Source organism: Grus americana, chromosome 5, assembly GCF_028858705.1.
Source record: "Grus americana isolate bGruAme1 chromosome 5, bGruAme1.mat, whole genome shotgun sequence".
Classification (NCBI taxonomy): Eukaryota; Metazoa; Chordata; class Aves; order Gruiformes; family Gruidae; genus Grus; species Grus americana.
Window position 1 is genome coordinate 4,153,804 of NC_072856.1, and position 235,059 is coordinate 4,388,862.

Genomic DNA, 235,059 nt, shown 5'->3' on the forward strand with positions numbered 1-235,059 from the left:
ACAGCTACAAGAAACAAGAGTTTCAGAAGTAATCACAGCTCCTCTTCTTCTATCACTCAGTACAAGTAGGAAGGAAATTGCTTTTAACATATGGATTTAAACAAGCTTAGCTGCATTAATTAGTTCTCCTATGATATTCACTTTAGTTCTCCTTGTTATTGCTTTTTAGAAGAGGATTTGCTGTAACTAGCTCTGTGGTTTTAAGTGAATGAACCCATATGAACACTTGGTCCTGTACTTTTTCTGTTTGTTAATAGCTGAGCCATTCAGTATGGGACTGCAGCACCCTCAGAATTCCTCAGAAAACTATGAGTCATCCCATCATCGCTCACAGGAGAGCTGTACAGCTGGGTATTACTGCCACCTAGTTTTCAATTTTTATTATTATTGCCTAGGCTTTTGAATTCTCTATGGTAAAAACGTATATACATAAAACTAGAAAATTTTTATTCTAGTCATATACAATATATATCCTGTGATGTATTTAAACGGGATAAAATTGTGCAAGGGAAAACTCTTACTGAACAAATCTACATGCATCTAGATGTGATTCCTTGAAATACATATTAATGATACGTAATTATCAATCCCAAATATTAAACACACTGTGAAAATCCAACTCAAGTTTGCTGTGCAGGGTGAAAACCACAGCCAAGAGTGCAGCATCATAGAAGTCTGTAATAATGTAGATCTACAGTTGATCTTTGCCAGCTGACACGGAATCAAACAACTTTTATTTCAAATGGACCTTTTTCATTGTAATTGACAAATCAAGCTTTCCCACTTAACGTAGGACCTTTATCAAAATCTCACAGAAAGGCCTTGCAATATAAGACCCCTCAGTGAGATACCATGCATTTTTCATTTTGAGATGTACAAAGAAAACCGTTATATTGGGATAGTCTTTCTAGACCACGATACATACTATTTTATTGCTTAGCAATAAAATCTAGAGAAAGGTGGAGAAGGATTAAAGCAATTTTTGAAACCTCATATAAATTCCATTTCGAGGAACCATTTTTTGCTGGTTCTGTGGTTTCTAACTCCAAGTAGAAGCATCAGTGGAAACCTGTGGAGGTTGGAGGTTAAATTCAGAACCCAGCTGTGCAACCTTTCACAAGATGTGAAATAATAAATATATTGCCACAGGCAGGTTCCAGTTTTGAAAAAAATAATTAAAAAATGCCCATAACTGAAATTTCTTATAATTGTTGAGGCTTCATTATACCAAGTTGGAGTAACACGTTTTGTAGTTTATCCAATGCAATTCTACTAAACTAGATGAGGAAAGTCTGTTCTTCACTGCAACTGAATTTTGTCTATTCTTTTAACAAATAGCATGGCAAAAATTAGGCCATTTCATTGTGCTTGTGTGTAGTAATCTCGCCCAAAAGCTGCTCAATAAATCTCATAAAGGAGCCTGAATTCTCCTTCATGGAAGTGAAAGATTTGTGTGCTGATTTTTCATGGCAGCAAGAGCAAGTACTGATGTTGTTCGTCTTTATTTTTACCAAAAGAGCTGTAATGACTGAAAGTAAAACAAGATGTTTGTGAATTTCAGGCATGATGAAATCTGAGAAATTTTGCATGCTGGATGGGTCAACAAGGCACAATTCTGAAGTAGGCTTTTTAAGACAAAACTGAGACATCTATATTAACGCAGGTTGAGAGGCCACAGATGTCTCCAAACACTCTCCCCCCTCCCTTTTTTTTTAAATTGTTATTGAAAGACGAAATTCTATTTGAGCTCAGATCCTAGGCCCCTGGGCTTGAAAACCATATTGTGCACCCCCCACAGTGCTCAGGTTAAGTTCATTCAAACTATTTTATGCAGCTACAGTATGGATCACACTCAGTTTTTCTTCTTTCCCTAACAGGTTTGTTTCTGGTCATAAATTCTCAATCAGTGGGCAAGCCACATTGTACAATTTAGTAAATAGTGTAGTTAAAACATGTTTAAAGTCAAAAGAAAAAGGATCTGACAATGGAGCATTGTCCCCTTTCGCAGAACTGAAGTGTACCTTCTTTGATTCAGTAACCTTGCTGCACTTTGGTATGAAATTACCCCTTTTTCCATCAAACTTGCATTTAAAGTGCCTCATTAGCATGTCTCACCGGATCAGTAATGATTCTGCTAACCCAACACTCGTTTCAGTCAAGCCACCATGGTTTTTCTATCTGTTTAACATCTAAAACTCCTTGACAAAGTTCCTTTTAAAATTTACTCCTTTTGTTTCTCCTTGGGTTTTCTGCAAAGATCTTTAAACTTCGATGTACTCCGAGATGACTCCTGAACAAAAATCATGTCTAGCCCAGCTAGTAAATCTAGCCTCCATTCAATGGGATTAAATAAGTGCTTCACGGCTATTGTAGAAGCCTCTAAAAAGGATCTTGCATCTTTAAGAGTTTCCTACAATAAATTAAACACATCTCACCCATTGTAAAAGAAAAAAAAAAAAAAGAAAGAAGAGAGACTTGATCCAGCACTGTAGACCCACAGTGATGCCATACTTCTAGTACCAAAACACCACGGATAACAGCCTAAATTAACAGCAACATGCAATGGAAGCAGAATATTATTTTTCTTTAGGAATTCAGTCTCAGACTTCATGTCAGTAAAACACGGCCAGCAAAATAAAATAAATATATAATGGTTTAAAAATCTGTAATTGTATGGGTTATTAGCAGGAGCACAGCAGGATTTTAGCTTGAATTTGCAGTACCTCAGCCAGGAAATTCCCATTTCTTTTCTAAGATGTAAGATCCCAGGCCGAATGTTTGGACTCATTGTATCATCTGAGCCCTGCTTAAGTACAGGCACACGAGTAAGCCTACTGATGTTGAGACTGGTGCCCTACTTAAAGTTAAGCTCACATTTAAACTCAGAGCCAACACTCTCATCCAAACCTCTAGATCTTTCTGCTCACTTCTGAGCTGAAATAGAGAAACCTTAAGTTCTTTTAACCATAAGGGTGACTGAAAAAAAAAAAGTGCAAAATAAATCTGTGCAGGGAATTATCTTAAAAAGAGTACCCGAATTTGACAGAATCACAGAATGGTTTGGGTTGGAAGGTACCTTCAAGATCATCTAGTTCCAACCCCCATGCCATGGGCAGGGACACCCTCCACTAGCCCAGGTTGCCCAAAGCCCCATCCAACCTGGCCTTGAACGCTGCCAGGGAGCCAGGGGCAGCCACAGCTTCTCTGGGCAACCTGTGCCAGGGCCTCAGCACCCTCACAGGGAAGAATCTCTTCCTAACATCTAATCTACATCCACCTTCTTTCAGCTTAAGGTCATTACCCCTTTTCCTATCGCTACCTGCCCTTGTAAACAGTCCCTCTCCAGCTTTTTTGGAGGACCCTTTAGGTACTGGAAGGCTGCTGTAAGGTCTCCCAGGCTGAACAACCCCAACTGTCTCAGCCTGTCTTCACAGGAGAGGTCCTCCAGCTCTCTGGACATCAGAAGGTCCTGTAGGCTGATAAGAGGCTACAGACCACTGCATCATCGGTGTGACTCTGACCTAAATTAACACTGTTCCACTCAATGGCCACTGAATGATCTATCTGAAAATCATCCTCACTTGATGAGCGTTGAATGGCCTACCTGAAGTGAACCAGCATTTCAAAGATGTGTTCAGAACACAGGAAAAAACCTGCTAGCATAATTAGGCAAACTTTGCTGTAGGCAAAGAACTGTTCAATAAATTCAGAAATATCTTTTAATTCTTACATGAAGACAAAGACCTTCATTGTCCCCATTCCACTGATTTGCACTGCCATTATCCATATTGCTAAAGTTCTACATGTTGTGTTTAACCTCCTGCATATTTGTAAGGATAGAAGGAAAAAGTGAAACTATTTGCTTTTTTATTTGCTCCCTTTAAAAATTCGGTCATTTGGTCTGCATTATCAAAATGGACACTTGCAGTAAGAATCTTGTTTTTCCAAGTTTATGTCACACATATCAAGTTGTAACAACAGACACACACACCAAAAAAAAAAAAAAAAAAAAAAAAAGAGATTTTCATGAATACTTCCTAATTGGCAGCTGCATGTCAAGACAAAGGCAGTCTAGGTAACAACTTCATTATTTCTAAAGTTAGTAGCAAACCCATTATTCAAGTACTAATTTTCTTTAAACAGCCAGTAGAATCCTCAAAATATTTGAAAATTTCAAACACGGTATCAACTAACAGAAAGCAGCACAATATTTTATTGAAAGTACTCAGGTTTTTGATTGATAATAATTATTTATTGCTATTATTATGATGATGGACAGATTAATACTAATACTGCTGGTGCTATTGTTGTTTTATTAGATGTAATACAGGGTAGGAAATACCAAAACAGCCATGTCTCTATGATAGCACAGCCCCAGCAAGCCAAACTGGCTGTTACTGCCACAGGAGATGAGTGGAAGGCTTCATCCCAACAGCATCCGTCACTGTCCCTGTCTTTCCCTTACCCTGCTAACAACAAGTGAGATACGTCTGACTTCGCAGTTTTACCTGTGCTGTTGGGAAGCCATGAGACAACCGTATACATAAAACCAGCAAGCATAGCTTTCTTCTAGGGATGGTTGGTATATATAAGTAACATTATCCTTCAAAAACAACACAAAGTTACACCACTCCTTGTAGGCATCTCAGTCTGCATTGTCAGGCACACAGAAAAGGATCTAGGGGTCTGGAGTTTGCTACTACTCGGTTTCTAGGACCAAAAAGAGCAGCTGTAAGACTACACTTTTTTATGCAGTCAGTCACTCCCTAGGTCAGATCTTCTACCTATAGAGGGAAGAAATGCAACCCAACAAGTTCAATGCATCGCTTATTCTAAGGCAGATTAAAAAGCTACCTTGCACTCAAGGATAAACAAGCCAATGCCTTGTAGAAGTAGGACAGGGCTTTCAGATTAAAGTTAACCAGTAGAAATAGCTCATGAACAATCTGACAGACATTCTGAAGGGATGTCATCAGCCCTGCAATAGAATTATACAAACAGTGAAATAATCCCTGGATTCATAAGACCTTCAAATTTCCAAATCCAAAACCAACAGACGGCTAGCTGTGAGATCCCCAGAAGAGAGAAAAATGGGTGGAAATTTCATAAATTCATCTTACAAGAAATTATTCTCTAGCCAGGCCGCATCCATCCATTACCTCTCATAGTTAGGCTGGAAGCTCTTTAGAACATCTTTTTGCTCTATATTTTTACAGCAGTTGGCACAGAGCAATCCCATCCATGCCCACGATCTGAAGTCCTGCAATGCCACACCAAAAATTGTAACAAGAGAGCAGGGCGTTCCTGTGTGTAATTAAAAAAAGCATTTTATTGCTGGCTATCTGTCAGTTCTCCATGTTTCACAGAGTAGGGAAAAGAGAATAAAATGAGTCTGACTAAGTTTGAACTATGTATACATTAGCCAAAAAGCTCAGACCTACAGGCTAGCTACTATCTATAGACAATGAAGGGAAGAAGCGTTTCTAAAGAATGATTTGCATTATCCACAAATAAATGTCTAAAGTATTTATAAACCGTTGTATTTAAGTTATTACTGACCCTCTGACAGTGATTCTGTCACTTCCACACCATTCACAGTGACACAATACTAGACAACTAGTCCAGACCAAAAGCTTTAAAGTGTGAATCTTTAAATTGTGAAATAGTACTACATGCTACAGAGCCTCTTTTGAACACAGTGGGCTGCTCTTCATCCTGCTGCTCTTTCTCTCAGTTGCTGTACATATCCATTTTCGACACAGACCTCGCATACCCTTCTGCAGTTAACCTTGCTCACAAGGTTAGCTGTCAGAAGTTGCATCCGCTTTACCTCACTCTGCAGGAAATAAAAATTGTATTTTCTTTAGTATGGCAGGACACTGCAGTTTACCATCCTGACCTGAAGACAGACACTGTTCCTTCTGGCAGCCTCCTACAGCAATTACTAACAGAACAAAGTAATAGGAAATGGTTTGCTTGCCTTTTTTTATTATTTTTATTCCACTGGGTATGTCAAGGACAAGCTTTCCTGCTCTTGCCTTTTTATAGCTGATAACTTATGTGGCCACAAATTCTACAAAAGAGAAGGAAATGCAAAGCTGTTTGCCAAAAGAAAGCAAGTGTGAATCAAAACCAACAACAAGAGAAAGACAAAATAATAAAATGGAAAGGAACTTGATGCCTTATAACAACAGAAAGCTGAAGACACTGGAACATTCACTGTCCATCTTCTGCTGGCATTAAGGGTCAAATGCTGTGCACTGTAGAAAATCAGCTGGTCCAGAGACCAATTACCACAAGTTACAGCTGGAACAAGGGAGAAAAGTACTAAAACATGGGCAGTTGCTTTGGTTCCAAAACCAGAAATGTTGAATCAAATCTCGGTTTTGTTTCTTCTGAATTTCTAAGTCTGATTTCTTCCAATCTCAGACAGAAAAGATTTTAAAGCACTTGTTACAAAATTACAGCAGCCATTTAGAGATGTTGATAATTCAAAAAAGAAAGAGAGAGAGAAAGAGAGTGTGTCTATCATGAGGGACCTCGAGAAAACCAGACCAATTGCAAAGTGAAAGAAACCAGTCAGTCTTCAATTGTAACTTTTCTTTCTCTTTTCTGTGTACAGGATGAGATAATAATGAGCTATAGTACTTTATTCCTCCCTCTCTCAGCCTTAGTACAGGGAATCACATTTTCACCAGGGGTCTTTAACACAAGTCTCACTTTCTGAAAGTCCCAGAGTGTAAAAAGTTCATTGGTCATACACCTAACAGACACATACAAAAACAATTTGATAAATTAGGGCTACGTTTTCTTTCAACTTTGTCTTTTCTATTGCTCTAAAAAAGCCAATGCCTTTTTCTCTCTTCAATCACTAACCACTTCCACAACATTCACAAGAGTTTTTGAGAAATAATAATTATTGCTGCAAGAAAACCTTTCCATTGCAGCTAAAATGTGTGTGCATCTGAACTGATCAAAGGAATTAATTGCTACAGAGCACTTCATCTCCGTGTTTTCCGTACTATTTTTTGATTCCACTTGCTAAATTCCTCTTTAAAAATGATGCAAAGTCCTTTGGGCAGGGAAAAAGTCTCTATATAATTTCCACAGAGTGCTTGTGATCCTGTAGATGCTGTAGGAAAAAAACCCAAAACAAAACAAAAAAACAATTGTATTTCCCTTATTTCAAGCCCACTTTGGAAATTATACACCAGAAAGAACAGGAAATCCTGTTCCTGAAGTGCAGATGTCACAGTGGTAGAATACAGCTCCTATAAACACGGGACAATGAACAACATTTTAGGACAAAAGTAAAGATCAGAACAATCAGGTAAAATATACAGGAGGATTAATTGCTACAGAGATTTGATTAATAAAGCTGAAATTCACAAGTGACACACCAGCTCCTGAGGAAAGAGAGATCAGCAATACAGGTACTGAATGGAAAGTATTTGTCTGACCCTTAAGCAGAAAAATAAAGAACTTTTTAATAGGAAGCACAAATGTAAAACATACCAAAAAAAGTTCTCTTGCACTTTGATCTTGTCAGTTAATTATGAAGTCAATTAATAAACCAGGAAGTGGAATCTCTCTGTAGTGAAATATTAATTTTGTTCCACCTTATGCTTGATGACACCCTAATTCCACACCAGATATACGCACTCAATAAAAAAAAGCTGTTATGTGTAGGTGAGAATTCTGTAGAAAGAGACCATTAGACCTATAGCCAAGCATGAAGTTATACAAGTGCTATTTCACAGCCCAATGAAAAAAATTATGTTGTAGCCTAAACTGTCTTCCCTGAAGAAGCAGGTTGATCAGGCAACATCATCTTCCCGTTTGGGGTCATGGATTTTAAGCAGCCTGTACCAGATTGCTAGTGACCAAATGTTGTTCCCAACTGACAGTCCTACACTGATCTACTTGGAAAAAAAGTTGAAAGCCTCTGTTTTCTTCCTAATGGACAGGTGTTCCCCTGACACAAAAAACCCAACTCATCGTTACATTTGGTTGCTAACTGGAATCCTTATGGGTAGTCTCAAAAGAAGACAATGGGTGGAAATGACCATGGAAAGTTAATGACTCTTTTAGCCCCACAGATGGTCACTCTAACTCATAACTCCGGGAAATTGTCTAAAACTCTGTTATTCAATTAGAATCCTAAACCTAGAAAAATCTCAGTATGGCAATGAACAGTAAATTAGACATGAGTTTGCCACGCGATAAAGCGTAGAAAGAAGGACAAAGACTTTTTGATCCTTACCGAGGCAGGAAAAAGGCATTTTATCACGCCACGGAGCAGGGATTTAAGAGTCTCCCACCACAGGGCTGTCATGCACTAACATTTGAATTTTATATTCACCTTTTATACATTTCACCACCACCAAAATCTTTTCATACTGGAAATTGTTCAGAGAAGTGGAAAAAAATAATAAGCAAGCTGGTTTGACAGGAGAGGTCTCAATAATTAAATTTACATACTTTGATTCAGTAAATTCCTAATTATTGACATATTTCTATTATTTCCATACCTTTTAAAGCAATGAGTGCTGCAACCACATTTCCTATTATTCAAAGAGTATAATTACTGAGGATAAATAATTTAATATACTGAACACAGATGAATAGCATTCATGTATCAAATACCCAAATGGCAGTGCTGATGTCTCCCTCAGGAACAGGGCACAGCAACTTTTAAGACAAACTTTTCAAAACCACGTTCATGATTAAACAGCCCAATCTCAGTTTCAAGAGAGACCAAAGAGCCCAGAATCATGTTTACAAAGAAGTTGCAGTACTGGGTACTTAGCTGTCATTGATTTCAGTGTGTTAAAAACTATCAGTTCAATGTTTATAGGTATTTGGATATCTGAAGTTCTCAAGAGAGTCCCAAGCCCTATCAGATTCAATGGGATCTAAGCACCTAACTCATTTAGAGACTTCTGAAAATGCTGGTAAATGCCCAACAAGCATTTCTGAAATATTTCATAATATTGGTACAGACTTGTACAGACAGGGAATAGACCAGAAGACCTATCATTTTGAGACCATTTCTAACAGTTTTCATTCTGCAAGACCAAGATATATATGAAGAGGCAATTAATTTTTACTGCTATCAAGTTAACCTCTTAAAAATAGAAAACTGAGACTTGATGAACTTGAAAGAAAAAAGAACTAGTTAATCAGACACAGTAGAATTAGTCCTATATGAAGGGGGAGAACTGAAGAAAATAAAAAATATAGTTTAGTTCATCCATTTTTCAGAAGAAAGGGATTAAGCCCCTTTTCTTGGTGAATTTGAAGGATATCCCTGTTCATTAGACTTCAGCCATCTTCCTCTGAGGTGTGTTTCCATCTTTGTTGCTAAAGTCTGCTTCCTGAGAGAGACAGATTTAAATTTAAACTCAATACGCTGGACACCCTTTTTATTTTCCATGGTGTCATTGTTTTTGTTCTGCACTTTAAGCTGCCTGACCTGAAATTAGCAATTTATCATACTGCCCAGTTAAGAAAAAAGAATGACTGTACAATGGAAAATGTTGCTGAGGGTCTCCTTCTGTTGCCAAGCTGTATCTAAAATCATTTCTTGATCAAGGTCCAGCCCATTTTATTTTTATCTCTTTCATAACAAAAACGAAACAACTTGGCAGAAGTCTGCAAACTATTGGTGGAAAGACAGAATAGCTACTGGGTACCAGCGTATCTGGCAAGATATACAAGTGTTCCCAGACATAACTATCATGAACATGTAAATAAAAACATAAAACTTACATTTAGCACTGCCACAGCCTGAGTGCTTTTTAAATCCATATCTGAAGTTGCATCCACTTGTGCCCGGCTCAACTGTGGACAAATGAGAAGTAAAGAACAAAATTGTTCTTCACCGGCAGAATACAGAATTGCAAGTCCCTCAATTTGCAGGTCACAGTAAGCATCACAACCAGAAGGTGAAGGAGGAAGTTCTGAGTCACAGGAGCAGAGTAAATATTAAAACTCACTATATTCTCTAAAGTAGTAATATCCCAAAGGCAAAATTAAGACATTTCCCTCACTATACATGAGGCCCCGACTTTTCCAGAGACTGAATAAGCACAAAACACGTCAAACAGTGATCTATGCCCAGGACTGACCTGTTAGACATGACTTACATCATTATAGGTTGAAGGTTTCCAGACATTAGTCCAAAAATGCACCAGAATTTTTTCCTTCCCAAATCCAGGTTTGCTGCCCAGAGCATTGGTTGACTTTCTACAATACTGTGAGTTACTCCCCGTAACTATCAGAACTGTGATCTCGATCCCCATCCTTCTGCGTTCATTTGTTCATTGTGAACACCAATCAGTAAAACCAGAATAGCTTCCCAATAGAGCAGGGGGAAAAAAACACCACAACAACAGAAAAATAAACAAACAAAAAAGCCCTGACAACCGAGAGACAGAATGTGACGATATTATCCAACTAAGATCTCTGAAGTTAAAGTGTTCTTAAGAGCGAACTTGTTTCTGACAGGTTCAAGAGGCCACAGGACAATTTATTTTATGCAGTAATTTTTCTTTTGGAGCCTAAGAAAGAAAAAGTTCTTTTACTATAACAACAGCTCAAGGTGTATAGCGTATGTTTTCTTATCATCACTTTGCACATTCTATATCTATCCATATCTCCACTCCCCAAGGTTTCCTCTCAAGGAGAATTACTCTGCTTTGACTTCCCCCGCATTCTCAGATTTTATACGTTAGTTTCATTGTCGGTATTCAAATGGAAACTCTTACATTGAAAGAGAAGCAGGTATTTGACTCAATCAGTAGCAACTGTATATTTAAGTGCCTTGACATGCAAGAGTCAAAATATTTACCTAAGCATTTGTATCTGGACAAAAAAGACATCCGCAGATACATTCACACAATATACACGCTTTCTATATGTACAACTGAAATCCACACATCAGATTGCACAATCTTTGTCAATATGACTTCATTATGGTGTTTTACCATCTTTTCTATATTAAGCAAATTAATATATACTATTCTGGGCTTATTTGAACACTTCACTTGCTAGGACCACATGCCTTGAAGAACCACAGTTTCCAAAGTAGCAGCTGAAAGAGATTAAAGTCTTTCCACCCTCTACAAACTTCTATCCACTACTTTCCCAGCAAAGAGTGGTATGCCAGTACAAAATAGTGACATGCATTTCAGGATCAATGATGGTTTTAAGGTCTGGTATGGCATGCTGTCTTCAAATTAGAAAAGAAAACTTCATAGAATCATAGAATGGTTTGGGTTGGAAGAGATCCTCAAAGATCATCTAGTTCCAAACCCCCTGCCATGGGCAGGGACACCCTCCACTAGCCCAGGTTGCCCAAAGCCCCATCCAACCTGGCCTTGAACACTGCCAGGGAGCCAGGGGCAGCCACAGCTTCTCTGGGCAACCTGTGCCAGGGCCTCAGCACCCTCACAGGGAAGAATTTCTTCCTAATATCTCATCTAAATCTACTTCCAGTGGATTAGCCTCATACATATAGCACAAGCTCTTGATTCCACCTGGCTAGTTGATGTTACTGACTCAAAATGCCTTAGAGTCAACTTCTGCTGCAGTTGGTCTTCACAGTCTGTTGAATCAGGCTAACAAAGGACCAGCTAGTTTGACAGGTAGAGTGACAGGAAAATACATAGAGATCTAAAAGAGTTCTCAAATAGTTGTTCCTAAAATATGCCCTGTAACATAAATTAAAACCAAAAGACGATAAGCTGAGGAATTGTATTGAGATTTTTGGAGTATCATGAATAACGTATCACATACGCAAATTCTTAACTTCAAATTGGTAAACTTTTTATATCGCACAAAGCTTTCCAGGCCTTTGCACATGCATGCGCACACAAACACAAATACAAAGGCAGAGGTATATAGAAAAAAATTTATGACTTCCCTTCAAAAACATATTTTCAGGAAAGATTTCAGGTAGAAAGAACCAGAGTCCAAGCAAGGAACAGCAAAGAAACAGATAGGGAAGAACAGCGTAATGTGGGGAAAACAGGAGCAGTTCAGACAATTCTTTTGGAAGCGTGCACAGCGGAGCAGGAGGAAGAATGCAGGCGATGCCTAGCTGACAGGATTGCAGCACAACCATCTGGAGGAGCACTGAGTCAATAGTCCGTAAGTAGCATCATCTACCAAGTTTGCACCAGTGGGACACTGCATGAGCAAGAGCTACCTTTGTAAGCATTATTTGTAGGGTATTTCCATCACAGTCCAGAGGAAAAACTGACAGGCATGTGTTTGGACTATCTTGAAGTCGAAACAAGGAGGTTCAATATAATGTCAAACATGTGGGGAGGAGTTCAAAAATCACATTTGATCCTTGTTTGGCGTATTTGGTGAAATACATGCGTTTTGCTAAGAGATAACGTGGCATATTGAACAAATACTATGACAAACAGACTGCACATGTGCCTACTTTTCTATCATTCGCAAATCAAAGTTGTATTTAATGCCATCAGTTGGGAATATTTCATGGGAATCAATATCTGACCTCTGTGTCAGTATGTCTAAAATACAGCACGAAAACTAAATGAAACTTAAATGAACCCTTTCAATGAAATCTAAACAGTTACCTGCATTAAACAGACAATGCCCAAATATAGAAAATTGAATGCAGGTCACATATAGTCCAGATGATAGGTAGGTACACTTGGTTTTTCATCCAACACAAATAGAAGAAGAAGAGAAGGTCCTTCAGAGAAGGAAGTATTTCATTTCTGTTGACTCAATCTATTAATTAAACATAAATATTTTAAGTCCCAGTCAATTCATCTATTTTTGGCCTAGAAATGAGTAATTATCTTGTTTGCAACTAATCTCAGTAGGAAATTTATGAGGGGCAAGGGCCACTTCGGAAACACATGGTCTAATGTGAGTACCCGAGACTGTACTAGAGGTATTTTTCTGCTTGCAAAGAGCAATTTACAATTATTACCCTTTTCCAACTGAAAAGGAATGGAAAGAATTCAGGCCTCTCAAATTATATCTGACTTTGTTTCTAATCCTAAACCGCCTTCAGATTATTTCAAATCTTTCCCCCTTTCTCTGTCACAACCTAATAATTATTTCACACACACAGACTCACAAATCTTATGTGCACTGTGTCAACTTCAAAACTGGGAGAAACTGAGAGGCAAATTTTCCTCTCGGTACTCATCAAGGCCCTGGTATTTTCCTGATTCAGGGAAATGCTTTATTTTAAGCCTGAGATCACATATATGGTTAGGTGCTGGTTGTACCATGTGGAGACAAAGTTTCAAGACCAATTTAATCTACAGTAACAAAATTAGTGCAGGTAGCTGAACCTCGTTAAGTGAGAAGATCAGTCTTTCCACGACACAAGTTCATACTGGTAACTTTACAGTGCATATTAACCAAATAGCTTCCAGAGACATTAATTTCATGGAGCTTTCCAAGGATTCTGGGGGTGGAAAAATATGTTCGATTTTGGAGTATATTCTGTCTGTGCCACAGTGGCCTTCAGTAACCAATACTTTTTATACATCTACATCTAGATCAAAGCGTTCATCTCCAACAAGTGTGACATCAACAGAGGTGTTCCAAGTTACTCCAAAAGAGGTGTCTGAACATTTTCCATAGGTATTTGAACAGACTAAATTATGATCTCATACAGAAATAGCATTAAGAAAAAATTAAGCCACAACCATACAGCAAAGCAGAACATTCAGCTCAGAAAAATTCCTCCCATGAAGCAAGGCAACTCCTCCGGCTTTCAGCATTACCTACAAGATCAGCTTCAGTAAGTTGCAAAGTACATATACAATAGCCAGAATTTTGTAAGCCTTTTCTGGAAAGTACAGTATCACACCTGGAAGATTCATGTATCAGACAGTCCCTGTTTGCACTGTCTGTGATCTTGATAGCTTTGATTCATGTATCACAGGATTTGTACGAAATCCAGCTGTTGGAAGCATAATGAAATGTATACATTAAATATATTCTATGTGTTAAAACTGTTCTCCAAAAAGGTTATGGCAGCCCAGAAAAATGGACTGGTAGGAATTTGCCAACTGTATATTTTACTAAACTTCAGGGCTTTGTATAAATGTGTGATGTGTCATAAGGCTCACCAACGTCAACACATCTGCAGTCAGGATAATATTCCCCTGTGCACTCTGTCCTTGTTAGATACAGTTATAATAGCCTGGTAATAAGCATACCCCAGATTTACCCAACGTATTAAGTCTTTATCCGGAATGCTTGGCAGGGATCAGAGCATGATACATATTAACTATTATTATTATGAATTATCCCAGGGTGCTAGGCAGATAAAAAAATTTGAGATAGAATCCTGATTCTCTTAAAGACCAGGATTGTTTCCACCAGTTTTGACAGAGCTGAGATTTCACTCCTGATCCCAATCTTAAAAAAAAAAAAATAATTAATTAAAATAAACAATAGACAGCACAATGCTGGGAGGTTGAGAAGAGATGATAGCAAATCCAGAGACAGAACTACATGGTTATGCAAACTTATTATGAAACATCACTATGCTTTTTGAAAGCAAATAATGACCAAAAATAGGAGTGGAACAAAGTGTCAATTACTATTATCCCGTTTCATAAAAGGGAACACAAAGATTCACAGAGGTTTGCATCAATGTCTTGGTTTTATGAAAAACAGACTACTTTGCAGCTGAAGAAGGAATTTAAGAAGGAAATTTAGAAGCTGAATTCCTGAGAAGGAATTTAAGGAGGGTTAGGTAAGAATTCACTCTGGACAGTGAATTTTGAAAATATAAACTTAACTAACTTTTGCCCAAGGTCAGTTAGTAAGGCCATTTACCAAATAGTAGATTTCAAAATACCAGGTACTCTCTAGATGTTATGAAGATCATCTACCTACCTGCCCTGTAGGGGCATCCTTGTGTAGGATGGAGGAAACAGACTTTTGCATATCGCTGACAAAATTTTTTTTTTTTTTTTTTTCCAAAGCAGAACAGGAGAGGGAAGAAAGCAAAGAGCCTTGGTGAGTATCACCAAACTCCAACACAAAATTGTTCGTCAAGGTCTGAGTTTCCCTATTGTGGTCGCGCCAAGATTTATTAAAGCACAGCATGTGTTCACTTATTTCTATCCAAAATGAACTGAAAAGGCACTTTGCATCTGCCCTCAGGAAAAAAAAAAGTTTGCTTATTTGGCAAACTTTGTTTAAAAATCTGTTTCTTCCAAGGTTTGTCTCTTTAGTTCTTTTTGTTTGTTTGATTGGGGTTTTGGGGGCTTTTTTGGTTTTGTACGTGGGTGTGTAGCTTTCTTCCCCTCCTGTACCTCTCTTCCTCCATCTGTTGACCTCACTTTAGCACATAGTTTCCCACTCACTTTGCCAAAAATGTATAAAACTTGGGGCGTCTGCTCCTACTTCTTTGTGACTTGTAACTGTATCATTAAACTAACATTTGCTCTGTTATAAAGAAGTCCCTGTAACTTTAATTAGGCTCTTCTGTTCCATTTGCTCTTGCGCAGTTGCAAGTGTGAAGTAATGCTTCCACATGGAAATGATAGGGAATGGTCCTTATTATAAACAAGCTGTGTGAAAAGCCAGAAACCTCAACACTGAGTTTCTCACACTACCTAGTAATATATTTTCTGCATACAAGATGTTTTCCTATGCAAAATAATATTTCCCTTGCATTTCCACTAAAGCCCGCTTCTCTGCCTCTACCACCCCTGAATTCTGCTATTCTGTGGACAAGCATACTCCGAATCCTCTCAGAGGCGCAGGAAAAAAGGCCATTCCTTGAAAATTCACGTTTCCAGCCATGGATGTGGACCACACAGCAGCTCACTAGTCCCCTCACTTTTACAGTTAAGTCTGGGGTCTCTAACACTACCCTATTGCATATCAAGAGTTGGATTAATACCCTGAAAAATAAAGATTGCATCAGCCAGATTCTCCTGCATCAGAAGCACAAATACAGGTAGGCAATGATAATATTTACATATGAAGCAACACTACATGATTAGTTTGGGAACAAATTTCCATAAGTCCAAAAAAGAAAGTGACATTGAAATAAGAAAATGTCACTAGTATCAGAATTAGAAATAATTTTTCCATCTTAAAGTGATTCTTTACTAAATATTGCATGTAGAGGTAAACCCAGAGGATGTAATATTTTCTACCACTGCAGGCAACTCCCTGTTATTCCAGCAGTTGCACGCTAGAGATCATGTAGTATTTTAGGGAACATTCTTTGAAATCAGCTCTAGTTATTTTTGTTGATTTATATCTATCTCAGTTAACACATCTCCTTTGAGAAGGCATGTTTACGTGCTAAGCAGTTTGACATAACTATATGACCTTGGTTCACCTTTTGAATGGGATGAGGACAGTGGTGTTTCCTCTTCCACGCTGTGATCCCTTCTCATTGCAACATCATTTCTCATTCACATTTTTTGTTTATGTGCATTCAACAGGTGTTATTAACGTCCTGCAATAAAGCTACAATCATTACAAGGTTTTCCCTTCCATTGCCATATACTTAAAGAATATTGTAACCCACAGGACTTGCTTAAGGTCACAGTTGATTAAAAGGAAAAAAAAAAAAAAGCCAAATCTCCCAAATCCTAATACTTTGTTTTCATCATAGTATTATCTTTCATTTCTGGCAAATGGATTTTCCCAGTGGTCCCCTCAATTTCTTAAATGTGATATGAATTCAGAGGTATGATCTCTGAAAAGCTTATGCCCTGAAAGCACAGCGTAACCAAAAGCTCCGTTTACAAATAATGCTGGGCAGGCAATGACTGACCACCCAGCAATCCTGAGAAAGTGTGTTTCATTAGAACATTAGCTTGAACAGAGGAAAGAGAACATACCTGTGGCAAAACCAGGAAAACTGTAAAATCCTGCCTCTAAATCCATTGTTTCTTGAATACAAAATATCTCATTTCGTTGTTTCTTAGAGTAAAACATACTTCAGTAGTGAAGTATCTAGAGCCCACTCTGAAGTGGCCATCGTTCTGAAGTACTGCCCCATCAACACAGCGATCCACGATGTGCCAAAAGCACACGAAAACCAACCACAAAACATTCCCCCCGAGACTAGCACTCAAGATACCTATGCTAGATCTCAAAGAAAGGTACGTTCTGCAAGATTTGCTCCTCCACTGTGTTCAGAAGCATTTAATCATCACACAAAGCGTAAAGTCAGATGATGTGGTTTCCTGGTCCTGGGGAAGGTGGGGCTCCTGCGAGCAGGTGGCCATGGAGGTCATCCCCATCCACAATCCTTCCTGGCTCCAGGCACCCTAAGAGCAGCCCTGCCAGCATCCAGCTTTACAAGCAGGGAGTAAAGCAGTAAGCACAGAAGATAAGTGAGAGACTGTCATGCCAGAAGATTTCTTCTGCACCCTGAAAAGGTTCTCGGAGCCATCTTTTGCCACTGTAAAATTCACATAATATAGAACAACTATGATGCCTCAAAATTACTGAGCAAACAGTAATGAAATTAATTCACTTTGCTCTTTATTCAGTCATGAGTCTGGGTGACAAGGTATCTTCCAGGTATCTCTTGTGTCCTCCCTAAAAACAGAGATTACTTCGGAAAAATTGATAGATGTTGCTTTTTCACTGACATATGGAAACTGATTTTTTTTTTAAATAAATAAAAATTTATCTATTTAAACAAATATGAAAAGTATATAATATCAAACCACGCGAACTTCCCTCAAGTCCTCACACACAAAAAAGAGGAAAACACAATAGGGTAATTTCTAAACAAAGGGTTGTACGTTTTCCCATTTAAAACTGTTTATAAAAACTAAAATCCAGTCAAACTATATTGAGAGTGAGAAACAAGGGCTTTCATCCATGCCTCTTCCTTCAAGCATGCCTTTTACCATCTAAGAAAATCCCAAACAATAACAACAAACTAAAAAGCCTAAACTTTTGGCTAAGTTTCCAGCTGCTAATTTTGTCTGTCATGAGCTGCTATTGTCAATCCGAGGGAGGGAATTGTTCCCAACTTTGAAAAAAAAAAAAAAAGTAGAAGATGCAAAATACACTCAAAGTAACATCTGTGTTTTCTGATTTTATTAAAGCATTTTGTCTTTGTTATACAGAAATAACAAAACACTGAGCCCTTCCCATCAGTATTCATGACGTCTGCCTTTTCATACAAAACCCTCTGAAAGAAAATTCCCCCTGGAAAAAAAAAATACTTTCCTTATAAAAAAACAGATTGTGAGACAGATGATTGCATTGTTTAATCAAATTTCCATCTGAAAACTCTTTTTTTAGTTTTAGATTTAGCTCACCCAGTAAGGCACAGGCACTAGGAAGCACGTGGAAGTAAAAAGTAGCAGCTCCTCCATTTTATTATCTCCCTTGAGCTTTGCAATTGGCAAATGAAAAAGAAAGTGAGGAACAAAAGTAGTGGACATAAATTAAGCCCTGCTTTTTAAAGTTCAAACTGAATTTTCTTTATTTTTCTACAGCTGTCAGATAAGCAGGGTAAAACCACTAATGCATGTTTAATATATAAAAACTCATAATGTTCAGTAGTACGACCTCCATTGGAGACATTAGTTCAGGCCAGTGAACTCGGAGCAAGCCAAGTGTGGAAATGTGGAATTGGGCCAGTGACCCCCACCAGTGCCTGTCATATCTGCTGAAAGCAAACTTGTCAAATATAGAAGGGGCAGAAGGAGGACAAGAGTATCCTTAAACCGGGGAGCAGCAACAAAGCAAAGATGCCCATCATCTCTCTATTCACAGTTGCCTGTTGTTCAGCAATGGCTCTGGCCGTCTCAGGAACAAAAAGTCTGGTTATAGCCTCAACCTTTCAACCTTGGCCAGTCTGGGGGGCCTTTCACTTCACAGGCTCCCCAAAGCTGATGAGCGATCATAAAGCCATGATATGCTCCTTGCTGTTATCATCTCTTCAAATGCGCTCAGTACCAAACAGAAGAGGAAGAGAGTATTCCCAGGACTGCTGGCCTGCCGTAAAAGAACCACTGTTCTTCCCCTTCAGCTACAAAAACAATGTTTAAAAATAGTTGATCGGTTGTATTAATAGTAGTTCCTTCGGATTTTTTTTTTTAAATATAAATCATTTAAAATATCTGCCTTACATCCGAACACAGGTTGTATGCTTTTGCTTGAGCTTTGGCTGTGGCCTCTTTTCTTTCTGTTTCCCCAGTTTCACTTACTCATTTTTACTCCTCAGCAAAACAAGATGTCACTGCAGGGAAAAGCCCACCATGAGCATGTGATTTCAGACAGGGGACCAGTTAAACCCCCATCATCGTCAGGAGAAGACAGAGAACCTGCACTGACATTTGTAAAAAGACCGAGAAATTTGTAGGAGCTCTCACATCAGCAGGTGTGGATGACCTTATTAATGATTTACATTGCTGTTACTGAGAAGAAAAAGTAACACTTCCCAGTGCCCGAAGGTGTTCGGTATGTAGTGGTAAGGGTACAATTCCATGCTCAGAGCTGACACCGTGCTCTGCATGCAGTGGATGCTTAAAGTTTCCATGACAAATCCTGAACTACCAAAGTCTCGGACCCCTCTGGATGCCCTGCGTCTCTCAGACATCCTTTCCCCTGTAGAAAGCAGCAATATCTGCCTGGCTGGCAGTACCCTGCCTCTGCTGGGTGTTGAGGACTCCAGCTTTCGACAAGCTCAAAGCTCCTGCGCTTTTTCCTGGCATCGCGTGCTGCTATCCTTGAATGACACCATACTGTAGCACCTTGTCTCTTCGTTAGAAAAGCCTTGGAAAGCACAATATGACTCTAGCTCAGCCACATACTTCTCCCCTTCCCCTTACTGTCACAGCATCACATCCTTAGATTCCTGCAAGGTTATTCTGCAGTGTTTATTTCTCATTTTCAATGTATTGCTTTCATGACTATTCTGTATTTCTAATTCTCCTGTTGAAAAACATGTTGCAAGCAATATGTTGCAAGCTAGTTACCTGATTCTCTCTTCAGCGAGGTATCAGTGGCTGCTCTTCTGTGAAAGCAGATCTCTGGGGGCTGTTTCCACCTATGACTCCTGATAGTTACCTGTCCTACCTCTCTAGTCACACATCAGCAATTTTGCCAGATGTGAATGAGCCTTATTCACTGGGGAAATACCATAGTTCTGCCTCTCTAACACAAGAAAGTCTGCTGGTGCTTACCATTTCCAGCTCAAAAATATCAAATTATATTTGGGGGGGGGGGGGGGTGGTAGGGGTGGGGTGTCTATGCAAAAGAAAGAAAGTTTGATTGCAAAAAAGAAGACTTAGTTTTATCCTCTTCAATATTAATTCCTGAAGATCAGATGAGAAGCCTGATATTTCTTGCTATACAAAGCACTCTTTGAATATGTCCCCAGTACCTTACACTGTACTGTGCAGACTGCTTACAGGTTTGGTTTTGGACACATTTTATCATCTTAAAGATAAAGTTATACTGTGATGATTTTCCGACTCCTAGTGTCACGTTCCTAAAAGATAACTTCTTAGGACAGTCATGTCCAGGCTAGGGATTTTTAAGAGAAGGATTAAAGATTTTAATTTTATTTCTCATTTTGTTTATTCTATTGTATAAGAACTTGAGATAAGTAAACTTTAGTATTCTGAATGAACTGTATTCTACCATAACACATATCTACAGTGTTTGCAAACACAAATTTGAACAAAATGCATGCTGTCATGTGTATAACTTCTGGCTTAAGTCCCAGAGAGGTAGGTAAGGTGAAAAAAATGAGGCTAATGTACCTAAGAATAGATATCAATGCAGACTTTTAAGTAAATTATTTCTATGTGAGTGCATCCTCTTGAGTTAACTTTGCACACTCAAGAGTAACCCCAGTTCTGCATCCATGAGGAACTCTCCTGCTGGGATATCCAAGGGCAGAGTCTCAATTACGTAGTAAACTGAGCTACTCAACACATGGGCATTGGAAAAGTATGGGGTTTTTTCTTTCAAATCCCTAGGAAGAATTCTGGAAAGATACTAAAGAATTAATTCTATTTATATGACAACTAGAATTTAAAGTTAACAATTGCTGTTAACAGTTAATGAGATGTGTTAACTCTAGCTCCTGCTGTGTCAAACACCACAGTTAAAATCTAGCATCACATCAGAGTATCACACCGAGAATCGTGTCATTTAAGTGGTGTTACCTTTGCAATAAACTCTACAGCCAAACAAAAAAAATACCTATGACTATAAACCAATCATTACCAGAGCAAGATTTCGTACTACAAAAAAATGTAGAAAAGTAATTTCATAAGTGCACAAGTGAAATATTCCTTATATACTACTTTATTTCCCCACAGCAACCAAGTTTACTGAATGACAAAAAGGAAATCACAGGTAAGCCCATCTAACGAACATAACCTGTATTTTTAGAAAAATTCTGGGAATGTAATTAACGAAAAAAATCATCTTATAAATGGATTCCCTTAAAGTAAACTGTGTTGACCATGGTTGTCCTTCTGCCTCATTGGTGCTTCCTACTTTAAAAAAAGAAGGGGCAATTATTGAGTACTGTCAAACTACTCACAACTTCACAAGCCCTGGAAATAATTTCAGTGCACTCAGACTGGTGAGATGGACCTCAGTCTGCCACCATTATCTCCAAGATACATGGCCCTGTTGTGGAACAAACCCCACAAGATGACCTTTTTCCAAACGTGTGCTTTCAGGTAGGTATGATAATATTAATATGGAGCTTAGTTCATAATTTATCATTGTTATGATGTATATTATTTGTTATGCTTATTATGAAGCTTACAGATAGTGCTGAGAACATTTGGACGATCCTGAGATGGAAGACAATTGGTTAGAGAAGGGGACTACGACTGGCAGTTGGAGCTGGAGGACAGACTGAGACACATTTGGCTCTCAATTCAAACGCAGTACCTGCAACTAAGGGCGTGCATTAAGTTTTTTTGGGTGCTAACGTGCCAGACAGATATAAACTGAGAGTATAAGCAGACATGGTGAGACTGAGCTATCATATGGGCTTAGGACTCAGGCTAAGGAGACTCTACCAAAACATATCTAGGGTGATAAGCAGGAGTTGAGAACTGACAGAACTGGAACAGATTAGAGAACTTGGGCCAAAAGAGAAGCTTCAAGATGGACAAGTGTCAAATTGGCACAGGACAACTGTAATGCAGTTCCCACCAAAGCCAAGCTTGGAGGTTCACTGCTATTGATAAATACCTGCAAACCTGTTCCGTGCATGTGTGCACACACTACAACTTGCTGTTATGGCCAGAATCTCTTCAGCTTGACTAGTCTATGCACTGCATTTAAAACTTCAAGCCATGCTGGTGAACCTACATTTGTCTCAGAATGCAACAGGTGGGAGTTTTAATTATAGATATAGTTTGCTTTTTTAAAATGTAGAAAGTTACAAACTAACTTATGGAAACCTCAAAATAGAGAGGTGTTAAAAAAAAAGGTGGCGAGATCAAGTCCTCAGAATTCAGAAGGCCTGAAAAGTCAGAATTCAGGGTGGCCACACAACCTTAATTGAACTCTCTATGAATGTATCTGTATGAACAAAAAAAATCATCGATCCCATTGGCGAGCCTCTAGCCCTCTCATTTATTACTCACCTTCCAGCTGATCAGGCTGCAAGCCCGAGGTTTCAGTGCTCAGTTCAAGCTCCTTTGTGCATGGGTCTGTCTTGTCAACTGAATGAAGCAGAAGGCCTGCAGAAAAGCCGTGCGTGATCATGCCATTAAATACTGCATCATATTACATCTACACAAATGGAGCCAATTCGTGTTCAACAAACAACCAAGCTCAAGCCTGGCATTTTTTAAAGCCTGAAAGCTTGGGTTTGGCACGTTACAGTTAACACCATTTTGTGTGTACAGCAGCATAAATGCATACTCCACGGCCTTGTCAAGCTGTAAGAGGCATCCCTTTAGAGGGAGAGGATTCTTTGACCACAGCTCCGGTCACACAGCTGGGGTAGTGCGGAGTACTTGGCTCAATTTCACAAGCCGTATGTGTGTGTGCCCTCATTTTCCTTTGTGTTTTTGGCTCTGCCACCCAAAGGGTCAGAGTGCGTTACTGAACCTAATGAAAACCTCCCCACATCTGGACAGTAATCTCTTCCCTTTTACTGCTTGTGGTACAGATAAGAAAACAGAGGTTTACTCCATTTAAAGGTCACAATGTGAGTAGCACACCCAGAGATGGGACTCCCTTTTCCAGGGAGAATTATAGATAGCACAATTTAGAAGGTTTTGTGATAGTCTTTTAGCAGATCACGTTCCCCCACACCCTCCTCTACTCCCCCTTAGATTTGTTTTCAGTTTGCTTTTCTGCTTGTTATTTTGGGGGAATGAGGTGGGAAGTGCTTGTTTGTTTGTGGAGCGTTTGGCTAGGTTAGTTGCATACTTGAGTCATTTCACATTACACTGATATTAAACATTCCTGTAAACCCTAATGCCTTTTCCTATTATGTTCCTAGCTCATTGACTCCAGGTTTTACTCTAGAAACTATTTCCTTTCTGTGCTACCTGTTTATCCTAACTGCAGACCTCATCATCTTTCAAGAAGATCCAGTAGGTGAGCATTTGAAATATAGGACAAAATATGGTAAATTCTTGAGGTTTCAACGAAATAGATGAAATTCGAAAGGCTTCTCACAGTGGTGTTTTATGAGGGCTCATATCTCACAAGGGTTGCAACACTTCATTTAGGTTTGTCCCTAGCAAGAGTTACTTAGCTCTTTTTTCCTGCAAAGTTATCTTTCTCGGTTATTTTAAAGGTTTGGTTCTATATCTGATACAATATATATTTTTTATAAGACACATTTATAGGTCCATTTCGGTGTCAAATTTTTAAGACCTTGTCTTGCAAAGTGGTTTATCTTTTATTTTATATTCTATATGGACAATCAAAAGGTCAAACTTGTCTAATAAGAACAATAACATTTATCTGCATGCAAATGGTTTTTTATGGTCAGAGTTCCTCCACATATTATGACCAAGTCTTTATTATGACCGCTTTATGGTGTTTGTTAATAAAAAAAGCATATCCCTTAGGTGGAATTCTATAAATTGCCCATTTTGGATATATAACCACAGTTTGGAGGAGATCTGCTTACCCCAGGCCCGTTAAGTGGCTCTGAAAATACTTCAGATCTCTTGTGCGTCAGCAGTTCAAATGCTAAAGATGTAATTTTTCTTTCTGAGCGCCATCTCCTCGTTTAGTTAGTCTCTGCTTCTCCCCTGTACCACAAACACATATCTCATTAGACTACATAACATCCATGTTTAATTATCTTTAGCAGACTAAAATTTGCCAGTTTCCATATGGCTGATCTGTTCAGTCTGCCAGATTTTTCATTATTTATTCAGAAAAAAAAAAATGGCAATTTACAAAAACAAATTCTTTGTTTCCCCACAGAAAGACCAGTTTCTATTATCTGAGCCAAAAAACTAGAACTAAACAATATGTACAACAGAAGCAGATGTAGCTATTATCGTGTGGCCTGGTGCTTTGAGAAAAGGGACAGCATGAGTAAAATTAATGCATTAATACATTTACTTCAACGCATTTAACCTTTTCTACTTAACATCACTCATGTTATTCTTTCGAGTGTAAAAAAATTTAAACTTCTTCACCCCAGTTTGCTGGTCTGCAATCCCACCACCAGAACCCAGCATTGTTATGTGTATAAAAAGGAAAACATTGAGAGCGCGCATTTCTAAATATAGTCCGCGGGAGCTTTTGGCTCGTAAGCAACAATCTCTGTTGTTGTCAAATTCAGCATTAAACCAATGGATCTATTTTGTATCAATACGCTTTAATTGGTTTTCTGGATGACATCTCCACAGAATAATGCCAGGATCAGTAGTGAGTACTGGGGCTGCATTAGCAGAGTAAACATTAAGTTATTATGTCCCTTTCAGAGAGCACAAAAGTTACTCTAGCTTGAAGCCATATGGCCTAGAAGCGTGTTGACATATCTCAGCAATAAAGGGTTACGTTACAGAAGGGACCATGTCACGGAGATCAGAAAAGCTGGATTGGCTACTTGACCAGTGTCACATCACTGAACCCGACGTAAAGAGCTCCAACAAAATGACATGAACTCATCTGCGACCACTGTCTAGGAGCGGAGACCTTTAACAATGGCAGCACCTGCCAGATCGCCGTTCTCCTCCCCAATAAAGTCACCAACAGCCCCCTCACTGTTCTGTCATGTGCCTGGCACAAGGCCCCTATTGTTACCAGCCACTCTCACTCCAATAATTTCTCCTCTAAATGACACTGCACCACCACAGGTCATTTCAAGGGGACTGAAAAGAAAGATTTTGCATCTGTTTTGAGTTGTAGGCACCAAGGGGGAGGGGGGCTCAAAACCCCTTGATAGCTGGCAAATGGTAATAGCAAAATGTCTCTATTGTTTGCGTCTGAACAAACAACCATACTACATAAGAGTTTTTATTGTCCTCGAGGCAATCTGCCACGAATGTTCCCCTTTGCCCATACTCTACAAAGGGAGAGAAAAAAAAATAATCACCACAATAGTCACAGTTAGGAAACCTTAGCGAGAGTTTAATGACCAGCTACCAACTAATGGATGGTGAGTAACATATGGCAGAGCTTGGCCTCTTCACATATTGATTAAAAATAATTTAAAATTTAAAGCCAAGTTTGTTTGACAAGTTTCCAGCTCCTCAGCAGCCACTTAACAATCTGAATAAATCTGAAGGGGAAAAGCTTAAATTCTAACCCAAGGCAAAGCAGAACAAATTCATTGTCACATTACATAATTGAATCTATTACATTCACCCAAGATTAACAGCCAACACTTAACAATTTTCTCCCTCTACCTAAAATGTTTGCTGATGTAAACAGCAAAGCAACTCTTTGTAATATTTGCTAACCTTTTTAGAGTGCCTTTATTAGACTCTCTTTATTAAACACGAACATTAATGGCCATAATCAAGACCTGTTAGTCACATTTTAACCAAGTAATATTATTTAACGCAACAGAATGATTCTATTCTCACATCCTCGAAGCACCACTCGAGTTAAATGGTCATATTTTTATATACATCTTTGTGTCCTTTTCTGGAGTGATGAATGTCAGAAGCTGGAGCACTTGAGATAATTGTTCCTACTGAATGGATTTAAATAAAGTCTAAATGGATTACTTTTTATTTGCTTTCAAAACCAGCTACACACACTAGAAAAGAGATCAGATAACCACGTAGAAATTACAGTACCTGTCTCTACCAAGAATCAGATGTGCAGCTAAGATTCCAAGCAAATGAAAGGAACAAAAAAATGCTGGCACTGATTTTTAAATTGTGATTATTTGGAAAAGGAAAAGGGAAATGCTTCATGCAGCTCAGCTATACACACAGTAAGGATCTCGATAAAGAGTTTGGATATTTGGCAAGTGACATAAACTGGTGGCTAAAGCACTAAGTTGGTATCGGGAGGTCTGTAATCTGCTGCCGATTCGGGCGCTGAACGGCTCAATAACCTGAGCCACGTCACTTCATCTCAGGCTTCTCTCTTACGCTCTTTGCAGTGGCTGCTGCAATGCGTTCTGGTCTCTGCCAAGCTCTACCCATTAATTCAACACAAGAGAGTGACCAAAAAGAGGGTTCAGAGACTTCTGCTGGTCTTCAGCCCCGCTATGAACATGTCCCTTACATGGCCAAGGCAAATGGCAGGTTTGAAAAGCTAAAACAATTGTCTTTTGGAGAATGTTACACCCCAAGTACTCCAGAGAATGCTGTGGCCCACCTAAAGCAGTGAGCCAGAGTATCTGCAGGATTTCCACGGGTTACCATGGATCAGCTGAACTGGCATGGTATGTAGGGAGCACAGATACTGACAGCAGCACAGATCACCTGGTTCCTGCAAACCGTCATCAGGAGACACACCAATACCCAGAAGCAGAACTGGGGACTGCTTTTTCAGGTGCAAAGAAATGGCAGGCAATGGAGGGGAGGTGTTGGAAAGCACAGGACTGGTGACATGATGGCATATATAAAAGGATAATGACAGAAGTGATGGGGAAAGAAACCTTGTGTCCCTTTTTTGAGTAGTAGTAGCAGCAGCATGAAAGTAGGCAGCACAAGGCTGAAGATGCAGTTTGGCTCTTAACCAAGAGGTCAGTTGATTACATGTTTTAGAAAAGTGACTTTAAAATATTTTAACGGGTTTCACTTGATTACATCTGCTTATTTATCTTAATTGAATTACTAAGCCATTAAGAACTCAATTTTTTTTGAACTCAATTTATTTCTAGAGCTTTTCTATTATGCCAGCACATTAGTACATGACAGAACTTTGAACGGGATTAAGGTACATACTGAAGGAGACAGAAATAGAGCTCCTAAACTGCCACAGGAGTTAAAAGCTTACTTGCTTAAATTCTTTTAAAAGAAGAAAAACAACAGAAAAACACTGGATACCAAAACACCATCTTCAAGCACCTATGCATGTGTCAAAACCTGTCTAGCAATCATGCATTATTAACTGCAGAGCGCTTCTCAGAGATAACAAAGAATTATTGTTGCATTTTACTGATTGGAAAATGGAATGCAGCAAGAGATTTTTCCAAAGTCACACAGGAAAATCTGTGTCAACACCCGTATTAGAAGTGAGATCATCTGGCTTCCAGCTCCATAAAGTCATCCTTCCTCTCCAAAAAAAATTACTTTTCTTTTCTAATAATAAAAGCCACTACAGGAAGGGGTGGTCTTCTGTTTTTGTCTTTTAACTTCAGAAATATAAGGAATGACCAGCTCTGGTCCTCCCTGCATTTGGACTTCCTACATGCTTCCTGAACACAGCCAATGCACACTAAATGCAGGAAAGAAGTCAGCAGCTTCATCCTCCTCTCATTCCTTCCCCTTCATGCTCCCAAACAGCAAGCAACATAAATTAGGATTTGACTCAAAAATAATCCTTGGCACACCCACTTCTTTTAGGTATCTTTGTGGGATCGGAGCACATCCCAGTCTTTAGTGTATTTTTCAAATCTGCAAGGCAAGAAGTACTGCTCTCCCTCAAGAGATAGGGAACAAAAGTATAGACTAGTAAAAATCAAACATGAAGGTAGGGTTTTGAAAGCAGTTTCCTAAATCAAGGCTAGTGCTTTGCCTGTTGGATCTGCCTTCATCTCGAAAGGCTGAAGGAGATAACTGCAACTTGATGAGGACGCCAGGATCATCTTGTATTAACTCATATCAGCCAAGCATAAAACACCAAATGTATACAAATTTGGGGCATTATGGATTAATTTTGGTATGTATTTTATATTTGATATAGAATATGTTATGTTTGGTTGATTTTCATATTTATGAAAAGTGTGCCACATTGGCATGAACACACAAACCACTTCTGTGGGACTGCATCTGCTGTGTGAGCTTTCTAGCAGACCACGGGTATGGACTAAATGTCCACGGAAATTATTTTCTTCACACGGTCGTACCAAACATCTTACAAATCTGGGATTTTAAAAACAGAATAAAACTGAAGAGCTCGTAGAATGTACATAAATGCCTTCCACATAAAATATGCTCAGAACATCAAGTGTACCATCATTTCCTCCTGGGCAATTGTATATTGCCCATAAACATCATGAGAGTTTATGTGCACGCAAATGATCTCTGAACTATTTGTCATTAAAGTTAATTAAAATCTCCTGCCTGAAGAGAAGAATAATACGATCTGGGTGTGCATTTGGAAGCCATTATGGACAGTCCTTGTGCTCTATGGTAGGGCACACTGCAGCTGAAATAGCCACGTGTTAGCGCAAGTGCGGAGGAGCGGAGAAACACGCGACAACGAAGGGCAAGGGAAGGCAGAGGAGAAGAGCTGCAGCCTTTGCACTTCCCAAGGACCTTGGGTCTTTCTACCCAACATTGGGACACTAAAAATTTTCATCATGGCAAATATTCTCCAAGAGGAAAGAAAAGATGGATTAAGAAATCCTCAGTGAACAGGTCCAATACTGCAGCTTACTGAGCACTGCAAAGATCTTCTGCCTAGGAAGCAAAGTAAAATGCTCGGCACTTCCCAGGGAAAGTCAGGGAAGCACAGGCATTTGCATAACATTTGTAAAAACTGCTTCTGCCGCAGATATTTTAGGGCCATGGAGGACTTCCTCCTCCTCCCTCCCTTGCCCCCCTTCTCCCAGCAGGTCAAGTAAAAGTCTGCTGCCTGAGCCCTGCTATCTTTCTTAGCAATCTGATTAACATATGGACACACTCTGGCTTACTAAAAACAGGAAACCAATTTGAAAGGCAAGACAAATATTATTTGCTTTCTTTCCATCTGCTGTGATATGTGAACACGCCTGCTTTCAGCAGTGATACAGGGTTATTGATTTAGGATATTTATAGTGTATATGCCATTATCAGGCCAGCTATCAAAGCGCTGTAGGAAAGGCTGTTTGACCCTACAGGCTATTTAAATATGTAGTCACTTAAAAAAAAAAAAAAAGGTCAGATTTTCTTATTCAAGTTGACAGCAACACTATTTCATGTCATGCCTAAAGATACTATTTCCTGCTTTGCCATCTACTTCTGTTTGATTGCAAGTCAAATTAAATGTAATTGTTAAAGGTCTCTCCTGCCTGCATGGTGACCTCAATGCATTTCCAGGCTTCTGCTTTGACCCTCTGGGTCTGCAAAAAGCTGGTTTTCACAGCACTATTACCTTTTTAACCATAATCAGGCTGAGTCACTTTGCTAGAGGGAGCACAGAAAGCCAGAGGACCCTCTGCCATAAGCACAGACGAGTTTTAAGAAGTCTAAACCACAACAATAAATAATCAAACCCAATAATTCTGAAGTGGCCAGAGATAACTATCTAAAAAGAGACAGCATGGTGTGCTCCCAGCGGTAGCAAGGGCCAAAATGTGAAATATTGGATTGGATCGCTGCTGAGAGTATATAAGCAGTATCTTTCATAATAATATTGCATTCAATCCATAAACACATCTCCACATTGCTCAAGCCTTACAAAAAAAGTTGTCAGAAGAGCTTGTTTTGCAATGTGAACCAAATTAATGAGAGCCTGTGCTCATACAGAGCTCCATACAGCAATGGGAGGCTCTGATGAGGGACATGGTCTGCACGCACATATCACAGTGCCTCCCATAGCTGTAAGCTAAATGTGCACTAACTTACAGAAGGCTTATACCCATCTGGTCAAGAAGCAAAGATATAATATTAAATATGTGTCCCATAAAGACAGATCAGCTTTAGGACACCCCATACTTACAGGGAAATTCTCAAGACTGACAAATATTTTCCAAAACTTTTGCAAGTATGAATTCATGTCCAGGAAAATTAAATTTTCCTAATTTGCTGATCCTTCACACCTCTCACATGGTTAATGATTCATACCACATATGTTCTGAGATACAGGCAGATTTCCCCTTTTTCTATTTCCCCTTTTTTAACTCTTTCCATGAATTGTCAAGTGTTGCCACACAAGCCAGGCTCTGGTCCCTGCTCTGCCGTTTTCCTGGGCACCCAGCCCGTCACCTCATGGAAGACCCTCTAGCCCAGCAAGTATTCTTAGGAGAACAAGCACCTTTTAGGAATGGATTAGTATGACTGATGGTCCTAGAAGTACTGGGTTGTTTATTCGACCATCTGTTGACCCTTCCAGCCCTTTTTCTCTGTCCTTTTAAGTAGGAAAAACCTGGAGAAAATTATAAGGTATTGAAATATAAACTATAAATGAATATATGTTATTTATTAAAGCATTAAATAATGATCATTTGTGAATCTGTAATTATGGATAGAAATTAGATATTGAACAAGTATCTCATGTGTGTCATGCAGGTAAAGCACTGAGCTGAGACACAACAGACCCGTATGTGGTTCTTGCTTCTACCAAGGACTTCCTACAGTCATTTAACTTGCCTATCAGGGTTGTCTCTTAGATGTAGGTGACTTTCTTAAAGAGTTCTTGGGCAAAAGAATAAAGCCTGCCCTTTTCCTGTAACTAGTACAGCATTTCTGCTCTTGGCAGTCAGAGGCCTATGTTAAACACTTCCATGCAATATTAAGGGACATTCCCTCCTCACTTCTTCCTTCTCTCATCTCACTCTCTTCATGATTTAGACTCATGCTCTGCAAAATGAGAGAGTGTGATGCAAAAAAGGAACAAAGTTAAAGAAACCGCTCTGTGAAAACTAGGCTGGTAGCTTTCCTCAAAGGGAAAAAGGCTGTGGGACAAATATGCGTATATCTAGCTGGCAAAAATGATCGGCAAGAAAACATTGCATTTGCCCACTGATGGTTGAAGTACAGGTCACTCTTAGGTCTTGGACCTAGGCACTCCCTGTGCATTGTCATCAGGTCCCAGGTGACAGACTGGCGCTGGAACAATGATTGAACTCAGCTTGATGAAAGCCTGGATCCTTCAAAGGATCCAGAAAGATCAAACTAAGGCAAAGCCCCTCTAAATCCCCAAATCTGGAAGAGAGGCAGGGCCTGTCAGACCGTCCCTGCCATGAAGGGTTTGTGGACCTGAGACCTTCACACAAGAATGAGCGGGAGTAGCTAAGAGAAGGGTGTCTCCAGGCTTTGAGAAGGGAACACGGTCGAAGAGGACGGGGCAAGGCAGAGCAATGGTAGCTCTGCAGCAATGGAGAGAAGCACGGATTTTCAAAAGCATGTGGCTTGAGGTAACTTGAGCAGAAACTGAAGTCTGGGAAGCAATTCTGTGCCTAGTCTGAAGAAGCTACAAGGCGATGGCAAAGATTTGGTTTAGTTTCAGTTGATGCATGACACCACTTCAGTAAACTCCCATCTGCGGCAGATAACTAGCTAGCAAACATCTGGCTACAGTTTTACGAAGTCCAAGAAAGAACTGAACTAGCGGCAGGGTATGAAATCAGTTGGGGTTATACCACGTTGTAGCGTTACTCAGATGCAACAGGGACCGTTGTAAGTCACTGACTGAGCAGCACCCTGGCAGAAGAATTGCAACTCTGTGCACAGTGTGTTTCTAAACAGCCAAGGGCTGTGCTTGGAGTTAGTCACTGCACAGACCCTGCACTGGCCTCCCGTCTGGAAATGAATGTTGACTGCTTCCAATTTTCACTGTCCGTTTCTTCCCTCTTTCACCTTCCAACGCATCTTGCTATCCCCTCATGCACAAGAGGGTATGAAGGATTGCAGTCTTTTCTAATAATAAGCATAATTTGCGACAAAAGTCACAGAATTAATTTTCAGGGTCGGGTAACCTTCATGTCTCAAAGGGTCTAACACATTATCACAGGAACTGCTTCTCCTGACCGGAAGAAGCATATAATAGGAAATCTTGACATCTGGAAGAGCACATCTGGCAAACATAACATTCTCAAACTAGCTAAGAGTCCTTGTTAGCCTTTTACACCAAATTATTACCAACTTCCTTGGGTCATGTTCTTTCTTTACAATGTGTGCCCATATCACTCACGTTTATCCCGTTGAGCAGCATCAATTATATAGTTATCACCTGCTTATCTGTAGCACAGTGAAACTTTTAAGATATTCCTGGTGCTGGTGAAAAGTCAAGAAATTTACAGTGAGTTGCTTCCCAGTTGTTCAGAATTATATGTCTGTTGAAAATATCCAGTCCAAGCTAATAAAAAGAGCATAGGAAGGAACATAAAATCTTCCAATTCAGGAAGATTAAACCAATCTCTGCCTACAGGGGATAGGAAGCAGCCCTTATGTATATTCAGATCTACTTGGCATAAGGTTTCTCATGTTTCTCAGGAGCATTCTAGGGTTGCTGCTGTCAAGCATAACACAACACGCCCATAAAGGAATCCCTAAGATACTTTTAAGCATGACAAGACCATCTTTCACACATGGTAGACTAAATTCACAGGAAAAATGGATGTCTCTAAGCAGTTAAAGAGTCTGTCAAAACATTGTGGTATTCAAAAAAACCCAAAAAACCCAACCCAACCCCAAAAAAGCTTCTGCAGCCTTTTTACCAAAGTAAATTGATTTGATCTTCAAAGGCACCTCATTTGCTAAGTCGCTGTGACTTTTTTTCTGTTCAAGTCCTTTCTTGTGACCTTTTCCATTTATCAAGCCAAGCTTCTCCCCTCCTGGCCCTACAGTTCTCTACCAATGTAGCTCAGAGACTACCACTACCTAAGGGCTTGGATCTCTCATTGATCCTGCTCTTCACTGCCTCCATGCCCACCTTTCATTCACTGCTGCTCTATCTTGCCAGCACTTTGCAAATGGAACTGTACCTCTGTAATTGCTGATAAATATCTAGCACGATGTTTGTTGGCAAATAACCGATATATAAAATAACACATAGAAATTATGTCTCCACCATCTTGCATACAGCAACAAAACATACTGTTATTGCTCCAAGCATATATCAAAATGGGCCAAATAATAATGGTTTTGCCACATTTTTTGGACTCTTACTTAATCAAGCTTTCTGTTAATCCAAGAACAAAGTAGAACCTGAGATTGGATGTCCCCATGCCTGCTCCAACTAAAATTACTCTTTCTAGATGGACTTAGTTGAAAGGAAAGGAGTTGTACTTACAATATTCTGTGCATCTGTGTAAAGCTCAAATAAAATTGCAATAACTATGTGATGCTGACTGTCGATTCACAGAGCCCTGAACTCACTAAATGTTTGGTTTTCACTCTGCAACCCCAGGTAATTCTCCTCACACATTACCTTCAAGTATCCGTGCCCTGACATTTCAAGAAATACCAAAGATACTTTCCCTAACTCGATGTGTGTTCCCTGTACAGACAGAGGGCATTTCACAGGAGTCGCTGGAACAGAAACATAAACAAACCCCGGTGCCCTGGTCAGGCCTCCAAACAGGAATGCCAAACACCTCCCCCTGCTCTCTGTCACTGATACCTCCATCCCCATGGGTCACTGCTGGTGGCCACAGCTTTTAATCACATGCTGGGCCTCCAATGATTTATCACCCCTTAATAGTTTTCGTGTTGAAGATTCCCAGTTGGCAGCTCAGCTCCCCTTCCCCCCCCACCATGTAGGATTACCCAAGAGCATCAAAACCAAAGCAGGAAAATATACTGTCCATGTGGAAGCAGAACTAATGCTGTTTAAGCAAGCTATCTGTTACTGACAGGCATTTTTAGCAAATAATTAGTGACACCATAAAAGCTTTTAGGAATTATGCAAAGGTTATAGAGTTAAGACTTAAAATCTATTACAGTGTTTCCAACAGACTGCGTGGCTATCTGTTGTTCTGTGCATAATGCAAATACAGACAGTCTTGCTTTCGATAAATTCTTGCTATGAGATTCAGTTTAGTTTTCAGCCCCAAGTTGCTTCAGTGGAACTTCCTCCCAACCTATAGTGAAGAGAAACACAGTGCGCAGGAAAAACCCCAGCACTTACAGAGTGCCAGCATGTGTCATGACATTTCTGATCTCAGTACGTAACCAAGATTTGTCTCATAGGAAACACCAAGGCAGCATTTTTTATCCACAAGTCTCGAAAGTTTCCTGCACTTACCTCCATATTTCAAAGCTGAGCTGACTTTCCAATTCATAGTGTGGGACTCTGACTGAACCAGGGTTAAAGCCGAGCTTCCTTAGTCCCCAGGAAAAAGGCTCTGCGACAGACCTAGACACCTCTCAGGAACAAACTTCCTCCACTTGATCAGACCCATTGGGAAGAAATGGTTACAATTCCACTTTGAACAAAGAATAAGGAACTTCAGTCCATACCATTTCCTCGCACCTATACCTTGGATTCTAGCAGGAAGGGATTCTTCCCATTTTCCCGAAGAAATCCAACTTGTCAGTCAAGTATCTTGGAAGGAAAATCTCTGGCATGTGCGGGAGGTCTCCCATGACCCAGGTTGAGGACGCAGCTTCAACGTGTCACTGCTCCCTTCCCACCCAGCTCTCACGCTTGTGGAAAGTGGGGTGACAGCAGGGAAGATGGGGATGGAGATGTGTTCGGGTCTCACCCCGGCACAGAGCTGTGATGGATCTGGGGGACACATGCTGATGTTAAGAGCTGAGAAATACGTGCAGGTGCCATGTTTTAGGTATAGCTTTAGCATCTGCCAACATTTTAGAGGTTCTTTACTCATACGATGCAAGCAGCAGTTGTTATGCAGATAAGGTGTATTCTTGATACTTTTAAACATAATCTCTGTGGGCTGTTTCAATGACACTGAGCACTCATAGCTATTAACAAAATCCTACCATTCTTGGTGATTATCATCTCTAAAAATAAGACTCTTTGTTATATGTAAAGTTATTATCTGTAAAACAGTAACTCAGCACGTAGCTAAAGATGTCTAAATACAAACATGCTTTAATTCATAAAACACAACCTGCAACACTACTTACAAACAAGGGTGCCCATACACAACATCTAACTTACCCCTGAAAAAAGGCAATCCACCTCTAACACAGGATTACGATGCAGGCTGCCTTCTCACATCCAGCAATGCAGATCACAGCATTTCTCATCACTGATGGAGAAAAAGACAGGGAAGGATGACAACTAAATACAAGTGTTCAACTTAATTGCTCGCACACGGTATATAAATAGCATTTTTGCATTATGTCATATAACTCCCATTGCCCTGTATGGTAACAGGTCCTTAACAAATAGGTGTATGTGAGAATGAGGGCAGGCCAGAACCCTTATAAAGCAAACTGCTTCTTTCTTACACTTTTACCACTTGCCATAGGCTGTGATAGAAGTGCTAAAATCTAAAGCTAATACACAGGAGGTTTGTTTATTGCATTGTATGGACCAAAGAAGAATTTCCTGCATATGACACTGAAGGCAGAGTGTACTAAAATTCCTCTGAAGTCTGCAGAGAGCATTGAACAGACCCTCCTCTGTATTAGCCTTTTTCTCGCATATCTGTGTTTCAAATTTTAACACAGCTGTGAAAGAAAAAAAAAAGCAACCTCACCAATTGGGCATTCAAATGTCAGAGACAAAAGAAAGTTTGGTAAGGAGATGAGTTTGCTGTGGGCAATGACTGTGTCAGACAGCCAATGACATCACTCCCTGTGCTGTCTCCATCACGATTTTCCAGAACAGGATTACAGTGATGACAGATTCCATTCCAAAACTCCCAGCCAGCTCTTTACATAGATGTTAGCAGAACAAAAGCATTACATGAGATTTCCTCTCTCCGTCAAGCAGCATTTGATGTTCTCTAATCCTCACCTTGGGAAAAGCATTTTAGAACCATATGGACTTGCTGAAATCACACAGGATGTCCTGTCTCATAGCTAAAATTCACGAGTTGAGGAATCTCTACGGGGCAGAGAAGGCAGAGAAAGTAGATCATGTATTTTATTTCCAAGAAGAGGGCAGGGATAGCCCCCAAAGCTATGCACATCACCATTGGGTGCAATTGCTACATGTTCCATAGAAAACTATCCTGGCAACTTAATGGGGCATAATGGGGAGTGGAAAACCACAAAAAGCATCAACACTATCTGCTGTATTAGGGAATTCTTCAGTAGCCAGAAATAAGTGACAAAAAAAAAAAAAATTCTTCTACTTTTATCTTTAAAAATTCAGTCCTCCACTTGTACAGAATTTTGACCACAGCTGGTTGACTATGGAAATGTAAGAAGTCACAGCACTTGACATTCAGATGGAAGATTTCATTTAAAATCAATAAACAGTGTTTTCATACATTTTAACCAAAATTGACACAGTAGTTAAGAATTTGTGTTAAATTAACCTACTGCCATTTTCTAATTCAATTATCTATTGAATTTTCGCATTGGCTATAAGCTATTCAAGTAATACTTTTACTTTGTAAGGAAACTCAATCTTGTTTGTATCTATTGCCAAACATATCCTCTTAAATAATGTCATCAGCATCAACTGTCTGCAGTCTACTGTGTCACCCTTGACCTGAGAAGAAATTTTTTCTTCTCCTTCATGGAATGATATCCAACAAGGAGCAGTTTAAGTTGCATTTTCAAAATTTGATGCATGCGGTTGTGCACGTAACATTTATCCCATTTTTATGCTCTGTATATCAGAGGAATGATCAGAAGATAAAAGCAAATAAAAATAATAGCAGACATTCTTTTAGAGTTACTATTTCTTATAATTAGCCTTAAAGTGCTATAGCTCTATCTTTTTCTCAGCCTTCCATATTCATACGGCTCTCCGTTGGTATTTAGTTAATGGAAAATCAAAGGAAGTTTAACAGGTGTTATTGTAAAGAACCCTTTACACTTGAGACAACTACTTCACGGTCATTATTTAAGTATGTCTTGCGGTTTGGAGCCACACTTGAAAGTTTAGGTTTCTTACATTACCCAGTGCTCCATTCCCTGCACCAGCCTCTTTTATTAACACCAGCGAGTACAAGCCGTGTGTTTCAGATACGAACTCACATGAAAGCATCTCCTAATTCAGAGCTAGCAATTGATTCAGGCCCATCTCTGCTTGTCGTATAATTCTTCTTTTGTCCCCTGTTGTATTCCGGGTGTATTTTAGTATTTCTGCAGAGTGATGAAATGAATTTAAAGAGCACAGCTACTGGCATGCTGCCCACCCCAAGTGACTCAGGCACCTTCTGCTTTGTTACAGTGACCTCCCAAGTCCCCAGAATTTATCTGTGTAGACAACACAATCATAATTCATCAAAGTGCAAGGAATGAGCAATGTATCAGAAAACGGTTTGTTTTCTGCTTTTGCTTTTACTTTTAACTGCAAGCAAAGGGTTGCAGTAAAAACGTATTACATTGCCTGGCATTAACAGGCATGTCACTGCAAGCAAAAACAGTTTCACATCCCGGGTAGTTTGAGAAGCAGACAAATACCGTGACTGTCTTTTTCTTCTTGATGTCCTTGTATAATTGATCTTGAGCTAGGAACTTTGCATTCCAGCAGAAGCCTGGATTAAAAACCTAGACCAACAACAGTCAGCCATCAATCTTGAGGCCATCTATCCTATCTGCAACCATTTGTATCAGCCATTAGCTATTTAGTAACTAAGTCTCAGGGAGAGAGATCACCTTTCAAAGAGAATAAATGCTCAGTGCGTATCCCCATTCATTCCTCCTATTCTTTTGCTAATTCCCATCTATTACTCCCTCAGCACTTGCAATGAAATCTCATGCTTGTTGCTTCAGTCATATTTGTACACCACATTACTAAGCATCAGAAAAGAAGAACTAATAGCTTTCTTTTCCCAGATACCATTTCCTACAAAAATTTAAGTGTGAATTTTCCAAAAATATTGCAGATCAGAATGCAATGATTAATAACACCTCCAGTATACATCCCCATAACTACTTGCTTCTCATTTATATTGATTTCTCCTTACACCGTTCCTGAAGTGGCACCAGGGGCTGCAGCATTAAATATACCCTCACTATAAGCGCTCTTCCTCACTGCGAAAGCAATGTAAGATGAGAGGTTAGTTAATATAAAGGCCTTGTATCCAAAAAGGTGTCTCTGCATAAAATCCTCTTTTCTTCTTCAGAAATTTTGAAGGTTTTTTTTTTTTTTGCATCTGAAAATACTATCATTTTAAATACACATATTTTACTAAGAAAACATTCCAAATTTGCATTGAAATCCTCTTTCTGCTATACTCTAGTTCTCAAAACACTCTATTCTGTGACCCCTTTATCATCACAGACTACGTCTCCCAACAAGACCGTGTCTCTACACACACACAACCCATAAAATAAAAAATGGCAAAATGCTCTTGGGCACCTAGCACTTCCATCAAAGACTGTCATGCCAGTTACATCTCCATCTGAATAATAACAGTCTCTTAAGTTAGGAAACTCATGGGATTTGTTTATATGGATATGACCATACAATAGGTTTGCACCTGGCATAAATAGCTGCAACTGCTTCAGGGCCATTGCAGGCACGCTGATTTACAGCAGAGGATACAACAGGTTGAGGGCTCCTCCACAGCGCAGACAAAATTACGTTTTGCTGCCAAAGTGTTGGTATAGATATATGCTATATTAATCAAGAATTTTGCCCTCGTCTTTCTGCCAGCAAAGCTCAGTTTCTCAGAGCAAATGGCAGGGAGAGCACACCCTGCAGCCCTGGGACCGCTCTTGCTCCTTGATCGCAGCAGATCTTGCCTGCTCAGAAATGTATCATCTGCTGTAGGCTTATGTCTTCAGCCCAGCCAGGGGGTGATGGGACATGCAAGAGAAACACTCCAGGGAGCTCAAAAAGCTGTCACCAGGACAGGCAGACTTGGAGAAGTCTGTACTCCGCAGTGCCTGGTGAGAGCAGGCTCCTGAGCTTCCCGAACCTGGCTTTTCACCTCTGCAGAGCCCCTCGCCGAGGAGGACAGGGGAAGCGCTGAAGCAGGGCACAACTGAGAAAGGGCTCAGCCCTGGCAGGAGGCTGCACTCCTCTTAATACCCTTTTCTTTCAGGCAGTCACGCTGCACTCATGCGCAGACCAAGGACCAGGAGAAGGGATGCCCATCGCTGGGTCCTTTCACCGTCCCCGTTCCCGCTGCCTCTCCCCAGGCTACTCCCTGCTCCGCCCAGTGCCCAAAAGAAGCCCTGTCAACAGAGCTTCTGCCTGCAGTTGTGTTAAGATTGCAAAAACTCAGCCTAGATTTCTGTTCCTCTGTTTGTACTTATGGAAGAGAGATACTATTGCACATTCCTGTGATGAGATAGACTCCAAGTCAGCTGTTCACGAGCACATTATCCAATGCATATGTTTAGAACGTCAACATACAGCATACCTGGCCTCCTGTACTTCCTAAATAATTATATTACTCAAGCTAATCTTAATTGTTTAGGTAAAATTTTCCAATTGTTAGCACTCTTCTGAGTTTTTCCCATTGGAATTCTTGTTTCTAAAGAGCAACAATAGACTAAAGGAACTTTTATTTGGGACTGGTCATTAGCATTGTCACATTGTTTTTTCTTCTTTCCAGATAACAATTACAGCCTCTAGAAAATTATTTCTTTTTTCAAGTACATTACACTGAAGATCTTTATGACCACAATTTCCAGGGAATACGCAACAGTTATTTTAATTAGCTTACGATTTTTCACTTAGTGCACCTTGCTCAACGATTCCTCTGAAAGCACCCCAAAGGCACCGGCAGCGCAGGGAATAACACCTTGCCGTTCAGAATGCATCTTCTTTACTCGCAAGAGAAGTGATACCAAACTGCACACCTTCTGGCAGGCACAACGCCCCTGTCTTCATCCTGCATCTCAGTAAACCAAGGCACAGATCAATAATAAATCAAAATACCTGAAGTTAATCACATACTCTAACTACATTTCTAAGGCAGCAGGTTCACACCACTTTCCGTTAAAGCTAACAAATTACGTCAAGACATGCTTTTGAACTTTTTATAGATTGAAATTAATTTGATCAAGCCCACAAGGGATCCAGTTTTCAAAGTCAAGGAAGACAATCTGGTGTCCAATCATGTCAAGAGAGTGAAACCTTACAGACCCTTCTTTAAATTCCTAGTCTACACAGTTCGTATTCTTAGCCAGAAACAACAACACTGGAGTAAAAAGGTATACATTATTTGAAATTTTTCTAATATAATAAAGCAAATTAATTTATTTTTTTAATATAACAAGCACACTTTTTCTGGCTAGCTTTACTTTAAAAGCATTTCATATGCACAATTAAGATATTAAGCACGGGCCCACTATGTTGTCGAGAATTTAAGTGTGCCAGTACTGACAAATCATTGGCGCTTAACAGTTCTGCCTTTAAAATCATCATAATTTGACTTCAGAGCACTGCAAAAAGCTAAAAAAAGATTTTAAGAGTTGGAAAATTACTTTTCTTTCCAGTCTGTTCAGAGTACTGTACGTTCATTGTAGTTTTGAAAGCAATGTGACTTGTGAAACTGGCAACTTTCCCATCCATAGCGTCTTAGAGATGTTTATAGCACATGATATTTTAATTGCCTGATGACAAAATTATTTAGAAATAGATCAGTTTCACAATGCATTTGCTTCATATTTTAGACAAAAAGTATGAGGTTTGAATAACACTAAGTTCTGGATATAAGCCCAAAAAAATCAACACAAACGTTAGGGAAAGGTGTCCATAATCCATCACCCTTAATGCATCCGTGAACTTATATGCATATATTTAGGTGTTGCTAGGGATTCAAAGTGGCCCATAACTATCCAGGCGCTAGAGATAGGCATCACAGGTGAAATCCACGGTCCCTCGTTAGGGCCTGAAGTTTATTCTAGGCCATGTCTTCTTAAGGGTGGTCTTCTCAAGGGAGCAGTGGCTGTCAAGGATCAGCATTTCTTTTCTCTGGTGAACAAAACCCTAGTAACTTCTAAACAACTAGTCTTGTTTAAAATATGGAGCTACTGAACAAAGACGACAGAATTAGTCAAGAAATTTGAGTCATTTTACAGTCAGATTACAATAATATTGTCTGATTCGCATAAACCAGGCCACAGAGTTTCATCCAACAGACAAACTGACTTTTTTGTGCTTATATGGAGAAATGCTTATCAAATAGTCTCTCCCTTAGCCCGCAGGACATTGATGAGATCTGAATGGGGTTTCTGCTGCCTTCTGAGCAATGTTTGCCATCTTTGTTTTGATGTATAAAACCCTAAAATGGCTTTGGATATGCCTGCTTGCGGGACTGACTTTGACTATGTTGCATTCATAAACCTGGAGTCCTCTGCTTTATGGAAACACTAAAGGACATGACTGTGCAAACTCCTGCAGTTTTGGAATTCACACCTCACTTTCTGTAAGCACATACATATAGATAAGCCAATCTGTTAACCCACCAACAGATTTGCTGTTAATATCCCACCTTTCTAGCAGGTAGTCAGAAAAGTTGACTAGCTTGGTGAGTATATTCAACAGGAAGTGGAAAAAGAGGAAAATATTTTAATCATTACATTTTGTTGCAGCTTTTTAATTAGGAAGCTCCTTCCATTTCCTAAGTTTGTGTTTGTTTTGTTTTTTAATTATCTTATGAGTGCACGTAGGCAACCTTACAAGACAAATTGAAGTTAAAAATAAGGGAAAAATTTCTCTTCAATACAGTCCACAATTTTAGACTCTTGCAACTGCTTATACAGTATCTTGTACATGCAAAGGCTAATTTAATGAGCTAATGGATTTTTTTGGTTTGTTTTACAAAGCACACGTAATATACACTGTAGTTAATAGATGCACAACTCAAGACATCTGATCAAAGTCCTATTAACTGTGCTTGGCGACTTGCCAATTTAGGTCCTGCTGAAATATCTGAAAGGAAATTCTCTTATGAATATGAACTTGAATTATAGCAGCTGAAGATCTAATCCATAGAAGAGTCTCTCAAAATGATCTGTATATAGGAAAAACATGGGCCCCACTCCTAAAGTGGAATTTTACTGGAACGCTGTTGCAGAAAAGGAGTTACACCGGTGTTCCTTACCATGTTAGAGATTATGTTTTGTAAATGGTGACTGACCCTTAACTGTACCAACACTAGTAGGTGTCACTATAATTTATCCCCTAATGGGATTTCCTCTTTGTGACTTCCCTGGGTCTGTGGCCTTGTTTATCACTTCGGTAGCGCCTGTAACAAAACATGCACGTGTATTCCACAATGTACGTCACACCCTTAGAGGGAGCGAGGGTAGTCAGACACCCTGAAATATGGAATGTGCATTAGCAAGCGTGGTCCATAAAATTTCAAAGCCTGAGATCTCTTCACAGCCTGGCAGATTTTCCCATATAGCTTTCCACATTCCTAGTGTAACCCAATACAGGCACTGCAGGCTGCATGATAAACAGAGACTCCTTCAGGAAGTCTTGGGAAAGTGGAGCCTCAGAATATTACACTTTGCTCTAACTATTCCACAGGTGACTGTTAAGACTGTATAGCCCATTCTTTCAACTCAGAAGACAGAAAAAGTGATAATGGGACAAAACAAGTAACTAAAAATGTCTGTTAATGAACTATCACTACCGTCAAACACTATCTTTTATGGAAAATAAAAATACTTCAGTACTTTCCAATCCTGGAAAAAACAGAAGCAGTGTTTCAGCAGACACATGATTTAATATTGCTTTTGAATTAGGTGCACCGGTAAATTTTATTGTAAAATGCGGTTAGTAATACCTGCAAACCATGAGAAGTGTGAAAGCACATTTCTACTACTTGACTCACTTTATTTCTTCTATTTACCAGCTGTGTGCTTGCCAGCTATAACTTATACATATATTCATTGCGGCCCCAGCCACAAGCGATGTGAACGCAACACACACAAGCGCTCAGAAAACGAGAGTCTCGCCGCAGCCAGCATACGCTCACTGAGCCAGGCTCTCGGCAGCATTCAAACCGCACAAAGAGAGCCCAGAGCGGAGCAAAGGCAGGTATATGCTACCAGGGCTCCCCAGACCACAAGACTGGCTATCCTCCAGGTCAGACCCTAGTGCAAAGCGGAGCATCTTCAGAGCTGTTCTGCTTTACATCAGCTGTCAGTGACTTCGAGCTACTGCAGTTTTCAGGCATTGTTGGGATGTTTTGACCATACTCCTTTGCTTACAGCTTTGCACCCTATGTAGCGTAGGAACTGTTACGGCAACAGAGGGACAGCAAGGGATTACCTTGCTCACAGACTGTCTTTCATCGTATAGATCCAGTAGACCAGTGCAAACTAACCACAGCATAGCCAAGAACCGAGGCCAGGATGACTAATAACAACCTTCTGAGCAGCCACAGCACGTAGTAGGAGCGTAAAGTACAGAGAATTTTCAAACAAAATAATACATAATATACCACATCCGCTATATTGTGCCTAGAGCTGGGAAAGCAAGCTTCAGCTGGTAATAAAACATTAGCTGTTGTGATCAAAAGAGGGAGTATGTAGTTCCCCATCTTACAAAACCTGTCATGACTGTTATTCAAAATTATCTGTTAAAAAAGTATGTGCAACCATATTTCTGAATTTTTGGCAAATTTTGGGCAAAACGCTGAACTGGATCATACTTTCATCAGCTGCTATTCTTGTTTATGACTGGACAGCAAAATCAGGTAGTATTGCCTCTGTTCCTCATCACACATCTATGTGACATAAACAGGAAAGATTTCAAGATGGCTGAGCAGTATTTCCAGGCTGGATCTTTAGGCAGCCACAACCTGCAGATTATTTTTAAGATTTCTGCAGCTTTTGGTGGTAAAAATATGTTTGCAGGAAATACACTGAAACACTGTCTCATTAATAAATTTGTCATGTTCTTTAGCATTCATTTAATTTTAACTTGCATGCAAGTGGAGAAAACGGTTTGCTAATTATTAGATAGCAAGTACAATTTTTCACATACCCATACTGTTGAGTTCAAGATGCTAAATGGCTAACTTAAAATTCTGATAGTTAACACAAACCATAGGTATGTCAATGTTTGATTTAATCTAGTAAATTATATCCCCGTGCTAAACAAAAAAAAAAAAAATTAATAGAAAGAAGGAATCTCTCATCCTTCCTAGATATGCTTCCTGTTCTAGATCAGAAATCATTCCACTGCCATGAGCAACGCAACACTGTTGTGAGAGGTTATTCACCTCGTATAAATAACTGTCTAAAGTACAGCTTGTGGTATATTATGATTGCCACTGATGGAAGTAAATACTGGGAAGTAACTGACCATTCAGAAGATCATCTTTTTTAGTGATTTTGCTCACACAAGGAATGCAATGAGTTATTAGTTGTCTAAGAACTAAGACAGGATTTCTAGCTCTCCTCTACATGACATCCGTATAATCTGAAGACAAGGAAACATATATATTGAAGGGAGGTTCCTCCCTTTCTGCACACAACCCTAGACCACAGCATTAATCCCAGCTTGTGAGGTGTCTCCCGGAGATACGCTTCCCAGGTAGTGGGCCAAGGGAGAACTTGGAAGGAACCAGTGCCCCAGTTCTGCTGAAGAAAGATTAATATTTAAAAGGAAAAAAAATAAATCATTCTTTTATTTCACAGACACCTTTCCAATTTTGATCTAGAGACAGTGATAGAATTTAGCATAGTTGAATGTTCATGAGACCCACATGGGAAGGCGTCAGTCTCTCATTTTAGCAACATGGAGCAGAGGTCTGGACTTGGTATGCCAAATTCTAGGTGGCTGCTTGAAGGAGGGCATTAACCACTCCAGAGCCCTGAGGCACAGCTGGGATCTCTTATTTTGAGCTTAAATTCCAGGTCAGAACCAAAGAAATCTTTCCAAACAAGATTTTATAAAATCTTTTCTACCTTTTGAATTTGACAGATTAGTACTTTCATTTTTGAAAGCCTCCAGCATCCAGAGACACAATAACTCTCACATTTTCATGCCTCCTTTCAAAATGCAACGCAGCTCTCTCAGTCACTTACCTCTTGGTTTGATTTGCAGAGCTGCTTATCCCGTGCCATGCGGCCACGGAATAACAAGGCTCAAAGGAAAGGAAGGCATTTCTTTATTCTTTCCCTCTCCTCTCTTGATAACTGCTCAGATGAGTTCTGTTATAGGCCACTGGACAAAATAATATAAAATTCATACAATTCATTAGCAAAGAGCAGAGAAACACTGACTCTATTGTAGCACTCTTTGGAGGCTATAAACTTCAGTATCCCAGCAGTTCATACAACAGGATCTAATGTTTTCAGAGTGTGAGGTACTACAACCAAAATAGTATCAAACGCTTATTTTTTCTTTTTGCACATGCATATACCTATGCATGGCTCAACATAGAGGATCACCAGTCTAAATCACATAGGCATTACTGGCACATAAATTATCATCAGTGTATTTAGGAGAGATCTCACAGCTCTGATCTTTGAAAATTTTTTCAAGTAACAGCAAGAAATAGTATCACAGGCTGTCCAACCTACGTAAATGGTAAATATGCGTTTGCACCTATAATTATATCAAAAGGTTATACATTTTGGAATTATTATGTACTGCTGAACTTATTTTCTTGTTGTGATAATATTACAGTAACAATTACATGACACAAACTCAATTCATGACTGATACTCATGCACTATTTTGCACCAAAAGTAAATGTAGCTGGTTTTATGGTGAACTACACTTCGAATAACTCTACGTTTTTGGAATCCAGCCTGAAACCTCAAAATTTTTCCAAATGAAACTATGTTAACAAAAATCTCAAACTCATCAGCACAGAAGTTACACATATTCTTAGCTAGAGAGAAACGTAATGAGTAGAATTTGGGGGAGATTAATTCTCCCAAGCACACCAGAAATGTGGTAAGCAACTTTATCTTTGTGTTCAGTAAATATTTTCCTGTCTTACTGAAGAATGATAATCATTCTTACATGATTGAAAAGAATTTGAAATAGCATTTTTTGAAGTAATCCACTACTTGAACTTTCCAATTAATTCACAAGAGCCACAAAAGCGCCTCGCATAACATCATAATTTTAAAATCATCTGTGGTCACAGAAGCTAACCAAACTAACATATGCACACACCATCTCCAACAGCGGTTGAAGATCAAGCTGCAGAACAGGTGATGCCACCATGTGGAGCCTTGACTGCTAAACGAGGTCAACTGACAGGCATTATTCTGAAGTAGGAGGACAAAATGGAAAGAAGAGCCCAGGTTGGAGAGGAAGCTTTAGGAAGCTGAACAGCAGCAGCATGGGCAAGCTCCTTTTGTGCTTGAAAACATAAAGAATTTGACATCTGACCTCTCCTGGAAGAAACCCAAGCAACATCTCCAAAGTAGGCAGTGAAGCATGGAACGGCGCTATAGACACAACAAGGAGTAGATAAACTAATACACACTGGAAACTCAGATAAACAGGTGCTTCCTGGACATCTTTGAGAAACCCCAAAAGATCTGTGCTATGAGAAACAGTACTTATATATCCCACAAAAGGTTCTGAATTATCACTGAGACTGCTCCTAGACACCACATTTCACAGCTCTGTCTTGCATCTTTTTATAGTTTCTTGACCAACTTCTCTGTAAGGCTTATCTACAAGCCTGATTCTTATATCAAGCAACATTAATGTTCCCCTTCTCCTGTTTATCCAGGTGGGTAGCATTTTCTACTGTGCCCACTTGTGGCCAAACAGCCCATTTATATGTTAAAGAGCAGTTAATGAACACTTTTCCCCATTATTATGGCTGATAGAGTCCCCAGTCCAGAAGCAGAGGTGGAAGCATTGATTACAGGCATAGCCACTGCAAGGAATAAACCTCAGTAACATCAAGGTTAATCCAGAATGACGGTTCACTCAAGCTAAGTCCAGTGAAACGGGCAGGTTTGTTTACCAACAGACAGCTCCACAAGTAGCTACTTTCCATTCAATAGATTTATGCAGTAGGGAGTGCTTTGCTTGTGTTGAAACGGTTACAACCACATTGCCATAGGCTTCCTTTAAAGTAATTTATGTCCCATTTTAACCTTCATCCCTTGAGTGCAAGCTGAACATCTTTAGCTCCTCTGAAAACCAGCCTGGGTACCTGAATTCTGACACAAACAGTATTTGAACATCTGGATGCCTGCTTAAGTGAATGTATTAGGTCAATAAAATAATCTGAGTCCAAGGTGTATCTAAGGTCCTTGCCTGCCTTTGGACCAGAAGCCCAGCAAAAAGCAAACAATCAAACTCGATTCTCTAGGGCTCTGACGAAGCGGATTTCAAAATGGAAGGCTTTGAAAATGACTGGATTTCCTGCACCAATATTTTCAGTAGCGGCTTCTTCTGTCAATTTTATATGACTCAGGGGAAGGTGGAGGGAAAAAGCCTAACTGACCTGAGGCTACTAACAATGAATCCTGTCACACAGATTTTATTTTAATATTTCTCCTCATAGCATTGTAAATTCTCGCATGCAGCCTGAAGAGAGGTAAGTAGGGTTTTTTTCCCTTTTTTTCAAGTACAGTTGGCAGTGGATCCTACTCATGGTCAGTTGCTTGGCAACAAAACAAGTTTCTCTGGCTACAAAATAAATATTCCACATCTGAAATATTTGAGAAAACACTGTTTTTCCTAACTACATTCCATAGTACTTGGGCCACAGGGTTTCCCAGAATAGTCTAAAATGTTAATAGGGTTACACAAAGGACGACCTCCAATTAGATTATCACTCTAAGTCAGATATAGATACGTCCCTCTACATAACACTGTTCACATATTCTTAAAATAGTATGTTAAATCTACTCCATGCTCTGGAGCTCATGTAAAGTAGTTTAACTGCCTAGGAACAAATTAGCTAACTGGATCCTGCGCCCTTTTAAATGTAGGCGTGGTGGGAGACATTTTGCAGGGACTAAAAATCTGGAAGTCACTATATTCGGTCTGAGATGCATGCCAAAGAAAGCATGTCTAAAGAAAGAGCCAGTGAGCGCAGACATAAAATCAGATATCTCATCAACTACCAGAGCCACAGAGGTATGCTACTGGAAGTACCTGCTCTGGGATCAGTACAGAAACTGTTAAATTAAAGTCACATGTCTTCAGGTAGCTCATAATTCTCACTGCCATCTTTCTCTCCATCCTTTCAGCACAACACTGCTTTGCTGAGGACACAGGCGGTACAAGCCAGATCTTCCAACCCTCTGAAAGCATTTGTCCCATAGACCAATTCTAAATATTATAATGGACAGATTCTTATTTTTCAGATGCAAAGAGAACGTATCTGGACCAGTAGAGAAGCACCCTACAGAATCAGCGAACTGCACCATTTACCATCATGATCAACAGTGGATGTCTAAGAAGAGACGAAGAATAGGACAAGCATATAGTGATGCTTTTTTAATATCATCTTCAGCTTTTGACACTCTGTAGCAAAAGGATTTCCTGCATTTAATAGCCCTTGATCAAGTTGTCTTAATACAAAGACAAGCGAGAAGAAATACCTATTTCTAGATGTTATTATTTGTTAATAATTCCCAGAATACCACAGTAATTAATTGTTGGGGGGGTTGGTTGGTTGGTTGTTTTTTGTTTGTTTTTTATAACTTAGTGGCAAAGAAAAATTTATTGTTGAAAGAACAAAAGAGAGACTATGCACCTCATAAGTATCAATTAGAAACTCTGATGAAGTGGTGTAAGGCTGCCAATTCTCAAAGGGAGGCAGTCAGGAAAATGGTCTCTTACATCACATAAACCAGTCCTAAGTTCAAGCATTCCTTTAAATACAGGACCTGGGCTCCAAATTCACCTGGGTCTTTCAGAGGAAAAAAAAAAAAAGCACACAAAGATTTAAACATGTACCACTGATATGCAGTCTACAGATCTAAGGCCAACATGCAAACCTAAAAATCTCCCACACATATCTAAATGTTATGGATGTCTCTATTCTACATAAATTTCCCTTTTTTTTTTTTTTTTTTTTTTTCTTCTGCATACACCCAGAGCACTTGCAGTCAGTGCTGGAAGCTCGGCATCTATCACACAGTCAAGTGTGAACAGGATCTCCAAACTAAGCTAGACATATCTGACCACTCATCTGAGTAGGCTAATCCAGTAGACATGTTAAGAGCCCACGACTAACATAGAGAGAAGCAACTACTGATTTCTTCTATCATACACAGAGAGGAAAAGTTATTTTCCCTCCCTTTTGTTATACTCATTTGCCAAGTAGATTATTTTTCCAGGGTATTCCTGCCACATTCAGTGGACAGGATGGACAGTGCTTGCTTAATGAGTTCTCATGTTTTCTTCATTACCAGTGCTTGGTCCCCGTGCAATAATTAATTTCCTCCTGCATGTCCTTTAATGTTTATGTGTTTTGCAGATGTTAATTAACATTTTTGTTATATCTACATTATCTCATTTTGCAATAAGAAACCAAAGCACAGAAGAATTACTTTTTTTGTATCTACTTATTCTAGATGTCTCATTTCAGATTCTCAGAATTTGAATTCTCATTGTACCAGTTCATTTGTTAAACTGGTACTAGTTTATCTGTTAAACTGACAATCTGCAGCTTCTAGTGCTCGACATATAAGTAAATTAGACCCAGGATCTCCAGGTAAGTAGCCAAAAAACAAAGAAAACATATCTGTAAGTGTTTCCACTTAGAACTCAACGACAGGCAAAGATAGAATTAATTTCCTCATTACTGCACTCAAAATTTTAGTTGTCTTAAAGCTCTGCCCTTCTACCCCATCTTCCCATTTCTGGAATGTTCAGAGCATCGTTTCTGCAAGCTTCAATCAATTCCAGAGCATTTCATCCTGTGCAATAAATGAGCAAAAGAACCTGTGGAAAAGTACAGTTTAAAGCTGTATAATAATACTCAGGGAGCAGAACAAAAATTGCACATAAACCTTAATTCTATCACTGTCTTAATCTCAGTGCTCAACTTTGTTACATCCTATTTTACAGCTCGTGTAATGCTCAGCATACAATGCTACACTGACACTGCTGTGTTTCACCAACAAAACTGGAGTATACAGATCCAGAGCACTTTATGCTGGAGGATGAGTGGTAGATTGGACAGAGGAATTTTTGACAGTTAAGTTTCACAGTAATTTGCTGACAGGAAAAAAAAAAAATCAATTAAGCTCAAGTCCCAGGATTTATATTAACATTTGAAAAGGAGGCAGGTCCAGCAGACATTTTATCCAGCTCTTACTCCTTTGACAGTTCCCTGGACTTCTTGTTCCAGGTCACATAATTTTGCTCAATAAGTCTTAACCTCTCATCTTCAGCCTTGTCAAGTATTTCAGACTCCGCTTTTGTCCTGCTTGCTAGCCCAAAGTATCCTAATTTCATCTAGTCTGTCTCCTACCTCAGCCTGGTGTTCAATCAACCACTCACCCACTTCTGTGTAGGTTTTGCTCTCAGCCCCTACATCCAGCCACAGTGTCCACATCCTCACTGGCTGTTCTCATTTCAGCATCACTCACTGCATCTTCCCAGCTCTCCCGGCTGTACTGTTGTTCTTTATCAGATGTCTATCACTCACTCTTCTCTATCATCTTCCTACACGGTACAGTCCAGCTTGCCTTTCATCCACTACACATGGCCCATTTTCCCCCTCTACCGAAAACCTCATTATAAATTCTTTTTTTTTTTTTTTTTTCTGCCAATTCCTTTATCCTCATTTCCCCATATGAGATCTGGTCTTGTGTCCCTTGAATTTGAAGTAAGTAGTTACATCATTTCCTTCATATGAACAAGAGTTACATATCCCTGACAGGGAGGGGGAGAATCATCTCCCAGAATGGGACAGCTACATCTTTTTGGAGAAAAATATTGCCAATAATTTTTTAGCATGTGTAAAACAATGTGTTTTTCTCTAGTCTTGTTCTTGGAAGATGTTAAGCTGTTCTGGCCGAAAATTTCTGAAGAGAATTCAGCCTGAGGCAGACACCCAATGCAACATGGAAAAATTTAGTTTGAAAAGCTACTTTGACAAAGTTGTGAACAGCTGAAAACAGGGCTTTAGGACTGGAAGTGCCTGGCAGCCTTAGTAATAGATGTTGTTACTAGCCCTGCCTGTACTGAGTCAAAGGGCCACCCTATAAGGTCACCCACTTTGGTGACAATCAAACATAAACCAACTGCATTTTACAGAGTAACTCTGGGTTCCTGCTAACATAACCGAGACAAGACTTCTGCCATTTAATTGTCCAACAATTTGATGCCTATATAAATCCTGATAGAGAGATCCTAACAATACTTTTCCATTCCCTAGGGCTGTGCCATGGAATACGAACATGGGTAGCAGCACTGGTTACAAGATTTCCCCCGAGCCTCAGTTTATGATGTGGCAGTTCATTGTAAACAGTTGGTGGACAAGCCACTGGGCCCCCAGCTGTTCAGATTCCTTCTGCGAGAGTCAACGTAATTGTAGCCCTACTTGTGTCTGCAGCTTCTCTACTCTGGAGTTTGTTGTAATGGACCTACCTAAAATAATTAGACCACCTGTTGCATCACCAGATTCAGTTAAAGGAGTCCTTCTGCAGGTTGGTTTACATGGTTTGACAGAAATTGTTCAAGTGGATGCCATTGTAATGGCACTGCAAAATAAAACTGCATAATTATTTTAATCAATAAATATAATTACATGGCCATCAGACCACGAGCTTATCTGTAATTAGTTCTCCATACCATAAAGCAGTTCATAATGCCAACTTTTGGCATATTGCAGCATGTCAGACAGAAACGATATTGGCAGATGACAGGATATTTACAACCAATTGAGCTTTTACAGCTCAAAGATTTTGAGCCCGGGGCAAGGGGAGAGGGGGAAACACCACACCCACACACCCCAAAAACAACCCAACAACAACAACGACGAACATATCAGTCGTGGAACTTGAAAATGGCTATTTGGTTTAGGACCAAATTTGGTTATACTGGTAGCATTGGAAAAAATTCACCGTAAATTAACACAGTCCTAACGCACCAACACAAATGGCATTTTGCAACTTCAGTTACGCAGCTAAATTGATCATTTTTCTTTCAGAACTACACAAGATTGAGCAGTGTAAAGTGTGAAGGGCTGTTATCACAAGATAGTAAAATGTTAACATTCCTACATGAAATATAGATGCACACACGTGCCCGTACACACATCCACACACATCTGTACGTGCTTACTGCTAAGTGTGATCATGAACTCTACAACATTCATAAACTGACCTGAATACCACCCGTAAGGCAGACCTTCATTGTAACACTGATCTTGCGGAGGAGGAAATTCAGATGTGGGAAGTTACAGTAACCTTCCTGAGGTACTCACAAAATGAGAAACAGTACTTACATACTGACTCCTATGCTTTTGTTCAAATCACTGGCTAAAACCAAAGCAAAGCATAATCCTATAAATGTAAGAAACATATAGTTACAATACCACAGTAACTGTTCTGCATCCATACACCATACAGTTGTATTTTTGTTTTATATGTATAAATGTAAATGCATTAGATATATGTATTATACACACACTATTAGATAAGCAAAAAAAAAAAAACCAAGAAATCATTTCACACAAATGAAAATTTTTATCAGTAACAATGGATTAGAGTTTAACTGCATTACCAGTGGCTTATAAGCTTCTGTAATTACACCTGCTTTTAGTAGTGCTTCAACAGGTCAATGTGAGTTGTTGGCTACAATGGTTCTGCAGTATTGAACACAGTGAGAGACGAAAATCTGTAGTTCAGTCTGTTGGCAGAGTCACAAAAATTTAATTTTCCAAATATGAATCAGAACAGAATCTAACCTCATCTTAGAGGTTCTCTGGGATAATGTCTTAAAGCAAAAAGTGGGTTTTCTTCCCAATAGATTCCATGGTAATTTTGGCCACTGTTTAGCATACTAGTGATATAAATTAATGAACACATACAGAATATATTTATATGTAGGGGATTTTAATCGATATATATAAAGTAATTAATTTTACATTAGTAAGAACTTTAATATCATCACAGTATTTAGCTATTATTTTTCTATTTCTTTACATATACCTTTGTTTCATGTCTTGAAAGGGAGCTCCGCACTGCAATCTTCATTCACACTCTCCACAGCTCAAAGTTGCCATTAAACACATCCTTATTTTTAAATACATCTTTAAATGCAAACAAAATCAGTGGGGCATAAGTATCATCTTAAATACCTAAATGAAATGGAATGAATTGTAAAAGACTCCAAAGTGATTTCAGTCAAGCCCATTCAAATCCCATTGGAATATGGGCTTCAAGATGGATCTTAAATAAACTACAACAAGTTATTCCCCAAAATTTTTTCTTCAGCTGCACTCTGTCCAGTAAACAAAGTAACTTGTAAGCACAGGCATGGTCTAACTTTTACATTTTAGAAAATAAATCAATTACATTTAAAAATATTATTTTTATATTATGTTTTTTTGAAGGAAAAACTATGGTTATATCAGATAACAGGACAAAACCAATCCATCCGTGACAAAATTTCAAATTAGCATAAAGATACCATGGGTTTTCAGATGCCAGAAGATTTCTTTCAGGCTACTTCAGAAAGCACCAAGCAGGGCCAAACGCACCATTTGCGGTGAAAAATAACTTCAACCTTCATGATGGCTACTTCAGGCAGAAGGTAGGTCAGAAGTAGGGGTTGTCTACAGGATAGATACCTACCAACCATTCACTAACTCTACCAATCAGTAAGTTCACCCAGTACCAGCCCTCTTTTTCTCCACCATCAATAAGGGGAATGGTTATGACCTCGCAGGCATGACAATGTTCTGATGATTTCCTATCAACTGTGCCACAGAGGTCAATGAAAATTTGGCCTGTGTAAGAGTATGGTCCATAACAAGACTACGCTCTCTGTTTACGTGGAAAACTTCAGATGTTGCTCTGCAGGGATAAAGGAATCAAAGCTGTGAATTCCATACCAGTGTCAGTTCCGTATATCACCAAATGTCAAAGGCATTAACACACAACGTCACCTGTACCGCTTGTCATTACATCTACATTTTTAATCCATTAATATGAATATGACACTGTCAAATACAATATAATTTAAATAAAGGATTAGAAAAATTGTTTCCTAAAGGCACTATTCATTTATCCACAAGCTTTGTTTTGCATACAACAGCTAAGAATAGCAATGATTAACTGAAAGAAGAAAAATGGATCACTCTGCTTATTTTTCCAGTTACTTATTATCAAAGGTATGTCTGCACATCAAGTAGACAACACTTCACTTTCCCTTTGTGGTCTTCTGGTGTCGGGAAACAAAAAAAAATAAAAGGACAGAATAATCATTACAATTAAGAACCACAGAAATGAATAAGGGGGTTAGTTACAACTACATTTAATTTATTGTCATCTGGCTAGATTTCAAGTCAATGACATGCATCTTCAGGCATTGCAGCCTGTTTTGTAGATTGGTCATCCACCATAAATAAAATCTGAAGCTGACATCAATTGACCTTACATTTACCCTGTTCCACAGCATAAACACCAGCTCTCATGTCTTAATTTTAGGAAGGCTTCAAAAGACGAAGTTATAAGGGCTGATTAGCAGTTACTAATGAGACAAGCCTGTAGGAGTCAGAGTCATGAATGAGCCAGAAACTCTTTATAGGAATGCTGTAGGGTTTTACCTACACTGAACTCTGATATCGTCATGTGAGCTACCAAGAGATACAGAAGCCTTCACTTTTAAGTGGCATAGAAAACTATCAACCCAAAAAGGAATTTTTTTTTTTTTAAGAAAGGTGACTGGACTGAGGACACTGCATTTCTCAAAGACGACAATACAATTTTCCTACTTTTGCTGTAGAAAAATGGACTTCTTAAAAGCAGATGTTAAATTGAGTTGTATATGCAGTAAGATTTTCAGATGTTCGATTTAGTATAACATCGATTTGAAAGAAGACAGTTCACTTGGAACAACTTATTTCATTTTGCCAGATAAGTTAACCAAAAAATCCCAAGTCACTATGGCCTTGGGCAAGTAGTCAAATCCTTTGGTGTCCTAGTAAGCTCCTTATTAAAAGCTAGAAATGAAGGTACCTTGGCAGTGCTTTGGAGCCAAAACTCACTGCATGCCATGCTGTCACATGCCCCCCACCCCTGGTTGCTGCTGAAGCACAGCTAGAGTCCGTCAATTGATGTGGCACAGGTCTGTTTTTCATGGAACAGACTATTCCAGCACTATCCAGCTCGTTCTGGTACTCAGATATATCACTTGCTAAGAAATGTGAATAATCAGCAGGTTATAGTCAGTTAAAAACATTCAGTATGACTGATTGAGAAGAACCACCAGAAATTTGGTAACAAATCAACCGATTGGGTAAAAATCCACTCCTGCAAGTCCACAGCATGGCACATGGATACTGAGCTCAGCCAGTAATCTTCAGCTTCATTCAGGTGCCATCAGTTGTTGCCTCCAGGCAGGCTGTGCAGCTGACATCTTAACATACAGACCAGCAGTTAGTCCAGCAGGCAGCACGCCATCACATTTCATGTATCAAGACTGGGCCAGTGGCAGTCTTGGACTGCCCAGCAATAGGATTCCTTCCAGCTTGTCCAGATCATTTAATTGGCAAAAGTCCACAAGTCTGTTCCCAACAACAAATTCATGCCTGAGTTTGATAGGAAGTCATTTGACTCAATCAGTTGTCGTTTTTCCCCGCCTCTGTCAGCATGAGGCTTTCTGAAGAATCTTCACTCGGTTGCAGTCTCAACAGGTCATTTCTCTCTCATCAGATCCCAAGGTAAAATCTGCTCTAGCTCCATTTACCTTATCGATTTCTCCCCATTGTCAATTCATATCCGAACAAGCCTTTTGAAGTCCCTTAGTCCTCTTTTCTTGTGTCAGGAAACCTTCGGGACAGTTTATAATCTATATAAGCACTAAGACAGGACCACAAAATGAATCGTATTAATATAATTACAACCAGTAAAATCATCAAAAGGACTGATTCCATATTTAAGCTAGAATAATGAGGTAATGCGAAAAAAATACTCTGGGAGATCTAATTATATAATGCAGTATTCAGTTCTGCACAGCCAGCCCAGCAATTCCTGTAACATTCCAATCAAAGTGATCTCACTAGCATGTGAGAGAAGAGTCCAGCTGACAGATTTGGGACATGTAACGTACTATTTAGTCAAGAGGCCCCATGTGCTATTCATAAAGAATTAACAACTCTTATATTGACAATGACAGTATTGTCAGAAGACCTTTGGAAGGGGAAAAAAACCTCCATAAACTCCGTCTCTGTGAAGTTGGACTTTTTTTTTTTTTTTGCCCCTTTTTTCCAATGCTGATGTAATCTCCAAACATCTCCAGCAGCAGCTGCTCAGCGAAACCAGGCACCTTCTCCCTAGTCCCTTTCAGCAGCACACGCAGCACTTTCCAGCTCCCTCAAGACAATCAGGGCCTTTCTTTCACCAATTAGCTATCACTTCAAGAGCCCTGCGCTGTCCAACGAGCTCTTAAGAATGGTCTTTGCAGGAAACAACACTGGAGGAGCTTTTTTTTTTCCTAGACAAATTAAAAGGGGAAGAAGGGAGGCAGGGGGGAGAAAAAAAAAGCACAACAAAACAAATCAGAACACAGAAGCTGTCCAAAATGCATCACGCATTTAGTACATCGACAAATGCAGAAATGTTCTCAAGAGCCGATGCTAGAGCAAGGCACACACAAAAAAACCGCTCCTACTTTAAGAGATAGTTTGTTTAGTTGAATATGTTAAACAGGTTTCATAGAAAGAAGGGCTCTTGTTACAGCAAGTCTCTGAGCTATACGAACCAAAAGGGAAAGAAACTCCTGGAAGATTATGTTCTATTTCCTTATTTGGCTCTCCAAATGTAAAGCAGCATTATTTGAAGTAGACATTATAGGAAAGAACTCTGCTTAGCTCACTTTAAATATAGATGGATTGATGAAATGAGTAATTACTGGAACTGCTAAGATCTTTTTGAACTTATTCAACTAGCAAGCTCCTTTCCCCAGAAACCGCACTTTCCATCTAAAAAGAAATTAAAGCCTGATTCAGAGTCGCAAAGCTCTGTGAATTTTACATTCTTTTTCCTTTAAAATCAGGGAATAGGTACAGTAATACCTTGAGGTCCTCGTTGATGCCAAGTCCCCATTAGAACAAGTACAAACTCTAGGACCCAGTTCAAGAAGAAAACAAGGAACTTTTATAGATGTTTAAGTAATACCTCGCCTGGGCCCGGACTTCAGCAACTGGACCTGGACAAGTGGAATTGTGAAGGCAAAAATGTGAAGGATCAGCAGTAAGTGAAATGACTTGGGCAACATCCAAGCAATAGCACAGTGTCAGGACCGCTTCCCTGATTTTCAAAACTAGAAAGTGTCAGTATTCTCTTACAATACCATTTTCTGGTCAAATTTGTCCTGATTGGGGTAGCCTCACGAGAATCAACGCATTGCCTTCTACAAGGACAACACAAATATATTTACGTTACAATAAAAAAAATATATAGCCTATTATCTTTTATTGACTGTGTATCAGGAGCAATGCTGCAGGCTTTGTAAACAGTTAAATGGCATGGCAAAGCAAATACTTTAAGGGGTTTCAGGAGTTTGTTCACATTAATGGGTACTCTTAACTACTAGAGGGATTTTTAATGGAGTCGGAAAGTGTCAAAACTGATCAGATTGCTTAAAAGGAAAGAAAGTCTGATGTATTAGCCTATGAGCATTTATGAAGGAATGTGAATCAACTCAAATTCCTCTGTATAGCAAGGCTCAACCAGGGGATGAGTACACACAATCAGGATTAAGAAGGAATCTCTGTGGAGGTGCACTGAACAATGAGCGTCTTTTTATACCTACAGACTTCAAAAGATGCTAAGTTTAAAGGGACTACTCCTTTCAACTAGCCAAGATTTTGCTAAAAAAATGCACCAGGCTGGAGAGAACAAATATATATACATATATATGTTACTAGGGCCACCTCCAGTTAGAGGAGAAAGGATGAAAGGGACCCAAAAGGTCTATCAGTTTGCCCTAAAGCAAGATCAGCCATGCCATTCCTGACAGCTGTTTCTCTAACCTGTTTTTTTAAAAGACCTACACCCACATAGATGAGAAGAAAGAAAAACTTCATCTCATCTGAAAGGGATTTAAGCAGGAAAAACAGTTTGACAAATTGTTTGGTCACTTTATCTGCTACAATACAGCCACTGTGAGCCCGCAGCCAGGGGCTCCACATTACATGCTCACTTGGTAGCTGTAAAGTGATTTATTGGTTGAGGCAATGATATCTGCTTTTCTTTCTGCCGCCCCCCCCAGAAAACCACATAACTGTATGTCTCCTCCGGATGGATGCGATTGCTATACCTGAAAGTGTATCTTTTGTGACAGCCATGTCCCTTCACCCTGATGCAATCCTGCAGTCCATACGCTAGCAGGATTGCTGAAAGCCACCAGCAGGATTTTACCGATTTCAACATTAGCTAATGGGACTGTCATGTAATACAGCACATCCTATGCCTTGGCCCTCAGCTCCAGTTCAATCTGTTAGAGGCGAGAAGCCTGGTGGTTATTTCAGGGCACATGAGGAACGAATTGATGGTTCATTCCAGTGCCAAGTGAACAGGTGCCTCCTCCCCGGGCTCACAAGTGGTTCACAGCTATGCTGTCTCTGGCGTTCCCCGAGAGGTGTCAAAGCCGGAACAGAAACCGCACAACCCTCACGCCTGGCGCTGGGCTCTGCTTGGGACAGGCTGACATAAAGCCGGGTAAGCTTCCACGACGGCTGCCTGGTCAATAGCAGTTCTATGGCTCCACATGCCACGGCTGTCAACTTGGCACTCTTCGTAGGTACTACATTTATTTGCACAAAGGAACACTGCGTTTCAGTTGCTGAAGATGGAAGGATAGCGCTTTCCTGCTTAGACTTCGCTTAGGACAGATTTCCTCCCACAGAAAATTAATGGCACAGCATAAGCAAGGCAAATCTACGTTCCAGATGAAAAGATTGTGTGGCTAGATTTTAGAAAAGTGCAGTTTAATATGGATAGCTGTTCTTCCCTCCTTTGTAAAGTATTTTGAGACTGAGTGAGGAAAAGCACTATGTAAAGCCTATATATTGATCATTATTATTTGGATTTTCCCAAATATACTTTTTCACACAACAGATGTTCCTAATGCCTGGCACCATTTTTAATGATTTGCCTTTTCGAAGAATGCATGCTGTATCACACATAAAAGCATCCTCTCTGCTCAGAGTTTATTTTGCTAAAATCATTTTCCAAATAATCATCTCTCTAGAGAACAATGGCATGATAGAACAGTATTCCTGATGGGTGATATTTTATTACTAACATATGTTTTCAACATATAACCAGCATTATTACCCTCTTCTGCTATAAATATTTATTAAAATCATCTAATTTGAAACTATTCCCAAGACAGATTCCATACTTTGCTTTTAAATTATCACATAACTAATTGTCCTGGTAATCAGTGCCCATTGAAGGGTAGTTGAACAGAAAAAAGTACGTATTATGCATTCTTGTTGACTTTTAAAATGTAAGGCAGCAGATTTCATATCTAATTTTCCGGTTCCAATTATAAAGCAGTCTATCTCCTAAAATATCACTACATGCCTAAAATTTTAAGATATCAAGTGAATTTACAAGCAACAAAGCAGAGAATAAAACCATAATCATAAAATATCCACTGTTATCATCAACTTGAAATATATCCCAAAGCATAAATAAATTAGAATCAAAAAATAAGATATTTGACTTACTGTATTTATCACACATTCAAAAGTCAGGATATCTACAAAAGAAAACAGCAAAGAGTTGCAGGTGTCAGCATGGCTAACAAGAAGTTCCCAGTTCACTGTTAAGAAAAAAAGAAAAATTCAAGACCAATGCTTATCTCTTGGAATCACGTGCCTTCTATAGTTATCAGAGTCAAAAAGGCACCTTGCTCCAGTTTACATACGCGAGATCTCCTGAACAAGCATTCTACATCACACTGAAAACAAAATACCACTCAAAAAGAGCCAGATCAATGTACTCATAGCTTTAGAGGACAAAATCAGACATTCAAAGTCAATTCAAATAACTTGCGATAATATGCACATATCAAGATCATTCAATGTTGCATTGAGTCAAAGGAAAGAGCAAACACCTGCCCCACTGGTTTTCTACTGGAAAATCCCCAGCAAATATACTCCTCCCACTGCAGTCAGTTCGATATGTCCATTTCCATGATCAAGAAAAACAAGGACAGAAGTAAGATACTTCATTTATTACATATCTCTTCTGTCGAGAATAACTTCAGTATCCATAAAGCCAGAAGCATCTGTAAACCTCTAGTTCACCATCAAAGGCCTCACAGCCAAAAGTGAGATTTAAAAGTACAAAAAGAGCACAGATCATAGGAAAAACAATAATAAAAATGAGGGAAAAGTACTAGGAGGAAATGAAACAAAAACTTATAAATCAGTCTTAAAAGCGATTACCTGAAGAGATCTGATCTGTGTTTTTACAAGGACTTGATGAGACCTTCACAGTTACGGAGCTGTCACTCCACCTCATCTCCATCTGCTGCAATGCTCAGCAGTAGACATCTTCCTTTTCATTCACAGGAATTTCTTACTAGGACTGTGATCAGAACATGATCTGGAAGTAGCAGAATAAACCATGTATATGCCATGATATTTAATCATATCAATTATTTAAAGATTAGTAATATCCAAAATGTCCACCTAAAGGTGAACAAACATAAACATACAAACATATTTAGTCACTCAGAGGAAAAGCGCTTAGTACGAATATTTAGAAATTATGTTACAACGTTCAGAATAGCTTGTTATCAAGCAATTATGTCCATTTCCCCCTTTGGTGGTCAGAGGCCATACACAAGTTGCTGTCTTCACACTCAGATGTGTAATTTTTTGCTTGGAAAGAACGTTTTGCTTTTTGCTAGTGAAATTAAGGAATTATCACTGAATTCAGTTGGACATAATGGATCTAGCTCTAAACCATCCTTTCTCAGTGATCTCCTTTTATCAGTGGATTTTTTTCCCCCACTGAATTCAGAGTTCACATCAATCTAGTAGAGAATTTTATTATGATTATTTTTGACAGAACAGCGTTTCAACTGAAATACCAGTTTTTCAAAACCATGCTCCAACTTTGATGAAATATTTGTCAAGAGATGCTTTTCAGATCCATAAAATTCAAGAATCAGAACAAAACAGAAAGACAGATCAAGTTCTTCAAAACATTACACACTCAAGGCACTCATGCATAAAACCAGTTTGAGTCTTTTGATGGGCGCTGTGGCCACCTATCTTTGGGCTGTTCCCGAGTCTCTCATGACTTAAAATCCTTGCTTCCATCTCACTGTGTGCAAAACCAGACTGGGACCTTAAGAAATGTTACAAGGTGGAAAATCCAGTTCCCTCTTGTCTGTAACTACATGTCTTCGGCAGATTAAGCACTCACGGAAGGGGGACTGCTACGTGCTGTTTCCTCTAGTTTCACTGGGATGAAGCTCCTCCTGTGCTCTACCAGAAAGAGGTCAGATCAAAACCTGCCTCTGGTTTGCAATCAAATTTGCATTTCCTAGTCACCATTTGTTTTGGCGTCATAAGCCAGTATTTATAGAAGCAAACAATGACGCAACTGCAATTTCCATACAAGGTCCACCGTCTGACAAACTGCTAAATCAAAGTTAAAGTAAAGGGTAAAGTTTCTAAAGCTTACAATAGGCAAAATGGGCTTTGACAAACTACAGATCATGGAAAGATGATATCAAAGATGATATCGCACCACCCATAAAATGCAATTATTGGCAAAAAAAAATCACAAAACCAAAACCCACAGCTGTTAGCCTTTATAAGTGGTAGAAAGTAAATATTTCATATGCTGCACTGACACAGCTCCAAACCTTATTTTTCTATTCAAAAAAAATGAAATTACTTTATCTGAAAGGTATATTTGAAATATTTCTTATAAAGGTTTACTTGGAAATTAACAAGGTTTTGGAAACTTTGAAGACAGATGATCAAAAATATGATTGCATTCAACAAGGTCCTTATTCAATACATGTGCAACTACAAAAAAACTTCAGTTTATTTAAAGCCAAGTAATGAATTATCAGACCTACCATTATCATACCAAACAAAAAAAAAAAAAAAAAGGGGTGTAGGACTGCATGGCTTCAGCTTTATGCTTTGTCTTCGTCTCCTTAATGGTTTACTTTCTTAAGTCTCATTTTTGATAGCCACACAACACTAGGTTTACAACAAACACAGGCTGATCTGATTTTGGAAGTTTCCATATTCCAGTCTGAACTTTGCATCAGAGGCTTTGTGGCCAGTCTCAAGTCAGGCATTCAGTAAACTATATTGTGTTTTGAACAAGTTTTTCATTCTACTAACAGGTTATCCTGCTTATTTTTAAAGTCTCTTTGCACACAAAAAGAAGGGGAGCTGGGGCAAAGAAGGAAAGAAAAGAAAAGACTCCATTTGAAAAAATTACACTGCTAGATTACAAGAGTTGAAAGCTGGTATGTAACTTTGCTCCGGGTGATCAAACTGCTAATCAGGAATGCTGTCGGGAACAGAATGGAATTCCAAATAAATTAGCCATGTCCAAGAAGCCAATACAACACAGGATTAAGGCTCACAAAGAAAACAAATTTATTCAGCCTACTTTATCAGAATTCTTAATAACGTGTACTAGTTTTTCTCATCGCAGTCTGAGCTCTTCCACTGGAACAGCGTGGAGAAGGAAAAATGAGTCACACTTCATAAATCTCCTACTCGTACAGACACCTAAAAATGTTATATAGAGCAAGACACACAATACCATTATATATAAATACATGTGCACATCACAGTTACAGTAGAAATGTGCACATTTATTTCTCCAAATTTCCAAGGCACCTGCCCAAAGAAAAGACACTACGCATTTCTGTGAAAATGCACAAAGCTGAAGAAAAAGGTTAGAGCTGCATTGATCTCTACACCAAAATGAGCTTCAATACCGTGGTATATAAATCACTGAATTAAATAATCAACTACAAAAATAAATCTGTCCTGTACGACCACACATCACATTTTTTATCAAGTATAAGAAGAAAAATCCTTATGTCCACACACTGCAGCGAGGAATACTGTGGCTGAGGTACTGTCTGCAACTCAAATGCATATTCTATTTTTGTTTCTGACAGCATCCCAGAGAAACTTTTCAGAATAGTTTATGCCAAAATCACAGCAACATTGAAATGTGTGCTTAAGTTTTTGTGTTTCCTTGAATTGGGATTTTAATCTTTATCAGACTGTTTTTTCCCCCATCTATGAAATGGAGATCATAATAGGCTCTTATTTATACAGCCTATTGAAGACAGAACTATGCTTTTTGAAGCGTTTTTGTAAAAATTAAAAAAAATTAAAAAGGAGATAAATTAGTCATAAAAAGTACTTCATGTAGAATCTAGGCACATGTAGCAAAATTGTCCTGCAAGGGAAGTGCACATATCACCTTGGCTTCTAAAAAAATAGAAAAATCATAAATATATTCTAACTTCAAGCCGTACATTGTCTAGTACACTTATTCACTGGAAAATAAGAGACTGAATGCAGTACCGCTTGCATTTACACGACACTGCCATATTACCTTGAGCATCCGTGCATGTGCACGCGTGGGTTTCCTGTAATAAAATTCATCAAGCAAACCAGAAGTAGAGCGTGAGTGTTAGGGATTCGTTTGTCTGGTGGTTCCTAGATGCGGCATTGCCCTGCTTTCCAAATGACCAAACTGCAGCAGCAATTTGATATACATGGTTCATATTAGGCATTTTCTAATGACTTTTTGTCCCAGATAAGGGAAACACCCCATAAGACACCATTTGTGTCTCCTCCCCTTCCCGTAATGAAACAAATTAAATACTTACCATTATCACTGTATCTAGTATCTTACTCAAGCGCAAAACCACACATTTCTACCAACTGTGACTCAGTTTAATATTTTTTTTGTCAAATGTTTTTTTCTCCCTGTAAGAAGATATTTGCACTAGTATAGAAAGAAAAGCATACATCCCCAAATCACCTTCTCTGGAAATGCATTTCCAGAGGGCAAGAGTCAAATGACGCAAGCTATTGCTGCACCATTGCGACATCTGACTGGAAGGGTTCTGTCTACACCCTGATGCCTCCATTAATAAGACATAAATAACCACTTGATTTGAGCAAAATATTTTAGGGGAAATATAAACTATATTGTTTTCTCAGGAAAATAAACCAAGAATGCAACAAGCACAACCAAAACTTTTCATAAAGCCCAAGGAAAAGCATTGATTTTCATTTTCAAAAGGGTCTCTCTAAACAGGAAAGAGATTTGTATTATTAACCACTGAAAGAATTTTTTTTATTCAGGGGACAGCAGAAAAGACATTGTCCCAGGTAAAACAATTTGCCAGAGCTTTGGTACACATTCATAAATAGCTTCAAACCATTTGAGACAGCAAACATGGCAAATGAACTATTGGTCAAAAAAAAAAAAAATTAAAAAAAAAATTACCCTGTTCTACCTGCCAAACAGTGCTGTATATACTCTGTATGAACAAACAATTCATGTGCTCAAGCAAAGGACACGTGAAGGGCTTGAAGAATTGGGGTGGATTTCTAGATTTCCAGAATACAGACCCTGGATTTCTGAGTGAAGAAAGGAGGATGATCGCTGGCAATGAGCAGTGCTGCTCTGCTTACTAGCTCTTGGCTGATCATAGGCCAACGAGACGTATTCTGGGTTACCACATTAAATATTTGGCTTTACAAAATAATGTCATAAATTATAGTTTGATCAGCAAGCCTGTTTCTCTTATACTCTAAAACCAGTATGCTTAAATTACATTTGAGATTTTTCTTCTTTTAGAAACACAGAAAATAAAGCAAGTAGGTGAAAGGTAGCTATCACTTTACAGACACAAGCTACCCTCTGATTACAACTAATTAAGATATTCAGCAGCCTTAAAACAATACTTTTTTTTAATCAATGAACCCAGACGGCATTCACAGCTTTTTGCTATGACAAATGCCCTTTGAAAGAGTTAATAGGCAAAGGTTTGTACTGGCAATGAATAGGGCTACCTTTAATTGATCCAAGAGCCTTAGAGAGCTGTCTTATAGCATGATGATGTATTTGGGTTGCAAATAGGCCAAAATAAGCATAAAGAAAATCTGTAAGACCATGAGACCTTTCATTTTTTCATTGAGGGGAGGGAAGCGGGGGGGGAACTGCTGGGGAAAATGAGAGAACTATGACGGGGTTATCTTTGTGCTCCGGCACTTAAAATAGATAGAACGACAGAAATTTTGAGGAAAAGAGAGGAAGTGATCAGGCCATAATTCTGAGAATAAATGTCAGGATGCATGAAAACATACAAAACAAGGCCTCTTCAGGAAAAAAAAAAAGTATATAAAAAAAGAGGAGATGACCTAATGGTATAAAGGAACATTGATTAAAGAAATACCCTGAGGGAGAAAGATACTCCATCAGCTTTAACAAACACTGCATGGCCCTGCATTCCCTCTAAACTTCTTAAGTGAGGAAAAAAAAAATGTCTGGAGAAGAGGCAGTCACATGGATCCATTTATAATTTTCCCCCTCATTCTTTGTTCATCTTTTACATGGTTTTGTTCAAGACGTACAGGAAATTCGCACACAAGAAGTGGCTCACAAAATTAAATACGATGTGTTAGTAGTAAGCATTCTTCTCTGAGCAGCCAAAGAAGAAACAAAAATTGAATTTTATAAGCAATATAAAATCCATTGCCATTTTTTTTTCTTTCTGAGACTGATTATACACTAATATTACCTGATAATTATGAAGAAACTAGTCTATCCATACTTAAACTAGCCTTTCATCATAAACTCAGTTTTGGCAGAATCCTTTCCTCATTTAGCAAAAGCTAAACCAATTTCCTTGAACTTTCACAGGTGCAAACTTTATGCCAAGGTAGAATTTTCTGGAAAGTCTGAGGCAAATCAGACAAGGAAATTCCTAGACTAAAAGGCTATTTTAAAATGGAATTACTGTATAAGCATATTATCAATAACTCGGGGTGGGGTGGGGGGGAATCAAAGAGAAAGATGCAGGGGTCTGAGATTTTCTTAAAAAAACAGATACAGGAGGAGCTAGGAAAAAAGTTGACAAAGTTCCTTAAAAATAAAAAAGCAGAGCAATAAAATATCCTGCTCCAATATATGCATCCAGATGCACTAGGAAAAGTAAGTCAAGTCCACTTTCAATTTGGAACAGGGAAGAGAGAAGCTGTTCTCAAATTCTGCTCATCCTGTTTATCCTACAGCCATGAAGAAGTCCTCTTCTAGCAATAACTAAACAGAAGAAAAAAAATATGAAAAAAAACCCAAACAAACAAACAAAAAAAACCAACCCCAAAGTCTTCATTGCAGATCTGGGTTAAGATGAAGAAAAGACTGAACTTACCTCTCTAAGACAAGAGAGCTGACATAGGAGGCTTAGACCAACAATACATTCCCATTAGGAATATTTGCCTCCTGTGAGACATTTTCCCCTGCAGTACAAAGTTCTGAGGAAAAGAACAGATAAAAACTTCCTGTCATAACTTCAAGACGTTTTTCTAATTGATTATTCTAAGCCCACATCATCAAGCACCACAGAATTACAGCCATACCAAGGTAAGCACCAGCTATATCCTTCAAAGAAACCTCACTTCAAGGCTCAAACATCAGTAGAGGAGCAGAATTACGACACGTGGACAGCAGCAACGTACTCAGGAAAGTATATTCTGGGCTGTGCACAGCCTTGCTTACTTCTGTGTAAAGAGAGTAAAAATATTGTGCTATGTTTTGAGTTGTTTTCATTTTTAAAAAATAATAGTAATTTTGAGAAAGTCTTCTCCTTGTTCTATTCACTTTCAATTCAGACTGTTAAGAGTCTTCCTTTACAATTCAAAGCCAAAATATTTCCTTCCACTGTATCAGGTTACATGTAAGTTCTAGCTACTACGAGTTTTCTAAAAATAAAATAATAATAATAATAATAATAATAATAATAATAATAATAATAAAAATATTACCCATCCCCCTCCTCCAAGCATGGTGAAACACCACTATTTTATAAAATAGAGGACAATCACATCACAAAATAACCATATTCTGTAGCTTGCTATTTGACAGGAAAAAAAATGGCTAAACATTGCTATTACACTTCTAGCTGGTAGGGGTCTGGGAACACAACGAGGATTTCCTCCAAAGCTTGTACCCATCAACACTGCAGGCAAAGTAACCCTGCCAAGGCTCATGTGAAAGATGAGACGTACAAGTACCAAGGAAGCATAGGTGGTTGACCGGACAGGAGGTGTCCTTTCATCACTTGTGCCAAGAGCACTAAACTATGAAACTCAGCCGCTGCACCGGTCCCACAGTAGTTGCTGAGCCGTTGGAGACAGCTGGGGGAAAAACAAGTCACTTTACCAAAAAAAAGAACGACAGCTAAAACCCTGAACATGAAGGATGGGAGAACAGTAACACTAGAGAAAATAAATCGGAGAACTAGAAAGGGTTATCTTCAAGATGTTTGCCTAGGGTCTATCAAGATGTTGCTGTATCCTCTCTATCTTACATTCCACCATACTGACTCTGATCATAACAGCACCTTCAACAGTGAGGCTTCCCCCAACAAATGGTACAACCAGCCTATTTGTGGGACACTCCGTACCATTCAAGATCATATTTCTACTGCTGCCCTTGTAGACGGCCTACAGAAAAAGGGCCAATATTCAAATCCTATTCACACATGTTCAATCTCACTGAAGAGCACACTGAGGCAGATGGGCACTTCTGTGGCAAATACTAGCAAGATCTGAGCTATTTTCCCCAAATCAAGCCTAAAATGCATTTATAGGTCTGATGACACGACAACAAAACACATCCCACCTGGAAGTGTGTGTGGGAGCTGTTTTCAAAGGACACACCAACAGAGCACTACTGGGATGACCAGAAAGCAAGTATGACTGCAGACTGCTGCAAACATGTGGGACACGGGTATAATCCCAAGGCTGTCAGATTCGAATTGGGAGCTCAGTGAATAAGCAGTGCCGCACGTTACCTGCACATTACTGGCCATATGTGCATAATACAGTCTAATGGCTACGGTCCTCTGCATATCAAATTGACTGTCGTTGTCGTTAAGTTGACTGTGTACATCTTTTTACAGGCTCAAACTGACCACCAATGCCAAAAATGTAAGGATCATATATACACCAGCTTATCTTTAACTGAGCAAATACTATGCTGATGAGAAACTGAGGCACAGAAATTCTGAATGGAAAGGAACTCAGATTTTTCAAGCAGCATCTATCCTACAGCTGCCTCAAAATTAATAGCAATAACATATTTTTAAAGCCAGTTCATGTTTTACTCCTAAACGAATATTTCTACATTTAGTTAATTTTTACTCTGGCATGCACACGCGCATATACACATACACACCTGGAACAGCTGTAATACAAGGACTTAAAGGTGGGAAAAGCTGATGCAGAAAGAGAAATGGGTTTTCCAGTGCCAGAGATGGACTCAGCTTCAGAGACAAGATCAAAACCCACTACTTTTTGGTCCTCAGACAAAAGCTCCCCAGGTTCCTTATAAACTGAAATAACCCTCACTATCCTGAATCATTTATTTTTTAAAGTAACCTCCATCGAGCTTTTCTAAAAAGCTAGTTGAGCCTCTTTGCAAAACATGCTGTTTAGCTGAGCTTTAATTACACTCTCTATCATCTACAGTCCCAGGCCCAAGCACAGCACACAGGAAAATAAAACCCACAACATTTTGCCAAAGGACACAGGAGGAGTTTTCGTGCTGTAGCAGAAGCAGCAACAGGCGCAGATAGAGTTGTGCTTTCAGCTTCACAACTATAAATCCTCAGCAACTCCACGTTGACATAAACCTCACCCTAAAAGCTCCATGGACTCTCCTCAACTCAGCTGGGATACTAAGCAAGCAAACTTTGATCCTTTTTTCTAAAAATCTGCTTCACAATTCAACATCTTTGATGTAAATCTTTTAAAAGGCTGAGATGGCATCAAGTCAGGGACAGGATGGAGGGAAATGTGTTTCCGTCCGTGGGGGGAACCATTAGGAGGAAGGTTAATAGCCCTGGGCATGCGATCAAATTAAGGTTTGTGCCAGTTTCCCCAGGGTTTCCCTTGCCATCACCAGCTTCCCTAGGCTGGGCAGCTCACCCTCATCTTCCTACCAAAGATAGCTCTTAAACAGAGGCACGAGAGCCTGCCGGGAAGAAACAGAAAGATAATCATATAATTAACTTATATAGATAAAATATGAAATAGGCAGAGGGAGGAAGCCTTCGAGTATCTTCACCTTTGGAGAGATACAAACTTGATGTACATTCAGCTTAAAAGATGGGGAGGGAGCAGGAATTCAGACCTTCCCAACATGTGGATTGCAGCACCGGGTCTAAACAAGGCTGGAGTTAGCATTCAGAGCACACAGCCCAGCAGAGTATGGGAAAGGGATAGAGCAGCCCAAAGAGCTGGCGCCACTAACTGACGAGCAGAGCGCAAGTGATAAAGATTTACTGCGAGAGAGGAGGAAACAGTCCGCTGGCCCGATTAGAGCTGTGAATACCGAGTTGTTCAGGGAGGATTTTGCAGCTGACTGATCACAGGCTGTCGGAGCAGGCCTCGGACAACAGCTGCAAGGCTTGCTGGGCTGCAGAAACAAAGGGCGCCTAGCACGGTGCAAAGAAAGAGTTGACAGGTTGTTGTTAGCAGTGGCAAATGTGTGAGGTATGTCACTGTGTGTGAGACGGGGTGGGTTGGGTTGGTGGGGAAGAAGGAGGGCAAGAAGCACAGGCAGCACTCAGAAAAGGGCGGGGGGGGGGGGAGCTCAGGGGGGAGGGAGCAGGGACACAGGCTTGGTCAAAGCATTTTCCTAAAATCAGGCCGGTGTTTGTAAGGAGGACAATCACAAGGTCTGTTTACTGCTGCCAAGATGAATTAGCCCATCGTCTCATTTATAGGACGAATCCGGTGGCACAGACTATAAGGTGCATGGCATTAAAGGGACTAATTAGACGATTCCGGCAAATCTGAATTAAGACCCTTTCTTTCTTTGAAAGCTGGAAAGCATTTCTCAGGACTCCAGTCAGATGGCTTAGGTTTTGTTGGGCTTTTTCTTTCTGTTCTGAGAAGGGATATCTTGTGCAATTCCCTAACTCACAAGGGTCTGCTCTAAATTCTGCTCTGAGCTTCAAGAACAGTTGTTAGGAAGCTGCTGGCATTTACATCATATCTAAAAAGGTCCAAACCAAAATCCTGGATTCTGCAGGAATTCAGCTCCCAGTCCAGGGACAAACTTTGCAGCTGGTCCCTCCTGTTACAGCAGACTAAACCAGAAGCCCACATGTGAACATACCTGAGCTAAGAGCCTGCAGCTGAATTCTCACTCATACATATAAAACAATCTAGGTTTTTCAAAAGCTGGCTTCTAATCTGACACCCACCATCCCCCTCCAAACACGGCGTCTGTAGCCAAATGCTTTTCCCAAGCAACTCTCTGCTTTCTGGAGCCATGGTTCACTAAGCTTGTGAGTGCTGGGTAGGAATGTATCAATGAAACTCCAGAGATGATCAAAGACAGAAGCTGGAGGAAAGGAGAACTTACTTTCAGCTCCCTGTTTGGCAAGTTTAGGATTGGGTTCTTGAAATCTGGCAACATTTTACTCTGATTGTGACAAAAACAAAATGTTACAAACACCTCTGAAGCAATGGTGCATGCTGTTTGCACACAACCACTATATTACAGTGGTCACTATTAAAATGTTTTACAAGCGGTTAAGGTTACCATGGTATTCACAGTATACCAAGAGAAGGGAATACCATGAAAATCACAGAAACATTGAGCACTGCAAGCTGCAAATATCGGATGTTTCGTAGTAATTAGTGACACTTTGTAAAGTATAGGCTTCTTGCTTTTTTACATATATATCTATACTAACCAAAAAATAAGAGACACTAAGAAATTGCAGTGCCCTTTATAGTATCCAATCAATTATACAAACAAACCCTATTTTGATTTTTCTCTTCTAAATGGTGTCTGGGACCCAGTTAGTCTAGTCCCAATGGGCAGCACTTGATACGCTGTAAAGGGAGTTCAGAACAAGAGGCATTTCAAGGCTTCTAACACAGCTCCATTCTCCCAAAATATTAAAAAAAAAAAAATTTAAAATACCAGTGTGCAGAATACTCCATCTAGGGGCAGAAATGTAACTCAAAATTTCCTTAGCCTCTGCTTTGACATGTGTTAACCTCATTCTACCAGGACTGAGTGCATGAGAAATAATCAGACATTTCACAGAGGTTCCAAATAGTTCTTCCTCAGTATGAGTCCATAGATTTTTACTTTTTATTATTTTAAATAGAGAGCTTCCAGCTTGAGTTTCCGCTTAACAGTGATGAAGAACACAGGCACTACTTTTGTGCGTCCACTAGCAACTGGATTATACTTTGAACTACAAATATTACTTTAGGAACAATTTATAATCCCGTCGTATCCACATGCTCAAAGTTTTTAGCTGAATAAGGGTGGCCGGTGAGCTCAACTGCGAAGAATAAATAGCCCTTCAGGCATTTCATTAAGTAACTATATTTTGGGATATAATTAGGCGTCTACTGAAGTCAAAGCAAGGTCTGAATTTGACTTCAGGGGGAGCAGAAATGGCTTGTGGCAGAGGCATACTTCTGAATAAGAAATTCTCTCTGTAGCTGGGTAATTCAATATCATTCACGCTTAATACTAACAGATAGGATTTGTTCACCAAGTGTACTTGAGAGCTATGCATACAGCAGACAGAAGGAACAAATTCGCAGGCTCAGAAAAAAATCCTGAAAAGATATAATAATGCCCATTACCAGTTTTTTCTCTTTAGGAGGAAAAAAAAAAATAATTACAGCAAGTATATCAAGCCCTTCCCTCTAATTATATGTTTTCTTTATACAAATGGCCTTCAGCTGACAAGTCTGCACTAATTTTCCTTAGTAAGCAATGGGTTACGGCTTGTCCATAACGTTACAGCTTTCCACTGCACTGTGTCTTGCTCTTTGTCTCCCTGATACAGAGTGGCTGCTTCTGAGGCTGGCGTAACACTCTTGAAAGTAATCAAATTACTTCCTACATTCACTCTCCTTAAACACATTTGATCACCTCCATTCTGCCTGTTCAGCCCCTCAGCTGCAAACTTCATACTTCATAAACGCAAAGGTTCGAATTTTCTAGACACCGTTTTAATTTTTCAAATAGCAATCCAATTACTGAGCAAATTGGCACATGTGCCTAGTTACATAGCGACTTGGCACTGCCTCCGCTCTTTGCTGGCAGTGATGAATGTGTTCCCCCTTAGCCCTCCTCGTCTATCTGCTCCAGCCTCCGAGCCAACACCAGTGACCACATAAGGAGAGTGCCTGGCAGCTGCAAGCCCGAGGTGCCAAGAGGCAGATTGTATTCTGTAGCAGCAGGATCTGGGTCTGTGACTGGCTTCCTGGCTAGTCTTTTGTAAGACCTTTTCCATGGCCTCTAGGTTGGCTCTAATGAAGCCTGTAGAAATGCCTGCAGGGAGCTGGTATAGAAGTGAGTTAAGTCAAAGGTTTAATTTAGTTTCTAAAGTGAAGTGAATGTATATTGGCCTTCTTTTTCCACCCTGCAATTATACTCCTGCCACATTTATGAGAAAATACAGTATTCAGTCAACAATAGGAGTGCATTCCTGGGTATGTCTGCACCGCACATTGGGGCAAAGATCCCCAAGCCAGCCTCAATTAACTTAGCTGCAGAACCAGAAGCAATATAGCTGTGTTTGCTTGGTGTGACACCCGAGCTAATTAACTATGTATGCAAGTAACAGAGCTTTACTGTTTCTGGCACCGAAGCTAGTATCCCTGTGTGGTAATCTACTACAGACATGCCAGCTCACTTGGAGGTAACCTGAGGGCTCCCTAATCTGATGTTGCCTCGCACTGCAGAGATACGTTTAGGAATACTCCAGGAACTGGCAGGAATTTGTTGACCCCTTTACATCATGCAAGAGCGGTGAGGCTACAGATGTGGTTACAGTAAATCTGGACTGTTCTTCTATCTCATTTGTATTCTTTTATTACTCACAACATGATGGTTACAGAGAATCTTTAAGTAATGTGTTGAGCATCTTGAGCAGCATCTGTCACATGTGGTGCTTTCTAAATTTCTCACTTCCTCCTCCAGGGGCAAAAAGCTGGACAGATATTTTAAAGTATTTCTCAAACTTGCATTTTTTGTCTTTCTTTTTTTAAAGGAAGTTTGGATCTTAGCCTGTAAGTGAACTACTTCGGACTATTTAGAAGGCCATTTTCAATTATTTCAATGCAGCAGATAAGAACTTTCTTACAAAAGAATTTTTTTCTCCATCTGGATTTTTTTTTTATGCTCTCCAAGAAATTAACTTTCTTAAAATAAATGAGTACAGGTACCAAAGACACTACGATTCCTCTAATACAAACAGGCTTTGGTGAAGTTAAAAACAAAACACTACAACTTGCCAGCTATTCCTCTTTTGGAATCCCACCTCAGGCATACCAAGAAGCTACTGGAGAGAATCAGAGTTATTTGTGCAGCAACTTTCTGTTGCAGATGGTAGTCCGGAAAATATCCGAATGGACTCTGAACTGCACACACTAGAATATTTCACTGAGTTTGCTTGCTTGGACTTTATTTACAAGTACAGTTGTTTGTTACTGACGGAATTTTTCCTTTCCCTTCCTGCCCCCCCCCCAACCAGTTATGTTGACAGAGATATCGAATAAGATCTGAGCCATGATAATTAGATTATATTTCATTAAATTTTCCTCATTTATCATTTAAGAGCTTTATCAGCTGAGCTGCCTTTGCCAATGTTCATCTTGCTTGAAATCTGTGGGTAGATAAGAAGACTAAGAACTTGTATTGACTTTCTAGATAAAAAAGCCAAGTTGGAATTCCAAGAACCACCTTACGGACCTGAGGACTTTCTCCTCAAATCTAATCACCCCAACTCTCAAGACTGACTTTTCACAAGGCAGCAAACACAATGAGAAATTTTAAGATACATAGCTCTCAGGCTATCCTGTATCAGTACAAACACACTCAACTGCGATGCAGCAACGTGGATTTTAAGCGTGATACCTGAGCGTGCCATTTCCCCACTATGTTCTCTGCATCCACTGCAATTTTGCATGGGTTACTTGGGGAGTCATTTTCAACAACCAACTAAATCCTGCACAGACTGTACTCGTGATATATTCCAAATAGTGATTTAAAGCAATGGGGAGCTTTTATGAGCAATTTTTATATCTGGTCAATCTACTAATCTAATTGTGTGAGTGGGTCTGCCCATCAGAGCGTAATCAACTGCTCTGGTGACTGCAGTGGCTTACAGACAGACACCTTCAGAAAAGCAAACAACACATTTTGATTAACAGATTTCAGATTATGTTCAAGTGATCCCTGGGAATCCTCAGATTGACTCTAAGGCACCAGGAAGGTAAAGCACACGCAGTATTGGTAGGCTTAATAACATTATTTAGGGGTTTGTACCTCTGTATTTCAGTGTCATTCAAATGAAGGGTAAAAACCTCAGAGCTGTAGATGATGTGCTGCCCTATTGCCATCTTCAATACCTTCTACAGAAGCAGGAAACTGAGGTGGAAACTGGACTCGTACTCCTGGCTGCAGGTCTGTAGGACACAAGAAAGAGTTAGTAATCCAGAAAGGCACATAAGCCTTGTGCTTCACACTAGGCATGCGAATGCCACAAACGCATAAAAGCTCACATGCCAAAGTTAGCAACATTGCTGTAGCCAAGCTGTGCTGAGAGTTAAGCATGCACTTAAGAGCTTTGCTGGACGGCAGCCATTTACAGATGTACAATCAGTACAGAGACATGTAGGCAGAGACTTCCTTTAATGGGTCCACTGAATTCTCTTCTTGAAGATACATACTCAGTTATTTTGATTAACATATTTATAAACCCAAATACTCCTCTTCTGATTACGTCTCAGACACTAAAACATGTATCATTTTGCCTGGAGTCCTTCGTTTACCACACTTCTTAAAGATTCAGGGGCCAAACAAACAATTCAAAAATCAAATGCAAAAAAGCAGCTGGAATCTGATAATACAGAACTCTCCCAGTTCCTGTTCTCCTCTTGCTTTATCCTTGATTTGTTTGCTTTGAAGATGCTGATAGGTGCTTGTCTGCATGTAGCGATAACTACTAACAGCAGTTTGAGGAACAAGAGAAGAGAAAGTGGCAGAACAACAATAGGAAAGGCATTAAGGGCACAAAGTCGATCTTTCTGGGATGGGCACTAGACATATGCTCGCTACTACAGTCACAGTGCAATCAAAGCTGTCCTGTGCCACTGCCAAAACTGCAACAGGTGCCAACAGATGACAGCATTGGTTAAATCCACTCCTAAGGCACCAGCTCAGGGACTGATCCAAATCCCAGAAGCCAATGAACGTCTTTCCCCAGACGTCAATTGTTTTTGAATAGTTCCCTCTTATTTCCAGTGTGATGCTGGGGGGGGTGGGGGGACAATAATAAATTCAACTGCCAGGAGGCAATCCTCTGATTTCACCACTGCAAGTCTGGACAGATGCCAAAGCCACGCACAGCCTCCCAAACAAATTTGTAAGGTAATTAATATTTTATATTCACAACAGTAAGAGATCTTCATTCACCAGGAACTATTAAGACAGTTTCTGGTTCCGTTCTCCCCAGCACATTACAATGACAGCTCCATGCCAGCAGCAGCCACACGGCCTAAAGGTGCCAAGCTGGCAAGGATACTCTCTCTCAGCATTTGGCATCTAACCCCTTGGCAAACCCCTCCGCAGTTGTGCTTGGCTGCTTTTGGATCCGTCATGTGGTTAGGCTGCTGATAGCATAGGAGGGTGCTGCGTCCTCTGGGCACCATTTCACTTTAACACCTGTCTGATTCAGAGGAATGCGCGCACATGGAGAGCAAGATCCCCGCACAAATCCTCCCAGAGACCCAGAGCACATGCTCCATTTGTTACTGGAAGGGCTCGTTTCCTCAGACCCACAAGTGCTTCCCCCCCCGCCCCCCCGCCTTCCCTTTCACATATCTGTATACAGCCCTTAGAGGGTCCTACATCCTGCCATGCATTCCACATGTGTTGGAGGTTTGCTCTGTGAACCAGGAATACAAAACATAGCCTTTTTGTATATAATGAAATCTCATATTTTACTGTGCTCATATAAAGCGATTTCTTTGTGAATAAGACTTTTTTATTTGTGACATTTTAACGATCTACAAATGTTTGGTATAGATGAAAGGAAATGATTATTTCCAGGTCACCTTGCAGTAATACTTTTTGATAGGCACCATAATTCCAATTAAATTGAGTAATAAGGGCGGGGGGGAAACCCTTCAAACATTTAAAGTAACACTGAAGCAGAAATATTTTAAAAGGAAAACATAAAAACAAGCATACCTCATTTACCACAAGCCACAAAATATCAGAGAGGAGCAAAGATAGAAAATTCAAAGCCCTTTTTCCACTGGGACTGCTCAAAAGTGTGGCTCTTACGACGTGTAGACTGTAAGAATGTAACCCTGTGCCCCGCAGACACCACGCATCCTTGGAGTGAATGCAAGTTTTCACATAAAAAGATTGGGTCTGACTTGGGCCACAAACTTAGTGAAATAATCCCAAGTCTGGTCCCTCAGAGGTACTTGTCAAAATCATAACCACCATGCCAGCCGTGGCAGTGGGGCCCAGCAGTCCTACTGCAGAGGTGCGGTAGGCGTGCGGAGAAGCGTGTCTCTGAGACTTTGCATAGCACCCCTCCAAATCTCTGCCTGTCCGAAAGTGCTACAATCCACCTAACGTTTGCACGAACAATGGCCTGCACTGATTCATCCAGGACATTCTGACACTTTTGAGCGCGGTTATCTTGGGATCAGACACTCTGTAAAGCCTGTGAAATAAATGCAAGTCTTCGGTTGCTAGGCTCGCGGTCACAAAATAACTGCTATCGCTCACTCTAGCAGGAAGGCTCAGTGTACCCATTTCACCCCAACTGGGAAAAAAAAAAAGCCAGGACTCCAGTGTTCTACTTCAAGCCATACCATTTGTCTGTCACGTTGTTACCGCAATTCTTGTTTTGCGTCAAGCTTATGGCCCACAGACACCAGCCAAGGCCTCGCTGTGCCAGGCACAGCACTAGTACAGAACACAAACCCTGCTCACTGCACGTAATTCAACCAGTATTCCTATGTTTAGCCATCCGAGTTATTTTTTTATAAATAAAATAAAAAAACAGGCAAACAAAAACCAAACAAATGACTACTAAGTATTCGAGATCCTCATACTAGAAGTAATACAAGCTTAAATATGACATTGCAATCAGAAGGTCACTGGTCTGCGCACGTATAAAATATTAAATTTGCTTGAACAGAAGGTAGGATAAAGCGTTTTCAAATTTTCTTATATTCTACTCTAGCATCAGGTAAGCAACTTTGTTTTGAGGGAGCTGGCTTTGGTTTTATTTTGTTGGGTTATTTTTTTTTTCCTCCCCTTCTTGAACAGTTCTTCACTGTTTATTAGAAAACAAAATGTTTTTTCTCCCCCTCCTCTGAAACACATGCTTTCTTCAGAATACTAGGGCGACATACAGGATGGACACTGGGACCATGACAAATTTAAGATCCAGGTTCTTGGAAGCTTTCCTGGCCACAAGCCAAAGCTTTCTGGAATGGAAAAAGCTTTTCAATAAGGCATTTTCAGTAACAAATTCAGTATTTAACCCTTGGGAGGTAAAGGGAATATTCTAACTTAAAATTGTTACTCAGTTACATACAAAAGTGTTATTTTAGATCCTTTTTAGGAGTTTCTGTAATTACATTATTTTCTATTTCTTTTTCTCTGTGACCTGGGCAGTTGATTTCATTGTGATTAAAGCACCTGGCTTTTGGAGCAAGGGAGGCGAAAAACGAGTACCAAATAAACATATAAAACTCTCTAGCAACATTCCTGGAATAGTTTTTCTGTAAAGTACATAGCATGTTCAGAACACATGATTTTGTAGTACAAAGATTTTATTGGCTTCACTGCTCAGTGTGGTCATCTCAAATTCATGCCAAATAAACCTACCACACCGTATCGTCATTTATTTTCCGTCTCTGTGTACACATATACTCTTTCTATTCCTGCACAAATTCACAAGCTGAAGTTATATTATCTTCCCTTGAAGATCATAACCTAAGAACAGGGCACTGTACATTACTCTTGGCAACTAAAGTGGGAAGAAGGACTTCAGAAGAGCCAACGAAAGAACAGCCAGGGAGGAGGATTTGCCTCCAACAGGTTCCTCGCACCTCCTTTCTGCAGCAACCTGGTGTTTGGTACCAGGAGCAGATTTGATCTCATATGAGTCTCAGTTGGACTGAGCCTTGGAATGAATGCACCGTACAGCATGGCTTATATACAAGTTATGTGGAAGACCAAGGAAAGAAAAAAATATAACGTCAAAGTCAGAAAAGCCTCCAGTTCCAATTACATATATGTAAACCTTCTACATGAATAGACCTTGCCAGATGTTTCCTTATCATAATACACTTCCCCTTATTAACATGACTAAATAAATACAACTTACCCAAATCAAATCCTGACCATTTTCCCATTTTAAACTTAATGAATTTTCTCAGGTTTATGCACTTTTTCTGCATGCAATCTGAAGTCGAGAGGTTCTTCATGAGAACATGACTGATCGAGGATTTTATTTTATTTTTTAAAACAGTTATTGTGCCATGACACAAGGGTAGAACACCGTTTTAAAGGGCTGCTGAGTCTGGACAATTTATATGCTAATTTCAGAAATGATTTCTCCTACATTAAATAAGGAGCTAAGGAATGTTCCAAAGGTCTAGACAGACCACACCATTAACAGATTGGGTAAATCAACGCTAATACTGCCCACAGCGTATTACACCGTGTGAACTTTCTTCACTGCACACACTTTACTAATTTTAGTTCCACGTGGTTCCTCAGCTGACTGGCCAAAATATAAACTACACCAGCTCCCTAAAGCCTCCCTGTGCCCATCTTGACCTTGGACTTCGCCTTTAATATTAAACTTGAGGAAAAAAGTGAATGGTCACATTTTTTTTTATTCAGGGTACATTTATAAATGGTTTATAAAGGGTTAACAAATGATTAATAGATTATGAAAATGTTAAAAAAGTATGGACAGCTATGAACAATATGGATAGTTGTTACGCACCTAATACTAAATGATCAGCTATTTAGGAAGTACAATGCAGACCCACGCATTGTAGCCCAAACTCCATCAGTGTAAAGGCTAAGTCTGGCAAACAATTCAAATATCTTCAAACTTGTTTTAGCACTGACAAATCCTCCAGCATTTATTAGCAGTGTTCTGAGGCTATTATTGTTTTAAAGGACAAGTCAAATCTGGCTCCAAATTTAGACTTTGTACAAACAAGCTGTTATAAAGCCTTAGAATAACAGAAAGATTTCCAGTTTTTATTTTACTTCCAATAAAAGTGATCTTTAAACAAATTCTCATATGGCATATGTAATCCTAACAATGCAGAACTGAAAAACTCAAAATGAAACAAGCATGACTAAATCAAAATAGAAGGCTCATAAAATACTAAGATCAATTGAATTTTTAAAATTCCTTCTGGTTTTATTTCTTAGCTTACTAGTTACACTGCCGAAATAAGGCATTGATGCAAAACATAATGCTGAGTTTAAGTGCTTAGTAGTGATAGGAAAAAAAAGAAATCTCACTAATGATGAAATTTGGGTTTTAGAAATTAACTCAAATCAGCATCCTGAGCATTTATAGCACCTCGTACATTATCATGATATGACAAGTTCTTGCAGTCTTTCTTACTGGTAAATTCTAAGGTACTAAATACTATGAGGTACATTCACATGACAAAAATCCAATTTCTTTTCAGCTGAAGTAAGAGCTGCTTATAAGCTTTGTTGGGTGGGTGGGTGGGGGGAGGGTTTGTTGTTGGTTTTTTTTTTTTTCTTTCTTTCTACTTAACTGTCTGAGGATTATACCACATACAAGTAACTCATACAACCTCATAATACATTTCTTAACAGATAGTGTAACATTCTGGGGACACAGAGTTGAATATTCAAGTCAAAAGAGCACCAGGCATGCGCCTCCTCCCTTTGAATTCAATAGCTGAACTTCCACTGAGTGCCAAGGAATTGGATTAGGTTTTCTGTTTATAGTGTGGGTGCCAGCAAACTGCCCCCCCCCCCCCGCCCCATCACACACACCAACTAATCAGTGCACTACAAATTAATTATATCATAGGAACTCTCAACAAACTACAATCAGTTATGAAGTGCAGGCTTCTATAAACCAGTACAAGCAGGACTCCCAGACCTGAAACGGCTAGTATCACACACAGCCAAGAACATGCTTTGCTATACATCAGACACCTCAGTCAAATGACTCCTGATAATGATCAATGATGGTAAATTGGCAGCTGAGCTACTGGAAAAATTCCAAACTTCACCTTCCAGCTACAGGAACGAAGAGGATATATGTGAATGCGATCTTTGGCAGGGAAAGGTACATTGTTTCACTGCTGTGGGAAAAATGCTTAATGCTCAAACATTTCCTTAAATTAAGATTACAATGAAACATTAGAGGTAGCATTATTAATGATAATCTACTTTCCTGGCTAAATGAAAAAAATAACTCCAAACCCATCTCCAGTCTGCAGGGGAAAAAAATTAAATCATGCCCTCGCTTTTTTCTGAGCACTTCAGCAGAGATGCTTACTGCAAAGAGAATAGGCCCTTGCGTGCTTCCATTTTTGAAACTCAAGGAATTTCCCAACTTACCTGTTCTTTCTCCCCATCAATGAATGAGGAGATTAATCAAAATTTTGAGGTTAGACTATAATGCTTTTGACATACTGAAAACAAGAACCCTTACACCCAAACGTATTTCTGAATAGTGAACCTTGTCCAGGAAATAACGTGTCTCTGAAGAGAGACACAAAGTGTATGCAGCTTTAAAATGGATTTGGGGATCTCAGAAACCAAAGTTGATGCTGAACTCCATGACATACAGAAAAACTGAGCTGGCTTTATAATCTTTGTGTTGAAACCATTGCCATAAAATATTCCCTTGTCTTACACCAAGTCAGGACTTCCCCTCAAACCCCAAGACAGTCCACCAGTGACCACGCTGGAGTTTTGCCATTGCTACCGTTGGGGCAGTATCTCACCATCGCCCATGACACGGGAAGCACTAAGGAGGCACTGTACACTATGAGAAGCTGGTTTTAGAAAAGTATTTTTCTTGGATATTCTGTCTTTCATGCTTTTCCCAAGACAAGAATAAAACCCTAGTACAATAAAAATGTTGCTAAATATTCACACAGATCTGCTTCCTAAGAAACCATGAGTAAAGCACACGCAGACAGATGTCTGCTATTGAGCACATGCATGCATGGATATACATAAATACGTGTAAAAACACTCTATGCTTCTCAACAGAGAGCTAAGCAGTCCCTCGTCAGAGATCATTCAGAGGCTCTGACTCAGCATTTTCCACCCAGTCTAGAGCCATCTTTCTTCCCCCATTTCACAGTTTTCTCACTTCAGCTTCATTCCATCATCCTTTACCTCCTCTGCAGGTTCAGCCAGCCCCTTTCCTTCACCACTCCACTTATTTGGATTTCATTATTTTACTTCTCTGTATGTCCCTTTCGTCATGCTGCCTTTTTAGGTTACAGTTTATGATAGGAATTATTTACTGTTCTGTGTACTAATACAACACACCCCAATCTTAACCAGCCTCTAATCACTACCATAAGAAGTTGAGAATAAAAAGAAACTGCCTTTGCCCTAGGTAAATGCTCTCCAGAGTGATATCAATCGTATTTACCCATCTTTGCAAAAGGAACCCCAGAAAGCACATAACAAACGTGTCAAACTCTACTCTACCTCTCTTAAGAAAGCAGGAACTCGGAATCCCAGCCTTCTAGGTGGGAAAAATGTATTGGGTTATTGCAAGGAGTAACCCATTCTGAGATGCCAAAAGGATCTGTTTTCTTTCCCATGAAGCTCAAGTTTCCACCTTTGGCTATATTCTCAGAATACAAAGTCCTGTTTTTAACCCAACTCAGTAGGGCATGCAACAAGGAGAGCAGAAGAACTTCCCTGAGCGTGCACTGAGCAGTCAGCCAAGGCTGCTGTAGAAAGAAACATCAAGATGGACCATTACAGCCACCTTATCTAATCACGTCCCTCACGCAGACCAGAAACTATCAAGTAGATACAAAAAAAGCTTAAAAGTGCACATTCCAGAAAGATATCCACTTGGCAGATCCAAGGTAAAACAATAATGCTTCAAAATACCATACTGCTTGAAAAGGGACATCTGAAGTTTTTGCTGTGAGCATTACTCTGATACAGAGATGATGTACCTCCTAGCTTAGCATGGTATGCAGCACACATCATGCATTCTAAAGCACAGAGTGTTTTAGATCTATGCTCAAAACCTGGCAGGAACAGTTCTTTCAGGAGGAGAGTTTGAGTAGCTTGTCCATGAATTTAAGCTAAATTAAGTAGGTGATAAATCCTTCAGCCCTCTGCTGGTGAATTGGGGGAGACGAAACAGACAAAATGATGGAAACACCATTTTATGAATAATATATATAATCATTAATTTCCTTTTATATAAGACCACATGAAATTCCAAAGGTCTGTGGTACACTGGAAGAGAGGCATAAATCCCCAGTTAGTAATTGGGCCACCAATTTATCACTGAATGAGGGTAGCGAGTCAGGACTTAAACAAGAACATTCAAAATGCTGAAGAAAAAGAAGCACAGATGCTTCTTTGGACATCTATGATCAGAATGTATCCGAAATGTCCTAGACTGTAATAGAGAAGAATTCATGGTATCATTGCAAACACATGAATTATTGACAGCTATTCACCACATGCAGAGAGAACTGTACCACTATCTGGCAACATTATAGCTCGTACTCAGTGCAGATTCAAGCAAATTACACTTTTTAGGTTTCAATCTTCCTGGGTAATCAGTTCCACCATGAGGACAGTACACATACTAGGACACCAAGGCACCTCATCCGCCAGATGCCACTAGCACTCATATGGTCATATGTACATTGCTTTCCTATCTACAGAGTTGTCACTTCAGAGTAACCGCATTTCACCTCAAAATGCCCCAAAAATACATGAATGCTTTGATGACTTAGGTTGCCCTTCTTCAAAATGACAGTACCTTCTTTCCTCTTTGTTTGCTCAAGAATTTGTGTAAAGTCTTTCCTAATTACACAGTCTGAGGCTTTCTAGCTAAAATGAACTTTCATTTAAACAGGCAAGTCACTGAGCCTAAAAATCACCCTTTTAAACATGTGAGGTTTGGATGCACTTTCGCTGAATCCCAGGCAGATCCAAGGGAACCTTCAGGAATTCCTGCTAGCATTACTAGCAGATCTGACCTTTGGTTGCAGTCACCGAGGCTGTAGGGACTCAACACACCAGGCGGTGCTTATCTTACAGATCCCCACACTATTTTGTTAACGTGATGTTTTTATATCTCCAAGAGATTTGCCCTAAGATAGCACCCTCTGCAACCGCCTGCAGAGGTACACATGCAATTATCAGCCTGCAAGCTGCCCTTTTCCACCCACTGGAAACAATCAAATAACTGACACGGGGAAGCTTAACTGGGAGGAAATGGTAGTTATCCTCTTGAAGTAACCCCTGGAGAAGACGAGAATGTCATTGCAAACTTGTGGGAAAAAGCAAGTTTTTCCATTGTCAGCATGTAAAATAGGCACAGGACAATAGGCACTGTGTTTTTTCTGCAATCAGGTTGACAAATCCCTGAATGGGAAGAAAATGAAAGCCAGAGGCAATTTGTTCCAAAACAACCTGTTAATTAACTAAGGGTTACAAAGTTGAGATTTAGAGAGCTGACTCCTCAAAGAGACAGAAGCAGCGTACACAGTCTTGAAAAGGACATGAAACATCAGTACTAGAACAGTTATAACAGACTTATAATAGCCTTATAAGTTTTTCCAGTATCAGCCTCTTTCCTCAACCAGTGCCTTTATCCAAAAGAAAATAAGAAAATTCTGTTACATGTACTATAAATAAAAAATTGACAGCACTGCCATTAGTCACCTTCATTTTCTACCACCAATTCTCTTAATCACTACAGGCTGACATAATCCCAAAGTGGCTTTAAATAATTTTTCTGCAGATAAAAAGCTCAGTGTTGTTTCTACCATCCCGTTCTCACCAATGACTGCATTCCTAGTACACAAGTTAGTGCCAAAGAGAGGTATCGTAAGAGTTTGTACACTCGACCTTCAGTACCACAATTCCTGTCATTTCCAGTCTACACCTTAACCTTCTGCAAAAGTTAACACAAAGCATGGAAGCAAATAATGAAACACTGCATGAGAGAACATTTTCCCCCTGTATAGGCAAATACAAATAAGCACAGAGCTGCGTGGATGCAACAATTAAGAAGGGAATTACTTAAGCTAACAAGAGAAAGCAGTAGGGATGAACTGAATTCACTATACTGAAATCACTGCAGATACAATGAACAAGATCATTTAATGTAATAGCCTTATGGCATCTGGTCCAAATACAAGGAAAGAAGTCTCGCTGCCATCATACCATCACTGCCATCTTTCCCCATTCCCTGTTTTGTGCCTACCACTAGGCAGCTCCCTTGGCTATAACATCTACCTCCCAATTGCTCCCTAAGTGATGCGGTAGCTTACATTTCTCACAGAAAGCACATTGCATCATTTCTGAGAGAGATGTGCTCATTCTGACCTACCAAATCAGTGCTGATGCCTCCCAGATTGCCCTCCCTCTCTGTGTTACCATGACAGTTGAGATCACCTGAAACATCTGCGCTTGCTCTGAGACCCTGCCCTTTCGGCTTCCCGAACACAGAGGCACAAACACACAGAGGTAGGGTTTCGTCACAAAGGATCAAGTCCAGGTGCACTTGGTGAAGACTGAAATCGTGGAAATTGTTTCTTGTTTCAAGTTTTCCAGAGTTCACCTCCATGCCATGTCTTCTTGCTTGGAATGGGTGAGTAAAACTAAAAACAATAACCAGACCTTCCTACAGCCAAACAGATTTCCTTTCGCACATTGCTTCTTGCCTAATTTTATAAGCTTTTCAGGGCAGGGGACATCTGATGTCTTTGTCAACTGATGCGTTAACTTCTAATAACTATCTCCAGCAGCAATACATACAACCAAAACAGTAACATAATTTTAGAGACTTCTTTCTTCAAAGCGTTTCCAACAGTATTCAAAACAGGGTGTAAAAATAGGCTTTATTAAGCTCTGCAGGAGACAAGAGCCCTTATTCCTTGAAGAGGTCATATGCCACCAGTGAACAAGGGTTTAAGGCTCCTAGGGAGCTGGGATCCAGGAAATGCTGCCTCTTACTGCTACAAGATAATAACTTTTGGAGATGCAGGAGCAAGCACTGAATTCTGAGCTCAGTGAGGGCTTGGAAACAGGGCAGCTCTTCTTCAGAGGCAATACCTTGTTTCTATGGGTTGTGGGCCTCGGCATCAGCAGAAACTCCCAAACCCAGCCAAGTCCTGAACCTAACAGAAATCAGTGTAGTTCAGGAAAAACTCAGCATTACCAAGGCAAGATCTGTAAAGTCCAGACTGTAAAGTTTTGGTAGCTCACATTCAGCTCAGCAGGAGTTGTGAACCAGAAGTCCCTCCCTATTGCAGGGGCATGGAATTCTCAAGCCAGTCTGCCTATGATGCCTGTAGGAAGTCCATGGGGGCAGCCTTTTGCACTTGAAGTACCCTAAGCGTGGGCATTTGCCCCTAAACTGCTTATATGCTTATCTTCAAAATAAAATATGGCTCTGTAGCACAGCATTGCACACATTGTAGTTCAACCTATGCTTCTTGGAGGATTGCTTCCAGCATGAATTGTTAGTGGGACCTTCCAAAACCAGTAGAAATTAAAACTTGATGGTGCAATACTTCTTTACAGTTGCTCATTTTTATTCCCAGGCAAAGCAGCAAAAGAAAAATGTTAAAATTCCTTTCAATCACTGAGTTACCACATTTGTGGCAATACTGCCCATAAAGTATTAGATTGATAGCATTTCCATGGTGGTGATACCAGAATGGGCAGTTAGAAGGCAAGATATTTACTTACAATAGCAGCAACTCACAAAGAACTAAAAAACTAGCAAAAAAGGTTGTATTTTCATAATGTGTATGATGGAAACATGCATGTTTATATGTACGCATGCTACAGTTTGTGTCCTCCTTAAGGCCATAACACATTCCTTCGTATGAACTACATCGTAAGGTATACAGCATCAGCCCTCTCCAGGCCTGATGTTAAAGGAAAACACAAAACAAATAAAAACAAATTCTCTATCTCTTCACTGAAATGAATACATACAAAATACACTTAGCTTCTAGCTCCAAAAAAGGATGGTATTTTCAAGAGTCCTTCAAGCACCAACCACATTATTCAGCAAAAAGACTCAACATTTACATTGTAGAATAAATACAGAGAGGTCAACTCCTTCCTAAAAGGATAATAAATACTAACTGTCCTGCTTCTCATACTTTTGTTACAAAGAACCAGACACAACTAATAAAAATTTTCAGTTTTAGTGAAAGTGGATATTGCTGGCCACTTGCACAGACCCACTTGATTCCTTCCAGCAGAAAGTAATTTAGACCTATTACATGGCTTTATTCGCACCGGCACCAAGCTATATATCTTAGGAACAAGCTTGAACTGTCAGGGATATGGGATCTAATTTGGGAGCTGGTAGTTGTAGTAATCACATTAAAGCTCCTCGCTACACTATCACAGAGCTAAAGCCTGTAGACGCCACACATAGTTTTTACGTGTGCATGTACATATATATATGTTTATACACAAATACATTTTTTTATATATATACATACACACAGAGATACATACACACATGAAAACACACTTTTGGAGAGAAATCTCTTGTATCAGAGTGCTGTCTCACCACAGATAACGTTCTGAGATCTCATTTTCAGCTACCTATATCAAAATTATGCAGAACTACAGTCCTTTCTGCCTTTATTTTGTTGGGATGCCAAGGCACGTGGTAAATGCTCTGCTGCCACCCAATGACGTTTCCCGGTATTGTCCGTTTCCTAAGTCCATTTCCTCCCCCTCGATAACTAACCAGGTAAAAAAAAAAAAAAACCCAAGTTAAATTAAAGGCAGCACTTGGAGCTGAAGTACTTTGCATACCTGTGGTGCCTTGGCCTCTGCAGAACATGGGACATCGCTGCCTCTCTTCACCTGTATGCAAATGGCCCCAGTTCTTTTTATCATTCTGCCAACAGAAGCAAAACTTTATCTGAATTCCCAGTCACAAAAACATCATTGTGCTCTGGCAGTTAATTTTTACTGGTTTACAATGTACTTTCCTTTAGACAAGAGATAATGCCAGCTAACCACAGCAAACCTTTCACACAGCTGTTATGCTGTATAGTTGATCAAAGCTTTGATTTCGCAGTATTATGTCAATGCCAGACACGCTGATTCCCCTTGCTGTTTTCACTCAGGGACTGTTCAGTTCCTTTCTTTGGTCTCTTTACAAAGCACAACTTGTTTTAGCCCTTACTACTACATCTAAATTAAGTTTGCAATGGTATATAAACACAAGTGGTAGCCCTTCAGGTTAAGTGAAAAAGAGAAATGCTGTTACTTCTATCTTGAGATTCATCCCACCTATAATTAAGTCTTCAAACATTTAAACACTTCAGCTTTCGTTGCAATAAAAATATACATTTGTAGACTGCCAATTTAGAGGAATTCACGAAACTAGCAAAGAAGTTTTTGTCAATATGTATTTGCACACAAGAACAAGCTGCTCAGTTCTGAAGAATTTGTCCAGATTGCTAGGGCAGCAACATGTGCATCTGCTCAAATTAGTGTAATTTAACATTTGCAAGAGCAGTTTATACAATGAATTACTTTAAAATGTGGTTTACATTTTCAGTTATCAGCTTGCGATGGTATAAAAGACCCTGACTGCTCAATGGATGAATGCTCAGTTGAGAACTTACTGTCACAGAGGAACCACAATTACAGGTTTGAAGGAAGCCCAGCAGTGCTTGATTTATTTTCACATATTTCATTATTATTCCTGGTTTTGCATCTACGATGTAGCAGGATGCCCCTGCCACCAGAACATACAGGTCCTAGAATATGCACTAAAAACCTAAAGAAAGGGAGAATTAACTTCTTCCCCAAGAACTGTCAACACGAAAATTCGATCATTGTCTTAAAATTTAGAGGTTATTTTCAAAATGTTTTGTCCACTGCTGCTCTCTGGGGTTCCCAAAGATCAGAGATTGTTTTGAGACTCATTTGCAGTTAATGGTATTTAACTATATTTCACTCAGATGGGACAAAGAAACTGGATTTGCCAGTTTGTAAGAAGTTTCACTTTCTTACTCTTACATTTTCATACCCCAAGCACAATGCAGAAGTGTTCCAGATACAAATATTTTGGTACAAACAGATGTGTATTACTGATAATTCACTGCCTCAAAACATACCTTCTTACATTTTGCCATAAAAAACAAAACCCAATTGTATTCCAACCCCTTGATTCGGGCCCCAGCACTTAACTATGCTGAGAATGTTCCATTAAGTGCATCCAGAAGTACTGATCATACAGCCCAACCTGCATGGTCGGAGTCTGTAATGGGGTCTTGAACTCCCTCTGCTGGCTAAAATCACAAGTAGAGAATTAAGAAAAAAAATTCTGTCATGCCCAAAAAGGGAAAAAAAAAAAAAAGAAAAGAAAAATAGTATGTAACAATTTTAAAATAAAATACAATCTTTATATCTTCTTTTGGGATTTTATTTTCATTGTTTGGGGTTTGGGTTTTTTTAATGTCTTTTCTCCTTGCTTTCCCCTTTTCTGTAATAATTAGGGTTGAAATTCAGCTTACAAGTACAGACCAACTACAAACACACAAAGCTAAGCCTTAGGTCCTCTATATATCTGTGCTCTCCACCTTCTATAACCTCATACCTCCTTTCACACCGTCCCAAAAAGCATTCTCCCACTTCCACATTCTCCTGCCAAGAGCTGGCCTCTCCACTTCACTGGAGGCGATGGAGACCTTCAATGCTGCTGCTTCCAGGGGAAAGCCTGTCCTGGGCTCCTGCCCCTCCTCTGGGCAGGGGAGAGAGGCAAGGCTGCCCCTCTACATGGCTGCACTTGCCCCTGAGCTTTCCAGCTTTCGGATGCACCCACACCAGTGTCCTGCTACCCAAAGCTTACCAACCTCTGTGAGCTGGTGACTCAAAGTGACATTACAGCACCTGAAAGGTGCTCCTGATCTCCCTGTTTATTGTTCCCATAAAACACTGGACTGTGACTTGGAAGCTCCACAGAGGAGTCCTGCACAAACAATATCCTTCTTATGCAGTGCCAACAGATCACAAAGAGCACGGTATCTGTGACGAGACAACCAACCAAGATAGTGAGAGAACCTTTACAGGCAAAGGTGGGAGAACTGCTGGAAAGAAATTCACTGTCATAGCAGCAAATTAAGACATGTTTGCCAAGGACCAAAACTACAACTTCAGGTCAAATTTACTGGAGAGAATGGTCTACTAGAGGTAATGAAGTCGGAAATGTAAGTTTTGGGTTCAGTCCCCACTCCTGAGAAAAATCCGTGTGCCCAAAGCCATTTTGTCTCAGTTCCTTCCCTGGAAAGTGTTCTTTCCTTGTTTTCTTCCCTTCACCTATCTTGACTGCAAGAGATAAGATTTCTGCCCCAAGGAGCTTACAGAGTAGACTTGGTGTCCCCCTAGTGCCTTCTGTGATAAGTCACATAACTGAGCTTTTTAAAACTTATTCCAAAAGTATTTTTAGAGCACTGTCTGACCCACCACAACATTCCACAGAAGTACTCATTTCTAAGTCACAATTAACCAGCTAAGATGATATAGTACAGATAGAAAGACCGTGCAGTGCTGTGACCGTAACCCTGTAGAATGACTTGAAGCATATATGGCAAAGCAGATTGCGTTAGTCAGGGGGCTCTGGTCCCATTAACCCCACTGGTAATCTCACCTCTGCAGTAAGGGACTTCCAAATTCAAATGGCAATATTTCACATGTATCTTACTTGAGCCTGAACACTATCACAAGGTACAAAACAGACAGACAATCTGACCCAATGCTACAATAGTCAAAGCACGGGAAGGTATTCACCTCAATCACGTAATGTAACAGGTGGAGCCATCACCAAAGGCCATGGAAAAGCAGCATCAAGGAAGGCCATGGGGCACTAACACCCCTTGAGAGTCTCACCTAAGGGCACAAGCCAGGGTAAGCTTGCTGGGGGAGAAAGCAACTGTAGAAATGAAATAGCAGAGCTAGATCCTCGCAAATATTCCATTGAGAGTTCGTTCTGTAAAATGATACAGTATGTTGTCCTGTAAAACATTAGTTGTGGTTTCTGGTAAGTCTGTTAGCACACTGACACGCTGGTGGCCACAGAAAACATGGCTGTAACATTATGTAGTTGGCACAAATCTTACAAAATTCCTTCTTATACAATGAAATTGCCTTCCTCTCAGTGGGATTCTTACATACATTGATGGGTCACAATCCTTTTTATCTGAACCACCATCTTATCTATATGGGATTTAATTCAACCCTTCCTCATTTAGTAAATTAGATGTGGTCCTCCCCAAACACCTGCTCATGAGTGTCTAGTGAAAAGCCAGGTAACACCCCTCTCTGTGCAAATCAGAAATCACATGCATGAAAATTTTGAGCAGAACTGAATAAGGTGCTCCAGGTCTAAATTTCACAGTGGCCACCTATACAATGTAGGTGAGTTTTAGGAAATTTAAGCCTGAACCCAAACTTTCCAATTAGGAAGTTCAGGAGCCTGCTTTACAGATCTCCGGAGGACTATATCAGGGTCACTCAGGAGACTAGAAAAGAACCAAGGACTTTGGAAAATGTCAGAGGCAAAAGCTTAATAGTCACTGTGGAGGGTCTCAATCAAGCAGATGTTTAAAACGTGTGCCTAATTTTAAAAGCGCTGAGTTTGATAGCAGTGGATATTACAGTGGGCACCAACCCAAGACAGAGTTAAGGTGGAAAGGCTAGTGGACAAAACAGGAGGAAAGCAGAGCATGAAAAACATTTTTTCACATGCTCTAGTAGTCTATGTAATCTACCCTAGAGAGGCCCCAGCAAGTCAAGTTAACTTCAGACCTCAATTACAACATGTGGGCAACTTTATTGCCCAACAAAAAGTACATTACACATTTATGACCTCATTTTATTAAATTCTCCTAATGACAATCACTATTGGGTGTGTATGTGTGCAAGATTAATATACAAATATAGTATAGATTTTTGTATTAACAAGACTAAAAGCTCACCTGCATGGCAGGTGTTGCTGCAGCCACGTGCTTGCGTTATGGATTAACCAACTCCTATCAAAAACTGGGGCCTGTCAACCAAATCTAAAGCAAGAAAGGCAGGTGCTTTTCCTGCTGATCTAGCTGAGAGCTCTGATTGAATTACATCAGTAAAGAATAGCTTTGCTTTCTTCATGAAATCTGATTAGAGAAAGAGAGAGGTAACACCTTACACAACATGGTGAAGCTTAAAGGACAATCTGCTCCTCTTATGGCCCCTTCTGCTGGCTACTTTGATCTAAGTTTTATTGTCTGGGTTTAACACCTTCACCTTTGATTTTACAGAGAACTTCTTTAGAGCTGTTTTTCTATACCAAGTAATTGTTCAAGTCTTTTCAGAGAAACCACCAATTATCCAGGATGCAGGAAACTAGACACTCGTAGTTTTGGTGAAATACAAGATTATTCTCACTGGTATTAAACAGGTAAGGGAAGACATATTAAAGACTTAAGTTTTACTTTCTAAGATCATTACTTAATAAAAAAGAGCACTGGCAACAGCTCAGCACATTATATGTGGAACCAATTAATTCCTAAATGCAAGAAGGAGACCTAACATAATAAAATAATACAGGTTAGACTGGCTTTTTGGCTCACCTCAATAGGATGCTCATTGTACAAGGTCATTTTTGTACTACCACTACAGAGCTCAATGTTATAGCGTTACAGTTTTGCATCTCACACAAAATGATAATTCTTTTCCGGAAGCTAACAGAACCCAATCTGATTTTAGCCAGAATCCTACACAATAACCCTAACTTTAAGGACAGAAGGGATTTTGATTTTTATGCCTACCCGATATGACAGGTTGTGTAACATAATCCTTACAATTTGACTCAGTAATTTCTGCATCCAGCCCGACAACCTGTAGTAGTATTGGAGATTGTATTTCACATTACACAGACACACACCTGCTATACAAAAGAACTTGGTCTTAAAGATGCACTCCATTTTCTATTTTGACATAAATTTCCATTCTTTCAAATGCTGATGATTCTTTGTCAATGAGATTGTGCAGGGCAGTTGGCCTCTTGGACAGTTTTCCAAACTCAGTATGTTGTTGCAAGCACTCCCCAGCTCTGAGAAGTCAGATCGTTCACTTACCTCAAAGAACAAAATACAAGCAGTACAAAAGGAAGATGAGGCTAAAGAAAACCTCAAGCATTTTTGCAGTTTCATGTCTGACATTAAAATTGGAGTTGTCAAATAACTGCTGTTTAGGTTGTTAGGTCAACCTGTATTTTTTCCTCTATTTTTGTACAGCTACAGTAATATCTTAATTACTGGAATCTAGCAGTTTACTTACATTTACTATATGTCCAGCACATGTGCCAGCCTCAGATCATCCCTACTAAATATTTATAAATCAGATGGCAAATCAATAACAGTCCTCCCTCCTCTTTTGATAAGGTGGGAAACAAGTAGAGTTAGAAGTTTAGAGGTTCCAGGATTTGTTCTGCAATTTTAAAACAAAGTAAATCGAAAAGTTACATATAAGAATAGGCAGTAGCAAAATTATAAACTAATTGATGTGGAAACATCAACGTCATCTTATAAACATACAACTGAAGTTCACAGCTGTTGCAAAAAAGAAAGCAGTATTGTCTGTTAGCAAAGGCAGTGAGCAGGGACTGCAGGTTTTATTCTTAACTCTCCCACGAATTTCAAGCTCAGCTGTGGGCAGATCACCAAATATCTCAGCTGATCATCTACAAAATAAGGATAGTAATATTTTCCTATCCCAGCAGGATGTCTTTAGGAAAATACTTGGGAGGCACTCAAATGGTGCAATGACGGGGGCCATGAAAGTATCTGTACAGAACAAAGACAACACCTGCTCAACTAGCTTAATGGGAAAAAGATGACTCAGACTGTTATAAGGAATTTCTAGCATTAAAGGACAAGCTGCAATTGTCTTCAACTTACATTTCAAAGTTAAAAAAAGTCAACATCAGTAAGCCATCTTTATACAATTACAATGGAAAAATTCTAAGTATAGGACTAGATATGAAAATCAATGCAAATAAACTACATAAATGGCTGGAATTGTAAGTTACAGAAGACACTTAAGTTTTCCCTTATAGTAGATAACACGTGTAACGCATGACAAAACATCATTTTGCTACCTTTGACAAACAAGCACATATATGACAGAGGTAACTGTATACCACAATTGTTCCTCCAGAATTGCAACAATTTTAGTTAACTAAGACACTTTTAGAAAAACACACATACTTATTTTGCTTTGCGACTCCATTTTGTACACAGTCTGGAAGTTCTTCTCATATTCTTTATGGGAGATAATGATAGGTGGCTCCTCCAGTACTTTGCTGTACACATCACTATGTACTTAGTATTTGAAGAATGCCATCTCAGCTTAGAGGATTTTTCCTGAACGTTTTCTCTCACTTTATACTGGAAAAAAAAGTAGCTCTACAAACACAGAAAAAGATTTAAGTACAGAATTAAATATGAAGTTTATGATTAAGGAAGTCCGAGGATCTGGTGTTTATTCCTGAATTAGCAACGGATTTCCCATGACCTTAACTTCTTCATTTAGATACTCCATGATCTATTTTATCTTTTTAAAAAGTAATGGTATCCCTGAAGGATGCAGGAAAGCCCAGTTCACAGCTCAAACACATTAGCTCACACTTCTACAAACTAACGATGCTGAGCATGCGTAAGTCTCTGGACCATCTCCCTTCCTCCACACTGGATTTTAAGTGCTCAATTCCCATTGAAAGGCTTCAGATTCTAAGCTCCCTTGGATCCAGTGAAATAACAGACCAATTTCATTTAACACAATTCCCAACAATACAGCGTTACTTCTCATATAATTTTCTAGCTGCTTCTAGGAATTACACAGCATCGGTCGCCTGGTAATATTTTTAAATTAATTCACCAAACCAAGTTTGATAGAAGAGCTAAAGCATCAAAGGTATAAGTGTCACGCATTTTGTGACAACTGGTGGCAAACAGAGCAGCGTGCCCAAATTAAGCGTTCTCACCAAGGGAAAGATCAAGTTATCTGATCAGCTTGGCTTGCCAGTGAGCAAACACGAACTGGAAGAAGGGCAGCATGTTCCTCCTCTTGCCCAAAAAAGGATGTAGAAATGAGATTAAGGGGAACCCAGTAGAGAGAACTTAAAGGAGAAATATGGGGCGGAGTGTAGGGACCAGGAGATGCTGGTTGAGTATTAGCAACAGAGCACATACAACTAAATCTCATCTTCCCGTTTACAATGGGAAGCTGAAGGAGCATATTTTTTTTGCTATCCCTACTTGTAAAATACTTGCATGCTGTAAACATTTGTAAGCCATTAGCTAGAACCCACAGCACATGCTGTAACAACAAAAGCAAGGTTTGCTACAGCCATGGTAATTCTTTCCAGTGAAATCACAGAGAGGTAGGCGGGACAGGATCTCGGGGACCAGCTGAAGCATCGCCAAGCAGGGGCAGGTTCACAAACATCCAGACAAAGCTGTAGCAGGTGACTGTCAAACCCATCCTAAAAGGGCATTCCAGTGAAGGGGAGTCTGTGACCTCCTGCGAATTAGGAAGCATCTCTCATATCTAGCAACTCTTTTTGCTGAAATCCAAACTACAACTTGTCCTACAACAGGCACACAGAGATTACACAGCGTAAACAGTTCGCTTCTCTCAACTGTTTACGTACTTGAATAGTTTAAAAAACTATGTGCCTGAACAAATTATTTCCTTCAAAGTTCTTCCCAACTCACACCTTCCAAATTTCTTAAGATCGCTGTAACTGTCCTATAACAAATGCCTCCCCCCAGCTGTTTATTTTAAAATGCAGGGCCCAAAATGGGAACAGCAGGGCCTAAAGGGAAGTGCTATTACAAATTATAGCAATTTTCTTTTGATCTCTTTCAGATGCTGTTAGCTCATTCAATTTATAGTACACCGTAAGCCTTAAAATATTTGTCTTCTCTTACTCTGTTATATACTTCCACATTTTATGTTTCTAAACTGTAATAGTCCATATTTATCTCTTAAACTAGAGGAAATTGCCAAAATTATCAAAGTAAAATTTATCAAGGTCATTTTTAAACAATGTCCTGTATAGTGAAGTGCTTAGATTCGGAACAGAAACCAAATCTTATCGCTCCAACCCCTCCTCCCTAATTATTTCTACCGAGTTCACATAACAAATAGCTCTGAATGTTTATAAAGACTGCAGATTAAGTGTAACCCATTTGATTTGTGGAAGACTCCCATCAGTTGAATGGGCTTTTAATTAGACAAAAAATCTAGAGAAAGAAAATCATCACCACCTACATAAATAAAAGCAGGCAGACACCTATTTTTACTTTTTTTTTCAATAAAAAGCCAAGACATGGAGCGCTGAAATGACTTCATCTGACTAAAGCAATGTTAAACAATAGCAGAAGCCACAGTAACACTACATACTGCTCGTGATATACTGGCAGGTGAAAAGATAAACCATCTAACAAGATAAGAAATATCTTTACCTCACATTTCAGAGATAGTTAATCTATACACTGCATCGGTTTCCTATAGGCCCCATTTTTTTCTTATAGCTTTGTATGCCCCTGTATTTTTGTGCATATTAAAAAGTGTTCGGGGTTATGAAAAAGTAATGTAGCCTAAAATGTATTAAGAGATGTACAATATTACCACAACAAATAGGTTTATTCACATAAGCCCTTGACACCCAGAAGAGTATTTCTTCCTTTGCCTGTAATTTCTACATAGTTACTAGGTTCTTCTGCAGGTCTGACCAATATAAGCTTTTTAAATTTCTTCGTAGTTAACTGTCCTTGTGAGGTTTATCACTGTATTTCTACTTAAAGAATCAAGAACACTTCAATCGCCTCTATCCTCTCCCTCTACTCCTAAATCTTTAAGTAACACAAATTCATAGCAAATCAGGAAAGAAAAAAAAAATCTCAGGAATCTCAAATTAGCCAGCAGTCTGGTGATTAAGACCCTCCTCCAGAAGCTAGAAAAATCTGAGCCTGATTTAATAATGCAAGATGACCTTCTATTCGCTTTGGCTTTCACATGCTTCACCTCAGCATCCGCTACACCCATTGTCAGAGACATCAGCAATTTTAAGCCTTTAGCTTGACCCAGAATCGATTTTGTTCTTTAAAAAAAAGCATCTTCTAAAACAGAACTTGTTTCAAAATAATGCCATGGACTCTGCTACATTATGTGCAAAATTTGTCCCAGTTGAAATGCTATGAGTGTGCTTATTGCACTATTATTTTCAGGAAAAAGAGATGAAGAAATACCCCTAGTTCTCAAAGACTGAAATGCAAAGGGAAATCAAGCTGCTCAACACCCTCAACGCTCAGTTCCAATGAAGTTTCACCTTAAAAATTCAGCATATCAAGTACCTACAGATCATGTTACAAGTCTCTAGAACTGGAGAATAACAGAGCAGCGTACTTTAGGTCCCTGCATTTTGACGCCAGGCAGTGGTGTCCCCATCTGCATGTAACTAACCTCTTCTATGGACCAGCCTTCAACTAGTAAAGATAACAGGAGCACAGATGCTGAGCACAGCAGAAATCAGTAGCTGGGGGAAAGGAAAAAAACAAGCTACAAGAATTACTGCAACACCCTGATTATTTTCATATTAAGAGAAGAAAGGTTTTTTTAATAATGCAAACCTCAAATTTAACCCAGTTACATACATTCATTTTCATGATTTATACAATTATTGCCTAAGACTTGTGGTCATTTATATCTTTCAGTACAAGTGACATTAGGTATCACAATTTCGTATTAAATTCTAGTTACACTTTCAGTCAATTACACAAGTGTGAAACAAGAACAAGACAAGACTATTCCCTTAAGATAGCCTTCTTCACATTTGTCCAGATGCAAAGAATTTATAATGGGGACATTTGTGATGTTTATGATAATCCCACACCAGTTGGTGTTGCTTTGGTAGATTGTAGTGGAACGTAATGCCAAAAAAAAAAAAAGAGACAAAAAATATTAAACTTCCAGGCAGATAAGAACCAGCCACTTCCTTTTTGGCAAGGCAAGTATTCAGAAAAGTGGAAAAAAGAATTTCAATAAATAAGGTAAAATAGAGTATTGAACTGTTAGTAAGTGCCAATAAATTGGTGGTAGTGATTACATCATCCTAGAAGCAGAAACCATCCTGACATAAAACCATTCTGAAAAAAACCGAAGTCATATCTAGAAAAGCTTTGTGCTGATGTCTTTATCTACTTGCTATGATGTGTGGTCTAAGTGCATGACTGAAAATAAGCATGGTAATGCCACTGAAACCAGCGCGAGTTACTGGGTGGATTTTTCTGGAACGGAGACAAGAGTATCGCTTAAGAGGCAAGATTACAAAAGTAAGGAAGGATTGCTGGAGTGCCTCAGAGCTCAGTTCAGATTTTTTCTACACATATGGAAACTACAACACATTTTATCCCACAGCACAAGGAAAATATAAGCAGAAAATAAAGAAATACACAAGAATCACTATACAAGCTCTAAACAGTAAGACAACAATGCAGAAAATATGCTTTTGAGCCCAAACGCGCCATCATTCCAGATGTTTTTCTCTCCCTTATGCAGGAAAAAGACAAATGACAAAGAAAAATAAGAGAAAGAAAAGCATACAAGATGCCTGCTTGGCACTTTTCAAAAATGTTTTGTCTTCTAAAAAGGATCAAATAAGTTATAGATAGCAGCAGTGTTTAATGGCCAATTACCTTCCTCAAGCCTTTGTCAATACAGAGATGATCACAATAATGTCTATTTTGGTGACAAGTGTCTCAATGACAAGGCAGCACCCCAAAGGGTAGTTTCATTTTTATATATAAAAATAATAGTTGAGATTGATTCTATTCTTCATAGTGATTTACTAGTTATGTGACAAAGATTCAAACAAAACCACCTTTTTTAGAGGAATACTAAGGAATAAAGGCTTACTCTTAATTCTCCTCTTTAGATTTGTTGACAAAGTTATCTACCCAAAAAGCATTACCCACGTGAAAGCTTGTGGTATACAGCACGTGGTCATTGAGCCATAAAAGAATGTGATCTTGCCGTATTGGCTGAGCACTTCCATTTCCCATAGACTCAAATGCAAATCTGAACCCCTAGACACTTTGATTATCCTGTTCAATCTTCCCCCTCTTTAAGTGGGAGACTCGCAGCGATCGTGGTGCTACATTCCAGCCAAAGTTCATTCCCCTCAGCTTTTTCATGGAATATGATACAGTGTAGAACAGGACTTGGAAGAGAGGAAAAGGAAAGCAATATGAGAATATTTACTCTAAACAAGAGCTCAATTTTACCACATTGAAAACCGTGAGTGCAATTGCTCCATTCAAAGTTATAACTGCTCTCAAAGTTACCACAATGATGCAACCAACACAAACCCTAGATCAAAAACAAAAGAAAAAAAGAGAGGATGCGAGAAGTAGACACTCCCCGTTACTAAGTTGAAATTGATTGTGTTCGGAAGTGGCTAACTACTGAAAATTTGGTGAGATATGCTGGTGTCACATTTCAATAAAAACAGTGTTTCAACTCTTACTACTAAAAGATTAAGGATTTTGTCCTGGTCCTGCCTAATCCATTCATGAATCGCAGGGCACAGTCCTTGCCACACTCGCCTACCAGAAGAGCCAGTTCCATTTTCTTGTGCTGAAAAAAGTAGCAGGCTTAGTGGTTACAAAGTTCATGTTTTAAAGTGCACTGTCATTTTAAACACACTTTCCCTTCTTAAAAAAAGAAAATAAAACATTCTGATATCAACAGTTTATAAAAATAACAGCTGCAATATTCCTCTAAAATTGCAACTTAAAATCAAGTCAAATTAGCAGGATTCAAATCTTTTTCAAAAATAAAAAGATATGAACCAAAAATAAAAAAACCTCTTTCTGCAGAGAATTGCCAAGCAAAACCTCATGTACTGTCCTACAAGCCTCTCTCCTAACAGCACCTCACAGAAAATCCATTCAGTTTCTTCCAGCTGACAACCTCAAGAAAACAGAGGTCTAAAAGTAGTCCTTCCCAGCAGTCACCTACATAACTGCAGGTGTGGATGCTGGTGCAGTTTTTCCATCAGCTCTTCCTCTGTAGGTTCTTCCAAAACATCTCTACAAAGAAAAAGCATAAGTTGTTAGTGGCAGCAAAGGGAACTTCTCAGCATTTGTTTTTGCAATGCACACACTGAGATGTAGCGTGTGCTTGTTTCAAGAATGAAACAAGGAATTAAAGTTACAATAAGTTGATGCTCCCTAAAGATGCATCTACTTGCAAGTGATCCATCCTTTACAGATGTGTCATGGATACCAGCAGCTGTTTTCCCATAAGAAGCAGGGAAGCAATTTCCTGCGCTCAGTACAATACAACTGAAGGTCAGTAGATTTGTTTTCCTGAAAAAACTCCCAAATGAGAACATGTTCCCAACGCTACTATTGAATATCCAATGTGCACCAGAAGTTCCACTTGCACACGATCATCAAGTATCAACTCACCACCCACAATTTCACGATAAGCCAAGAATGTGCATTGCTTTCCTCATCTTCCCTTTTCCCTCTCAACACAGTCCTCATGTCCCTCACACCCCCAACACCTCTTCTCCCATCATACTATGGGCAAAAAGCACATAAAGGTTAGGCTACCAAGTCATCTTAAAGCAGACTTAACTACACTACTTAGTGAATTTTTCCAAGCAGATGAAACAGTTTGCTTCAGGGGGAGGAAACAAAAGGCAAGCCTTTTACCCTCTTGCAGCCAGCACACTTTTTTTAAAACAGCTGAACATATAAAACTAGATCAGTTACCAAGTCTAGTTCAACTCACCTGAACATTAGTTCAACTGTCCTCTGGTATTCAATATCTGAAAGAGGCTCTCGATGACAGCGACGGTCCCACTTGTGAATAAAGTTCTGGAACGTAAAAGGAACAGGAAAAAAATTAAAGGCTACTTTTGGCGACATGAGAAAAGAGGTTATATTAGGTCAATATGTTTGCGGGTAAGGTTTGGGAGGGGAGCGAGGTTTGTTTTTAAACACAGAGTGGCAGAGCAGGGACTTATTTAGGCATCAGCATATTTATTGGCTGCAGGTCACTATTTTATTCAAGCCTGTTGTTCAGGAATGAAATGACTTTTTCATCACACATTGAGAGAAGCATAGAGCGGAAGACAGCCCTGCTGCCTTCTGCTCCTAACAAGGACTGCCTCCCCGAGATAACTGTGTGAACTACCCACAAGAGTTCACCTGCTTTGAATTCTTTCCTCTCTAAAAAGCCAACAATATATATACATACTCCTAGTCCAGGCATCACAGCTTAAACTCAGCTTCTGGTTTTGTCATGTTCCCTTATCCATTTTGAGTTACTCTGACAAATCAATACCTAGGGAGTAGACACACAGCTCAGGCAGAAAAAAAAGGGGGGGGGGGAGGGGCAGGGAGGAAAGGAGAAAAATAGTGGCATCCTGCTGCCCTGCTACAGAATGCTACATCTTGGCTCTTACAGCAAAACTTTGGCTACAGCCCTGCAGATGTAAGCAGGTAGAAGATTTCATAGGATTAACATTCAGCTAGAACAGAAAGTCTTTTCTGAAACGCTCACGGGCAAGACTGAGGCTCAGCGTGAGACTCGTATCTAAGTTTCTGTCTAAAAGTTCACCATTCTGCCCACAGTAGTAAATTTTAGCTCTCAATGCAGTCAACAACAACAAGAGCATCTCCAAAAGAAATTTTCATAGGTTTTGAGATGGGGTGAAGTGCCCTCTACAGGCATGCAATTCTTCATGGCATTGCTCAGGTACCTACTTTTCCAGAGCTTCTTTAAAAAAAAAAAAAAAAAAAAACTCTAGAAGATGATCTCTTCAAAATAAGTAATCAGTTCCATTCTTCTAGTGTGGAACTGAATACAGGTAATAATTCAAATTGGGGTAGGAAGAAACATGGGACAACCAAATAAAATAAAAATGTAAATTTTAAAGCGCTAACTTCACTTGCTGACAAATCAAAATGCAAAAAGTCTGCAGCTTGAATAACTAATGCTGAAGTTAAATGCTAATGTACAAGAGACAAGCAATTTTATTATAAAGTATTTTTCATCTTTATAGAGAGGGAGCTATAATGGCAAACATACACACCCAAAGAAATGTAACCAGATCTGTGAGAAAGTTGCAAATAAAATACACAATTGTCTAGGAAAAAGAAAATGCTCACTGACCATCTCGGGGGAAAGGCGGCAAGGAGAAAGATGAAGTAAGCAAAAACCAACACAAAACCAACATACTTCTCCAAAACAGTTGTCTGGGTTCTTTTCATTTCCCACACAAATTAGAACCTGTCTTCATGATCTAATACCAAATAAACAGACTTCCTTACCTCCAGAAGTAAAGCTACGAAGAGATTAACCCAGATGACAGAGGAGATCAACCACCAGGTTACAAAATAGATCTTTGCCCACCTGCAGGTGAGATTAACAGACAATAAGCGAAGCAGGCATTAAATAACCTCAGCCTGAAAGTGGCTAAAGAGAGTCATGAAATCACATTTTTCCTTGAAATATAATACCAATACTTTTTTAATGTAAAAGGAGGTCTGGAACAAAAAAATAAAAGTAGAAAATCTTTGCCTTTCATTAAGTTAGCCAAACAGACTCGCTCCCCCCATTTAACATACCAAATTAAACTCTGAAGGGAGAGAAAAGAAATTGTACTGGATCAAAGCAAAAGATCCATCTAGGCTAGTATCCTCCAAGAGTGGTCAAAAGCAGAAGCACAGGAAAGAGTGCAAACCCACAGCAAAATAGCTATGATGCTACCCTACTACGTGCTCTCCCAATCTCCAACCATTTGCAGTTCAGAGATTTCTTGAGCTAGAGGTAGCTTCCATTCATTGCAGATCCCAACGGAGTTCTCTTTCACAACTTGTCCAGTCTACACCAGACCACGTTAAACATTTATCACACACAACAGCCCGTAGAAGCACATTCCACAACTTAACTACATGCTGGTTAAGGAGCCAAGGACCACTGGAACAGCTCAACCCAGAGGCTATCCAGTTCATTCAAACATTCCCATAAAGTAATTAAATACAATTGAAAGATATATTCAAGGTTTTAAGTTTACAATAAATTGTTCACCCACAGGGAAAAAATGCAGAAGCAGCCCAAAATTAATTACAGCCATTCACTAATATCTCACTTCTGTGAGATTGGCTCTACAGCGAGAGCCACCCACTGAATACATGTTGCAAGCCTGTTTATAATCCACTTAAGTCATTCACTCTGTTTTGGAACAAGATGACTACCAAGCCAGTTTCCAATCCCTTCTAAATGTGACAAGGGATTTCATGGCATCCGCCAAGCACTAGATCAACCACCAAGTTACACAAGTTAAAGAATAGCCATGAAGTATTAAGTTTATTTCCTACATATCTGAATTGACCCAAAAGAAATGTAAGCAACACCCCTCTTAGCAGATGGTAGGAACTGTGCTACGTGTAAAATTCTTGTTCAGTCACCTTATAAGCAAGATTTATATGGGACTTTTTCAGTATTATCACTGCTACTTACGGACTTGAATATCTTGAAAACGCTTCCAAAAAGACTTGCCAGTTGTTCACCACCATCACATCCCAGAGGGTCACCACTGCTGCCTAAATAACATGAGTAAAACAGAAGCTGAGTGGCTATATCACACACTTAAGCCTCAGAAAATGAGGGGAAGAGACGAGCAGAGAGGGGAAGAGGGACAGATTCCATCAATGATCAGACTCACAGCAAAGTCATCAAAGTTGTTCGGCCAATATTCCAGCTGTTCGTAGGTCCCACACTGCAGAGTGCCATTACCGTACGTTGTATTGACAGCACTACAAGAGAATCACAGGCTGATGAGAGCATAGCTTTCTATGTTCTATACCTTAACGCCAAGATTCTTCTGAGTGCCTTGTAGAAAGTTAAGCATCTTGTATGAGCAGAAAAACAACGGAAATAGTTACAAAAGTATTTAAGCTACAGCAGGGTAAGAATTCAAGCTACAGATAAGCATTCCTGCAATTGCAATACAAGAAGAAAGAACAGAAGGACTTACAGATTTTAAAAGTCTGTGTGATTTAACATTAAAAGAAGGGTGGCTCCAAGAATAAGAGGGGAAAAAAACCCACCCACAACGAACCACAAACAACTCTGAGGTACCAAGTCGCAGATGCTTTTGAAAAACAGATTCTGAGTAGTGATGTTTAGAACGTTACCTGGTATTTCCCAAGGGAACAACAACACCTTTAAATAGCATTATGCCAGTTATAGCAAATGCATAGAAAACCACCTGGAAGGAATATAAGCAAGTATTAGTTTTGAATATTTCTGTCACTAAATAAGAAAACAATGCAATTAACATGGAATTCACATTAGTACCACAGTTAAAGGAATTTGGTCAAGAACAATGCCTGAAGCTATTAGAGTGAAAATACTTCTCACTATCTGTATTACTTAACTGTTCACTCTTTTTAATATTCTTTTTTACTTTCAGTTGTTAAAATGCACTAAATCATTTTACTTTACAATCTATTTTACTTTTCTGTGTCTCAGAATGCTGATATTTAACTATTAACACTGCAGAACAGTGATTTTAAAAACGAAACCAAAATCAGTACCTGTATTTACAAGGAATAATCTAAATACCTGGGGAGCTTTCTGCTAGATTCAGTGAAAATGAGCTTTTACTAAATTTAACTGAAGGCCAAAACTAAGTCAGTATTTTATATTACATCAGCAACTTCTTTAAAAAAGTTATATTGATCTAAAATAAAGGTTTCAATAGCACAAAGGATTTTGGAACTTCTGTCTTTTACTTGTTAGAAATGCAAGTTTCTAACTTTCTAACTAGTTTTTAAAGAGATACTTTTCACAGTCTTCAGCAGTTGCCTAGGTGATTTTGCAAATTTTATCCTAAAAAGATTATTCTAGAAACAACCTAGCACTTTGCTCCTCTGAGTAAAGAGCCATTTGTCCTAGGATAGCTTGAAACAAGCCGAGTCTTCAAAGGAAGATGTCATTAGTCATATTTCTGTATTTTGCTACAAAACAGACCCAAGAAGGAAGTCTGGGAGGAGAAGAGAGACTGCCTTGACCTATGAGTCACAGCCCTGTGAACACTACTGGAATTAGTTGAAGCTGACATTCCACAACCGGCCAGAAGATGGAGTTTCTGGCTTGGTAATAAAGTTAATTCTATTCTTTGGAAAAAGATACGCTCAAAACACAAACTGCCTGAGAAATTAGCTAATCAATTACATTACTTTATCAGTGTGTGTTCCAGGTTAACATTAGGAAAGATGTTTTGCATCAGCTGCTAATGGAGTCACATCACTGCGGCAGCGGCTCAGTGACAGCTTCTACACAGCCTCAAGTAAAAGCAAATTATATTAAATGGAAGCAACAAACACCATCGTAGACTTGCCTCATAATTGGTGTAAAGCTACAATTCACACTCCCTGCATTAAAGGCAATCAGCAGCACACACTTAAACCATTTAATGAGCGTTACTTCTTAAACATAGTGGTAGGGACACCATGTTGAAACACTAATGCATAATTCCCAAAAATAAAGTCAAGCCTATTACTACAGGCTCCTGCCATCTTAGCTGTGTCTTTCAGGAATAGAAAAGAGCTTCCAGCAGAATGCTACAGCCCAGGGGCAGCCATGCCAGTAGCAACACAACAACAGCAGCAGTAATGTCAATATGTGCCTCTCCCACCTATCCATGACACAACCCTACCAGCCTCCGAAAGGGTGACAAGCAAACGTGTGTTTCTTTAGCATGGTGTACGTACTTAACCAAGAACCGGCAAAGTTAGTAAAACTGCAGTCAGCCTTTAGACAGTTTATTACATTGAGTAACAAATTGGATAATGAAAAGTTTTTCATTATCCTAAACCTGTTCCTAGCATATGCAAGATTGGCATTTAGGCTCTTAAGATGTATTTTTCACATGCAAAAGCTAACTTCCCCATTCGCGCATTCCCAAAATATTTCTCTGTTTCAAGTGTGACTTGTACAGCACAAGAAAGTTGTTGCCAACTTAGCTTTGCCCAAACCAATATCTTTATTTCAAACACAAGCCTTTCCAGACTGCAACTTAAGGTCCTCCCCTACAGATAAAAGCAGAGATGACTAATGACAAAAACTGCATGCTAAGTATATAGACTAGAATAACTTTTTAGACAATACCTAACAGACAGCAAATCCTTGGTCTCTAACCATTACCTCAAATTAAGGTATCCTAAAAAACCCCAAACAACAAGAAAAAAGCTACCCAGGCACTACTTTGCTCTACCAGGAAGGCATCGTTGCAAAGCCAGAAACTCAAGCGTTGGGAAATGGAGGATTTATGTAATGGACATCACACATTGTGATCCCTCCCTTAATCACATGTTTACAGACTATATGCTCTGCCCACACACACCCAAAACAGGATGGCAGAGGCTTTTAAAAATCACGTCCAAACATGCTATCTCAAGATGATCTCAACTGAAAACAATTTTAAAGTGATTTTGCTATTTAGTTTAACATAAGCAAGTCAGGGTAAGGAAAACTAGGCTACTCTTAGGATCAGATGAATTCTTATTTGAAACTAGACTATCCAGCCTGAGGCAAGCACTCTGAGGAAGTTTCAAACAATCTTTCAAAGGCACTTCTAGAGGAAACTGGTAAATGAGGCACTGTCACTGTGCGCAGCCCATAACAAAACAGTAGTTTGTTGCGGCTTTACAAGACGTGCCCTGGAAAAGAACTGGCTGATTAAGGTGAAATGTTACTGTTTATGGGTTTATGGTGATTGTCAAAGAACTGTGTTTACTTTGTTGAAGACATACCCTTATTATACCATGACTTACCAGAAGGATTCCTGCAAAGGCTCTCAAGTTTTTTACCAGATCCAGCAACGTAGTAACCACCAACGCCATGAACTAAAACAAAGCAGAATTTTATATGCATGACATTCACACTTCCAATCCACATCAAATTATTTTTACTAAAAGGACAAAAGAAATACCAACCAGCGAAGTGAGATATACCTAAATGCAGGTCACCTGTTCTACAGTGATATTTCCATGAGGTACTTGAAATAAATGAACAATGCTGTAGTCCTTTTCATACACACACATTATGATAAGTTTTATATATACACAGGCACTGTGACTCAAAGGTCTATATGCCTAGTAAGATTAGGACAGGAAAAAAAAGTCACAAGTGCCCCACAGGTCCAGAGTGATCACATCATATTTGATTCACATCATTTCTAGTTTACACTTTCCACTGACATTACGACCTCTGATTACATCAGGTAGATATTTATGGTTATTGAACTAAAATACAAGTTCTGTACCTGACATGAATTTAGGCTTAGCTTTCAAGCAAGTCTAAACGCAGGGTTATAACAAACAAACAACTCAAAGTGACTTCAGATTCAAGTACAAGTATTCTGGTGGAAATACCCCAACTGGGAAAGTAGAAAGAAGGATTCATCCCAAATAACTTTTTGCATGACCAAAACGCCTGGCATTATCTACTGAAAGAAAGTCTATCACCTCCTGAGTACAAAGTTCTTCAAGGATACCATATCCACACATCTAATTAAGATTGAAGCACTACACAAATTGCACAAAAAGTATTCTGGATAGATTTACTCACTTCAGAATACCAGCATCAATTGCAGTGACATCAACAGAACTTCCCTGACACCTCAACAGAGAAAACCAGCTAGAGAGAGAGAGTTTGTGAGGTACTGTGCAATAGTTATAATCCCACTCAGGTGCAAGAGAATTGCAGCCTACTGCATGTTATTCTAAAAGGCTTTAATAACATTTATAGTTTAACCAACAAAGAAATCAGAAGTGTGGAGGGGTAAACAAACACCTTCATATTAGGAATAATCCGCAGGAACCTGAACACAATGAACATATTCACCAACCGCACCATATCCCACAAGGATAACAAGCCCATGAACTCGGGTCTCCTAGGAAAGACGGAAGAAAACAAATCAGAGAAACAGCCCATGACAGAAAGACATAGTTAAATCGAGCGGGCTGCAGGTAACCGTAAATTCTCCACAACTTCTGGTTAACATCCGTGGCACATCAAAATATTTGTAAGGCGAAGTAGCTTTATTTCCTCATATAAACACTCTTTATAACCTATGACCGACTAGAACACTGCATGCAGTTTTGTAATCCCCAATACAAGAAAACAACAAACTGCAGCAAGATCAACAGAGGGCCAACGAGATGGTCAGGGGCTGATGCACCTGCCCTACAAACAGAAGCTGCAGGAACTGGGCTTGTTCAGCCTGGAGAGTCCTGCTTCAGGAGGGCCTAGCAACAGCCTTCTAATACTTAGGAAGTGGTCCTCAAAAAGACAGAAGCAAGGCTGTTTAGTGGTGCAAAGTAGGACGACAAGGGACAGCAGGTGCAAACTCAAAGAGTGGAGGCTCACGCTAGGCAAAGGAAGAACCGAAGAACTTGTCAGCCATCAGGACAGTGAGACAGAGGTACAGGTTACCCAAAGAGGTTGTGCACGTGTCCATCATTGGAGATTTTAAAGACCCAGCTGGATAAAGTTTGAGTAACTTGCTTTGAGCAGGAGGCTGGACTAGAGACCTCCTGAGGTCCCTTCCAGCCTGAATTATCCTATATAAAAACCTATAATCTGTGAAAGGAAGTACATTAAGTTACTCAGCAGGAATCCCAGCTACAGTAAACTCTAACAACTGATGAAGGAAGCAATCCATTTAGCCTGGGCTCTTCAATATGTATTTAGTCTCTTCAAAGTGCATCTTTGTACTAAAATACCTGGGTAAGTGGCCTTCCTTCTGCTGAGGGGGAGGCACCAAAGAGGGCAATTTCAGAAAACAAAGCAAAACAAAAATACTGCTATAGCGAGATGCTTTAGGAACTTGCACAAAGACGTGCATTAATCCTTCAGGGTGTGCTTGCCTGAAGTTAGGCTTCAAAGAAAGCACTAAGATAACAGTCTTGCCAACCTTTTTCCTTATATGTCTATTTCACAGGTGATACACCTACACTTCAAATGTCAGCCTGAGTTTTAGCTGACTTGTAAATTGGCATGCTGGATGCTTCTTTGCTGGAAAGGTGGGCAGGTGGTGAGGGACAAAAGATGTTAATGAAAAACCTCCCTGGCAACACAGATGCTAACTCATGATTTGCATCACCAACATATTCAACCCTAGTAACAAATTATTCAAGACAACACTGCATAGAATGTATATTCTAGAATAATAATCACATCTTAGTCCTGTCCTGAAGATGTTACATCTACAGACCGAGCATTTACCAAGAGCGCACACAATAAGCAGCATCAGGACTCAGAATGGCTCATCTGGGTTAAAAATCTGTTTGCAGTGACTGACACAAAGATCTAACAAGTATTACTGGTGCTTCAAGATATTACTGTAGTGCAAACAATTGTCTACGTTCAAGAATCAAAGGGCAAAAATCAAACCCAAATATAATCAACTATAAGTTAGATCAATAGTTAATGCCATTAGATTGTTAGCAGTTAATATCCATATGGTAACCATCACTTTTGAGCAATAGGAGTGCAAGAAGTGTTCAAAAATAAACCCATTTCTAGCTGTAACATCTATCAGGTCTCTTCACAGGTCCTAGTGTAAATTAAGATAACTTCTTGATTGCAACATAACTAATACCCTGGAAAATTAGGGAGAGACAATGTCTTAAGAATGAGCTTGTGTAAAGAAACAAAGTATCAGAACATGTTATAAATCACCCCTGAAAGTAAAATTCAGGAAATCTTCCAGAAGTCCTTTGCTTTCCTCTTTTGTTGTCGTGGCAATTTTCAAATTTTAAGAGATGAAACAATGATTTTTATGCTTTTGATAATGAAAAAAGATCAAGATAGTTATCCAAGAACTGCTTGAACTTCAGAAAATCAAATACAACTGCTTGCTATTCCAGTATAGATAAATAATTTAAGTCCATGGGAATTTTTCTACTAAATTTTACAGCACAAAACTCAGACTTCAATCTACACACAGGGTTGAAGGGGCTTCTCCAGCTGTTTAGGAATTCATGTGTAATTTCCCTTCATTTATCCATATTGCATGGCCTTTAGTGACTACAAGGGTGAGAAATTCTAGTAGGTTTAGTAAATTATGGACTGGGTTGACAATCATAGTTCAATGACATAAGCGTGTATGAACACGTCTGTATATTCCCCTGAACCATCCCAAACATTGAGCAAAGTGCAACAGTTCACAGAGATTACATACCAACCACGATGAGGAAATCCATACACAGCAAAAGTTGCTATCTCCAAAACCTTTAGTTAGGAAAGAAAAAAAAAAAAAAAAAAAAAAAAGAAGAGTCAAAACCTTACTTCATAATTCTGAGTTACAAAATTCATGACAGGAAACATTTTCAAGAGCTTTGAGCCACTAATTTGACTCACTTTAAAGCCCTGAAATCGTCATATTTGACTAGATAGTCCCCAAATTAATCCAATGTACACACATATAAGGATATACAATGAATTACATTAACCATGAATTTGGCTTTATCTGCCATATGGGTTTCAGGCTTTTATCAAATAATGAAAAATAATCTCCTGCCACTTTTTTCTTTATTCAATAAGGAAAGTGATCTTTAGCTATGGAACAGACTTCGTTATGTAATGGAGTCCAAGAGCTGAAGGTTTCCAAACAACAATAAAAAGGCTGCTCATAAGAAAGCCCACCTTTGCCATCAGTTTAAGAAAACCTACCTCCAGAAAGTAGACTCTAAGAGTACCGTGCCCCACCAAAATATTCAAGCCACTGAAAACCACAACACTCGCTCATCCTGTTTAACTTGGCATATTAGTGTTGAATAAAAAGCAATTCCATTAGCTCTTGCAGTTCCTAACCATCTTAGTTAACAAATCCAGAAATTCAGAAGTTAATGAAAAGCTTACCAGCAAAATTACAGTCAGAAGTCCATCAAATCTATTGCTTGGGTATGACAAGTATCTTTTCAAGCCCATTGCTAAGATTTTCAGCAACATTTCCAGCAGATAATATAAGATGAAGAAGCAGTTGATAGCCTTCACCACAAAAATAATAATAATTAGAATTATTGACATCTCAGGGAACAGCAATAATTGTAGGAATATTGCTGCATCTTACCCCCAGGAAGAAATCATCTCTTTCAGAAGGCTGCTTATCTGCATCCATCACCAAAACCACCTTAAACAACAAGAAATTTTTTATGAATCCACTGCTTTACAGCTGAACGAAACAGATTTTTAAGCACAAGAACAAAACGGTCTTTTATGTTTTGCATAGACCTTTTCAAGCATTCCCAGAATATAATTTTTAACTGGAGGTGTTCTCTAAGACTTTGTATGACTGAAGCCTGCCAAACATGGACACCTGCTGCAAAAAGTGGTTATCAGAACAGACACTAACAAACAAGAGCAGGACTGAAGTTTGTAGTGGGGGTCAGCGGGGAAACCAAACCAAAAAAAACCTTTTACTTACACAGATAGAAACGATGTTTGCAAGGGCTACAACATTCCCCAAGTAGCCAAAGTAGGGATGGCCACAGGCAAACTGCATTTTCTGCATAAAACGGGATTGGTACTCTGGACTGGGAGGATGCTGAAAAGAACACAAAGTATAAGCATTTTAATATTGGTGCAGGTAAAACAACTCAGCCTCAGATTTAAGAAACAGACCTTTTCAAAGCCAAACTTTTCAAGGCCACATGCTAATTTTGACATCTCAGAAGGAAGGTGCTTTCAAGTTCTGGTTATTAGCAGCAAGAGATCATTTCTGATTTGCTAACGGGCTGGCAATTATGGAACAACACAAGATGATGGCAAAGAAAGGAGATAATCCAACCTTTCTCTGACTCCTGTTCCTCGTTTCCTGGTAATGAGTCTTCCTATTAAACAAAATACACACACAGAGCCCTCGACTAAGAGCAATCCATGAACAACTTAATCAATGATGCTTGATCATGTCCCACGTTCAACTAGTTATGAAGTTTGTTTATATGCATTATAGCAGAATACCATCACTTATTTTTGTGCAAGAACACACTCAGCTTATGACACTTTATAAATCATTGACAGATACATACTTGCTTAATGGCATCTTTGTCTAGTTCTTCAAAGAGCTTCTGAAACTGGGCAGCTGACAGCTGGTCACAGGAGCACATTTTGAGCGACTTCACATGAAAGAGAAACATTCAGATCAACACCTGCAATATGTGCGCCTTCGAAGAGTGCCAACACCCTCAGACTATCTTAGAAGTCTAGGAATAGAGATGTAATACAACCTACACCAAGATATTAGAGCAAACTTCAGTATTTCTTTGCTTTAACACAAGACTGCCATATGACTATGGGATTTGTCTCGTCTTTTCTATTTTCCTTCTCTGGGATCATATGCTGCTTAAGAAGGAGCACGCTCTTCTGACATCCTTTAATTTTTAGTCTCATCTAGTATGGCCATTAGTATCTTCATTCCTTTGATCAAAACATGTCAGTTATGACTGTTCTGCAGAAGTTACTACCTGAAAGGATGGAATTATTTCACAAATTGTAACATGAAGACACTTCCATAGTATGCTAAACACTAACTGCAACTGTAGCACACACAGCAACAAGAAGATAAAACTAGAACTTGGATTTGCGTACCTAACTAACAACGCAATGGACAGCTCAGTGTAATTACAGAACAGGGTATTTATTTTCAGGCAACTCTGCTTACACATCCCCTATCCCAGCCAACAACTGGAAGCAATACATGTATACCTCTTCATTCTACTTCCAATCTTCACACTGAAGCCAGCCAAATGCTGGTGCTATAACCATCAGCTCTGAATTGTCACTTCCTTTTGGCAGAAGATCTTACAACATGGACTTCCAAATCATGCTGCAATGTTGTTCTCAAAAAGCAACATTACTTCTAGATTTTTTTTTTCTGAAACACCACCAATAATCTCCACATCTCCTATTAGAGCTAAATAATTTCTCAAATCTCTGAAAACTATGACATGAACTGCAGTATTAATTCTTTACTTAAGCAAAACCACCCTCCCTGTAGCTTGATAAAAGTATTAATACCTAGAGGGAGCAGCACAGCTAAAATTCAATAAAAAAAAGACATTTTCAAATGGTAGAGGGAAGCTGCTACAGACAGCAGCTCTAAACCACAGTGAGAAATGCTTTACAGAGAGAAAGTAAAGCAAATGAAAAAATTAGCTCTGCAAAATAAGAGTTTTCATTACTCTACACCTCTACAGGTGAATGAATTCCTTATCACACCAACCAGAGAAGCAGCAATCTTAAGGTGAAATCATTGCCTAGAGACTGTTTTTGTTCTGAAGACCAAAAGACAAACAGACACTGAGCTGCGTCTCTGTTCACACTTAAAGAAAGCAGTATAATAAAGAAAGCTGATCTGAAAGCTACTACTCCTAGATCCATGGTGTGATTAAGGAATTTTCCATAGCTGTCCCATCAGAGGGTTTGATAGTCACCAACATAAAGACTAACAAAATCCAGTTCTTACTCTCATGATGGCTTGCTTGCAGCGAGAATCCATTTCAACTTTCTGTAGCACTCGTAGTAAGGCTCCAGTACTGACATACGACCTATTTCAAAGAAAACAGGATGGGCTTTGAAACAGATAAACATCTTAATGGCAAAAATAGCTGTTCCAAATGCATATCTGCCTCTTTCTTTTTTTAAAAAGCAGATAAAATCAGAAGTAGAAATAAGAAGGAAACAGACGCCATAAGAGTCCCAAACAGTATGTTATAAACATCCAGTTAAGAAAAAATAAAAAAGATGAGAAAAATGCCATTTTTGAAGAAGGTATCCACAGTAAATATACTAAACAAAACAAGATGACCAAACATCTGCTCTTTTCTGGTAGATAATCTACTGTTTCAACAGTCTCCACTTACTGTTGCGCATTAGCAGGAGCCTCTCTCAGGGAAGAAAGCACTTCAAACGCAGCCCGGATTCCCAGTCGCCTCCTGAAGAGGGAGGACTGAACCGATTTCTGGGCAGTAAAAATCACCACAGAGAAGATAAATTACTTACACTTGTTTAAAGGAAATCCAACTAGATGATACAAATAAGACCTGTAAATTATTTGCCCAGCCCTTAGACAGAACCTATTGCAAACCTCAGAAAGGGCCATATCTATTCAACTAAAATAATTTCTCAGAAAGGCAAGATACTGTTTTGTTTCTCCCACCACCAAAGTCCCCATCATTAGCCACTAGAGCTAGTTGGCCAGATACTGGGCCCAACCAGACAGATGCTCCACAGTTTAAAAAAGAATACCACAAAGAGTCATAAGCTGAAATCAACGAAGCCCATTCCTACTAGAAGAACTTAAGGAAGAACAGGGCTATTCATCTCCTGATGCAGTACTATGTCCTATGGCCAGATAATATACTGATCTTCTGGTACACACCCCAGATGTGTGATTAGAGATCAGACTAGGAGACTTCCCTAGGCCTCGTTCCTTTCAAGAACTCCGTGTACGAGAAGGAAGCAAGCAAGCAAGGAAGCCTGTGGAGTTCAAGTAAACATCCAAGTCATGGTTTATTTTTGAATTCTGGATTGCATAGGTACGTGTCTGTTCCAGACACAGTGGAAACAGCAAAGCTTGAGTATTCACAGAAATTCATACTACTGTGCAGAGTTAGACAGCTTGTCTGTCTCCAGGTTCTTACAAAAGGAAGAAAGCCAGAGCTGCAGTTTTTCATGCTTCATTTTTTTGCATAGTAATCACTTTCAAACTCAGCTACTTTACTGGGAGTCAGATTATGGCATGCTCTCACAGAGGAACGAGGAAAATTGAGAAAGAAGGGAAGAAACAAAACAGGAGGAAAATATTACAAAAATTCCTCTTTGCACATATTAGGTTCAAACACTGCCCTCCCACAAGGGGGTGGGGGCCATTCCTTCTGTGCAATATTGCCTAAAGCTTACTATACAACAAACTTTACCTTCTCTCTGGACCTCTGCTAGAGCAGCTACTATTTCACTTTTCCCCCCAAGCCCTCAACTCCACTCCTCTGAAGGAGTGAATGAACTATAAGACTATGTAAGGAAGGGGAAGGAACTATAAGACTATGTAAAAAGTAAAGGGAGAAGTAAGTAATAAAGGAACTATAAGACCATATCTAAGTAAGGGGAAATCATAGCCAAAAACTCACCGTGTTTCCCCTGCCACTAAACCTGAAGGGAACTATTGGCATAAGAAAAGATCAGTTGCAACGTACACAATCGGGAGCCGCTGTTCATTCCAAGCTACAGAGGCCATCACCGTACTGGCACCAAGGGAAAAAAGCTCAACGTACAGCCCAGAGGTTTAGCTGTCAGATTCCAGTGATTTTGCATAGTGCTAGCCTGACTCAGCTTTACCAAAAACATTGCTGTTGAGTTATGAAGTTTTACAAAATATGCAAGAGGAAAGTAAAACACACAGGAGGAAGCGCAACCATTAAAGAACTAATTTGACTTGAGAGAAAAATTTCACCATGGAAGTTAAAGCTCAAAGAAAAATCTCCAACAGTTTGAAGACTGCACCTCAGCAAGATCAAGTCTCAGCCTGTTCTGAGGAGCAAGAGAGTGACAGCTCCCCTTCTGACTGATGACCAAAGATTCAGTTGCGTGCCAGTGTAATAACCATTAATACTTAGCCTAGCGCTGTGTTTTTTCTACTAATCTCCTATGTGTGTTAACCACTAAGTAGCTGTGGTGCACCTTGGATGTTTTGTATTCATTGCTGGAGATAAACCCAGTTCTGGAGATCTCCAGCTGCAGCCATGCAGCCTTTTCTTCCCATCACCCACCCAGTCAGTTATTTTTTTTTGGAACAGCAACAGGAAAGTCACAAGTTTAACCTCTTGGATGAAGTACATTTTATTGGAAGTAACTGAGATGATCTTTCATTTGACTGCCTTTGTCTCTGCTTTCTAAAATACTCTTGCCTCAGCTCATTACAATTCCTCCCAGATTGTTCAACTGCATTATCACATACAGAAAACAAAAGCACTTACACTATTTCCTGCTAAGGGAACACAGATTACACTCTCAGTTGCAGACTAAACAACTGGTGTACAGAATGCAACAAAGCACATAGCACAACTTGTTAATTACTGGACAAAGAACTTTTAGTGATGAATTTAATCATCACCACAGATTGCACACTCCTTGCACAACTTGTAAAAAGTACACTTACTTTGTCAGCTTTTACTTCTTTAATATAGGCACCCGAGTCAAAACAGGTCATTACACTGCACATCGGATTCACATTTCACAAAATGGAGAGAATCACATATGACCAGGCATCTTCCAGAAGCATGTTAAAGTACTACATGGATGACTGGCATTGCATGGAAAATAAGCACAGGTCCTTTTATTTGGATACTACCAGGAATAATTACTACACCTGCTGGCAACTGCTTCTAGTACAAGTCAATCACAAGGCTCAAGGCCATCTTTCAAGAGGCAGCAGACTGCCCTAATCGCTCTAACATCACACACACCCACCATGGTAAGGAAGAAGTAAAAAAATCCAAACATGAAGATATTTTAGTCAGTGATTCTTTTTATTGAAGGCTTCTCATGCTGTGCTAGTCAGAGAAATTAAGTACTAGGCTTTGCAACAATAGCTATTTAAATAGTACAGCAGGCTTTCTTCACAGAGACCAAGTTTAAGTTACTTGTTCACTTACCTTTGTTCAGTTTTATAATAGTTTGGGTTTTTTTCCTATAATAGTCAAAGTTGCAGATCCACAGTGTACATGGAAGTATACAAGCAGGTAATTTTGTCTTGGAAGGGGATAAGTATCTACATCAAAGAACCTTTAGTATCTTAAAACTACCTACAACCAGGACAGGCATACTGCTTTAATACACATTTGAAACTTTTAATACTTAGGGCCTCGCAGTTTTAAAGTTATGGTAGAACACAGAAATTAGGAATGCTTTACTCACCAAAAGGTATCCACGAAACTGGTTGTATATTATTGCTGTAAGCAAGTTCATCAGAAACAAGTTGCCTATTGGAGAAAGAGAGGTAGTAAGAATTATTGAAATACATATCTGTTTCTCAAAGAAGTTTCAATGTATATAGTAAATCAGGTATAAAATTTAAAAAGGATTTGTTTTCTTGTGTTTGTTTTTAATGTTTGAATACACTGTACTGTATCCATTCCTCTATGATCTGTTACTGAAAAAAACCCAAACCATAAATACCTTCCATGAAAATTATCTTACAAGACACTACACAGTAACTGGAAGAAATACAAAAAAGGAGAAATTTATGATTAAACTTTTCTAGAAAAATAAAACACTCTGTAGCTGGTATGCGCAAGTGTCAAAGCACATTTAAAATAGTGAAGGCAAGAAGTAACTTACCTAATACAGTGAAGAGTATGAAGAAGATTGAATATGCTCTATTCATAGAATATGCAGGAATCATCACTGTATCAGATTTAACAAAAAAGGAAATAAGAATTTAACACAATTTGGAGACGTCTATCAATTTTTGGCAATTGGTAAAAGCTGTTATATAGCTCCACTTGAAGTTGCATACATTATTACACCGAAGGAAAGGCAAGAATCAAGTTACTAAAGGCATGAAAAAATCTTTACATCACCTTCCTCTAGCTGTACTAAGAGCTATCAGCTGTAAAATAATGGTTTTAGTAGTCTGAAGATAATCTTACTCAACTATTCTTTGAAAACACAGACAAGAGTTATTTCTGAAAGATTGCTCACCATCAGGATTATTTGCAGTAGTTAGCAGGACCAGCAGCGATGTCAGTGAATCTGGCAAATTCCGGAAATACCCCACCCACTCCTTATCCTGCTGGCCATCCTAGTCAAAGATATGTTCATCATTAGAGAAACACTGAAGAATCACTAAGACCATCTTAACAAGGAAGGGGAAAAAAAAATAAAATTAAATAATCAGTCAAACAATTTCTTACACAATCAAATCGACCCCATGAAAAAAAGCACAAAACAAGCATAAAAATTAGGACAACACGTAAGAATACAGTGCAATCACTTCACCTATTAACAGCCATTAAAAAAATATAAGGAAGAACAGCAAGCCAAGACAGACACAGGAGGCTCAGTACAGAAGTTATGACTAGCTACTACCTCAGACTCAAGAACAACAATAATGTCACAGACAATACAGGAATCTGAAGCCACCCTTGATTGATATAAAAAGCATTACCTCTTAGCCTGCAAGAGATATTAGTGTATTAGAGCTAAAAGGACTCCCTAAACATGATTTAAAAAAAAAAAAAAAAAAAAATCACAAACAGACTAACACCATCCTCAGTCTCAACTTGCATTACAAAAATTAGTGTACAACAGAAGCAGCTTTCTTTCTTTCTTTCTTTCTTATTCCAGCTACAGCATGCTGTACCTCAGCGTAGATGGAAACCTAATCACCCTGAACTGCATACTCTAGGACTACATGCCAAGACTGGTCCCAAACTATAATACAGTTTGAGAACAATATTAAAATAGATCTTGTCTACACTGAAGAACAGAAACAAAACAGCTTACTCAGTAATCAAGACCTGCCTCAATAACTACCGTGTTACAAAAGCCACTTCCCTATAGACTACGAGCTCCTCTCAAACACCTACAGCTCCGCTAACATACTCACCAAGTGTGAAATGTGTGTGTCACTTCCCCTCTGACTTCCGAATAGAAAACCTAACAACCTCTGAATAAGTTATCTGCACAAAAGTTACTACCCCTACTTGGAACAGAGGTTTTCCCCTTTCTCCAGTTATCCCCTTACATACTCACGGGGTTCTGTTTAATTACGGTAACATCTACACAAAACAGAGTCAAACAAGTTTTAGTTCTCTTTTTAATAACGTACATGAAGATGTATTTAGAATACAAGTGCAAGAGTATTTTAGAGGAAATAAATATTTACACAAATAAGAGCACCCAATATAAAGCAACATGCTATAACCAGCATTAGTGCACATTACAGAAATTTTTGGGCAGGTGGAAAACATGTAACTGTTCCAATTTGAAAAGAATGAAGATTCAAAGTGCTATGTACAGTACCAATGAAAACATCAACTAGAGCTTAAACATCAGGGCGGGGCGGGGGGGGTTGTGTGTGCATGTGTAAAATATTAGTGCTACAGCACCCAAAAAATATTTGCAAATACTTTAGCAACTAAGGTCATCAAAATTATTTTGTGGCTCAGTGGATACATCAGATGATCTGCTAAAGCTCTGATGGTATCAGCATTTTCACCAAAAACACACTGGGAGGCCAATCTTGGATGATCCACATATTTAATTTTTTCCCCAAGTTCAAATATAGACGGCTAAAAAAGATGCAGAGTGCAAACAATACAAACATAAATCATGCGGCATAGAACAAACAGACATTGACTTTGCTGCAAAGACTGAAAAAGTGTACCTCTACGGGACATACACAAGACAATGCAAAAATCTAGAGGCATGAATTTCATTACTCAATGTATTTTTAGAACTTGCTTTCAGTACTTCACCTTGCTAGATACAATTAGTTTGCATGAGTATTAGACTAGCAAATCAAAAAAGGAAAGACTGCTAATTTGTTTTTCTTCACCTAAATGAATCAAAAAAGGAAAGAAAGACTGCTAATTTGTTTTTCTTCACCTAAATGTATACAAAATGGACTCGTTCAGGTATACAAGTTATATTCTCATCTGCTGGGAAAGCTCATAACTGAAATTAGATGTGACATACAGAGATAATACAAAGATCCAGCAGGCAACTAAACAAAGGGGGAAAAAAGAGTGCTCTGCTTCTAATTTCAGAAATTCTATAAACACAGGAACTCAAGGAATTTGCCAATCATAAGGAAGACTAGAGGCAGGTTCAAGTGCAAATTGCAGTAGGAAAGAAGGTGCAAAACTGGGATTAAAATTACTGGGAGAAGTACGTGACAAGTCTTTGTGCTCATAGGAACACATTTATGGAAGGCCTTAAAAATTAAGGACAAAACAAATTAAAAATCTGAGTATGATACATTAAGATACAGGAAGTTTAGGAGAGAGGGAACATACCAAGAACACTGGAACACAAAAGTGATTTTAACCATAAAATTTCGAATTTGCTTTTTGGAAGCAGGAAGAGAAAAAAACAGAGGAAAACCCAAATAGAACAGAAACCAAAATGTCAGAGTAATGCAGGCAAACACAGGCAAAACCTACCAAGGCATGGCCAGGGATACCACTAGTGGAAGATAAGAAAACACAGAAGAAACTAAACTTAGCAAAAAGCTAGATAAGGAAAAGAGAAAAGAAATGAGTGATAATGTAAACAAAAGAGTAACAAGATTAAGAGCTTTGAACACGGAACAGCATAGACGGTTTCAATAAAGCAGAGAAAGTAACTCAAAGGATCAAATTGGAGAATTGTACAAGGAAGCCTCTTATATAAACAGACTTTCAATTTCTCACCTGTGATAATGGCATCAATACCAGTAATATGCAGGAGCATAAACAAATACAGATGTCGACCACATTTTGGTATGGAACCATCTAACTGCTTTGAGCAGCAGAGCAAGGCTAATAAAATAATATGCCACAGCTTACAGGAAGAGTGAAAGATCCCAGTTGCCGAGTAGGAAGCAGCATTATCACTTAAGAAACAAGGCACAGTCTGGAAAAAAATTCTTCACTGAAGGATGAAGAGATTCTAACACTATTCTGAGGGGCCTTCTAATGCACACTTACAGAAGCAGCACTACACACAGGTACTATGCACATGTTAAATCTCTCTAAACGGACCTTAAACTCATCCCAGTAAGTTTGACAAGTTAACATAACCTTTTCAGGGGAAACAAGTTTCACCAGTTTGATTATAAAACTAGATATGCAACAGGTATGTGAGTAAAGAAAAAGAAAAACAATGAAAACTAAGATTACCAAAGCATAAATATAATTTGTTACCTTTGTTCGAGCAAACAGCAGCATGGCAAACATGGTAAAGAGAGACAGATGAACAGCTAGTAGTAAAACAACACTGTTGGAAAGAAAACATATCATATGCATTAATACTAACTTTATCTTATTGTTAAGATAAGATAATTCTTTGCTAAAAAAGCAAAAGGGTGCCATATAAAGAAAACCAGGGATACTCTTAAGGAGCTATATGGATTTAACAGAAGGTGATCTATGTTTTGATTCAGAATAAGAATCACATTTGTTCAGGACTCCTCAGCATGAACTTAGACAGTTGTGAGGCCAATGATATTTTAACACTTGTATTTTGAGCAGAGGGTATAAATATGGTCCTAACAACATCTTGGCTTGCATACACCTTTGATTCTCCTGGGACTCATTAGTTAAAAAGTAACAGACAAGGACAACAAGTTCTATAAGCTGTGCATATACACGACCCCGGTCACAAGAAGAGATCTCTTTCAAAAAGCATCAGGCTACCTGGTGACAATTTCACTAGTGGGGTTTCCAGTTCAACATTTCTAATGACAGTAAAATTTAACGCATATATGGCTAAAATCATTTAGAAATGAAAAAGCTGAAGTAAAGCACTCTGAAGATGTAAAGAAAGAGGCATCTTGTTGTGTGGCACTCACGATGGGAAGACAAGTACATGTGTGTCTCGCCATACCTCTGAGGCTTCTACCTTGGAGAAACACAGAATAGACTTTTACCCAGATGATGGCTCAGTTCTTCCTTTACAAAATGGCTGTATATAACATATACGGAGTTAAAAAACCCCACTCAACTAGCATCAAAAACCTTATCTGTCACATACAGAGTCACATCACATGCATTCTAGAGAAATTTTACAGACTAAAGGAACCAAAAATTTAATACAATGCTGCATCCGTTACTACCTGATCTCACCAACCACGTAGCTAGATCAGGAAGGAGGAAGCTACTCAGATGTCACACTCGAGAATACTAATGGTAACCACAGACATACTGTGAAAGGAAGTTTTCTATGCTATTACTGACCTTGCCATTTCAGGCAATGTGCTGTTGATACTTTTTAAGGTTTTCTTCATCATAGAAGAATTCTGAAGGAGAAAGAAAGGACGAAGAATTCTTCTTATTCTCACATTCTGCAGAAAAACAGTGGATCAGATACTGAGTTCCATAAGACTAGCACCACAAATATTTGTAATACAAGTTTGTCAAAAAACACTGATACATACACCAACAAAGTCAACAGTGTAACATAAAAAGGTTGTGCTCAGAAGCCAAATCTGTCCCACTGTGGTAACAAAAGATGCAACAGAGATTTTATACATATGAGTGCCTCATTAAAAGAATGAGAGATTGCTTTAAAATGCACATTGACATTTCAACAGCGTCATAAGGCCACAGTTATAAACAATCCAACTTTACTGCCTAGTAGGCAGAACAAGCAGGTCAAGAGATGGCATTTTCATATTTTCTGCCAAGCTCCATTACAAGAAGGGAATTAACTGCAAGCTACTTTCAGTAAAAACAGATAGTCATTTTGAAAATAAGTACTTGATTTCAATTTTCAGGCTTTTTTTTCCTCCTTCTTTTTATATTTAAAGGGCCTACTAACTACTCAGCATTTTCTGCATCTGACAAGACTCAAACAGGTGATTTTCCTTAACATATACTAAAGCAATTAAGATGTTTGATTCTTGCATTCAAGATACTTGCCAGCCTTCAAGTTATTTCTGTGATTTATCAGCTACTTCAAGTATTTCAGCATTCTGCATTTTAGGATCAGTTTTCTCAGGGCCACACATAACAGCAAAAAAATAAATCACTTGCTTCCTGCATTCCGTTGTTCATACATCCCAGCAGTTAAAACTGCTCCATCTGCCACTGCTTTGGATGGAAGGCTCCTGTTCAAACTACTTGTCCGCTATCACACCTAAAGATTTTACAATCACTTCTTTCCAAAACATATTCCCTATGTTGTGAGCACAATCTTCATCCTAGATAATTAAATATAATGAGGCTGAAAAGTTATTTTGCTTGAATATGAAAGAAACACATGCATTTTTCTTATAGTTAGATGCTTATAAGCATCTAAGTGACCTGTTCTTTCAACATTTTAAGATGATCTCTCTGATACTACAACACATCCTAGTCAACAGTGATCAGTGGTCAACTATGACCACTGAAGCAAGAACAACTAAAGAGCGGGTTACTAGTAGTAGCAACGGCATCCAAGCTAATCCTGACTAATACAGACAATAACTTGAACCAAGTTTGAAAGCTGAAGGCAACAGATAATGGCTTTGACACCAGAACTTACACAAGAAGCAAAATTCAACATCTCTGCCTCATTCACTGATGTGGTGAAAATGCTGGGAAGTATTTTCTTAACCATGATTGTAAGTGAACAACAATAAGTTTCAATGCAGATTTATGTCACGGTAGAGAAAACCAATTGGAAGAATGCACTCTTACATAAAGGAAGACACTTTCAGAACAGTTTCACAAAACTGACACTCTTCTCAGGGCACAACTGTTTTGAACATAACACAGCTTCACCTTAGAAGGCAGTTGTTAAACTCTGCAATTACCTTTCACTTAAACATCACTACAAGACTCCACCACTGAATCAAGTTAAGAATATAATTCTCCAACAGTGTGACAAAATTGGTGCTATGCAACCAGAGTTTTCTCTATACTGTTTGACTGTTGACAGACTATAACAACAAAGTTCATTTAATTTTACTAATGAACTCGCATCCTGTATTAAGAATCAAACAGAATCCCTGGAGAAGCTACATTACATCAAGCATTTTCTATGTTTCAGTGTATTATCCAGCTATCAAAGACCAAAAATGAACCATCTCACCCTTCCCTCTTAATTCTCCAATATATCACATAAGCCCTGCTGACCATCCCTTTGCAGGTTCTTCTCCTCTGCCACTCTCCACAACTAAGTTGCCAATTGTTTCTGCAGCAAGTATTTCTTACCTCTGTGCAGAAAAAACTCAGCGATACAATCCAATCAGTAAGGGAAACAATTAATGTCAGTATATAAGCCACCAGCCATTTATTTTTCCAAAATTCTTCCCATCCAATTAAGTAACTCTGGGAAGGGGGAAAAAAATCAACAAAAAACTTATTATTAAAAATAAATTCCAATACCCTAAGAAGTCAGCACGAATTGTTTTCCAAATATTTGTAGTTTTACATCAGTGCTCATAGAAAGCTCCCTGAAATCCAAATAAAAATACACTGATCAGAGAATTTTTCTATAAGAACTAAATAAAGGTCGGAAGAAGTGAGAGGTGCACACAGGCTGTGAGAGAGGAATCATGTGAATGCAAGAAGAAAAATGTTCATTTAATAACCATAAAAATAGATTTTTTCAGAAACAAATATCCAAAGAAAAGTTCAGTTTCTGATTATTTTTATTTTACTTTGTTTAAATGACCTGGCATAGATTTTTATAGCCTAACACAAGCAGCTAAGCTAAAATCATTGTATTTTTAGCAAAATTTGTTTCACTTATTCCACACAAATAGGAGTTTATTTTTCTTAGGTTAAAAAAAATAAAAGCAATATTTTTTTTAATTCATAAAACATGCACTTTCTAATTTCTCCTGAAAGTAAGGCTTCAATATAACAAAGCAATCTCATCATGCAAATCCAGGATTTGCAGAACAGTTCTAAGATACATCTCCCAAAACATAAAATGGAGAACAGCCACACTGACTATATCTACTGAGCTGCCCACCACACCTAGTATTTCATTCCATACCAACTGAACGTGATGCTCACCTTCACGGATACATCAACCATGAACACAAGAAAGCAAAGCAGCTCAATGCTTTCTGTTAGGCCACATGGAGGATTCCACGCAGGAAGGCGGTATCGTACGTCTGATGTGATAGTAAGCGAAGAAGGCTTTTCTAAGAAAGCCAAAGCCAGGATTATAGTAATGGTTAAACTCAAAATCCTGTTTGGATAGAGATGAAATTAAAAAAAAAAAAAAACTAGCAAAACACAAACCCCACAAAATGAGTCAGAAGAATAACAAAATACTTACAGTAAAGCAATTTTCCTAGAAGTAAACCAGGCATTTTAATATCGTTTTTAACACGGATAGGTTAGACCACAGGGCAGCACTTGATTAGCGTGCTGTTGCCTGTATTAGAATAATGTAACTGCTGACCACCCAATAACCTTAGGCAGTGTTGTTTTGAAACTAACAGCAAATTGTTTGCTGATACTATTTAACTGTTTGGAAATAGACACTTGGAAAACACCTCGCTGTAAATCATGCCAACAGTCCGCTCATGCAACAGACCTATGGCTGTTCCAAAGAGCTATCTACCAGATCACACTTTCATATATCTTGTTGCTTTCCACTTCTATCATGTTCACATGTTGTCAATACACTTCCTTCCTACAGTAAGTTCTTATAAGGATAAAGGAACAATTATCAAACTATTTAACAAAAAAAAAAAAACACACAAAGATGAAGAGGTTTTTTTATAAAGACTTACTCCTAAATGAAAAAGCAAAAAGAATACCAAGTTCTTACCACTGGCAAGTTCTTGAATAGTACCATCGATAAAGCCACAAGGATTTGGAGTCCACACGGTGATTTATAGATCGATACTGAAAGCGGAAAGCAAAAAAGATCATTAAAACATTACATTCAGTCTGTCTCAAAGACAAAGATCAAGTTACCAAAATAAACAAAGTTCTAATCAACAAAACTCAAATCTTGAGACAACTCTAGTTTCGTGATAAAGAAATTATTGTGCAAGTTACTAAGTGTCAGTCACCAGTGACCATAGCTGTAGCCATATGCATGCAATGGCAAAGATTTTAATGAAGTTTTCCTAATCTAGAAACCACACAGCTGCTGAGATAATCAAACTGTGCAGCAATCATCTGAAGCAAGCATTATCATCATTACAAATAACAGTATCTTTAATAACTCAGTGCCTATTCTATCTCACCAAAACTGTCCTACCACTTAGTTTACCTTTCTAGCATTCATTCCATTCATGGATCTTCTTTTGTCCTTCTTTCTCTTTCAAAAAGCCATAAGATGCAAACAATTTAATTCTGAATACAAGAGACCTCAACCTAAGTCTTTAAACAAAACATGCTTTAAGTTCAAGGCAGTACCCATGATTCTTCAGAACAGGCCTACTTTAGCCAAAATCTGCTCAGCCCCTCCTCTGCAGCTGCTCCTGGGCTGCTGTTACTCTGCCTCCACTGAGAAGTATCTGCTTCCAGAAAGATGTGCACACCTTATATATACCTGATCCCCAGAAATCTCCCAACCAAAAAGCTGTCTGAATGCACCAAGAGAGCTCAAGGACTGCCCTCCAGCATTCCCGCTAATAACTGGGAGATAACAGGATCTAGGAATACGCTGTAACGGCCAGTAAAGGAGAGACAAAGAGGGAGTGAAGACTTCCAAAGGTACTAAGTTCAGCTGAAGCAAGAGAGTTCCAGCTTCTTGCTTAAAGCTAGCCTTAAACTCTACCAGCACTTAAGCTACGCAAGTAGTCAGATTTAGAGGCAAATTACAGGGTTTGCTCAGTTTATCTTAGCAGTAAGGCCAGTCACTCTGAAAAACAAAAAAACCAAACCCAAACCAACCAACCAAAAAAAACCAACCAACAAAAAAACCCCACCATAACCATCCCACAAACCAACAAATCAGCATCTCTTTTGACAGCCTTGAAGAGAAGACACTATCTATTTCATTGTGTGGGAAAAATATGTTTCTCATAAGCAGAAGTTCACTGAAACTTGCAAACCACAGGGATCTGGAATTCTGGTTTTGCTTTGTAAATCAAGATGATGTTATATAGAAGTTGCCTGAACACATAAAAAACTTAAAAGCTAGCAGAATGCATGACAAATATTCAGCATGGGAAGTATAATAGCTAACAAACAAGTTATATTTACCTGTATTGCATCTTCAATAAATACTATGGCCTGGTTTATATAAAGGTCGTTATCAGCTCCAGTACCTATGAAGTTGAAAAGAAATAAGAATCACTTGCTGTATTTTGGATAAAGCCTATGGCTTACTTATTAGTTAACAGAAGCTCCAAAACCACAGTTCTCACGATAAAGGGCACTGTACGCACACACAGAGAGACAGCTCCTGCCACGTTTGCTCCGTCAGCAGCACCATGCGTTAAATTAAATAAATAATAACCATCTCAAACACATCATGCATTTGTCCATATTTTGTGAAAAGGTTCTCTCTTGCGTTTAGCTTAAGTGGCTAGATTATGCCAGTAGTTAAATAGCTATCACAAGACCAGAATACTTCTATACAGAGACAAGCTCCAAGTAATAGGCATTGTATTTTATGACCCTATCTCCTCATCAATCTTGTTTCAAGAAAGCCACCCCTAAATGAGATGGCAAAAATCTATTTCTCTTTAATGGAGCTTCAATCAAATTATTCTTTGACAAAGTGTACAGTCAAGTGAAGCTGGAAAGATCAGACACTAGTATTCTAGGCCTTTTTACTTTTGCTTAAGTGTACTGAGGTTTAGATTGAACTTGTTCTCTCCAAAACCAACGGAAATCTCCAGTCAGATAAGAACAAAATTAAGTCATTTTTTAATTTGACCTGAGAATTATTATTACCATATCAAACAGATCAGAGTTCAAGACACAGAAAGAGGTGAAAGTACACAAAGTATCACCAAATTAGTTACTATGCAACATTTCGAATCCTATTATTAAGAAGTCCATATGAAGATATATACATAAAGAATAAAGGGCAATCACTTGCATTCACTTGAATTAAGACCTTTGAGTAACTAACCTGGCAATTAAGCCAACAAGAGAGACAAAGGCAGTTAAGGCCACAATCAGGAAGGGGGTAAAAAAAAAAAAAAAAAAAAAAAAGAGAGAGAAAGTCAAGGGGGCTAACGATGTGGAAAATACATGCTAGTGTAACCTTCCCACAGAGGGAAGAGGCCCAAGGAGCATTTCATACCATCTCCTCCCAGGAGACGGCAATCCCAGCATGGGATACAGCGACACAGAGTCGGTCCCAGTGCTAACACAACATTCTCCAGGCTGGAAGAAGTGCCAGAAGCACATTGATCTCCGTCCTAGATGATTTTATGTTCCACATGATTCAGTAGCATCAATTTTCTACAAAGACTGCAAACAGTTTTTAAATGTCACCGTTTATCTGAGCATAAGCAACAACACAGTTTTGTACTGATTCTGATATGAACGACTACGCAAGAAAGACTGAGCATAAACAGGAATCAAGCTAGGCTCACGCAATAAAGATCTTGTCTTTTTCAAGACACGACACACCAGCGAGATAAAAATAAGGTTGTGTAAATGAACAGTATTAGTTAAAAGGATAGCAAGGACAGCAAAAGCTTTAGTTTCTTGGAGCGCACAACAAGCCTACTGTTGATGCCAATGATTTTGAAAGGGCAGAATCTAAGCAACTGTTCTTAATATAAAACTACAACAGGGCGATTACCAGGAAATGTTTACTTTAGCAATTTCAGTTTAAAAAAAAAAATATCAAAACACCAACACACATTCTCCATGCTACTGAGGATATCCAATTTATTCTGAAATTCTTCGTCACAGCAAATGACCCTTAGTCACAAGTGATGATTAAAGTTCGGCTCGTGTGGGTGGGATCTCTCTCACCCTACCGCATTTTTAATACTGAACAAACAGGCAACAAAACCAGAAGGTTTGCTTAAGCGACGTGATACCCTGAAAATGGAGAGCCTGAGGTCTCCAAAGGAACCTTTCCAGGGGCAATTGAGAAGTCAGACCTCCAATACTCACCAAGTTAGAGAAAAAACTCGTCAGCACCTTAAAAAAAATAAGACTTAAAAAAAATAATACATAAATCAAGTCTCAGGCTGAAGCAGCGCAAGGTTCGCACCTGAAGTCAGTGATAGCAGCTCAGTGTGTTCAATCAGCCAGGGCGGCCGCACCTTGGTCCCTCAGAGCCGCCCCCGGCAGAGCTGCCAGGAGCCGCTGCAGAAACACCAGCGGGGCAGCAGACACCACCGAGCCCCGGCTCCTCGGCAGGCTGGGGGGCTTTCTGCTCCGGTGCTCGGCCCGCCCGTCCCGCTCCCGTGAGGGGGCAAGGTTTGAGGGAAAGGCGAGAGCGCCGCCGCCCGCCTCAGGCACCGGCTCCCCTCAGCGCCGCCCGCCAAGCCCGCGGCGCCGGGCCTGAGGCACGCCGCTACCGCCCGCCCCACGGCACTCACCGTCCTCAGTGGCGGAGCGGGCACCGCCACCACCGGCCCGCCAAAGCCCCCGGCCCGCTCGCCAGGTCCGCGGGGGCAACAGTGGCTCCGCCTCAGCGGCGGCTCCAACCTCCATCGGCAGCGACCACCAAGCTCCCTCCGTGCCGCCGGGACGGGACCGGAGAGGAAGGCGGGGCCACCCCGGACAGGCGCAGCCCCCCGACCCCGCCCGCTGCACGTGACCGGTCTGCCGGGGGGAGGGCGGGAACGGGGCTCCTTCCGCCGCGTCCTCCGGTAACCGGGCCGGTCACGGCGCTGCCCCCTCACAGGCTTCTCCCTCCGGCAGGAAACAGGGCACCGTCTCCCGCCCCGGCAACGTCCGCCGCCTCAGGAACTAGTATTTTTAAGCAGCCAGGGGTTGATGAAAGACGTGTCAGTAAGTCTCTGGTAAAAAGTATTGGTTCTTCCCCTGAACTTACAATAGCTGATCCCATATGTCGTTTACGATTTAAAAAATATACCCCTGATGAAGAGCTGCAGGTTTTTTTACCTCAGGGCAGCTGTAAACTCGGTCTCCTGGGCTGAGCGTGCCTCTGAGCTAGTCGGCGCCTCAGGGGGAGCTGCGGAACTGCTTCCTCCTTGTACTCGCATTCCTCGGACATCAGTTACAGCCTTAGCGCTGAAAGCATTTAATTTGTATTTAGTCACCTAGGCAGCCCAGAAGCAACCTTTGACTGTTAAAAAGATGCTTCACTTTTGCTACTCTCCCCCTTTCCTCATGGTCCCCTTCATAAACACTTCCCCTGTTCAGTTTCATAAAGCTGCAATTGCAAGAGAGGAGCTACACACTCTTTTCTGGGAGCTATGGCAGCATAACAATAAACAGGAAAGTGTATCAATCCCTCGTTTTGGTATTCCAACCTCAGCAGTAAAAGTAGATCCATCCTATACTCTTTAATTTAATTTAGTTTTTGGCTTCAGCTGCACAACTGATGGGTCAAAAATTAGTTTTACACTGACTTCTAAATAAATCAGGGTAGGACCTAGCCCTTTGGGGGAGCTTAATAAAAAGGAAAACTCCATGACATTACTTTTACCATAATAGCCACCACTAGTAAAAGGTGAACTCTAGCTACACCTTATTTCCCATTCTCAGTAGACAGCAAGGCACTGGTAAAATTAGAGTTAATGTTGGTAACAGTTAAACTAGAGGCATCAGATGGAACAGGTACAGTGAAAATTTCAGGACAGTAAAAGGAAAGTATGGGTGGGCTGGTACAATCTGTATTCAGCACTAGCAGGTAAGAAATAAAATGTAATTTGCACACATGCTATGAGTGCATTTGCTAAGAAACGTGTCCTTTCACTAAATGTCTGAAATATTCAGGATAACCACAGTAACAGGGAGTACATGTACACACTGTATTATTTTTGCTATTATTTTTTATTTAACTGAAAGCAAATGTTTCCTTCTTTCCTCTTCTGTGATTGTCAGAAAAGAGAAGCAGTAACTTCAGGAAGAAAAAAAATAATTAAGATGCCTTTAAATATATAACAGATTCCTGAACATCTGTTCAAAATTCATCCAGTCCCTCTGACTGGAACGGGAAGTGGAAGTGCCCAACTGATAGTGAATGAAGGAAAATCTCAGCTGGGGTTTTCTGTCAGATGAACAGCAACATCCACGAAGGTAAGTTGGCTATGTATTTAAATAAATACCGTATAATAAACCCACCAAGAACAATGCAACTTTAACTCCAAGTGAATCAACTCTGTCTGGATTGTGGGAAACAAATGCGGATAACATGCCCTTTAGCAGACATTTTCCATTGGCACAACCTACGACCGTCTTAACAAAAGTCTTGCTGTTGCAGTTATAGCATTGTTTGCCCAGAACCTCAAAAATGCATTTCTAGTTTCCTTATTAAAAGCACACATTTGAAATCAAATTAAAAAAAACAAACCACAAAACAAACAATGGAAATGAGCAAACACTTAATGAACGAGCAGAAAGGGAACTCAAGTCAAGGAACAAGCCTATCCTTGTTTCTTTTTTATTGTTTCACAGCAGTGGACACATTCAAAAGATCAGTGGAGTCATAATGTTAAAATAACTTTTTGCAAACAGCAGGTGGAAGGTGGGTAGTACACTAATTGAGCTCAAAGGAGGCTGGCTTTATATTTCATTCTGCAATGTTCACTCCATTTCTAGATGTTTTACATCCAGCGAGCTTGATTCTAACAGTAAAGGGATTATGTGGGCAAGTCCAACCACTCACTAATGGCATGGTCAGTGATAACCGATCACAGCTCCTGGACAGGCAGCACCAACTTGTGTCCTCTCTATTCAAGACACCATGCACCAGAAGACATTTCTTATTTCAGGTACGGCAAGTTACCTTTACACATGAAAAATGCCCGGAGGGAAAAGACACCATGCCAACTTTATTCAAAATCCTTAAAATACAGCTGAGGATCTTGGAGTGCAATAACTATTAAATAATCCCTGAACAGCCTGATAAACTAGGTATTACGCCTCTCTGAGAAAATTAAGTCAGAGATTTTTAAAGTTAATTGTCACAAGTTACACAGCAAGTAGATGCAAAACAAGAAGCTGAACTCTAATTTGGATCCCGCTAACAAAACTACCCATCTGCTTCAAGTTAGACATGCTTCCAATACCTTGCTGAATTAGACCTTATGTGGCTATTCAAAACACTGGACCAGTCTACACAGCCACTGCTAGATAAATAAAAAAAACCATAAAATAATAACTGAGTCAATTAGATTAAAAAATATAAAATTACAAGTTTATTGCAAAGTAAAAGGAGTTTTTTCCCCTCAACGGCACATGCCAGAACTGTTAAAATTTTATACTTTCAGCTGAATGTTACTCAAAAATCACATCAAAATTATTAGAACCAAACTTTATATTTGTATGTGTATTCACTTTTACAAAAGACTACCCCGTATTTATTTATGATTGATGAGCTTATCCAAATATTTTCAATTAAAGGCAATTAACTCAAGTAGTTGAAGAAAATCCATAATAAATGATTCCTTAGCCAAACTACGGTTTAATTATATTGGGAACAAAACAGGGAGTCAAAAAAAAAAAAAAAAAAAAAGGACTTGATGACAAACACCATTTACAATGGTCATCTCAACAATTGTTTGGGTCATCTCTGCTCATCATCACTGTATACTCCAGTTTTGAACATTCTGCTTAGCAAATTAATTACCACAGTTAAACAAGACAGCGAATCAGTCCACATCTTCAACTAGAGAAATTCCTTCCTTTTTTTCTAGCTTGGATACCTGCAAGTTAAAAGGAAACTGATTCAATAGTAAAAATAAGTTTGCAATTAATGCCTCATGTCTTTTCAGACTTCCATCACAAAACAGTGTAAAGCCCAGATTTATCAGGAACCGACAGTGGGATAGGTTCTAAGGGACAACTAAGCTGAACAGGCTGTTAGCTGCAGTCAAAAGAAAAGGTCAAATTTTATCCCCACCATCCCCTAAACCTCCTCCCGGCTGGACGCTCCCATCAGTTCCTAGTTTTTAGTCAGTTTGGTGACTTCACTTGGCTGACCAAAGAGTGAGCCAAGCACCAAAGCCACCTCAGAAGCCAGGAGAGACAGGAAGGGAGGCAAGACTGCCCCTTTCAGTGACAGATGTCAGATCGCATCAGGCCATAACCTGGAACCCTGCCCAAAACACAATGCCTAGAATAATTAAAACAAACACTGGAATTGCTTTTCGTACACACACACACAATTTTATAAAACTGACCTTTACTGTGCTTAAAACTTAAGAAAAGGAATTACCTTATATTAAGCTAAGCTGTTGTTAAGACTATCAATATAAATAGTTTCAGAAAGGATTCTACAAACTCATGGAGGACAGACTAACAGCACAAACTAAACATGTTCTGCACGTTACCTCTAACTCTGGAAAATTCAGTTTTACATTCCACACATCTACAGGGATATATAGGGAGGGTCATACTATAAATTCCCTGTTCTTAGGTTCTTCCTTCAACATCTGCTACTGGTTGTGAAAGAGACACACAAAGATACTCAGGTTGATAAATCTTTTGGTTGGTTGACCAAACGCAGCTAATCTTGTGGTATGACCAGAAAAAGCAGAAGACAAACTGCAGATACCTAATCCTTGGGGATAGGTGTGCCAGCTTTCACCTGAGCTATGTCACAGTTCCTTCAAATTATGCCAGCTATTAAAATGCCAACGAACATTTTGGCACCTTGAAATTGTTAAAGTGCATGCTCTGACCGCACATCCTTTACCTCAGATGTCACTCAAAGGCAGAAGCTACAGACAGTGCTACTGGAGTTTCTAGGGCTGCTCTAAACGACTAGAAATTTCATCACCCAGGTGGAACTTTCCAGCTAAGTAGAGCTGAATGACATTAAGACTCCAAGGGCAAATCTGGCAATTCCCAGCAAACGCTATGATCTCAGCCTCCTCTTACCCCTGTTCCTTCTGCAGCAAATACAGAGGGAATTCTGCACTTAAAAGAGTGGATAACTAAATAGCCCGGACTAAACTACAAATATCCAAAGTAGAAAAGTACTTTCCACAAATCCGACAGTTTTCTCTATCGTTAGCACTCCAAACCATTTCCCTTCACAACTGAGCTCAAGCTGTAACATGACTCTTCTACAGGAAAACACTTTTAGATAGTTAATGCCAGGTTTTCTGGCGAAACTATATGATTTAGAGTTTATGCTATGTGTTTCACAGTCCTGTTACTATGCCAGACAAACCTTAAGTGCAGATTACGTCCCGGGAGCATAATTATCAGTGAGACATTGTCCTACAGAGTGATTCTCTTCAGAATTATAATGGTGCTGAATATGCACAATAAGTGGAAACTCTTACAGTATTCTCTTTCTTGTATACGGCAGATTTGACTCACATTATTGCAAGTCATTATTTTCCAGTCTTGCAAAAAGCTATCCATAACAATGACTTATCAGTTCAGGTTACTGCTAAACTTTATTGGTTCAGGTTACTGCTGCCTACATAGCAGATTCTTCCCCAAACTTGACTCCCACTTTTCAGGAATAACTTGCAATGGCTAGTACCCTTTGCACAGCACAACTGCTATTACATACAAATCTAGTTAAGGAGTGTAACAATATCCTGGATCATTAAAAGATCTTAATCACATTTACTGTAAGCATAAAATAATGACATTTTGGTGCAGACCCTACAAAAATATTTTACCCAACTCCCACTGAGGCCAAAAGAACTTTTGTCCTGGACTTCAGTGGGAAAAAGTCCAAAACGATGGAAAAAACCCCACCACACAGACCTACAAAAAAGCGCTGCACATGGTAGCTTTTATCCTAGGTTTCAAGGTAATAAAACACTATTACAGCATGTCTGGCATTTCACAGACGAGCGAATTAATATTTTATTACATATATAAACATATTCTTAAAACGAAGTGAGGTGTAAAATCTCTGGCAGAAAAAAAAAATTCAAGGTGCTAAAATTCTTCAGCCAAGCACTTTTGCAATAAAAAATGCATTAAAGTAACGTCAAAGGTGTGACTAAAAACTATGAAAAAAGCTAAGCACAGCTCCAATAGTTGCTTGAGCTCCTCCACACCTCACACTGCCCAAACTAAGCACTGTACCATTACTGTTGCTGTATTTGAGCAAACACGTATTTGTGAGTCAACTGATTTGAGGTTCAAAAAAGGTATTGTTGTAGGAGCAGGTGGGAGAAGCACGCACAATGAATTGCTGCCTCATACTGGCTTTTCCCATGCAGATGTAGGTCAAGTCTTAATCCTGCAATTAAACAGATCTCTTCAGACAGATCCTGAACTGAAACCAAAACACCTAAGCTTGTTCTCCCTAGTAGCACAAGACTTCATGAGTATGGGGTACACCTATTAGTTTCTGGCCTCAGTACACACAGTCTCCTTTTTCCTTCTACTTCTTGCTTTCCTAGCAATATCACAAGCTGAACTTAACAATGAAAAAACCAAACCAAAACAAACAGCCTATGCTGAAACGAGAGAATTCTTAGCCTCACAGTTATGCGAAAAGAACAATCACAGTTATTTCTCTATTAAGCTATTACCCTAAATGCTAGCTGTCTTTTGCTGGATATTCACTGGAACTGGGCTTGTCCCATTTTGAGGGCTTTAAATAGAAAACCATACAAGAAGCAGAGGGCATTTACCTGTTTATCTATACACCTAAATTGCCAGGACCATGTGGTGTTATAAAGGAAAGGCCTCAGGTCAAATCGGTTGTCATCCGGACTGTAGTTTTCAGCGTGGTAGGAAGGAGTAAGGGTGGTCATTTTATGTCTGTTGATGGAATACATCCTGAAGAAATGCTTAACCTTTGATGCCACCTGGTGTACAAAGAATATAGCTTTTGATTAGATGAAGTTTCTTAGTATTTAAAAATTGAGCTGAGAATGTGTTCTTTACATATCCATTTTCTTCCATTAACATTTACATAAATTATCTACCTCTACCAGCATGAATCACTGCGGATGACCCTACCTATAAGAGGCATTCAAGACCGTTTTCAGACACCACCTCGATCTCTGCACCTAACATTTGCCTTCTAAGAAGTCTGTGACTATCTGAACTTTTTCCTTTATGCATAAGGAAGAACTGTGGAACAGCAAAGCAGATACCACTTCAGTGTAGACAGGCTTTCAAAATAAGAGCCATTTTCTGTCTCAGAATACATAACCAAAGGCTTCAAGAGTAGTTAGCCTTTGAGTATATTTCGGAGAATAATTTTCCCCCAAAGGGATAGTTCTGAAGTAATTGTTTTCAAATTACCCAATCACTGTTCTAACAATTTGCAACACAGACAATAAGCTCCATTAATTTAAGAGACGCAGACCAGTTTTCCAAGCATATTCTGCTACAGTTGTAGAATAATCTCTAAACGCAGAAAATTAAACTATCTTTTTCAGTTAAAAGGAACTCTACTTCACCCTTCTCCAAACATACTCTATTTTGGCAAAGACATTGCATGATTTTATTTATTATTTTTTATATTACCTCTCTTGGAGTACAAATTTCCTTCCACATATTAATCAGCTTACAGAACATACTGTATGGTCCAGCTTTTGCAATTTTTCTTAATTTGCCATAGATTGAGAGCTCTGCATATGTCATCCCCATATCTTCCTGAAATCACACACACAGAAATTCACCGAAAATCTTAACCACACAAATTATAATTAATAGTCGTATGGAGCAATTACAATAACCCAGTTTAATCAAAGAACACCAGAATGAAATTGCCAATGATAAAAAAGACAAAGGGATAGTAATATTATGAATAGAACTAAAAAAAAAAAAAAAAAAAAACCACACACCAAACCCTGGAATCTCTCTGAAATGAGAGATTTTAAATCCTCCCATGAATATATTTGAGTTGGCCAGTGAAAATATTTCTTTCCTGCAAAAGCTTTGTTCATTTGCCCTTCTAGGTAGCTTAAATGTAGCATATATCAGTAAGGTAAGGCCAAATTAAGAAAACCACTAATTCTAATTCAGCAACTCTTTGCTCTATCAAAGTTTTACAATATCCTACAGTTAAATACCCAACAACCCTTAGAGGTAGTTGTTAGGCTTACCAGTCCTCTCTTATCCAAGTGGACAGCAAAGAGATGGGCATGGGGAGAGGAGGAAGGGCTCTGCCACCAGTCATTGCAATAGCAGTAAGGCCCTGACGGACTCTCTTTAGATATTAAGAAACTTTAAATCAAACTGAATTTCAGAACACCCATCCTTCTAAGTGACCAAAATATAAAATCTTTCCAAAAAAAAGTTAATTTGCTGTTTTGGAAACCATTGTCAACATAGATAAGGCTGGTGTGGAATACTTGTCAGTGGCTTTAAGATTGTTTACAACATGCTTGTCAATAAGCATGGATACATACAGGAGCAAACAGCAGTTACTGGACAAAACCCCAAATTTTTGGATAAGCCTTACCAGAGCATTTTAAAGTCACTGCCCATTACCTCATCAGTTTGAGCCACTTGTCCATCCACCAGGGGTTCTAACTCCGCTGTGGGTGGAGCTGACATGATACTGTAAGGAAAAGGTAAAAAGAAAAACAGGAATTCTATCCAGACTCAAGAGTACTAGTTAACAGTCTGGTTTGTTAAAAATCAAATGCTTTATTCAAAACTTTTTTAGCATAAGCTGCTAAAGGACTAGGTAACTCTAAAGAGGTGGTACTTGCAAGCTGTTCCAGGTTTAAAAAGCAATGCTTTATACAAAAACCATAAAGTATCCGGTTCAAACAGTCTTCAGTGGAATCAACAACATAAATGCTTGCGTGCAGTAACTCCTAATACTGGTGGCATTTTCAGCACTCAGCAATTTACATTGTGTAAGTGTACACAATCATTTAAAACCAGAGGGACGTGCAGAATACTTTTCTTTATTAGCATTTGCAATATTACTGCAGCTTAGCTCTGTCAGTAGAGAAAACCAAACCGTGAAGTCCACAATATGCTACATACAAATATAGTCACCAGGTATCACCGCTTCACTACTCACCTTCTGAGGGCCGTGAGCTGAAAATTTTCAATGCAATATTGTATGAAGTTCTTCAAATCTGTCTTGCTGATTCCACCAATGGGATTGATATCAGCACTTGAGCAATCATATTTTGTCAAGTAACCTCGGAGACTGAGCAAGGGAGGAAATTTTATATAGTAACAGTAAAGAATAATGTAACATTAGTATAATATATAATATTTTCTACTATATAGAATATATATGTCATATAAAGACAGGGAGAAACAGACTGCATATTATGAATGTATTTATAGGTAAGAGGCACAAAATGTTCAGCTGCAAAAGTATTATCCTAAAGCCATGAAATTGCCAAGAGGAAGACAATATTTTAAACAATTATGAAGCACTGCAAAACTGCCCCTGCTAAGGTAATATATTTGATGAAAAACAATTAAAACACTGTCCTGACCAATTAAAAAAATAAACCCCAAAACACCCGTAGAATCAGCACACAGTACTCTCCCAGCTTTTGAGGTTATCAGTCTCACAATCTTTGCTTTAATCTTTAAATAGTCAGCTCTAATAACAGTACTCCAGATTTTTAAAATCTATTTTTCAATTCAAAGTTCAAAACTTAATTCCTAATACAGTAATTGAAAATACAACAAATAACAGATTGCGAAGTTAACCTTGTAACTGCACAGACAAGCTCTACTGAAAACAGCTAAGGAAGGAACAGCATTTTATTGGAAAACTATGACAATACTTTGGCTAACCTTCTGAAAAATACACAATTTTCTATTCGGGCCAATTCAACTATTTTCATTAATTTCACTGCTAGCGGTGTATTCTTAGCTTGTTACCTCTTCTGAGTAATAATCTACACTGGGATTCGATAGAGTTGCAAGGAAATGCAGTAACCTGTTCCCATTTCACCTGGTTTTAGATTTCTAGCTTTGACTAACCTTTCATCCACATTGGCTGATCCTAGCACCAGAAGTCCCCCCGGCATCCCACGAGTCCAAAGCGTCAGCTGAGCAAACAGGTAGGCAAGGACCATTCTTATTCTAGCCTGCAAAGCAAAATGAAAAAGAAGACAAATTTACAAAACAGAATAATTTCTCCCCAATCGGTTTTATTAATCAATTCCCTAAACAAACCCCTAAAGAACAAAACGCAAGAGGGCTAAGCATTACTGCAAGAAGGATGGTCTTGTGCAGAAGATGCCGCACACACGTAGGAAAGCCAGGATCAGTATTCGCTACTGCCATAGACTTACATGACTGAGCAAGTTTATCCTAATCTGAATTGCAGAATGGGGAGTAGTTGCCTTTTTCTGCCGCCTACAAGCACTAATAAGGATCCATTATGGATGAAGTATGCAGATAAACCATCTGTCTACCACATGCTTTTATAGAGTATTAGACTAAAGGGATTTATTTGCATAAAAACTGGAAAAAGTTCTCTTTGCTTTTGTCCCCATTCCGAAACTCAACCTTTTCTAAGGACGGTAATAACACTGAACAGACCTGAGATTCACCCTTCAGCTCTAGCCACAATTGTTTGTGATGTTAAGTGTATCTGAGCTGCTTTCTATAAGCCTGCTGAAGATTAAATACCTTCTAATATAACAAACCCCATTCTCTTCTACCTTCTAAAACTGACGACATCTAGGAATTGACATAGATAAGCTTGACATCTCACACAGAGCCTTTTAAAGGCTGCTAACATTCACCTGAGGAAAGTCTAGTGTACTATCATCGGCAATGTTTTTGAGTCTTGACCTGCCACAATCCTACTGGACTCAGAATGGTCTATTAGAATACTTTGCTGCTCATTTTCCTAACCCGGCAACTTTCTGTTGGGATGCTTTTCTAAACAACATCTACACCAATGCTGGGATACAGGCATGTACTATTTCTTCCTGACTAGCCTATAAAAATCACAAGCAATAATTATCTTGGTCTCCCCCTGAGTTATGTGGGATTGTAGATGGCTGCTGCAGACAAGCATTTACTGGAAGCCCACGAATCTTCAGGGACACACCACAAGTTCAGGTTTTCACAGCAACGCAAATAAAGGACCCCCTTGCTACTTTATCATTTTGTACTCTTTCAAAAAAAGAAAAAAAAAAAAGTCTGACCTGATTCAGCCTACGTGAAACACACCTGCACATTCTGGAGTGCCAGGTTTTCTCTGCTGCTCCCTCCGTAGACAGAAAAATGGGGAGTTCGACCTGTCACCATGCTGAAAATTCCCACAATAGCTTTCACAGCCGCATCTATGTTCAGATTGATGTGATAGCTGAGAAGAATTCAAGCAGAAGTGACACAACTAGCACAATCTGACTATATAAGATAGCATTAAAAAAAAAAAAACCCACAAAAAACCCACCCATCAAATGATGTTTTAAGGCTGCTGCCATCTGAGATCAGTTATGAAGGAACTTAGGAAAGAATAACACTTGCCATAGTCTGTTTCCAAATTTCCATGTCCTTCACCAAACGCTTCTGAGTTTGCCTCACATTTACATACTTAAATAATAACGTCTGTAATACTCCTACTTAACATATCTACTATTTGTCTCCTATTTTTTCCCCCATCTTAAGAGTCTGAAAGTTTTATATGAAAGTCTTTGCCAGAACATGTTTTTTTTCCCCAGCACTTCTCAACTCGTACCTGCCTATTTGCTCAGCCAGAAGCTTAGCCCTGTTGCAAGTATCCTGGGAGGAGTTCTCACTAGCCATATAGCAAGTGGTAAAGATACGCTTGCAAAACTCTCGAGGATCCTCAGGGACATAGGTCTCATCATTCACAATCCTGCGTGCATCAGCCAGCACATCTGCATCTGAGGACAAAGCAAAAGAAATAGAACAAGAGTGGAAATTGTTGCGCTCCTGCCATCCAGGATACACAAATATCTTGTATATTTCTTGCATTCCAAATAAGCTTTACACTGCCCCTCACAAATAAGGTCACTCCATCATCTAACTCCCCAAACATATTTTCATATAGCACATTAAAGAATTACTGATTTTGCTCCTAATTTTGAACACGGAAATATTACATCCTTTTGTTCTATGCCTTAAAGAAACTTCATAGAAAACATGATCCAGTATAGACAAAGGCTTAGCTACATACATATAGACTACTTAAAGCCAGTTTAAGAGCTTGAACTATGCCTAACCACATTTTGCAGTGCTGAATTTAATAGAAGGAGAACATTCTCACGATAAACTGAAACCCTAAAACTACATCAGCAACATTTTGCACTATACTCTAGACAGAAACTAGTCTGAGTTCCACATCCAATTCTTAAACCCAAAATTAAAACCGTTAAGCCAATTCAAACAACATGAAATCTGGGTGCACGTTTTTGATGGAATTTCTGAAGAGATACAAAGGATTCCATTAGAACAACTGAGCAAGAGTCTACCATTAATGACCTCTTGCATCTATTTCACCCAGCTAACAATAACTTCTCCGTAACTATTAGTAAGCATGGCTATCCAGATGTGCATATTTACTTACTCCCATTCTTGACTGCCAGGCAAACCTGGTGACACATAGAATATACTATGCAAGCTGTAGCAGAGCTGTCAATTCCACCACTAAGAGGTAGGAGAAATCCTGCCTTGAAAACAGAACACGGAAGATGTTCCAAAAGCAAAATTAGAAAAATATATATTGCACCATTCAGAAACATACTCTTGTAAAAGAATTATACATGCATTGTTCAAGTCTGCTTATATTCTACTGGGGAAAAACAAAGCAAACAACCAGACCTAGCAAACCCTCTTAAATTCTCATTGACTGGATAATAAAACAAGTAGTCAGTGTTAACCCTTTGGCTAGAAAAAATTCCAGTGAGTCTTTACCCTCTAGTAAGACAGAAGAGCTAATAAAAAGGATTAAATTTTTCATATATACTTCACTATTAAACTGAATTACTAGTTCATGTCACTCTGCTTATTTTAAACATCTCCATTATGCCATTAAAATATTTTCCTTACTGAAAAAACAGCGTTTCAAAGAAAAAGAAATTCCCTTTTTTAGGTAAGCTTGACTGTTGCTTTCAAAGCAAGCACGATTCCTAAGGAAAAGGGCTGAAGAGCATACTGAAGTCACACTTATCTTATGGGGTTTAAGTTCGAATGACCTGCAGGTAAAAAACTCAAACCTTGCACCTTGGACTAACATCATTTGCATTAACAGCAGCAGAGGACAGCAATGTGTACTGTCCCTGTGGCACAGAAGAAGATGCGTATGCCAAGGCAAAGAACAAAACAGCTGTTCTTACCTGTTTGCTGCGCCTTAAATAGTCCCAGAGCCAACACGCGGGACCAAGGCTGGAATTACAGAATACGAAGAGGGTTATGGAATAAGACCTAATCAAGTCAACATATTTACTGTGGTCTTCCAATGAGATACTTTCTTTACGTAAATATAAATAAGATCTTATGTTTTATCTCTTGGTTTGGTTTGTTTGAGGTTTTGGTTTGGTTTTTTTAATCAAAAAAATTTCCAAGGAACAGATGTAGTATGTGCTTACCTGATCTCCTCCTCAGGACTGTGATGTCTCCACTGGATTGGCATACAAGTAGGTACAGCCACATCATCAGAACATGACAGAGCAAAATTCACTTTCACCCTGGGATAAGGATTCACCTTACTTGCCTAAGCAATAGTACAGAAGAATTGGGAAGACATCAATTTTAATGTAGCATATACCTATAAAACATCCGATCTATAGAATACTGTGAAAATCAAGAAACGCAAATACTTTTAAAATTCAATAACTACTCAAACTTGGCAGAGTTTATAAACATAACCTCTGTAGAGAATTCTTACCGCTAAATTACGAGATGAAATCTCTGCTCTGTAACTTCGGACATCCTCCAAGTCCAGAGTGGCAACCAGCACCTCCTGTGGAAAGGCTTTCAACATTAGATTGATTCTACACAAACAGATAAGCAATGTTTGACAGGCCTGGACTACAAAAAATGTTGGGGAAGAAGAATGCAGGCAACTTTTTTCAATACAGATTTTCATGCTCACTTCACAAGTCATTTCTGACTCAGTAGAATAACTTCAATTGCACAGTGAGCACAAATGACTCGCTCCACTGAGTACACTAGGACACTCATAAACCACAACAGATTTACAGCGCTTGTCCGATGGCTGAACAATAGGTTCACCATCAGTTGTGGCAGAGGACAATAGGAAAAGGCAAGAGGGATGCTGGGGAAAGAGATGAGTTTGGCACATAATGTGAGGAAACCTACAGCTTTGATGACAAATCTACTGAGAAAGGGCTAGAGACATGGACCTAATATGTGTTGAGCATAAACGTAGCTGTACTAATTTCAGCTGTAACTAGCAGCTATAGGTTGAATATATTACCACATCATCGAGTGAAAACTGGGATCCTTGTGCAACTGTTTCTCCATTCATTGAAATCATGGCACAGCCATCATAATACAGACGATCACCATCACAGCCTTTCTGGTTAGCTAAAATATATATTCCACCATTCTGGGAGAAAAACAAACATGCAGACAAAAAAATGATTTTCAGAACACAGCACCTGACGGAATGTGAAAAGACAAAATGTTACTTCTCTGTTCCTGTCCTTCTTATAACCTTCATCTGTCTTTACATTGTGAATGATTTACAGCTAGGACTCTCTCCTGTCATTTGAAAAATTACTTTGAATGTGATATACACAACAGAAACAAGTAATTACATAAGTAAATGTCATAAGTGAGCTCTATCCCTTTCACGCTGTTGGAAGACAGGAGTCTGCTGATATTAGCAAGAGTCATTCCCTTAGCCCCAGTAGACAGGGCTGGATTTCTAAATTGAAATTCTAAGTTCAAATTGAGATTGAGAAAAGCAGGAAGAGGATGACAGAAGCTGTGTTTGGATATCTGAGGACAGAGCAGATACTGCTAAATATAACCAAAGCATTTCAAATTACAATGACAAAGCAGTTGTACAAATTAAACATTTTTCACAGTGTACTGTACATTTCGTTACTTTGGTTTTGTCCCTATCACTGTTAGACAGGATTACAGCCTAATAACTGTCTTCTCTTCTTTAAAATAAACAGAACTGTCGAAGTAGAAAAATACAGTATATTTTAAGTAAGAAGATGACAGGGGGAAAAAAAAATTAAGTCTGAGTTTAAACACCGATTTCTCTTTCCCCTTCTTGATACAGTTACTGGTATTTCTCCAACACAACATTGCTACGTGAGCGAAAATCAGGAGACTGTCATTTTAGGAAACAAAAGAGATTTTCGGATGGTTTTACATGTGCCAGGAAAATAACCTCTTCTGTCAACCAAATTACAAGCTGGCAATGAGCTGCAATTCAGTACATGATGCATATGGAGGGAGACTATTTAGGCACAGATAACTACAGGGAGCAACCACAGCCACAGGTTGTTTGCCCTTTATGCAGAATGTGCATTCCACAACACTTTTTCAAGCTGGTTATTCTCTGTATGCAGTGGATTCAACACTTTGTACTTCCAATTACTGAAGGTCAGTTACTTGATTAACTATTTTCTATCCATTATACAAGTGCAGTATTTTTTTTCTTCAATGTTTAATGGAATTAAGATCAAGGACATCAAATACATTTTTGGACCATAAGTCTCCAGAGCTTAGAGTTATCAAACTGTTTTAAGGTATTCTGACTCTTCTTTATAGTTGTGCGTGAAAGAGATGATATAGCTGGCATGCCAATGCACAACTACGTGCTCCCATGCCGAGTTTCTTCTGGGAGATCCTCCCACACACACAGAGGTGCGTTTGTATCTCCCCTATTCCCACGCAAATACCAAACAGCGTCTCTTCTAGTCCACCATCCACAGACCAGACAGAGCTGACCTGCAATCAAACAGCCTCTGGTATTTGGGGTCACGGAGCAGGAAACAAGTTACAGTGCTTCACATTAAAGCACAATATATAGCAAGGCGCCCCAAAGAAGTACAGTCCCCTAGCCAAAGAGGTATTCTCCTATAGCTCATAAAATCAGGGAAGGTAATTACAGGTAAGAAAACAAGAAGCTAGCAACAAGGTCTGTCAAGGCCACCGTACCCATATAGGAAGAAAAAAGCTATGGCCTGTCACAGGAGAGGAGACTATTCTGAAATAAAATGAGGTGCATAACCAAAAAATTGATTTTATTTTTTTCTTAAGCGTATACCTTTGCTGTGGCAGAATTTACCAAATCTACCCGGGTGTGAGCCTTCCGCAGCACATGGTGACTCCCTGAAGAGTTAGTGAAAATTTCCACACCATCAAGTCCCATTTCAATATGAGGGCTGTCAAAACAAAAGGCAGAAAAAAATTCAGCTGGCAATACTATGCTGTGAATACTGCAGGTATCATTTAAAACCACTGACAAATAAAAACCATCTATGTCATTGCCAGTTTTCTGCATGTCTTAGCTCAAACAAGGATACGGCTCTCAAAAAACATCTATTTTTCTTGCATTGCCTGACTCTTCTGTCAAAGACCAGCAGTGGTTGCACAGGGCAGAAGGGCTTTTGCTCACTCTGTTCTAAATGAAACACCTTCTATTTTACTCTGTAGAAGCCTAGGTCTCAAAGAAAAGGAGAATAAGACAATCTTGGAGATACTCATGCAACATCAGTTGTCTCATTTTCCTTCTCTCTTCGTAAATCCAAAAGCATAAGCAAGCAGAACCATGAGAAGACGACTTCTACTGGTTTTTTTCTTTTTCCAATATCAAAAGCAATAGTAAAAAACCCAAACAAACAAAAACCCCACCACATCTTTGCCTGTTAAGATACCACACCCTCTGCAGTTACAAGGAAATGAATGTAACTGGGAGATTTGGAAAAACATCAGGAACATTTTGTTTATTTTGTGTTAACTGCAACAGCTCTCATGCAACCCCACCTCGCATCAGACCTTTGTGAATGGGATCTTCTTTGTGGTTGGGAACAACTTTAAATTGTAATAGGAACTAAAATAATAACAGGAAATGTTACTTAAGGGCACTAGGCTTTGCTTTCCCTTCGTGACCTTTTGTTGCTTCCTTATGCACTGTCTTTATGCATTGTCTCATGCAGGTTAAAAAAATAAAGCACAAGGATTAAGCTAACAGCTGAATAGAAAAAACTAAGTGATACATCTCAAAGTGATGTTGCCTAGAAGCCTATGCTCTAGCTTGTCAAAGATAAGAGCTCAATTTGTCTGTTAAGTGGAATGCTTTGGAGGAGATGGTCAAAGCCCAAGATAAAAAGAATAAAGTAAATAGAAGACCTACTAATACTCTCGAATTTTTGAAACTAGGCTCAGTAAGTGGGAATAATACAGGATTATAATTGCTAGACAAAATTGATACTACATGTCACTTTGACCCTAGATCAAGTTACAGAGATGGCTCCAGAAAGGACGTTTCAACCTCAGGTTGAACTAAAAGCTGAACAATATCTGGAATGGGAGCACTACAGCTAGCTGTCATTTCTTTCCTCAGGTCACCTTTTTCATTCTGCTTCTTTTCTGTATTTCTCTCCTGCCTTCTGTTTCAAATGAATTTAGCTTAAGTACCTAAAACTTCTTTTGCCACTCTGCTTCTAGCCTAATGAAATCTTTCCCATGATGTATGTATTGCTCCTAAACTTTCTGAAAGATATACTACCTGGAAGAATAATAATCAGATTTTTTCAAACATTCATTTCAGGCTGGTCCAGGGTATGTTTTCATGTTTTAGTTTACTTTTTATTTCTTCTTCTCCTTTACCTGTTTGGTGCCCACAGTTCTTCACATATTTCTGTCCCTAGGCAGGTATCTTTGGTTGCTAGCACTGCATCCCCAAAAGGAACAGTTTCCTGAGGAAAAACAAGAACATCCTTACACACATGTAACAGAAGAATCTATTCAATTCAAAAAGTTAACTACAAATCTAAAAAAAAAAAAAAAAATATAAAATTGAATACTCACTTCTGTGAAATGAGTGACACAGTATGAATCACATTACACCCTCCTTCATTTTATACCAAGTTTAAGTAAAAAAAACCCAAAACCTCTAAACTGCAAATCTCTGGACCGTTCTGAAATTTTGTGTTGAAATTTCAGTAATATTCGGATCCAGTGCTTTGCTTCAGGACAGGACAACTGCTTTTGAATTAAACAATCTACAAAACTGAGACTGTCTTTTGCTAGGAATCATGCTCATGCTTTAGCAGGAAATAACCTAAGTTTTAGACCCTTCTGAATCAAGGTTATTTTTTTTAATTTTTTTTTTAACCTCAAAATGCATAATTATTTCTAGTCTCAAGAAATGAGAACTAGAAATTTATGTAGTCTATTTTATCTAGAAATTTATCTAGTCTCAGATAAACTCGGTATCAGAACTGTGCAAAATAAGACAATCTTCCAGGTCCTGTATATATAAATGAGGCAAATTTAAAATTTACTTGTTTTGATGCCAAATACTAATATAAACAAGGTTAAATTATGCTCTCATTTAATGTAACTGAGAACTATCACTGGAACCTATGAATTTGCAACAACTGACAGGAGAATTTGGTGTACTACGGTTTTATGCCACAAGTTCTATTCATTTGAATTGCTGAATCTGGAAATCTGGAAGATGCTAAAGTTAAAAAGAGAAGAAAATGATCCTTTACAAACTTACCTGTCCTGTCACTTCCTGAATTATCCTGGGTAGAAAATATTCCTCCACATGCCTAAAGCAGGTTTATAGGTTGTGAATACATCATTATGTAAACCACAGCATAAACACTGATTCTAAACTCCACATTCTGTCACCTTCTAACATTGATTAAAGAAATTGCACCTCAGTTGTACAGGGCTGTGTATGTTTAAAAAAAAAAAAAAAAAAAGACCTTCATACTTTCTGTGAAATTAATAAGAAATGTTAAGATTATAAGCTAGCAACGTCCCACTTTGCTTCAGAAATGCACAGTAAACAATGCTCCATCCTAGCTATAAACTAGACCTAACAAGGAACACACAACGCAAGTCAAACACCAAATAAAAGTTTCTCGTTGCAGTGTTACTACATAAGTAAGTCGGAACTCATCTGGAATTCACTGAGGACAGATGCTCAGGGGCTCTCTCAGAAGTACTTTACTGAGACCATCAAGTCAGAACATTCTTTGACTACAGGATGAGTGCACAATGCTGGAGATAAGCATCAAGCGTATTTTGCAGCATTATAAGGTATGTGGCTTTCATCCTGTACGATCGTTAAAATTCTGACAGAGCTCACCCATTTCACATTGTTTTCCAGTTTAATACTGAACAGGATGCAGCAATCAGGCAGATAAACACGGGCTCTGCCAATCATGAACTGCATACAGTTAGAAAGTAGACACAAGAAAAATGACACTACTACACTGGTTGCAGGATCATTCAGCCACACTTTTCCTCCCAGCTCAGCAATGGAGAATTTAATTGTACTTAATGAGCTTTCTAACTGAGCTTCAATTACGTAGCTTAGCTGACTCTGCCTTGCTGCTCACCCTGTAGTGGTGCTGATTGTTGCTAAAGAGATTTCAATCCTTCTGCTGTGGCTGCAAACAGCGAGCTGTGTTTTTAAACACAATTTTAATGGTAGCCAGCCTACCTTGCTTTGTTCCACGGGGTAAACCATCTAAGTTCCCTGTAGTTTCCTGCATTTGCCAATGATATTTTTGGTCTGATCAGAAGAATTTTCCTTAAAACATAAAACAAAACAGAAATGGCAAGTTAAGACCTGACCAGCCAAACAAGACTAAATAAGAACACTGATTAATACCAACCCATTTATTCTATTATGATGTACATTAAACAGCTACTACATACAATAATTTTTAAAGTTTCTGTTTGCAGACTTAAGGATTTTTTTTCGGAGTCTTTCAGAAAGCAGTGGAAATTTAGTTTCTATAAATTCACAAAGGAAAGAGACAGTGGAAAACATTAGCTGTCTCTCTAAAGTTTAGTAGATAGGAAGACATCTCCATTGCTCTACATAGCACTGAAGAATCTTTCTTGAAGGCATAAGAGGTCTCTGAAAAGATAAACTAAAGTATTGTCTCACAAAACTACTTACTTATTTAAAAAGATCACTCGACAATTGTAGCGAACGTTTCTGTGCAGAACAGGCCTGTGAAAATAAGAACCAGAGTTGCCTAAGCTCATTAGATGAAATAAAAAAAGCTACAGAATCTACATCACTAAACAGAAACTATTTTTAAGACAACACTTCTACACTGTCACTAAAGGGAATTAAATAGAGCAATATATCAAGTTTTAGCTTCTAATTTTTTAATTCAATAGTTGTTTGCAAAAATCAGAGTTACTGACCATACTGTCAGTCTCAGATACATCAACTACTGCCAGATCACAGGCATGGCTGACAAATACTAGCAGACCAGAAGAAGCCCGCTGGCTGGGCTAACTTATTTAATCAAACCTGGCCCCCTATGATACTACCAGGCCAGTTCAAAATAAAGCTAGCTTTACACATTTATATAAATTCTAACAAGTAGGTGTACATGTTAATTTTACAGTTATAATTTACCAGTGCTCACTGTCAGCACGTGACTTACAATGGTTTCAGTGATTTTGACATACACGTACGGCCCGGCCCTTAAAGACATCTGCCGGTCAAAGCAAGTTATTTTAGCCGACGTTCCTGAGAGAGAGTCAATTTATAAAGCCCTTTGCGTTACGTATAATACAAAGTCTTACCCATGGCAATAGGGCCCAGCCATGAGGGTTCCCAGTAAATAACTGTAATTACCCTATTTCTTTCTTGAAGGGCTCAACACCAGAAATCTTTGAAAGGATTATCTTTCTGAAAGGATTTTGCACATTGCAGTCCTAGCCATGGTAACCGACAGGGAAAGTAGTGCAGTTCCTAAAACGCATTTAAAAGTTTGGTGCAAAGCCCTCACTTTCCAGAAAGAGCATTCCTAAAGACCTGCCCTTCTAACATACGTACACAAAAAACTTACATTCCCACATCGCAAATAATATCTTGAGTAGCTGGAGACTCCAAAAGCTTTGCCAGAACTTGAAACGAATGCAGGAGTGTGTCAGACTCATAATAGTGATCTGAGCAGCCATAACCACTGCATATAAAAACACAAGAAATAAAAAACTCAGCCAAATCAGCACCAGAGCCAAGGGACCAGAACTACTGCAGACAAGGAACACCTCCTCCACACAGGCCGTTTATGCAGAACACGAAGCAGCAGCGCTGTCAACATCATCCCTGCTTACAGCGTTTAAGACTCCGTGGCACGGCTGGGATATTCCTGACAGCGTTTAAGACTCCGTGGCATAGCTGGGATATTCCTTTCAAGAGCAGCAGACTGGGCCGAGGCAGAATTCAAAGCGCTACAGTTTCTGTGACAAAAGACTCGTTGAAATAAGTCAAAAATTATCAGTACAAGCCATGTTTCCAAGACGAGAGAACCAATCTTATGCTTGCAACTACAATACTTTTCTTTGCACAGACTGCCGCATACTTTAAGTGATGCTTTGGGCATTACAGTACTACACGGCTGATTTTCTTACCGACCGTTCCTCAGTAATCAATTGGGAACGTACCAAACGCAGAACCAACAAAGCGCTCTTACCAAATTTCGAGCTCTGGACCAAGCCGGTACCGGGCTCCTCGGCTCTTTGCGATGTCAATACCTGGAAGAGGGTTGCATTAAACACCAGCCGGACGCTCAGGCCCGGCCCGCCCTGCCCGGACACCCCCGGCCGCGGGGCCCCACGCCACCGCCCGCGGCTCCACGGCTCCGGGAACCCGACTGCATAAAACAGGGACGGCCTCCGCTGCTGCCCCCGAGGGACGCACGGTTCCCGATGGCCGGGCACAGCCTGCGAGCTCTGCGGGGCTGGGGCCGGGCGCCCGCGGAGCTGCCGGTACCGCCGCCACCGCCCCACTCACTTCTGGAAATCCTCTCCAGGTTGCCCTCAAAATCCAGAGCCCACTGGTTAAGGGCGCAGGTGGCCACGGTCACCGCCCGGCCCATGGCGGCCCTACCGCCTCCCCCGCCGCTTCCGGGGCGGTGCCGGGGCGCTGCAGGCCGTTCCTCCCGGCGCCCGCCAGTGGCTGGCCGCGGAGCTGAGGGGCGTGAAGGCTTCTCCCTGCTCGGCGGGGCTACCAGGAGCTCCTGCACCGTGAGCGTAGCGGATGCCGGCACCTTTGGGAGCTGCTGCCGAGCCCCTGCTGTGGCTCCTCCGGTGGGGTTTGCTGCTGCACCCCCTTGCACGGTTTTCTGCAGTTTTGTACCCCCAGAGCCCAGAACAGCGGGGGTGCAGTCTTAGCTCTTCTTTATCCCTTCAGCTTCTAGGACGTGTCCCTCAAAGCAAGTTCAGGACGTGAGTCCCAAAGGCAGCGGGAGCAGGATCCAATGTTTTGCGCATTATTCACCTTTCAGCATCACCGAGGCAGCTCTGGGGGAGCAGACCCCGAAGTAGCAGGGCTCTTCCAAGTCCAATCTCCCAGCTCATGTCCTTCATTTTTGGCTGCCGTGACCCTCCTTACGTATGGGATTCTAAGTTTACTCAGTGCTAAACTGTCTCCTTGACCATCAGTTCCCTTTCCTTCAAAACCTTTGCTTTTTGTAGCCATCGTGCCCCCACCACGGCTGAACCAAGCCTTCCAAAGCCACCTCTGCCTGCAAGCGTGCCTGCTTTATTGCGTGTTCTCACAGGAGTAGCCATGAACTACCTCCTCCCATTGCAGTTAAAACCACTCTGAGCAAAACATCTGTGCCTGCTACAGTGCAGGCTCAAGCCGACCTGCCTTAACTAGCGGTGTTTGCGGTTGGGCCGCGGAGACACGAGAGAAAAAGCCACCGCCACCCCACCCGCCCCGGGGAGCATATAGGGGACCCCGCCCCTTTCCGCCGCCACGCCCACTCCGCCTCCTCAGCCCATGGGTTGAGCGCTCTCCACCAATGGGGTGGCGCGGAATGCAGCGGAGCGCGGCGGGGATTGGTCGGAGCGGCGAGGCGGGGGCGGGACGGAGAGGCGTCGCCCTGAGGAGAGCGGCGTTGCCGCCGGTCTTGGGTGAGGTGTGTTGTGGGGTCGTTTCTCCGTGAGGGGACGGCTGCTGTGGGACGAGCGGTACCGGACGGGCGGTACTGGGCAGCTGCCCTGGGTAGGTTGCCTCTGCGCCGCCTCCGGGTAGCGGGTAGCGTCTGCCGGACCGGCAGCCCGCCTGTGCGTGGGGGGCTCGGGCTCGTGGGTGCGTACCTCGTTGAGAGCCATGTTTGGCCTTGGCGAGGAGTGGGGCGGAGGGGCGAAGCGGGGCTGGAAGGGAGCGTTTGCGGAGCCATAGGGTCGGTAAGCGCCCCCTGACTCTGGAGGTTGTTTTTAATTTGCGGCCCCCCCTGCTCCCGACGATGCTCCCCAAGGTACCCGTGTCTAACATGAGGGGCCTGGCAGGTGGGGAAGTGCTGCCCTCCCTGCCTGGAGGAGAGCTGAACCTCTCCTGGGCAGCCCACTGCTCTGTTCCTTACGTGTGGAAAACATGAGCCTCTGGAATATTGCATGTTAGTTAGGTATTTTAATTTAAAATATGTATTCATGACCAGGAGCCTGCTTTATTTTTGTAGGACAAAATCTAAAAGTGTTTTTTTGCCACACATCTACTTCAGTGGGATTCTCTTCAAGAAGTCCAGAATGTGCTGATGAAAAGCATCAAACACCTGTATTATTATTGCTTGAAAGGATGTCATGTGAGCTTTATGCTCTGAGCTGTATGTTAGGTGTGTGGCTTAGACACCAAATGGGGAGAGCTTCCAAGTGAATTGTGTGGTTGGTGTGATATTCCTTTAACACAGTGTGAGCGGTAATGCAGTGCTTCATTGTTAAGCCCTGAAGTTTGGACTCGGAGGAAGAGTGTGTCTCTGGAATTCTCTGTGCAGGTCATACTTGAATTGTAAATTTTGCTTCAGGGTCTTGTTAAGAAGCTGACTAAGAGTTTAGGAAAGCAGTATTTGGGGTGTGTTTAGTGGGGTAACAGAAAGCTTGTATTTCTAGACATGGAAGTAATTACTAATAAGAGTATGACTTTGATGGGATTCTTGATCCAGAAATGTTAGCATGTGTGATAAGTGATGCGGGAATAGTTCTGAATAGGAGAGGTTGTTACTGCCGGCATAGCTGTCTGTCAAACTGGGGTCTATCTGTTTAGGGGAATAGTCCCAAGCAGGTACTTGTTGTTTAAATTGCTCTGTAGAAAGGCAAAACTTGGTGGCAATTGTTGGCTTTCAAATAGGGGGGAAGCATGGATCCCATATGCAACGTATTGAATGTAAGCCTTTCTCATCTAGCCAGTTCCCAGTTCTAGTAATTGGATAATCATCCTGTTTCTGCTCTGTCTAGTAGGATTAATGATAAACTGGGTGTGTGTGTATCTTGCACAAAATTCCAGGTACTGCCAGCTTCAGGCAGGCTTTTTACGAGTGCTCAGCAGGCTGAGCAGAGTTTTCAAATGCAGTATGCTGAGCTCTGCAAAGTAGCTGGGCTATTTGGCTACTTAAGAGCCTAAAACAAAACTGAACTCTGTGAAAATTCTCAACCGCTGATTTCTTTTCTGGGTCTCTTAGAAAAGAGGCTTGCGTTGTCAGTAGGACTGACAAATTATGTGGAATCCTTAGAAATATTCAAAATTTAACTGGGCAGGGCTCAGAGCAACCTGTTCTAAGTTGTCCTTGCTCTCAGCAGGGGCAAGTGGGGTTGGACTAAATGACATCAAAGGTTTCATCTGACCTAAATATTTCCAATTCTGATGATTTCTGAATAAGAGCCTTTCTATCTTGACAAAATTCTTACTAGTATCATAACTGTTCCTTGTAATAATTTGCACTACTATTGTAAAGCGGAACCAGCACAAATACTCCAACTCCAAACTGGAGTAAGCTCCCATGCTCTAACCTTGATACAGTGAATCTCCTGTCCTGCCTCTTTCTTCTTCTTGTACGTGATCAATAACCTCCTCTTGAGGCTGGTTCATTACTTGCTTTAGAAACCTTGTCATTAAAGTATTTGATACTTGGAAAGATGTAGACTTCTGGCTCAAATCTAAGCCAGAAGTCTACCATATTTTACAATGTCCCTTCTGAAAGATAGGGTGGTAGTTAGCACTTATCATAACTGAAATAGTAAAAAACATAGGCTTCCTGCCACCCATGTATATTCTTGCATTCTTTGCTTAGGATTTCTGCCTGAGTAGGTTGGCAAAAGGGAGTCAGTAGAAGTCTTTTCTGGTCGCTTCTGAAAATAAGCACCTTTATTGAAATGTATTGTGTGGAGGAGATTTCTATGGAGTAACATACTATGTGTTCTGAATTCGAGGGTGCCACGTTATCCCTGCGGCTGGGCTGATCCTGGTTGAGATGTCCTTACTTTGACTTGTAGGCATCTTCCTCTTTCTGAACGTGTCTGGGAGCAGTGAGAGCCTGCTGCTCCCGAAGGGGCAGGAGCTAGGAGCTCAGGGGAGATAGCACAGCTGTGGGCAGGGGCTTGCCTGTCAGTCCCATAGCACTTTTGTGAGGGGAGCAAAGCAGATGCAGAGATTATGGCTGGGTTCAACCAAGAGTCCAGATAATCAGGCAGGTTCGTGGTGATGAGACAGGTCAAGCTGGGAAGTCAGTCCGTCAGTCAGGGTCAGGTCCCCTGATTGCCAGGCAGGCCTGTGGTGATAGGACTGGGCCAAGGCCAGGCAGGGCCATCAGCCCAGGTGTGGGAGTCAGGGTCAGGCCTGGGGAGGGAACCAGAGTAAGGTACAGACCCAGGATGGCAATGCAGGGCCACAGGGACGAGGCCAGGCTGAGGCCAGGCCATCAGCCTGTGGGTCAGGCCTGGGTCAGCAGGACCCATAGCCGGGCAGGGCTCTGGTGGAGCTGGAGAGCAGCACTCCTAGGCACCACTGGGGCAGGGATTGTTGGCCCTGGCATGGGCTGAAGTGGACCTCTTGGCCCGTGGGGCAAGGCTGGGCAGGGACAGTAAGGCCTGTTAGTGTCCTCAGGGCCCTGAACGTGTTGTATTGTCATTTCTGTTGCAGTGGAAATAACTGCTAGTTTCTGGTTTGAGTTAAAACATCAAAGCCTGAAAAGGTACAAAACTAACAACTGTTAGCGAATTCCCCTCCATGTGTTTTAGAGTCTATAGCTTCCCATGAGACAAAGTTCTGGAAAAACAGCTTTTTCGTTTGGATGGGGTTTTACCACATGTTCAGATTACGGGATGGTGGTTTTTAACAAAAGAAGTATTTGGGCAAAGCAAAAGAAAGCTGTAATGCATGCTCCACAGAGAGAATTAGATGTTGCCTAGTAAGTTATTCTCCCTTTCCACTGATTTTTGATTTAGATGGGATTATAAACTCTCTTGTTTTCTTTGATGTCGCTAACATATATGGAGCAAGGGGTTTGGGGAAAAGTCCATAATTTGCCAAGGTCCAGTACAGTTAATGTTACAACACTAGTGATTTCTTTAATTAAAGAAAGTCAGTTAGTTGCAGAACTTTATTTTCAGAGGTATATAAGAATGTGGCAAAACAGTTTTTTCCCTTTGCATCTTGCATGTAAGTAATAAGCCATATATTATACAATATACCTTAAAAGAAAGTTCCAGTTGTCAAAGTAATCAATCCATTAAATTTCTTGCTGTCAGTGTTTTGGTTATCTTTTGCTGAATGTAAGATGATAAGAAATTAGGAAATATTTTTGCTTCCTGCCCTCCTCCCCCAAATTTCTTGTAATCAGAAGGCTATATAATAGTTTTTAATAATTTTTATTTGTGTTTCTCTTATGTAGCACCATAAGGATTACTGAGAACCAGCTGGAGTAATACCATGAGTATTTTCTTTCATACAGGACATCATGGCAGCCCATCAGGAGAAAAAAACTTCTGAAGAAAGAAAACGCAAAAGCACCCAAAATGATACTCGAACATCTCAAGTCCAGTGGGGGAGAGCATGGTGAGAGAAGCTGATGACCCTAATTAGTCTTTGTATTTCAAATTGGTTCGTACTTACTCTTATAGATGCTACATCCCCTTTAAACTTCATGCTATTATTAACAGATTGTTGCATTGCCCTTCTGTTGAAAGCTCGTGGGTAATAAGCTGTAGTAACAGATGCCAAAGAAGAGTTCTTCACGATTTTTAAGGTGGGAGAGCTTGCCAGATGGCCTGGGTTAAAACACAGTCCTCCTTACAAAAAAAAAAAAAAAAAAAAAAAAACAACCACAAACCACCCAACCCAGTAAAATTTGTAGTTCCTTCAAGGACTGAAGAAACTATTTTATGAGATTTGGAAAACAGGCATTCATCTGTGGTATAGCCAGTTGACATCTCCTGCTGTAGCAAAAGCAAGGCTTGTGTCCCTGTTCTCAGAGTTGTGCAAGTATTAATAGAGTATTGTATTGTAGCTGGAAACAGCCATGGGTGTTTATACGGCTTGCCACTACAGTGTGTGGGAGGGAGACCAAGTTCAACTTCTGGCTGTCCAGGGTCTGTCTTTACTGTATTTCCAAATTTTGCATAACATTCTTGTGATTCTGTTACCACTTCCAACTGAACAGTCTACCAGTTATACCCATGATTGCCATCAAAAACATGAAGGCTGTAATAGTAATCCGCTTTTTGGAGAGGAGATATTATCTATTCCATTGCTCTGATCAACTGGCATCATTTTGTAACAGTTTGTGGTGAAGTATGTAACGTGCTAAGTTTTTTGTGGCTGTTTGACCCAAAGAAATGTATGTGCCCTGAAAACATTTTCAGTGGACCTTCTAGACTAACCAGATCAAAAGTGAAAAAATTGCCTGACCTAACCAAACCACTGTTCTAACTGAAAGCTGGAAAAAAAAAAATGTTTTGGATTACAGGGAAGTGGACTGGTTTTCCTTGGCAAACATCATTTTCCTGCTCATGTTTGCACCACTTATCGTATATTACTTCATAATGTCCTGTGACCAGTACCAGTGCTCTCTGATTGATCCACTCATTGACTTGTTCACGGGGAATAAACATCTGTCTGACATCTGGAACAAGACTCCTACATTGACCTATAGGGCTGCTGGGATCTATACCCTTTGGGTTGCTTTCCAGGTATGTTACTGAGTTGTGATTTAGATGTAGTGGCTTTTAAAACAGCTGTTTGACTAATCCTCTTAGTCGAAGGGTTGTGGTATGTCGCGCTGGCATTTCTCACTTTCCGTGGCTTTTTGGAATTCAGATGAAGCTTATGCACTTGAAAAATAAATATGTTGGGAATATACACAAATGTTCCTTGTGTGACATGTTCCTTGATGTGGTTTTTAAGAAAAAGCAACTATATAACAACAATACCCATTTGTTTTAAATTGATACACAATATATCATAAACTAACTCTGCAGAAGGGGTGATTATTTTCTATAGACAGACTGTAAAAGAACGTTGACATATGAAATACAACTTAGATTTGTAAAATATTTTCAAACTTACCAAACCACTCTAATTTTTCTCCAAATCTGAAAATAACTTACATGTAACACAGATTAACTTCAAAATAAAAGGATAATGACCTGAATCTAGTTACCAACTGTCCTTCCTCCCCACCAAAAAAAGGGTGACAACTATATATGAAGGTTGTTTAGAAGCTTGGAAATATTACTAGTCTAAAATCACAATAGCTAAATCTTGCCATATTTTCTTATCCAACACTTCATTGAATCTGCTGTGTGTTACACTTAGTATGTGTATGAAAGGGATAGTGTTTTTGAGGGTTTTGTCTTGTCGGGTTTTGTTGTTAATACATTCTCTCCCTTCTAGGTGTTTTTGTATCTGTTCATTCCTGACTTCTGCCATAAGTTTCTTCCTGGATACGTAGGAGGCGTACAAGAAGGTGCTGTCACCCCTGCTGGTAAGTTCTTCCTTAGAATATACGCACACCATGCAATCTTTTAAAATGATGGTATTTCTGTACTTACAATCTGGAGGAAACATGGACATAAGTGGTTTCACCTTCCTCATATGTCCAGCTGAACCAAAAATAAAAAGCAATCTATCTCATCTTTTAGAATAAACGATAGAATTTCTATCTCATACTGATAGCAAAACTATTGATATGGCAGGCACCGCACCAGCAATGCAAAAATACAGATTGATGATTTTGGTGCTTAACATCAGCAGTGGACTATTGCTAGTATTTTACAATGCAGTTGCACCTGCTGAAGCTCTGAGTTAACCCACGAGTCTTGAACAGAGTGAGCGATGTGAACTAAGGGTGAGAAAGGGTAACTTGCTACCTTTGTTAGTTTTAGGGGAGTTTCCAAATTCGTTGTTTTGTGAAGTGAGAGCGAAGAGAAAAAAGCCTAACGAAGCCTGATGGTTACAGCAGAGTCTAATGAAACTTTCAGAAAAGTGCCACAAGATATTTAATTGGGAGGGTGAGGAGAGTGAGGTCATTTGATGAGCACTTGATTGTGCTTCTATGTATTGTATGCATATCAATGAAAAGCTGTACTAATGCAGTGTCAGTAACATTCCTTTCTCTTTTTTTTTTTTTTTTTTTCCTTCATATGTTAGGTGTAGTGAATAAGTATGAAATCAATGGACTTCAGGCTTGGATCATTACCCATGTGCTTTGGTTTGCAAATGCATATTACTTCCACTGGTTCTCACCCACCATCATTTTTGACAACTGGATTCCTCTCCTGTGGTGTGCCAATGTCCTGGGATATGCAGTTTCCACGTTTGCAATGATTAAAAGCTACTTTTTCCCTACCAATGCCAAAGACTGGTATGTGGCTTTTGACTAATGAGAAAATACTAGGTAATCAGACATATAAATTGAATGCTGCACAGAATAATGATGACAGATTATATTTTACTGGCACAGATAGATAGGCCAATGTATGACTGTGGTTTTTTGCATCATTAGCACTCTTTCACGCTACATGGCATGTGACTGGCAGCCTCATTGTGTTACAGATACTTGTTTCTGACAAATAGGATGGTGGTAAAGTTCTAGTTAGACTGTTCAAAAGTGTTACCAAGAATAAACTAAGGTACCTCTGAAGCTAAAATTTATCTCTACTAATGTAATGCTTTGGTTGGATCAGTTTATGTTGTCTTGCACAACATCATATGGTTTATGATTTTTTATTATCATTACATTGAGTGAATCCGAAATGTGTAGTCGGAATAGTAATTACCTGTATTTGTGTATAACTGTGTAAATTTCTATTTTTTTTTATGCTTTCTAGCAAATTCACTGGCAACTTCTTTTATGACTACATGATGGGGATTGAATTTAACCCTCGAATAGGAAAGTGGTTTGATTTCAAGCTGTTCTTCAATGGGCGCCCTGGTATTGTAGCCTGGACTCTAATTAACCTATCCTATGCTGCTAAACAACAGGAGCTGTATGGTCAAGTAACCAACTCCATGATCCTTGTCAATGTCCTTCAGGTAAATAAGGGAGGGAAATAAGAAAGCAGTTTGGAAATAAACTAGTGTTAAAGGAAAAAAAAAAAACCTCCCTGCACTGAAATTAACTTACACAATTTTTTCCTGGCCTGAACAACCTCATTCAGTGATGATGCACTGGGACTTGATTATTTGGACACTTGTATTCATTTCGAGTGCCACCGTGAATACTCTGTGGTGTTCATTCAGAGTGCCACCAGTTGCATGGTCATGTCTGCACCAGCAGATTTCAGTGTAAAGTTAATTTAAGAGATACTTTTCTGAGCACGTGTTCTGGAAACAGGCATAGCCTGATCTTGAATCCAAAGAGAACAATGACAAATTCTGTGGCTTTAGCTGGAGCAAGATTGGACAAGTTTTTCTTCTGAGGGCAGCACTGCACCTAACTTTTTTGTGTGTGTGTGTCTAGGAGATGTGCAAAACTACAGATGTCTCCACGCCTAAAAATAGCTGGTCAGGTGCTGTGCTTCCTACTGAAGAGACCCCAAAGTAATAATACAGAAAATAGTTTGGATTTATTTATTGATACATGTAAATGGGAGCCCACTCGATAGAAGCTCTGTTCCCCCTCTCTGTAAGCATAAGACTCTGTAAGCTCAAGAAAGATAGGAGTGGTCAAATGTATGTTTCCTAAGTGTATGTCCTTACAGTAGCACACTTGCCTGAGTTATCTTGGTTAATACTGCTTTGTATTACTTATTATTCCTTTATCTATATAGGTGCAGTATATTTGTGTCATATATGTTCCTCTTAACACTCTGTTTTTGAGGTGTTAAAATACAAATCAGTTTTGAGATCTTATCACAAGACAGCACAGAAAGATTAGACTGATACTGTAGAGAGGTTAACTGGTGACAGTGCTCTGTTGTTAATGTGAAACTATTCTGTTTCAGGGTATTTATGTTTTGGACTTCTTCTGGAATGAAGCCTGGTATTTGAAAACCATTGATATCTGCCATGATCATTTTGGATGGTATTTGGGCTGGGGAGACTGTGTTTGGTTGCCTTACCTCTATACTTTGCAGGTAAAAATGTGGCACAATACATGTTTGGGCTACAAACATGCAGCAGTTTGTTTTCTATTTTGAATTGTTTCTAGACAGTTTGAATACTGAGTAACCATTACAACATCCTTTGTAGCAATTCACTTGTAAGAAGGCTTACTGTCCCTGCACGGAATTGACATCTCTTTCTCTCATCCCCTTGTTTTGTGCACTCGTCTGTCACTGTCTGTATATTTTTCTACATCATTTCAGTCCCTTTTTGTACTTCTGCATGTTGAGAGTGTTTGGTGGGGGGGTTTTTTAGCCTTCTGTCCTGGTTTGTCTGCATACTTGCAACTTCTCTCTTCTTGTTCCACCTAAGAAATGCAATGTTGGAGACAGAGCAAGAGAATGTAGGATGTAGAGTTTTCTGAAAAATTTCCACGGTTTTACTGGTAGGGAGGATTTTCCTGTTCTTTCTACTCATCTGTTCTGGGTCACCGTAGGTCAAGGAATTAATGTGGCATCCTGCACATATATTTAAAGTAAATCACTGATTGTCTTTTTTTTTTTTTTTTCTGCTCCCCAGGGTTTGTATTTGGTTTACCACCCTGTCCAGCTGGGCACAGTTAATGCCATAGGAATCTTGATGTTGGGTTTGATCAGCTATTACATCTTCAGAATGACCAACCACCAGAAGGACCTCTTCCGTCGTACAAATGGCAACTGCAAGATATGGGGGAAGAAACCAGAGTATATTGAGTGCTCCTATATGTCTGTGGATGGGACCAAGTACTACAGCAAACTGATGACCTCAGGATTCTGGGGGTGGGCACGCCATTTTAATTACACAGGAGACTTGATGGGATCCCTGGCCTATTGCCTGACTTGCGGGTTTGAACACATCTTGCCTTACTTCTATATTGTTTATATGACTATTCTGCTAACCCACCGTTGCATTAGGGATGAACACCGTTGTTTCAGCAAATACGGGAAGGACTGGAAGCGCTACACTGCTGCAGTGCCTTACCGGCTCATACCAGGAATATTTTAAGGCTAATGCAGAATCCAGGGAAGAGGAAAAAAAAGAAACTTTTTTTTTTTTGAGGTGAAGAGAGTTTATTCACATAGTTTAACTAACAAAAACACTTTGTGAAGGACACTTATATGGTTCCGAAGGAGAAAATGTGGCTGGACAATAATCCTTGCTGTACTGAAGGAACATGCAGGCAGACTGTATTTAAAGTAAATGATATGAGGCACTGAAATGGCCTGGTGTTTTTTAGAAAACTCTCTTACTTGGAACTCTTTTTTTTCTTTTTTTTTTTTCTTTTTTTCCCTCCCTCTCAAAATTAACTTGGAATTGAAGAAAAGTTGCATGTATTGAGACTCCTGAAGTATCCCAGAGATGGGAGGAAGCCTTACCTGTCAGAGTAGCAGGGTTCTGGAACCACTTTCCAGTGACTTAGGAGAGGAGGAAAATAATTGTGTGATCTCTTTATGAAAGAAATTGTATGATGTCATTGCTTGTGACAGTCATAACCTACAGTCATTGACTCCCCAAAGGAGGCTTTATTGTTTGCTGCTTTTTCAAGAGGGGAAATACTGAACTGGGGAACCTGATCCTAAACTGATGTGTGGGAAGATTTTTATAATCTAATACAAATATTTGTGGAAGCTGGTATAAATATGTATGGCTCAAAAGTTACGTTAGTTTACAGCACCTGAGAATGTGGTACATGACCAACTGGGTATTATTTTGATACCAAAACCAAACTTGCTTTGTGAAGATACTGAGCGTATATTGATTTCTTTAGTGTGGATAGAAAACTCCATTCTCTATCATTTGTATAAAATCTTATTTGTAAAAATTTAAGAAATAAATGGTTGGTTCCCAGACAACTAAAAAGTACTCCTAATTTTCTGTTCAGCTATTTCTTTTCTTGTTATGTAGTTATCTTTCAGAGTTACCGAATTCAAAAGGAGCTCTTCAAAGAGTGTAATTCCAAGAGCTGGTTCAAGAATGCATAAAGGAGAAACAAATTAAAAAAAAAGCGGGATTATAGTATTAACCATGCATTGTGTAATGAGCTTGGTAGTTATGTTCAAGCTAAAAGACTCAATATTTTTTTATTTTTAAGCATAAGTATACATTTAGTTTTTGCAGTAAGTAGATAACTCTGTAAATTGGTTTCTTGTAGGAGCTGCTGAATGCACTGAGCCTCGTGGTGGATTTGAATGAGGTGTGTTGGTGAGTATGTGTTTTGGTTTTGTTGCAGTAGTGCCTGAAAGGATGGTTTTGGCAGGAGAAAAAGGTTCTGTCCAAACCTAGGAAACAAATGTGTTTTGTAGTTTGGCTTTGTTTCAGAGCTGGATGTACAAGCATGTATAGAGATGCCTTCTTAATGAAAGTTCTTAAACAAATTGCACTAGCGCTGTCTGTAGACCTCGTAACTATTTTATCACCATTTTGCAGATAACAATTGCAGATAACAATTTCAGTACATTACGGTGTTGCTAATAACAGTGTTTTCATGGGGCTGGGAGTAGCCATATCTGACAATTTCTACTCAAATCCCAAAGCATTGCCATAGAATAAAAAGCTCTCTGTTAGCGTGTCTGGTGACCAAATGGCTGATTACAAACTCCATAATGTGTTTATATTGCCTAAAATCCATATATTTAAGCATACTGAATTGATGATGCAATCGGCAGTACTAAACTTCAGAGAAGTGTTCATAGTTTAAGTTATATTGAAGGTGGCAGTCCAATCTCTCTCTGTGTGACACAGTTCTGCACTGATCTTTATCATGTAGGTAGGTGTCCTAAGGCTTGCGTTTGCTCTAAGGATTGTTAGCGTTTTGGATCATTAAGTTCGTATAAATTCTGGACATCAAAGGTCATTGTAGCTCACTTTTCTACAGGTCTGGATTTTATGGAACTTCCAGTTTGGAGGGGCAACACCATTTTCTTGTGCGTTGGAAGTAAAAAGCAGAATCCTTTCTGCTTCTGTGTAGCACCCAGTACAAAACACTGCAGTTATGTGTCTGGAAACAGCTGTTTGTAGGAAGTAGGCTGTCTCAATGATACTTTTAAACATATTTGTAACTGTAAACTTGTTTCAAAGCAGTAGCTAATTGAAAATGGTGCCTTGGGAGGAGGAATGATGGCCGTAATAATGGCACGCTCACTGGCAACAGGTGTATTGCTGTGGTAGAACATTTGAACTTTGTGCTCCTATAAACGAAGAGAACTTTTAATACAGATACTGAAAGGTGGGGGGGGGGAATCAATGTCGATTGCCTTTGCTGAAAATACGTAGCCCAATACCTTACCAGTTCACCAAGGGGCAATGCTTACAAAATGGTTGATTTGAGAGAACTCAATCCAGAGGAAGGCAAAACTGAGGTGTGGGCTTCTAGGACTGTTGGACCCCATCACTTGCTGGCACTGCATTGCTTTAGGCTGCCCTTGACCTTGCTGGAGTAATTGGATAGTTTCTCTTCTCAGCTTCCCTAAGGCCACACACTTGCATCCTTTTCTTGTGTAGCCTTGGAAATTGCACTGACAGCTTGCTGTTAATGCCAAGGCTATTTAAATATTGCAAGGTAATCTGGACTCTAAATCACAGTAGCCTTGCACGGCACAGTATGCTCCCTTCTTTTCACTGATAAATCCTGGATGATTAGTGGAAGAAACTGCCCATTTAAGACCAACAAAAATATCAGTACTTTAAAAATAAAATCAGGGAAACTTGAAGCAAAAGGGTAGTATTGTGAGTAACAAGACCATTATGCATTAAAGTGCTGCTTCTAGGCAGTTTCTGTTACATCTAATATAACTCAAAGGATTTTCGGTACTCTCTGACATTGGAGTATGGAAGCACTTTTATCTGTTCCTTTGATGCGGACTGCTACTCCTGCTGAGAATACTTTACCCTGCAGATAACCTAGCTGCTGCAGGTGAGAACTCTTCATCGGCCAGATAGTTAAACTCATGGTGGGAAGCAATTAGTCGTAGGCTTTTTCAAGCAAGAGGCCATCACTGGGCTAAACTCACATCCTATTTGTTATAAGGATGACAGATTCTGCTTCTTCAGGCTTGCCTGCTGTTCATACAGGTCTTTTTTTGTTCCATCTGTGTGGCATACAGACTTAAGTATATGCTGTATGTATACAGAGGTCTGCATCTCACTGGAAAAGGAAGTGCTTATTCCATTCAGGTTTGTATTTCTTAATTATAAGTTATTTTTGGAGAAGCATGAAGGATATTTTTATCTATTCTGTAAGCTTCGTTCTAACATAAGCCATGTGTAAGCAGTACTCTAAGCAGTGTCCGACTAATGTCATCCTTTAAAATGGAATCATTTAAAAGTCTATTAACTTGCACATCTTTGGATAGAGTGATGACTGGGTCACACGGTGTTGTATGCATGGCAGTGCTGTTTAAATTTGTTTCTTCCAGAACAAAAAAAAAAAAAAATCTACTTTGCTGTGAAGGTTTTGTGGGTGTGTGTATGAGATTAACTTTTGCCCTGATATTTCATATTTATTGATACCATGCTGTCAATATCACCTATCAAGTTTTGAGAGTATGTCTCTGTAGTGTGTTGGGAATTTCAAATATAGAAATGCCAATATTTGTAAAATGCTACTTATTTAACTGGGGTTATAATGGGAAAATACAGCAAAAGCTTCTGGTAATTACTTGGAGCAGTAGTGAAGTAGTTTGGTTGGATTATTGTAGGAAGAAAAGTAACAAATGCCTATTTGAGCAGGGCGCAACAGGCTGAGCAAGTTCCAGATTGCTGTAGATCTACCTCGGGGGGGGAAAAAAACCAACAACCCAACCAAGCATCACAGTCTTCTAGTGTATAACTGTTACAGATTGTCAGTATTCAATCTACAAATGGAGGGGAGTGGGGAACTACCAATACCCGTCGGAGGGAGGATGCCTTGCCACATTTAAACCCCTGTCACTAGATGGCATTGCGATATGATAGCATTTCTGAGATCAGGGCTCCATGTTCAGCATAAGGACACCTAATTGTTTATAAGTCTTACTTCAAAGCTACAGTTCAGTTTATTCCCATCCAGCCTGCAAAAATGCTGACACAATTCAGTGGTGGACTATAGCATAAAGTAATGCATTTAGGCTTTAAATGTGTTCATAAATATGTAAGCTTCATTTTAAAATATCTGTATCTCTGAGCAACTTGGTGACTAGTCCAAAGAGCTCTGCTTAGACTATAATGAAATGTGATTGCTCAGTTCCAGTTTTATTCAGACAATATGAATGACAACAGAAGTACATGCTGTTGTGTCATGGTAGCCGCCACAAAATATTTTCTGCCCTAAATTATCAGTCTAAGTTCTGATCATGTGCTAACCTTAACCTAGAGCTGCACTGCATTATTTGGCTATTTTAAATAATGCTTCATCTTCATTAAAAGTGATGTTCAGTTGAAAATAAAACTGTAATAGCATATTTTTTTTCTGCTTGAATTCATGCAGGGGGAAAAAAAAGCCTAAATGTGTGTGTCAAATCAAAAGGGAAAAAAAGCTCCTTTTATATTTTTAGATTGCAGATACAGATCTACTTTATGGCAGCAGGTAATGAAAGTACCTTTTTTTAAATTATGCTGTTCAAACGGGTTTTTTTCTTTTCCTTTAATTATGTAACAAATTTGGAAATCAAGGTAACTTTAAATATGTATTTCATCATCTTAACACAGTATAAATCAAAACAAAAAAAAATCTAATAAGTATATGTTGCAACAGCCATGTCCCTCTAAAGTATTATAGAAGGATCAGAGAATGAATCTAAGAATAAACAGTAGGAAAGCTCTTCTGAGTAGAGGAAATGAAAACTGGAAAGAGATTAGTTCAGAAGGGAAAAATATAAAAGGCAAAAAAATCCACCATGCTTTTGCAAAAATCACAACTAACAGATTAAATATCTTTTGTGTGATTACAGTGTGGAGCTTGTAGCTACTGGAAATTAAGAATTTTATTTTTTAATTGTAAGGATGTATCTGGACAATCCAGATTGGTGTTTAATCCAGGTTTTGTACTACTAACAAAAGAGTTGCAAGAGTTACTAAGCTTAGTCAAGTTAAACGTTTTGACAAAGAGTTTAAACCAATTTTTTGTCAGTTCAAGAGAGTTATGAAAGAGTTGATTAAATCAGTTGGCTACTATAGGAGTCAACTTCTGAAACCTTTTTTGTTTAAGCAGGATATTGAACTAAGTAGACTTCTGATGTGATTCAGTTTGGTGATTCCTAGATTTAAAAAAAAAAAAATACAATGTTAAGGAAAATTCCTAGATTAAAAAAAATGTTGTGCTAAACTTAAGTCAAGCTAGCACTCTTAAACTTGCCTTTTGCATTATCAGCCATCAACTATAAATTCAAAGAGACTTGACTACATGAAATGAATTCATGCCACCGTGATTATAATGAATGTAAAACTCTAGGATATACTTTTGACATTGATATGAGCTAAAATTTATGACTGCTGAATTTAATGTTATGCTATATGTTAATATTATTAATACAAACTTCTCTAGTATGAGAGAGGCTTCAATTCTTTGACTACTGAAACACCAAAAGAATTGAATCAAAATAATTTATTCTTCCATGACTCATATGAAGCTTCATACTTAGATTAGCTAATTTTTCTGTTAAAGTATCACCTTCCAAAGGGAGATTATTAAGGACTATAAGTCTAAAATATTTACAGCCTGGTTATGTGAATGAACTTTTATAAGTACATTTATTAAGCTTGAGTCTCTCCTTGTTTGACCTACAGGCAAACTTAGTAACCCAGGAAGCAGGACAGAAACAATCCAAGAAGACAAGAAAATATTTTTTGCATGTTACGTAAGTAGTGGAATAGACAATAACTAATTCATGTGCCATGGTTATGATTTTCTTGGTATGATACACTTCACACTGCAGTAGTACTTGCCCAAGTTCAGTAGTGTCTGTAACCATGTATCCGTGTCGATCTCTCTTCACTGAAAAAGAAAGCTTACTATCAGTTTCAATGTACTTAGAACCAGGCCCTCAAAGAGGTGACCCAAGTACATATTAAGCAGCTTGTTAATTCAAGTAAGAGTTTATCACTTTGTGTGTGTAAAATTAACCACTGTCTTGAGAGAGAAACCTCTCTGCCGACAGAAAAAATGTGCTGGTGGAGGGGAACACAGTTAACTGTTCACTACCTAGAGTGGGTGGTGCTCCAAGACTGATCACTTGTGAGGGAAAAATTGGGATATCGCTGCCAGAATTTCAGCTGTGCTGAAAAATGACTATATCGAGCAAATGACTATCATAAACTCCCAAAACATCTTGAAATGTGCCTGTTCTTTTTTCTTAAGTTGGTAATAAGTAACCATCTCAGTGTCTGGAAAGTATGCTTTATTGTAATGTTTGGCTTTCCAGCTGAGATATTGTAGTTACTATTGAGGATCACTTAGTGACGGGTTTTCTCTATAACACTGCAGGACCATATCAAAGAGCTCTTCCTCCTGTAAGTCAAATATAAGCAAGGCTTTGATGCAGTCATTGAGTGTGCGAGGCAGTCCTGAGCCCAGGTGTGGGAGGCAGCTGTGGTGGCTAAGAAGTGGTTTGTAACTGCGGTGTAATTCAGTGGGGACAGAGGGAAAGAGAAAGGAAATGGATGCTCTACAATCGAGGACAATTATCAGATGTTAAAATGTCACTTGCTTGATGTATTTAACTTCCTAGTGATAAGACAACAAAAAAGAGATGCCAAACTTGAGTAACTCTTGCGCAGTTGTAGCTGAAAGGTTTGTACTACTACAAACTAACTAGTAAAAATGTCAGCTCCTGTCAGTGAAGAGGGATGTTCTTTCTTTGCCCTTTTTCCTCTGGCCAAACAAGTGTCAGCTTTTGAATGTATAACACCCGCTTGTCGCTACCTCCTCTGGAAAAGCAAGTAAGAAATTGAATATGTGGAATGCATCTAAAAAGACAGCTCATGGCAATTCAGCAAAATCAAGCATGAACGCGGGATAAATTAATTTCGATGATGTTAACATTCAAAATATTGCAGCTGAAATGCACAGTTGAATACAAATTACCAGGAGCAGTACATTGATGTTCTGCAATTGCTGGTTAAAGCTCTGCCTTCCAGGTCGTATTATATATAACATGAAGATGGTACTTGGCTTGCTGTTTTATTGCACTGATATTGCTTATGTTTTAAGATAACATCAGTAAATACTTCTTTTCTTTTTTTTTCTTTTTTTTTTTTTTTTTCTTCCTGGAGTCACTTCTGTTTAGCATAGCTCTCCTCTTTTAGTTTAGCTGTGTCAGTGTTTCTAGCAGAGCTGAGTAGCCTAAGAGTCTGGCATTTCGAAACACGTTATGTATTTCTATCCTCTAAAGTTAAACTGATGTGACAGAATAAATTCTGTCCTCAGTTATACTAAGCAGTTCCTTATTTTGGATTAGCAAATTTTCTCTGACCAACAACAATGAACCACATCTCTTCTATTTGTTAATATCATCTGTTGTGTAACTTCAGTGGAATTTCACGAGGCTCTGACTGATTGCTCCTACGCTGGTGTTAAGCTTTTTGTAGCTAGTGAGGTAAATGAAGTAGTTCACTGCGGTGATGTGATAGTCCTTCAATTTGAACATAAGCCACAGCTATAGGAAATGCAGATGATGCACACAGTCTAAATGTTTCTCCTATTTTTTAAGATCCTGTATGGTCAGTTACAAGGAAGTAGCATTCTGCATTCTCAGATAACTGTTCTGTCCCTATGCCGGCAGTTTTGTTTGAAAATTAAAAAAAAAAATAAACAAATAAAAATCAGATACCTAAAGGATCATGTTTCTAATGGAACTTACAGTCTCGAGAACGTGGAAGGGAAGATCCCCCTTCTACCAGTGTGATGGCAATGCCAGCAATAGATGCCCAGAGGCAAGAGAAGGATCACAGGTCAGCAGGAGAGGACCTGAACCACATCCTGGGCTGCATCAAAAGCAGTGTGACCAGCAGGTCATGGGAGGTGATTCTCCCCCTCTGCTCTGCTCTTGTGAGACCCCTCCTGGAGTACCGCATCCAGCTCTGGGGTCCCCAGTACAAGACAGACATGGAGCTGTTGGAGTGAGTCCAGAGGAAGCCATGAAGCTGATCAGAAGGCTGGAGCCCCTCTCCTATGGGGACAGGCTGAGAGAGTTGGGGTTGTTCAGCCTGGAGAAGAGAAGGCTCCGGGGAGATCTTATAGCTGCCTTCCAGTACCTGAGGGGGCCTACAGGAAAGCTGGAGAGGGACTGTTTACAAGGGCAGGTAGTGATGGGACCAAGGGGTAATGGCCTTAAGCTGAAGGAGAGTAGATTTAGATTAGATATTAGGAAGAAATTCTTGACTGTGAGGGTGGTGAGGCACTGGCACGGGTTGTCCAGAGAAGCTGTGGATGCCCCATCCCTGGAAGTGTTCCAGGCCAGGTTGGATGGGGCTTTGGGCAACCTGGGCTAGTGGAGGGTGTCCCTGCCTGTGGCAGGGTGTTTGGAACTAGATGGGCTTTAAGGTCCCTTCCAACCCAAACCACTCTATGATTCTAGGAAAGAAGTGGATTCCAGCATCTGTTCCAGTTGTGCTATTTGGCATTGTGTGGACATCAGCCTAATGGTTCTGGGATGATCTGACTCTCTTCAGGCAACATTGTCTCTATTTAGTATCTGTGGAGAGGGTAGGAAAGAAATTGCTTTGTCCCACTGAGTCCTGGGAACAAAGCCTTGCTTCCTGGCTGAAAACACTCGTTGAGTCAGGACTTTCCTAACCATAAAAATGTGAGTTGTCGTAAAAGATGGTTTTGTTAGTTACAACTCAGCACAGTGATATATGCTTAGATTTGTTCATGAAACACTGGGAAAGCTGTACACACGAGCCAGTACTCAACACATCTAGCTTTCTCGAGTGTTTTTAATGTTTGTGTGTTTTTCCTTACTTTTTGAGAGCCACTGAATGTGTCCTGGTTTTTAACTGCCTTACAGACAACAGCTTACTCAAAATTATTATTTTTGTTCAGTGCTTGTGTTTACATTAGATGAAGAGATAGTTACATACTAAACATTTTGAGAATAGGATAACAGTATTTCAATTTCATGCATAAGTATCTCCAAACTGAACTTTTCCTGGGGGTATGACATTCTGTTTTTTGTCTAAGTTTAGAAATCTTCCCTGAAAAGAAATTTGGCTCTGAATCATGCACAGGCAATCTACATTGCCACGTAGCTGGTAGTTCAGTTTGAGTGGCAATGCGGAACTCTTGGCCAACGTTCGTGGACTTCCTTTTCCTCTGAGAACTTGCAAACTGGAGTACATCAGTTGCTGTCTCATACCTCAGTGCCTCTGTGCGACCTCTGGCTATGCACAAAGACTACAGAAAAGGAATTTGAATCATTCTGAGGATACCTACAATCCATTTAATTGAAATTTCACAGACACAGTTGATAGCTTTACTTTAGGGGTGTAAATGGAGGCAGAATTACAATGATCCTTCCGTTGGCAGGACTGCAGTGTTATTCCTGTGGTTCCATAAAAACTCCTTGTACAGCAGAATTGAAGAAAGATATTTTCGTTCTTTTTTAGAAGAGATACAACAATGAAGTAGCTTCTAGAAGTAAACTGAATGCTATCTGTGCCCTCTAATTTTTTCTTCGGAAAAGATACACTTATGAGCAAAATCTTATTATTTATAGTGCTTCGTAAAACAGCATCAAAAGCAATAAAGGAAAATGTAAAATGTGTAATATGATGTTTTGACATAATAAAAAGCATTATACTATTTAAATTGCAATTTTCATATAATTTGATCTGATTTAATGGCACCTTTTTATACTTGCTTCTCTGCAATTTATCCAGTGAAGTGAATGCAAAATGCTATTTTAAAGCTGCCAAACACCTAAATATCCCTTTACCGTTACCTAATCAAAATGACGCTAATCAGGGCCATAGTCACTTACAAAAGGCTGTTTGGGAGGAGAATGATTGTTTTAGGACTTTTGAAGACAATGCACTTAATCCAAGTCTTAGTTTCTTAAGGGTGATGAATGAGTAGTTCTTGCTCATGCAAATACTTATGTACTTTGAGCAAATTTATTCACCAAGTAATAAACGAGATGTGTTAACAGTGCAGCATTACTGGCACAGCAAAGTGCACAAAAAATGATAAAACTGTTCAGTTCTGCCTCAATTTGAGCACAAATAGTTCAGCAAAGCCTTTGTTTAATCTTAGTTTGTCACTTTATGCTGTGAGATAGTAGTGGCTGATTACTAAAAAAAATAAATCAATAACCACTGTATGTTCCAAACCCCACAAACACAATAAAGATAGGATGTAGTTTACAATGGAAATTTGCCCATCTGTTCTTTAAGGACCAAACCTTGCCTTCTGCTGGGAGCTTTGCTCTAGATTTCAGCAAGATCAAATATGATTTCTTTTGTAAAGCCAGCTGTAGATGTAGTAGAAGGAAAGCCTTAATTTTTCCTACTTCTGGAAAAGTTATTGTTTTTCTTTTTTTTTTTTATTAAAAAAAAAAGATGCTAGAGGTGAGATCCACAGGGAACAAAGATTAAGAGATTCCAAGTTGAAAATTGCCCACATACTACTCTTAATTACTGCTACCAACTGTCATACTATACCATGTAATCAAGCAATGTAAGGTTTGTGAATAGTCTCAGATAATGCAGAAAATTTCTATCAAACTAACTTCTATTTTAACAAACCCTAATGTCTCGCATGCCAAACTCTAAAACAGGAAAACGCTAACTCTTTTTCAATCTTCAGTTTTATTTTTGTGTTTCTGCATTTTTTGGGGATCTATTACACACCCAAGCAGCAAAATGCCTACCAAATCTTTTTGTGGCGTTTTAGAATTAATACAAGAGTGTTTCTTCCTAAGCTTCCCCAATGTGATTTCTGCATTCAAATCATATAAACTATTTTGTGATAGTAAACCAAATTAAAGCTTTCAATATTTTATCATCTAGAGCTGCTTTAATATCTATTTATATAGCAGTTCTGCATATGGAAGGAAAAGCTGTATTAACCTGTCAAATGGAATTTGATTTTTGCATTCGTTCTGTGGCATGCTGATTTTTAGCCGAACTTGCAGACTATCAGTAACCACACTTGTTCTTCTGCAGTAATGCTGGGAAAGCAAGTTGTAGTTTATTTGGAAAAAAGCAATTTTTCCTAATTGAGCAGCGTCCAGTAGCCACGTTCAGAATTATTTTTTTCTGGACTCATTCCAGATATTCTTGTGAAAGAAATCTTTTATGTTTGTTTGCATCGGGTTTCTATTATTCACCCACTTTTCGGTAACCATGGAGGACAGCAGATGCCCACGGTATTTGCAACTGCTTCCTTAAGGTACTAGCTTTAACTGAAAAATTCATAACGTTGACAGTTTCAGCTGATTTAAACAATAACAGTTGTTATTTCTTTGGTGATTTGGACATGTTCCATGGCAAATAATTTTTTAAAATACTTTTTTTTAACACCCTAAAACTAACAAGAATTTAGAAATAAAAAGACTTGAAAATCATCTAGCCAACTTTTCCCCAATAGTGGGAAAAAATGCTTATTTTTTGTTCCTTCAGTCAAATTGGGGGCCTAAACTATGCAATGTGGGATATTCCAGTTGTAAATGGCAGCACGAAGAGGAGGTGCTCAACTTCCACCTCTGCAGGGTCGTGGAAGACTTTGGGCAGTGCAGGCGTGGGTGCATGGCCCGCAAGAACGAGCACAGGCCAGGGAAATAACCTTGCAATGCTTGATGAAAAGAGCTTGACGGGGAATAGCTTACTGCATTGATTTAGCATAGGGTAGAAGGACAAAGCCTGACAGACAGGAAGATCAGACAGTAAAAAGGTCAGGAAAAGCAAATAAAAACTAAATACATAAGGGGAGTGCTCTGAGCAATGTTTACCTACCTCATAAACAGCTTACATGCTTAAAATGATTGAAAAATCTCAACTGAAGTTTATATAAAGTACAAGGCGCTATCAGCAGTCATAAAAAAACGAAGCAGCTTTTATGACTGTAAAGCATTTTGATAGCCACTCTTATCTATAAGGTACCAGCATTTTCCACTTCATGGTGTTCTGGTGACTCTTGTGAATCCCTGTTACAGTTTCCAGCATGAGTTCTGACAAGCCTGAGGGCTGTAGGATGGTGAAGAGTTTCTTTGTATTTTTTGCAACCAACAACAAAAAAAAGCATTTGAATTTTTTTGCTGAAATTTTCCATCTTCTCATTCAGACTTGCGCATCCCAGAGAAACTTTGGTAGCCAGCAAACTTACTAATAGGATATGAACTCCTTAAAGAACGTGATGAAGAACCATCCCTTCTCCAAGGCAGCAACGCTGAACTGAAAATATACGTGATGTGCCAGGCCAAGCTTCCCCTTAAGAGATCAGAAATCCCTGTGCCCAGCCCCCTCAACCTGTTCACATCTCCATCGGCTGACACCACATCAAGCCGGAGATTTTCCATGGATGGAGGAGGGAGAGGAGGAAGGAACGAGGGCATCTTCAAGTTGACGCCAGCCCACAATGCTACCCAACAAGCATTTTCAGTTCTCTTAAGGTAGCTGGTAACAGCTTATTTTGGCCATTTGCTGTGTACTGAGGGAGGAGGGGGTTGACAGAAATGGTAGATACCGCTCTAATGATAGATGGAAGTCTTGCTGTGACTATACAAAAGAGAAAATACTTCCCCGCCCCCCTTAAAAGTAGTTGCAGGAAACTACATATAAAGACATGCTGAATGAATGTTATTAAGGTTGCAACACCAAACCCTCAAGCGTTAGAGCATGTATTTATGATTGCCTTAATAACTCTTATTCTGCCTGTGCTGCAGGTGCTTTATGATACAGCCTACTCGCTCCTCCTTTCCCACCCAGCTTCAACCAGTGCATGAGCAGTCATAAATGGGACATCGGTTTTCTTTTTTTTTTTTTTCAAATGTGCTTAGGATGAGGATAATTCTTTGGTAGCCTTTCATACTGTAATGTTTGCTTACAACATTATCAGGTGTTAGCATGTTTACAAGCTTTACGAGGACTGGAAACACCTTCTCATGTTTTAATATTGACTTGTCGGCCTTTGAACTGCGCGCCGGTTCCAAGCGTCCTCTCGTCTCCTCCTGCTGTACAAGGCGGTGTGGGTGGGACAGATTATAGCCCTGGTCAGGACTTTGTAGGCAAGGCGTGGGGCTCGCATCACTCTCAGCTGAACCTGTTTGCTGTCATCTGGGGCACAGACCCCCAAAGGTTAGGCCAGCAGAAAAGGAGTTGGTCCTGTTCCTCGATCGTGGGGGGCCCTATGTGAAAGGCGAAGACGCGCTGAACGAGTTTTTCCATGGTGTTGCCTACGAACGCCGGGAGCTGACGCAGAACGGAATAAAACTAGCAGCCGCTGAGCTGCTTGTGCACGCTGAAGGGGCTCTGCACAGTCGGGGGAGGTGAGGCACCCCTTCCCGAGGCTCTCCCGCACGGCAGGCTGCCGGCCTGCCCCCGTCTGTGCCCGGGCCCGCCCCGCGGCGGCGCTGCCGCTCCCCGGTGACCAGGAAGCGGGAGCAGGAAGCTGCGGCGGGTGCCGAGCTGCGGGCGGAGAGGATGGCCGGTGGTGGCGGCGGACCGGCGGTGAGGGGAGGCCCCGGGGCTAGCTGCCGGCGAGGGAGGGGTGTTGAGGGACCGACTGGCCCTGCGCTCGGTCCGCCCGGCCGCGGGGAGGTGCTCGGGCCCCGACCGGTGGGGGAGGCCCGGGGGGCCCTGTGAAGCGGCGGTGCGGAGGTCGGCCGGCCGGTGGCCTGGGAGTTCCTGGGCAGGCTGGCGGCGGCTGGGAAGGCGGTTCGAGCCGGGGAGGGACGCCGAGTCGGGGAGGGACGCCGAGCCGGGTGCGCGCCCCTCGTTGCTGGCCGGTTCCCCTCTGGCTGCCTCGGCCTGATGCTCGGCACCGGGCTGAAGTAGGCGGCCGTGGCGGCGGCCCGCGGTGCGGAGGCGCTGAGCTGCCGCAGGGCAGGGGTCTCCGGGTGGCACGCAACAGCCGAGAAGGGGCCGGTGTCCGCCGGCGGCTGGCTCCGGCTCCCGGCAGCAGCAGCTGACCGAGGAAGGAGGCCTGTGTCCTTTCCGGCGTGTTCCTCTGCTGGGCGTGCGCGGCTGGCTCTGTGGCTCTCGGGTGCCCTTCCATTTCAACGCCTCCTCGGGGACACAGGTTGACGTTTCTAGTGTAGCAGCATTGCTGTGGGTAAGGGTGTTGTGTCAGGAGCCGTCTCTGCAGGGTGTTTAACGCCTTTGTAATTTGGCCTGATGGACCTTAACCGTATCCCTTCTGTCCTCCCGTGTCCCTGTGCGGATTAGTCTCTTAGCGGGTGGATTTAACTGCGTTTTAAACTCAATTCCTTATTTGTATTAATGCAACCTAACAAGCAACAGCGTGTGCCTCTGGTAAAGAGGGAGGCGTGGTGTACAGTGTATAAATATTGTTTGTTAATAGATGTTTTGTTAACCAACAGTGTAAAAACCATTGCCATGGGCCTCACCGACCTCATATGCACAACTGTCATAACACCCTTGGGGATAAAGATCTATCAGTGCTGCCAGGACCGTATCCGATTGTTGAAGACCCCAGCACCTGTGATATTGTCAAGGCTACACAGTAAGTATATGTTCTGTGTGTGCAAAATGTTGAAATAGATGGGAGTGTCCTCAAATGTGAGCCAGGTTGGATATTTTTACAAAGAAAAAGTTTGTAGTTCCATTTTCTCCCCGTAGCGAAAGAAGAAAAATCACATAAAGGTACTGTTGTTAGTATTTTTACCATAAACAATGGTATCTCAACCAGGTTTGTTTCATTAGGTAGAAAATTCTACTCACCAAGGCTCAGCCCAACTCTTTTTGCAAGACTTCCATTGAATGCAGTGTGGAATTTGCTCAAGTAGGAACTGCTGGGTGGTGCTTACTGAGATTTACTTTTTCTGTAGTATGTGGCTGTCTCTAAACTGGAGGATACTTAACAAATGAATGATAAGTAAATCAATGTGGGGGTTTTTTTCCTCATTTAAGGTATGGAATAATAGAGCGATGCAAAGAACTGGTAGAAGCAGGATATGATGTTCGACAGCCAGACAGAGAAAATGTGACTGTTCTTCACTGGGCGGCGATAAACAACAGACAGGAGCTGGTTAAGTAAGCTCTAGAGTCCTTGTGAGAGTAACACAAGTATTTTGCCACTGTTATTTATAATCGCTTTGTTGCTATTATACTTCAAAACAAAGGGAACATGCTGCTTGAGAAGAAAAGCATAAAATTCAAATTTTAACCCAATTATCTTTGTGAAAGTGTCACTGCAATGCAAAGTTACCATAGTTTATTTATATGTGAAATCATGTAGTACATGAAATCATTAGATTTTCCTGGGTTTGTTTTGTTTAACAAAGATTAAAGCTGATTTTATAGGTGTCTTGCTAGTTATTGTATTTTTCCTTAAACATTTTCTCAAAACAGCATCCTTTGCTGCAGAAACACGCTTGTCCATTTGCTTCTCTAGTGATTTTTTTTTTATTATGAACTATTTACTACTAGAGCTATCCTATCCTTAGTATAATGTTTTGATATTTTATTACGTCTATTCTTAATTGTATTGTGTTGCCGTTATACAGATACTATATTTCCAAAGGTGCGATAGTGGATCAGCTAGGTGGAGATCTGAATTCAACTCCCCTTCACTGGGCCATTAGGTATGTTGCTTGCAACTACTAATTGTAAATCTGGTAGTATTAACAGTTATATTTTTGTGTAGCACAGCAGTGGTCATCTTAAATCAAATTCTGTGGTACGTTTATTTTTTTTTTTTAAGATATAAAGAATTTCACCACATGTCCGTAATATTGCTGAAAACTGCTTTCTGATTCCTGGCAACTTTGCAGGCTGCAAGGTTGTGTTACATGTGTCATCTGTGTTTTAGTCACTTGGATTCACAGTTTGAAGTGAAGATCTCTCTACATGCATCCCAACAAGATGCCTTACACTGGTCTTACTGTGCATGCTTGTGCTTTAAAGCATCTTCCCCCAGTGGCATTAGCTTTTCCTCTTCCTTATAGCTGCCACCACAAACATGCAATGCCTCTTCCTGGCGACGGTAGCTGTTGGTGCTTGTGTATGTTTAATGTCTCCTTCGATCCACTCTTTCTACATCTACATCTGCTCTAGACTACATCTTTTCCACCTGATACAGTTTAAAATCATACAGCTTTGGTTTCTAGGACAGGACTTGAGTAAAATGATCCAAAGAACAAAGCACTGCTTGTCTAGAGAAAACACAATTGTAAATCATTATTCTGGGTTAACTTATCTGAGTGCAAATTCTTCACACTGGAAGAGCAGTGCTTTCTTCTGGGCTATCTTTAATCTTCTGCCAAAGTTAGATACTTCTGAGAGAGACTGCTCACAGGAGAAATTACTGTAGAATAACCATTGTGTTCTAAATTAACAGTTTGCCTTAGACAGACTTCTTAAGGTATATATTTAATATAGCTTTCTGATATAAACTTTTTTTTTTTAAAAAAAAAGTAATTTCCTGAATAAAACCACAAGAATCTGAAAGAATTTTTTTTGAGGGGGGTTATATCTATGAGAATTTTTAAGGCAATGCTTTCATTAAAATTTCCAGCTTTTTTGTCACCTCTAGTTTGATTTCCTATATTGTTACAGACAAGGACACCTGCCTATGGTCATGTTATTGTTGAAATGTGGAGCGGATCCCAGTCTTATTGACGGGGAAGGATTCAGTAGCATTCACTTAGCAGTGCTGTTTCAACACATGCCCATTGTAGCTTACCTCATATCAAAAGGCCAGGTATGTTGTTGATGTCCCAAGTATTGTTTTCTGGTTCTGAGTAGCTGCCTGTGTGTACGATACATTTCAGAATTAACCATTTTGTTTTCTAGATGGTAAGCAGGTATTTGACAACTATTTCTCTGTGATATAAGTTCAGAGAAATTGAGATATTTTATATATATATATATAGAATACTCTCCCTGTTCTTGTCATCCCCACACATACAGATTCACAGACAATTCAGTGTTTAAGGAGAATTATTAAGGCTGTGTGGATTTGTGGTGCTGTATAAATAACAACTGGCTTTTAAACCTGATAGCAAAAACCAATATATGGATTATATAGATCATGAAGTATTTACTGTTTGATTACAAATTTGTAACTAATAATCTGTGCAATTGTCCATCAGTTGAAGTGTGGAGAGTATATGATCTGACTAGGCCTGAATCTTTTATTGGAAATTTCTGTATTCTATGTTTTATGTCATTTTATATTGTATCCACTGTAGCTGATGTCTGCTTAGCTTACATCTGAGGTAAGCAGAATTAATGACAAGCGTAACGATTTGCTAATAAAAATGAGAGGAGAGTTCTTACATGATCTTTATATCTTAAGATTTAAAGATTTGGTAAGTTTATTTTCTTTCTCATAGAGCTCTCTTTAGTAGAGTAACTGACTTCTGGAATGTAGGTATAGATAGTATATATCCCAAACTTAAGAAAGTTTTTAGCCTACCTATCTCGTACTAAAAATCCAAGTGATTAAACATTTCTTCTAAGTAAATCTGCTGTAATGTAATGATGAATGGAGCTGGGGAAGGAGACCTTCATTGTGAAGAAAAAGGAAGATGATTAGGTAATGCAAGTTAGATGTTTAATTATGTATTGAGGTACAGAATCCTTTTTTGTTGTTTTAATAAACCGGTTTTATGTGCTTGGACATTCTGTCGTGTGCCTGTGTTCACACAAGGAAGATGGTTAACATTGCTTTCTGAGGTACGGTTTGGTTTATAGTATTTTTGTGCAAAAGAGGACAAGAAGCGTGGTTAACATCGTTCCCTTAAAAATATCCTTAGTGGAGACTCAGAATATTCTGAAAGGAGTGACATGAAAGACTCAGGGCGGGGAAGATGGTTTACATGAGTGTTTGTTTCTTGGCTGGTATAATTTGGTTTCTTTCCGCCACTGCAGTGAAGCTAAGCCTGCTGTATGCCTCTGAATCCGACCATCTCTCTGTTTCCTGAAATCACTGGTAATCACTTGCTTGTTATCTTTTCCTTATATTTAGAACATAGACACAACAGACTTCAATGGACAAACACCTTTAATGTTATCAGCCCAAAAAGTGATTGGGTAAGTAGTCAATAACTTAAAAAGAATCTATTGTATTGTACCCAAGAAACAGTGAAGTGATTTTTTTCTAACGAAAACTTTTTGTTAAACTGACATTCCTTTCCATTTTAGTTGTACTAAAATATGCATTATTTCAGAGATCAGGAGTTACGAAGTAGCTAATTGGATGTAGCAAAGAAAGCAAAAAGAATTTCTAAAAGAGGTTTAGGTTTGCGGCTGAACTGGCTGCAATGTTATAGTGCTTTTCCAGAAATGAAAATAAATGGGGGTGGACACAGTAAAATGCATTGTAGAAAGATTTAATCTGTGTGTATACCTCATATTTCTTAAAATGCTAAGAGAACATAGTCTGGAGAAGAACCTTCCGGGCAGGTCCTGAATTATAAACTTGACTCTATCGTTGATGAGCTTATTCTGAGACAAGGCATTGTGTATCTGCTGTTATTTCACAGATGGGAACAGTAGTTTTTATAAGGTGTTCAAAAATTTTATCTGCAGCATAGATTATCTTCTGCTTGTTAACTTTTATACTTTATTTTCGTCTAGACCAGAACCCACGAGGTTTCTCTTAAAGTTTAACCCCTCTCTCAATGCTGTAGACAATGTTCAAAAGAATACTGCACTGCACTGGGCAATAACATCGGGCAATACTAGTGCAGTGGATCTGTTGCTGGAAGCTGGTGCTAGCCTGGACATAAAAAATATCAAGGTACAGTTTCTTTCATGATACTTCATTCCATGTGGCGTGAATGTGTAAAATGAACATAAAGAAAAATCTGAGTCCTCTCCCCTTCGGATACCCTGTGGAACAGGGCTTGACTGAGAGCAGGCATTCTTAGCCTTTCCCGAAAAGAGTTAGCGCCTTTCTTGTGGTGTGGCACAAAGTACGAATACAGAGGTTCTTTGCACCGTTCATTTCAAGCCTTTCAGTCACTCTAGAACTCTAGACGTAATTGTGTCCTTTGCTGATCCTTCTCTTTAAGTTGGCTGTTTTCTACTTTAAAGCATTGTCATGAGAAGTAACGACTCTGGCCAGACTTCTAAAAATACCAGTGTCTTGGTGTCCAGTGAGACACTTAAAGACTTTAAAAATATGTGTATGTCATCCTGTGAAAACCAGTGTTTGACAATGTCTGTTTGTACGTTCAAAAGGGCTAGTCACCTGTGAAAGTCTTTGTCCTAATATTTGTAAAAACTGATAGTATAAATGTTGAAACTATCGATTCCTGTGACTATATAGCTATGTTTGTACAGTGTAGTTACTCAGGATTTGTGTATGAAGCTGTGCAGCTTTTTCATCTGCCACTTCTTTTTATTCGTATGTATGACTTTTAGGATATTGCTGTTTGGTTTTAAAAAGTTAACATAAACAAGAAACCTTCCCTTTGAGTAAGCATGTAATATTCTAGCAGGCAGTTTAGTGTTTCAGTTTATTGGAGATAGTCCAACAGATAACTCACGTGAATGCAATCTGGTTGCAAGTATCAGTTTTTAGAATTAAAAAGCACTGGATTAAGCATGTTAAAACTCTGTATTTAGCTTACCCTTGCCTTAAAAAAAAAAAAAAGGAGGGGGGGAGGGGGCGAAGTAACTGCCAAGTTATTCGTGTTTTAGCTATATTTATTTCTTGCTTCTGTTAAAAGGCAAAGCAATTATGTGGTAAATGCATAAAGAAACAAACATTTCTGTTGTTAAAGGGAGAGACACCGCTTGACCTTGCTTATCAAAGTCCAAATCGCTTCATGGTTTATATGATAAAAGAGGAAGAAAGAATGAGAAGCAGAAGAAATAACAGGTTACTGAAAATAGTAGAGAAATATGAGGTAATTTTATGAGTAATAACTAATGGAAATAAAGCTACAGCATTCTGTATTTAGAATAATATGCAAATTAACTTTTCTAATGAGGATCCTCTAAGGTTTCTGAAATTGGCTGCACAAAAATAAATTCTTTATTCTTAATAAATTCTTCAAAATTTCACATTCTTTAAAAGCACATTGCAGTAGTTTGGGGTTTTTGTGTCTGTCTCCCCCCCCCACACACACACACATTGATGTGACACCTTGATTTATCTACCCTGAGTCTTTCAGCATTTGTTATTACATTAACGGAATACTTTGTCATATTTTAACAACAATAATTTTAATAGCTCTTCCTGCTGTTGGCGTCTTCCTTGACGTTTATGTGGGCCATAGGATATGTGATGAACTTGAGTTCCGATTCTTGGCTTTTGAAAGGAAGTCTGCTGCTCTCCCTGCTGTTCGGGATGGCTCTGTGTGTGAGGTTTGTGGCTCTTTATGTATATATGTGTATTTATTTGTTATAGATGTCATATAAGGTATCTCATGCAGTATTCTTTTTAGAGTTCAGTTTCACTTAGCATAAAAAAAATACCTCCTGAGAAATGGTTGCAGAGTGTGTGAGGGATTTAAATGTATGTATTTTTTAGAATGACCATGGAAATTGAATGTCTTCAGGTGTGCATAATAATAGTTTCTCATCACTAAGATTTGAAAAGTGCTAAAGAGTTTAAGCAGTCTGATGGCTACTTCTAATGATAAAGAGAGCGTTACTGAAGGCCTGCACCTGGTAGACACTGAGATATCTATGCACAATGCTCAGAAATGTGCTTTATCTCAGCTTTTCCTTCTGTATTTGTGACACCAAATGAGTTTTAACGGACCATTCCCTCCCCTTCAGCTCCCCAGACCTCCCAGTGTTATCCTAAGCTGTTTCCCAGGTTTCCTGCTTTCTTCAACAGTTACTGCAACAGTCAGTATTGCTTGAAATGGCAATGCTATCAGTGTGCAAGTAGACAGAGATTGCACTTCTCACCCAGTGCTAGCTACAGCACTTCTGATATATAATAGTAGGCTGGAACAGAGTGCTCTTCAGTTTTATTTTTGCATTGTTAACCCCCTACGTGTCTGGCTAAAGGATGCTTTTGAGTGACAATTCTTGATTGCTTTAAGACAGACTTGAATTATACTGTGAGTGCGAAGTTTTTAAAAGAACAAAACAGATAACTTATACTCTATGGAGTTACATTTTAAATAAACTTTTAAAAAATACTTTTTTTTTCTTTTAATATTCTTTCAGGCAATGTGTGGGGCTCAAGAATTTAAGGTATATTCCCACAGCATTTCTGCTAAGTTCAGTTTTTTGGATGTCCGTGACCTGGTTTTTCTGGTTGCTGCCTGATATCCTTTATATTCAAGAAATGCAATAGAACTCTTCTTATAGTTGCTAATAAATCTAAGCCTGGTCGTGAAATAGTAATGAGCAGTCCTAGGTAATTCCACGTGACTCTTAATGGCTGGTAAGACTCATTTACTTCCATCAGATGGGGGTGAAATAACTTTGAGTTTAATTTAAAGTTATATACGGACTAAAAATCTGTACCACCTTTTATCTTTAGTCAGAGGGTACGCCGCATCCTTAGCGTACAGTGGATTAGTTTCTACCATTCATTTACTTTCTTTGAAGAGGCTTTTCACTGATGAGTACAAAACTGTTTTAGTAGTTTATACTCACTTTTCAGTGCCCTGCTCTTTTCTCACACAGAGGGCATCTGGTTATTTATTGAGTTTTGTGAAAAGGCCTTTAGGGAGATACTTAGAACTGTAAATAATTTTGTACTAAATCAGCTATAATATATTGCTATGCAATTTTAATTAATTGTTAATTACTTCAGCCATTAAGTGGTTTTTTTTTTGTTTTACTGTTCCCAATTAAGATGTCCTTAATAGAATTATCAGCATTAGCTCCGTTAAATTGATCAAGTATATTCCCGCTTGGGATACGTGCATATGCTTGTCTAAATGAGAATCACGTTACTCATTGTTACATTGTGATATTTTAAGGTTTTCTTGGTGTCATCTAAATGAAAAGGAAAAAAAATTCCAACAGTAGGGGTTTGAGTCACACACGTTGCTGAAAATAGTGAGCATAGCAATATTCTTGAAGGTCTAACCATAGCTTGGTGAGATGGGCAAGTAGTTTTCCGTTTCACTAGCTAACCATTTTCCTTATGAATATCTTTTCCTTCTGGAACTAGTCACAGATCTGAGTGTTATAAAAGTGTTCAGTATTTTAATTTCCTGTATTTATGTCTGAAAGAAAATCCAACCATTCTAATCAGGGACCACTCAGCTCCAGAAAACAGTAGAAGTGGAAATAGACTGGCAATATCCACAGGAAATCATTTTGACTTGTGTAAGTGCACCCTGCAATTGCATTGTAACAAATACAGCTATAAGACTGGTAATAGACAGTGCCAATATTTCCTAATTTATTATCCTGACTTTAATGAGAGCTACTTTGCAGGGTTTTTACACTTTATAAAACAACCTTGAGGTTACAGCACTCGATTTTTAAGTGTTATTCACATCGCAGTTTATATAGCGGCCCAGTGGTCACTGGAGATGGAATCCAGGCTTGGACTTTCTGCTCCTTGATGGCATCATGGACACTTCCGTAGGAGCCCGAGCTCTCAGGTTTGATGCTTGAATTGGTAGGAAACTTGTCCCATTCCACGTTACTCGGTTGCTGTATGGAGGTAGTTAATCTTGACATGGTTTTCTCTCCCTTCCACCTGACTTATATGGTTTTTTTAGTCCATAGTGTAAAGGTTACGTTCCTAATGACTGTATGTCCTCCCTCATGTATAATAAGATTTTTTCTGCTAGAAAACGTGCAACAAATAACTATATGTAGTGGGATAAGAATATATTCCTTAACCTGAATATTACATGTAACCAATATAATTCTTCAAATCACTGTCATGTTCAGTGTGGTGGGTCTTCTTTATTGTTTCTATAAAACTTGGACAACTGATCCTGGATACATTAAGACTTCAGAAAAAGAAAGAAAAGAGGTAGGTGATTTCGTAACAAAAAAAAAAAAAAAGGAAGGGCTAACCTGGTGTAACACATGTACTTTTGGCTGATTTGTTTGTCATCATGTGCAGCTTTGTCAAACTTGAAAGCAGTGAAACACTCTCCATTCTTTTAAGAGTTTTTAGCTTCATCATCCTGCCATAATTTCCTGGCCTCCATCCTCTCATTGAAATGTGAGCTTTGGCCAAACATTGTACAGACCTACTGATGTTATGTGTGATATAAATTCACAGAGAACTTCACTTAATAAATATAAATTTAGTACGGTTTCCGCTCTGGTTGTCTAACGTTAGAAGGAGATACAGTGCTTTCCTACAGTTCTCTGTGCTCATAAGACATACCAAAGGCTAGAAATGACTTAAATGTTGTCAGATGCTTTGAAGATGCATACAACAGTTTGATTTTTGTGCTTAAGCATCATGTAAATGTCATGCTATTTCTAGCTCTATTTTAGAATGGCAAAAAGAAATCGTGGCCAACCAATCAGTAGAGAATTTAGTATTTGGTCTCCCCAACCTGTGGATTAAGGAAAGCATTTTGTTTGTGATCTCATTGCTCTCCATGAGGTTGTATTTATTCAGGTTGCCAGGGAGAGTAAACTGCAATTTTAACTTGTTACCACAGGACTAGTAAACGTTATCTATCTAGTACTCATAAAGGGACAGTAAATAGAGCCACTGTCCTTGTCTCTCTGACCATATGAGAGGTACCTTGTATCTTAATACAGTCTCATTTTTTTTAAAGAATATTTCATTCACATTATTTATTTTGGCAACATTGAGATACTTTTCTGAATAATCCTGCATGAGTGCACTTGCATTAGGCTTTGCTGGTTTGTGTTTCTCGTGGATCTTTTTAAATAGCAAGTACTTACTCCTGTTGGTGCTCAGCACTCAAAATGCTTATGAACTGCAGAAGGCGTAATGTAAAAATCTTCTTCATAGATGCCCCTGAAAATGTGATCCCAATGCAAATGCAAACTGCTTTGTCTTTCAGAACATTGTAGCTCTGGCAGAAGCAGGTTGCTTGGACTTCAGAACATTTTGCACATCGTGTCTTGTAAGTGAGGCTTTGGTATTTGTTTTCTTTTTGAACCTGGCTTTTAGTCAATACTGCTATAGAAAAAACTCTCTGTTGCTTGTCGTACAAGCGTTACATGCGTGGTTTGGTCTATATTACTTAAATTTCTTTATTTTACAGTGATAAAAGAGATGCTTTGAGATCCGTTAACTCTAATCTTAATAAAATAGTATTTTTTTCTATCTCTTTGTAAAATTAAGATGTATAGTTCTCACTGTGCTCTGCGTTGTGAGGTCTGTTACGCAGTCGTTGTACAAAATATTATGGTGCCTGTGAGATGATGTTCTAAACTTTGAGCAAAATAGATGCTTTTGCTATGACTTTTCCTTCATCTTGCATTAGGTACGGAAGCCTTTGAGATCTGTGCATTGCCTTGCTTGTGATTCATGTGTGGCCAGATACGATCAGCATTCTCTGTGGATTGGACAGTGCATAGGTGAAGAGTTTATTATCAAATTTGAAAATAGCATGTATTTGAAAAGTTGCAGAAATAACATTTATCTCCTTAGAGAGAGAGAGAGCACACCTGATATAATACTACACAGTTGATACTGAAGGCGTTGCTGATAGTTGCCAGAGTGAAATCAGTTAAGTGACAGAGAGAAAGGTAACTAAAATGATTAAAGGGATGGAGTGGTTACCTTGAGAGTAGAAACCAAAAAGTCTGGGACTTTTTCTTTTGAGAGAAGAAGGAACAGGGCATATGGTTGAGACTTTAAAAAAAAAAAAAAAAGCGATGAAGATAGTGGCTAAAGTGAACACAGAACTACTCGCTAAGCACATCGTACTACAACTAGGGTAGTCTCAGTGAGAATAGCAATTGGATGTAAAATTGGTGAAGAAAAAATGTCTTTACGTGGCAGGTGGTGAAATTTTGGAGCTTGCCGCTGTAAGGGTTTGCAGATAGAGGCAGTATCAGATGGTTCAGAAAGGGATTAGACACATTTTTGGACGATGTGTCCGGAAGTAGGTACTAAAAGAACTAGGCAGGTATGCACACTAACATTTCAATGCAGTAGCTGTGGATGAGGAGAATGAACTCTAGAAAGCGGCAAGACTCGGGTGTCCTCCTGAGCTAACGTTGCCTGTTGTCGCTGTTAGAGACAGTAAAGTGGAGCAGCTGGACCACTGAGATAACCCCGTAGGGAGTTTTTTATGTTCTTGTGCTCTTTGAGAAACTCCCTCTTTCTTCTTTTCTGTCTCATTACTGGTGATGCTCAAGATAGAAAGGTTAGAGCTTTGCATCTGTAGCAATATATTTCTAGCATATTCTTTTGCCAATAGCTTTTTTTGTACTGTTAAATGCTTGGAAATGTTTTTGCGGTGTTCGCTATTTACAAGGTGGTGAGGCATCCCTCTGATGCATCGTTTCAAAGCTTTGAGCAATACCAATTGTAATTTAAAGAAAAATAATTATATATCTCTATGTAACAGTTTCTCTGACAGAAGTCTGTTTTTTTAATGAGTATGTTTGCAATTCCAAAGCACACAAAGGTCAAACAATTAAATTGAATAGCTTAGATTTTTCAGTCATGTGAGACAATTGTGCTGTGCACGGGGAGAGTTGTGGTTGCATAATTGGTCCTCATCCAGCTAAAACGGCTGAAGGCATGCTCTGAAGAGGAGACAAATCCTGGTTGACTTTATCAGAACTAATTCTATTTTATAAATTGGGATGGCTTACAGGAGAAAGTTGAGAAAGATCAGTCTTGTCAAACTCTCTTGAGGATAGCAGAGGCAATAATAATAAGCAGTTTTGATTCTTTTTATTCCTGTTAACTTAAGGGGAAATGCAAATACTGCTGAGTTTTAAAATGTCAAACTTTTCCTTGCCTCAAATTCAGGCATTGGGAACCATCGTTACTACCTATTGTTCCTGTCTTTCCTAACTATGACCGGTGTCTGGCTGCTTTATGGAACTCTTCTGTGTAAGTATCCATGAATTTATTTTAATTTAGCTTTCAAGGAAGTGTGTGTATGGTCTTTATTTTTCAGCATTTTGTTTCCAGCAAGTGTAATAATACCTGCACAAATGATAGTGTATTTCAGCAATATTACCTTGTAATTGTGTCTTAAAATGAAAATGCATCATATCTGAGTCTTTGGTCAAATCTCTGAATACGTTTGTGTTGAGTAAGAACTGAGCTGAGATACAGCTCTGGTGGGATGTCCACTGGAAAATACAATATCAGAAAGCGTTTTTGGTAGAGGCGAAATAGGGAAGCTATGTGGAAGGAAGGTCAGGTTACAGGTTCTAGTCTGGATACCCTTTAATGTTATAGAAAATAAGTCTAAATACATTATTGCAAAGGCTTTATTGATTTTTGTTATTTGGAATTATCTATATTTAACACTTGCAAAAGTTTCTTTTTGTTTTTAATGTAGCGATAACTTTGAAGAGAACTATATATCTCATTAATAAACCCAAACCATTACTTTGGAAAATTAAGAAATTTATTGGAGGAGAGCTCTTATGATGTAGTTCATGAGGATGAATTAGCATAGCACTAACCTACTAAATGAAAGTAGGAGGAGTTCATTTTGTTTTCAATTACTTCACATTATATTGAAATGAGTCAATAACACAGAGTAAAGTGAACCAGCTATGGCAGTGGAGGACACAGGGTCTGGACATGAGCTGCTTTCCTGTGTTTCAGCAGGGATCTTATGTATGCAAAAAAGTATATTATTTTCTCCGTTTCCTGTGTGTGAAGGCACATAGGATGAAAACCTCTTTATTGTTCTACTGATGTAGACGCAAAAAAAAGTTGCTCTGCTTTTAGTTTGTTTGGGGTTTTTTTTCATAGGTTAAATACATATGTGGTAGGCTTTAAGTATCTCTTAAGAAATTTACAGAAGTTGGACGTTGCAATTTACGTCCACTTAGTAGTGGTAAAATACTGCTTTCTTGACGTTCTCACCATCATGTCTTCTTTTGTTGGTGATGGTGTTTAAGATAAATTCTTGTCCTAAAATTACAAGTAAGTGTGAAGCAAAATTTTAGAAGTCTTGACAATGAGGGATGATGACTTGTTTCAATATCATATAAAAGTACATAGCCAGTGCCTCGAATGTTCCTTTTGTGGATTGTGAGCAGATAATGTAAAAGATCATGCAGCCAGAATAGCAAGCAGTCACATATCTATGTGGGTGCTTTTAAGTGGGAACGTGATATATTAAACAGGATATTTCTAGAGCATATTGCTGTATAATATTCATTCCCTGCAAATAATCTTTACTCAGTTCTTAAGTGGCCTAAAAATTAACTGATTATGCGTCTTGTCAGATTGGTCAAACCATTGTGCAACAAGTTATTACCAAGATGGAGCGTGGACATACTTCATGCAGATAACATACTGTTCTCCATGGGTTTCCTACATCTTCGCTGTAATCTGTTTTCATACTGCGTGGGCTTCATTGTGGCTAATGGTTCAGCTTTATCAGGTATTTTCCTTCAGTTTATGCTCCTCTCTTAAAGAGTCATTGTATTAAAACTTTTCCCTAGATGATTTGCTCCCATAAAAACTTTGTGTCTGCTTTCCTTCTTGAATTAATGTCACATCTTTTCTTAAATCTCAGGGCAGTCCTTTAAGTTTCACGGGTACTTGTGCACTCAACATTTCTGCGTTAAAAGCTGGTTTACAGTCTGCCAATCATTCCTCTGAGTTCTGGGTTTACTACTCATCAAAAATTCCAAACCTATAAAAAAAAGTATTTAAAGCCAAGAAACTTATTTGAGTAATAGAACTGGTGTTATTGTCCCCAAAATGGCACAAAAGCTCAATAGTACAATTAGTCCTGAATTGAAAATTATGCGGTAGAGCTCAGCAGTGCATCATTAGACTGTACTAAATCCCATTGCTACAATAAAAATATATGACCTGGATTTTATCCTGATGAGAACTGTCAAATTTCTTGTTTACATTTTTCTCAGAGAGAGCTTGGTTATGCAAACAAGATTGAGAAGAGCTGTCTAAAAACATCTAGAAGACAGGTTGTTTAGCAGCTTTTAGGAAAGATGTGTCATTTGAATATGTGTTAACATACTGAACTAAATCTTGCTTGAAAAAAAACCCAAAAATCCACATTTTTAAATGTGTGCTGCTACATTTCTGTTATGTCCGAGACACTGAGATACCGTCCTGGGAAAAAAGGGATCTAGGTAGAATATTTACAGTTAACTACTGTACACAGTCACGTACCACTTTATGACATTTAGCATGTTATTTGGCGAAGCAACCTTGCAGCCATTTATAAAGGCTTATCAGATTTATGTTAATTAAAAAAAAGAAAATGGAAAAAGGAGTAGGTAAGCAAAAATACAGAAAAAAACATAAATCTCATTATGAAACTCAGTGAAAGAAGACATGGAATCAAGAAAATGAAGTTATTGTTGAGTCTCTGACATCTACTTCATCTTTTTTGTAAGCTACTTTGTCTTTTTCGGGGGATCTTTTTCTACCAATTTGTGTGGTAGAATATGGACAAAATCTGAGGAGATAAGTGTTTACCTGCTGTAGATCTTCTACAGACATCTGTAAAAGTACAGTCTTTACAGTCATCCCAATTAAGCTTGCCTTCTCAGTGGAAGCATTAGTTGCAGCTTGCTGTGCTCTGTTTTAGTCCAAGTGACATTTAAAAACATACTTCACAGTCATTAATTATGGCAGTAGTTACTTGTTTGTTGGATATGGCCAACCTGTTCCCCTCCCTCCCTTCTTAATAGTATCTTTTGGTATCACCAGAATTTAATTTGTGATGTTCATGTTTTAACCATTACTTACATTTTCCTTTCTGTAAGATTGCATTCTTAGGATTAACCTCTCATGAAAGAATGAACCTCCTGATGCAGAGAAAATCATCTAAGCATCCTGTTTCACTTAGGAGAACTCCATACAAGTGAGTATTAATGAAGAGTGTGTTTTAAGCATGTCTCTTTTCGGTACTGATTTGCTTCACTGCTTCATAAATGCAAAAAAGTGGCGGTCTGTGGATGTGCTATGTTATGAGTTGTGCTAAGAAGAAATGAACCTCATTTTCCTTGCTGAGAACTTCCTTTGCCCTAGGAAATAAACAGCCAACATACGAGCTACTGGGGTTCTTTCTGCATGGCTGTGTATATAGGAAAAAAACGTTGCAAAATCAGTCCGTAGCATTAATTAGTAGATGCTGTTTTAGGGGTGAGGGGGTGTTGTCCCTTAATTTGTTCGTCAATCTCTGTGTCTGTTCTGTAGGTTTAGGAAGAGAATTCAGGTATGAACTGGCCCCTTTCTGACTTCCCTTGTAGTATTTTGCTCAATAGAGAAATTAGTACCAAGATTTCCCTGTTATACTAGAAGTCAGTGTTTCCTCGTGTGTGTTAGCAGATGAGATCTTACTAACTTTTAAATATTTGACTTGAACTTAATCTGCTTTCACTCTTTAATGTAATACAGGTTGTAAAAGTTCAACAAAGGAGTAACACTCAATAGAGAACTGTTCTTATGTTTCTTCTCCCAGAGCTGTCGTCATTGACAGCCTTATCTTAAGTACTGTCTCATGGTTAATGTGTATTTTTGATGCTTGCAGTCATCTTTTGTTAGTTTATTAATGGGTATTTCCCTCCTTTTCAGTCTTGGATGCTTCCAGAATCTTGCAGACTTTTTTCAGTGCAGTTGCTTTGGTATGTTCAAACCCAATGGAGTTGACTGGACCAAGCAATACAACCTCTTCCACCTGGCAAAGGAGAAAAATGTGCATTCTGTATGAAGTTTTGCTTAATTTCTAAAACTCTCGAGCTAAAAGCTAAATAAAACTGGTTATTTTGGTAATTTTTACAAATCCTTCTGAAGTTGCTTGGTTGTATTGTTTCAAATACTAAATCTATCTTGCATAAGCTGCAGCAGGTTTGTATATGGAACAATCTCTATCTGTCTGTGTATATATAGTTTGAGCTGAAACAATTTGAAATTTTGTGTGATGAAATGACACTAAGAATATATTTTTCTAAAGGTAAAGTTTTTTTAGGGCAGAGTTTCAAAACCATGTTGGAACCCTTTGCTTTACTTTGCAGATAATAAAAGAAAAGTACATTTGAAAATTAAGGGGAATGTTCATATTTTTAAAAATTTAATATTACAATTACCCTGTAATTTTAGTGCTTATGTTGTTAAAACCTCAATTAAGTCTTTGTATTTGGAGGGTTTATGTGTAATAAAATAGAGCTTTCATGCTTCTAAGTGTATTTTTACAGACTGAAATAGATTCAAACCAGTGAGGTATTTAAGAACAGGTAAGCACAAAACTATAAGAAAAAACCTGACTCTCTGCCTTATTTTGCATGTGTGTATATATATACACGCTGTTAGTATATGAAAATAGGTAAGTTGATGCTGGAAAATAGCAATGTATATAAAAAGAGGGAATTATTCCTAGCTGTCAGCCATGTTCCCAAGAAAAGGGTACAAGGTCTGTCTGGAGTGGCCAGCTGGGCAGTGTGGTTTTGAATATAGGTCAAATTTAGGTTATAATGAAAACCAGCAGGGAAACAGATCAAGATCAGAAAATGAAAGTTAAATATCATCTGGAACTGACAAGATAAGAGTAAAGTAGTGTAATGAAACAGATTTCTTGTAGTTAAGAAGTGGGGGATTTCATATGTGTCAGTGAAAGGCATTTATCTGCGACGTTGTAGAACATAAAGCACAAGAAAATTCAAGTAAAAATAAAGTGAAGCAATATCGGTACTTTATTGTAGCTTGAAAACATACAATAACAAAACTTACAACACTGTATTCTATGAAAATGTTGTTTTTCCGCAGAAATATCTCCCTTTAAGAGAAAGAATTTCAAATACTTTTTAATTGTCTCAAAGTGAATTACATCTACTTTGCCATAACACAAAATGTCAAAATGTTCAAAACTCCCTTAGGAGATTGGTAGAAATGTAGACGGCATCACATTCTGAACGAAGGAAAGTACAGCCTAAATTGGAACACTCTGACCCTTGTGCGCCATAAGGTATCTCTGTCTTAATGGGACAGCATGCTGAGCCTTTAAAATTCCAGTCTAAAGCGTAGTAAATACTAGTTTAAGAAGCAATAATGTTCCACGAGTTTGTTTTTTATTTATTTACTGTAAAACAAACATGAATCTTGTTTTATCACTGTACCTTTTTAAGCTATTCTAACAATTTCTTAAGATACAAACTACAAGTTGTTCCTGCAAGGATTAAACAAATGCCCTAGGTTCTTAGCAGTATGTGATGTTTAATGTTTTACTTGACAACTATCACTTGGCATCAACAGCAGGTTGAGTCTGTTGCATCCGTTTCTTCTCATTCGCACTCTTTCTTTTCCACTTGAGTGAGGCCACCAAACCCAATTCCTTTGGGACCGAAATTTTTTGCATAGCAAACTGCAAAAGAAATAGGGAGGTAAATGGTATTCTGAATGTTTTCATATAGAGGTAAATGACTTTTGGTTTTAGTACTACTGCCAAACTTAATAAAAGGAAGTAAATCTGAAACAGCGTCCTTCTCGGAAGTGTTACAGGTTCTAATAGTGAAACTGGAATCACATACTTGAGTTAAACAGAAGTCACATCTGATATTCTCAAAAAAAAAAAAAAAAAAAATAGAAACTGTATGTATTTAAGATCTACATAACATTTCATTAAAGCTACTTTCCTGTCAAAATACTCAGTAAAACTTGGTCTGTATCAGTAACACCGACTGAGTAGTAAGAGATTTTCAAAGGAGGTTGGAAGAACTAGAGCGTAGTCCAGAAAATATTGATGGTAGTCTGAATCATTCCATTTTAAGTGTGCACATAGTTATTTATCACAACTCCACTGAGGAAATTTCATGGAGTTGTTAAGCATGTAACAAGGTAAATTGTGTTGGCATTACTAGGTCTAAAAAGAGTCCTTTGAGATTGATTCAATAACCCAGTTCAGCTCATTACAATTCTTACCTTTACAGTAGAGCTCTCCATCTTTGTCTGTAACGTTCGTAGATTCTAAACTCTTTCCACAAATAGCACAGCGGAAGCATGTCTTATGCCAAGGCTGAGGAAATGAAGACAAGTCATTGTGTATTGCAGAAAGTGCACAGCCAGCAGGTACAAGAAGCAAAGAACTGATGGTTTTTAATGGTGTGAAAAGGTTAAATTGTTTTGTTGGTCTTAGGGCTTTGGTTTTTAGTCATTCTAGATTAGTCTTTTTTCAATTACTTTATTGTCCCATATCAAGATCTTACCTAGTGACTTTCTTATTAACAGAAGTCTAGTAAAAAGCAGAGAGCTATAGGTACTGCTCTTATTATGGCCACTTCTTCGATGTGCAGAGATAATACTGTAGAGAGCGTTCCTAGAGCAGAGAGCTGTAGGAGAGCTCTCACATGTCATGTGAGGCAGGCTTTTGTTTTTCAAGTCGCATAATCTCTTCAATTTATCTGCAATTGCCACTACGAATAAATGTTTAAATTATAAATCTCCCCAGAGATGTCAGTGGAATGACAGTGGTAGAAAAGCCAGCCGGTACTGGAGCCAGGAGTTGTTCTTCAGACACCAACAAGATGCAGAAAGTTGAAGGCGGCTTGCAAAAAGCACATGATTTTACACCCGAAAGTACATCAGACTCGCTAGCAGTTTGCTAATTTATCCCCATGGTTTTTTTCTTCGAGACTATGAGTAAAAATTTGAAAGATCAAGGACCTATTAGCTACAGTTTATCACCACTATAATAAGTGGTTTGTTTCTAGTGCTGTAGTAACTACTTACTTTCCCTCCTCCCATGATCTTCTCTGCAGCGTACACTGATTTGCCACAACGGGGACATTTATCCACATCTACCATCATTTTGGCAAACTTTGAAGGATTAGTTGGTGTAGAAGGGCGAGCAGGCTTTGGTGACCCCCTAAAACAGAAGGTTTTGAAGGTTTCAAAGGTTTTAAATACTGCTTAAAATGCTGTCTTCGTTCTAGAAATACAACTTCATGACTTTTTGGTAAGGGATAAAAAATTACTAAATTACTGATCTTGGGCATGCAAAAGGGGGGGGAGAGAAAGAGAAAATGAAAGTATTGAATTCAGTGTTGTGTGGTTGAAAAGCTGATACCGTCACTGCTGTGTTGGGCTGAGTACATGGAGCTGACAGTAGCCACGTGCAGAAAAGATGATACTTAATGAAAAGTGAAAGTAAAACAAATTTGTTTTATTGAGAGGCAAGAGGGAAAATACTAGCAAAAGACCTCTCTCTGCTTTGTAACTGGCTGCTGGTACTCAGTGGGGAAAAAAACCCCAACTTTGATTTTTGCATGCAGTGGTTTCAGTAGTCACGGTAACGTTTGGAGAGGGAACTGGGGTTCTTAGCTGGCCTAGGGTCAAAAGCACATCAGAAAAGTAGCTTTGGTTTGTATTTCTGGTCTCGGCGCTTTATGTCTTTGTGCTAGCGTAAAGCCTTTCACAGAGTGACTTTTGAATTATCGGATTGTTGGACTGCAACAGGTCATTAAATCTACAGGACGTGGTGGTTTCTGATACAGAACTCTGCCCTTAATGGCTTCGTGTCTTACAAGGAGCTACGGTTAAATACATTATTTAAGCTTTTATTTCCTACACAGTGTATTGGTTAATTGGTTTCCTTATAGTAATACCAGAAGAAAGCGTTGTTGATTTGGAAACGGGCAGCTTTGAGAATTGTAGGAAAATACTATAAAAATGTACTGTCAGAGATAATTATGTGCAGCTGAGGCTTTTGGAAGATGGTATCCCATCAGAATTCCTTTGTTCAAACATATTCTCGGTGTGTTTGTAAGTGTTATTCGAGCCACAGGGAGGATTTAGAAATGTTATCTTCCCCCGTGGAGAGGAGAGTTAACAGTATGTGGTAGCATGATTATTTCTGTAACAGTAAAACCTAACTGTATTTTAGCCTCTGAAAGAAAAAAAAATGTATTCTCATCTTCTATGGTGAATGGGACTTTACTACTGTGCTACTAATGGCAAATCACGATTGTAGTGGATATGTTTACGTATGTGGTGGCATATAAAGGCTGCTTCTGCAGAATAATTGCCCGTTGAAGGAGGAGATAATTTATAAAGAAGGCTTAAAGAGACTGAATGTCATTAAAAACTGGTAAAATGCTGTGTCCACTGAAGGAAAGGTCGTAGGAAAGTCTGTTCTGCTACTGAGGCTAGATGTTGTTATGGAAACAGAATAAAATATCTAAAATACCCCGCTAAGTGACAAGTAGTACTGGAATAAAGGTGCTCTCAGTGGGATTTAACTCACTGTTGCAGATTCAAGCCCAGATGGTCACCAGTATCAGTGCTGAGACATCCTGCCCCTTGTCCGAAGCCGATACCTTTGGGACCATATTTTCTCCCGTAGCAAGTTTTGCAGTAGATTTCAGATTCGTGAGCTGCTACTGTGGTGCTGTCCAGAGCTTTCCTGCAAGCCACTGAAAACAGGGAGAGAGGAGCACGTATAAACGCTTGTGCTTTCAAATTTGAATTTATGTGATTCGGAATCATTATAATTAGTGTTTATTTTTGTTCGTCTTTAAAAATACAGGAAGAGGAGAATGTTAGCCTGTAGTCAGTGTAACACTTCACCGGGCTGTTGCTAAAGTAGTTGCGTGTGCACACCAGATGCTCTTTTGCAACTGTTAAGTTAGACTCTAACCCCGGGAAAATCACGAGCTTGTCAAGACAATTTGTCTAGATCTGTGAAGCTTAAGATGGATTTGAGATCATCATCCTAAACTCCCACACCTTAAAAAAAAATTAAAATAAAAAGGAGGTTGGGGGGGTATTGATTCTACTGTGCATCTGCACCTTTCAGGTTAGTCACTCCGAGGCTGCGGTGGCTCTCTCATCTCAGCCCGCGTTATTTTAATGTGGCGTGTTTCTGAAAAAGGCCATAATGTACGTACCGCCTCAGACAGTCAGGCACAACTTATTTTTTATTTATCTAGTCACATTTAATTGAGCTGTAGTGCAAGGCGAAGCAACGATCCCATATAACTAGTAGTCTCAGCTCTGTTAGGCTCCCTCCGGGATGGCAAAGGCATGACTACCGCTGTTCCAAAACCAGAGACCTCTTCCTAGTCGTCTTCGTTACCGAGAACTGCTGCTTGGCTTAGCTCACGAGGAAAGGTCTGGGAGACTTCTGGACAGACGGTGCCGTAATGGAATACGAGTTACATCCTCTACGGCGCTACTTTAAACCGAGCCTTAACTTGGAAGGACCAGAAGTTACTGGGTGCTAACAGCTGCTTATTTGGGGATCTCAGTAAGCAAGTATCCATGTTTTGAGAGACACAAGCCACACGGAGAGCTAACGAGTGTTGCTGAGGCCACACTCATGCGTGGTTATGCTCATCGAGCGGCCGCAGAAGCTAGATTACTGCCGCCTCGGTTCTTCGCTCGTCTGAAACCTGGTCAGCGTTTAGAGGCTGAATTCTGTTTCCGGTCCAGTGGATGTCCTTGCTGCTTATGCTTGGAAATTGGACAATAATGAATGGAAAAAATAGAAACTACGCTCCTTGTCTTTTCGGCAACTGTGTATGCTGCACGTTTTTGGGAACTCAGTGTGAGAGAGCCCGCACCCCATTGAGAGAGGTTGGAGTGCCTATAGGAAAAAAAATCAGGGGGTTGTAGTATGCTTAAAAGTTTCAACGCTTAGAAATTGTACAGTCTGTCAACAGTGGTTCATGGGAGGCAGGGGGAGGAAGAAAACAGAGAAAACCTGTCTCTCCAACTTCCTTTGGACAAGTGCGTGCCCCACGGAGGGCATTCCAGTCACGTGTGGGCTGTTGATAGCTTGGAAAATAAAATTGCTTAGCTCACGTAAGCAACAGAACCGTGCGAAATACCCAACTAAAAGCTGTAGCAGAGCTAGCTGCGTGTTTGATTAGTCCCTTTTCCCCCCGTGTTTATTTTGCCTGTCCTGCCGTGAGTCTAAAATTCATCCACATCAGGGGATTTACGCTGATACTGGAACCTCTGCAGCTTGAATTCTGTCACTGTACTGTGCAGAGGGGAAGATAATTTGCAAAGACCATCATAGTTCATAGAAATAAAACAAGAGGCTTCTGTAAATGTGTGAACCTGATCTGGCTGTGCTACGGTCTCTTCTGCTTGGAGATGATAATGATGTTTGCTAAGGGAGTTAAGGGATGATGGAAACTCTAGCAGCAGATAAAGCGTTTCTATTTCTGGCACCTTAGGGATCGAGTATCAATTCGCCACAACAGACGGAGCCAAAGCCCTTGAAGGGCTGTTGCTGAAATAACTTTGAGACCTGTCATCTGCCAAGAGATGCTGTTCACCCGCCGGCACGAAGGCCGTTCAGGTTGATGGCGTGAGATCCTGCCAAACGTCCGTCACGGCTGCGGCTTCAGTAAAAGCTGATGGGGAAACAAGGTAGGTCAACAGGGATCTGCACGGGAAGGTTTGTGGAAAGAAGTTTCTCTCTCGTAATGTTTGTAGGGAAAAACTGCGGAGTGGAGAAAGTGCGATTTATCGTTTAGCTTGTCTGTTCTTACCGTGTTAACAGGTTGGTTTGAATTGTTTAGAATTTTGCCCAAATTGAACTTTTTAGTAAAAAAAAATACAGGTGTGTTTTGTATGTCTAATATAAAATATATTTTAATTATATTTAATATAAAAATATATAAAAGCTCAACTAAATAGGCTAACTGTTTCTGTACCTGAGATTAGGGCAGGGAGGATTGTTTGTCTTCTGTTGAGAAATGAAATCCTATAATTGGTTCATTGAAAAGCCCATGAACATGATACCGAGTCATCCTGAGCTGCTGATTAGTGTGTGAGAATCATGGCAGAAGTAAAGCCAATTAACATACCTCCCAGATGCCAGCTGGGCTTACGTGCATCTTTACTTTTTGACCTTAAACATACTTCTGCTAGGAATACTTTTTTTTTTTTAGTATCTAACCTATTACTAATTTAGTTCAGACTTACGAGTACAAGAAGCAAATAAAAAACAAAGCAAGAAAATGCCAAAAAGCGACCCACCCCAACCAACCAAAATAAAACATAAAAAAATCCCCAAAACAAACCAAACGGTTAATAGAGCTAATGGATATATATTAAAAAAAAAAAAAAAAATCAGTTGTGCTAAGAATGAATCTTGAACTTGTTCCAGTATTGGGTAGGAGAGAAATATTATTAACTACGCCCTATTAGGACAGCTGTTTATTTTTATTAGACACTGGAGAGTCTACTCGTTTTCTGCTGTGTCATTTTTTAGCATTTGATAACGCACAAGCATCTCAAGGTTTTCTCACAATTATCACATTCATGTCCCTCTCCCTATAGTTTCTGTGATATCCAGTATTAATTGTTCTGGACAGCACATGGAAGCAATAAGAAATCTTTAGTTTTCACAAAACTGAGATTTTTACCGTTTTGTAAGAATTGGCTGAAGGTTGTCAATTAACTTAAAACTTTTTGAGAGAATTCTTTCTTACTCAGTAATTTAGGCGTCCCTTGCAGGACACTGGGAGAAAGGCACAGACAGCTCAAGTGTGTCCTTTGGACTGATTCTGTGTAGCGCTGTACCATGTCATCTGAGCATGTAATATCGGTCTCATGCCTCCAAACAAGAATTCTCCATCCATCCAGGAAAGGTGAGTGAAAAATCAGGTTCAATGGCTTCTAAGCTCTCATACTGGAATTCAAACTGCAAAGGTACTAAATCCCAAGGATTGTCTGCAAAATAAACTATCTAGCTATCTTTAGTCCTCATCACATCATTTACTCTCTCCACAAAGGGCAAGCAGAGCTGAATTGATACCTTCTCTCTAATTTTTCAAGTGCTAGCTCATCTGCAGAGAAAGCAAAGTTCCTGGAAGCTGCCTGCCAGACGCTACGGAGGTGTGCGGAGTAAAAGAGTAAGTGAAATGGGGCGTATGAAATACACGGGAGGGGGAGACTGAGGCGCTTGTAGGGTGTTGGCGGGGGATTTTGGTGACACCAGGGTAATGTCTTCCAGCTTTCCTGTGTGCAATGAATTCAGGATTCACCATAAAAGTAACCATCTCCTATGGTAAGACTCCTTGAGTCTTACGAGCACTGGTTGTTTAATTCTAGACTTTTTAACTCAAAACAAACGAGCTACATTGTGGGACAGAAAGTAGGGTTTCTTGGAGATGGACCTAGACACCGTGATTCTGCTGCAGTCTAGTGTCCCTAACAAAAATCACCCAACGCATGTTTGAAAAAAGCAAAGCCAGGAGCCCCAGAGGCAGATTGCTCGGGCTAAAACTGGGTGTGATTATTAAGAGCCGCTACGGAGCGGCAAACTGGCATTTCAGAAAAGCAGCTCCTGCTTTGAAAACAGATACAATCGTTTTCCTTCCTCCCGTTACTAAAAGGATGGGAAACGGGTTTCATCTTTGGGTCTCTAGAGGGTGCTGGACCAGAACCAGCCTTGCTGAGCTGTGCTTTAGGTAGGATGACTGACATGGGACTGCCCTCTCTCTACTTTGAGCTTTCCCAGAAGTAAGATGCGTAAACTTTACAAAACTTTCCCCACGTGAAATTCCATCTGATGCTGGTTGCTTCTGCCATGCCGTACGTTGCTTAGGGTGTTTAAAAGCCTGCTACAGGCGTCCCTGTATTCAACTAGTCAAGCTATGAAGCTTCTTTATTGCATGCAAAGTAATACAAAAGTAAGTTGTCTAGCTTTAATGGAAGATTTATACGGAGCTATGGGAATACTGTGACGTTAAAGCAGTGTAGGCCAGCTTACTGCAGTGGAAGCACGTCTTGTGAAAACTCCTTCCATTGCACTGGATTTCCTCGGCGTGGTACACGGTCTTCTCACAGGCACCGCATTTGACTCCACCTCCCCAGTTCGGCATCCTTCTATCTGAAGGGTAACCTAGAAAAATCAATTTACTTAAATAAATACAACAGCAAGCGTGCATTATTTTAAACAGAACAGCTTGATTTAAATTTTTTTTTTTAATTATTATTTTTTCACCCTTTCCAGTCACCTACAATTGCAGAGTGGCCCCGAGCCGGTATCTGCTCGTGTGAATTACACCATGGTACTTGCAGATAATCCAGCAGCAGGGAGAGGAGATGGTAGCTGAGAGTCCGCACTGCTGCTGCGTGGCTGGTCCTCCTGAGGAGGGGGAGACCTTGGGAGACCCTCCTCGCTGGTGTAACGCGGTTTTCAGGCACCCAGTAGCCAGCATATACTACATACTTGTGCGGTGTAGCAGGGACGTATCCTGTCCATGGGTGAGGGTGCTGGCCTGGTGCTTTGGAGAGCAGGGGCGGTCTAAATCCTCTGCGACCCTCTCTTGTAAATAAGGATATTCTTCAGCTCGGTATGTTGTGATGGTGAGGTGTTTCAGTAAAAAGGTGCAAGGATCACTCAAACCTCTTCTGGAGAAGTGGTTCTGGGATTTATTTTCCAACAAATAGTGATTTTCTTTCAATCCTGCCCTCCTTTGCATCCCAGCATAGCCTTTTCCTCTCAATTTTTGCTTTATGTGTGTCGATCCGCTTTTGCGAGACAAATTTTAATGGAGGCTGACAAACACTTTGAAGCTTTATTGGAGTTTAAAAGCAAAAGTGTGGTCAGTATTTGGCATTCCATTTTCTACAGAACAGTATTCTGCCTAAACTCTCTGTTGGGACACAGCAGGTAGTGCTATTTATACCTCTCCAAAGCAAGCGCCAGTTCATCCACTGCCACGTGAACTTCCTCGGTAACATGTGTAAAGGCAATTTTCTGTGTCAGTATGATATCGCTTCATGCAATTCACACCTCAATAATTCCACCTTGAAGTTTAACAAACGTACGACGTTATTTCAGAGGATGCTTTAATAGGAACAAGTTGCTGCTTTTCTGAATTCCTCATAAACCCGCCGCAAGATCACTGTGCCGCACAGCCATTGTAAAGTAGTAACAGATAGGTTCAAAACGTGCTTAAGGCGTGGTTTTCTTTGTCAATTGTTTGTAAAATCTAAACATCTGAGGGGGGAAAAAAAGAAAAAAAAAAAACAACAAAAAGAGAGTAGTGCTTACTGTTCCAGTCCTTACTGTTTGAGTCACTGTCGAAGTGACTTGCCCAAGGTCACGCAGGAGGGCAGCGTCGGAGCCAGGAGCCCGGCGTAGGTCGCCTGACGGCAGGCTCAGAAAATGTCCTTCCCGATGACTGCACATCTGAAACAACCCCAGCCTACGGTTTGCCCTTCTGTTTTCTTGTTTGAGTCATCGTTTCTGGAAAGACTGGGACGTCATCTTGTCATCTGCACATCGTATTATCGGCTTGTTCCGAGCTCCTGGCGCAGGGCTTCCTTGTCCTTCTTGGAAAACCAGTCACCTTCTTATTATAGGTCTTTCAGAGCCTGCTTGTGCTATTTGTATTTGATTAAATTCACCGTGAGATATTCTTAACTAAGAAAAGGATTTTGAACACTCAATCAGGCCTGCTACCTGAGAATTTTCTTCTGAAGTGCGAGAGGGAGGGGAATTTATCACAGCAGCGATGTAACATAGCTGGTCTTTTGAATAGCTCGCATTTTAGACTAACATTTTACTGTGTACATGGGACACTAATGTCCGTGTTTGTCGTCATGTCTGTGACTTCTCTACTGTATCTTCTGAATTTCAGAATGAAATGAACAATTTCTACACGCCGGCTCTGCAAGCTGAAGCTGAAGGGAATTCTTTCGGGCAGCTAACACTAAAAATCACGCGACGCTACACGAGACAGGTCTGCCCAGCAAAAGGAAGGTAGCGCAGGGGTGCACGTGTGCGCTGAAGCAATAGCACTGAAGACATCGCCAGGTGGGCAGGTCTTAACAATCACTGTTTGATAACAATGCATATCCAAATATCCTCGCTTTAGTACCGCAGTTATTAGTTATTATCTTGAACCCTGAATAATTACCCAGTCGCTGTTGTGGCTGTTAGCTGCGGCAGATGGCATACCTGTCACCCTCACGCGAGATCCGATCTCTCCTCTCTCTGAGGCTGATTTAAGCTCAGCCTAACAACCTCTCCAGCTCAACCAGCCTCGTCCTCTGCTGTCATACAGCAACAGCATCATTAATCGGTTCTCCTGGGAGGCTGTTCACGAGCCGAACTGCTCTGACAGAAAACAGTAATGATGCAAGAAGGAAGAGAAAACTCAGCTTGCCTCTGACTCCATTTATCTGTAATATAACGAGTAAGAAGTAAAAATCTGATGTAGCTGAAGTAAGAAACAAAAATAATTGCACACAAGGAACAGAATACGAATTTGGTCCCTTCTTGCTCGGTGAAGGCTTTACTGAATAGCAATGCTAAAATCTTTTTTCCATTTCTTTTAAATGGGGGATAAAGGAACAGAGAGAAAGCATTCATGTAGGTAAAATCTTATTGTCTCTTTCTGCCATTCTGTATTTTCTCCTATTTTTGAAGTACTTTTGTACCGGTGCCATTTTTTCCTCTCATAAAAATAGTTCAAGTCACGCTTCAAACATTTTAAGAGAAGGAAGAGATAAATGGGAGATAAAAATCAGTTTGGTGACACTTTCTTGAAAATTAAAATGAGATTTCTGTGTTCACGATGGTCCTTTTCAAATCAAGTTTCCAGTCAGATCCCTTCCCTGGTTTAGTTCCCCTCAGAGCCACACCAAGCACCTCTGTCTGTGGCAACGGGATGCTTCTTGGAAAGTAGCTCTAATTATGTAATTAGCTGAAGGAAAAAATCTCTGAAAAAGTCTGATAATGCGTGATAGCGAGCCTTGTGCCACTACGGGCCGTGGGTAGAGCTCTTAAAAGAACCATTGCTCCTGAGGGTAATTATAGTAACGTGACTGGGCACGCAGACACATTTTCCATGGTTTTTTTGGCATCACCTGATGGGAAGCTGTAGGAGAAAGAAGTCACAGTAAAAACGTTTCCCCTAAGGATACTGGCGTAAGAATGGCAGCGTACGCCGCGATGTCTGCGCTGGGTGAGGTGCCAGGGTGAGTCCGTGCTCCTCGTGTCCTTGCTTTGTTCCTCTCGCCGAACGCGGAACTGCGGCGGCCGTCCCCGCGGGTGCTGCCTCTGCAGCTGTATTACCACGAGCAAGTGAAGCCCACAGGGTATACGGCGTTCATAGGTTTCTACTCGTCTAAATTACAACAGTGGGTTAAATCTCCAACCTTACAACATGCAAATAGAACTGAGTCTCCTATTTGTCATAGGAAAAAATTGTATCCCTTAATTATTTCATTTAATTTGGGTATCAGTATCTAAATCCCCTTGAAGTTCCCTGGACTTTGTTGTCTAAATCTGGTTAACTTGCAGCGACTGCTCACCGCATGCTGGTACTTGTTGTATTTTGGTGGTCTAGTGGGAAGTAGAGTGGGCCTGATCTAAATGTATGAAACACATGGCAGAGAAACTTTTGGGTATTAATATTGCGGCATGTTGGCAGGCACTGGCGGTACTGTTAAGCTGGAGGAGTGTTCTTGGTCTTGCTCTAATAACATTCAACAGCTCGTATCCTTCCGTCTCAAAATGAAGCTACTCTATGGAGTAGAATTTATGCACATTAGATGTGCAGCCAAGGGTACATGCTTCTCATTATTTAGCGCTTGTAACACTACTCTACAGGCTAGCCTCCGAGCAAGGAAGCCTTTGAAGTGTTTCTGTGCTCTGCGCAGGCATGACAAAATGTGAGCCGTCTTCTGTTGGGCTGTTAGTCATACTGCACAAATCTGGATGTCACGTAACTGTCGCAGAGTGTCTCTCACTCTAACCAGAGTGCTATTGATAAGAATATCATCCGAAAATATATTTAGATCCATTGATCTAAACGAGAAGTGGATGCAGCACTGGCCCGATGAAGTTGTGTAGAGGAGTAAAAGGCAGCGGTAGTGCTAGGCAGTGCAGCGCAGGTGAAAAAGATGTTCAAGGTGATTCTGGTGTTTCCTTGCTAAACGTGAGGTTTTCCCTTCTAACCGCTTACACATTAGATAGTCTAGAGCTGAAGTCATATCTGAGCGGGCTGCAGAAGTCAGGCGGTGTGTGGCTGGGAGGATTATCTCAGGGTGCCACGTGTGCTGCAGGGTGGCTGGAAGGGGATAATCAGAAGGGGAAATGTCGGACCACGGGTAGAAATGCTGAACCAGGACCGATGGACGGAATAGGACGTGTCTTGCATCTCTCTTCGTTTTAGCCCCAGTTAGCTGTTTGGTCTAGACTCAGTTAAAAGTATAAGAATACTGACTCCTTACCTAATAAATAAACAGTAATAACATCACATGAAATCCGTGTCCGCACTGAAAAGCGACTATCAAGGCTGCATTTGAAGTTCTGTTCCCAGCCGAAGCCTGTGGGAAATGGCAGCGCAGCCAGGCCCCCGTTCCGGTATCTAATCACAGCCCGCTGCTGACCTGTCCTGTGACCACCAGTGACTCATTCCACTGTCCTCAGCGCTACTCGCCTCGCCAGCGCCCTGGGGACAGCGATACGCAGCTTCCCTTGTAAAAGGAGCAATAAAATGCTGCTGCAGATTTTTCTCGGCAGCTAACGCTCACTCTGTTATGTTTTATCGTGATGTGCCTGCGGTGTAAAGCACAATTCCTGCCACCGCGTCTCCAAAAGCCTGAAGGTGTTTTTGTCGGAATCCAATCCCTTGCAGAAAGCATTCTCTCTCGGCAGAACAGATTCACAACAGAGAAAGTGTTTGTGTTTGAAGTTTTTGTATTTTTTTTCTCATTTAATGGAAGACGCAATACTTTTATGTATTTGTAATCACATTTCTTATATTTCAGTGTATTCAATGGACTATGGATGCTGGTAAATTTTAAGCTTATTCGTTAGTGTCATACATTGAGCCTCCGCCATCATCTCGTGATGATTAGCATTTTTCCTTCATTTCTGCAGTAAACCAACACAGAGAGATCAAGGGAAGGGAAAGGAAATTTTTTTTTTTTTTACTCACACTGGTGCCTCTAAGTTACACAAACCCTTTTGAAACAAAAGAATTTATACTTGATATGAAGCACGTGATGTACAAACGTTCTGTGTCCCAGTCGTCTGCTTTCATCCCTGTGTCCTTCCCAATTATCTATTACTTTCTAGCACAGTAATGCCAAATTTCTTCTAAAACTTCCTTGATCCACACTTTTGCAGAAATATAAGATTGCATCTCCAAAAAACAAGATATCCCGACACTGGACCGAGGTGCCTAGTTCTGATTTAAAAAAACAACCCACGCGCCCCATACACACAGAGAGTTCAGTTTGATTCAAACTGCATCCTGCTGTCCAAATGACCTGTTTCTTTTTCCAGACCTAAATCCTGGGCTCTCAACTTTCACTTTTCCTCCCACAAGATCCTTCTCTAAATCCTTCTCCGCGCACTACGTCTTTTTAAGTGCCAAGCAAAACTGTTACGGAGTGTGAAACGGTGCCGTGATGATTGACATCAGACACAGAATTATTTTATCTACGTACAAGGCTTTAATCTTTGGAATAATTTTACCTTTAGGTAGAAAAGTTTTCAAAGTAAATAACTTTTTTTTTTTTTTTTTTTTAAAAAAAAACCTATCAGGGCTTTTCTGAAGACTTGACCAACCATGCTGTCTTTTAATGCTTGAGTGATGGATGTGTGAATTCTTTCATCCTGCGTTCTTCTCTAGCCATTTTCTGCCGAGTCTGCATAAAGGTTTTCCTCTCATTTGATGTAAACCCAATTGGTCACTACCAGGAAATATTTTGAGGATTCTTGGTTGGGTTGTTGTTGTTGTTGTGTGTTGTGCATTTTTTTAAGCAAATAAATTTGTATGCTTTAAAAAGTATACAAAGACAAACTCTTTGTGGAAAACAACATTCTGTAGCTTTGTAACAAACTTTTTTTAAAGATTCTGCAACTTCTGTTCTCCAGCCCTGCCTGTAGCCAAAGCGTGCCCCTCATCAGGGAGGATTTCCACAGCCCCGTTCCTGTAACACTAGTAGCTACTAAACTGGCTGAGAAGCTCAGAGGAATCTCTCTCATCAGTCGGCTACTCCAAACCTAAAATACTGCTCTTGGATATGTAGGACTCGCGTTGCTGTACTACGCCTACACATTTTTCTTTGTCAAGCAACAAATAGTTTCTACACCTGTTAGGGGAAAAAAAAGAAATATACCCAAGCCCTTTTATCAGACGCTCTCGGCAGAACCCGATACACCGCACTTACCGGAGCCGCGTGATGTTTCTCCTTATTTTCTTCGGCCTCGAAGGGTTTGAAGGCGAGGGACTCCTGCGCTCTTTAAATGCGGCGGCCGCTGCTCTCGGCCCTATAAGCTGGGAGGGGAGGGGAATGAACGAGGGATTTGAGCGATGCCATTGCTATCACCGAGCTGAAAATAGCCTCTGACAAAAGCCTGGCATTTTGTTCCCTTACGTCCACTTGTGAGTAGGTGGACAACAATGCAGCCCCTCAGATTACACCTAGAGGGCATTCCTAACTGCAGTCGAATAGATCAGAAATAAAGAGTCAAGTTTTATAGTTGCTACTGCCATTGCTTAAATGTGAATCATAAAATAATGGTTCCCAAAATGAGGATTTAGTCATAAACGGTCACGTTGCCAAAAATAATTTACCAAAATAATTATTAAAAAAAAAAATCAAAACCTGTTTGTAGGAACCTCTGGACCTCATCAGTTTTAAACCAAATAGAATTTGGTCAGCAGTTCGTGATTCGATAGATACAACTGGTTTCTCTTTTTGGGTACAGAGAATTATGCTTTTCACTCTAATCTTTAAATTTTTACTGGTTTTAGGCGTTAAGGTAGCCAGTTAATAATGTTTAGTGTGTCTGATCACTGCAGTTCTGTTTGCCATGCCTCACTGAGCCCCTTGCAAATGGACGATGCTGCAGACGTATTAAAGCGGAGACTAAAGTACAAAGCACGTACAGTTCACTTTTTTACAGGGTTTTACTTTAAGTGCTTTAAAGATTTAGAAGCCAATTCTCATTTTCTAAAGGGATGTCTGAATTCAGAAACTTTGTTCAGTATCGCAGACTTTGCTGTGCGTGAAAGGGCCGAGCTCTTACCGCCTCGGGGTTAAACCCCAGGGGTCTGAAGCTGAGAATCTCAACTCTGGGACTTTGGTGCGAGCGTAAGGAAATCAGTTGCCAAATCCATGTCAGACTTCAGGATTTTAGGGGTCTGGGAGCTGGACTCCATCGCTTCTTGGTTGTTCTCCGTGGGTAGTTAATGAAACTCTTCTGCCTGTGTCAGATAGGGGTCAACGCGGAGGTGACAGTGCAACGTGCGTGGGGTGAACGTTTCGTGTGAGATGATGGCAGCGAGGGGCTGGGGCAGGACTGAGCTCACTGTTGCAGCACAAGGAAAGCGCTAAGCAGCTCGTAACCACCTTGTGTTTGCACCCTCGGTGATTTGTAAGTTAGGACCCTTGACCTTGAGGGAACCGAATCTTCGTTGATCCTCACTCACATCACGTAGATCACGTGCTTGGATGGATTTGCATCATAACCAACTGCAGGGAAATCTGTGGAGAAAGATTTTGCCCCAAAATGTCAGTCTTTTCCCTTTGAGTTCGTCAGAGAATTTATGGGGAAAAGGCAGGGAAGGACCTTTAGTTTCCTGATAATGGGTGTTGCTTCATTCCTGTACCTCTGTGCTACCCCGGTACCTTCTTGAGAGGTTCTTTACAGCTGAAAGGAGCAGTCGGACTCACAGGGGTTAGTCGACATTTCATATAATCCCTGGTCCGCTGTGTCTATCGGGACCTGAGATTGGAAGAACAGACTTGAAATACGCAACTGGAGTGTACAAACGCATGAATTTTTATATTCCTGGTGGAGCGGGAATATAGTCTTGTCTACAGATCAAAGGTAGGGATTAAAAATCACTGCTCGGAGAACTGGAACGCGGCGTATCAAAAGATAGGAGCCCAAGGATCAGAGGGACTTTCCTAGAGCTTGGCAGCAGAGCACATCGGGTACTCGGGTCACGTTTGAGGGTAGGTGAGGCGAGGGAAAGAGCAGTGGGTTCAGCTAGTCAGAGCGAAATGCAAGTCTTCGGGGAGTGGGGAGCTTTGAGCAGAGAAGTGGTAGCTTTTTCCGCCTGCAAAATGATGAAGAACAAAGTAAAGTGGCAGGTATTATAAAGCCTGTGTGAAAAAGCAAGCAACTGTGTCCTGACAGGAGCCAGGGGACACTAGGCAGCAAGTCAGAATGTATGTTCGGCTTTTCGGAATAGAGCACGGTTTGTGAGAAGACCATTTCTCCAAGCCTAATTACTGCTGTTTCTTATTCTGTCAACTGCGGTGTCCAAAAATGAAAGGTTTGTAGTTTGTTTCCTTTGAGTAATGCAAGTTTCTGTAAGTCTTTGCCTTTATACTTCTAGAATTAAATTGATAGCATGTGTAAGGAAAATCAATCAATTATTACTTTGGAGAAGAAAAAAAGAAAATCTCACTGCTGCAGTGAGAATTCCTCTATTTTGTGGCTTTTATTCTTCTCTGCTCCTCGTTTAGGAGTTTTTCAATAGTGATCCTATTCTGTCAGGTGTATTTTGTATTACAATTTTGCATTATTAAAGAGCAAGCCAGTTAAGTTTTACTGTTAGCTGTTTTACCTGGTTTTTTACCCAGTCCAAGCCTGAATCTTGGGCTTTGCTAGCGTTTCTCCTGCTCTAATTTGGATGGCCAGGCACGTCTCCCCTGGGAAGGCAGATACGCTGTATTTTCCTTTAATGTGTTAGTCTTTCCTTGTCATCTGAGCGCGCGCTGTGTGAGGAGGCTTCATCTTCCTTCCTTCAGCATAGAGGAGACTCTGCTGCACGTATTTAAATTGAGTTGGTGTAACTTAACCTGTTTGATATGAAATTGCAAGAGGGGAGAAACCCCTGCTGGAAGCTGACGTTGGTCTTAGCTGGGAGCAGAAACCATCAGCACAGCCCCCGTACGGTGTGGGTACACCCAAGAGACACGGGGCTCCCTCCTTCTAGGAGCCAGACCGCACAGTGTCTGCAAGTGAGTAGCTCATGCTTCAGTCGCTGCATGAGTCCTTTCTGCCACAAACTGTTTTAGACGGTTATAAAGCCTCAGGGCAAATGTTATGCATGCTTTCTCATAGGCTTCAAGCCTCTCCGGTGTCAAGAGAACCTATGGAGAGTGTACGGCGTAGCGTGCACCTGGCCCAAACTCTACAGGAGAAGAGAGGCGAGGTAAGGAGCGTTCATCTTCAAATCTTAACTAAGATTGTTTGGTCTGAGGCCCAAACCCTGTAACTTGTCAGTTCTGTGACATCGGGACTGCACTTTCCAGAATGCTCCAGGTGATAAAGACACTCTGAATTCCAAACTTCATAACTGTATTTTCCTCTAATGGTTGCTACTAGGAGATGTCACCTCTAGGGACAGAGTTCAGAAGTCAGACTGAGTTACTTAAATCCCTGCCTGGTGAAATACCATTTTCCCCTGTCTGACAAAAAAAAGAATGGAGAGATGCCAGTGAATATAGAATGTATTCCTTAACTCAGGTAATGTAATTTGATCAAACAAAAAAAGTCAAAATTTGAGTTTGATGTAAGTTTAATCTGAACAAGTTGATTTAAAAATACAGTATAAATAATTCTTAACTTATAAAACTTGATTAAGAATTCATTTTTTCTTGGGTTTTTTTTTTTTTTACTAACTTTACAAAAGAGCATTATTGAACATAGGAGCAAGACATTTTAACTATGGCCTTTTTGTTAAGACATAAAATATATACACACTCACAGTACTTTTCTTTGTGCAAAATATGTACTGACGGATAGACTGTACCTTTCTGTACAAAGACAATTTCAGCTTACTTTGCATAGCAGAAAAGCAACACAAAAAAAAAACCCAGGAGATACATAAATTTGTTGCTATAATACTTCAGGTAAGCCTTTTGGAAAAATTATTAGACATTAACTTTCTCATTAAGAGCCAGTTTTAATTCTAAAGCATTAATTAAGGCTATTCCAGTATTAAGGTCTTGCCAATACATGCCCAAAACACCCATTGTCCATCGTACAATCCAAGCCGTGTGCAGTGTGTTACCAGTAATTACGTCTGCTAACACATCCAGCAAGTCGATATCCCAAAATTAGTCTTCTGACACTTCAAGTTTTCGTTGAGGAATATACAGAGTTCCTGGAGAGATTCTGTCGGTACCATCTGAGTTTGCAGATAATGGCGATACCGTGTTCGGCCCTCCTGGTGTGCGGAAGAAGTTTTCTGTAACTCTCTGGGGCTCTTGGGGTTCCTTTGGAACAGAAAGCTAAAGAGAAGAGAGAAAGTTACTTTGATTTAAGGGGAAGAAAACCAAAACAAAAGAGTGAATTCTAGTTTTAGGTTTCTGCAGGATGTTAGCAAATTCATGTTTTCCCCTGAAATTTAAAAACTTAACAACTTTTTACTGAGATGAATATACCTGTATTCCTTGATATATCTATAAATATATATTAATACAAACAGATCTTAGGCAATACAGCATTACACAAAATATACAGAGAAACTCCCCGTGGAAAAAATATTCTTTTAAAATCCTCCACAATCCTATCCTACTAAAAAAAAGCTAACATTAGATGCAAGAACTTGAGAGTAGATTAGGAGAGTCACAAGAAGGAAAGATCAAGTAACAAACGGACAATTTGTTAGCAAGTGTCATCTCAGATCTATGCAAAATCCTCCCTCGAAACCAGTTGTCTCTTCACATCTTGTCATCTTCCAACTGGCTCCACTTCCACAACAAATAAGTTACTTGTTCTTCCTTTCTAACCTCTTAATTACATCGTGCTTATGCTGGCCTTCACTGCCAGCTCTTTTTGGGCAGTGCTGATTTATAAAGATCAAAAAAAAAAAAGTTAATTTAAAATTTTTACATGCTCTAAAGGAATTACTGCACTATACTTCCCACTCAACCCACCACAGTCAATTACTTGCACTCTATTTTTACTCACCTTCTCTTCTCGTGAGTTCATGTTTTCTGAGCTGTGGCTAACGTTTTCTGGTTGTGAAGAGACTGGCACGTGCTGAAGAACAGGATTTGCGGGAACTTGCACGCCAGCAGGGATTAGTCCTATGTGTTGCAGGGTAAAGTTCAGAACTGAGGAATTTGGATTTTGGGCAGAACTGGTACTGCTTGAGTTGAGACAGGAGTTGCTCAGTACAGGTGCAGCAGCTATAGAAGTTGGTGACAGCATTATGTTCAAGGGTGTTATATGAAAAGCAGGAATGTTAACTGCTTTCAGTTCAGATGCTGTCACCGGAATGACACCTGAAACAGAAAAATCAAGTGTTGAAGGGGATTAAAAATTGAGACTCGTTACTGAGGTAATTTCATTACCTCAGTAGGATGAATCTGGCCCACAATCCTTTAAGCCAGACAACTGTACGCCTATTTTATTTAATACTCACCAGCAATGGGTGAGCTGTAGGTAGTGTGCTGTAATGAACATATCCCAGCTTGCTCTTTATCAGAAAAGCCTGCCTTGTTGCCATGGGTGCACTGAGTAAGAGGAATAAGATAGCCAGATGGAAGAAGAGTCTGAAAAAGAACAAGACAATACACCTTTACCCCAAACATGTAATAAAACAAAAAAGAAGTTTTTCTACAAAGTTGCACCCCCCTTGCCTTATTCTTTATCCTCCACAACCCCAGGACCCTATATTCCACGCCTGTACTACCTTCTGTCGGAAATCAGACAGAACTGTCTCAAGGACGTGCTCTTTAAGATGGCCCTACTGTGCAGAAGTCTGTTGGCTCCGTTTCCAGCTGATATCCTCAGTGAGGATCTGGAAATCCATCTGGGATTCATGCAGTGCAATCAGACTAAAGAGAAATCCTGATACTGAATACTTTTTTTTTTTTTCCCCTCCTCCAGAAGAAACATCTGGACCAGCAATCGTCATGTCACCTCATTCCTGGATTGTGTTTTTCATAAGACAAATACTGGAAGACAATCCGTTTGCATTTACAATTTCTGGTTTTGTCAACAGAACTGTTCTTTATGCGGGTTCTCTACAGTAATAAGTCTTAACTGCAGAATACCAAATTCTACCGATGAAGAGAGTTTCCTGTGATTCTGTTGTAAATTGAAGTATTTGAGACTAAATATACACAAAGGACGGACTGGGGATGTGAGGGATTTCAACATTGCCTTCATCTACTTTGTCTTAGTTGTGCTCTTCATCCCAACTGAAGCCTGAAAGACACTTCATGTCCTCTTATTTGTGTACTTAATGCAGAAATAGAAGTTCTACATTCCTACAAAATAAGGTTTGAAAAGCACACTAAAAATAATTCAACCAAAGACAATCTATGTATGTGTAGTTCATTGTAGTTTTGTTTCTTTAGCAAAGGCTCCAAGTGGTGTTTTCCCAAGATGTGCAGTGGTGGCTGGCAAAGCTTACCTCGTGAGCAGGAATGGCAAATGCTACCGGGATCTCTTGTTTAGGTTTGATTTTGTCCTCATTTTCTGGAGTATCTTCTCTTTTACACTGATCATAGCAACTTGGCATGTTTTGCTCTAATGTTTCAGTTTTCCTCTGTCTCTCTTCCTGGAAATTGTCCATGTCGTGATTCATTTGTGAGCTACTGGAAGGTGGTCTTTCATTTTTAATGGATTCTCCCTTTAAAAAAAGTACATGCAAAACCAAAGGCAGACATTGTAAGATTGAACATTCTCAATTAGAGGTCTACAATGATATTTATACATTTAAAAAATTAGAAAAGCAAGCTTTCTCCTGCTTCCCAAGTTCGTGCTATAAAAATTTGTAGTCAGTAAGACAACTGGTTCCATGTAAGACAACTAGTTCCATGTCATCCTCTCTTGCTCCTTCACAGCTAGTGGATGTTTGACACCACACATTGCCACAACATGCTGATAACATTTCACGACTGTTTTGGCAAGCAGAATTTAAAGCAGCCTGATAATTTACAGAGACACTAAAACATTCAGCAACTGAGGAGTAGAAAGCAATCCAGACCCAGTTTCTCCATATGCATCAAGTGTATCTGAACCTCTCATTCTCTTCACGTGCTGTATTATGATGCCTACAACAATCCAACATTAACAGGACACAATGTTGGACAGAAATATCTAGAAGGTATCAGGATTCTGGGGCATTCCCTGTCCAGTGACTTTTATGTGTCCGCTTTCCCTCCTAACAACTCTAAAGCCAAGAATAAATGCCAGCAGCCGAGCAACCTGAACTACTCCAGAATCGTTGTATAAATAGGTAAGTCTTGAGGTAATGTTTTGGGAATTGTTTTATTTTGACTAACATCTGTACACTGTGACAGGTCTTCTTGTAAATAAATATTTGGAGGGGGAAGAGATAGGAACAAGGAGAAATATACAGCCTGATCCTAGGTTGGCATTTCAAAGATAGGTGTTATATTGCATACTAGATAGTGTGCCTGATGCTTTGCAAATACGAGCAAGTTTGTGTGATATTTGAGATATCTGTCTGTCTGTCTGTCTGTGTGTGTAAACAAACAAAAACCAGCCCCCCCCAAATATCAGCAAGCACAACAAATGAATGTCGTCCCTTCAAGTGCAATGTTATTTAAAACACCTACACACACTGGTAGGCTCCTAAATCACTTTGAAAATGAGTAGGTGGCAACATCATTAAGCTATAAAATGGTATTTTTAAAAACAATGTAACTTACCAAAGAAGTATCAAGGCTTTCCTCATCGTTTCTATACCTTTTAATTAAATTATTCTCTTGTAATGCTTGTGGTCTTTTAAGGCACCGCTGTGATGAAGTTTCTGATTTTATAGTCGGTCTTTCTTTAGCCGTCAAGGGCTTCGTTGGGTCATCTGTAGCTATCTGATTGTCCCCTTCCTCAGTGGTTATTTTATTTAATGCTTTTGAATTAATGCTCTTAATTCCAGTTACATTAGCACACGGTAGAGGCTGCAACATGAAACTCGGGCTGTACGTTGTCACAGTGTGGGCTTGGGAAGGATGCAGATATATTGCGTATGAAACGCCAGAATGCGTATGAGGTAGTATTACTGGTGAGACTGCACTGTGGCTTGGAGGACAGCCAGCCAGCGGCTGCGTGAGAGCTGGCTGCTGAGAGGGTGCTGCGGTGCAAGGAGCGTCGGGCTTGGGGACCACCTCAGGCAAGGACAGATTGCATTCCAAAGCTGATCTCGACAATTTTGTTTTCATCTCTTTTGCTTTCCTTAAAAATAACCAAAACAAACAAAAAGCCCAAACATATTTTAATACTGTTGTGCAGAAATGAATGTCCTGACAAATTATTTTCTGCAATACAAAGTCTTACATGAACTTGTACTTCTCAATCCACTAAACAGAAAATAAGTGGAAAAAAATAGCCTGCAGAATCAGGGATTACTGTTTTCTGCAGACTGTTGCCCAAGTCAAACTGAGCATAGCTTTAACTTAACGGCCAGTGACAAAACAAAGCTGCTCACCTTAACACTTGTGCAAACTTACTTTGATTGTCCTTCCAGCTGATGTTTAGCAATTGCTGGAATCTGAGCCATTTTACTTGGGAAAGCTGATACCTTTTGATCAGTACCTGGTTGGAGGGGGAAAACAAAACCAAACCCTTAGTACATCAAACATAGAAGTTAAATTTTGTCTTGAGGAGACTGCGTTACTTAATGTGACGTACACATTTAACGAGAAGACTCTAAACTCCATGTTATCCGCAAACTGCAGCCCAGACTTGATTTGATCAATTGGATGGCAGCTTGCGTCAAATATTTTAAAGCCTCAGCTCTATTTTTTTCCCCTCCGAAGAAGATATGCAACAAGAACACGAGCATTGATAGGTAATTTTCTGGCAATTTCATGGAACACAGAACTGCTTAGATAGCAAGATCCAAAGCACAGTTTCCACAACAAACCAGGGTTCGAGCAGTTCACAGAGAAAGATACAATATCCAGAGAATCAGCTGTACTACACTAACAGAAGTTTGTAGTAAGGCATTGCACAAAGTCAAGATAGTGATATGTAAAAAGGATTTAATATTCTTTTAAACCAAAAATAGTAATATGCCACTCCATGTGGATTTGGTGTGAAAGAGGAGGGTAGAGTTCCTTACAGTGTGCTGAATTTGGTCCAGATCTCAAAAAATATATTTACTTTGTTGTAACTGTGCAAGCTGTGACTGGGTTTGGTCCACCAAACTGGAAAGAGCTTCTGTGTACTAATTGCAGAGCTTGAGCACTGAACACAGATCAATTCAGCTTTGTTTTCACTATCAGATCTTGTAAAGCCTCAGATTTACGGGCAACGTGTATTTTCCCCATCTTGCCTATTTTTGACCGGTCTGAAGATGTCCTGTGTTTGTTGTAAGCAGGCGTACCCACACATCCGCATCTCCTATGAGAAGATGGCCAGCCTGAATATTTAATATAAGACTACACCCAAGTTAAAAACAAGCTTAGAAAAAGGTACATACTTGCACTTATTTTAACTGGACTGGTCGGAGCAGACTGGATCTTTCTTCTGTCGTTTTCTATACTTTTAACTAACTTTATTAGAGACGGATGCCGAGTGAAGTTTTGCTTTCCTCTTGAAGGAAAAAGGTTTTTTGAACACTGCTCTTTGGAAGTGATGGATTCTGAAATAGGTGGGGGACAGGTCGTAGAAGTTGTTTCAAGTTTTGTATCTAAAAAGCAGAAAAAAACTCCAAAGAGTAAATACATATATGCAGATTCAGTAATTAAAAGCAGTTATTTGAGCCTGGCTTACAATTATTGAAGTACTAGCAGCAGCAAAAATGGAAATGCAAGAGTCTCAGTATGAGTACATCTACTATGTGGAAGTCCATCCTGGTGCGCTATGCTAAAAGGACCAAGGACAGTGATGTGACTAGTAACTTTCTGCTTAGTTTACTGTCTTTTGGTCAAAACATTCCTAGCAGAGAAACCAAACAGTCAAAATCATCAACAGAACAAAAAGAAACGAAACATACACCCACCCTGAATAATTGGCAAGACCTCAGGTCCTGTCCATTTGAACGCTGGTTTTCTGCCTCTCTCTTCTGTGACGTGAACTTTCTTGATAAGCTCAAGGCTACTAAGAACATTTGCTATGTCATAAAGTCTCCTAATTTTGGCTGCAATAGAATAAACAAAGGTAAAGTATAGCAATTCCGATTAACAAGTTAAGATATATCAGATTAAAAATGTTATAATGCCCTTTTAGTGGCTAAAAGGAAAAACCTTTATAATTTTTTTTTATAAGAACAGTTTTGTAGAACAGGTATTTATATTGTGATATGTTATTTCATAGTACAAAGTTTATCTGTAAAATAGAATGACATAGATACAGATCCAGAAAAGAAAATACTGCTGAGTGCATTATGTTAAATGTTAAATACAGGAAAAAACATTTTCAAAACAAGTTAGGTTCTGTGCAATGGCCAAACCTATACCAATTCGGTAGTGGAAATAAGTAGCTTAAAAGGCAGGTACGCACAGGCAACGGTGAATATGGGAATGAGGGGGAAGAGACGCACTAAATCCAAGAGGATAATCATCCTGCACGTTCTTAACTGTCTTCAGGTTGAGCTATGGGGGAAAAGCTTTAGGCAGCAGTCAAATGACAAGTGACTTCTGGGCTGCAAAGTGAATGTGCTTAGGTCAAAGTGGCTTCCGCTACTGAAAATGTAAAGTCTAGCAAGTCATGGAACCAGGGACTTAACCGAGAAGACAGTAAAACACACGATAGCTGAAATACAGACCCATGGCTGGAATGCCCTGAAAATGCTTCTACTGCGAGACAGAGGTTATGGAGGAACAAGAAAGAATGAAAACAGACAAAAAGCCCCTACCGACCCACCCTCTCTGTGTTGCCACGATGCAGTGGAAAGGAAATTATGAACTGAAACCAGTGAGGATCAGTTTTCTTGTTGCATAGATACAATGCCACAAACGAAAAAGCAAAGGAGTCTGAGAATCAAGGAAGGGTGTAATTTTCAATGAAACTCACGCTTAATTCTTGATGCCTCAAGAGCAGGCACATTTTTGATTATTATAGATATATAGGCCTAGACCTAGAAGTACCTTTTCGTTTGAATGGGGAGGAAGAGGAAGAAGTGTGCAGGGAACTGAGAGCAGGGTAAAAGAATGAAGAAATAATTGGCAGTTATAGCATTCAGTTTCACTTCCTCTCACGTGTAAGTTATTAACAGGACTTTTACAGAATTTCTTTAGATTTCCAACACGTAAGTTATATGACCAGAACACAGATTTGCATGATTCTGGGGTATCTTTGATGAAATGATGTTGAGAGCTTTGACAGACTGCTCGAGGAAAGGCAAATTGCTACCAATAAGCAGCCTTGTGACGTTACTTCAGGAGAGACGATTTAACGGACGACTTTTTCTTTTACGTGGTCATTACGTATCAATGACTATGCACAAGTGGGTCCCTATTAAAAAGCATGCAAGGTGTTTAGTGAGTTTTTGGAGGCTCAAATAAATTTATGACAGGAAGACAGGTGATGGTATTTTACACTATATAAACTTCTACTAGAACAGTCCCGTTTAGCTTACACTTGATATTTCTATTTAGAGTAAGATCAAAAAGCAGACAGCAACAGCAGCATTTTACTTACTTTTAAATTTGCTTTTATCTAAGTCTTCTAACTGGTCTTCTCCAATCAAGATTTTAGCAGCAACTTCAAGGCTTACTATTTGAGGAGTCGATACAAGAAACAGCATCACAAATTTCTGACTCATCACTCGTAAAGACTTGTCTTTCCTGCTATTTACTGATGCTGTAGCAGACAGGAGAAAGGATTAAAGCATTAAGTGACACGCCAGCTACAACCATTTTTAAAAAACTGAAGAAATTTGTCAATAACAATTATTATAAGGACAAACAACACAGCAACTAGGCAGGGCCGACGTGGACTCCAGAATCATGTCTCTACACGGCAAGAATCAGATAATTAGGTGGATCCCAAATCTAACTACAAAGAGAGAGTGTGATATTTCCACCATATACATTTCCTGTTGTCTGACAACTTGTACTCTTAAAGATGCTTAACTAACTGCAGGTTATACAATGTATTTAACAATCCTTAATTAACATTTCTTCCATGAACCAAACCTAAATTAAAAAAATAAATTGAATAATTTATCCTTTTGGTTTCTATAACATTCAATGGTAACAAATCCTGCAACTGGATTTTATGTTGGCTATGTCTGAGACTTTCACCTGATGCCCCCTTGTTCTTGCACTGTAAAAACAAAGTGTGTAAGAGATGAATGAAAAAGAGAACTGAAAGAGTGCAGAGCACTTTTCTTCACCACAAACAGTTGTGGTGCCTTTCAGGCAGTAGCATTTCAGAAAAAAAAGAAGTCCAGTAAATGGTTTTTTCCAAGTTCATAGATATTTATCATTACAAGCACATATTATTCTTGGCATTATCGAGAATTATTACCAGCACGAAATTCCATTCCTGGGAGCTCGACAAAAGACATTTCTGAATGTTCATTTGAGCCAAAAGATCTTGGCATTTCTTCATTTCTTTCACCATCGAGATCAAATTCATTCTCATACTCTCTTTTCTTGATCATCTGAATTTGTTGTGTATATTTGTTCTCTTCTCCAACTTTTTTCAAAGTCTGCAGGGTTTTGGAGAGATTATGTCGCCCATGCCAAGCATATCTGTTTTTGGCAAGGCGGCTCACCATGTGTAGGCTCTCTAGCACATTCACAATATCATATATGCGTCTACGTTCAACATCTGGGAAAAAAAAAAAAGATGAACATGGCATCGCTACTACATAAAATATGTTTCATCACACATTTACCTGAAACATGGTTTACACAGAGAAGGGATCACTTTCCTATACTTCCACCTTCTCTTAATATACTTCTAAGCTGTTTTTGCCAGTTCCTTGTTACAAAGGTTTCTGAAAATAGCCCTCATGGATCTTGCCAGCAAGGAAAACAATTCTTGCTTTAGATATGGAAGGGCTTGCTTTTCCACAGTTCTACTTGGTTTACAGCATTGCTTAAAAAAGAAAACTTACTGTTGCCAGGAGAGTCATTAGATGGGTTTCAATACAGCTTTAAAAAAAACACAAAGCAATTTTGATTATTCATTGCACCAATTTTAAATCATCTCATTAAATAACCTTGGAAACTCACGGTAGACAACTGTTTTGTAACTTGTTTTTTTATGTTATTCTATTAACACCCTCTCCTGTTCTTTTTTGTCTGTTAAACTCTTGGTTTTGACTAGGCATTTTCTAAAAGAGATGTTATTTTTTACAAAGTATAAATAGAATAATGTTTTGTTTAATTTGCAATTCATTCCTCTTCTGTGTCCCCCAACATATTCTGAAGATATAACGACACCAAAAATTTTATAGCAGTATGACCTATAACTACTATCAGTGTTACAATCTGTAGAATACTGTAATTTCATAGCTCTGATAAAAAAAAGCTTCAGCTTAATGTTAGCAACTTAGACTCTCGGTAGATGATTGGCACGATATAAAAATCGTGATATAAAATGAGAAAGTTAAATTATCAGAGAGCAGAAAGTAGTTTCTTGCTTTAATGTCACGATTGGACAGGAAGTTGTGGGTTCAGCTTGAGAAGAGCTTGTTCCTGCCGCAAAAATCCAACCACTAATCTTCGTCATCATCTCTAGATCCAGAAAAACTGCATCTGGTTATTTGTGGTATCGGCAATAATTTAGATGCTTAATATTAAACAAAATTCAGCGTTTGTCAATTCAGTTCACTGAAGAAACTTTAGCTTTTTAAAAGAATTGCTCTAAGAATGAAGAGTTTAAAGCTGAGTTTAAATAAGATGGAGAGTACACAGCAAGCTTTTAAAATTTTACAGAGCAAAAATGTACTAGCATGAATGGTAGGTTATTGGCACATTTGTATGAAGAAATAGATAATAATATATATAAGAGCATATACACCAACTTACTAAGCTCTTCGGATACTTCATCAAGGCAAATGTAATTATTCTCTGCAGTGCTGGGGTAATCAGGATATCGAGCTAAGAATTTATGACACAGTAATCCTAGACTTTTCTCTTTGCGACTTGGTTGAGATTTTTCGTACTCATCTCCCGACAAGTGATCCTACAAGGGAATAAGAAAAAGAGAATTTGAAACTTGTGACAATATGTGAACATAGATATTTAACAGCTTTATTGTGAGCACTGTCAAAGGCCCGGTGTTCTCCCTTTGCCCTCAACAGTTGTGAAATACAACCAGCAAAACGTTACCTGTTGCATGGAACTAGACAATATCCTTACTTATATTTGGTAAATACTCTGAAATCAAATCTTTAAAACCATTGTAGCATGTTAATGTATAACTTTTTATGCTGAATAAACAGCCTTCAGCTAATTTAAAAAAAAAGTAAATAAAGACGACACCTTTACAACATACCTGCAAACAGTGTTTTGCCTGTAGGACCTCACTTGTGTTGTTTGACAGCTCCCTTCTCTGTTCTCTGCTCCTAATCTCAGGACTAGCTGCGCTAATCAGCATTTTCAAGTTTGAAGTAGGCGTCCATGGATCTGCTGGAAGGATTTCTTTAGGTTTTGGGGGTGTGGTTAGAGGCTGACAGTCAGGCTGTATCTCTGTCAATACCGAATGCGAGGTAGCTGCTTGTTTCAAAGGCGTTTGCAATACGCTCCTGTATGGCTCAGAAGAATGATTTTCCTGCGTGCCAAGAAGAAAACCCGTGATGTTACAAACCCAAAGCACTATAACCCGTTTGTTGATAACAGTCGGAGTGGGATAGAGATCAATTGCACTTCTGGGGTGGCTCAAAGGTTGCAGTTTTACTTCGAGCCAACAAACCCTTTCCCCGAAACCGTTTCTTTGACTGTGCCTTTGGCTTAGGACACGGGGCCCGTGGTGTTCTTGAGGTAACTTTCCTTTTTTTTCCCCTCTAGGGAAAACACAGCCAGAGTGAACGTTAATCCATAGCAGAAAGCTATAAAGAAGGAGCCAAACACCTTTTATTAAGGATAAAAAGAACGGGGGAGCCAGGAAGCTCTGCTCGTTACAAAATCGGGGGATAAAGATCGTCAAGGTGCAGTTTTAGGTAATTTTGTGAAGGATGGAAATGACAGCGAAGGTAAAAGGCGCTCGATTACCGCCATCCAACGGTTTGTATACGCCCCCGGTCAGACCCAAGAGATTTCACGCCCAGAGGCGCTGCAAAGGGCCGGGACCGGGCACCTCGCACCGGGCACCTCACACCGGGCACCCCGGGGCTGTCACCGCGCCGGGCCCGGGCGGCAGGGCCCCGCCGACCCAGCCCCACCGCCCCCGGGGAGACAGTACCCCCCCCGGCGGGGGGAGGTTGTTGCTCCTTCGGTTTCCCACCGGAGCAGGCACGGAGGAAACCGAGACGGAACCGAAGAAATACCTTGTCGCCGGTCCCCATCTCCCCGCCCGCCTGCTGCATTCTCCCGCCGCCGCGCAGCCTCAGGAGGCGACACCCGCCGGTCCCGCCGCGGCGCTCCGCATCGCAGGTCCCGCCGGTTCTGCGGGGCGGGAGGAGGGAAGCGTTAGCAGGGAAACCGGCGGGGCCTGCCGTGACGGGCCAGCGAGCGAGCGGGCGGGCTGGCGGCGGCTCCCACCTCGGCCGCTTCCCGCCGCCCTCGCTGCCGCCGGGGACGTCTCGTCGCCTCCCGCCTCTGGGCCCGGCCCGCGCCCGCCGCCCAACGGCCCGGCCCCGCCCCGCCCCGCCCGCGCCGCACCGGCCGCTCACTGTGCAGCGCCGCCGATTGGCCGCCGCGGGCGGGCGGGGCCCTTCCGGGATCCGGTTTAAACATTTGGCGCCACCGCCGCATCTAGAGAGTTGCTTGTCTTCCGCTCTCGCTTCGCCGCCCGCCCGCTGCCCACCCCACGACGCGTGAGAGCCGGCACTCACCGGGAGTAGCGGTGCCGCCGCCGCCCGGTCCGGTCCTGCCCAGCCCGGTCCGATCCCGCCGCGCGGCCGCTCCCGGTGCCGATTTGAATTCAACCCGCTGAGCCGCCGAAGGTGGTGTGTGGGGGGGTGGCGATCCAGCCAATCACCTCGCAGCTCTCCGCCCCGCGCAGCCAATGGGAGCGCGGCGTTCCGCGGCCGTTCCCTCCTCCCGCCGCCGCCGGACGGGGGAAGTCGGGTCTCGGGCCGGGCTGGGGGGTTGGCGGGTTGGAGGCGCGGGAACCGGGGCGCGCGGGACAGGGCGCGCGCCGCCTCCCTCCCTCCCTGCCCCAACGGCCGCTGGCGTGAGGCGATTAGCGGGACGAGCCTGGGGCACTAATTGCTTTAGCGGAGCTGATTATCTGCCGCCGCTTCTCCCGCCCTGTCAGTCGGTCGTCCTTCACGGCCGTCGCCTGCGGCTCTTGGCGTCCGTTCGCGGGGTCCCGCGGCCTCTGCGGCCTTTAAAACAACGAAATATGTGGTCGTGCTCCAGCCGGGCTCCGCCCCGCGGGCCTTCCAGGCTCAGCAGCCCGGGTAAAGGCTTCACCTAACGCGGGCAGAGCCTGCCTCTGAAAACGGATCCGAGTAACCACAAGTTACACGATGCTCTTAACTGGGAGGAAAAGCTCTTACCTAAAAGAGAAAAAAAAGTAATGCTTAATAACTCACTGATTGCATGGCTTTTTGTGGGATGGGATCACTGAGTGTTGACTCTGGCAAAGGGGTGTTCTTGGTGCTCTCTCAGATAAGATTCAGCTGCTGCCTGGTACTAAGAGGGGCTGTGCCACTTATCGCGGGTGTTACAACGCTTCTAGTTTGTAGGTAGATGTTTGGGACCCAAAACCACTTTGGGCTTTTTTCGTTACTAGAGCTAGGATTGCGTGAAGACAAAAGCTTTGTAATGTAACTATAATTTTCTGAAAGGAAGATTCTGGAAACATGTATATTCAAATCGAGGAATTACCCGAGTGACCTTCATTCCCTGGTATCGCCAGCCATGTAACAGCCAAAGTTTATTCTCTTGCAGTACATACATGCCTCACCATAAAAAGTGAGTCTTAGCATGGGGTGGACGTTTACTCTTTTTCCTTGTTTGTGCTTTGATACAATTCCTGTATATTGGCTTCCCTTTGTAAAAGGTGAGCTAGAAGGTGTAATTGCTGTGTGCTCTGGTAACCTAGAGCTGGAGCGTGACTCCCAAGAAGTACAATTATAAATACTAAAAATGGTGGGGTTTTGAGATATTTTTTTTCCTTTAGGGATGATGCCTGCCATGTAATACCATGTTTGCTAGAATTGGGGTTACTTACATGAAGAGCAAATGCATTCGTGTGTTCAGAAATCAAACTGGAGAAGAAAAACAATCTTTTACATTCAAGCTGTCACTGGATTTCTTTATTTATGCTGAGCTTTGAAAATTATTCTTATCCCCTAATCAAGAAGCCATTATCTCTGTTCAAACACATGGTAGTATCTCTCGTGCCCTTTGTTCAGGGGAGATTTTGCTAGACTCAGCCTTATGATCTTTCCTTTTTTGACAGTATCAGGTATTTTTAAGCAAAGGTTAAAAGAATTGCTAATTTTATTACGGTTATTGACATAATTATTCTGTTGGTAACTTGTGTGCCTCGAGTGGTTTTCCTTACTATGCTACTGCCTTTGCCTTTTTGAGGTTACACAAATACATGGAGCAGCCATCAATTTAAACTGTTTGTATTTCTTTCTGCTCTTGCTTGAGTTGTTCTTGGTAGCCTTAGATATGAGAAACAGCACTGATGTTCTCTGCTAGGTAATATTTAAAGAGAAAAGCACAAGGATGAAAAGTTGTATGGCCCCTGACTGGGAACCAGAGGCACCAGTACCAAGTTAAGAATAGGGGAGGTTTTTTGACATGACCTTGACACTTTTTCATGATGATTCTCGTGTGGGATGTTTGCTAGTTTCAAGTGATGTCCTGAATCAAGATATCACCTGATGCCAGAAGTCGATGTTGGAGAGTGATGTGTAATTTTATCTATGCTAGCTCAACTAAAGAGTTACTTGAAGCATGGTCATATGGGTTAAAGAGTATGTGTGATATATCCTTGTGGTTTAGCCAAATCCAATGAATGATAAGCTAGGATTATACGTAAGGTGGTAAATAAGTCAAGAATATGTAAATTGAAGTGCTTTTAGTGCCTGTATTCTAGTTAGGCATGCCTCCTTATCTTACCCATAGATATTTTCCTCTTCCTGTAACAGCATTAGCTATGCCAAAGAAAGCACTAATCTGGTTTGGTTTGCATGCTCTGCTCGGAGTTGTACTTCTTGTATGAACATATGTTGTCAATAATGGATTTGTTTTACAAAGTCCAACATCTTGTGTGCTTCATGGATGTGATGCTGTACTTCTGTCAAGCGGAACTGTAATTAATGGCTTGTGTAAAACCAAATTCATAATGAATTTTACTGAAATCATTCTTATCAGGTAATTCCATGTGTAAGAATCACTTACCAGTTGCCCAGGGAGGTGGTAGAGCCTCCATCCTTGGAGATACTCAAAAGCTGTCTGGACACGGTCCTGGGCAAGGGGCTTTAGGTGGCCCTGCTTGAGCAGGGGGTTGGACAAGATGACCCCCCCAGAGGTCCCTTCCACCCTCAGGCATTCTGTGAGATGTATCATGATTACACCTCTGAATGTAATCTGTTGTAAAGATTAAAAAAAAAAAAAAATCACTGATGGTATGAGAATTTAAAAGATTCTGTGGCTTGTACCTTCTGAAAACACAACTTTCTGTAGCTTTCTGCCCTGCTGCCTGATTGTCCAGGTTATTTTAGGCTGCTTTCCTCAAGGAACTAGTCTGGGATTACTCTTTCTAGGACTAGAATTGTGAATTTGTAAGCAAGAGTTGCCTGTGGGAGCTTTGCAGGGAAGTGCCTCAAGTAAGGCACTTCCGATTCCTTTGTTGAAATACTGCTTGCAGGAATCCTTGCAAGTGCAGCTGTTTATTGCATACATCTTTCAATTGTTGTGTTTTCTTTGTTCAAGTGAATTTTAAAGGCAATAGATATCCCTCTTATTATACCTTAATTCTAATGTCTGATGGGTATCTAGGAGAAACTGCAGTCTCCTGCAGGTATGTACTTGTAGTTAAGTAGTTCATGATATAAGCACACCCTGAAATATCTTGGAAATCTCTCAGTTGGATAAAATATTTGATATATTTTAAGTATAGCTAATGAAATTATTTTATTCAATAAAAATGAAAAGAAGGCAGAGTAGATTCAGAAGTACAATGTAGTAGTCAGAAACCACAGCTTTTTCCTTATTCTGATGCTTCTGTAATATTAATCTCTCCAGTCACTTCAAAACTCTGTAGTAATTAGGATTATAATATTTATTTATACTTTTGTTGTCCTCAACTTTGCTCTGGGTTATGTTGTAACAAAAATATATCTTCATTTCAGAGGGATGAATAAAGTTTTCCAGAGCGTGAAGATAACTTAAGATTCTGCCTCTTGCAGAAGTGGTGTAAGCACTTGGGTTCACTAGAGGTCAGACTTCTTTTACTCCTTTGCATCTACAAGACGAGACTGCTGTTAAGTCACGGAGATGGGCTTGCAGGCCGTATTCCTGTCATTATTTACCCAGCAGAATGTCATGTGTAATTCCATACAGTGTATAACAGCACAAAATGACTTTTAAATTATTTAAAAAAAATATTTTTAAAGATTAGGGAAATTATGGCAAATAAGGTGATATGTGGCAGATGGAAAAACCACAATGTATAAAAGTGATCTCATGTAATTTTACCATCCGATATCTCCACAGATAGTGGCATGTAGTCTGCGTAGCCCGGGCGGTCAATGATAAATGTACACAGCCTCAATTGCGGGTAGATAGCCAAAGGAATCGCTGCTGCCGCTGGCCTGCCTGGGAACTGGGAGAAATGATGGAGCGGGGGGACGACAACTGGCAGCCCAAAATCTGGGTGCCAGAGCAGCGCTTGGTGGCTGCCGCAGCAGGGCAGGAGCAGCTCGGTGCAGGACGCAGCACCGGCGAAAGGAGGTGGCAGTGCCTGGTCCAGGAGGCACTGCAGTGTGCTTTGCTCGAGCCTTACCTAATCTTGTATTCATTAGTCTGCATAAAATTAAATCATATTAAGGCATATTATTGAATGAGTTGATTCAATTTCACTTCAGTTTATTTGCCTTCAGTTGTTACATTATCTTTTAAAATCAGGCAAATTAAATCAGCTGGTCAAACTCTGAGGTGAAGGTTGGGAAGGAAACAAAAAACCCATGATGGAAACCTGGCTTCCTAAACAAACAAATGCCTCTTTCAGGCATGCTAATTTCAGGGAATGCTAATTAAAACTTAATGCATGCACCAGAAACTACACTGGAAGAATATTAATAGCATGGTACAAAGAGAAATAGAGATGGAGAGTTTTGGTGCTTCACTTCTGTAGGTATATTTCTGTTAAGATGAATTATTGTGAAAAGATGGTAACAGCACAAAAATGTGTGTATAGTCAAAATCAAACATCTGAGGTTCAGCAGGGCACTTTCTTAGCACTGGTGCTGAGCGTATGGAGCTAAAGAGTTTACAGTACCTAGGAAAGAGCATGTTTCTACTTCACGTGCATTCTATTCTTTGTAGTCAAACATTTTACAGGTAATACACTGAAATAATTTAGGTGCTATTTAATGTAAATTTTGCTCTTTCAACATTTCAGAGATGAATTCTCTAAGAGTTGAGATTCATGGCTGTTTATCAGTTTTTTTTGACAAATGAAGAAGAATTCTGCTTGCCAAAGAGAAACATAGACAAGTCTTTCACTGAGACTGAAAGAATTTCCTGATATAAGTCTAAAGTGTAAGTTGGAGCAAAGGCCTGTTTGCTCCATGTCCTTGAACTAGAGGATTAGGTTTATATTATTTTTTCACTACTTTGTGTGCTTTCCACCCAACTTGCTGAAGTCAGAAGTTCATGGACCAGCTAAAACACAGGGTCAGCTCTGTTCCTGAAAAGAGATTATTATAATAGTGACAGAACCCGCACTTATATATATGTAAATATACATATAAATAGCATTTCTACAGAACCTGCAGATCCATTGCACATTGCATGCCTTGGTCTTACAGGGATCTATACTGCAAGCTTCAGTGTCCATCAGCCCCCTTCTTTGTGTTGGACATTGTCTCAGCACCACCCTTTGCTGACTGAAGGGAAGATGAGACAGGAGCAAGAAAGATGAGGGGCAGATAAATATGGAAGAGATGAGGAGTGTCAATATTGCTTGTGTATGAACCAAGTGGTTAGGAGGTGCTGCAATGGTATTCATTCTCAGTTGGGATCTACTGAAAAGAGGTGCTCTTTTAGTGCTACTTCGATAGCACCAGCAGTGTTGTTATAGGTAATGTCATGAGCTCTGTTGTCATATCGGAGAGGTTACTGTTGCATATGGGTCAAACACACTTGATAGTATTAAGCATCTGATATTACTGTTCAGCCAAAAAGTTGGAATGACTATACAATGGCAGTTAATTCCTTGTCAGAATGTTTTATGTGATGGAGTAAAAAAAAAGAAGCTTGCTATTGTTATTTGCAAGAGCCTTTGGAAGGTCTTATTTCCCCAAGTGATTGTGCTGCCGAAACCACTTATATTCGTTTTGTGTTTCTTCTGTCATGTATTTATACTGGAATCTAGCGTGGATTCTTAAAGCAGCCTATGAAGCGTTTTTCTTAAGACCCGATTTCATTAGGTTCTTGCCAACAAGCAGCATCTAAGCTCCTACTCAAAAGGATTCCTACTGCACAGATACATCCAAAAGTTAATGTTCGTTCAAAACACAGCTTCTTGCACAAATTGCACCCCCCCCCCCAGTGCTTTAGCTGGGAGATGCCACATGTAATGTTAAATGGCATGTCAATAGCAGAATACCTTGTACTGTAGGGTTAACAAAACAGACTACACTGATGTTATACAGACACTCTTTACTCTTCTGGTTCACCTGAAAGTATTCACAATGTTCTTGTGTTGAATTGTTTGGCTTAGTTGGAAGAATGTTGCGTTCACACCAGCAAATAAATTTTCCTCTAGTGTAAGCTGATTGGTTTCAGAGGATTTGCATCAGGAATGAATTTGTATCAAGAACTTTAACAGTATTTTTTATTTGAAGATTTTTTTCTTCATTTCAATGAAATTCTTCTTTCCCTGAATTTTTGTACTACCAGATTATATTTGAAAGCTGTTTCTTTGAGTTTGCTCTTCTCATGGCTTGCTTTCAACCTTCTGACCAGCTTTGCCTTTTCTAAGTTGAGCCACTTTTCATCCTAAGGTGCTGCTTGCTCTGTAGGTTGTCTTGCTCTAACTTCTGATAGCTCATTTGTGTCACACTGACTTTCAAGCCTGCTCTTGGGTAATCCCATCCATGAGAGGTGTGCTCTTGCAGGCCATCAGGTACCACAGTGACGGGCATGTGATGCACTGGGACATGTGTGTGCGTTATAACTATCTCTAAGTTTGTGATGGACTGATGAACGTGTTGAACAGGGGCTCGGCGTTCCTCTTTCCTCCGTTCTGCCATCTTTCTAGCTGAAAGGATTACTTTCTGAATGACCTTCTGCAATTTGAGAAGTCTGGCTTTTTCAAAGGTACGTGGCACCACATGCCTATATCCAGTCTTCCTTGTAGGAAGTACATCTGAAAGTCAGACTATTAGGCTGTGCTGCGGATTCTACCTTGTGGAATGGGTAATAAAAATTTCTTACTGCTTGGAAATGGCATGCATTACAATGGCATAAAGGGAATAGGGGATTCCGAGTTTCTTCTGTGTGCAATTAAAAGCAAAATTCTGTTATGAGTTGAAAACAGACTTTTCTTTCCGTTAGCTAGTTTTCCTGTGTCTTTTGTGTGTAGAGGGAGTTACTCAGCACTGCACAGATAACCTTTTTCTTTTTTCCCCTAAGAGATTGCTGCTTGAGTGCAGTAAATCCACCACAAAGCCCATAATATCTGAAGTAAAGTTTTACTTGCACCTGCCATCTTCTGTTCCAAATGCCATCTCTATTGAAACACTCCTCTATATTCTGTGTATAGCATCTTAACCAAGCTGAATTATTTCATCTACCACAGAGGGATTAAACATGTCAACAGTAATTATCTTTGCCTTATTCTCTGGCAGTTGTTTTTCCTTAAATATGCTCAGAGGTTCATTATAACTTTCTCACTAAATCTCTTGCTGCATAAATCTATCAAGGTATCATTTGCTGGCATAGCAAATGCTGACACATGTGTCCACTCTTGCAAACAGAAGATGGTCAGGAGGGTTTTACTCTCAAATTCTAGTCTGTGGTGTTCTAGTTAAAATCCCAGCTGAGCTTACACTCAGCTCTGAAGCCTGTTAGGCTGCTGCTAGAAAGTGATTCTGACCTAAAGAGGACTGAGATTTCTGCAAATTTTTGTGTTATTAGTAGAAAATACTCAGTGCTTTAAATTCTAATGATAGTCAAGCTGCACTTTTAGCTAGAACTGGCAGAGGTGAGTGATGAGAAGAGAGCAAGCAAGAAGAATGACTAAACTGATCCTTAAGTTTCAAGACTTTTCAAAGATATACCACCCCCAGCAATGGGCTCCTGAGCTCTGTACATTTCCGTTTATAAAATAATGGAATAATATTTTGTAGATAAAATATCTTGAGTGCTATTTTTCAAAAGCTGTTTGTAATTCTCATTGGTAAAATAAGTTTAATTTCATGTTGTCCTTAACTATTTGTTACTTAAAATGACTGTAAAATGTCACTTACCAAAGCCTTACAGTGAAGGTTTGGATTAAAACGTCACAGAAGTCAAGAGAAATGAAAAACTTTGTTAATATCAAGTTTTTAAGGGTAGTTTTTTTCCAAAAGATTAAAGTTGTGTTTCACTCTTTGGAAATATTTTTATTGGGAAAAGAGTATGTAGTCAAATATACATTAACCTAGAGCTGTATGAGAAAATAACTTAGTCCTCTATTATTAAAGGAAACTTGTGTTTATTGCCTTTTCACTGTATTCCTGCTGAAAGCCTAGCAATTAAGGCTAGTAACTAGACAAATACATTTTGGGTGCTCTCTGAGCATTATAGTCTTCCAGATGAGGTCGTTGGCATAGATGGTATGATGCAGTAATACTCATGCTCCAAGAAAGCACAGAGGGTGATAAATACACATTGCGGTGTGCCCATCAAAATAAAATCCAGTTTGCTTTGCTTGGCAGCCTCATCAATTCTTCACAGAAACAATAATTCTCTGAGGATATTTTCTTGTGAAGACACAAAGGAAAAAAGAAACTTCAATGCATTTGAATATTCATTTCTTAGCTATCTTCTTGTGTTTTGTTTCCCACCCCCTGCGGAGAATGCAGGAAAATGTGTGGTGCTCTAACAAAGAGCCTTTTTTCTTCCGAATAATCTGACATGGGAAAACTTTGCATCCAGTGAAGATTATGATTAACTGGGCTTTTTGCTGTGAATTCCCTCTTGGCTGTACTCCAAACCCTGGCCTGTCAGTCAGGTATTCACAATTTGGGGAGTTTGCTCCTCTTTTTTTTCCCTGAAGGGATTGATACAGTGTTCAGCCACAATGGAGAGTTGTCGCTTAAAATGACAGGGGCCTGGAAAGATGCTCCCGCACGCTGCACTGGTGTGATGAAACATAATAGGCTGTTAAGTCACCTTTCTCAAGCGCCATTTATCCTGGAGGAAGCTTGCCTTGCGTCCTCTCAATTAAGGGATGCCTTTTTTTTGTTAGCTTGAAAAGCCTCCTCTTTGGAGAACTTTGTCATGTGAAATGGTGTTCAGCAGTGTGTACGTGCACCTGGCAGGTCCAGCTCCTCCGGGGTGGTGCAAGAAGGTTTGTCGATAGGGTGGGACAGTAACCAGTTGGTTTTACACCTATTTGCTATTGCTGTTTCTTGTCTGAATTACAGTAGCATCCAGCAACATCACCTGAAATATATAAAGACTCTATTTAGATATTCTGTTCACAATCACAAAGCAACAAGGAGGGATTTTCTAGTAATTAGGGTGCTTATTTGAAAACAGGGCTTAAATTTTCTAAAATCCTTGCTTGCGGACTTTGCATAGAATCATAGAACGGTTGGGGCTGGAAGGGACCTTAAAGATCATCTAGTTCAAGGAGTAATGGCGTTAAAATGAAAGAGGGTAGATTTAGATGAGACATTAGGAAGAAATGCTTCCCTGTGAGGGTGGTGAGGTGCTGGCACAGGTTGCCCAGAGAAGCTGTGGATGCCCCTGGATCCCTGGAAGTGTCCAAGGCCAGGTTGGATGGGGCTTTGGGCAACCTGGGCTAGTGGAGGGTGTCCTTGCATACTGAAACACTTCTCTAGCCAAGCGCATTTCAGCTTCCCCAGGCACCCAAATAGCTGCCTCTGGCTATGCCTATGATTGCTTTAAATTTTCTGTGATGAATGTCATAGATAAAATTTATTGGGCCAAAGAGCAAAAAGAACCAGAATCTACCACAGCACATGCATCTGCGAGAAGGTATTCCTGGTGTGTCCGGTGAATGTTTCACACAATACCTGTATATTGTTTGGTGTAGGGTAAGAATAGCAGGTGGCTGCCCTCACTTTTCAAATGCAATGTCTGTCTTTCTCTGGCCTAATAAAAAGATAATTAAGCTGTCCAAGTGAGAGAGCTTCAACAGAAGAATTGTGAGTATTCTCCTGGTGGTTAAGGCCATGCTAAGGAGATAGGACAGGGAAGTTCAGATTCCCCTGTGTAGATAAGTACTTCAGGCATCTTAGTAGGGAGGATTTCCAGACGAATTTTGTGGGATGGAGCAGAGGTAGCTACTTAATTCTAGAAGATGGTGTAGACTAAAAAACCTGAGGGGGCAAAGGTGTTAGCTATCAAAACTAGAGGCCTGAGAGGAGTGAGAGTGAAGCTTGTTGAATAAATGTTAACCGCTCAGCTTTTCACTGTCTCTGGAGTTTGTAGGTGCAAGAATATATCCTTTATGCATTTAGCCAGCATACCCATTGCTTTCTTAGTCTATTCAAATTACTATCTTTATATCAAATAACGATGAAATCTGGGGTGTCTTTTGTCTAGGGATGAAAAAAATGCAAGGTTCAGACACATGTCTCTGTGATCCATTCCCCCAGATTCAAGAAATCTATGGAAAAACAGAAAAGCCAGCGGCACTGCTGTTTTTTATTTCACTTCTCAACAGCTGGGTTTCATATGCAAACATGATTGAAGACAGACACTACCAGGGTAAGTAAGGTTCAATGTTTTTCCTTTAGAAATTACAGTACGCACAAACTAGCGTCGACATACAAGTTTTAAGCAATTAAATACAGGCAAGGTCAGGTTCGTTCAATTATGAAAAGACAAAACTTCCCTGTTCTGGGCATATTTGCATTGTCATTAACGGAAGAGAGATGTGGCTCAAAGAAAACTGAGTCAGACGATGGATGGGCTACTGGCATGGAAAACTACTGTTTATATTGGAACAGATGCAATGGAAGCTTGTATGTACTGAAAAGTAGATCTCTCTGCAATGACCTTGGTGGCAGCATGAGTAGTGCCCTAAGTGGCCTTTATATACAGGCCAGCTTGCTCTTGAAAATTTCGGGTTTTTTGTTTTGCTTGAATGAAGCTGAGGAGGTACAAAGCCACTTCTCCGCTGTTGACATGGGGATGGTTTGCTGGAATGATTGACAGTCTATTGGGTAGGAGGTAAGCACGTTTCTCCAGTTGTTTGCAAAATGTCCTGCCTTGTGTTAAATCATTTATCTCTGTAATCAGTGAATCACAGATCAAGATAAACACTTGTGCAGAGTCAATAAACCTAATTTTTATTTTTATAATTAAATGTTAAGAGCCACCTGATTTTGCATTGAATCAAGACTATAATTTCAGTGGTAAACATCTGATATTTTATTGTAATGAAGAAGCTAAGAATGAATAGAGCCACATTTTTGATTAATTAGAATTTTGTTGCCAAGGAATTAATCTGTTTTCCCTTCTCTGTGGAAAAAAAAATCAACCCTTTCTAAAATGAGTTTCTCAGCAGGGTTAATTATAGAAATGTTGAGTGAACTCCAGCAGCAGATACATTTCAACGTTTCTTTGTTCTCTTGGATTAAGAGAGCAAATGGGAGAAAATAGATGATTGTTAAATACTGACTATGGCTGCTATTTTTCCTGAATATAAAGTAAGAGAAAAGCTAGCCCTGGACTTAAGACTTCCTGGTCACCAGCTATTTCTGGGTGAGATAAGAGAGTGAGTTTAAATCGGACTGTAATCACTCAGACCTGTATTCACGTAGAAATGGCTCCAGGGTGGAAGTCTATACCAGCAAGCTGGTATCAACTGTATCAGCTGCGGAGTTGCTGTAGTAATGCCTTATACAATGATGCTTCCTTAGAGGATCCTTTGGACTAATTCCCATCTTCTGAGGCAATGGGGGTGATGCTAACAGAGCAGACAGGCAAAAAAATGAGTTAACTGTACTGCAGTAAACTTTACTGAATTACTTGCAATTTACAGATGTGAATCCATTTGTGCACATGGCAAGCTAACGTGCAATTTCCATGGGTATGAATAAATAGAGCAACCACTTAGTATTTTAAAAGGTTGCTTTCTGTCATTACTTATGGCAGCAGGGGATGCATTTCACTTCTTCTAAGTTTAAAGGAAGAAATGCTTTTTCCTTGCTAAAAAAAGCTACCGCACTTACGTGATTTGTAATAAGTAATGTGTCAGTTGCTATATTCCTGCTTTAATATGTCTCTTTAGGATGCAGAAAGCTATGTTCAAAATAATGATAACCACCCAGTGTAAGAAAATTTGAAAGGATACTGTCTGCATATCAGAAGCAGGGATCCAAACGCCACAGTTCAGGCTCATCGATACTGGTAAGTGTTTTAGATGTGAGTAATTGAAACTTGCTGCTACTGCACGCTTCTAGCAAAGTGTGAAATTGAGGAACCAGAAGACAATACCCAAATGCATGGATGCATGACTGCAGTTTGAGTGCTTTCCTTATGGGTGACTGAAGCATTTTATTGTCTAGTTACCTCAGAGTAGAGTGTACAGAAACACTTTGGGATGAGAGCACTTTGGGTCCTAAACTTCACTTCTTCATTTTACTGTTAGCCACCCCCAAAAGCCCTGTGTAAGACTGGTTAACAGTATAATAAGCAGTGGAGTCTTGCTATTAGCATGGTTGAAACTGTATTCATGATATTTTTAAATTACTTTCTCTGGAAGAGATGCAGTGTAACTTTTCTTGTATGAGTAATGATGTATATGGATTAAAAACTTGAATACAATGATCTGGACTATTCCTTAAGAAAATGTTTGTGGTTAAAGGAGGTGGTGGTTTGAGGACTGGGGTGTTTCGTTCTTGAGCTCATGCTGAGCAGTGGCTGAAGGGTTCTTCACACATAGAAGAACTTCTCTTTGAAAATTGTCTCCTGTGTTCATCATCTCTCCGGTTGCAGGGAGAGGGATGAAGAAGGAAGAGTTCCTTGTCCCTTTAA

At 39.8% G+C, this 235,059-nt stretch overlaps 7 protein-coding genes and 1 long non-coding RNA gene across 22 annotated transcripts; 3 read left to right on the plus strand and 5 right to left on the minus strand.

Moving 5' to 3' along the window:
• Positions 1–54,451: 54,451 nt before the first annotated feature.
• Positions 54,452–94,450, minus strand: SMIM38 (small integral membrane protein 38). Its single transcript, XM_054827940.1, has 7 exons — positions 94,313–94,450; positions 93,384–93,533; positions 92,989–93,181; positions 75,081–75,220; positions 60,920–61,079; positions 60,197–60,228; positions 54,452–56,952 (listed from the first exon to the last, which is right to left on the minus strand). Exon 7 carries the CDS (start codon positions 56,390–56,392, stop codon positions 56,261–56,263), a length of 132 nt encoding a protein of 43 aa, XP_054683915.1. The 5' UTR covers positions 56,393–56,952; positions 60,197–60,228; positions 60,920–61,079; positions 75,081–75,220; positions 92,989–93,181; positions 93,384–93,533; positions 94,313–94,450; the 3' UTR covers positions 54,452–56,260.
• Positions 94,220–129,538, minus strand: TPCN2 (two pore segment channel 2). Of its 6 annotated transcripts, XM_054827935.1 has the most exons (27): positions 129,370–129,538; positions 127,061–127,125; positions 125,673–125,749; positions 124,907–125,084; positions 124,097–124,213; positions 122,138–122,244; positions 121,106–121,178; positions 117,900–117,999; positions 117,537–117,602; positions 117,114–117,178; positions 114,062–114,159; positions 113,665–113,746; positions 112,229–112,315; positions 111,625–111,744; positions 111,271–111,330; positions 111,060–111,188; positions 110,380–110,429; positions 107,988–108,087; positions 106,967–107,038; positions 104,324–104,397; positions 103,852–103,942; positions 103,647–103,729; positions 102,455–102,536; positions 100,911–100,996; positions 100,131–100,201; positions 99,252–99,330; positions 94,220–94,510 (listed from the first exon to the last, which is right to left on the minus strand). In XM_054827935.1, the coding sequence occupies exons 1-27, from the start codon at positions 129,482–129,484 to the stop codon at positions 94,483–94,485; spliced, it is 2,355 nt and encodes a 784-aa protein (XP_054683910.1). In that variant the 5' UTR covers positions 129,485–129,538; the 3' UTR covers positions 94,220–94,482. The 6 variants fall into 6 exon arrangements, with proteins under 6 accessions (XP_054683910.1, XP_054683908.1, XP_054683911.1 ...); XM_054827933.1 differs by lacking the exon at positions 94,220–94,510 and having other exon boundaries at positions 97,706–99,330; XM_054827939.1 differs by lacking the exon at positions 94,220–94,510 and adding an exon at positions 120,365–120,433 and having other exon boundaries at positions 99,253–100,201.
• Positions 129,539–131,372: 1,834 nt separating this feature from the next.
• NADSYN1 (NAD synthetase 1) lies at positions 131,373–150,973 on the minus strand. 4 transcript variants are annotated; one of them, XM_054827841.1, is made up of 22 exons: positions 150,840–150,910; positions 150,520–150,580; positions 150,161–150,286; positions 149,893–150,009; positions 148,986–149,039; positions 148,521–148,610; positions 147,567–147,618; positions 146,669–146,757; positions 145,104–145,221; positions 143,292–143,423; positions 142,740–142,814; positions 142,441–142,565; positions 142,189–142,237; positions 141,420–141,522; positions 140,568–140,736; positions 140,057–140,192; positions 138,854–138,960; positions 137,928–138,059; positions 137,384–137,453; positions 136,415–136,543; positions 135,571–135,747; positions 131,373–132,666 (listed from the first exon to the last, which is right to left on the minus strand). In XM_054827841.1, coding segments are annotated over exons 4-22 (1,863 nt in total). In that variant the 5' UTR covers positions 149,895–150,009; positions 150,161–150,286; positions 150,520–150,580; positions 150,840–150,910; the 3' UTR covers positions 131,373–132,612. The 4 variants fall into 4 exon arrangements, 3 of the variants coding, with proteins under 3 accessions (XP_054683816.1, XP_054683814.1, XP_054683815.1); XM_054827839.1 differs by lacking the exon at positions 150,161–150,286 and having other exon boundaries at positions 150,840–150,973; XM_054827840.1 differs by lacking the exons at positions 136,415–136,543; positions 150,161–150,286 and having other exon boundaries at positions 150,840–150,973.
• A 953-nt stretch (positions 150,974–151,926) lies between these two features.
• Positions 151,927–162,269, plus strand: DHCR7 (7-dehydrocholesterol reductase). Of its 2 annotated transcripts, none has more exons than XM_054826165.1 (8): positions 151,927–152,057; positions 155,779–155,882; positions 156,793–157,015; positions 157,719–157,809; positions 158,475–158,688; positions 159,155–159,359; positions 160,271–160,402; positions 160,950–162,269. In XM_054826165.1, the coding sequence occupies exons 2-8, from the start codon at positions 155,785–155,787 to the stop codon at positions 161,412–161,414; spliced, it is 1,428 nt and encodes a 475-aa protein (XP_054682140.1). In that variant the 5' UTR covers positions 151,927–152,057; positions 155,779–155,784; the 3' UTR covers positions 161,415–162,269. The 2 variants fall into 2 exon arrangements, with proteins under 2 accessions (XP_054682140.1, XP_054682141.1); XM_054826166.1 differs by having other exon boundaries at positions 151,933–151,971.
• A 292-nt stretch (positions 162,270–162,561) lies between these two features.
• On the plus strand, positions 162,562–191,641 carry ZDHHC13 (zinc finger DHHC-type palmitoyltransferase 13). Of its 5 annotated transcripts, XM_054826162.1 has the most exons (20): positions 162,562–162,611; positions 165,874–165,972; positions 167,172–167,242; positions 173,665–173,992; positions 175,922–176,064; positions 176,472–176,594; positions 177,068–177,145; positions 178,119–178,263; positions 179,533–179,597; positions 180,144–180,306; positions 181,295–181,420; positions 181,747–181,880; positions 182,697–182,797; positions 184,349–184,473; positions 185,492–185,554; positions 185,918–186,011; positions 187,420–187,503; positions 188,862–189,019; positions 190,377–190,474; positions 191,188–191,641. In XM_054826162.1, the coding sequence occupies exons 5-20, from the start codon at positions 175,958–175,960 to the stop codon at positions 191,321–191,323; spliced, it is 1,800 nt and encodes a 599-aa protein (XP_054682137.1). In that variant the 5' UTR covers positions 162,562–162,611; positions 165,874–165,972; positions 167,172–167,242; positions 173,665–173,992; positions 175,922–175,957; the 3' UTR covers positions 191,324–191,641. The 5 variants fall into 5 exon arrangements, with proteins under 5 accessions (XP_054682137.1, XP_054682134.1, XP_054682136.1 ...); XM_054826159.1 differs by lacking the exons at positions 162,562–162,611; positions 165,874–165,972; positions 167,172–167,242; positions 173,665–173,992 and adding an exon at positions 174,894–175,049; XM_054826161.1 differs by lacking the exons at positions 162,562–162,611; positions 165,874–165,972; positions 167,172–167,242; positions 173,665–173,992 and adding an exon at positions 175,178–175,303.
• Positions 191,642–192,279: 638 nt separating this feature from the next.
• On the minus strand, positions 192,280–206,895 carry CSRP3 (cysteine and glycine rich protein 3). Its single transcript, XM_054826167.1, has 6 exons — positions 206,761–206,895; positions 200,333–200,464; positions 195,848–196,016; positions 194,335–194,470; positions 193,528–193,621; positions 192,280–192,970 (listed from the first exon to the last, which is right to left on the minus strand). The coding sequence occupies exons 2-6, from the start codon at positions 200,442–200,444 to the stop codon at positions 192,891–192,893; spliced, it is 591 nt and encodes a 196-aa protein (XP_054682142.1). The 5' UTR covers positions 200,445–200,464; positions 206,761–206,895; the 3' UTR covers positions 192,280–192,890.
• Positions 197,204–212,913, plus strand: LOC129206626 (uncharacterized). The gene is made up of 5 exons (XR_008577234.1): positions 197,204–199,208; positions 199,396–199,472; positions 202,212–202,387; positions 209,672–209,762; positions 212,450–212,913. It is a non-coding gene; the product is annotated as an uncharacterized LOC129206626 (long non-coding RNA).
• On the minus strand, positions 210,167–222,205 carry E2F8 (E2F transcription factor 8). 2 transcript variants are annotated; one of them, XM_054826157.1, is made up of 14 exons: positions 222,193–222,205; positions 221,979–222,096; positions 220,988–221,263; positions 220,519–220,675; positions 219,008–219,313; positions 218,177–218,338; positions 216,537–216,674; positions 216,015–216,224; positions 215,041–215,125; positions 214,243–214,765; positions 212,979–213,197; positions 211,983–212,112; positions 211,526–211,842; positions 210,167–210,843 (listed from the first exon to the last, which is right to left on the minus strand). In XM_054826157.1, the coding sequence occupies exons 2-14, from the start codon at positions 222,015–222,017 to the stop codon at positions 210,670–210,672; spliced, it is 2,736 nt and encodes a 911-aa protein (XP_054682132.1). In that variant the 5' UTR covers positions 222,018–222,096; positions 222,193–222,205; the 3' UTR covers positions 210,167–210,669. The 2 variants fall into 2 exon arrangements, with proteins under 2 accessions (XP_054682132.1, XP_054682133.1); XM_054826158.1 differs by lacking the exons at positions 220,988–221,263; positions 221,979–222,096; positions 222,193–222,205 and adding an exon at positions 219,603–219,639 and having other exon boundaries at positions 220,519–220,962.
• Positions 222,206–235,059: the final 12,854 nt, after the last annotated feature.

What these genes read in the sequence shown, in the direction of transcription:
- DHCR7 (XM_054826165.1), top strand. Translation starts at nt 155,785, where the DNA reads ATGGCAGCCCATCAGGAGAAAAAAACTTCTGAAGAAAGAAAACGCAAA. An exon ending in GTCCAGTGGGGGAGAGCATG is followed by an intron (nt 155,883 to 156,792) that starts GTGAGAGAAGCT and finishes TTTGGATTACAG; the next exon opens with GGAAGTGGACTGGTTTTCCT. An exon ending in TCCTTGTCAATGTCCTTCAG is followed by an intron (nt 159,360 to 160,270) that starts GTAAATAAGGGA and finishes ATTCTGTTTCAG; the next exon opens with GGTATTTATGTTTTGGACTT.
- TPCN2 (XM_054827933.1), bottom strand. Translation starts at nt 129,484, where the DNA reads ATGGAGGTTGGAGCCGCCGCTGAGGCGGAGCCACTGTTGCCCCCGCGG. An exon ending in TGGTTGATGTATCCGTGAAG is followed by an intron (nt 124,214 to 124,906) that starts GTGAGCATCACG and finishes CCCCCTTCCCAG; the next exon opens with AGTTACTTAATTGGATGGGA. An exon ending in CCTTTGCAGGAATCCTTCTG is followed by an intron (nt 104,398 to 106,966) that starts GTAAGTCATGGT and finishes TATTCCTTCCAG; the next exon opens with GTGGTTTTCTATGCATTTGC.
- NADSYN1 (XM_054827839.1), bottom strand. Translation starts at nt 150,924, where the DNA reads ATGGGCCGGGCGGTGACCGTGGCCACCTGCGCCCTTAACCAGTGGGCT. An exon ending in TTTCATCTCGTAATTTAGCG is followed by an intron (nt 142,566 to 142,739) that starts GTAAGAATTCTC and finishes ACTATTGCTTAG; the next exon opens with GCAAGTAAGGTGAATCCTTA. An exon ending in TTAGGTGTATAGATAAACAG is followed by an intron (nt 132,667 to 135,570) that starts GTAAATGCCCTC and finishes TTTAACTTGCAG; the next exon opens with GTATCCAAGCTAGAAAAAAA.
- CSRP3 (XM_054826167.1), bottom strand. Translation starts at nt 200,444, where the DNA reads ATGCCGAACTGGGGAGGTGGAGTCAAATGCGGTGCCTGTGAGAAGACC. An exon ending in CTGGGCTTGAATCTGCAACA is followed by an intron (nt 194,471 to 195,847) that starts GTGAGTTAAATC and finishes CTTCTGTTTTAG; the next exon opens with GGGGTCACCAAAGCCTGCTC. An exon ending in TGGAGAGCTCTACTGTAAAG is followed by an intron (nt 192,971 to 193,527) that starts GTAAGAATTGTA and finishes TTTCTTTTGCAG; the next exon opens with TTTGCTATGCAAAAAATTTC.
- SMIM38 (XM_054827940.1), bottom strand. Translation starts at nt 56,392, where the DNA reads ATGGAATCAGTCCTTTTGATGATTTTACTGGTTGTAATTATATTAATA.
- E2F8 (XM_054826157.1), bottom strand. Translation starts at nt 222,017, where the DNA reads ATGCAGCAGGCGGGCGGGGAGATGGGGACCGGCGACAAG. An exon ending in CTACAGCTCACCCATTGCTG is followed by an intron (nt 211,843 to 211,982) that starts GTGAGTATTAAA and finishes TTTCTGTTTCAG; the next exon opens with GTGTCATTCCGGTGACAGCA. An exon ending in TGAACTCACGAGAAGAGAAG is followed by an intron (nt 210,844 to 211,525) that starts GTGAGTAAAAAT and finishes TCTTCTCTTTAG; the next exon opens with CTTTCTGTTCCAAAGGAACC.
- ZDHHC13 (XM_054826159.1), top strand. Translation starts at nt 175,023, where the DNA reads ATGGCCGGTGGTGGCGGCGGACCGGCG. An exon ending in TGGACATAAAAAATATCAAG is followed by an intron (nt 180,307 to 181,294) that starts GTACAGTTTCTT and finishes CTGTTGTTAAAG; the next exon opens with GGAGAGACACCGCTTGACCT. An exon ending in GTGGATTGGACAGTGCATAG is followed by an intron (nt 186,012 to 187,419) that starts GTGAAGAGTTTA and finishes CCTCAAATTCAG; the next exon opens with GCATTGGGAACCATCGTTAC.